General features: G+C 42.6%; 5 protein-coding genes and 1 long non-coding RNA gene across 17 annotated transcripts; 2 read left to right on the top strand and 4 right to left on the bottom strand.

Moving 5' to 3' along the window:
- Positions 1-6312: 6312 nt before the first annotated feature.
- On the bottom strand, positions 6313-9210 carry LOC139546962 (uncharacterized). The gene is made up of 2 exons (XR_011669291.1): positions 8721-9210; positions 6313-6837 (listed from the first exon to the last, which is right to left on the bottom strand). It is a non-coding gene; the product is annotated as an uncharacterized lncRNA (long non-coding RNA).
- A 14211-nt stretch (positions 9211-23421) lies between these two features.
- Positions 23422-35952, top strand: LOC139546961 (solute carrier family 40 member 1-like). The gene is made up of 8 exons (XM_071355959.1): positions 23422-23716; positions 23865-23932; positions 30103-30262; positions 30568-30683; positions 32065-32191; positions 32967-33212; positions 33422-34066; positions 34362-35952. The coding sequence occupies exons 1-8, from the start codon at positions 23683-23685 to the stop codon at positions 34682-34684; spliced, it is 1719 nt and encodes a 572-aa protein (XP_071212060.1). The 5' UTR covers positions 23422-23682; the 3' UTR covers positions 34685-35952.
- Positions 35953-45023: 9071 nt separating this feature from the next.
- On the bottom strand, positions 45024-68741 carry LOC139546960 (WD repeat-containing protein 75-like). 2 transcript variants are annotated; one of them, XM_071355956.1, is made up of 20 exons: positions 68591-68741; positions 67818-67947; positions 67580-67645; positions 67385-67484; positions 66789-66913; positions 66360-66430; positions 65880-65996; positions 65662-65750; positions 58575-58733; positions 58054-58229; positions 57584-57759; positions 57229-57380; positions 56830-57007; positions 49291-49385; positions 49052-49147; positions 48655-48824; positions 48337-48396; positions 48072-48218; positions 47452-47543; positions 45024-45395 (listed from the first exon to the last, which is right to left on the bottom strand). In XM_071355956.1, the coding sequence occupies exons 1-20, from the start codon at positions 68674-68676 to the stop codon at positions 45185-45187; spliced, it is 2496 nt and encodes an 831-aa protein (XP_071212057.1). In that variant the 5' UTR covers positions 68677-68741; the 3' UTR covers positions 45024-45184. The 2 variants fall into 2 exon arrangements, with proteins under 2 accessions (XP_071212057.1, XP_071212059.1); XM_071355958.1 differs by having other exon boundaries at positions 56830-57004.
- A 17615-nt stretch (positions 68742-86356) lies between these two features.
- On the top strand, positions 86357-146717 carry LOC139546975 (glutaminase kidney isoform, mitochondrial-like). Of its 7 annotated transcripts, none has more exons than XM_071355975.1 (18): positions 86359-86813; positions 104262-104358; positions 106394-106515; positions 110469-110625; positions 111050-111129; positions 112333-112496; positions 115986-116044; positions 125897-125926; positions 126062-126120; positions 127895-127961; positions 130073-130123; positions 130789-130965; positions 131851-131982; positions 134297-134389; positions 143053-143114; positions 143346-143422; positions 143635-143698; positions 143968-146717. In XM_071355975.1, exons 1-18 carry the CDS (start codon positions 86494-86496, stop codon positions 144116-144118), a joined length of 1962 nt encoding a protein of 653 aa, XP_071212076.1. In that variant the 5' UTR covers positions 86359-86493; the 3' UTR covers positions 144119-146717. The 7 variants fall into 7 exon arrangements, with proteins under 7 accessions (XP_071212080.1, XP_071212079.1, XP_071212076.1 ...); XM_071355974.1 differs by having other exon boundaries at positions 125894-125926; XM_071355977.1 differs by having other exon boundaries at positions 86360-86813; positions 110469-110598.
- Positions 145806-176926, bottom strand: LOC139546973 (signal transducer and activator of transcription 1-like). Of its 3 annotated transcripts, XM_071355968.1 has the most exons (24): positions 176783-176926; positions 169996-170123; positions 168929-169073; positions 163574-163669; positions 163156-163245; positions 162894-162972; positions 160833-160936; positions 160587-160738; positions 160327-160485; positions 156004-156096; positions 155057-155116; positions 154861-154890; positions 154680-154770; positions 153422-153463; positions 153207-153290; positions 152953-153051; positions 152662-152797; positions 149551-149606; positions 149370-149461; positions 149064-149203; positions 148616-148801; positions 148287-148362; positions 147952-148045; positions 145806-147466 (listed from the first exon to the last, which is right to left on the bottom strand). In XM_071355968.1, exons 2-24 carry the CDS (start codon positions 170121-170123, stop codon positions 147443-147445), a joined length of 2256 nt encoding a protein of 751 aa, XP_071212069.1. In that variant the 5' UTR covers positions 176783-176926; the 3' UTR covers positions 145806-147442. The 3 variants fall into 3 exon arrangements, 2 of the variants coding, with proteins under 2 accessions (XP_071212069.1, XP_071212070.1); XR_011669298.1 differs by lacking the exons at positions 145806-147466; positions 147952-148045; positions 148287-148362; positions 148616-148801; positions 149064-149203 and adding exons at positions 149766-150181; positions 150340-150461 and having other exon boundaries at positions 149377-149461; XM_071355969.1 differs by lacking the exons at positions 145806-147466; positions 147952-148045; positions 148287-148362; ... (1 more) ...; positions 149064-149203; positions 149370-149461 and adding exons at positions 149766-150181; positions 150340-150461 and having other exon boundaries at positions 149551-149622.
- Positions 176927-181297: 4371 nt separating this feature from the next.
- Positions 181298-215050, bottom strand: LOC139546974 (signal transducer and activator of transcription 4-like). 3 transcript variants are annotated; one of them, XM_071355970.1, is made up of 22 exons: positions 214495-215048; positions 213722-213850; positions 210901-211036; positions 199848-199946; positions 199281-199452; positions 198753-198838; positions 198013-198164; positions 197460-197618; positions 195361-195453; positions 195183-195242; positions 194891-194911; positions 194558-194651; positions 194265-194309; positions 192725-192808; positions 190437-190535; positions 189920-190055; positions 189579-189631; positions 189164-189258; positions 187965-188101; positions 187425-187616; positions 187120-187165; positions 181298-181881 (listed from the first exon to the last, which is right to left on the bottom strand). In XM_071355970.1, the coding sequence occupies exons 1-22, from the start codon at positions 214653-214655 to the stop codon at positions 181878-181880; spliced, it is 2253 nt and encodes a 750-aa protein (XP_071212071.1). In that variant the 5' UTR covers positions 214656-215048; the 3' UTR covers positions 181298-181877. The 3 variants fall into 3 exon arrangements, with proteins under 3 accessions (XP_071212071.1, XP_071212072.1, XP_071212073.1); XM_071355971.1 differs by having other exon boundaries at positions 194265-194306; XM_071355972.1 differs by lacking the exons at positions 181298-181881; positions 187120-187165 and having other exon boundaries at positions 187474-187616; positions 187940-188101; positions 214495-215050.
- Between the last annotated feature and the right edge of the window lie 36397 nt (positions 215051-251447).

The raw sequence follows: 251447 nt of genomic DNA, 5'->3' as shown, positions 1-251447 counted from the left end.
GGGCATCCGGAAAAAAGCTTGTCCGGAGAAGACAAGGTGAGCACTACCATCAGTCCTGTGTCATGCCAACAGTAAAGCATCCTGAGACTATTCATGTGTGGGGTTGCTTCTCAGCCAAGGGAGTGGGCTCACTCACAATTTTGCTTAAGAACACAGTCACGAATAAAGAATGGTACCAACACATCCTCCGAGAGCAACTTCTCCCAACCATCCAGGAACAGTTTGGTGACGAACAATGCCTTTTTCAGCATGATGGAGCACCTTGCCATAAGGCAAAAGTGATATCTAAGTGGCTCGGGGAACAAAACATCGATATTTTGGGTCCATGGCCAGGAAACTCCCCAGACCTTAATCCCACTGAGAACTTGTGGTCAATCCTCAAGAGGCGGGTGTACAAACAAAAACCCACAAATTCTGACAAACTCCAAGCATTGATTATGCAAGAATGGGCTGCCATCAGTCAGGATGTGGCCCAGAAGTTAATTGACAGCATGCCAGGGCCGATCGCAGAGGTCTTGAAAAAGAATGGTCAACACTGCAAATATTTACTCTTTGCATCAACTTCATGTAATTGTCAATAAAAGCCTTTTACACTTATGAAATGCTTGTAATTATACTTCAGTATTCCATAGTAACATCTGACAAAAATATCTAAAGACACTAAAGCAGCAAACTTTGTAGAAATTAATATTTGTGTCATTCTCAAAACCTTTGGCCACGACTGTACAGTGGGCCCTGGGTGTGCAGCTTGTAATAGTCCCATGGTGTTTATACTTGTGTACTATTGTTTGTACAGATGAACGTGGTACCTTCAGGGGTTTGAACATTTCTCCCAATGATGAACCAGACTTGTGGAGGTCTTCCTTTTTTTCTGAGGTCTTGGCTGAGTTCTTTTGATTTTCCAATAATGTCAAGCAAAGAGGCACTGAGTGCCTTCAAGGTAGGCCTTGAAATACATCCACAGGTAGACCTTCAATTGACTGAAATTGTCAATTGACTGAAATGATGTCAATTAGCCTATCAGAAGCTTCTAAAGCCATGACATCATTTTATGGAATTTCCCAAGCTGTTTAAAAGGCACAGTCAACTTAGTGCATGTAAACTTCTGACCCACTGGAATTGTGACACAGTGAATTATAAGTGAAATAATCTGTCTGTTATCAATTGTTGGAAAAATTACTTGTGTCATGCACAAAGTACATGTCCTAAACGACTTGCCAAAACTATAGTTTGTTAACAAGAAATGTGTGGAGTGGTTGAAAAACGAGTTTTAATAACTCCAACCTAAGTGTCTGTAAACTGTATGTAAGAATGCTTTTCAATGACTACAGCTCAGCATTCAACACCATAGTACCCTCCAAGCTCATCATCAAGCTGGAGGCCCTGGGTCTCAACCACGCCCTGTGCAATTGGGTCCTGAACTTTCTGACGGGCTGCCCCCAGGTGGTGAAGGTAGGAAACAACATCTCCACTTCGCTGACCCTCAACACTGGGGCCCCACAAGGGTGCGTGCTCAGCCCCCTCCTGTACTCCCTGTTCACCCACGACTGTGTGGCCATGCACGCCTCCAACTCAATCATCAAGTTTGCAGATGACACAACAGTAGTGGGCTTGATTACCAACAACAACGAGACAGCCTATAGGGAGGAGGTGAGGGCACTCGGAGTGTGGTGTCAGGAAAACAACCTCTCACTCAACGTCAACAAAACAAAGGAGATGATTGTGGACTTCAGGAAACAGCAGAGGCCCCCCCCCCATCCCCCCCCTCCCATATCCACATCGAAGGGACAGCAGTGGAGAAGGTGGAAAGTTTTAAGTTCCTCGGCGTACACATCACAGACAAACTGAAATGGTCCACCCACACAGACAGTGTGGTGAAGAATGCGCAACAGCCCATTCAACCTCGGAGGCTGAAGAAATGTGGCTTGTCACCCAAAACCCTAACAAACCTTTACAGATGCACAATCGAGAGCATCCTGTCGGGTATGACAACTGCAACTGCCCTCAACCGCAAGGCTCTCCAGAGGGTTGTTCAGTCTGCACAACGCATCACCGGGGGCAAACTACCTGCCCTCCATGACACCTACAGCATCTGATGTCACAGGAAGGCCATAAAGATCATCAAGGATAACAACCCCCCGAGCCACTGCCTGTTCACACCGCTAGCATCCAGAAGGCGAGGTCAGTACAGGTGCATCAAAGCTGGGACCGAGAGACTGGAAAACAGCTTCTATCTCAAGGCCATCAGACTGCTAAACAGCAATCACTAACTCAGAGAGGCTGCTGCCTACATTGAGACCCAATCACTGGCCACTTTAATAAATGGATCACTAGTCACTTTAAAACAATGCCACTTTAAATAATCAATCAATCAAATGTATTTATAAAGCCCTTCTTACATCAGCTGATGTTACAAAGTGCTGTACAGAAAACAGCAAGCAATGCAGGTGTAGAAGCACGGTGGCTAGGAAAATCTCCCTAGAAAGGCCAGAACCTAGGAAGAAACCTAGAGAGGAATCAGGCTATGATGGGTGGCCAGTCCTCTTCTGGCTGTGCCGGGTGGAGATTATAACAGAACATGGCCAAGATGTTCAAATGTTCATAGATGACCAGCAGGGTCAAATAATAATAATCAGTGGTTGTACCTATTTTTCATTTCGTTGTTTCAACTACTTCAATGTACTTGCATACACATGGACACAGTATAAAAAACAGTATAAAAAATTACAACACTAAATCAAATCAAACTTTGTCACATGCGCCGAATACAACAGGTGAAACAACAGTGAAATGCATACTTACAAGCCCTTAACAAACAATGCAGTTTAAGTAAGAGTTCAGAATTTTTACCAAATAAACGAAAGTAAAAAAATTATAAAAAGTAAACCCAATAAAATAACAATAACGAGGCTATATACAGGGGGTACCAGTACCGAGTCAATGTGCGTGGGTACAGGTTAGTTGAGGTAATTTGTACATGTCGGGTTGACCGCGAACCCCAAGAAATGCAAACTAGGTTTCGAGGAGGTGGAGTACCTGGGGTATTTGATCGGACAGGGGAACGTCAAGCCCCAGGAGAGGAAGGTTCACGGGGTGCGTGACTGGCCCGTTCCACGCACCAAGACACAGGTCAAGTCCTTCCTGGGACTGGCAGGATACTATAGCCGGTTTATCCCCAACTTTGCGGCGATAGCTTCCCCCCTCACCGATCTAACCAGGGCCCGCCTCCCGAAAACAGTGAAATGGACGGACGAGACAGAAGCAGCGTTCAGCCGCCTGAAGGAAGCCCTATGCTCCCATTCGATTCTCGTATCGCCCAATTTCCAGGTGCCGATGGTGGTCCAGACGGATGCATGTGACACGGGACTAGGGGCCGTTCTGTCCCAGATACACGATGGGGAGGAGCACCCCATCATGTACATCAGCCGAAAGCTGATACCTAGAGAAAAAAGTACTCTATTGTTGAGAAAGAGTGTCTAGCGGTGAAGTGTTAGGTACCTACTTCACCCTGGTCACGGACCATGCTCCCCTGTTCTGGATGGCCAGGGAAAGGACACAAACGATCGGGTCACCAGGTGGTTCTTGTCCCTTCAACACTTCTCTTTTTCTGTTGTGCACAGGTCAGAGGCGAAGCATGGAAACGCGGATGCCCTATCGAGAAGGGAGACATACGTCGCACTGATGACAGTCCCCGCCCCGACAGAGCTAAGGGGGGTGTGTGGCATACAGCAGGTCAGCCACCAGGGGGAGACTCATCGAGGCCTGGTGACAGACGGTGTATACATCACGAGGCGATGGCTCTATCTGCTGGACGTGCCAGGTCTCGACGGGTTCTCCGGCCAGGACTAATTGGGGCTGATTGGGAGTTGGTGAATAATCAAGGGCTGATTGCTCACCAGCTGTGCAAGGCCCATAAAGCTGCCAGAAGGGCAGCACACAGGGAGGGTGAGGGGGAAGAAAGGACTCCCATATAGGTGGGGACGGTTACAGCGGTAACAGGAGTGCAGTTTTGACCCCGACGCGGAGCCCAGAAGATGGTATCCCGGAGAGGGTCTCATGGGGGAGACCTATCCTTTTTGATTTATTATTTAAATAAACACCCTTGAAACCGAGCTAATCCTTCTCTGTCCGTGTCTGATCTGTGTAAACGTCTTCGCCAAACCCCCTGGTCTACCACAGTATCAAAAATGGTCCATCACCCAAAGGACATCCAGCTAATTTGACACAACTGTGGGAAGAATTGGAGTCAACATGTGCCATCAGCCCTGTGGAAAGCGTTTGACACCTTGTAGAGTCCATGCTCTGATGAATTGAGGCTGTTCTGAGGGCAAAAGGGGTTGCAACTCAATATTAGGAAGGTGTTCTTAATGTTTTGTACGCTCAGTGTAAGTTTATCACTTTTCAAACAATCCAGTGTATTTTTGTTAATGTTTTTTAAATCAACACGTTAAAAGATTTAACTACTGAAACAAAGACAAACAGACAATTCCCATTTTTCAAGCCCGCTGAAGGTGTGGCAGCTCTACCAGGGGCATGCTTGAGCTGGTTTTATTAAACCATTTTAATTGAACCTTTATTTAACTAGGCAAGTCAGTTAAGTACAAATTCTTATTTATTGCATACCAAGAGGTAAAAGGCCTCTTGTAGTACAAAATGCACATGACAACAAGAGACACCACAACACTACATAAAGAGAGACCTAAGACAACAACATAGCATGGCAGCAACACATGACAACAACATGGCAGAGACACAACATGGCAGCAGCACAACATGGTACAAACATTATTGGGCACAGACAACAGCACAGAGGGCAAGAAGGTAGAGACAACAACACATCACGCAAAGCAGCCACAAGTGTCAGTAAGAGTGACCATGATTGAGTCTTTGAATGTTGAGATGGAGATAAAACAGTCCAGTTTGAGTGTTTTTCGTTCTAGTCGCTAGCTGCAGCGAACTGAAAAGAGGAGCAACCCAGGGATGTGTGTGCTTTGGGGACCTTTAACAGAATGTCTTTCGTGGTTGTATGTGGTTAGAATGGATACTTCAGAGTACCTTTCGGAATTGTTCTCATAGAATAGGTGCTTCAGCGGTTGTCAGTATTCTCGTTCTAGATTTACGTAATTTCTAGCTGCAGACTAGTAATTATACGTCTAAGATTTACTCTTATTCTGTAGTTGTCACATCCTGATCTGTTTCACATGTCCTCATTATTGTCTCCACCCCCTCCAGGTGTCGCTTATTTCCCCCGGTGTATTTATCCCTGTGTTTCCTGTCTCTCTGTGCCAGTTCGTCTTGTATGTTCAAGTCAACCCGCGTGTTTTTCCCGTGCTCCTGCTTTTTAAATTCTCTTTTTGCTAGTCCTCTCGGTTTTGACCCTTGCCTGTTTCTGGACTCTGTACCCGCCTGCCTGACAATTCTGCCTACTTTGACCTCGAGCCTGCCTGCCACACTGTTTACTCAAGAAAATGTGAAATGCTAATTAGCAATAGATGAGACCTCAGCAATACAAATTCCTGCAGGAAGCTCCTGCATGTCATCTCTTGTCTATACTGTCAGCCTGTTCACCAGCGCGATCAGAGACCTTTGTGCCCAGAGAACTTCTGTACTCAATCCATGAATTTGCATCCCCTTGTCTTAGCTAGCCATTGACTACACTTTAGCTAGCTAGTTAGCAGAGTAGTAGATCAAAACATAATTTTGTTTTACTTAGCCTAGATAATTGTTTGTACAGTATGTCGACTTTGGTGTCTATTTCAGACCTTATGGCATTTTTCAAGAATGAGCATAAGAGCATTAAAAGGGGAGAAGACCACTATAAGTTTTGCAATGTGGAGAAGTGCAGCTATAGTGAGGGGAAATTTACCGATTGGTCAGGGCCAGCGTGAGGGATAAAGTTAATCCTGTGTCGAGTGTAGCTATTACGTTAAGTTTGAGCATCTCAGCAATACAATGTTTTCTATACTGCTGTCAACATTCTACAAGGAAAGAGACTTAATCACTTATATAATCATTAACAAGATCACCCTGGATTCCAGACTTAGATGAGTGATATCTCAGTTCTAGAATGTTGTCATTGATGAGAATTAATCAAAAAATCCATTGACATTCAAAATGAACTTAGTTTAGACATCCAGCCTGTATTGTAGTTTCATAACCAGAGACAAATCTTCAAAGGCACAATATGTATTTATTCAGAGTGGTACATGCATTCACACAGACTTAAAGGATCCTTCCCACTATAAGATTGATATGTCAAGTGATAAAATCCCAAGTGATCAATTAAACGTTCATGGAAAAACTGAACTTGTCCTCATGTAAAAATGACAGTTTATTAAATATTGTACAGATGTAATGTCAACAATCAAATCAAACTTCATTTATATAGCACATATCTTACAATTAATGCATTTCAAGGTGTTCAGTGTCGTTGGTTGTGTCTAAGTAGGGCACAGATAACGAAGAGCAGGACATTAAGGCATTCAAAATGGCTACAGGGATGAATGTGCAGGAGTCAGGGCTTTGGGTCACAGAGTCTTGGATCCTGGGAGCCTCACCGGATGGTCTGGTAGGCACCACAGCAGTGGTGGAGGTCAAGTGTCATTATGGCGCAAGGGACCTGACCATTCAAGAGGCAGTGAAGTCGAAGATTTCTATATCAAGGAGGGAGGGTCTTACAGCCTCTGTAAAGACCATCCTTACTGGCACCAGGTCCAAGGTCAACTCCACATCACTGGAAGGGACACCTGCTTCTTCGTTGTGTGGACCACCAAAGCCATCTTCACCATCTCCATCCAATGTGACAACCTCTGGCAGAGAATACAACCAAGGGAGGGTCTGAAAGGACATTACTGATACTGTCATCGGGTCTTAGAATGTGCCAATGTTTGAGAAGGATTCCCTTAATTAGAATTTTTTCTCCCCAATTTCGTGGTATCCAATTGGTAGTTACAGTCTTGTCTCATCGCTGCAACTCCCGTACAGACTCGGGAGAGGCGAAGGTCAAGAGCTGTGCGTCATCCGAAACACAAACCAACCAAGCCGCACTGCTTCTTGACACAATGCCCGCTTAACCCTGAAGCCAGCCACACCAGTGTTTCGGAGAAAACACCGTACACCTTGCGTCCGTATCAGCGTGCATGCACCCGGCCTGCCACAGGAGTAGCATGAGCGTGATGGCCAAACCCTCCCCTAACCCAGACGACGCTGGGCCAATTGTGCGCCGCCCCAAGGATCTCCCGGTCGAGGCCGAATGCGACAGAGCCTGGACTCGAGCCAGGATCTCTAGTGGCACAGCTAGCACTGCAAGTTCTGGGCACCTTGAATAGCGCGTAGTAAGAACGCATGACTGCTTCTTTTTGCGAGACTGTCCTTGAAAGAGATCATGTCTCAATTTTCTCAATGGCAATGTCAATCTGACTATTTTTGTAACCCCTCTCATTGAATTTCCTTTGCATCTCAGCCATGTTTCTGTCAAAATCTGATTGTTTTTTGCAAATTCTTTTGATTCGACAGAATTGGCTGTAGGGCAAACTGTTTTTCAAGGGAAGGGGGGGGGGCTGGAGGACAGGCTGGCAGACGACCCAATGAGGGTGCAGAACGCCTTCCAGAACTGGGACAAGAACTGAGGACCACAATCGGAGACCATGTCCACCGGAAGTCTATGGATCCGGAAGACGTGCTGCACCATGAACTGGACCGTCTCCTTGGCTGAGAGTAACTTGGGAAGGGGAATGAAATGGGCGGCTTTGGAAAACCTATCTACCACCATAAGGGTAGTGGTATTGCCATCTGATGGAGGGAGACCAGTGACAAATTCTAGAAATATATGAGACGGTGAGGAACAGGGAGTGGTTGAAGGAGGCCAGCCTGTATGGATTTTCGTAGCAGGGCGTCTATCAAAGGGGTTAATTCTGGGGTTACGCAATAAATTAAGGCAGAGGATATTACTGAAGACATAGATGGAGTGTAGGGATGTATTTTTGGGTGGACTATGATTGAAGTGAGATGGGTTTTCTAATTTTACGTGTTTAATTTTGTATTTTGTATGTCGTCGTTTTCCCCCTTTCCCGCAATGTTTTTGTTTGTTTATTATTCAATACCCCGTCCAGCTGGTGGCGTTAATGCACCATTAACATTGGATGCCAACCGCCGTTAAACCCCATTGAAGAAGATTCCTTCAATTATTCCACTTTTCACCTAAGTGTGAACCGGAACAATTCACGCTACTAAAACAAACAACGGGAACATGAGACTGTCTTACATTGCGCCAACTAAACTGTCTCTTAGTGGTAGAGCGTACTCTCCTCCTGGACGTTGTGTGCTGAAGTTTGTATGGTTCTCATACATTTCCTAATCGCAAATAATGAGATATTCCTCAAATTGCTTGGCCTGGTTATAACAATAAGTAAGATGGCTAATGCGACCAAAACATCGAAGGGTAACAAGCCGTTCATGGTTAGAAGGGATACAGCTTTTGTCAAATTAACGTCAGATTTGACGTTTTGTAGCAGGTTAGGAGAATTTCCACAGCATGTTAGTTTATTAACGTAGCAGGTTAGGCAAATTAGGTTAAGGTTAGGAAAAGGGTTAGGGTTAGCTAAAATGCAAAACATTTAAACTTTTTACATTAATTTGACAAAAGATGGATACCTTCTAGCATGACCTAACAAGCTGGGTTCGGGTTCGCGACCATGCCCAATTAATGAAAAGATACTCACGGTGCATGCTCAGGCTGCCCTGCTCGAATTAGTTTGTGTGAGAGACTAGGGGATGGCTAGCACTATTCCCCTACTAGTCCGCGGCGCAGGTTCTCTTGACATTTGTGTAACATTCTTTAGGGGGCTTGGTGTTTCTGGCCAGGTTAGCCAACTCGTCGAGACAAGCTATTCCTGCCTCCCCACGGTGGAGTTGCTTGGGTAGCTCTCTTGTTTAGTATACGTAGCGTTAAGTCGTTTGGTTATTCTAAACAGACCGTGCTGTGGTCAGAGGCTAGCTAGCCTAGCTTAGACTAATGAGCCTCCTGGCTAACGACGGCTGACACGCATAACTTCCGATGAATGAAGCTTACTAACGTGCCCCCAGGGCTATGACAACCCTAATTCCTATTTTAAATTGATGGAGTTGGAGGGAGTAGAGAGAGCGGGGTTTGCATGCTTCTGCGATGAGGAAGTAGCCCCCCGTGTAGCTGCGCACCTTCACAAAAAATATTGCTGGGACGCCAGTACCCCCACTTTTTGTTACATACGGGGTACTTAGTCCGCCATTGCCAGAGCCCTCTGTGCCCATAAGGGGGCCAGGCTTCATGCAGGCTATACAGTATCATGGAAGCACAACGTGTGTTGGAAGCCTATCCATGTTTAATGCCCCTCTAGTACCCTGCAACAATTGGCTCTTTGCGTTGTGGAACGCTGCCTCGCACTCCTGTTTCCATTTCCAGGGAACCTGCTTTTTTTAGCAGGACATGTAAGGGTTGTAACAGGGTAGACAGATTTTCCAAGAACCAAAGTTCGGTGACGTTTGTGGGACTTGGGGCAACGGCTGTCACTTTCTCATCAGTGGGCTGCAGCCCTTCTCTGTCAATCAGATGTCCTAAGTACTCCACTTTGTCTCTCATGAACTTGCAGTTGGCCCGTTTCACCCTAATACCATCTTTTTCAAGATGACTCAGGACTTCATCCAGTCTGTTTAGGTCTTCCACTCTCGAACATGCCATTACAATGATCTCGTCTAGAAAGCATGTCACATGGTCAAAGCATGTCGCGGGGACTCTCATCAAACACAGCTTTGTTGCTGTAACATGGCATCCACATCAGCATCAATAGCATCTCCTAAAGTTCGGACTGCAAAAATGTTTGATTTTATTCAACCAGTTATGGCTGGTCGATCGCCCTTCACTATTACGAGGGGTAGCTTGGCTCTCTGCTCTTCGATTTGGCATCAACAGTCACTTGCCCTAGTAAGGGTATATTCTCACCATAGAAGGTAGAGAGCTGCATATTGCTTTTCTCAAGGGTTAGATGAGAGTGATTCACTGTACACCTTCTCAGACACCAGTATCACTGCAGGTCTGGTATCTAACTTCATTTCTACTCTCTTGCCCTCTAAATGTACATTTACCTCAATGCCATTATTTCCATTGAAATAATATTCCTGGATGCCAGCTCCATTGAAAAGCAGTGTAACACGCGCCCTTAAACTCAAAAAACGTTTCATTCAAATTTTGGCCTTGGTCACAGTGAGTAGAAAGTTGTTTCAGAGCTACAATGTAGTCACTGACTCGCCGTCTTGCTGGTTCCTCTTTTGGAAACAGAATCTTTCTGAAACTATGAGTGGTTAAGGCTTGTAATGGTCAGATAGCATTTTACTAAGCTGCCGTAGCTGAGCTCGCTAGGCTTATCTGGCATGGAGAGATTCTTCAGGAGTCTATAGGTGTCAGGTCCTATGACTGATAGGAATAAACTGACCTCATCTTTAACATTGTTTGCCAACATCCACTGTTCCAGGCAAGACTCTTCTTGTCTATCTTTACATTCAGATATGTTGCCTATTAATGCCATGTTTGCTAGCTTAGCCAGTCTCTCATTATTGTTCATTAGCTAAATTCTGAGAGCCTCAAAATACACTTTTCTATTAACCTGGCTAGCTACGGGTTGGTATCTCGTCTACGGGAAACCTAATTGTTTTTGGCATCCCATCCTCGTTGCTACTGTAATATATTTGGTAATATTAAATAGAAGAGAGTGAGATTGAAAGTAAGCTGGATGCTGCCATGCTGGTCAGTTTAATGTCAACATCCTTCTTCAATTAGTTTTAACGGCAGTTGGCATCCAATAAATGTTGCATTACCGCCACCTATTATAACTTATATATCCTAACCTCACTTTGTCGGGCAAAGACTCCACATCGAAACTCAAAAGAACAAACAACTACTCTTCTGTTTTACCACTCACGCCACCAAACGCATCACAAACACCGGGAATCTTCCCCTTCAGTTGGTCAACTTTCACATTTACTGCTACCCCAGTAATCACTCCTTTCAATTGTGCCCTTTTCTTGAGTCCAAAAAATTCACATATCTTGTCCCCATTCATTTAACGTGGAGCACCTGCTCCCTCTGACCAGCAGAAACACAAACAGTTATCACCAGATCACTTCTGGTTACCTTCACCGATTCCACAGCACCCAACTCTGTTTTTACCCACCCTGAAACCACAAATGAATCAGCAAACAGGCAAGGGTCCACTTTTTCCAAAAATGTCACTCCTACCGTCAGAGACTCATCTTTATCCTGACCCTCAGTGCAAGCCTCGGGCTCTGAGAACTTCACCACACCTACCCCCTCCAATACTTCCCCCTGACTCACTTCCATTTCTGCTCCTGTCTTCAATCTGGAGTACAGCTCCCTCTAATTACACTTTTTACAATTCTTCTTTAACAAACCATCTCCCTTTTTTCCACCGTTTTTAACCGATTCAAGCTCACCCTCTTCCTCCCCCTCTTTCTTCAACATCCTCTGCCTCTCTGTTTACCTCCATTCCTCCTCCGTATTCCAAGTATATGTCTCCTTATTATAATACTGCACTTCTCCTAACATACATCTTATTCTTGCCCTCTGAAAGGATGCCATTTTCCTTATCTCTAGCAGGTCTAGTCCAGACACACCAATGCCTCCCACAGAGATCAAATGTCAAGAGCAAATTCCAAGGAATATCTGGTCACAAATGACACTACACAGTGGTACCACAAGGTGGTGTCAATTAACCAGATAATCTGCCAATCTACTACACTTTCCTTCAGCATCTTGAGAGAGAAAACCTCCCTGGTCTTTATGGTTGAATCTGTGTTTGAAATTCACTGCTCAACTGAGGGACCATACAGATAATTGTATGTATGGGGTAAAGAGATTAGGTAGTCATTAAAAAATAATTTTAAACACTATTATTGGACGCAGAGTGAGTCCATGCAACTTATTATGTGACTTGTTAAGCTAATTTTTACTCCTGAACTTATTAGGCTTGCCATAACGAAGGGGTTGAATACTTATTGACTGAAGACAGTTGAGCGTTTCATTTTTTTATACATTTTTAAAAGGAATTGAAAAACGTAATTCCACTTTGACATTATGGGGTATTGTGTGTAGGCCAGTGACCAAAACATGTAATACATTTTAAATTCAGACTATAACAAAATGTGGAAAAAGTAAAGGGATGTAAATACTTTCTGAAGGCACTGTATTTCAACCACATAAAATATTCATCCAACCCGGACTGAAACCTGAAAGCATGTTGGGTCACTTTCACAGCATTCTATTTCCTTACAATTTTTACATTTGCACAGAAAATAGTTCCCGTTTTTTTTTGTTATTGCATTTTCTCCCTGGTCCCTAAACGTCTTTCCTCCGCGAAAAAAACCCAGAGATGACAGAAAAAACTTTACCTACATCAACTAGATTGAAGCCTTCATTCTATCGATTTATAGCATTATCCTGGTTAGCAGGGGTTTATTTAGTATTCTAGGGCAACATATGATGACAGAAGAGATGCTGCATGTATCTAATTAGACAAGTTGACTAACAAATAGAATACCAAAATGTAGAAAATTATAAGCAGAGACATCTAAATCGGGGGGAAAATCCTGCACCCCTTGACAAAAAAAATTTGTTCCGTCATCACTGACTGTAGCCTTAAGCCATTTTCTATATTAGTTGGTTAGGTACGGGCCTCAGATTTTCATTTAATCACATATAGTCAGGCTGTTGTGGATAGGTCATTAGTGGTTATTAGCAATTGCGGGCAGGTGCGGGTGAACAAACTGTTGACCCATGCACCACTAATGCACACACACCCTTTAAATCCCCTAGGCTCCTTGAGACCCCTCTTTCAAAATCACTGAGATCTCCTCTTTTAGTCATGGTAGCCAAAATAATGGGCAACTGGGCATTTTTAATAAATGACCCTAAGCATGATGGGATATTAATTAACTCAGGAACTACACCTGTGTTGAAGCACCTGCTTTTGATATACTTTGTATCCCTCATTTACTCAAGTGTTTCCTTTATTTTCACAGTTGTAGATCTCACTAGACATATATTACTAATGTAAATGGCCCCTTAGTTCAAAGTCAACTCATGCGCAAACAGCAATAGGTGGTCTGCTTTTTCTGTGCTGCTTACTCAAAAATGGCTGATTGTGAATGTTTGCTCTGTCATTACTTACAGACAAATGATAATTTTGATCCACATGTAAAAGCATGAGAGGCCAGGCAAGCAACCAGGGGTGGACTGGGACCAAAAATCGGCCCTTGCATTTCTAATACACCAGCCCATTATTTTATTTGAGGCCCCCATACCGGCCCATTTTGTTCCTCGATGCCCCCACACTGGCAATTTTTTTCCCTCGAGGCCCCCATTATTAGCCAGATAATTTGGTGCAAAAAAACAAATACAATTTAGATAGGCCCACTGGGCTAAAAATGTAACAGCACATCTGGCATTTGCCATTCCGCCCCTGCACACAACCCACACTCAGCTGCCAGTAATGTGACAGACAAACAGTTTGGCTTCACGTGTCTGCTGAACTCTGATATTTTTGTATGTTTTTGTATTTCCTTGGATATATCCTTTATTAGAGGTTAGGATGACTTGTCTGTTTAACTCCAAGTGCTGTCTGATCACTCAACCAACATAAATGGTGGAATAGGTGTGTAAAGATGTAACTTCAACAACTCAAAAAGGAGGGAAGGATTAGAATTATAGAATTATACAGCGAGGGCTGCAATGAGTAAGACATGCAGTACCCAGGTCACCAACTACAAACATTCAGACATGAAGAGAGGAAGGGAAAATTGAATAAATTGTGCAAACATGTTTCAAATATAAGGGACGACACTTACTTGTCACTATAACCTGCTCTGAGTCGATTGTGAAGTGTGAAGCAGAACGATTGAAGACACTCACAAGTCCTAGTTTCTTTGTGTTCCTACCAGGGGTGTGAATTTAGATGTAAACAGAGATGTTGTTCCACTGTTAGCCTGGGAGAAGATCTCAGTGAGGCGTACCTCCAAGTCATACGACCACAAAATGACACAGCAAAAGCCTGACCACTGATCACATACACCTCAGCCAGCTGACAATAACAGCCCACTAATAAGGATAGGTCAGATGTTTTTACCGCTTCAATAGGGCCAGGTAAAATCTCTCCCCCCTCTGACTTAACCATGAATAGATCAATCTATGTGAGGGATTCCTTCTGTGACCGCACAGCACAAAAGTAATTGCTTGTAAACACAGTGTGAGGTTGGAGTCCTATATACCCCACACAATGAGACTGAGTAGCGTACTTGTTACTGGTGGTTGAAGATGTAACCAAGTGTTTGACCATAAATACCTTACATTGAAAACTTGAAGCTTTCTGAAAAAACAATGTTATGTTACTCATGCTACTAATTTTGATAAAACCAAGTATGTTATTGTACACAGTATGGCAAGAGAGATAGGGAGGCCATCATTTTAAGGAAAGTTGAAAGGAAGATATCACTGATAAACTGACTCTCTAATGTTTTGATTCGTTGTATACTGTAACTACTGAAGACAATAAGAGGACTGAACTGCCTTAATAGTTTAATCAGATCAGCATTTGCATAGAATCTAGGTCTAGGCCCTCAACCAAAATGTCTCCCATTGGAGCAATGACAGGCTGAGTTTCGACATCATGATTTTATTCATTACAAAGAATACTATTAGAGTTACACAATAAAACATCATGGAGAATTGGGCTGTTTTCAGAAAGTAGGTCGCTGATTAGAAACATTTGCACAGAGAAATATGCTGATTTATGGCAGGAATACTAAGAGGATAAACAATGTCAAGCGCAAACAAGAGCATAGTCCTTGATTCCTTTGACCACTTCAACTCCTCCTATAAAAACTCCACAGCAAATTTTCCACTCAGGTCTTTTTCATTGACAATATATCGGGATCTTATTAGGGACAATAAAACAGCAGCCATTTTTCCAAATATCTTTGTGGTAATACATTGTCACACAAAAACAGCAATACAAATCAAATCAAATCAAATGGTATTGGTCACATACATATGAGGGTGTAGCGAAATGCTTGTGTTTCTAGCTCCATCAATGCAGTAATATATAACAATTCACAACAATACACACAAACCTAAAAGTAAAAGAATGTAATTAAGGAATATATAACTGTTACGATGAGCAATGTCGGAGTGGCATAGACTAAATACAGTAGACTAGAATACAGTATATACATATTAGATGAGTACAGCAAAAATATGTAAACATTATTAAAGTGACTAGTGTTCCATTATTAAAGTAGCGAGTGATTTAAAGTCTATGTACATAGGGCAGCAGCCTCTAAGGTGCATGGTTACGTAATCGGGTGGAAGCCGCCTAGTGATGGCTATTGAACAGTCTGATGGCCTTGAGATAGAAATTGTTTTCCAGTTTCTTTGTCCCAGCTTTGATGCACCTGTACTGACCTTGCCTTCTGGATGATAATGGGGTGAACAGGTGATGGCTCGGGTGGTTGTTGTCCTTGATTATCTTTTTGGCCTTCCTGTGACATCGGGTGCTTTAGGTGTCCTGGAGGGCAGGTGGTTTGTCCCCGGTGATGCGTTGGGCAGACAGCACCACCCTCTGGAGAGCCTTGTGATGGCAGGCGGTACAGTTGCCGTACCAGGTGGTGATACAGCCCAACAGGATGCTCTCAATTGTGCATCTGTAAAAGTTTGTGAGGGTTTTAGGTGCCAAGCCAAATGTATTCAGCCTCCTGAGGTTGAAGAGGTGCTGTTGCACCTTCTTCACCACACTGTCTGTGTGGGTGGGCCATTTCAGATCGTCAGTGATGTGTATGCTGAGGAACTTAGCTTTCCACCTGCTCCACTGCGGTCTTGTCGATATGGATAGGGGCGTGCTCACTCTGATTTCCTGAAGTCCACGATCAGCTCCTTTGTTTTGTCGACATTGAGTGAGAGGTTATTTTCCTGGCACCACACTCCCAGGGCCCTCACCTCCTTCCTGTAGGCTGTCTCGTCATTGTTGGTAATCAGGCCTACTACTGTTGTGTCGTCTGCAAACTTGATGATTGAGTTGGAGGCGTGCGTGGCCACACAGTCATGGGTGAACAGGGAGTACAGGAGGGTGCTGAGCACGCACCCTTGTGGGGCCCCAGTGTTGAGGATCAGCAAAGTGGAGGTGTTGTTTCCTACCTTCACCACCTGGGGGTGGCCTGTCAGGAGGTCCAGGACCCAGTTGCACAGGGCGGGGTTCAGACCCAGGGCCCCAAGATGAATGATGTGCTTGGAGGGTACTATGGTGTTGAATGTTGAACTATAGTCAATGAACAGCATTCTTACATAGGTATTCCTCTTGTCCAGATGGGATAGGGCAGTGCGATGGCGATTGCATCGTCTGTGGATCTATTGGTGTCAGTTAAGGTAGAGGTGATATAATCCTTAAATAGCCTCTTAAAGCACTTCATGATGACAGAAGTGAGTGCTATGGGGCGATAGTCATTTAGTTCAGTTATCTTTGCTTTCTTGGGTACAGGAACAATGGTGGATATCTTGAAGCAAATAGGGGCAGCAGACTGGGATAGGGAAAGATTGAATATGTCTGTAAACACTCCAGCCAGCTGGACTGCACAAGCTTTGAGGACGTGGCTAGGGATGCTGTCTGGGCCGGCAGCCTTGCGAGGGTTAACACGCTTAAACGTCTTTCTCACGTCGGCCACGGAGAAGGAGAGCTCACAGTCTTTGGTAGTGGGCCACGTCGGTGGCACTGATTTATCCCCAAAGTGGGTGAAGAAGGTGTTTAGCTTGTCTAGACACCGACGTCTTGACCAAACTATAGGATTATTCAGAACTTTTGGAGATTGTATGTCGGTGATATTACAATATGGCTTTTGTCAACTCCGTTGTTGCTGTCTTGCCAAAGAGATTGGCAAATTAAGAGTGAAGTGTTGTTGAATGCCGAAACAGTCCACCCAATCATGCAGAAATGTGCCACAAATTACTTTGTATTTCTATGCAGGCACGACAACATAAAAACCCATACATTCAAATGATGTAGGGTGATCCAAAAAGATTTTGTGGAAAATTTATGAACAAAGCATATGGACTTTTGGACCGTATACAATGAAGTTCACATCATACTTATAGCCAGTGTTGCAAAAGGTACAGAGTATTGGATGACAGCCACACTTTGTTTCTTATGGTTTGGCACAGTCTGGCTGTCACAAATGCACAGTACTTGACTTGGTGCCGGTACTCATTTTGGATGCCGGTACTGTTTGTATTTGAGTGCAGGAGCTCCAAAATACATTTGAGCTAATATTCTATAAGAGTGCCGGTACTCAACTCCGGTGAGCTACTGCCCAGGTCGAGGTAAAATAGATTTTTTTAAAGGTTACAAAAAGAGATACAGTACAAGGACCTATTGTCACAGAAAAAGCCTGAGTAAGTATATGTTTATGCATACTGAGTATGTATATACTGACCAGCCTCAACCTTTTCTACAACTCAAAACTCAACTTCTTGAAGTATTTTCACATACAATAGTACATCAATAATTTACAGTACGTATAATACATGTTTATTTTTTTCAATTCATCTAGACTATAATGGGACCCTGTCATCTTTGGGAAGAGTTTAGAAATACTCTGAGTGGCAGATCTGGCGTCCCACAGTCTTCTGTTTTATGATTGATTTCCTACTTGGAAAGAAGTGGAGGGCTCTCAACCAACATGTCGAGGTACAACCCAAAACATTTTTATTTAAATGATTTCCTATTTGGAAAAGGATTCAGCTCTGGGTGGCTTATCTCCACCTTAAGACTGAATCCCAGGAACCCGGAATCCCTGTTCCTTCCTGGGTTATCGGAGGAGGTTAAGGACCAACTCGCAGCCCGGGAGCTGCCTACGGATCTCGACTTGCTCATCACCTTGACCATCCGGATCGATGGGCGGCTATGGGAATGTAGGAGGGAGAGGAGGTCTGATTCCGGTCCTAATCTCTCACCAAAGGATCCCACCTTGCCTCAGAGGAACCCCTGAAGTCCCTGGCGTCTACGTCCCAAGAGAATCCGAGCTCACCCGAGTTCCCCCAATAGTCTCCGAGGTCTGCCCACTCACATTTTCCGGAGCTGATACAACTCGGCAGAGCTAGGCTGTCTCCAGCTGAACGCTTACGCAGACTTAACACTCAGAGTTGTCTGTATTGCAGAACTGCCGGTCATTATGTGTCTACCTGTCCATTAAAATACCAGGCTCATCACTAGGTACACGTACTCAGGTGGGCCAAATCTCTCCGGCTTCTCATTGACTCTGGGGCTGACGCGAGTTTCATGGTTGCCACCCTGGTGTCTGAGCTGGGCATCCCCACTCAGCATCTTTCCATTCCCATGGACGTTAGAGAACTGGATGGGCACTCCATAGACAGGATCACCCACAATACTACTCCTATCCACCTGTGTGTGTCCTGGAACCACAGTGAGTCTATACAGCTTATGCTCATCAAGTCTCCTCAGGTTCCCGTGGTATTGGGGTTCCCGTGGTATTTTCTTGGCTCCAGCGCCACAATCCCCTTATCAACTGGACTATCATGGGCTGGAGCCCGTTCTGCCACGCCCATTGCCTGAAGTTGGCGCGGCCTGCCCTGGGACGTCTTCCTGTGGGCTCGGAAGAAGCCTCGAACCTCTCTGCCATTCCCGCTGAGTATCCGGATCTCCGGGAGGTTTTCAGCAAGGCCCGGACCACTTCGCTTCCTCTGCATCGACCCTATGACTGCGGGATCGACCTTCTGTATTCACTCTCGGGTCCGGAGACCAAGGCTATGGAGACGCATATCGAGGACTCCCTGGCTGCAGGGGGTATCCGTCCTTCTGCCTCCCCCGCCGGCGCAGGGTCCTTCTTTGTGGAGAAAAAGGACAAAACCCTGCATCGATTACCGGAGGCCTCAATGGCATCACGGTTAAGAACCGCAACCCTCTACCACTCATCGCCTCGGCTTTCGAGCCGCTCCATGGGGCCACTATCTTCTCTAAATTGGACCTGAGGAAGGCCTACCACCTGGTTCGGATACGGGAAGGTGGTGAGTGGAAGACAGCCTTCAACACTGCTAGCGGACACTATGAATACCTGGTGATGCCATTCAGTCTGACCAATGCTCCTGCTGTGTTCCAGGCCTTGGTTGACATTCTCTGCAACATGTTGAACCGGTTCATGTTCGTCTACCACGACGACATCCTCGTCTTTTCCCGCTCGGCACAAGAACACGGTCTCCACTTCCGACAGGTCCTCCAGCATCTCCTGGAGAACCATCTTTTTGTCAAAGGCAAAAAATGCGAATTCCATCGCTCCACCATCTCCTCCCCAGCATCGCTGCTGGGAATGTGCAGATGGATCCCGGAAAAGTGAGAGCGGTGGTGAATTGGCCACAAACCACGTCCAGAGTGCAGCTGCAACGCTTCTTAGGATTTGCCCATTTTTATCGCCGTTTTATCCGGGGTTACAGCACCTTGGCTTCCCCCCCAGTCAACACTCACCTCTCCCAAGTTCCCGTTCACGTGGTCCCCAGCTGCTGACTGAGCGTTCCTGGACCTTAAGCACCGCTTCACCACAGCTCCCATATTGATCCATCCGGATCCATCCCGTCAGTCCGTTGTGGAGGTAGATGCGTCGGATGTCAGAATGGGGGCCATCCTGTTCCAGCGTTCTGTCCTGGACCTTAATTAAGCTGCATCCTCGCGCCTTCTTCTCCCATTGTCTTAATGCCACGGAGAGGAATTATGATGTGGGGAATCGGGAACTACTCTCAGTGAAGATGTCATTGGAGGAGTGGAGACACTGGCTAGAGGGGTTGGAACTTCCATTCATAGTGTGGACGGACCACAAGAACCTGGAATATCTTCACACCGCCAAGCGTCTCAACTCCAGGCAAGTTCAATGGGCCCTGTTGTTCAACTTCACCATCTCCTACCGCCCGGGGTCTAAGAATGTTAAGCCGGAAGCGCTTTCATGCCATTTTAGCCCCGCCTCTACACCCTCATACCCTGAGACCATCCATCCTACCTCGTGCCTGGCTGCCCGCTCCCCGGTCCTGGAATGTGATCTCCAGGCTTACCTGCCACCCTGGCTCCCATCGGACCCTGGCCTTTGTGCAACAACACTTTTGGTGCCCCACCGTGGTCCCTGATGCATTCATCGCCGCCTGGACTGTCAGTAGTCAGAACAAGAATCCTCTGCAAGCTCTGGCTGGCCTCATTCAACCTCTTCCTGTCCCTCACCATCCCTGGTCACATATATCCTTGGACTTCGTCACTGGTCTCCCTTCGTCTGATGGCAACACCACTATCCTCAAGGTGGTGGACAGGTTTTCCAAACCGCCCATTTCAATCCCCTCCCCAAACTACCTTCTGCCAAGGAGACGTCACAACTGATGGTGCAGCACGTCTTCTGGATCCATGGACTTCTGGTGGACATGGTCTCCGATCGTGGTCCTCAGTTCTCGTCCCGGTTCTGGAAGGCGTTCTGCACACTTATTGGGTCATCGGCCAGCCTGTCCTCTGAGTTTCATCCTCAACCCAACGGCCAGTCGGAGCGTGCCAATCAGGACCTGGAGACGACTCTTTGGTGCTTCGCGTCAGCCAACCCCACCACCTGGAGCCAGCAACTCATGTGGGTGGAGTACGCCAGGATCACCCTTCCCTGCTTGGCCACTGGGCTCTCGCCCTTCGAGTGCTCCGTGAGTTATCAGCCTCCGCTCTTCCCAGAGGAAGAGGTCAACATACCCTCGGCCCAGATGTTCGTCCGCCGCTGTCAGCGTACCTGGAAGAGAGCTCGGTCCGCTCTTCTCAAGAGCACCTCCAGGTATCCTCGACAAGCTGTCCGCCACCGGACCCCGGCTCCCCACTTTCGTCTTGGGCAGAGGGTGTGGCTGTCCACTCGGGATCTGCTCCTCTGGGTAGAGTCCCGCAAACTTTCCCCCTGTTTTATTGGCACTTTCCCCATCTCCATTATCCTTAGCCCCTCTACTGTTCGTCTTCTGTTGCCCTGCACCCTCCGCATAAGTCCCACGTTTCATGTATCAATAATTAAACCTCTGTCTCACAGCCCTCTGTCTCCTCTTTCCTGCCCTGATCCTGAGCCTGGCTGCCGTTTTGTACCTTAAAGACTCTGCCCTGGATTACTGACCTCTGCCTGCCCTTGACCTGTCATTTGCCTGCCCCCTGTTTTTGTAATAAACTTTAGTTATTTCGAACTGTCTGATAGGGGTAGTCCACATCAGTAACACTTGCCCTTGCAATAAATTAAAAAAACATTACATACAGTACCAGTCAAAGGTTTGGACACTCATTCAAGGGTTTTCCTTAATTTTTTACTATTTTCTACATTGTAGAATAAAAGTGAAAAAATCACAACTTTGAAATAACACACATGGAATCATGTAGTAACCAAAAATGTTTTAAACAAAGAAACGAATAATAATCATATTTGAGATTCTTCAAAGTAGCCACCCTTTGCCTTGATGACAGCTTTGCACACTCTTGGCATTCTCTCAACCAGCTTCATGAGGTAATGTAATGCATTTAAATTAACAGGTGTGCCTTGTTAAAAGTTAATTTGTGGAATTTATTTCCTTCTTAATGCGTTTGAGCCAATCAATTGTATTGGGACAAGGTAGGGGTGGTATAAAGAAGATTTGGTAAAAGACCAGGTCCATATTATGGCAAGAACTGCTCAAATAAGAGAAACGACAGTCCATCATTACTTTAAGATATGAAGGTCAGTCAATTTTGAAAATTTTAAGTGCAGTTGCAACAATCATAAAGCGCTATGATGAAACTGGCTCTCATGAGTACTGCCACAAGAAAGCAAGACCCAGAGTTACCTCTGCTGCTGAGGACAAGGTCATTAGAGTTAACTGCACCTCAGATTGCAGCCTAAATAAATGCTTCACAGAGTTCAAGTAACAGACACAACCAAACATCAACTGTTCAGAGGAGACTGCATGAATCAGGCCTTCATGGTCGAATTGCTACAAAGAAACCACTACTAAATGACACCAATAAGAAGAAGAGACTTGCTTGGGCCAAGAAACACGAGCAATTAGACATTAGACCAGTGGAAATCTGTCCTTTCGTGTGATGAGTCCAAATTTGAGATTTTTAGTTCCAACTGCCGTGTCTTTGTGAGATGCAGAGTAGGTGAACAGATGATCTCCGCATGTGTGGTTCCCACCGTAAAGCATGGCGGAGGAGGTGTGATGGTGTGGGTGTGCTTTGCTGGTGACACTGTCAGTGATTTATTTAGAATTCAAGGCACACTTAACCAGTATGGCTTCCTGCAGCGATACACCATCCCATCTGGTTTGCGTTTAGTGGGATTATTATTTGTTTTTCAACAGGACAATGACCCAAAACACACCTCCAGGCTGTGTAAGGGCTATTTGACCAAGAAGGAGAGTGATGGTGCTGCATCAGATGACCTGGCCTCCACAATCACCTGACCTCCACCCAATTGAGATGGTTTAGGATGATTTGGACCGCAGAGTGAAGGAAAAGCAGCCAACAAGTGCTCAGCATATGTGGGAACTCCTTCAAGACTGTTGGAAAAGCATTTCTCGTGAAGCTGGTTGAGAGATTACCAAGAGTGTGCAAAGCTATCATCAAGACAATGTGGGGCTACTTTGAAATATATTTTGATTTGTTCATCACTTTTTTGGTTACTACATGATTCCATATGTGTTATTTCATAGTTGTAATGTCTTCACTATTATTCCACAATGTAGAAAATAGTACAAATAAAGAAAAACCCTTAATTAAATGAGTAGCTGTGTCCAAACTTTTGACTGGTACTGTGTATGTATATATATATATTTATCAGTGGAGGCTGCTGGGTGGAGGACGTCTCATAATTATGGCTGGAATTGAGTAAATGGAATGGCATCAAACTCATGGAAACCATGTAAACCATGTGTTTGATGTATTTGCTAAACTTCCACGTATCCACTCCAGCCATTACCACGAGTCAGTCCTCCCCAATAAAGGTGCCACCAACCTCCTGTGGTATATATATATATATATATATATATATGAGTAGGTGTGTCCATACTTTTTACTGGTACTGAACATAGTTACTAACTACCCCCCCCCCCCCCCCATCCCCCCTCCCTCCCGATATAAGCAGTTATTATAGAATGAATAACATTCTAACAACCACCAAAACCATGGATAATGTCAGATCTATTGCAACAATGCATCGTAAATAATAGTTCGCCACAAGGGCTTTGTTTTGTTTGTTTTGAATGCATCTGTATAGGCTGTGAGGCTCGAGTCATGTGACTGTGACGTTTCCTCGGGCTACTGTATATTGACCAGTGACATAAACGCTGTTGGCAGTGCAGAAAAGACGAGAGAAGGTTGCTGGAGCTGTTCGGGAGATTTTATTGTTTTGCATTTGAACTAAAAGGGCTTTGCGGCTAAGATATCTGTTTCCAACTTCAGCTACAGTGATAGCTAAGTTTGGAAAGGAGAAAGGGGAGCTTTGGCGTGCGTTTGCCGAAAATTTAATGCACAGAGTGTCTCCCATCGATAGCCTTGCTTTACGAAGATAAATTAATATTGGGCAAACGTTAATTATTTCCGGCAAAGTATTACAATGGATAACGCTGGATCTAAGAAACCTTGCTGTGGTAGGTCAATTTTATGTTTTCAGTTATTTTACAAGGACTCATTTAAATGGCATATTTGATCAATAAATTATGGCTGCCGATCTATTGACCACACAGGTGGCCATATGATATCAATAACAACGAATCGTAAACATCATTTTCCTTGCAGAATCTGTCCAAGAGTTCTTCACATCACCAAAGTTCCTTATTTACCTGGGACATGGACTCTCGACATGGGTAAGTGAAACGAAGCCAAGATAAACCATTTAAAGTAAAATAAGGAGTAGGTAGGCCATCACCTTATTGCTCATGGTGGATGGCCATTTGACAAAATGTTTTAGCCTATTTATGTTTAAGAATAGGTACACAATTGAAGGAGCTATAGGCAATTTCCCATCCAGTGGGGCGCATCTTGCGCGCGCTTAGTCTGGCTTGACAAAAATTGTTGCTAAAAAAATGGTTGATCGGTGGACCCATGTATGGTTCGATATAGCGTGTAATAGTCTATGTATACAATAGTTGTTCTGTTACGGTATTTGTAAATTAGGTGCATGCGTTTGTTTAGGTAATGTTTATTTTGTGTAACAGTCCTTGGCAGTAGACCGTTATTAATTTATATAGGGTATGATCACTTTAGGCTCAGTAGCAAGGTCGGCATTATGGGCGAGTTTAGGGGGCCCTACCGTACCTCCTTGCCCATCATGATAAAATATTTAAATATTCATAATTTATTTGAGGAGATGCGCGCCGACACAAAGACGCATCTGAGCGAGCGAAACAGGGCTCATCTGTCTCAGTATGTGCAGCCCCAGCCTGGTCTGATAGACTAGACACAACATAGTACATGTAAATACATCCCATACGAAACGTAACATATCATACTAAATGGATTGTCTTGGATTTACGTACAAAATAATACGAAATGCTCTGAGAACAGCTTGGTATCTGATGCTGTCTGGACAAAAAGAGTATGGCATGTCATACTTATTTTTGTCCAGACAGCATCAGATACATTGGCTACACATAGTTACACAGAGGGGAGCTGTTTCACTCGCTCGGATGCTTTCTCCGGTGACAGTTTCAGCCACTTGCGAATTGAACAGGGATGTAATGCTGCCTTAGCGCGGGGAGCAGGGCAGCCGGTGTTCCCTCACTTTTTATCAATTTGAGAATACACGGAAAAATATTTCTGGAGAATTAATTCAGATACATTCTAAATAAATTACATTTACACTGAACAAAAATATAAACACAACAATTAAAATGATGTTACTGAGTTACAGTTCATATAATGAAATCAGTCAATTGAAATAAATTCATTAGGCCCTATTCTATGGATTTCATATGACTCGGGAGCCAGGCCCAGCCATTCAGAATGAGTTTTTCCCCCACAAAAGGGCTTTATTACAGACAGAAATACTCCTCTGTTTCATCGGGTGTCCAGGTGGTTGATCTCAAACGATCCCGCAGGTAAAGAAGCCAGATGTGGAGGTCCTAAGCTGGCGTGGTTACACGTGGTTTGTGGTTGAGGCCGGTTGGACGTACTACTAAATTCTCTAAAATGGCGTTGGAGGCGGCATATGGTAGAGAAATTAACATTAATTTCTCTGGCAGTAGCTCTGGTGGACATTCCTGCAGTCAGCATACCAAATGTACGCTCCCTCAACTTGAGACATCTGTGGCATTGTGTTGTGTAACAAAACTGCACATGGATGGATGGATTATCTTGGCAAATGAGAAATGTTCACTAACAGGGATGTAAAGAAATTTGTGCACAACATTTGAGAGAAAATAAATAAATAATTGCATATGGAAAATGATGGGATCTTTTATTTCAGCTCATGAAACATGGGACCAACACTTTACATGTTTTGTTCAGTATAATTACCACAATAATTCCATGAAAACTTGACCACTTCGAGTTGTGACAAAAACAGCCACAGACAAAAAAACTACCAGGAGTTGCTAAACCGGCTGTCCTCAAAACAGTTTGGGCTCATGTATGACGCACTTGAACTCGCCCTGCTGTCTGTGTGCTTAGTTTACAGAAACGTACCACCTCTAATGCATATGCAGACAAACTGATCCACCGACGAAATCTAGGATACAAATTCACCGCGTCTGCCTTGATGTTCATAAAACTCCACGGACCCATTCTTGCACAGTGGGACCCAAAACGATATGGGACCAATTGGTTATGGTGCTGTCCTTTTAACACCATGATTTGATGCATGCTTAAATTGCTTAAAATAAGTAGTAGTCCAACTCATCACTTATAATTATTACAAATTGAAGGTTTTTACTTCTCACATTGGTGTGTGTTTAGTAAAGCTAGATCAAAGCTGAGTCAATGTCTCGCAAGATCACATGATGAATTAGTATTTTACATAACAGAACTAAATATAATAGCATATACTGTAACATAGTAGGCCTATATGTTACACCAAAAACACATCCTTCGTCATTTCTTATCCGAAGCTGAATAGTAAATTTTTTCCCCCCTCATTCGTCCAAAACTCAACAGCGAGCTTCACTAGGCATTAAATATATGCTTTGATAGAAACAAAATAATCCTACATTTGACATTTTAGTCATTTAGCAGACCCTCTTATACAGAACGACTTAGAGTTAGTGCATTGATCTTAAGATAGCTAGGTGGGACAACCAAATATCTCAGTCAAAGTAAGTACATTTTTCCTCAATAAAGTAGCTATCAACAAATTCAGCGCTAGTATGGGGGAAAGAGTCAAGTGCACGTGATAGTTCACGAAAGGGGGTGGGGGGTGTGAGGTGGGGGTGCTGTGGGATTATTTAATGTACTCTTTGAAGAGGTAGGGTTTCAGATGGGTTCGGAAGCTACTGTCCTCGCTTTAGGGGGAAGCTGGTTCCACCATTGGGGTGCCAGGACAGAGAATAGCTTTGACTGGGCTGAGCAGGAGCTTCCCTCCTGTAGGGGTGGGAGGGCCAAGAGACCTGAAGTGGCAGAACTGAGTACTCAGGTTGGGGTGTAGGGCTTGAGCATAGCAGTTGCTCTTGCTGCTCGGTCGACAAGTACCATGGTCTTGTAGTGGATGCGAGCTTCGACTGGAAGCCATTGAAGTGTGCGGAGGAGCGGGGTGACATGGGAGAACTTGGGAAGGTTGAACACCAGGCGGGCTGCAGCGTTCTGATAAATTGCAGGTGTTTGATGGCACAAGCGGGGGGAGCCCAGCCAACAGCGAGTTGCACTAGTCCAGACGTGTCTGGATTAGGATCTGTGCCTCTTTCTGTGTGAGGTAGGGTCGTACTCTACTGATGTTGTAGAGCATGGACCTGCAGGAGTGAGTCACTGCTTTGATGTTTGCAGAGAATGACAGGGTGTTGTCCAGGGTTACGCCAAGGTTCTTTGCGCTCTGGGAGGGGACACTGTCGAGTTGATGGATTGTTCTTGGAGCAGGCAGGCCTTTCCCTTGTCGAGGTTGAGGTGGTGGGCCGACATCCAAGCTGAGATATCTGCCAGGCACGCAGAGATGCGTGTCGCTACCTGGGTGTCGGAAGGGGGCGAAAGAGAAAAGTAATTGAATGCCATCCGCATAGCAATGATAGGAGAGACAATGTGAGGATATGATGGAGCCGAGTGACTTGGTGTATAGGAGAAGAGGAGAGGGCCTAGAACAGAGCCCAGGGGGACACCAGTAGTGAGACCACGTGATGCAGACTAGGGTTGGGCAGTATCTAGATTTTCATATTGTCATACCGTCCTTCTCTCATACCGGGATATAGGGTATTACCGGCTTAGTACACAATGGGGCGCCAAAAAAAGCCCATTGGGCGTCTATTGCCAGAATGCTAACAAAATTAGCACAAGTAAGAGCACATTTCCATTGAGGCTTCTAGCGAAATATTCTAACAAGCGCAAACAAAAATAAACAAAATTGCAGAGACAGGCAATCCAGCTCATAAAGTTATACATTTATACAGCCAAATGTCATTTTTGGTGAGTTTGGACATTTCCAAGCAAATGTGAATGATAGACATTGTGCAAATGAACAAAGTTTTGACACATGCTTGTCTGAAGGAAGAACAGTACTGGCTCGGGAGCAGCATGTGTAGGCTACACGCTGTGTCTGTGTGGAGCTGGAGTCACTAGGGCAATGGCCTGCCTGCTCTGCTTGGAGAACAGGGAGGAGGAGAAGACAGGCTGAGAACGGAGAGGAGAAAAAACCCAAGGAAATCAAGATAGTGGCAGCTGTACAAATAACTAATCCAAAGGGGTTTGACTTTTTAAACACGGCAGAAAGATAACACAACATGATGCCCTGTGAACTTATTAATTCAGACACTTACTTAGATTAACTAGGAAGTTAAATTTACGAATCGGGTTAACGAAGAATTCTACATTTTTCAAGGAGGTAAAAAGACAAAACACATAAGAAATATCTTGCTGTGTTTTGTAAATGCAGATGTTAAATGCTTTCTATTGTAATTTTGGCATCTGACTAATTTTGTGCTTCAGTTGCACTTCTCCACTTGGATGAGAATTAACGAACAAGCATTCTTTTCTCAGTGTAGCCAGCCAACTTTTCTCCAATAAAATGCAAGATTAACTTTAAGCAATTAGGAAATGTAGCTGGCTACATTCTTTCTATGATGAACATTAGAAATATGATGGCCATGCATAATTTTTTGAAAAAAAGACCTTGCTTATTCTTTGTAAACTAATTTACTTGTGGCTGCCATCCAAATAGCGTTGCACTTCTGAAAATGAAGCTATTTTCTGCCGAATGCGTTGCACCAATGTATTTTCTGTGAAGGAAATCTATAGTTGCACGTCCTTGCACGTCACTCTATTGAAGGACAAATAACACTGTTGACTTTCCTTATAAAACGCAACCCTGGTCAAATCCCAGCTGGACTCACCTGCAGCCTTCTTTCTCCCGCTGTACAAACAAACACGTGATTGGCTCAACTGTTCAGGGGAACTACATTAAGCTTCATAATGTAAAATAATGTGACAGGTGAAAGGAAGAATGCGATCTGCAGGTATTGAAAAACCATCCCGTGGCTATTTACAAATACTCCACTATAGAGCATACTACCCAAGCCCAGTACAGAAACAGATCGTCTCCACGTCACCTGGTAGGACTGGCCTGCCAAGTAGGATGCAATCCAAGAGTGTGCAGAGCCTGGGACGCCCAGCTCTGAGAGAGTGGAGAGGAGGAACTAATGGTTCACAGTGTCGAAGACAGCGGGTAAATCTAGGAGGATGAGAACAGCGGAGTGAGAGTCAGCTTTGGCAGTGCGGAGAGCCTCCGTGACACAGAGGAGAGCGGTCTCGGCTGAGTGACCCGTCTTGAAGCCTGACTGGTTAGGGTCAAGAAGATTGTTCTGAGAGAGAGATAGCGAGAGAGTTGATCAGCGACAGCACACTCAAGTGTTTTGGAAAGAAAAGAAAGAAGGGATACCAGTCTGTAGTTTTTTAAGCGGTCAAGGCGTGGGATAGTTCTGTGTCAGTAGGACCAGTGGACACAATAGGCTGAGTGAGTGAGGACTGGATGTCGTCAACCTACTGTTCAAAATGGTTGACAAAGTTGTCCGCAGAGAGGAAGGAAGGAGGGTGAGGGGGTGGGGGATTAAGATGGGAGGAGAAGGTGGAAAAGAGTGTCCTAGGGTTAGCGGTAGAAGCTTGAAATTTAGAGTGATAGAAAGTGACTTGAGCAGCGGATACAGAGGAAGGCCTACAAAAAAGGCTAACATTTTGTTAACACCATCTGCTTTAATTCGCTCACAAAACAGTAATTCAAGAAGATCTAAATGCATATTCCCATGAAACTGATTGAGATCAAATGATTGGCATGCAGTTTGGACATTTCACCGGTAAAACGTGAAGAATTATCCTTCGCAATTGACAGTGATGACTGATGATGGCCTATTTTAAAATTAGGAAGGCTATGCCTAACTTGGTGTTTGAGGGTATTAAAAATATAAACATTTTCTTGAGATAATATGTGTGGGCATAGGCAGACGTTGCAATTGGACGACGCATTTTATGCATAGGCCTATTGTACAATGATATTCAATAGGCTACATCTGTCGATACAAACTCTGATTGTGAAATTATGAAGTCATAAAAAATAAAAAAAAGTGTTCTTGACACATTTAAAAAGTAATATATTTTTCCAGTTAAATTACATGTATTTACTATAAATACCCTTTTAAATTTTTTTTAATTATTATTATATATTTTTTTAAATGTGCCCCCTACGGAAATCAAATGCCTATCCAACTGATTCGTTCTGGCGCCAGCCCTGCTTAGTAGTAGACAAGGATCATGTTTCTGCAAGCATCATTCATCGGCTATAGCCTAGTGTGCAGTGCATTTTAACAGCTGGCTGAAACAACAAAAGTTAACATGCATGTCTTTGTAGGGCGATCGTATGTGGAACTTCGCTGTTGCCGTATTTCTGGTGGAGCTGTATGGCAACAGCCTCCTGCTCACGGCTGTGTACGGACTGGTGGTGGCGGGGTCAGTGCTGCTCCTTGGAGCCATTATCGGTGACTGGGTTGACAAAAACCCAAGACTCAAAGGTATGCAGCCATAATTAGGCCTACTCTAAAGTCAGTGTTTCTGAACAGAACTGAATACACTGACCAGGAATGAACAATATACATAGTCAAAACATTACTTGATCATTCATTTTAATTGTTTGGGATTAGAATTTTGGGGGAATGGGTTCATTTAGATGGAAATTGGCATAATTCTCTATTCGAGACCATTCAAAGAACCCATTGTGTCTTGAGGGAAGTCTCCAATTAAGTGATTTACTCAGACATAAATAAACCGTTTGTGACCACCAATCCTATGTCTCTAATGCTTATCCTCTCATTTATAGTGGCCCAGACTTCACTGGTTGTCCAGAACTTTGCTGTCATACTATGTGGGATCCTCTTGATGGTGGTTTTCCAGTTCAAAGAACAGATTGCAGAGTTATACAATGGATGGATTCTGGTAAGATTGCATTTCCTAGACTTTTCATCATTGTACTATTTCATCTCAGAGCCTACACCAAGGCAGAACAAAGAAACCCACTAATCTATTGACAAATAGAAAATGTAACAACAATTTGTCTTTTGCATAGAAGTGTGGGCCGTAGCATTCATTCGCACACCGTTTTACGACCCGTCTGATTTATAACGGGAAACATCCGAATGTATGTCACGAGGCAAATTTGTAAATCTCAATTTTAAAAAAGTGACGTACGCAGACTTTTCAGAAGTGGCGCGCGCAGAAATGTAGTGTGAAATTTACGCAACTGTTATAAATGAGGCCCCAGGAGATATGCTTGTTCAAAGTTTGGTGGGGGACAAAAAGTCTCCATTTGCGGGAAATGTAATGGGCTCAGCGTATAGGTCCTAATGGGAAATGTGTTGCTCATGAGGAGATGCATATATGCACAGAATGTCATGACTGTAGCTCAAACGGGACAGGAGATATGCTTGTTCAAAGTTAGGAATATCTGTTGATTACTATAGCGCCTCCACCCCCCCCATGGGCCAATCGGTGTCACTTGTAAATGCCGGATCTCTATGGCAAGATGCATCATTCATCTAAGTTCAGTAAAAATCAGGCCTGTGGTGTCTGAACGTACAAACGGACGGAGACAGATCCATAGTCCCCCCCCCCCCCCCCCAGGCAGGCTAGAGTCCTGCCCGAGTTGCTAAATCAAATCAAGGGAAAATCTTTTGATTACTAAGATTACGGAAGGATTTGCCGGGAAACGTGTTTGGCTTCTCGAAGAGGCTCTTTCTTTTGGTGAAATATGTAGACCCAAATGAGCAGATTTCGTTTACGTTCTACAGCAAGACTTTGTCCCACGGAAGAAAAACTGTGCCTTGTTTTTATGGTTGATAGAAGAAGACTGTTGCAATAGCGAACGTTACAATCTGCTGGCTGCTACACTATCAGGATCAGTGTCTCTCACGTGGTGTAGTCAGTGTATTGTGGGACAAATCGTGCATTTGTGAAGGGGCCTTTGGATTTTAAGGGAAGGGGGGGGGGGCTGTGAGTTTTCTGAAGGTGGTGGTGAAACAGGAGATTGAGTGTCTTGTTCACGACTGTGTAGTCAGCAGGTTCTTCTAGGGCCGTCATGTGAGGGAGAGAAATGCTGCCTGGCCAGTTGAGCCAGTCCATCTCTATTCCCCTGGTCAGAACAGCTGCAATTATAATGTACACAAAAAAAACAGCAGACCTGTTTATTTCAGTCTCACGCTGGATTATGGTTGTAAGCGGTTTCTAGATTAAATGATATGCTTTGCTCATTGTTGTTGTTATGTGTCGAGTTTTGTTTTTACCAAAGCAAACAAAAATGTATCGTTTTCTTGGTTTTCAGACATGCTGCTATATCCTGGTCATCTCCATAGCCAACATTGCTAATTTGGCCAGTACTGCCATGTCCATTACCATCCAGAGAGACTGGGTGGTGGTTGTGGCCGGACAGGACAGCAGCAAGCTGGCAGGTCAGTCGCCATGGGAACCAGCCCAAATCAATAGGGCTCATGTGAATGGACCTTTATCGCCTTGCAGTGGTGTGACCTTTGAACCCAATCACAGCTAAATCCCAAATGTTTCTTTTAGAACTGTCCGTTTCACCTGTAAAAAATTACAGTAAAAATGCAACACTTCCGCACAGATAATCTCAAAGGAATGTGGCCATACACGCCATAAAGACTAACAGTTCACGAATGACCAGAGCAGTGTGCTACATGTTGCTTGTCTGCACCAGTGAAGTCAATTAACCTGAAGTGTATTGCACTGTATAACCTTCAGGAAACCTATAAAAATCCCTGACATGAATTAGTGGAAAAACCATAAAATAAGACTTTGGCTGTGTCCTATCATGTCACAGTCACTTAAAGCAGCTTCTCTACTTAAATCTGTCAATCAAGTCCTTTCAGATAAGGCCATTAGGAAAGCAGATACAAATTAGAAGCCATGTTTGACTCCTTGAACTTCTTCTGTCAGCAAATCTTGTAATTCAGGGGAACGTGTAACTTAAGACAGGGTTAGGGTTGGGCGGTATCCAGATACTGTTCCTGCACTATACCTTTAGGATGCCCCAAACCCCCAAGATGTAATGATTATTTTTCACACTATTGAAAATCATACCGTTGGTATTTCAAAATGCCCTGGTATACGGTATACCACCCAAGCTTAGACAGGGTAAAGTAAAATATGAATGTACGTTTCCTGTGCCACAATGGACAGTAATGTAATTATGCTCTTCTTTAATAGACATGAACGCCACAGTGCGGATCATCGACCAGCTGACCAACATCCTAGCGCCCATGTTGGTGGGCCAGATCATGTCTTTCGGCTCAAACTTCATTGGCTGCGGCTTTATTGCGGGCTGGAACCTGTGCTCTATGTGCCTTGAGTACGGTCTGCTATGGAAGGTCTACCAGAAAACCCCGGCACTGGCCTTGAAGGCTGGCAAAAAAGAAGATGACCAGGAACTGAAACAACTTAACTTCCCGAAAGGTATGTTCTGACCCTCAATGAACTTCACTGACAGACATGTCTTAATGTCAATGAACATAAGTGTTGTCAAATATACATCTGTTGCTGAGGTGGTTAGTTGGGCTGGCCCTCCCTTAGAGAAATACAAAATTATGAGATCTATCTGTGTACGGTCTTGTGGTCCCAAACAGTCACTCATGTATGTCTGTTCTTCCTCCTGTGGTCTGTAGAGCTAGAAAACGGCAAGGGCACAGTAGAGGGCTCCCAGCTCATGAACGAGATGGCTGTCGTCAAGGCCGACTCTCCCAAGAAGACAAGCTGCTGCTACCAGATAACAGAGCCCCTGCGCACCATCCGCGACGGCTGGGTGGCCTACTACAACCAGTCCATCTTTTTCGCAGGCATGTCGCTGTCCTTCCTCTACATGACGGTGCTGGGATTTGACTGCATCACCACGGGCTACGCTTACACCCAGGGCCTCAACGGCTCTGTGCTCAGCCTGCTGATGGGTGCCTCAGCCGTGTCAGGCATCTGTGGCACGGTGGCCTTCACCTGGGTTCGCAAGAAGTGTGGCCTAATCCGTACAGGCTTCATCTCGGGTGTGGTGCAACTCTCCTGCCTAATTCTGTGCGTGGCGTCCGTCTTCGCACCGGGCAGCCCCTTCGACCTCAGCGTTTCGCCCTTCCAGGACATCTACAGCCACCTGACCGGAGACAGCGGCAACTTACCAGAGGCTGACCATCCGGCTAGCATGCTAAACATCGATGGTCTGCTGGTCAACGGTTCGACCGCACTGCCTGCTGAAGAACTGCCGCCTCTGCAGTCCTACCTGTCAGTCAGCCTGCTGTTTGCAGGGGTTATTGCTGCTAGAATTGGTGAGTAACTCAAAAGTCCACACTGGGAAAAGTGCTTGATGAGTGCTGCTATGTCATGTGTTAACAGTTAGCGTATGAACTTTGTTGTAAAAGGCAGGCACCAGCCACCACTTGGAGGGAAGTCGGCTCCAGATCCGGTGTCAATGTCTCCACAGAGCAATATTGTCAACCTTTGATTCCAATATCAGCTGATAATTACAGTCATAGCGGTGATTGCCTGTTCCTATATCATTTTTATGTGGTCGTAAAAATGCCATTCTAAATGACTGCTGTGCTGCTGTTTTCCCCTCTGCAGGTCTATGGTCCTTTGACTTAACCGTGACCCAGCTCATCCAAGAGAATGTGATCGAGTCGGAGAGGGGGGTGATTAATGGTGTCCAGAATTCCATGAACTACCTCCTGGACCTGTTGCACTTTATCATGGTGATTATGGCGCCCAACCCTGAGGCCTTCGGCCTTCTCGTCATCCTCTCCGTCTCCTTCGTGGCCATGGGCCACATCATGTACTTCAGGTTTGCCTTCAAGAGCCTCGGGCGGCGCCTCTTCCTCTGCTGCTCGCCAGAGCAGAAGGCCCAGGCCCTCCCGGACTCTCCTTCCTCGCTTCCCACCACCGTGTAGCCCATTAAAGAGACGCTGTCCCTGCTAATAGCTCTACCTGCAGCCTGCAGTGCACACTATTGTCCACTCCTCCTCCTGCCCGCTAGCTATCAACCTAAACATGCTTGCGTCTAGCCGCCACAGCCCTAATGTATCTACTTTTGCGCCTAACCCTAGCATGTGCTGTCCTTTGCCATTGTGATATAGCATAAGCTGTTTTGTGGAAGGGGGAAGAGTAGTGCAGCCACAGACACAGAGAAGCATCCCATCACAGATAAAAAGCTCAGCTTGAATGAGGCCTTATAGAGAGGTGTCAATATTTCAATCTAGCTGTCTTGTTATTCAAGGAGCTGCAGCTAGAGCTACAGTAAATGAGGGAGGAAAAATGCAGGTATTGCTTGCAGTTACTACGGTTACAGCTGCATACTACTTAAGTATGTTCTGTGGTTCTAGTGGTGTTTGCATCTCATTACAGCTCTGCATCAGCTGCGGGATTTTCATTTCCACATTTGTTTCTCAGTAGTTCATTGTTACTATAGCCATTCATGTTAGCATTTCAAACGTCTCAGTTACTTAAGCTTTAGTAATTGACAATGATTTAGATTACCGGTTTTACCAATGAGAAACAGGTTCTTACTTATTTTGCTTAACGAGCCTGGGATAAAGTCTCTTTAATACATGGTTATAAGGGTTATGCAAATTATTTATTCAAGGAGTGCAGATACTGATAGATAGATAGACTGAACAAAAATATAAACGCAACATGTAAAGTGTTGGTCCCATGTTTCATGAGCTGAAAAAAAATATCCCAGACATTTTCCATATGCACAAAAATGCACAAATTTGTTTTCATCCCTGTTAGTGAGCATTTCTCTTTTGCCAAGACAATCCATCCACCTGACAGTTGTGGCATATCAAGTAGCTGATTTAACAGTATGATCATTACACAGGTGCACCTTGTGCTTGGGACAATACAATTCCACTCTAAAATGTGCAGTTTTGTCACAACACAATGCCATAGATGTCTCAAGTTTGGAGGGAGTGTGCAATTGCCATGCTGACTGCAGGAATGTCCACCAGAGCTGTTGTCAGATAATTTAATGTTAATTTCTCTACCATAAGCCGCCTTCAACGTTGTTTTAGAGATTATGGCAGTACGCCACAACCGCAGACCACGTGTAACCACGCCAGCCCAGGGCCTCCACATCCGGCTTCTTCACTTGCGGGGGGGAGGTGGGGTGCGGATGAGTATGTCTGTCTGTAATAAAGCCCTTTTGTGGAAAAACTAATTCTGATTGGCTGGCTCCCCAGTAGGTTGGCCTGGCTCCCAAGTGGGTGGGCCTATGCGGGCCTATGCCCACTCATGGCTGTGTCCCTGCTCAGTTATGTGAAATAAATAGATCAGGGCCTAATCATTTTTTAAATTGACTGATTTCCTTATATGAACCGTAACTCAGCAAAGTCTTTGAAATTGTTGCATGTTGCATTTATAAGTTTGTTGCATCAAAAGTTGACACAAACCCTTAAATGAGTAGCTTTCTTGATTTTTACTATTTTCTACATTGTAGAATAATAGTGATGACATCAAAGCTATGAAATAACACATATGGAATCATGTAGTAACCAAAAAAGTGTTAAACAAATCAAAATATATTTTAGATTTTAAATTCTTCAAAGTAGCCACCCTTCACCTTGATGACAGCTTCGCACACTCTTGGCATTCTCTCAACCAGCTTCACCTGGAATGCATTTCCAACAGTCTTGAAGGAGTTCCCACATATGCTGAGCACTTCCTTCACTCATCCCAAACCATCTCAATTGGGTTGAGGTCAGGTGATTGTGGGGGCCAAGTCATCTGATGCGGCACTCCATCACTCTCCTTCTTGGTCAAATAGCCCTTACACAGCCTGGAGGTGTGTTCTGGGTCAATGATAGTTCCAGTAAGCGCAAACCAGATGACATGGCGTATCGCTACAGAATGCTGTGGTAGCCATGCAGGTTAATTAAGTGTGCCTTGAATTCTAAATAAATCACAGACACTGTCACCAGCTAAGCACCATCACACCTCCTCCTCGATGCTTCACGGTGGGAACCACACATACAGAGATCATCCATTCACCTACTCTGCGTCTCACAAAGACATGGCGGTTGGAACCAAAAATCTAAAATTTGGACTCATCAGACCAAAGGACAGATTTCCACTGGTCTAATGTCCATTGCTCGTGTTTCTTGGCCCAAGCAAGTCTTATTGGTGTCCTTTAGTAGTGGTTTCTTTGCAGAAATTCAACCATGAAGGCCTGATTCATGTAGTCTCCTCTGAACAGTTGATGTTGAGATGTGTCTGTTACTTGAACTCTGTGAAGTCTCCAATCTGAGGTGCAGTTAACTCTAATGAACTTATCCTCTGCAGCAGAGGTAACTCTGGGTCTTCCTTTCCTGTGGCGGTCCTCATGAGAGACAGTTTCATCAAAGCGCTTGATGGTGTTTGCGACTGCTCTTGAAGAAACTTGAAAAGTTCTTGAAATTTTCCAGATTGACTGACCTTCATGGCTCAAAGTAATGATGGACAGTTATTTATTTTTGCTTATTTGAGCTGTTCTTGCCATAATATAGACTTGGTTCTTTACCAAAAAGGGCTATCTTCTGTATACCACCCCTACCTTGTCACAACACAGCTGATTGGCTATAATACATTAAGAAGGAAAGAAATTCCACAAATTAACTTTTAACAAGGCGCACCTGTTAATTGATGACCTGGCATCCACAATCACCCGACCTCAACCCAATTTAGATGGTTTGGGATGAGTTGGACCGCAGAGTGTAACCAAAAGCAGACAACAATTGCTCAGCAGTTGTGGGAACTCCTTCAAGACAGTTGGAAAAGCATTCCTCATGAAGCTGGTTGAGAGAATGCCAAGTGTGCAAAGCTGTCATCAAGGCAAAGGGTGGCTACTTTGAAGAATCTCAAATATATTTTGATTTGTTTGACTTTCTTGGTTACTACATAATTCCATATGTATTATTTCATAGTTTTGATGTCTTCACTATTATTCTACAATGTAGAACATGGTAAAAATAAAGAAACCCTTGAATGTGTAGGTGTGTCAACTTTTGACTGGTACTGTATATATATATATATATATACACACTATTCTCAATGTATCATCAGTATTGTCTCTCAGCCATGGTGGTGCTGATATGCTAGTTATAGCAAACAACTAGAAAACTATGCATTCACATTAACAATGCTCTCAATGACCAAAGTGGACATTCTTATACAGCTTAAAAGGAAGTGAGGGAAAACCTGTTTTCTCTATGAGCATTCCAATATTTTTTTTGATGTGAAGTGAAAATGAAACTCGTATAGGCTCATTAACGCTTTTGTAGACACCTCGTGTACAGATCTCTAACCCCCTTGCAATTGTTATACTGTAGTTGTTTGTCATCATTGATTTATGTCTTCAAAGGTGATTTTTAATCGTGATTGTTACACAGGCACTTTAACTGATTCTACTATGTCCATAATAACGAGAACACCTTCAGGCATTGCTACTGCATTTTGCACAAGGCTGAGCTGAAGGACTTTGCATTTACTGGCAGGCCCATGATAAAGAGCCATCATTATGCTAATCTTTGCCACAAATGCGCACACAGCACAATCCTAAACCCAGACACCAGGTGTGAGCATGGAAAACCATACCACCCTTTTTCCTGTGGGCGGCTTTCAAAATCCTGCCAAGTTTACCTCATATTTCCTTCTTCCCCCCTAAGTCCAGCAGACCTCCCCACCAGTGTTCCTTTGCCACAGTAGAAAGTCATCATGTTCAGGCTGTCTTGGCTGGCCACTAACTGCAATTACACCAACCGTGCTGTAGCCAGGCAAAACTGTAGGTTTTGTAGCTCTTGGAGCTCTCCAACACCACTGTGAAGGTTTGCAGAAGTTTTATTTTTAAAACATGCTTCGACTCGATGTAATACGCACAGACTTCATGGTTATTACCTCTGCCCATGAAAACCATTGCTGACCTACGCCACGGAGGTGATTTGGTAATGAAAATATTATGGTTGGAGAGAATAGACACGGCACTTGAAGAGAACAGTGAGGCTTTTCTTTAGTCCTGGGCGGTTGTACTAAAGGCTCCTGTAGGCTGATGTGGAGTCAGACAGGTCTGCAGGTTTGTGGAACTGCAGATGGTGTTCTATAGAGAAATGCCAGGAACTGAGCTCAATGTTAATGTTTGGCATGGATTACCCCCAAAATGTAAAGTAAGCACATTCTTCAGAACAGAGCATTTGTTCAGAACATTTATTCAGGAATATTTCATACTAGGCCATATATTTTTCATACAAGTAACAATGGTCGTCAATCAATACATACACTGTACTGGATGTAAAAGAATTTGTTTATGACATTATCAGATTATGTTGTCGTCTTTAAATGTTGGAAGTCTTTTTTTACAACTTTAATTTTTTTAATTTTTTTATATACTAGTGTTAACAATTGTTGCTAATTGAGAAGTTTTCTGAACAATTTGCTTGTGAAATTGTTCTCTGCCTCGTGTGTAGAAATCAATGCTCTCATGCATAAACCAAGAAAATCACTAGTACAACATGCCAATGGACCATACTGTCCATAATCTCCCATCATTGTAAAAATACATTAAAACCATTGTTTGATATAATCTTTGTTTAAATGTAATATGCAAGAATCACTTCACACTCCATTATAGTGGAGGACGTTTATACAGCTTGTTTTGCATGAGCTCGGAATTAAAAAGAAAATGTTTATACATTCTGTCTCGTTAGTGTTTTTTTTATGTAGTCACAGGAACCCAAGTCATTGTACTGTACAAGAAGACGGCAGCCATTTTAAGAGCCCCCCTCAGTTGCTAGTCACCTGTTCTCTAGCCAGGCAACCACTGTTAAGGGTCACATTCCATAGAGGGGTTAGTCACAATTGTTTTGCCCCAGAAGACTGACTGAGCTGTATGATCTGGACCTGTGTGCTCAGGGGCAAAAGACAAAAAGTGACCTGGTTTCACACAACATGAGTGATAGACTGTGGCCAGTAGGTGTTGGCTGGCTTTCGTGGATTTGTGTCAGTGCTGAATTTCCCCAAATGCTCACAAGCTCTCCAAGAAGCCTGGTTCATTGTAGTGACACTCTCTCCCCAACAGATACAAAAGCTCCTCTTATTTTCTTTATATTTCCTGCTAACTGAACACTTGTCATTTTTGTGACCTGTTATACACTGAGTATACCAAACATTAAGAACACTTGCCTAATATTGACACGCTTTGCCTTATTGAACTGGAGGAACAGAAAAAATGTTACCTCTTTCGGTGCCTAGTCAAGGCTTTTAGCTCATTCTTCCTCTTGAAGAACTGACCTAGGAACTGCAGTGCTTTCGAGAAAGTATTCACACCCTCTTGACTTTTGTTTGTCACTGGCAACACAGATTGTTTGTCACTGGCATACACACACAACACCCCATAATGTCAAACTGGAATTATGTTTTTAGAATTATTTACTAATGAAAAATGAACATCTGAAATGTCTTGAGTCGATAAGTATTCAACCCCTTCGTTGTGTCAAGCCGAAATAAGTTCAGGAGTACAAATGTGCTTAACAAGTCACATAAGTTGTATGGACTCACTATGTGTGTAATAATATTGTTTAACATGATTTTTGAATGACAACCTCATCTCTGTACCCCGCACATATAATTATCTATAAGGTCCCATCTGTCGAGCAGTGAACTTCAAACACAGATTCAACCACAAAGACCAGAGGTTTTTCAAAACCTTGCAAAGAAGTGAACCTATTGGTAGATGGGTAATAAATAAATAATACATGAAATATCCCTTTCAGCATGGTGAAGTTATTAATTACACTTTGGATGGCGTATCAATACACCCAGTCACTACAAAAATACAGGCGTCCTTCCTAACTCAGTTGCCGGAGAGGAAGCAAACAATCAGGGATTTCACTTTTTCAAGATAAAAAATAAACTAAAAACGGAGCTAAGCACAGTCAAAATTATTGAGAAAAACCTGGTTTAGTCTGTTTTCCACCAGACAAATGTACCTTTCAGCAGAACAATAACCTAAAACACAAGGCCAAATATACACTGTAGTTGCTTACCAAGATGACAGTGAATGTTCCTGAGTGGCCGAGTTACTGCAGGTTTGAAGCAAGACTTGAAAATGGTTGTCTAACGACGATCAACAACCAATTTGACAGAGCCTGAAGAATTTTGAAAATAATAAATGGTCAAATATTGTACAATCCAGGTGTGCAAAGCTCTCAGAGACTTACCCAGGAAGTCTCACATCTGTAATCGCTGCCAAAGGTTATTCTAACATGTATTGACTCAGGGTGTGAATACTTACAGTGCATTTGAAAAGTATTCAGACCTCTTGACTTTTTCCACATTTTATTACGTTACAGCCTTATTCTAAAACGTATTACAATTGTTGTTTTCCTAAATCAATCTACACAAAATACCACATAATGACAAAGCAAAAACGGTTTCTTAGAATTTTTTTGCAAATGCATAAAAAAACGGAAATATCACATTTACATACATATTTGGACCCTTTAATCAGTACTTTGTTGAAGCACCTTTAGCAGCGATTACAGCCTGGAGTCTTCTTGGGTAGGATGCTAAAAGCTTGGCACACCTGTATTTGGGGAATTTCTGCCATTCTTCTCTGCAGATCCTCTCAAGCTGTCAGGATGGATGGGGAGCCTCGCTGCACAGCTATTTTCAGGTCTCTCCAGAGATGTATGATCGGGTTCTGGCTGGGCCACTCAAAGACATTCAGAGACTTGTCCCGAAGCAACTCCTGCGTTGTCTTGGCTGTGTGCTTAGGGTCTTTGTCCTGTTAGGTGAACCTTCACCCCAGTAGTCAAGTGTGGAGTAGGTTTATCATCAAGGATCTCTCTGTACTTTGCTCCGTTCATCTTTCCCTCGAACCTGACTAGTCTCCCAGTCCCTGCCGCTGAAAAACATCCCCACAAAATGATGCTGCCAACACCACGCTTCACCGTAGAGATGGTGCGAGGTTTCCTCCAGACGTGATGCCTGGCATTCAGGCCAAAGAGTTCAATCTTGGTTTCATCAGACCAGAGAATCTTGTTTCTCATGGTCTGAGTCCTTTAGGAGCCTTAAGGCAAACTCCAAGCGGGCTGCCATGTGCCTTTTACTGAGGAGTGGCTTCCGTCTGGCCACTCTACCATAAAGGCCCGATTGGTAGAGTTCTGCGAGATGGTTGTCCTTCTGGAAGGTTCTCCCATCTCCAGAGGAACTCTGGAGCTCATTCAGAGTGACCATCGGGTTCTTGGTCACCTCCCTGACCAAGGCCCTTCTCCCCCGATTGCTCAGTGTGGCCGGGCAGCCAGCTCTAGGAAGAGTCTTGGTGGTTCCAAACTTCTTTCATTTAAGAATGGATGGAGGCCACTGTGTTCTTGATGACCTTTTTTTTTTTATTGGTACCTTTCCATAGACGTGTGCTTCGACACAATCCTGTCTCGGAGCTCTACAGACAATTCCTTAGACCTTATGGATTGGTTTTTGCTCTGACTTGCACTGTCAACTGTGGGACCTAATATAGACAGGTGTGTGCCTTTCCAAATCATGTCCAATCCATTGAATTTAGGTGGACTCTAATCCAGTTGTATAAACATCAAGAATGATCAATGGAAACAAGATGCACCTGAGCTCAATTGAGTCTCATAGCAAAGGGTCTGAATAATTATGTAAAAATAAACATACCTTATTTTTTTCAGATTCTCAGATAGTTCTTTGCCATGAGGTGCCATGTTGAACTTCCAGTGACCAGTCAGTATGAGGGAGTGTGAGAGCGATGACACCAAATTTAACACACCTGCTCCCCATTCACACCTGAGACCTTGCAACACTAACGATTCACATGACACCGGGGAGGGAAAATGGCTAATTGGGCCCAATTTGGACATTTTCACTTAGGGGTGTACTCACTTTTGTTGCCAGCGGTTTAGACATTAATGGCTGTGTGTTGAGTTATTTTGAGGGGACAGCAAATTTACACTGTTATACAAGCTGTACACTCACTACTTTACATTATAGCAAAGTGTCATTTCTTCAGTGTTGTCACATGAAAAGATATACTCAAATATTTACAAAAATGTGAGGGGTGTACTCACTTTTGTGATATACTGTATATACACTGCTCAAAAAATAAAGGGAACACTAAAATAACACATCCTAGATCTGAATGAAATATTCTTATTAAATACTTTTTTCTTTACATAGTTGAATGTGCTGACAACAAAATCACAAAAATTATCAATGGAAATCAAATTTATCAACCCATAGAGGTCTGGATTTGGAGTCACACTCAAAATTAAAGTGGAAAACCACACTACAGGCTGATCCAACTTTGATGTAATGTCCTTAAAACAAGTCAAAATGAGGCTCAGTAGTGTGTGTGGCCTCCACGTGCCTGTATGACCTCCCTACAACGCCTGGGCATGCTCCTGATGAGGTGGCGGATGGTCTCCTGAGGGATCTCCTCCCAGACCTGGACTAAAGCATCCGCCAACTCCTGGACAGTCTGTGGTGCAACGTGGCGTTGGTGGATGGAGCGAGACATGATGTCCCAGATGTGCTCAATTGGATTCAGGTCTGGGGAACGGGCGGGCCAGTCCATAGCATCAATGCCTTCCTCTTGCAAGAACTGCTGACACACTCCAGCCACATGAGGTCTAGCATTGTCTTGCATTAGGAGGAACCCAGGGCCAACCGCACCAGCATATGGTCTCACAAGGGGTCTGAGGATCTCATCTCAGTACCTAATGGCAGTCAGGCTACCTCTGGCGAGCACATGGAGGGCTGTGCGGCCCCCCAAAGAAATGCCACCCCACACCATGACTGACCCACCGCCAAACCGGTTATGCTGGAGGATGTTGCAGGCAGCAGAACGTTCTCCACGGCGCCTCCAGACTCTGTCACGTCTGTCACATGTGCTCAGTGTGAACCTGCTTTCATCTGTGAAGAGCACAGGGCGCCAGTGGCGAATTTGCCAATCTTGGTGTTCTCTGGCAAATGCCAAACGTCCTGCACGGTGTTGGGCTGTAAGCACAACCCCCACCTGTGGACGTCGGGCCCTCATACCACCCTCATGGAGTCTGTTTCTGACCGTTTGAGCAGACACATGCACATTTGTGGCCTGCTGGAGGTCATTTTGCAGGGCTCTGGCAGTGCTCCTCCTTGCACAAAGGCAGAGGTAGCAGTCCTGCTGCTGGGTTGTTTCCCTCTTAAGGCCTCCTCCACGTCTCCTGATGTACTGGCCTGTCTCCTGGTAGCGCCTCCATGCTCTGGACACTACGCTGACAGACACAGCAAACCTTCTTGCCACAGCTCGCATTGATGTGCCATCCTGGATGCGCTGCACTACCTGAGCCACTTGTGTGGGTTGTAGACTCCGTCTCATGCTACCACTAGAGTGAAAGCACCGCCAGCATTCAAAAGTGACCAAAACATCAGCCAGGAAGCATAGGAACTGAGAAGTGGTCTGTGGTCACCACCTGCAGAACCACTCCTTTATTGGGGGTGTCTTGTTAATTGCCTATAATTTCCACCTGTTGTCTATTCCATTTGCACAACAGCATGTGAAATTTATTGTCAATCAGTGTTGCTTCCTAAGTGGACAGTTTGATTTCACAGAAGTGTGATTGACTTGGAGTTACATTGTGTTGTTTAAGTGTTCCCTTTATTTTTTTGAGCAGTGTATATAGATATACACACATTTTAGAATAAGGCTGTAACGTAACAAAATGTGGAAAAAGTCACAGGGTCTGAATACTTTCCGAATGCACTAATTAGTTATTTCTGGATTTATTTTAATACATTTGCAAAAAAAATAAATGTTTTCACTGTCATTATGGGGTATTGTGTGTAGATGGGTGAGAAAATCAATTTAATCCATTTTGAATTCAGGCTGTAAATGTAGAATAAGTCAAGGGGTATGAATACTTTCTGAAGTCACCGTACATTTACAGTCATTTAGCAGGCACTTATCGGAGCAATTTGGGTTAAGTGCCTTGCTCTAGGGCACAGACTTTTCACAGTCGGCTCGGGGATTGGAACTAGCGACCGTTCTGCTCTTAACTGCTAGGCTACCAGACCCCATGACATGTACATCCACCCATGAAGGGTACATCCATGAATGCACTGTATAGGCAAACTGGAAAATGTATATGGCAGCAACCTTGACACAAAGTATGAATACAATTGATTGCACTAGATGGACTTTGATAAGTGAATCACTCTGCAAAACAAACTAATGTACGGAGCTAGACATAATACAAAGTGATATTTTTTTACTTTAAAATTGTTGTTTTAATCCAGCAAAATTGAAACATTCTTGGGGCAATGCCAGAAACAAGCATGATACGGCACATTTGAAAACAGAAATATATTTTATTACATGAAAATACACCCTTTGGAAAAGTGTGTGTGTTTGGGCTTGGTCACGCTTAACAGTCCAGGAGGCTGCTGAGCCAGCTGTGGTCAAATGTTTTAACTTTCCTCAGTTCCCTCTCCTGGGCTTTGGTGAGAGCTGGTGCCCCAAACTCCTCGGGTGGGCCGCATGCTGCCGATTCCCCCAGACGGGGGTCTGCTTCCCCTTCGGAGTCCTCTTCCTCTTTCTCTCTCTCCATTTCCTCTTCTTCATGTTCTTTTTCCTCTCTTCAGCAATTTACAACAAAAAAAACACGTGTAAGTGGGGTGAGAGCCCTCAGCGCAGGGCTTGTGACCAAACATGACCAAGCAAGTATTCCAAAATATTAAAACAGTCAACATAAAATGTGATTTTCCATAGTACCGTCTAGCATATGGGGGGAATTTTCTGACCCAAAGCGCATATCAGCCGCTTTCTCACGGAAGTGAGATGTAGCATTTGTTACTGTACCTACAGTGCCTTCGGAAAGTATTAAGACCCCTCGACTTTTCCACATTGAGACTAACGTAACATTCTAAAAATATATATTAAATCCTCAGCAATCTACACACAATACCCCATGATGACAAAGCGAAAAACAGGTTTTTAGAAATGTTTGCAAATTTATAAAAAATAAAAGATACCTTATTTACATAAGTATTCAAACCCTTTGCTATGACTCAATTTAGATCAAGGTGCATCCTGTTTCCAGTGATCATCCTTGAGATGTTTCTAGTCCACCTGTGGTAAATTCAATTGGAGATAATTCGAAAAGGCACAAACCTGTCTATATAAAGGTTCCACAGTTGACAGTGCATGTCAGAGCAAAAAACAAGACATGAGGTTGAAGGAATTGTCCATAGAGCTCAGAGACAGGATTGTGTCGAGGCACAGATCTGGGGAAGGGTACCAAAACATTTCTAAGGACACAGTCGCCTCCATCATTCTTAAATGGAAGTTTGGACCCACCAAAACACTTCCTAGAGCTGGCTGCCCGGCCAAACTGAGCAATAAATAGGGGGAGAAAGGCCTTGGTCGGGGAAGTGACAAAGAACCCGATGGTCACTGACAGAGCTCAAGAGTTACTCTGTGGAGATGGGAGAACCTACCAGAAGGACAACCATCTCTGCAGCACTCCACCAATCAGGCCTTTATGGTAGAGTGGCCAGACGGAAGCCACTCCTCAGTAAAAGGCACATGACAGATCTCAGATCATGAGAAACAAGATTATCTGGTCTGATGAAACCAAGATTGAACTATTTTGCCTGAATGCCAAGCATAATGTCTGGAAGAAACCTGGCACCATCCCTACGGTGAAGCATGGTGATGGCAGCATCATGCTGTGGGGATGTTTTAAAGCAGCATGGACTGGGAGACTAGTCAGGATCGAAGGAAAGATGAACGGAGCAAAGTACAGAGATCCTTGATGAAAACCTGCTCCAGAGCGCTCAGGACCCCAGACTGGGGCGAAGATTCACCTTGCAACAGGACAACAACCCTAAGCACACAGCCAAGAAAACGCAGGATTGGCTTCGGGACAATTCTCTGAATGTCCTTGAGTGGTGCAGCCAGAGCCCGGACTTGAACCTGATCGAACATCTCTGGAGAGACTTGAAAATAGCTGTGCAGCAACGCTCCCCCTCTAACCTGACAGAGCTTGAGAGGATCTGCAGAAACTCCCCAAATACAGGTGTGCCAAGCTTGTAGCGTCATACCCAAGAAGAATCAAGGCTGTATTTGCTGCCAAAGGTGCTACAACAAAGTACTGAGTAAAGGATCTGAAATCTCACAAGTTTTTTCAATTTTTAATAAAAAATGTTTTGCTTTGTCATTATGGAGTATTGTGTGTAGATTGTAGATCAATTTTAGAACAAGGCTGTAACGTAACAAAATGTAGAAAAAGTCAAGGGGTCTGAATACTTTCCAAACGCACTGTATATAACCTTTTAGGTTTAAGATTATATTGACAGAACAAATTCTTACTTAAAAACAATGACCCGGGGGAGTCCACGAACAGAACTCTACCCACACACTCATACTTACATCCTGACACACACACACACTGATAAAGTGTGTACTGTTGGGGCTACTCGAAGACTAGGGATGGAAAACACTGTGCTAGGGTGTAAGGTCATCGTCACCATACTACTTTGACCTCTCCATTGTTTTCAGGGGAATGTAGATTAACCTACTCATTGTGATTCTATGTCAACATATTCTGTTTTAATTTTTTAAAAATTACTGTATGCCACAAAACATGATCTTGTCTGGAACAATAAACAAACTACTAGTTACTGGACTCACCCGGCAGAGGAGCTGGAGATGAGCAGGGAGCGGACAAACATGGCGCAGAGGAACGAGGCTGAAGGCAGGACGTGGGCTGGGGTGTGCAGCAGCTGAGGGAGAGAGAGCGAGAGAGGAGTGAGTTATGCAGAGGTCCTGATGCGTATTGCTCACTGACTATGCCCTTCAGGGCAATGCTCAATAACCTGGTCTAAAAAGTTAAGCTGGGTTCTTGAGAGAATCAAGTAAGTGTTCCCTGTTTACCTTTACAATTATCAGCCAATAAAACATTTATTGACTAACTTTCTGATACACTCTAGGAATGTTTGCAGACCAATTCGTCTCACCTAGCATCTAAAGTGAGCTCAGTATATTCAGTAGTTCACTGCTTGGAAGTATACAAATACTTGGCACATGCATTTTTTAAGCATTCTAGCAAAGCTAAACATGAACTTTGAGGACCAACACTGCAGAATGTAGAAACACAAGGCTTATTTACAGGTCAGCAAATTAACAGCCAGTGAACATTGCATGCACACACACACACACACACACACACACACACACACACACACACACACACACACACACACACACACACACACACACACACACACACACACACACACACACACACACACCTCCTTGATGGCAATGGAACCCTGTGGGAGCTGAGTCCTTTCTGCCATGGGATTGGTCAGCGCTTCCTGTTTCTCCAGTTGCTGCCGTCTGTGTTTCCCTAACAACAGGTAGAACGGCGTCACGGCAACACTGTCGTCTACCATGAGCTGAAAAACACACCGAAAACAAAGAGTCAGAACTGACACAGAGAATGCTATACATTGTCACAGAAAAAAAAAGAAGACTAAAATGAATGACCACTTTTGGAACAAAGTGGGATTGTACCTGTTTACTGGATGCCAACAGTCTGTCCTCTTCAGTCTTGGTGCTAAAAGTCAACAAATCCTACAAACGGATGTCAGACAGAAATTCTGTGGTTAGTTACCTGCCAGTGGAATAAGAAGTCAAACTCAAGCATGCTCCTACACCCCAGATGAACAGTTTCCTTACTTTCAATGTAATTCAGTAGTTTGGAGGAACTTCAAACATGTGGTGTGTCCAGTCGTTTCATTTACTAGCGGTGACAAAGGAAAGGAGACGAGGAGAGGACACCATGAGTCTGGAGACCGTGTGTATTATATGTATATATATATATATATTCACCATGTGTTGGGTGAAGAAGTAGAGCTGGGATCTGTTGAGCCACTGGGTACGCTCCTCGCAGCTCTCCAGCATCTGGTCGCGCGGCGCGAAGACTCCATGCTGCACCTTGCCCGTGCACAAAGCCTTCTGGGAGTAGAGGGGCCGTGGCTCGCTGGGCTTGAACACAAACACTGGTGGGAGCAGAGGGCATATTGAGGAGTGAAGTCCATTTAACCTATTTAGACTTGGTTGGGTCTACCGTACGACAAGGCTACAGCACATATTATACAATACCTAAGGGGACCCTGCCATGTGCAATTAGCTACGCTTTGGGCCCGGCAAACGTAATCTAAACCAAACGAGGCAAAATAGTTATGTTGGTACTGGCAGCTAGAACCAGAAACTAGGTAGCACTCACAGTCAGAGCTGCCAGATTGACTGCAGAAGGCAGCGATGTTCTCAGACAGCGGGTCAGTCTGGAGCAGGCTTACGTCCATGGGAGTACTCCACTCCACTGAGAGAAGGAAAGAGAGAAACAGATGTAGAAAGAGAAACGTTTACGGATTGAACAGATTTGTTTTATTTTTTTAGTCATGATGTGTTGCTTATAGGACAGATGCACACGAGCACACACACGTCAGAGGGCCACTGTCTTACGTGAGCAGGTGAGGAGGTTCCAGCAGCAGAGTTGGTTCTTGGTGCTGGTCCCCAACAGGTACTTGGAACAGCTTAACCGTCCAAAACAAAGGTCCCTGTTGGATCAAAAGAGTCTGTTAACCTTCAAACCATGTCACCCGTCTCTTACCGTACTGTCAAAGTCCACCTGACCATACCACCACCCACCCTAAAAACATATTTCACAGGATTAGTGGCAAGAAGCTTTTCCACACCAGAGCCCCAACTACAAATGCAGTCACCTGAAATCATTTCAGTTCAGACCACATGTAAACACCAAACAGAAAAATCCATAGGTGGTTACACAACGGACTATGAGCAGCTGGAATAACAGTGCAGAGTCCCAGTGCTTGACTTCCACAGCCATCTGTACCAGCAATTGCCTACATCCCTCTGAGCACATACGAGGCAGAGATATCCCTATTCAGTGCTGTGAGAAAGTACTTGCCCCCTTTTCTAATTCTCTACTTTTGCATACTGAATGTTATCAGATAGATTTTGGCCCACTCTTCCATGCAGAACTTCTTTAACTCAGCGACATTTGTGGGTTTTCAAGCATAAACTGCTTGTTTCAAGTCCTGCCACATCATCTCAATTGGGATTAGGTCTTGACTGACTAGGCCATTCCAAAACTTCAAAATGGTGTTTTAGCCATTTTCAAATCATGTAGACTTGTGTGTTTTCCATCATGATGGAAGTCTACATGATTTGAAAATCAGCTTCAGCTCACAGACGGAAGGCCTGACATTCTCCTGTAGAATTCTCTGATACAGAGCAGAATTCAGGGTTCCTTCTATTAAGGCAAGTCGTCCAAGTCCCGAGGAAGCAAAGCATCCCCAAAACATCACACTACCACCACAATGCAGAGCTGCCACAAGCATTTTGCTACACCTACAATAACATCTGCTAAACATGTGTATTTGACCAACAACTTTATTTGGTGCTTGACTGTTGGTATAAGGTTCTTACTGTGGAATGCGGTGTTTGGTTTTCGCCAGGCATAATCGTACCCATGTCAACCAAAAAGTTATACTTTTGACTCATCTGTCATCATAGAACATTCTTCCAAGAGTCTTGATGATCAGCCATCAGCCAGTTGCTTTTTGGCAAACTTGAGTCAACTTTTTTGGAAGAGATGGGTCCCATTATGTCTGGCGAAAACCAAACACCGCATTCTACAGTACGAACCTCATAGCAACGGTCAAGCATGGTGGTGGAAGTGTGATGTTTTGGGGATGCTTTGCTACCTCCGGACTTGGACGACTTGCCTTAATAGAAGAAACCATGAATTCCGCTCTGTATCAGAGAACTCCACAGGAGAATGTCAGGCCATCCAACAGTGAGCTGAAGCACAGCTGGGTAATGCAGCAAGACAATGATCCAAAACACACAATCACGTCTACATGAAAATGGTTAAAAAGCAACAAATTTAAAGTTTTGGAATGGCCTAGTCAAAGTCCAGACCTAATCCCAATTGAGATCTAGTGGCAGGACTTGAAATTAACAGTTCAGGCTTGAAAACCCACAAATGTCACAGAGTTAAAGAAGTTCTGTAAGCAAGAGTGGGCCAAAATTCCTCCACAGCAATGTGAGAGACTGATCAACAACTACAGGAAGCATTTTGTTGCAGTCATTGCAGCAAAAGGTTGCACAACCACTTATTGAGTGTAAGGGGGAAATTACTTTCACACAGTGGAATTGGGTGTTGCATAACTTATTTTAATAAATAAACACACTGAACAAAAATATAAACGAGGCCTCCCGGGTGGCGCAGTGGGCTAGGGCACTGCATCGCAGCGCTAGCTGCGCCACCAGAGTCTCTGGGTTCGCGCCCAGGCTCTGTCGCAGCCGGCCGCGACCGGGAGGTCCGTGGGGTGACGCACAATTGGCCTAGCGTCGTCCGGGATAGGGAGGGTTTGTCCGGTAGGGATATCCTTGTCTCATCGCGCTCCAGCGACTCCTGTGGCGGGCCGGGCGCAGTGCGCGCTAACCGAGGGGGCCAGGTGCACGGTGTTTCCTCCGACGCATTGGTGCGGCTGGCTTCCGGGTTGGAGGCGCGCTGTGTTAAGAAGTAGTGCGGCTTGGTTGGGTTGTGCTTCGGAGGACGCATGGCTTTCGACCTTCGTCTCTCCCGAGCCCGTACGGGAGTTGTAGCGATGCGATTGGATACCACGAAAATTGGGGAGAAAAGGGGGTAAAAAAAACAAAAAAAACACACAAAAAAAAAAATATATATATATATATATAAACGCAACATGTAAAGTGTTGGTCCCATGTTTCATGAGCTGAAAAAGATCCCAGAATTTTTCCATATGCACAAAAAGCTTCTCAATGTTGGTTGCACAACTGTGCTTATATCCCTGTTAGTGAACATTTCTCCTTTGCCAAGATAATACATCCACCTGACAGGTGTGGCATAACAAGAAGCTGATTAAACAGCACGATCATTACACAGATGCACCCTGTGCTGGGGACAATAAAAGGCCACTAAAATGTGCAGTTGTCACAACACAATGCCACAGACGTCTCAAGTTGAGGGAGCGAGCAATTGGCATACTGACTGCAGGAATGTCCATCAGAGCTGTTGCCAGAGAATGTTATATTCATTTCTCTACCCTAAGCCGCCTCCAATGTCATTTTAGAGAATTTGGCAATATGTCCAACCGGCCTCACAACCAGGTGTGCCCATGCCAGCCCAGGACCTCCACATATGGCTTCTTCACCTGCGGGATTGTCAAACTTATTCTGATTGGCTGGGCCTGGCTCCCAAGTTTGTGGGCCCATGCCCTCTCAGGCCCACCGGTGGCTACGTTCCTGCCCAGTCATGTGAAATCCATAGATTAGGGCCTAATGAATTTAATTAACTGATTTCCTTATATGAACCGTAACTCAGTAAAATCATTGCAATTGTTGCATGTTGCATTTATATTTTTGTTCAGTATAAAATAAGTATCAATTTTGATTTGTTATTTGTAAACTCAGGTTCCCTTTATCTAATATTAGGTTTTGGTTGAAGAGCTGATAATTCAGTATCAAAATTATGCAAAAATAGAGAAAATCAGAAAGGGAGCAAATTACATCCTCATTTTAGGTAAAAGTTGTAAAATAATTGAGAGTGATGTATAGTTGACTATCACTGTATGCTGAATACCAGCACCAAGACCAGTTTGTAGTCATTTGCAGGCTGCAGCTAAGAAGCTTTGGCATGCAATTGAATAAGACAACACCAAATACAAATTGTCTGCACTCACTGACCTAAGGAGGGGGAGGGGGCTGACTTGGCAAGATATTGTAGTAGAGGCCGACACTTAACGTTGCGCAGCAGGCTCTGTCTTCCAAGTTGACATGGCTGGCCAATATGACTTGTTTTTTTGTAAGTTCCCGATCTGTTGCCATGAAGTGCACTCGTTTTGTACAAATATTACAGACTTACAGTTCCTCCAGAAAGTATTCATACCCCTCGACTTATTCCACATTGTTGTTACAGCCTGAATTCTAAATGGATTCAATCTTTTTTTCACCCATCTACACTCAATGGCCCATATTGACAAAGTGAAAATATGTTTAGAAATCTTTGCACATTTATTGAAAATGAAATACAGAAATCTCATTTACATAAGTATTCACACCCGAGTCAATACATGTTACAAACACCCTTGGCAGCGATTACAGCTGTGTGTGTCTTTCTGGCTAGGTCTAAGAGCTTTGCACACCTGGATTGTACAATATTTGCACATTCTTTTCAAAATTCTTCAAGCTCTGTCAAGTTGGTTGTTAAACATTGCTAGACAGCCATTTTCAGCTAAGTCTTGCCATAGATTTTCTAGCCAATTTAAGTCAAAACTGTAACTAGGCCACTCACGGACATTCAATGTCATCTTGGTAAGCAATTCCAGTGTATATTTACTCTTGTGTTCTAGGTTATTGTCCTGCTAAAAAGGGGAATGTCTCCTAGCGTTTGTTGGAAAGCAGACCATTTTTTTACTAGAAAACTCAAGAGTCCTTGCTGATGAAAAGCATACCCATTACACGATGCAGCCACCATGCTTGAAAATATGAAGAGTGAAACTCAGTGATGTGTTTTGTTAGATTTGCCCCAAAAATAACACTTTTTATTCAGCACATAAAGTTCATTGCTTTGTCAATTTTTTTGCAGTTTTACTTTAGTGCCTTGTTGCAAACAGGATGCATGTTCTGGAATATTAATATTCTAGACTTGCTTCCTTCTTTTCACTCTGTCAATTAGGTTAGTATTGTAGAGTAACTACAGCCGTGGCCAAAAGTTGAGAATGACACAAATATAAATTTTCACAAAGTCTGCTGCCTCAGTTTGTATGATGGCAATTTGCATATACTCCAGAATGTTATGAAGTGATCAGATGAATTGCAATTAATTGCAAAGTCCCTCTTTGCCATGCAAATTAACTGAATCCCTCAAAAACCTTTCCACTGCATTTCAGCCCTGCCACAAATGATATCATGTCAGTGATTCTCTCGTTAACACAGGTGTGAGTGTTGACGAGGACAAGTCTGGAGATCACTCTGTCATGCTGATTGAGTTCGAATAACAGACTGGAAGCTTCAAAAGGAGGGTGGTGCTAGGAATCATTGTTTTTCCTCTGTCAACCATGGTTACCTGCAAGGAAACATGTGCCGTCATCATTGCTTTGCACAAAAAGGGCTTCACAGGCAAGGATATTGCACCTAAATCAACCATTTATCAGATCATCAAGAACTTCAAGGAGAGCGGTTCAATTGTTGTGAAGGCTTCAGGGCGCCCAAGAAAGTCCAGCAAGCGCCAGAACCGTCTCCTAAAGTTGATTCAGCTGCGGGATCGGGGCACCAGAAGTACAGAGTTTGCTCAGGAATGGCAGCAGGCGGGTGTGAGTGCATCTGCACGCACAGTGAGGCAAAGACTTTTGGAGGATGGCCTGGTGTCAAGAAGGGCAGCAAAGAAGCCACTTCTCTCCAGGAAAAACATCAGGGACAGATGGATATTCTGCATAGGGTACAGGGATTGGACTGGTGAGGACTGGGGTAAAGTCATTTTCTCTGATGAATTCCCTTTCCGATTGTTTGGGGCATCCGGAAAAAAGCTTGTACGGAGAAGACAAGGTGAGCGCTACCATCAGTCCTGTGTCATGCCAACAGTAAAGCATCCTGAGACCATTCATGTGTGGGGTTGCTTCTCAGCCAAGGGAGTGGGTTCACTCACAATTTTGCCTAAGAACACAGCCATGAATAAAGAATGGTACTAACACATCCTCCGAGAGCAACTTCTCCCAACCATCCAGGAACAGTTTGGTGACGAACAATGCCTTTTCCAGCATGATAGAGCACCTTGCCATAAGGCAAAAGTGATAATTAAGTGGCTCGGGGAACAAAACATCGATATTTTGGGTCCATGGCCAGGAAACTCCCCAGACCGTAATCCCATTGAGAACTTGTGGCCAATCCTCAAGAGGCGGGTGGACAAACAAAAACCCACAAATTACAAACTCCAAGCATTGATTATGCAAGAATGGACTGCCATCAGTCAGGATGTGGCCCAGAAGTTAATTGACAGCATGCCAGGGCGGATTGCAGAGGTCTTGAAAAAGAAGGGTCAACACTGCAAATATTTACTCTTTGCATCAACTATATATAATTGTCAATAAAAGCCTTTGACACTTATGAAATGCTTGTAATTATACTTCAGTATTCCATAGTAACATCTGACAAAAATATCTTAAGACACTGAAGCAGCAGACTTTGTGAAAATGAGTATCTGTGTCACCCTTCTCAAAACTTTTGGCCACGACTGTACAATGTTGTTGATCCATCCTCAGTTTTTTCCCATCGCCGCTATTAAACTCTAACTAAAGTCATCATTGGCCTCATGGTGAAATCCCTGAGCGGTTTCCTTTCTCTCCGGCAACTGAGTTAGGAAGGACGCCTGTATCTTTGTAGTGACTGGGTGTATTGATATACCATCCAAAGTGTAATTAATAACTTCATCATGTTCAAAAGGATATTCAATATGTTTTTTCCCCCTCTTTCTTTTAACAATAGGTGCCCTTCTTTGCGAGGCATTGGAAAACATCCCTGGTCTTTGTGGTTGAATCTGTGTTTGAAATTCACTGCTCGACAGAGGGACCTTAATTGTATGTGTGGTGTAGAGATGAGGTAGTCATTCAAAAATCTTGTTGCATACTATTATTGCACACAGTGAGTCCATGCAACTTATTTGAGTTAAGCAAATGTGTACTCCTGAACTTTAGGCTGCCATAAAGGAATTAAATGCTTTGCCTCAAGACATTGAACTTTGTCATTTGATTCATTTGTAAAAACACAATTACACATTATGGGCTATTGTGTGTAGGCCAGTGACACAAAATCGCAATTTAATCAATTTTTAATTCAGCCTGTAGCACAAAATGTGGAAATGGTAAAGGGGTATGAATACTTTCTGAAGGAACTGTAAGTACCACAGAGGGTGTTACACAAGTAAACAACGGGAATGTGAACCTAAGTTCATATCACGAGTCATAACTGTTGGTTTAACACTAGGAGAGTCAAGAGTTTAATTGACTCAAAATGGACTAACTTTTTTAATAACGCAGCCATTTTTTAAAGTCATGTCCTCCTGTCCTTGACTTCTCCTAAGTCTATATAACACACAGTCGTTGTTAGAATTGTAATATCACGAACAGAATGTGTTATAAGCAGTTTTAAGAAGACATGTGATTTACAGCCAGTTATTTCACTGGTAGTCAGCCTGTCCAGCTGATGGCCCGTTGACACTAAACCTAAACTATATCGAAACTAAATTTCACACAGAGTTAGCCTACAGACAAGATTAAATTGACAATAGTCTAATGGGAAAGAATATATTCAACTGTATATGAAGAATCTGATGAACAGCACAGCTTGGAATAGACATGAATTGCAGCAGCAAAAAGGGACATGATTTATAAGAGAGTCAAAAGCAGGTAAGACTATACTGTATCAGAAAGAGCAGGTTCTGCCATTTCTGAAATCACCTCTCCTTGCCAAACAACTCGTACAAATGACCCCTTGAGCTCTATTTCAAAACCTAACTTTTTGGCAGAATTACCACGATTTCATGCGCTCCCGGTGTGCACTGGAACACTCCAAAGCATAGTAATATATTTGGACTCATTATGAATACATTATGCCACTCTGTCCTTTTGAAATGCATACTGTTCCTTAAGACTTGCCCTTAACGAATGAACTTTGCTATGGTGTTTATTTAATAGTTTTTAACACTTGAATTGTGGCGTGTGTGTTTTTTTGTTTGTACATAAACTAATAAAAATGCTAGTGGTCCAACGAGGCCTAGGCTTTTCTAGGGTTAGGCCATCTTGTTTGTTGACAGACTGCTATATCTGCTAACATTCGTTTTTTGTTAGCAAAGTTGTTGAAACGTCTGCTCGTTTCAATGGTCGTGTGTGTTTGTGTATACTTGTATCAGTGTGTGAATGTTTGTAAGTGTGTGTGTGTGTGTGTGTGTGTTCTGACCTGATGGCCCCTGGGGGCTGGGACAGAGTGGTGAGTAGCTCCCAGGAAGCGGGGCTCCACACGGTCACCACCTCCTGGAAGCCCACGGCCAAAAGGGAGCCGTCAGCCGAGAAGGAGCAGCAACCGGGCTTCAGGAGATGATACCCACCCACAAAGTCACATGCCCAGAAACCCTCTGCTGGTCGTCATACGCATACAGAGAAAGGAAAAGCCAGGGAGAACGTTAGAGCACCAGTTTGATTTGGCTCATCGGTACCTTGATTGGGCAAATCATGTGTCGGTGAATAATAACTAGCAGGTCTCAAGGACCTATTATATAGGAAGACTTGCCAAATCCTGGCCATCAGGCTCAAACCAAAAATCAAAACCCATAGAAAGAACCACCTCGGGACTACTTACCCTTGGTGTCTGAGTGGTCTGCCAGCAGCCAGGCTTTGAAGTGGCCATCGAGGCTAGTGGTCACCAGCATGGTGGTCTCTGGGGAGGGTCTGAAGTACATGGCTGTAATCCGGTCCTCGTGGGGAGCTGTCACTGTGGTGTTCAGCACAAAACTACAGAGGGGGACGAGGTAGGGTGGAGAGTGGGTGAAAGATGGAAACCACATACTTAAATATATCACAAATGGAGCAGCGTTACAGCCAAATGTGTGAACAGCAATAACTAAGGGGCCTGTTATTGACGAGTAAAACAATGCCACAACATGTTGATATGAAGACATGTACAACATGCAACCAGGCTTATAAATAAATAGTACCTCTGAGTTAGCTTGTCGTACGCCCACAGCTTCAAATTGATCTCCAGCTCAGCGCCTTTTTTTCTCCTCTCCTCCACGGTAGCAAGCCAGTCGCCGCGGGCGTCGAATGCCGCATTGACCACCTCAAACTGGTCCAGACCCTCCTCGTGGATGTACTCCTGCTGTACTATGTCCAACTGAAGGTAGAAGAGAAATAGTCAAATCATTTTCATTAACTTGATTGGTCAATAAGAGTTCATTCATTATCAAATAGTTACATTTTTTGTTCATGACAAATGAGCGAAGCCAGACCGTCAAGACTCAGGCCATAGAAATAAAATGACTTGAATATCCATTCTAGTCATTCCATTTCTACAAGTCATGTGACAAAGTTCAAGAACATTCTGAGGTAGCTGCCTTGCCCAAGTTTACAAGGACAGTGTATGGTGGTTTTAAATTGACAGCTCCTGTAGATAAAAAGGCGTGCATACGTTGTAGAGTTGCTTGTCGCGGTGGAGAGAGTAGAACTGCAGGTGCCCTGGTTTCCCGTTAAGCACCAAAGCTTTACTGCGCGGGTCGATGATTAGGTTTGTCCACACACCATCGCCTTTAACCAGCCCCTGGATGATGGCCGACACTTTGACACAACTCTGAATGATTGTGATCTCTTGAGGGGGGCCGAGAAAAAGGGAGGAGAAAAAAACAGAAAGAAAGAGAATGGTTAGGTCTACAGATTGAATACTCCTAAAATCTTTCTAGCAGTTGACAAAAGGAACGTACATAGAATGAATACATATGGCCACTGTCCCTTGTAAGTGTGAGACTTAAGGACCCTGACCAGATTTAAGCATCCTTCCTTGAAGAATCCCTGATCTAACATGATTGGATAGGTGCAAGCATGGATTCGGCACACAGCAATGACCAATCCAGTCATGTCAGATCAGTGATTACTTCAAGGGAGGGAGGAGAGATGAACCGTGAAATTCTTGTAACAGGCTGTAATAGTCCTTACTGTTGTCAGAGTGCGAGGTGCAGAACAAGGAACCGTCAGGTGACACGGCGATGTGTGTGATGGCGCCGCCCAGGCGCGGCAATAAGTCTTTCTGGTTCTCCTGTGTGTAATGCCATTGGACCAGCACGGACTCTATGCCCCCACTCAGAAGATTAGTGCCTACAGAAAAGGAAGCAAAGAGAGTCACGCCACTGGTAAAAATCCTTCCACCATGAAAACAGTTGGCATAGAGCAGTGGTCCCCAACTACATTCAGTCGCGGGAAGATTTTTTCTTTAGTGGATGGTCGAGGGCCCGGAACGTCATGAATAATTTGTACACTCCAAATTTGATCGCAATTATGACAAAAACAAATCATTTCAAACCTTGATTACATTGGGATACGAACACATATAATAATTTGCAAAGCGCTTTTCATTAGTTCTCAAAATATAAACATACATTTAGAATCAAGGCAGGTAAAATAGCCCTAGTGGGCTAGGCACTAAATACATTTTAAGTTGGGACTAGGACTATGAAAGAGTATATAGAAGTGGGTTAAGGCCATTAAAAACATTCAGAGTGATCAAGCGGCTCTCGGATGGTCAGGGAGAGCATTTCATAGGAGGCACAAGGGAGCAGAAGCCTCGGTCCCCCACAGTTCAGAGACGTGTCTTGGGGCCTTGAAGCAGTAGGGAGTGGCTAGAATGCCTCCATTATGTGTCAGAATACTCGGGAACAGATTTCCTAAATTAAAATCACTTTCAGCTCATTTCCTGCTGATTTTACAGTCTTATGTCCATCAACGAAATATGTATGTATTCAAAACCCTTCCCCTTTTCATAATGTTGTTAGCCTTATTCTAAAATGTATGAAATTACATTTTTTCATCCATCTACACACACTAACCCATTAATGACAAAGCAAAAACAGGCTAAGAAATCTGCAAATTCAGACCCTTTGCTATGAGACACGAAATTGAGCTCAGGTGCATCCTGTTTCCATTGACCATCCTTGAGATGTTTCTACAACTTGATTGGAGTCCACCTGTTGTAAATTGAAATGATAGGACATGATTTGTAAAAAGGCACACACCGGTCTATATAAAAGGTCCCACAGTTGACAGTGCAAGTCAGAGCAAGAACCAAGCCACGAGGTCGAAGGAATTGTCCGTAGAGCTCCGAGACAGGAATGTGTCGAGGCACACGTCTAGGGAAGGGTACCAAAACATTACTGCAGCATTGAAGGTGCCCAACAACACAGTGGTCTCCATCATTCTTAAAAATGAAAGAAGTTTGGAACCACCAAGACTTCCTAAAGCGGGCCGCCCGGGCCAAACTGAGCAATCAGGGGAGAAAGGCCTTGGTCAGGGAGTTTGCAAAAAAGGCACCTTAAAGGACTCACAGACCATGAGAAACAAGATTCTCTGGTCTGATGAAACCAAGATTGAACTCTTTGGCCTGAATGCCAAGCGCCACATCTGGAGGAAACCAGGCAACGCCCAGCTGGCCAAAACCACCCCTACGATGAAGCATGGTGGCAGCATCATGCTGTGGGGATGTTTTTCAGCGAAATGAGACAAGTCAGGATCGAGGGAAAGATGAATGGAGCAAAGACTAGAGCGAAGGTTCACCTGCAACAGGACAACAACCATAAGCAAACAGCCAAGAAAATGCAGGATGTCCAGAGCCTGGACTTGAACCTGATCGAAACATCTCTGGAGAGACCTGAAAATAGCTGTGCAGCAACGCTCCCCATCCAACCTGACAGAGTTTAAGAGAATCTGCAGAGAGGAATGGGAGAAACTCCCCAAATACAGTTGTGCCAAGCTTGTAAGTGCAGAGTAAAGGGTCTGAATACTAATGTAATTGTAATTGAATACACCACAGGTGGACTCCAAGTTGTAGAAACAGCTCAAGGATGATCAATGGAAACAGGAAGCACCAGAGCTCAATTTTGATTCTCATAGCAAAGGGTCTGAATACTTATTTACATAAGGTATGTTTTTATTATTAAAACATTTGCAAACATTTCTAAAAACCTGTTTTTGCTTTGTCATTATGGGGTATTGTGTGTAGCTTGAGGGGGAAAAAAATAATGTAATCCATTTTAGAATACGGCTATAATGTAACAAAATGTGGAAAAGGGGAATGGTCTGAATACTTTCCAAATGCACTGTGTGCGCACGCACACACACACACACACACACACACAGTACCAATCAAAAGTTTGGACACCTACTCATTCAAGGATTTCTTTATTTTTTACTATTTTCTACATTGTAGAATAGTGAAGACATCAAAACTATGAAATAACACATATGAAATCATGTAGTAAACAAAAGTGTTAAATCAAAATATTTTATATTTGAGATTCTTCAAAGTAGCCACCATTTGCCTTGATGACAGCTTTGCACACTTGGCATTCTCTCAACCAGTTTCATGAGGTAGTCACCTGGAATGCATTTCAATTAACAGGTGTGCCTTCTTAAAATTACATTTGTGGAATTTCTTTACTTCTTAATGCGTTTGAGTCAATCAGTAGTGTTGTGACAAGGTAGGGGTGGCATACAGAAGATAGCCCTATTTGGTAAAGAACCAAGTCCATATAATGGCAAGAACAGCTCAAATAAGCAAAGAGAAACGACAGTCCATCATTACTTAAAGACATGAAGGTCAGTCAATCCCAAAAAATTTCAAGAATGTTCAAGAGTGCAGTCGCAAAAACCATCAGTGCTATGATGAAACTGTCTCTCATGAGGACCACCACAGGAAAGGCGGAGACCCGGAGTTACCTCTGCTGCAGAGGATAAGTTCATTAGAGTTAACTGCGCCTCAGATTGGAGCCCAAATAAATGCTTCAGAGTTCAAGTAACAGTCACATCTCAACATCAACTGTTCAGAGGAGAACGTGAAATCAGGCCTTCATGGTCGAATTATAGTGATGCACCGATATGACATTTTTGGCCGATACCGATATCCAATATTTTCCGTGCCCCCCAAAAAACGATATCGACAACCGATATTTACCATTTTAGTACTGTTAAACAGTTAACACACGGACGCAGCGGTCTAAGGCACTGCATCTTAGTGCAAGAGACTATAGTACCTGATTCGAATCCAGGCTGTATCACATGAGGTCGTGATTGGGAGTCCCATAGGGCGGCGCAGAATTGGCCCAGCATCGTCTGGGTTAGGCTGTCATTGTAAATAAGAATTTGTTCTTAACAGACTTGCCTAGTTAACAACTTCTTGTCAATAGGAGGGCGCTGTTTTCACTTTGGGGAAAAATCGTGCCCAAATTGAACGGCCTCGTACTCTGTTCTAGATCATACAATATGCATATTATTATTACTATTGGATAGAAAACACTCTGAAGTTTCTAAAACTGTTTGAATTATATCTGTGAGTAAAACAGAACTCATTTGGCAGCAAACTTCCATACAGGAAGTGAAAAATCTGAAAACGAGGCTGTTTCAGGGCCTGCCTATTCAACTGGCTTTTATTTATCGATATGTATGCACTTCATACGCCTTCCACTAGATGTCAACAGGCAGTGGAAGGTTGAATGGGGTGTCTAGCTTGATCTGAGGCCGAATAAAAGCTTTTGGAGTGAAAGGTCCGGTATTTTCTTTGTCTTCGACGGCGCGCGGGGGACCTCGACATTGTCTTCTGAAAAGCGTTCGGTATACACGGCGAATATCTCCGGCTCTGATTTTATTTGATACATATGAGAAAAACATCATAAAGTAGGATTTTTCAACCGAGTTTTATCAGTTTATTTCTACGTTTATTGGGACTTTTGGAATTTTCCGTTCTTTGCGCCAAGAGAGGATGGGAATGTTCGCGCCACAATGCTAGCCAAGGTTGCTAATTCGACAGAAGAAATGGACATTCTAAAACCAAACAACGATTTATTCTGGAAATAGGACTCCTTGTACAACATTCTGATGGAAGCTCAGCAAAAAAAAAAACTACATTTATGATGTTATTTCGTATTTCTGTGTAATATGTTGATGCCTATTCTCCGCTGTGTTGGTGAGCGCTGTCTCACAATAACCCAAGCTGTATGTTGTGGTAAAGTTATTTTTAAAAATCTAACACAGCAGTTGCATTAAGAACCAGTGTATCTTTCATTTGCCATACAACAAGTATTTTTATGTAAAGTTTATGATGAGTTCTTTGGTCAGATTAGGTGAGTGTCCAAAATATCTCCGGACATTCTGGGGAATTGTTGCTACGTATTCACAATGTATAACCACGATTTGCAGCTCTAAATATGCACATTATCGAACAAAACATAAATGTATTGTTTAACATGATGTTATAAGACTGTCATCTGATGAAGTTGTCCAAAGGTTAGTGATTAATTTTATATCTATTGCTGGTTTTTGCGAAAGCTACCTTTGCGGTGAATAAATGCCTTTGTGTGTTTGGCTATTGTGGTAAGCTAATATAATTCTATATTGTGTTTTCGCTGTAAAACACTTTAAAAAAATCGGAAATATTGGCTGGATTCACAAGATGTTTATCTTTCATTTGCTGTACACCATGTATTTTTCATAAATGTTTTATGATGAGTATTTATGTATTTCACGTTGCTCTCTGTAATTATTCTGGCTGCTTTGGTGCTATTTTTGATGGTGGCTGCAATGTAAAACTATGATTTATACCTCAAATATGCACATTTTCGAACAAAACATAAATGTATTGTATAACATGTTATAAGACTGTCATCTGATGAAGTTGTTCAAGGTTAGTGATTAATTTTGTCGGTCTTGTGAAAGCTACCTATGCGGTGGAAACATGGTGAAAATATGCGGTTGTGTGTTTGGCTATTGTGGTTAGCTAATAGAAATAGTGTTTTCGCTGTAAAACATTTAAAAAATCGGAAATGATGGCTGGATTCACAAGATGTTTATTTTTCATTTGCTGTATTGGACTTGTGATTTCATGAAAATTATATTATATGATATCCCTGTCCCGTTAGGCTAGGCTATGCTCGTCAGCTTTTTTGATGAGGAGGATCAAAAAAATCGTTGTTTTTTAGAATGTCCATTTCTTCTGTCGAATTAGCAATTTTGGCTAGCATTGTGGAGCACACATGTCCAAGAACTCTAGGCGCATGGAACGAAAAATTCCAAAATTCACAATAAACGTCGTTGAAAATCCATCTTTATGTTTTTATCATATGTATCCAATAAAGTCCGAGCCGGAGCATTTCGTTGTGTATACCTAACGCATTTCAGAAGACAATGTGGGGTTCCCTGGTGCGCAGTTGAATACTGCCAATAGGGCAGACCTGTCACTCCAAAAGCTCTCATTCGGTCTCACATCAAGCTAGACACCCCATTCAACATTCTACTGCCTGTTGACATCTAGTGGAAGGCGTATGAAGTGCATACAGATCCATAAATATAAGGCAATTGAATAGGCAGGCCCTGACACAGAGCCCCATTTTCAGAATTTTCACTTCCTGTTTGGAAGTTTGCTGCCAAATGAGTTCTGTTTTACTCACAGATATAATTCAAACCGTTTTAGAAACTTCAGAGTGTTTTCTATCCAATAGTAATAATAATATGCATATTGTATGATCTAGAACAGAGTACGAGGCTGTTCAATTTGGGCACGATTTTTCCCCAAAGTGAAAACAGCGCCCCCTATTTCCAAGAGGTTTAACTTGGGTCAAATGTTTTGGGTAGCCTTCCACAAGCTTCCCACAATAAGTTGGGTGAATTTTGGCCCATTCCTCCTGACAGAGCTGTTGTAACGGAGTCAGGTTTGTAGGCCTCCTTGCTCGCACACGCTTTTACCGTTCTGCCCACAAATTTTCTATAGGATTGAGGTCAGGGATTTGTGATGGCCACTCCCAATTCCTTGACTTTGTTGTCCTTAAGCCATTTTGCCACACCTTTGGAAGTATGCTTGGGGTCGTTGTCCATTTGGAAGACTCATTTGCGACCAAGCTTTAACTTCCTGACGGATGTCTTGAGATGTTGCTTCAATATATTCACATAATTTTCCTCCCTCATGATGCCATCTATTTTGTGAAGTGCACCAGTCCCTCCTGCAGAAAAGCACCCCCACAACATGATGCTGCCACCCCCATGCTTCACGGTTGGGATGCTGTTCTTCGGCTTGCAAGCTTCCCCCTTTTTCCCGCCAAACATAATGGTCATTATGGCCAAAGAGTTCTATTTCTGTTTCATCAGACCAGAGGACATTTCTCCAAAAAGTACGATCTTTGTCCCCATGTGCAGTTGCAAACCGTAGTCTGGCTTTTTATGGCGGTTTTGGAGCAGTGGCTTCTTTCTTGCTGAGCAGCCTTTCAGGTTATGTCGATATAGGACTCGTTTTACTGTGGATATAGATACTTTTGTACCCGTTTCCTCCAGCATCTTCACAAGGTACTTTGCTGTTGTTCTGGGATTGATATGCACTTTTTGCACCAAAGAACGTTCATCTCTAAGAGACAGAACGCGTCTCCTTCCTGAGCGGTATGACGGCTGCGTGGTCCCATGGTGTTTATACTTGCGTAACATTGTTTGTACAGATGAACGTGGTACCTTCAGGCGTTTGGAAATTGGTAGGCCTTAAAGGTAGGCCTTGAAATACATCCACAGGGACACCTCCAATTGACTAAAATGATGTCAATTAGCCTATCAGAAGCTTCTAAAGCCATGACATAATTTTCTGGAATTTTCCAAACTGTTTAAAGGCAGTCAACTTAGTGTATGTAAATTTCTGACCCACTGGAATTGTGATACAGCGAATTATAAGTGAAATAATCTTTCTAAACAATTGTTGGAAAAATGACTTGTGTCATGCACAAAGTAGATGTCCTAACCGACTTGCCAAAACTATAGTTTGTTAACAAGAAATTTGTGGAGTGGTTGAAAAATGAGTTATAATGACCCCAACCTAAGTGTTGTAAACTTCCGACTTCAACTGTATGTAATATTATATATATATCTATAATTGTTTTTGCTGATTAGACTTGAGGGGGCAAATAAAATCACCCGCCACCTATTGGGGAACCCTGGCATAGAGTGATCAGAGATGATATGTCTAGGTATAATTCAACAGTTATGGGGTCAGTGGTTATATTACCTTCTGGGGTGAAGCACAGTGTGTTGACAGCACTGTGGTGCCAGTGCAAGGTGGAGTATGTGTACTCCTTCTTCTGGTTGAAGTTTCTCCTATGAAAACAGGGAAAGAACATTGAGTGAGTGACTGTGAGTGATGCCAATCAAGTGTTTCCCCTTAGATTTGGTCTTTGGTGAGGCCATGTTTGGGCATGGTCTCTAAGTTCTTCGAGCATCACTCACCACATGCGAATCTTGCCATCTGCGTGACCTGTGGCAATACAGTCCTCTTTAGGGTGGCACGAAACACAGGTGAAGGCATTCTTGGCCCCTTTCTTCATCCCTGACTTCAGGGAAAACCTGTGGGGCACAGAAACAAACAATACAATTGAATGAGTACTATGACAAAGTCATGAGCACTGTTATTTGGGCAATGTCAAAAATGGACAATCTCAAAAATACTGTAATGTAATGAATCCTTATGATACTTATTAGTTCCCTTTTACAGATAAGGGGTAGCTCAAAACAATGGAGGGCTGGCTGAACTCCCACTCCTGACTACAGACAAGCAGAAAGGCCACTCATCCAACAGATAAGCTGCCGTTCAGCGTGGTTGGACTTGTGTTGCTCAAACACTAGCCAGAGAGACAAAACCACACATTACCATTCATGCCTACTGTCATTGAAGGGGACAGCCTCCTGATGTGCGAGAATGGTGTTTACCTGTACGACTTCTGCTTTTTGAAGAAAAATACCTCGAGCTGTAAACCTTTGACAGCAGCTACGTATTCACCCTGTGAGAAAGAGTGGAGGAAGAAACAAGAGGTGCATTATATTCATTAGTGCACATTGTTGTAAACGGTGTTCGGGGGGTCCCTCCCCGTTTCAGCCTGTCTGTTTCCAAGGAGTACACCCAAGGTTTCAAGTAAAAACCTGGCGTCAATATCGAAGGCGATAATAAAACATGTAAGCCTTTTGCTAAAATCAACAATGTGCAAACTATGACAAGAGTGTGCATAAAGATTGTTGTAATGTCTCCTGCAAAAGCAATCATTATGGTTTAAGTGTTACCCTTGGCTAAGTCGTTTGCTGCCAGAGACTTGTTTTCTACTGGAGTACCTGGTACATGAAGTATAGGCCTACTACACGTACCTCTCTGCCAAAGGAGGCAGCCCCAGGGTGGGGGCTGACATCACAGAGCACGGCCGACAGCTCTCGCGCTTCCACTTCCTGGTCCCCACTGCGGGGCAGATTAACAGCCACCAGCTGGAACAGCTCTGAAGACACACCACATATGGGTCAGAGGTCACCCTCTTCAACATTTTGCACCATTTTGTTGAGCAATTACATAGAAATCACCTTTGACTTAAAAAAAACACTGCCATCTTGTCTACTTCAGATTTTCTCATTGAGCGAGGTGAGTGTCAACATGACATTTGGCACTTTGGGGTGGACACCCAGCTGTCTCAATCAATGAGAGACGATATGAAACAGACAAGATAGCAGCGTACACATTGTTGGATTACTTAATGGATTTAAAATGTAATAACGGCTCATTTTCTAAATTCTAACAAACCCCTTGCAACTAGACATGGAAGTTTAGAAGACGTGGTGTCTTCCAAGTCGGGATTTGAGGAAGTATCGCCAAGGTTGGTCGAAAATTCTCTGTGCTGTGCTTTACATTACCTACTGTGTAACGGCTGTACGGAAGCGTTCACATAGCCTTTTCAAAGTGTAACTATACTTACCAGAGCTTTTGTAATTTGCCATGGGAACGACGACAAAAACAACTCCTCCATGTTTTTCAGAGACGTAAATGGAGTAGATTGGGTACCCGATAATGAAGGTCTGAAAAGTATCATAGTAAGTCATTTAAGCACATGAAGCAAACAGGAAGCAGTGATTAAAACTGACTTTGGTAAAGAATGCTGCTGTGGCAGTACCTTGATGAGGATGCCATCCGTGAAGTCCCACAATCGGACAGTGCCATCTGCTGAACACGAGTATACCTGCAAGAGGGTGCGACAATGTCACGTCTACACTCAAAACATCGCAATGTGCTAACACTCCTCAGACACCCAACCATAGGAGCGACAACAAACCATGTTTCTTTAGACATAAACATGTTGCTGATCAGACAAAGTTCGCAGACACGTATATGTAGCAACTGTATTGACAAACCTGCAGGTGGTTTAAAGGGTTGAGGACAACGCCTGTCACCAGGTCAGTGTGTCCCTGCAAATCATGGACGTATTCCTCTGTGCTGGTACTGTACACGTTCACGGACTCCCCCGCCGCACACAAAAGGAACCTGCCGAAAACGACCGGATTGAAATCAGTTTACAGACTACGGTTATTCCAGATTCAATGTAACGTTAGCTAGATTGGGGCGGCAGGTAGCCTAGTGGTTAGAGCGTTGGGCCAGTAACAGAAAGGTTGCTAGATCGAATCCCCTGAGGTAAAATCTGTCGTTATGCCCCTGAACAAGGCAGTTAACCCACTGTTCCTAGGCCGTCATTGTAAATAATAACTTGTTCTTAACTGACTTCCCTTGTTAAATAAAGGTGGGGGAAAAAGATGCCTGATAGTTTATCGTAATAAACAAACTAGCAAGCTAGTTAAATAGCAAATACAGGTTTAGCTATTTAACGTTAGCTAACGTAAACATACCGGTAAAGTAAGCTAACGTTACATGTTAATTCATAGTACAGTAGCCAGATAGCTAACGTTACCTTAGTTGAATCCGTGGCTTTCTAGAATTCTGTTTCTCTGACGTTTAGAATACTGCTATGTATACTGTTAGAATATTAGCTATGTTAGCTAGCTCACGTTAGTTGTACAGTAACAAGTTAGCTAGCCACAGTAGCTAACCATGACTACACTTTGCGTCCATACTTGTGACATATATTTAGTTCAGGTTTAGCTAATGTCTGCTGCAATCAATACATACGTACCTGGAATCATTTGTAATAACTGGCTCCCTAAAGTTTATTTTGCTGCCACCACGGTGAACCATGCGGATTTCTGCGTGCTCCACCATCTTCCCGAATTTCAACTATGAACCTTCACATCTGAACCACACGTGGCTATCTTCTGTTCTTGTTTATTCAGAACTGGTGCCTAGTCGCCCTCAAGCGTTCTACTTAAATTACTGCATATGTATATGTATATACAGTAGCAGTCAAAAGTTTGGACACCCTTCGTTCAAGGGGTTTTCTTAATTTGTTTACTATTTTCTACATTGTAGAATAATAGTGAAGACATAAAAACTATGAAATAACACATATGTAATCATGTAGTAACCAAAAAAGTGTTAAACAAATAAAAATATATTTGAGATTTGAGATTCTTCAAGGTAGCCACACTTTGCCTTGATGACAGCTTTGCACACTCTTGGCATTCTCTCAACAAGCTTCACCTCGAATGCTCTTCCAACAGTAAAGGAGTTCCCACATATGCTGAGCACTTGTTGGCTGCTTTTCCTTCACTCTGCGGTCCCACTCATCCCAAACCATCTCAATTGGGTTGATGTCGGGTGATTGTGGAGGCCAAGTCATCTGATGCAGCACTCCATCACTCTCCTTCTTGGTCAAATAGCCCTTACACAGCCTGGAGGTGTGTTGGGCCATTGTCCTGTTGAAAAACAAACTATAGCCCCACTAAGCGCAAACCAGATGGCATATCCCTGCAGAATGCTGTGGTAGCCATGCTGGTTAAGTGTGCATTGAACTCTAAATAAATCACTAAATGTCACCAGCAAAGCACCCCCACACCATCACACCTCCTCCTCCATGCTTCATGGTGGGAACCACACATGCGGATATCATCCATTCACTTACTCTGCATCTGACAAAGACACGGCAGTTGGAACTAAAAATCTCAAATTTGGACTCATCAGACCAAAGGACAGATCTTCACCTGTCTAATGTCCATTACTCGTGTTTCTTGGCCCAAGCAAGTCTCTTCTTCTTATTGATGTCCTTTAGCAAGTGGTTTCTTTGCAGCAATTCGACCACGAAGGCCTGATTCACACAGTCACCTCTGAACAGTTGATGTTGAGATGTGTCTGTTATTTGAACTCTGCGAAGCATTTATTTGGGCTGCAATTTCTGAGGCTGGTAACTCTAATGAACTTATCCTCTGCAGCAGAGGTAACTCTGGGTCTTCTTTTCCTGTGGCGGTCCTCATGAAAGTCACTGGTGTCGAGAGGAGTAGTCGCAGGTTTAGATTGACAAAATGTATTTAAGCACCATAGATCGGGATGAAACAAAATATATCTTCATAAACAAAAAGTCAGAGAGCGAACCCAAAGTGCAAAATATAAAGTACTCGGGAAATAGGAGAGATTCCTCTCAGGAAAACAAGTAACATTTACAATGTCCGACAAAGACAAATGGCAGAGGGAGTATTAATACAGTGATAGAGTGGGGATTGGAACAGGGTGTGTGTAATGATGACGAGACAGGTCTTGGGTTGAGGAGTGAAGGGCGTTTGCCAGCAGTAGATTTGGCAGCAGCTAGAAGGCTGGCAACGCTGAACGCCTGAGCTGGACAGGAGGGGGAGCCAAAGCGAAGGCTGGTGTGACAGTACCCCACCCACCCCCTCGAGGCAGGGCTCCCCGGAGACGCGGTGCTGGTCGGTCGGGACGACGCCTATGGAACCCAGCACCGCTCTTCGGGACCATATCCCTCCCAGTCGACCAGGTACTGGAGAAGCCACCCATGATGCTGTGAGTTCAACAGGCTGCGGACGGAGAACGCCGGGGGCCCCTTGATGTCCAAGGGAGGGGGAGGTGCATCGTGGGGTCTAGCACCAGCCAAGGGACCAGCTGCCACCGGCCTGAGGTGAGATACATGAAATGATAGTGAGATACGGTAATTGACGGGGAGCTGTAATCTGTATGTCACCTCACTGACTCTCCTCAGGACTTTGAACGGCCCCACAAACCGCGGGCTCAGCTTCCGGCAGGGCAGGCCCTTCGTAGAAAGCCAGACCCTGTCACCGGGGTGAAAGACCGAGGCCACACTGCAGTGACGATCGGCCTGCGCCTTCTGCCGGAGGGCAACGTGCTGGAGACGGGTGTGCGCAGTGTTCCATACCTCCTCGACGCACCGGAATCAATCGTCCACCACAGGAGTCTCGATCTGGCTCCGGTGCCAGGGCCGGCTGATAGCATAGAACACACTGAAAGGGTGTGAGGTTAGTGGAGGAGTGACAGAGGGAGCTTTGTGCGTATTTTGCCGAAGTCAGAAACACAGCCCACTTCCCCTGCTGGTCCTGACAGTAACTACAAAGGTACCTACCCAGTTCCTGATTTACCCGTTCCATCTTCCCATTTGATTGGGAACGGTACCCGGAGGTGAGGCTGACCGTGACCCTCAGTCGTTCCATGAAGGCCTTCCAGACACGGGAGGTGAACTGAGGACCACGGTCAGACACGATGTCCTCTGGGATCCCGTAGTGCCGGATGACGTGAGAGAAGAGAGCCTCCGCGGTCTGCAAGGCCATAGGGAGACCAGGCAGAGGAATCAAAGGATAGGCTTTGGAAAACCGGTCCACAACGACCAGGATGGTGGTGTGCCCCTCCAATGGGGGAAGGTCTGTGACAAAGTCCACGGAGAGATGGGACCAGGGTCGCTGTGGAACCAGCAGCGGGCGGAGTTCGCCATAGGGGAGGTGTCTAGGTGTCTTGCTCTGTGCGCAGGAAGAGACATAAACCCGGATGTCCCAGGCCAAGGTGGGCCACCAGTACTTGGCGGAGAGACAGTCGATAATACGGGTCATATCCGGGTGCCCCCCGACACAGGTGATGTGTGTGCCCAGGCGAGGAGATAGTCCCACACAGAGGGCACGTAGATACGCCCCTCGGGACAGTGGGCAGGTGAGGGCTGTGCATGGGACATAAGACTGTAACGTAACAAAATGTGGAAAAGTCAAGGGGTCTGAATACTTCCCGAATGCACTATATCTTGAAAACTTGATTGCTGTGATGCAAAACATTTTGGAACTATGTCAAAGATTTTGGGATTCAGTTTTTCTTTAATTCTGCTTTGCCCACAGGTCCCTTCACATATGTGGAATTCACTGGGATAGAAGCTCACTAGTGACAATGTTATTAAAAGATCCAGAGTGAGTATCTCAAAGGCCTGTCAGACCAGGGCTCTTGACATGCTTTCAACCCGATTACCATCCAGTGTCTGAAAGAAAATTACTGAGGAGTATGTCCAAACTTCTGTTGTAGTATTAGTATGCAATGTCACGCCCTGGCCTTAGTATTCTTTGTTTTCTGTATAATTTTAGTTAGGTCAGGGTGTGACATGGGGGATGTTTGTGTGTGTTTGTCTCGTCTTGGGTGGTTGTATTGTCTAGGTTTTTTTTGTAGAGTTCATGGGATTGTGTTCAGTGTAGGTGTTTAGGAAAGTCTATGGTTGCCTAGATTGGTTCTCAATTAGAGACAGCTGTCTATCGTTGTCTCTGATTGGGAGCCATATTTAAGGCAGCCATAGGCATTAGGTAGGTTGTGGGTAATTGTCAATGTTTGACGTTAGTAGCTTGTGGCTGCACTTTCGTTTGGAGAGTCTTTGTTGTTTTTGTTTAGTTTGTATTAGTGTTCGTTTCATCTTCTCAAATAAATAGATGTATCTATATCACGCTGCGCCTTGGTCCACTCTTTCACCTAAAGACGATCGTGACATGCAATGTCATGTGAAGGATTTTTTAAAATGTTATGTGTGTTGGTGTGCTTTCTTGTGGTAAAAGAAATTATGCAATGGAGACAGTTAAGAGTTGGCAGAATGGACCCTGTAAGTCCCTTAATCTCTAAAATTAAGCCTTTATTTGATAAAATATTGAATTTGGCCTTTACTACTATAGCCCATAGAAAAGCATTGAATAATACATTAATCAATGGCAAAAAAGACAGTCCAAATATAAATCATAAGGTATAAGGTTTTGAAGTGTCTGTCCTATATCTAGGAGATACTGTATATATATTTAACCCCTTTTTGTTGGCACAAAACTACCTCCATACGTCCATTCATACAGTATGTATGGTTTCCTTCAGATGAATCCCGTGACACTTGTGGGGGTCGTTAGTTTGTAGGCCAAACCGTTTCGGACACTACAGATGTCTTCATGAGATCCCCGATTTTCAGGACGTCTCCTGGTCTGACAAAGAGCGCTGTAGCTCTGCCTGTAACGGTCCTGACCTGTTTTATGTTGTTTTTGTATGTGTTTAGGTCAGGGCATGTGTTTTGGGTGGGCAGTCTATGTTATCTGTTTCTATGTTGGTTGTGGTTGCCTGGTATGGCTCTTAATTAGAGGCAGGTGTTTTGCGTTCTCCTCTAATTAAGAGTCATATTTAGGTAGGGTGTTCTCACTGTTTGTTTGTGGGTGATTGTCTCCTGTGTCGTTGAATGTATGTACCATACGGGACTGTTTGGCTGTTCGTTTATTTTGATGTCGTCTGTTTCCTGTCCGTGAGTTTACGTTTAGTTATGTAAGTTTATGTTCAGGTTTCGTCAACGTCGTTTTCTTGTTTTGTATATTTGAAAGTGTTTTGTTTCGTGTTGCCATCGTCGTTAATAATAAAAAGATGGCTTACTTCCCGAATGCTGCATTTTGGTCTGATGATCCTTCTCTCCTCTCCTCGTCCGAGGATGAGGAGAGAGACAGCCCTTACAGAATCACCCACCACGCTAAGACCAAGCGGCAAGGGAATGCTCAACAGAGCAACAAGGACTCCTGGACTTGGGAGGAGATCCTGGATGGTAGAGGACCTTGGGCTCAGCCAGGGGAATATCGCCGTCCCAAGGAGGAGTTGGAAGCAGCGAAGGCTGAGAGGCGCTGGTATGAGGAGGCAGCGCGTCGACGCGGTTGGGAGCCCGTGAGTCAGACCCAAAAATTTCTTGGGGGGGGGCACACGAGGAGTGTGGCAAAGCCGGGTAGGATACCCGAGCCAACTCCCCGTGCTTACCGTGGAGGTAGAAGGCGTCGTACTGGTAAGACACAGTGTTATGCGGTAAAGCGCACGGTGTCCCCAGTACGCGTGCTTAGCCCAGTGCGGGCTATTCCACCTTGCCGCACTGGGAGGGCTAAGTTGGGCATCGAGCTGGATGTCATGAAGCCGGCCCAACGTATCTGGCCTCCAGTACGTCTCCTCGGGCCGGCATACATGGCACCAGCCTTACGAGTGGTGTCCCCGGTTTGCCAGTATAGCCCAGTGCGGGCTATTCCACCTCGCCGCACTGGTAGGGCTACGGGCACCATTCAACCTGGTAAGGTTGGGCAGGCTCGGTGCTCAAGAGCACGTGTCCTCCTTCACGGTCCGGTAGACCCGGTGCCACCTCCATGTACCAGTCCTCCGGTGGCAGCCCCCCGTACCAGGCTGTCTCTCCGGGTTCTCTCTCCAGCTGTTTCCTCCTCTCCAGCGCAGCCAGTGCCTAGACCACGCACCAGGCTGTCTCTCCTTCTCCTCCCTACAGAGCCGTCCTGCCATGACCAGCCAGAGCTGTCCTGCCATGATCAGCCAGAGCTGTCCTGCCATGATCAGCCAGAGCCGTCCTGCCATGACCAGCCAGAGCCGTCCTGCCATGACCAGCCAGAGCCGTCCTGCCATGACCAGCCAGAGCCGTCCTGCCATGACCAGCCAGAGCCGTCCTGCCATGACCAGCCAGAGCCGTCCTGCCATGACCAGCCAGAGCCGTCCTGCTATGACCTGCCAGAGCCGTCCTGCTATGACCTGCCAGAGCCGTCCTGCTATGACCTGCCAGAGCCGTCCAGCCGGGACCTGCCAGAGCCGTCCAGCCGGGACCTGCCAGAGCCGTCCAGCCGGGACCTGCCAGAGCCGTCCAGCCGGGACCTGCCAGAGTCCCTCAGCCGGGACCTGCCAGAGTCCCTCAGCCGGGACCTGCCAGAGTCCCTCAGCCGGGACCTGCCAGAGTCCCTCAGCCGGGACCTGCCAGAGTCCCTCAGCCGGGACCTGCCAGAGTCCCTCAGCCGGGATCTGCCAGAGTCCCTCAGCCGGGACCTGCCCCTTGTCCCAGTACTGCCCTTGTCCCGGTGCTACTCCTTGCCCGGTGCTGCCCTTATCCCGGTGCTGCCCCTTGTCCCGGTGCTGCCCCTTATCCCGGTGCTGGTCCTTATCCCGGTGCTGCCCCTTGTCCCGGTGCTGCCCCTTGTCCCGGTGCTGCCCCTTGTCCCGGTGCTGCCCCTTGTCCCGGTGCTGCCCCTTCTCCCGGTGCTGGCCGTTCATTTAGGGGATGTTAGTTTTAGGGTGGTCATTGGGAGGGGAAGACAGAAGCGGGGAGTGACTATGGTGGTGTGGGGACAGCGTCCAGAGCCGGAGCCACCACCGTGGTCAACTGCCCACCCAGACCCTCCCCTGGACTTTGTGCTGGTGCGCCCGGCGTTCGCACCTTGAGGGGGGGGTTCTGTAACGGTCCTGACCTGTTTTATGTTGTTTTTGTATGTGTTTAGGTCAGGGCATGTGTTTTGGGTGGGCAGTCTATGTTATCTGTTTCTATGTTGGTTGTGGTTGCCTGGTATGGCTCTTAATTAGAGGCAGGTGTTTTGCGTTCTCCTCTAATTAAGAGTCATATTTAGGTAGGGTGTTCTCACTGTTTGTTTGTGGGTGATTGTCTCCTGTGTCGTTGAATGTATGTACCATACGGGACTGTTTGGCTGTTCGTTTATTTTGATGTCGTCTGTTTCCTGTCCGTGAGTTTACGTTTAGTTATGTAAGTTTATGTTCAGGTTTCGTCAACGTCGTTTTCTTGTTTTGTATATTTGAAAGTGTTTTGTTTCGTGTTGCCATCGTCGTTAATAATAAAAAGATGGCTTACTTCCCGAATGCTGCATTTTGGTCTGATGATCCTTCTCTCCTCTCCTCGTCCGAGGATGAGGAGAGAGACAGCCCTTACACTGCCACTTTCCACCACAGATGCGGAAGGCCGACATAGGCGAATGAGGTGGATTGAGACGCAGCCCATGGAAAAACAGTTATCTAGCTTTAACTGATGGAATAATATATATATACACTGTATTTTTTTACTTTTACCCCTTTTTCTCCCCAATTTCGTGGTGTCCAATTGGTAGTTACAGTCTTGTCAATATACTCTTAAAACTGCAATATGTAACTTTTTGTGCAACCTGACCAAATCCACATAGAAATGTGTGTAATAGATCTGTCACTCATTGAAAGCAAGTCTAAGAAGTGGTAGATATGTTCTATGTGCGCTATTTCTATGCTTCCCGTTGATAAGTTTTGATTTTCTGTGTTTTCATTTTGGTTTTGTACACCAGCTCAAACAGCTCAATATATAATATTTTTGGTTAAGGAAAATATATTTCACAGCGGTTTAGATGGTACAATGACTCCCTCCACTCTACTTGCTTGTTTTGTCACAGAAACTGAAATTAGGCAAACTATTACAATCTTAGCAACCTGGAAATTACAGAGTGATTTTCTGCATAGTGCCTCTTCAAGGATGAGTATCTCTTTGAGGAGCTTGGTTGCAGAGTAATCTACCTACATTGATTCTGTCCCACATGTGATAAAGGCACTGCTTGCAGAAATGTGCATGGAGATTGTACGGTTTATATCCGAGGCCATCCTGGAGGTCATAATCCCTGCAATTTTATATTTTGTATGGATATCTCCAGTATCCGTTAAGTCTCTGAAAGGAGATCATATAGCACAAGCATGAAGGTCTGCAAAAGGGGCAGCTGTCACGTCTACTCCCCCTCTCCCTCTCCGGCGCTCGTCGTCGCGAGTTTATTCATTATTACGCACACCTGCCACCATCGGTACACGTACCTGCGCTTCATGAGACTCACCTGGACTCTATCACCTTCCTGATTACCTCCACTATATCTGTCACTACCTTTGGTTCTTTCCCCAGGCGTTATTGACTCTGTGTTTCATGTCTGTACGCTACTCTTGTTTTGGGCTATGTGCCGATATTTATTAAATTCACTCCCTGTTACTTGCTTCCTATTTCTTAGTGTACACGTTACAGCAGCGGCAAGTCCATCTCAAGGTCTCTTATGCCCACATTAAGCTCCTCTCCTAATGGGTATGTTCAATAGTTATGTAACCTAATGGGAACTATGTTTCACCTAACTATTCAGATGCCAATTTTGTGAAAATGTTTTATCTGTATTGCATTTTTCTCATAATGACCAATATTATTGAATGATGTATTAATGTGACTAGTGTCTATTGAAGATGTCATGCTGTATTTGTATTCTCAAAGGTTTCAGAAAGTGTTGCCAAGGACTCTGGGAGATGAGTGTTCAGTAAATCATCTGAGTCACTCAGTGACTTTTTGGGGGATCACTGAGGACAGTTTCCTCAGTAGTGTTGAGGATTCATTCAAAGTCACTGAATAATGTCCTTGGCATCCAAAGAGAAGGCCAGGTAGACACTCAACTCTATCCCGGGTTATTGTTGACGTGTCAAAGGTGAACGCCATAATCTCTGTGGCCATCATTTTTGCCAGTGGTGGTTTCTCCAGCACCAAGGTGGTTGAGGAGATGGTGTCTTGTCTTCTTGACCTTTCAGATGCTCACTAATGAACAGTGCATGGAGCAGAGTGTTGTTTTCAGAGAGGATGATGTTAAAGTGGATATTACATATTTAACATGTCATGACAGCCCTCAGTGACACTTTGATCTGCAGCGATAAGGAGGAAAATGATCCCGAGAAGAGGGAACTGCTTTGTGGTGGTGCTGACAATATGAAGATCTTAGCATCTCGTAAAAGTTTTGAGATGATAAAACAGAGTGCAACCTCAATATCAAAGGTGCCAAATCTAGCATTCGTCTGTCAACAAAGTATGGACACTACTCACTGAGGAATTTCAGACCAAGGCCAATGAAACAATCAAGGAGACTGTCAAAAGATTCAGGGGTTGTACATGTTCTGGCTCTGTCATCTAGTCCAACTCCTAGTATAGGAGAGATTGGCAACCTTATGGAAAGTGGGTCTGCTGTAATTGACCTTGAGGCCTCTGAGTTGGTAAGTGTCCATTTTGGTGTCACGTTCTGAACATAGTTCTTTTGTATTTTCTTTGTTTTAGTGTGGTCAGGGCGTGAGTGGTTATTATCTATGTTTTCTGTTTCTATGTGGGGTTTCTCGTTTGGCCTGATATGGTTCTCAATCAGAGGCAGGTGTTAGTCATTGTCTCTGATTGGGAACCATATTTAGGTAGCCTGTGTTCTATTGTGTTTTGTGGGTGGTTGTCTTCAGTCTTTGTGTGTCTGCACCAGATAGAACTGTTTCGGTTTTCACTTTTGTTGTTTTGTAATTGTAGTGTTCAGTTTTTTGATTATTATTAAATTAAGATGAAGACTAACCACAGTTGGAAACAAAAGGTTATCTTACCCAGTCCATCAGAACATCCTGCTCTCCAGCACAGAGTGAGCAGATATTTATTGAAAACCATCAAAGATCTGGTCAAGCACTAATGGTTGTAACGAACGCATGAAGAAACCACTTGATCATTTCATAACCCCCAGCGTGTCCTCATCCATGAATGAACAAAAAGGACAACGTGAGCTCAACCTCCCTCGGCTCTCAAAGTATTTACAAGACCAAGTTCTCCTTGACACCACAAAAGAGCTAAAGCCAGGTTCTGCTTTTGTATAATAGAGGTGACGGAGGAATACTCATCTTCTGTTGAAGGGAGTGATTCTGAAGTGTCTCTGGAGGCCATTATTTTTCTGGATGACACATCTGACTTGAATGATTTCACCAGTTCTTGTTCCCCCTTACCATTACCATCTTAGTAGTTTGACAGTGAGCAATGTCCCTCTGAACTCCTTCGCTTGGTCTGCAGGACAGCACAGCCAACAGCTCAGTCTGTGAATCTACTCAGTCTTCCAATTATAAATATTAAGAAACTGCCCGGCCTGTGGTTCCAGACAAAGGCTATAATGGCAGTAAGTGAAGACCTGAGATCTGTCAACCACTCTACAAAAAGCTTACTGGGAGACTCTGAAGCTTCTAAATTACTGGACATATTTGTGACAGATGTGGTGACTACTGTCAGTCATGTGCCTGCAGGACCTGAACAATCTCAGAATTTCAAAAGTGAGCACCCTTTCTGCTGCTCATATTATATATCATAGATTTTGAGAAATGCTGAGGCGGTTTCTCACTCCCTGCCAACAGTCTGTAAAGATGATGAGACTCCCAAATAGGCTCCCAGTGAGTTTAGATTCTCAGGTGTCTTGTAGCAGTGACTCTCTGGAAACCAGACCTTCAAACCTGCCCCAAGGAGCTCATTAGTCAGATCCTCACTCTGTATCCGCTGAGGAATCCATGGAGGAATGTCTAAAAGGCGATACTACGCTTTTGGATGACGTTGTTTCTCGGATTCACGTCCTTGCTGCATCCAGATCATATTCACCTTTTGATGGTTGCGCTGTCAATACACAGGCCTCTTTTTATGGTGAGATCAACAATAATGAAGGGAAAGTATCCACAGCCTTTGACAAACTCTTCACTGAGGCGTTTCGAACTAAAGCTTCATGTGGTGGGTGGGATCCTTCAATCAGGGTTGATTGACATTCTAAATATGAGCCTTCATGGTAGAAGTGCAGGGATTTGTGCAGAGTCCAATAATAATGGTGATGCTATAGATGTCAATCTTTCAAAAGACCTGTAACGCCATCTTCATCCACCTCTTCACACCAGTTCTGCAGCCTCCAACATTGTCATAACCCTTGCTAAAGACCTTGCGCTTCACCCAGATGACGAAATTGTCTGTTGTAGTGTCTGGCCAGTTAGAGACCCCTGTCAGCTTCAAGCCTTCCTGTCAATGTTCACAACAGGGCCAATGTGAGAGGAAAGAAAATTTGGCCAGGCACTGTTAACCTTTTCAACTGTGTTCACCAAGGTCAATTAATTTATTTTCCCATTAACAACTGTTCCTCCTAGACAATGTGTCTGAGGCCCCCAAACATGCTGAATCTGTATGCAGAACTCCTACACAACTAAGTGGCAGTGAATATGAAGGCAGCCAGACCAGCATGGCAACTCATTCCAAACCCTTAATAGGTCAGACTCTAATGGCAATCCAGAGGAGAGTGTCCAAGTCAGAGGTAGGTCTATTGACTTGTTCCATCGTGGGCTCCATGTTGGAGGATGTTGACATGGTGAGTACAGACAGTAAGCATGACCTGGGGACACATCACACGTCATCCACAAAGACCTCCCTGTCCATCCCCTCTGCCAAAGCCAGAGGTTCCCAGAAGGATTTTATGAATTCTCGGCCAGGCACTACAGTCACCAGCCTGTTGAAAGTTATTGTCCTATCATTAGCAGTTCTGCCAGCTCCATTATATCCTCATAGGTTTACTGTGACACAGAGAGCTTGTTCACCGATATAATGGTCAATCAGGTCATGGATACCTGGTCTGTAGCGTCTGATTCATCAGAGGAATTAGCAGAGTTGATGAACAGAATCAATGGGTCTTCCCCAACTGATGCTGGAACACCTGACTCGAAGTCAGGCTCACATGACCACTAGGCGTTGGTCTAGTGACAAATCATTGCCTAGGCCCTCTCTGTCTGGCAGTAGCAGACCCAATTGTGGAACTTTGGATATTGATGTTTTAGGAGAAGTGGAATCCAAGATTGATGACAAAGCTGTGGAGATGTCTAGTCTCTGTGCAGCCATGGAGTCTGCCACAAATATGACTTCAAGCAACCGAGACAATGCCTATGATACATCTTCCCCAAATCTGCCATTTGACGCCACAAGCAATGACTACACCTCTTTGATCCTTTTACTGATTGTTAGATTGTTGTCAAAGATTAGTCCGGTCACATTACTGGAATCCTTTGACATTGGTGAAACATCAAGAGTTCTAACAAATAGGATTCTGTCAGTTCTGTGGCACCCCAGGCCTTGAACCAACTCAAGCCTACCCCCAGAATCTCTGGAAAATCAAAGTTTTTCAAGACTGTCTCCAAAGGGCTTCTTCAAGAATTTGGGTCAGAAGATGCTCCAGATTGCAATGCAATGAAGTCAACGGATTCTGCATTATGACGCCCAGGTCAAGTCATTAACTAGGGAACTACTAACCAAATGCAATGAGGCTAGCTCTTCACCTCCCTCCATGACTCTGTTGTCCTGAGACAATGCACTTGGCATTTAGGTAGGTCATTCTAGGCCTCCAACGACTGGTGAAAAGGGAGCAAGATCCAACTTTCTCTGTGGACTCTACCCAAAGGTACATGAGTCATAAAAATATATAGATAGTATGATGGTAAACACTAGTGGTATGCTTTTTGTGTGCGATTTCTCCCACTGTACAAATTACTGAAAGCTGGGTAACAAACAAAGGTTTGGCCCAGCAACCTTTTGGTTACTGGCCCAATGCTCTAACCACTAGGCTACCTGCCGCCCCATGTGCCAAATACAACCGGTGTAGACCTTACCGTGAAATGCTTACTTACAAGCCCTTAATCAACAATGCAGTAAACACATTTTTCTTAAAAAGGGCAACAATAATGAGGCTATATACATTAGTTGAGGTAATATGTACATGTAGGTAGGGGTAAAGTGACTATGCATATAATAAAGAGTGAGTAGCAGCAGGGTTGAAGGGAGGGGGGGTCAATGTAAATATTCCGAGTAGCCATTTGATTAGCTGTTCAGCAGTCTTATGGCTTGGGAGTGGAAGCTGTTAAGAAGCCTTTTGTTTGGACCTAGACTTGGCGCTCTGGTACCGCTTGCCGTGCGGTAGCAGAGACTAGAGGTCGACCGATTATGATTTTTCAATGCCGATACCGATACCGATTATTGGAAGACAAAAAAAGCCGATGCCGATTTTAATTTACTTTTTTTTTTTTTTTTTGTAAATATATATATATATATATATATCATACACACACACACACACACACATTTTTGTAATAATGACAATTGCAACAATACTGAATGAACAATGAACACTTTTATTTTAACTTAATATAATACATAAATACACACACACGCACACAGCTCTGAAGTGACAATGATACTGAAGAGTCTGCTTCGGAGACAAATACTCTCAACTGTTTGAATAAAAATAGAGTTTAAGTTACCTGTGATGAATGTTGAAAACAAAAACCTTAATTTCTATATGCAGGAAATCCTATTTTAATAATGGGCATGGTAAGAATTGACAACCAAAGTGCGAGTCATAATTCCCATGACACCTAGCAAAATCTGAAAAGCGGTTCCTTCATTTATTGCATAGGATTCACTTAAAATAAGGTCTGTGTTTCGTGTAGGCTTACATCACCGTGCCAATTTTATAACTGTGTAGATATCCATAGGACAAGGTAATTCTGATCAATATTGGCTAAATATAAGCAAAGATTTAAAAAAAATGTAGAGTGGATTTATGAAAATATGTTGACAAACGTTACCTTATCCTAGTGAGATTTACACGGGTATCAAAACGTTGAGGCGGTTTAAGCCTGCACGAAACACAGACCTTATTTGAAGTAGATCAAGACATTCTCTATGGAAGACATGAACGGTGAAATAACGAAGGAACCCCTTTCAAATTCAGCCGCAAATTATTACAGGAATTATAACGCGTCAACTATTTCTCTCTAAACCATATACCTTGGACTAATCCGGAAACTATCACCTCGAAAACAAAACGTTTTTTCCGTTCCGTATTTTATCTAACGGGTGGCATCCATGAGTCTAAATATTCCTGTTACATTGCACAACCTTCAATGTTGTCATAATTACGTAAAATTCTGGCAAATTAGTTCGCAAAAGCCAGGCGGCCCAAACTGTTGCATATACCCTGACTCTGCATGCAATGAACGCAAGAGAAATGACACAATTTCACCTGGTTAATATTGCCTGCTAACCTGGATTTCTATTAGCTAAATATGCAGGTTTAAAAATATATACTTGTGTATTGATTTTAAGAAAGGCATTGATGTTTATGGTTAAGTACACATTGGAGCAATGACAGTCATTGATTGATTGTTTTTTTATAAGATAAGTTTAATGCTAGCTAGCAACTTACCTTAGCTTACTGCATTCGCCAACAGGCAGGCTCCTCGTGGAGTGCAATGTAATCAGGTGTTAGAGCATTGGACTAGTTAACTGTAAGGTTGCAAGATTGGATCCCCCGAGCTGACAAGGTTAAAAATCTATCGTTCTGCCTCGTTGAAAATAAGAATGTGTTCTTAACTGACTTGCCTAGTTAAATAAAGATTAAATAAAGGTGTAAAAAAAAAATACAAAAAATAAATCGGCAAATCGGTGCCCAAAAATACCGATATCCGATTGTTATGAAAACTTGAAATCGTCCCCGATTAATCGGCCATTACGATTAATCGGTCGACCTCTAGCAGAGAGAACAGTCTATGACTAGGGTGGCTGGAGTCTTTGGCAATTTTTAGGGCCTTGCTCAGACACTGCCTGATATAGAGGTCCTGGATGACAGGAAGCTTGGCCCCAGTGATGTACTGGGCCGTACGCACTACCCTCTGTAGTGCCTTGTGGTCGGAGGCCGAGCAGTTGCCATACCAGCCGGTGATGCAACCAGTCAGGATGCTCTCAATGGTGCAGTTGTAGAACCTTTTGAGGATCTGAGGACCCATGCCAAATCTTTTCAGTCTCCTGAGGGGGAATAGGTGTGATCGTACCCTCTTCACTACTGTCTTGGTGTGTTTGGACCATGATAGTTTGTTGGTGATGTGATGACCAAGGAACTTGAAGCTCTAACCCTGGTCCACTACAGCTCCATTGAGAATGGGGGTGTGCTCAGCCCTCCTTTTCCTGTAGTCCACGATCATCTCCTTTGTCTTGATCACGTTGAGGGAGCGGTTGTCCCGTCACCACACTGCCAGGTCTCTGACCTCCTCCCTATAGGTTGTCTCATCGTTGTCTGTGATCAGGCCTACCACCGTTGTCGTCTGCAAACTTAATGATGGTGGTGGAGTCGTGCTTGGCCACACAGTCATGGGTGAACAGGGAGTACAGGAGGCCTCTTTATTTCTCACACAGCACTTTAACAGTGAGCCAACAAGACTGTATTGTACATTCTTAAGATGTTTTGGTGCTGACAGAGTATTGTCCAATTTAAAATGTCAGGATGGGAACTGACACTATTTGACTAACTGAGGGGGAGAGTGTAGTAGTTACATTTTGTAGTGGTAGTATAGTGGTAGTATAGTGGTAGTATAGTATAGTTGCTACAAAAACCATTGTGGCATTATATTTATTTAAATACTTAAGTCCATTAAGAACAAATTCTTATTTACAATGACGGCCTACCAAAAGGCCTCCTGGGATTAAAAATAAATATAGGACAAAACACATCACGACAAGACAAGACAACACTACATGAAGAGAGACCTAAGAACATAGCAAGGCAGCAACACATGACCACACAGCATGGTAGCAACACAACATGGTAGCAGCACAAAACATGGTACAAATATTATTTGGCACAGACAACAGCACAAAGGGCAAGACGGTAGATACAACAATACAGCACATAAAGCAGCCACAACTGTCAGTAAGAGTGTCCATGATTGAGTCTTTGAATGAAGAGATTTAAAAACATTTGCAGCTCATTCCAATCGCTAGCTGCAGCGAACTGAAAAGAGGAGCGACCCAGGGATGTGTGTGCTTTGGCGACCTTTAACAGAATGTGACTGGCAGAATGGGTATTGTATGTGGAGGGTGAGGACTGCAGTAGATATCTCAGATATGGGGGAGTGAGGCCTAAGAGCGTCTTATGAATAAGCATCAACCAGTGGGTCTTGCGATGGGTATACAGAGATGACCAGTTTATAGAGTGCAGTGATGTGTCCTATAAGGAGCATTGGTGTCAAATCTGATGGCCGAATGGTAAAGAACACCTAGCCCCTCGAGAGCACCCTTACCTGCCGATTTATAAATTACATTGCCGTAATCTAGCATGGGTAGGATGGTCATCTGAATCAGGGTTATAACAGTGTGCTTATAGATATATGCACATTTCCCTGTGAGATGGCAGTGCAAGACCATTACAATATCTACATTTAAAGTAATTGCAGTACCTATTCTAAAAGAGAGGGGGCACCCTTTTGTCTCTAATCACATACATACCAGTTAGGGGCACCCTCGGAAAGAATTTAATGGCGAAGGAGTGAGATATTTCGAGAAAAGGAACGGATGTGACGCATGCCTCAGATCTCTGTAACCGCAGAAGCAAAAGAGCTCATGGTGTCAGTGTGAGAGTACTCTTTCAAAAGGAAACCCCATTACATTGTCTCCCTTACTCTCTCCATTGACAGAAATGGGTTAGTTGATCTTAGGTTTTACAAATATACACCCTTATGGTGGTGAATAATGGTTCATGCAGTGTTCCAGCCCACATAGTATGAGACTCTAACCCAGTGATGAGTTGGCACTGTGAGAACTTAACTCCAACACTCACTTTCACTATATCACCTGATCAACTGATAGTAGCTAGACAGGAAGTGCACTTTATTGCACACTGAAGAGAGAGACAGAATGAGTGAGAAAGGTGTGTGGTGGTGGGAGAGAATACAGTAACACCTTTTTTGAAAGTAAAGTGCTTCTCCTTCTTGCCATCCTTCCCCTTTTCTCTTCTACAGCCATCGGTGATAAGAGGCGTTGCCCTAAAACGGTCTGCAATCCAATTTCCTAATTTGGGCACCTCATCTGCATGTAGTGTTTTCCAGTGGCGCTGCCTGGCCATCACAGCAAGAGGCAAAGCTATATAATACATCAGCAGGAATGTGATCCAGTGGGAATGATCCAGCCAATGTCACGTAATTGAGAGAATGTGTGATGTATAGGATGGTCATCAAGGTCATACTGTTCATTATTCAGTCAAGTTTTGTCACGTGCACAAGTACAGTGAAATGCCAGTCAACCTTTCCTTCTATGAGAGGGCTGACTGAACAATATAGAAGCCTCTTCTCTGTTTCTCACACAGCACTTTAACAGTGAGCCAACAAGACTGTACAATAAATTCCTAAGATATTTTGGTGCTGACAGAGTATTGTCCAATTTAAAATGTCAATCTAAGTATACCACATTCCAAGTTTGAGTATGGGAACTGACACTGTATTTGTCCAGCTGGGGGAGAGAGAGCCTGCATCAATCTCTCTCCCAGCAGACAAAGGTTTGTTGTCACAACTCATTAATTTAATTAGAATGATTTGCTACTGCGCCATGTCTGAATGATAATAGCTGAGCTTTTATGTTTTACTCCTGAGCGTAGGCTTACATTATTAAGCTATCATAATAGATAATGTACATTTGTTTCCATTCATCATCTATGTTTTATTGAAAGTCTTTCAAGATATTCATAGATTAAGTTCAAATTAAAAGAGCAACTAAAGCTACGCTAGACCTAGCTACTGTAACAGTTTCTATACAAACTGAATGACCGCCACATGGGACGTAATTCTTGTTTTGAACAGTGTTTTATGAATTGTGTGATTAAAGTTTCACATACATTCTGGAAAATAAATCGGTATTCGGCACGCACAATAACTTTCATCAATGCCCTTCAATAATTGAAATATTCCCCGCCACTAGAGAACCGCAAGTCGTCAGAGGAAATGATGCAGGACAAAATTATGATAGAAACCAAGACCAGCCAATCAGCCATAAAGACACTTCCACCAATAGGATATTTTGGGGGCGTAAGATAAGGGATTTTATTCATTTTACAACGCCAGTACGTTACAGTGCTAGTCATTGCCCACGCTGAATGTTAACGAACGTGGTACAGTGACTTTGCCCATCTTTCAATTTCGGGTTTTAGGATTTTTCAGGCAGAAATTCTCCACAACTTGCTCGAAAGGATTGAAATGTTACAGTTTAGGTTTTCGGCAGTGCTGAAGGAGTTGTTTCAATCCAACCTAAAGCGCCCTTTGACATGTATTACAAGAAATAAAACGTCGTTACCAATCCACTACTGCTCCAGCAACGCCTCTCTTGATGTCCAAGTCAGCTTCAAATTGAAGCTTCTCCATGCTGGTGTCCACCGCCCTTTGCTTTGCGCCGCACCTGGGACCCGGACCTACTGCACGAAGACCGAAGGTGCTGCTATACCTGTGACCGAAAGTGCTATACCGGTGACCGACCAGGAGAAGAAAGATGAGACTGCCACAGAAGCAGCGACGGAGAAGTAAGTTGAAGGCATTTGGGTGGGCTCCACATTATCCACAAATTGTAGAATTTGTCATAGTCTAAACTAGCCTATGAATATTTGCCTGTAGCCTGCTATTTTTTAGAACAAGGCGCGCCTATTAGTGGTTTTCTATTCCATTTGATTACAAAGCGTAGGCTAATTATACCATTAGCTAGCCAGTCACGTTCCTGGGCTAAGCCACTCTAATCAAATAACGTTACATTATTGGTCGCATACAAATATTTTGCCGATGTTTTTGCGGGTGTAACTAAATGCTTGTAAAAAAAAAAGTATTTTATTAAAGGGTCCGCCATAGTAGTACGGTGTCCCTGGAGCAAATAAGGGTTAAGTGCATTGCTCAAGGGTATATCGACAGATTTATTTTCACCTTGTATGTTCAACTATTCGAATCAGCGACCTTTTGGTTACTGGTCCAATGTTATAACCGCTAGGCTACCTGCCGCCATACTGTCCTTATAAACATGTAATACACTTTGGTGGTAAAATAACCAAACGTTCTCGAACGTGTATCCACTTGTTCTGTTCTTACAGTGTAGCGTGCTTACCTTGATAAGGCCTCTGTAAGCGCGCGCACGTTTGTTTCCCTCGTGGAAGTGTACATTTGTTTTTGTATTTTTTTAAATATATATATATTTTTACCTTTTATTTAATTAGGCAAGTCAGTTAAGAACAAATTCTTATTTACAATGACGGCCTACCAAACGGCAAAAGGCCTCCTGCGGGGATGGGGGCTGGGATTAAAAATAAAAACACATGAAATAAAAATATAGGACAAAACACACATCACAAAAAGAGAGACAACACTACATAAAGAGAGACCCAAGACTACAAGCTACATAGCTGTTATCAAATGGCTCCAGTCCAAGATTGGCGTTGACTTTGTGAACATGGCACTTTAGGAATGTCAATTGTCATTCCCTTTCCATAAACACAGCCCATAGAAAGAAAAAGTTGTTTATCTTACTGCCAAAACAGCTAAATTGTGTTTTTCCGTGACACCTGATTGCAAACAAGTGACATGATAAGCAAGGCCTACTCCTGATAAAGGTACATTTGAAATCTGAAGCTTTCAAAAAGAGTGGAAATACAGATACTTCGACATGTAGAATGGGAGTCATAGCGGAAAGTGGCTTTCGAGTATTAGCCGACAGACTTAGCTCATCTTAGGAGATGCCTCCCCCATGGATCCCTATGCAACGCCTTTTCCAGCATGACTCACTACTAAAGAATGCGTTGTAGGCTACCGCAACACTGGCGTCAATCTGCTGTTCTTCTCTACACTATACTTTTCACCTAATACTTAACCTTTTTAAATGACTCACCAACAACTTGTGAAACAACAGTTGCTTATATGAAAGATTACTTGGCACCATAGTTTATCTATAGCCAAAGAGGAAGTGTAACGTACTTATCTCGAAGTAGACACTCCATTTGAAGTTTCGATTGGGGGGAGAGGGCACACGGTGTTCTTGACTGACCGTTTGTATAGTGGTTATAAATAAGTTAATGCCTAATCTTAAGAAAAAATGTTTTTTCTTAATGCCTGTAAGCCAGTGTGTGTGATGCGTTTAATCAGTGGCCTCATTTCTTCTTGTGTGTTGAGAGGGCAGACACACAAGATGTGTGTTTGATAAGCATGTTGGTGGTGGGCTGGGATGGGCTGCTGGTGGCGTAAGAACAGTATAAACGCCTGATCTATTGAGTGCCAGTGTCAGGTGACACACACACACTTGCATAGCAGTGTTGTAAATATGGGCATTGCCTGGCCTAAATACAGACACACACACACACACACACACACACACACACACACACACACACACGCCTACTGTTGCTGCTGCTGTAACACAGTGAGAGGATGTTCCCATTGAGGGGTCTGGTCCACCTCAGGCCGGGAACCCTACCCGTGGCCTAGGTCATGTTACCAAGCTCATCCCCAGGAAATCAATGCACACAGTCCTCGTTTAGTTAGACTATGGACTGCATAGAGGCCCAGGGGAGAGAGAGAGTGAGTGGTGTGTGTTGTTAAAAGTGGGATGTATGTTTTCATGGTATTACTACTAGCGGCGGGGGGGGGGGTCATGAGGGATATGATGTGAGAAAGGTATGACGTTAGTGCTATGTGGATGTTTTATAGTGAACTTATATGAGCATGCTCCTCACTGCTCCAACTGTTCACAGCTGCAGTACATAGAGCAAGCTTCACGTGTACAGTTGGGTCCTACGGAGGTGACCTCATGAGACAAGGATGTTGTTGAAATCTGGAAAGAAAAGGAGGAACTAAAGCAAATGCCGTGCTACGACTTATACAATAAAGAGGGTGCAGTCAAGAAGTTAGTGACTGTTTGTTGCACACAGTCAAGTAGCACGTTACAGTGCTTGAATTGTTTTACACATGTCAATTAAGGTAACTGTTTGGCATTAGTCATATAGGCTAGTCTAGTTACTTTGTTGTTACTCTATTGGAATCTCATTGGTATTGAATTAAACTGTGGTATATGGCAAACGTAAGTTTTCTCTCTGGGGTTGAACATGTCCCAAGAACCCACCTATGAGTAGCTCGCCAAGCAATTTTGAAAGTAAATGCATTTTTTTTCATGTGTTCCATCGCAAACTGTCAAACATTAAGCTCCTGGCTACTAGGCAGGTAGCCTAGTGGTTAGAGTGTTGGGCCAGTAACCGAAAGGTTGCTAGATCAAATCCCGGAGCTGATAAGGTAAAAATCTGTCATTTTGCCCCTGAACAAGACAGTTAACCCACTGTTCCTAGGCCGTTAATATAAATAAGAATTTGTTCTTAACTGACTTGTCTAGTTAAATAAAATAAATATTAAATCAAAGCCACATTGACATTATTCCACTTCTGGTTAGCCACTATTGGCTTAAAAAGCCAAACTTGACACAATATCTGGCAATTCATTTCTTGAAGTATTGCCTGTCTATCTGTTTGGTGCACACATCTGTCTATTACTCCGGATGTAGCCAGTTAACGACTGTAATGATAACCGTCTTGTAGACAGACAAACACTTTACCCCAAAATCTTCTCAATTAAATGTTAACTGCAAAGTAGGCTTACCTGACAGGAATATATAGATTATTTGTATCAATTGGGTGGCCATTGTTTTGCTAACTCTGCCATGACAAGTGCTGCAAAGCAGCAGGCCTAAATGCAAAAACTTCGCTAGACCAACACATTCCTCTCTTGCTTAAAGGATCGGACCCTTTTTTTCCAAACAATAGCATGATATTCTTTCTCTGTAATAGCTACTGTACATTGGACAGTGCAGTTAGATTAACAAGAATGTAAGCTTTCTGCCCATATCAGATATGTCTATGTCCTGGGAAATGTTCTTGTTACTTACAACCTCATGCTAATCACATTAGCCTACGTTAGCTCAACCGTCCCGGAAGGGGACACCGATCCTGTAGAGGTTATGAATGCACAATTAAAGGGGACTTAAACTACCACAGATTTTTTTTGTTTTTTTTTAGACCTCAAAGTTGGTCTTCTGATGTGATTTAAGCATTGACATGATGCAGAACATCAGTTTTTGTTGTTTATATTGAGAGTATATTGAGAGTAAATAATAAAATGGCAGGAAAAATAAAACAAAGAACTGCTGATTTTATGGGGCCCCCTTAGAGTTGTTTATTAACCATTATGTTACCAGGTATATTGACAGAAAATGCATATCTTGTACCCTAAGGACCAGAGTGTCACGATCGTCTTGCGGTGAGAGATTGGACCAAGGCGCAGCGTGTGAAAAATACATATTCTTTTATTAGAAGAGAGAAAAACACAAAACGAACACTATACACAAACTAACAAAATAACAAACAGACGACCGTGAAGCTATATAGAAAAATAGTGCTGACACAAACACTACACATAGACAATTACCCACAAATGCATGATGTCTATGGCTGCCTTAAATATGGCTCCCAATCAGAGACAAATGAAAGACATCTGTCTCTGATTGAGAACCACTCAGGCAACCATAGACATACCTAGAAACATTCACTCAACACAAACTCATACACTAAACCCAACACCCCCTTTACCATATAACCACCCAAAACGACAAAACACAAACATTCCCCATGTCACACCCTGACCTAACTAAAATAATAAAGAAAACAAAGAATACTAAGGCCAGGGCGTGACACAGAGGAAGAGTTTCAGGGTAGAGGAGAAGAATGTGCTTATTTTTTAGCTTGTGACATATCACTTTATTTTTTTTTAAGTAGCTCTCATGCTAGAAAAGGTTGGAGACCCCTGAACTAGGGCCATAAAAATACTGTAACTGTTACAAATATAACATCGGTTCAGACCTCAGACTAACAATTTTTCGAGCTCTACCCCCAAAAGGATCTGCAATATGAGCTCTGTTGATGGGGTTGAGTAGCTGGTTTGCGGTGCATGATACTGAAGTTGCAGAGTTTTGTCTCTGTCACTCTGAAAGAGAAAATGGGAAAGTGGGATACCTAGTCAGTTGTACAAAGGAATGCCTTCAACTGAAGTGTGTCTTCCGCATTTAACCCAACCCCTCTGAATCAGGAGTGCAATGAGTCAGTGATGCAATGAGTCAGTGATGCTCACTAGTCCTTTTAAAGGGGGATTGCTTGCTCCACAGACAGACATCTCTCTCACAGCCTCAACATGTGCGTCACATGTGGCTTACAAGGACAGTACTTCATTTTCTATTGAAGACAGAAAACCAAAGGCCTCAATGGTGGCATTTTACCCCAATGCCAACGCTTTATTAATTTTGATCATAGCCGCAGCAACTTCCTATAAATGTAGTTCATGGATTTGACTAAAATCCACTGCGTCACAGGCAATGCATGTAAATGCAGATTCACAAACTCCCTAGACTCGGAACATTGCATTTATGTAACAAAAATGGGTTACTAAGATGCGAAAGAAAGAGCAGATGAGAAGAGTTTGTGTGGTGCATGTTGCAGGCGGATGGGGTGATTAGCTGCAGCAACAGCAGCATTTGGGTAAAGATGGCGCGCAGATCTCATGTTAGGATTTAGCTCATAGAAGGCAAGACTAGACACTTGGCAGGTTAAACTATTTTGTACAGTACAGTGGCTTGGCAAAGTATTCACCCCCTTGGCATTTTTCCTATTTTGTTGCCTTACAACCTGGAATTAAAATAGATTTTTGGGGGGTTTGTATCATTTGATTTACACAACATGCCTACCACTTTAAAGATGCAAAATATTTCTCATTTTGAAAAAGACAAGAAATAAGACAAAAAAAATGAAAACGTGAGCGTGCATGGTTATTCACCCCCCCAAAGTCCGTAAAGCCCAGCTCTGTGGAGTGTACGGCTTAAAGTGGTCCTATGGACAGATACTCCAATCTCCGCTGTGGAGCTTTGCAGCACCTTCAGGGTTTTATTTGGTCTCTTTGTTGCCTCTGATTTAATGTCCTCCTTGCCAGGTCCGTGAGTTTTGGTGGACGGCCCTCTCTTGGCAGGTTTGTTGTGGTGCCATATTCTTTCCATTTTTTAAATAATGGATTTAATGGTGCTTCGTGGGATGTTCAAAGTTTCGGATATTTTTTATAACCCAACCCGACTTCTCTACAACTTTGTTCCTGACCTGTTTGGAGAGCTCCTTGGTCTTCGTGGTGCCCCTTGTTTAGTGACTCTGGTGCCTTTCAGAACAGGTGTGTGTGTATATATACTGAGATCATGTGACAGATCATGTGACACTTAGATTGCACACAAGTGGACTTCATTTAACTAATCATGTGACTTCTGAAGGTGATTGGTTGCACCAGATCTTATTTAGGGGCTTCATAGCAAAGGGGGTGAATACATATGCACGTACCACTTTTCCGTTTTGAAATTTTTTGAAACAAGTTATTTTTTTCACTTCACCAATTTGGACTATTTTGTGTATGTCCATTACATGAATCCAAATAAAAATCGATTTAAATTACAGGTTGTACTGCAACAAAATAGGAAAAACGCCAAGGAGGGTAAATACTTTTGCAAGGCACTGTACATTCGGGAAGTATTCAGACCCCTTCCCTTTTTAGACATTTTGTTACGTTACAGCCTTATTTTAAAATGGATTAAATAAAAGCAACACTTGTTGGTTACAATTTGCTATGCTTATCTAATGGTTTCATTCTCCTATCAGTGTAATGGCGATTTTTTATGAGCAGACAAACAGCCAACATTTGTATTTCTCCCAGTACTGTTTGTAGCACCAGAAAGGTCAGTGTAATTTCTCCTTATCAGCCTGGCTAAGTATTTGTCCACTACTGAGCATTGATACAGGATAAGAGCCTTGGAGCAGAATGGCAGTCTTACTGGGGCTATCTGCACTATGTACACTTATGTGGAATACACATTTGTGTAGGTTCATAATTTGCCGTATACACTCTTGTGCTATACAAACTTGTGCCGTACCCACACACTTATGTCATATCTGTGCAGTATACACACTTGTGCAGTATACATACTTGTAGAGGATACACTTATGCCGGCATATACACGCTAGCTGGGTGAGTAGTTTAGGTCACTAACTTCCCGGGGGCTCAAATAAGTCAACCTGAACATTGGTGGAACATGCCTAAGTAAGTTTTAAATAGAGGAACCTGGATGAGGTTTGTTCTATGTGCTCTCTCAAAGAGATCCACAAAAACTACTCGGAATGACTGGGCCTACAGGAGATTCTTCAGACTATTGAATCAAGTCGAGTAATCCTCTTCAGCAGTGAACATTTTTTTGTTCCAAAAATGTACTCTGGTGTAGATTGCTTGACTGAGCTGTACGGTTCTGTGTGGTGCCGTGTGAAGGGCATTAGCGTAGTATCAGTTCTCCCAGGATGCTGTAGACTAGCCGGGTCGGGGGGGTGGTTTGACTGGTGGCCTGCTGATCTTTCGCCTAATGAGAGGAGTGTGTATGACAGTGGGCCTACACACACACTGCTCATTGTGTGAGAGGCAACTGAGTGTGAAGACTAGACTGGCCTTTGTTGGCATCCCCAGAGGCTCCCTCCTTTCTTTTTTTCTCTCCCCCTCTTTTTTTCCACCAACAGACTCAGTGGATAGCTACGCAGTTAGAGGCCAGCTAGCCTGGTTGCCATCTAGCCTACAACTCATGCAGTGCTTAATATGTGTGTGTGTTTGTGTTTACGTTTGCTTCCCTTGGTTCTTTCCGCCATGATGTGACCCGTATTCCATTTATAGTAGGGGATTAGGCTAGGTAGGAAGCTAGATTTATGCTACAGGACCGGAAGCTATTACAGTACTAAAGATGAGGGGATAAAGCCGTTAGCCCTGCATGCCCTCTACTGGAAGTAATAAACCAGTTAAGTTGGCATAGTGTAAAATCACATACAACCCATAAAAACACAGACAAAACATTTGCACAGACCCATTCTGTACATCCATTAAAACATGCAAGCATCCGAACACGTGTCTACTACACAGAATGCACACTTATTTCTTTCCCAACATAGAAACTATCTATTCTCAGCTACAGCCCAAATTGGGAAACATCTCAGAGAGCAATTTGTCATTATAAACTCACAACACAATAGTGGGGAAGTCAGAGGCTTAGACTGGAAATGAAACCAGTCATTATAGCATTAAGTGAGGTGTGGCAGGCTGGGTCAAGTGAGCAGAGTTATTTACAGTGGAGTGTGGCGGTGGTGAGCGCTGTCTTACCCAGACGCTTCTGAGTCCTAGCTTTTGGAACCCGATCTCCGCAGGGGCCCGGGGACCAGCGTCAGTGAATGAGGGAAGGAAGAGGTGAAAGCCCCAGAGAACAGGAGTGAGAATAGAGGATTGTGGCATTAATGGGGAAGCCATAATGGAGGGAAATGATGCGAGGAAGGAGTGTTGGCAGAGTGGCCATTGGTGCACGTTTTGTTCTGTATTGCTCATAGTGGATTTGCGCAAATGCAATGTAATAATGCCCAAAGTCTTCCATTGGAGGAATGACGTGTTCCATAATAACAACGTGTGTTTTAGGACACATGGTGGCTATTTAGGGTTTGTTGAAATTGTTTGCCCCAATTAGCCTTTGCCTGGGCCAGCTCAAAGGAAAAGTAATATTGGCCACAGAAGTATGGAAAGTATGATATGCAGTAATATAGGGCCAGGACGATACCAGTATCGCAATCTTTTTTTCCATGGGAAAAATTAAAACACAAAGCAGACCGAACACTTTGGTCCTTTAAAAAAACCTGCTGTATGTAAAATATTGTGTGCTATGGCTTGGAAAATAAATAATTGTGACTCTGGATGACAACAATGATGTTTGTTTGCAACATTAGGGCTGTTTTCCTAAAGAAGTTCAATCTGATTTGTTTTGTTTTCTTGACACGATACCAACGAGTATCGTGATACTGGTATCATCCCGGCCCTACAGTAAAGTTTACATGCACTTCCCTCATTTGTCTATGACCACGTCAGAAAGCTTGTCCACATCTCCCGTTTTAGATGTGGAGTGCGTTTTAATCCACTGCATTTCTACTGCAGGTGTTTACAGTGTCTCTCTCTCATTCACTCTCATTCACTCTAAAAGAATAAACACTCGAGCCTGCGCCCAGGCAACCTCGTCCTCAGATGGGCAAGCACACTGGAATAGTTTCTCAGGCCCGGTCGATTAGCAGGCCGTCCGTCCACTGTAGCATAATCTAGACGCCGACATTATTGACCTAACATCTGTTGCTAAACCATCACCCATCTGTTGGGTAAGAGATTGATCTCTGGTACAATTACCGAGAGTATGAGTTTTACGTAACATTGTCAACTTCTGAGTCAGACAAATAACAGCTAAAAAAGCTTTTAGGATATTAAAGCCAGATAGTTTGTCATTGTTTCCTTATACATATCTAATTTCATAAAGCATCCCAAACACAATGGGCAATCTCCGATACTTGTTGTAATACGTGAGCTTGATGAGTCAGAGTGAGATGTAGACGTGTGGACGGTGGACGCGATGGCCTGTGGGCCATGATACTGTAGGAAGAACCAGGCAGGAACCAAACAGGACCCAGGGAGGAAGTGAAGCATGCCAGTCCGGTGTGAACACATCCTGCCCTCAGCCATGCTCCAGGGGGGAGAGAGGCACTTAGTGCAGTGCCTGTGTAAAATAACCTGGGCCCCTGTTCCAAGAAAGGACATGTTTTCCGCCCTAGCACTTTCTACACTCCCCTGCTTTTTCCCCCTCCCATATTTTGGAGCAAAGGTCCCCTCACGTATGCAGCAGTCACAGAGGCAGATGGTTGAATGTGTTTACTTCCAAGTGACCGCTTGCTGGTCAAATTAAAAGCAAAACACCTTCCGTTTCCTGGTAACCGGGCCTCTGCGTTTGCACTTAGTCGTCGAGTCGTGGTTTTCGTCGTTTCGATCTTTTGTTTGTTTTACTTCCTACTGTGTAAATTAATTGTCTGTTGCTGTGGGGGAAAAAACGTACATATTGCAAACAACATTGTAGTGTGTTTTAAGAAATTGCCATTGCTAAAATCTCTGCCCTGTCTGTTTTTCTTCTGACATTCTTTCCTCATGTCTCACTGGCCTGTTCATCTCTTTTGGTGGTCATCCATTTTCTCTTTCGTTGCTTTGGTCTGTGGCTACAGTGACCAGCTCTCTGTGGGTTGCAAGTCACTGCTTCCACTCTCAGAGACAGGGGAAGCAGGGACTTGCGATTAGGTCGGTGGCTGGGTAAGCACTATCAAATTAGGGGGGGGGCAGGTAATGTAGGCTGTTTTCTGTCCCCCCCCACTTTGATTCTGAAATTACCATTAACCACTAATGAACTTGTAATTTTTGCACATTAAGTGTTTGAGCTAGTAATGTATCAATATTGTTTACAAATTAGCTATGACATAGCCAATGAATATATAATATCACAATGTGGGATTTCACCCCCATCTGAAAATCAAATGGTTTTGACCGTTTGGTATTTTTTTTGCGAGCTTCTTTTCTCCTCCAGCTTCGGCCATGCAATGTGCCTCGCAAAAGTGATTAGTCATTATGAAATGATCAACGTTACCCTCCATATCAAAGAATGACCACATACACTGATTGTTACCATGACTAATGCTGATGGTGAACCTGAAGAATTAAAATACATTATATTGTAAGCCCATTCAGTAGGTATAGCCAGATGAGAGCTGTGTCTCTCCGGTAGCTTACTTTTATTCCCTGTAAAACAGAGTTTTCAACAGCGCATTGATGACGATGGCCTAGCAAATTACACAAGTTGTCACTCAACTAATCCAGCCTAAAATCACGCAAGCCATTTTAGCATTTTAATGCTGAAGGTGCAGCGCAGATGTGCAAGATCAGGAACAGGCCGCCTACCTTGCGTTTGGTCAGCGCGTGATGCTGGGCACCGTGCACTAGGGTTGTTCGGCAGGCAAAATGACTTGTAGATCAATGGCTGTCAACACAGTTACATGCTTAGTTCGACACTGAAGGAGAAGACGCATCAGTTGTCACAAAATATTTGGTATTTTCGTAAGGTAGGAAGAAAGTAATTGAATCCATTTTCTGACCTTTTGCATGCTACATTTTGATCGGTTTGGAGCCCACCGACCGATGCAGTCATATCTTAAACATTTTGAATCAGGGACCTATGAATCGTTACATCCTTGGTAAATACCAATGTAGCCAAGATACACAAGCGATAGCCTTCAATGTCGGCATATTTCATATCATCCGACAAAATGAAATATTGCTCTACTCAGCTCAGCCATAGACCGATGTAGCATCCACAGAAACAACTGATGCCACTAAAATAGCAATATATGGACTCATTTAATTGGTATAATTTGCATATTGTGCGTTCGGAAGCTATTCAGACCCCTTGTCTTTTTCCACATTTTGTTACGTTAGTCTTATTCTAAAATGTATTAAATTAATGTTTTTCGTCATCAATCTACACACACTACCCCATAATGACAAAGCAAAAACAGGTTTTTAGAAATTTTTGCATATTTATTTAAAAATAAAAACAGATCCCTTATTTACATAAGTATTCAGACCCTTTGCTATGGAGACTCAAAATTGAGCTCAGGTGCATCGTGTTCCCATTGATCATCCTTGAGATGTTTCTACAACTTGATTGAAGTCCACCTGTGGTAAATTGAACATGTCTATATACGGTTCCACAGTTGACAGTGCATGTCAGAGCAAAATCCAAGCCATGAGGTCGAAGGAATTGTCCGTAGAGCTCCGAGACAGGATTGTGTCGAGGCACAGATCTGGAGAAGGATACTAAAACATTTCTGCATTATTGAAGGTCCCCAAGAACACAGTGGCCTCCATCATTCTTAAATGCAAGAGGTTTGGTACCACCAAGACTCTTCCTAGAGCTGGCTGCCCGGCCAAACTGAGCAATCGGGGGAGAAGGGCCTTGATCAGAGAGGTGACAAAGAATCCGATGGTCACTCTGACAGAGCTCCAGAGTTCCACTGTGGAGATGGGAGAACCTTCTAGAAGGACAACCATCTCTGCAGCACTCCACCAATCAGGCCTTTATGGTAGAGTGGCCAGACGGAAGCCACTCCTCAGTAAAAGGCACATGACAGTTCGCTTGGAATTGTCAGACTGGGGCGTGTGCAAAGAATATGCAAAGCTGTCATCAAGGCAAAGGGTGGCTTCTTTGAAGTATCTAAAATATTTGTATTTGTTTAATACTTTTTTGGGGGTTAGTACATGATTCCAAATGTGTTATTTCATAGTTTTGGTGTCTTCACTATTATTCTACAATGTAGAAAATAGTTTTTAAAAACTTCGAATGAGTGGGTGTGTCCAAACTTTTGACTGGTATTATATAACACCAGTCTTTTATTTTTTAATTTTTTAAAGGGAATTTCTAAGTGACCCCAAAATTTTCAACGGTTGTGTGTGTGATACTTTTGTGTCAAATATCGATATATCGTCCAAGAAAAAGATCACTATATGTAGCTGTATCGGTTTTTTTGTCCTCCATCACTACTTCAAACCCTCCAAAGCGATGAGTTACATTATTCCAACTAAGAACATTTTTCAGGTGCAATAATGACCATTTGTCAGGATGCGAATGCCAAATGTTGTAGACACACCCTAATATGCACAGTTTATCCCACGCAATACCAACACAACATGTTTGCGCAAAACGCATGCGCAAAATATGAAATCGGCTCAAGAAAGCTAGGCAAAACAGCGAGGCCTATGCTGACCCTGTCCATTAACAGTAACTGGACTCAGGAACGGCTGCAGCATTATCAATTCGAATGCATTTGAATGGCTGGAAATGAAAGTGTGAATACCCTGGAGAATTTCCTCAGGTTTTTGATGCAGTTTTAGATGTTTTTTTTTAATTTAGCATAAAAAACGCTATAATCATTGAGGAAAAAACATTAGATAATTTTTTTACTTATTTGGCTGTTCATAACAGCATTTTTTTGTAGTTTTTTTTGATGCTACATAGATTATCACACTTTCACTCCCTACACTGACTGCACGTCACTGAGGGGAAGTGGTCCCAACTAGAGGATGTAATAACACTACTCTATTGAAAGTGTTTTAAAGCAGCAATCCTTAATTGAAACATTAACTAAGTGTTCTCCCCACCAGTTTCAGTAAAAAGCTGAGGGATGAGGCTGGAGAAATGCAACGACTCTCAAATTTTGCTACTGCAATATGTTAACGCCACCTTTTCACATGTGAGAATAACATTATTTCAACCACAGTTTTCTTACATGCGAAACTGCAATTTAGATTTTCAAGTGATTGTTTTACACATGTGAACTTGCAATTCCACGTGATAAGTATGGTTTCGCCTGTGAAATTTAAGCTCAACATTTGACATGTATATTTTTTAATGGTAAACTTGATTAAACTTGTCATTTCTTTCTCATTCTTAGTCCTCTGGTTACCTTACGTTTCTAGGCTATTCAAATAACCTTTTGAGATGGAAATCCGTTACATTCATTGTTTGCTCAGGAGAAAGCCATGCATAAAACAATGAAGCGTAGCCTTCAGGCACATTCATAGCTTATCGAATGGAGAGCAATGGGAATATAGGCAAAGTTTCTTTTTAAACAGCTAGACACAAGATGGTTCAGGAGTGTCCGTATATAAATTATTTAAAAAAAAGTTTAGCCCATATCCCAATACCCATGCATTCGAGAGAGAGCGAGAGAAACAATATTTTCATTAGCATTTATTACTGGGCGTATCCTTGGCATTGGGCAAAGTCAATACTGTGTCTGTCTGGCGCAGCCCTGTTGGTCTTGCTCCAAGCAGAACATCCCCCTACGTGCTGATCTAGGATCAACCTACGACTGGATGGCATTACCCCAACAGGATTCAGTGCTTTGGACCTGGAGTCAGTGACCTGCCACTTAAGATGACTTTTACTCTTTTAGATTTATTTGACAGGGATAATGCACATCGATCATGACTTCTGTAAATGTGCCAGATTTAGTTACTCAATTTGTACCTGTAGTCGATGGCGGTGAACCTCCTAGTGAACCTGTGAAATGATTGTCTGAATCCTATCCTGAATGATCATAAATGAATTCTCCACGTACTGTATTTTAATCCTCTAATGGAATTCTTCAACTAAAACATGACCATAGTCACCTTGACGTCAGCCAGCTCTTGGATATTTCTGGCATCTGTGTCTTTGTGACTCAGCAATCTGATGGTTTGGATGTCTGTGGCTGATCTATTGGCAATGCTGTGTTAGGGTTCTTAACTGCTGAGGTGCAGGAAACCGTTGGATTGTCGTCTTCTTAGGAAGACGCAACCATCTGGGGCAAAGACTTCAGATAAACGTTAAGTCTTGATTGATACGCGATTCGGTTGTCAACAAACACCAATTGAATTAGAAATCAAACAAAACCTTGGAACACTATTATAGATTTGGTGTAAACCTGGGGCAAATTGAGACAACTGTATGTTCAGTCAACGTGAATTACTATCTTGATATTGTGACTCGGCAAGTGTTTTTTGTTGTTGTTGCTGGTGGACAGTTACCATATCTTCTGAGCAAGGGCAATCAGTGCCTTCCTTCTAGCAGTTGTGTGCCAGCTCCTCCATTGTAAGGGTTCTGGATTCTGCAGTAGATTATATAATAATGTCTGCCTGGTAGTTTGTAGCCGGTGGGTCTGGACTGAGTTGGCTCTGTGGTGTGGTTAGTGGCGTGTGAACGAGACCAGGATGTTGTCTTTATTAATCCCATCAGGGGGGGCGGGACTGGCGGGGGCATTCCAGGAATGTGGCTGCCGCACTCTGACGCTGCTGGAGTGTGTAGCATAGGGAGCAATAGTTTATGGTGTCTTTTTGTTGGCACTAGCTCCACCATGGTTGGTTGGACAAAGCCAATTGGATACCACGAAATGAATGGAGTTTTTGTAGGGTTTTGAGATAATCGCCAAAAATAAGGTAAACAGAGGCTTAGGAGATCTCATACGCTTTGTTCTATGAGATAATCTTTCTTCATCAGCTAACGTCACCTTTTTGGGGAATTTGTAAGTATTTATGTAATTTTAAAAAAGCACAAAGAATTCATAAAGGTCATGTTAACTGACTGATATTATCAACAAAACATTTTTTTACCCCTTTTTTCTCTTATTTTTCCTGTGTTAACCTCAGACCTTATCTTTGGCGTTTATCCCAAAACCCTATTCTTTCCCAATTTAATTTCCCCCATAGGAATGGCTGAACAAACCAGAGGTTACTAATTTCTGCAATTTTTTTCTACAAGCTGGCGAGCTCAATTGGCAACTGGCAATCCCAGATCACAGTGGGGATGGTAGGCTGTGTGTGCTGAACAGCATGCTGTGTGTAAACTCTGAGTGAGGGAGAGAACTGGACAGTGTGTGTGTAGCCTATACGCTCAGTGGGGATGTGTGTGACTCGATCTGCTTTGTGTTTTGTACTCAGTGGGAGCCAATGCTGAGAAAGTAGTCTGGATACTGCGTGTGTCAGTCTGACCTACAGAGGCGTGTGTGTCCTTAGTCACCCCACTGCAGACAGCAGGAAATGTAATTAAAACCAGCAGGCCCAGTGCAGTTGTCCTCCCTCTTTCTTCGCTATTCTCTAACACTGTTCTCTTTTTGTCTCGCTTTTCTCTCGCTCTGTTCTTTTTTTGTCTCCTGCTCTTTTCTCTTTTTTGTCTCGCTCTCCCTCTTCTCACTCTTTACTCAATACTCATTTGTTGGTCTAATGAGGATGATGCATGGATACATGGAACTTTATGACTCCACTCAATACTTGCTCAATGTGTTATTTCCACTAATAGCATGCATAGAGAGAATATTTGTTTAACTGTATTTACCTACTGTATGTTTTGGTAGCCACAATTGACCCATAACATAGGCTTTCCTGAGGATTCTCAGAAGGTTTCTGCTTTTTTGTAACTCTTCCAGGGCATGGATGTTTCTCTCCAGTGGTGGGGTATCCATAACTAGTGGTACCTCTAGGGAGAATATGATGATGACACCAATGGTTATTCCCAGGAGCATGACAAAGAGTTGGGTTCCTGTTTTGTGTGTTAATGTCTCATTTGTTTTTGCCTCTTTTCTTTCCCCCTCTTTCTCTCCATCGTCCTGCTTGCTTTACATTTGTGTCTGTAAGTATATTACTATTTTTGTCTCTCACAGGTAGATATTGTTTTTCTCGCTTCCTCGTTCTCCTCTACCTTTACATCCTGCCCCCCCCCCCCTGTTTACCTCTTGTCTGATATTTGTGTGATGTATTTCCCAGTTCCTCACTGCACTGCATACCTATGGATCAGACATCCAGAAGGGATGTCAGAGATTTGATCCAAAGAGTCCCCCCCCCCCCCATCATCTCCTTGCAACACTAGCCATGCCCTGAAAACCAGATGTGACTTATTCTCTAGACACCCAGAAACAACGGGAAGTACTCATAACTGCCATGTAAAAAAACATTACCTCAACTGTGACCAGCAGTAATGACTTTGAAGTACAGACGCCCTTGGCGAGACTGTATTTAAACGGTGGTAGCTCGGCTGGCAAGTGACTGTGTTGTGACGGGCGCCGTGAAAGTGGCAGTCTCGTCTGTCGCTCCTGGTAACTGTGCCACTGCCATACACAGTCAGTCACTGAGCTACAAGTGGCAATCCCACTCTGCTTTGCCAGTGCAGGCAACCGTAAGCCCTCTCTAATGTGATAACAGGGATAGAACATCAACAGGGTTAGGTAACCACTTTTTTTAACCATGCGACCACAGAAACGCACAGGGACTCATATATATATATGGACGCTCCCACACATTCAGGCTTTCCAACACGAGCTTCAGAAATCCCTCCCCAAATGTGATAATACCACATCAACAGCCGCTAGATAAACCCTGGCGAGAATGGCTCTGGACACACACAAACTGGTTGACCACCTTCTGCTATTTTGAACCTTTGGTTCATGTAACTCAAATTCAAGTGGAACTGTTATGTCTGGTTTAGCCAAAACTTCCAACAAGTCGTCTGAGAGGGTCGTCCTTTTCCATGACTGGAGTCTTTTAGCAGAATCTTCTTTTAATAGCGCACAAATGATTTGAAATGACACTGTCAAATTGAGAATCTGAGATCAATAAAAACGAACCTGTCTTCAATCCATCAGTAGCCTAGACCTAGGTGTTAAATAGGAGGAGGAAATGAGGAAATGATAGTCCTAAAAACAAACTTTCCAGTTTCACTGACTCACCCAATGATGCTCAGCTCACTCACCGGCGATGGTCAATGTGCGCTCGTGCCAAAAGCCTATCTCGCTTTTGTTTTACTCTGTAAAACGATGCTTTTTGCTCAATAGGCCTATTTGGATTTTGATAAAATGGGGCAGGGGAGTTAGAGGCAACTCAAATGAACTTTTATTAGACTTTTTTCATTGCGACAGTAAAAAAATAAAAATTGTTTCACGAGAGGTACTGGATCCTGGCAAATAGGTTCCGGAACGAAACAGTTGAAAACAGAGGTGCCGGACCCTAGTGTTTGTGTTGACACTGCATGCTCTTCAATGCAGGATGGGTGTCGTGTTTGGCTGATAAATTTACTCAAATGGGAATAAAATAGACATTTCTACATTCAAATGGATCAGAGCATGTTGACTTGAATGGGGAATATCAGTTTTAAATTATACTGTTAATCTTCCATAGGAAACCTATTGGAATCATAGAAATATAGATAATAGAAAAGACATTTCCATGTAAGTTGACATTCGGTGGTTGGTCCGGCGGCCATCTTTGTGATAGTAATTCGGTACATCAATTAACATTTCAATGATGTACCAGCTCAATTGCAGTGGTCTGAAGGGGATATGTCCTTTCTATGAATTATAGTTCTATTATGGAAGTGACAACCACCCTGTATTTCTAAAGGTGTTATTAAAGGTACTGCTCTCTGACATCTTGTGTTCCGGTGTGTTCCTTCCCTACAGGAGAAGGAAGGCAGGCATCCTGCCCAGTCTGGAGGACCTGCTCTTCTACACCATCGCAGAGGGCCAGGAGAAGATCCCCGTCCACAAATTTCTCACAGTGAGCCATACACACACCATCCTAACCCATTTTCATTATTAGACACCATTGTTCTCAGATTATTTGATGCTGTAACCATCATCTTCATCAATACTATCATTGTTATCAGCATTATTATATTTACAACATCATATTCAGAGTGACAATCACTATCGTAATTACATTTGAATAACATTAACTACATAAGGTTACACTGATCATGCTACATACTTCAGCACCACCACACAGTTTTCCATTGTCGCCATCCACATGATCATATAATTGCCATATTCGTTATCACGACGAGTTTATTTCATAAGAGTTGGATCACTGCTGCTGCCCTGTCTGCTGTCCAGAGATAATTGAAGTGAGTCCTCAGACAGAGTGATGGGGAGGTGGTTGAAGGGTGTGAAATCTATTTCCCCCCGGCCCTATCACGACATTTAGCCATTTGTCCTCTGTGTCACACATCACAGATTGAGGTGCTGCCAAAAGGTTGTTGAGACACACACACACACACACACACACACACACACACACACACACACACACACACACACACACACACACACACACACACCGTCCTTTATTACTCCAGCTTATCTGATCTTATTGGTCTATTTATCACCAGAGTGTCCTCTTCACTGCTTCCTTTACACCCTTCCCTGGGTAGGAGGAGTGTGTAACAGAACCTTGCACACATTGTTGTTTTTTGTGGTAGGGCATTCTCTAACGTTCTCCTGTGTCTCCTACACAATCCCTTTTTTAGGGAACTAGGAACTGTGCCCATCTTCTTAACCAGGGATATTGGGTTAAGAACTGTGCCCAGCTTGGATTGAGTCATAGCCCCATAGTATATCAATGAGTTGTTTGACCCAATTTAGGCATACTGTAGATGATTGGGATAACAGCTACAGCAGGCTCTCCCCGCTGGTGGGTGTGATGACCTGCTGTAACGTCCTCAAACAAGTGTATGAACATCTAGTTCTAAAACTCAAAATGTTTCTGTTGTGTGCCAAGGGAAAAACGGTCAGGAAAATAGGGCTATTGTGAATATAGGTGATTCTGTTGGAACTTGCAGTCTGACTATCTTTGTTATGATGCCAAGAATCATATTAGCCTATATTTACAGCCATTGATTTTTTTTCACAGTTTCATGAAACAAATCTTATGGAGAGAACTTTTTCCCTGACAGTTTTTCCCAACGCGGCGGCATATGTAATGGCATAGGAAAAGATCTGAGGGCCAGCATATGATTAAACACACTCATGCACCCAAACCCACACACCGATTCTGACACAATATTAGGAACACTAGGTGAATACAAACATGTACACACAGTCAAATAATTCCCCCTGGGTTTTACGGGAGAAACACAGCTTCGTGACTCTGCTACTTCACAGCTTCTCTTCCCTGAAGCACATGTGGATTTTGAACCAGGCTAGGTCTGTGAGAGGTTTTGCTGAGAAAGTGACTTCCCATAATCATGTGGTAACCTCGTGTTTGAGCATTCTAACTGTAACAATGAAGTTGGGAAAAAAAGAACATATTTGCCTATATTCTATTTATCGAATATCGGTGGAATTATCGTCCGATATCAGTAAAAGGCCAATATCGGCTGATTTAATATTGGTCTTTAGGTCCCAGATCTGGTTGTGCTCTTGCCAACTTCATTGCTATTTGGCATGACAATCAGTGACGAGTTGCCATGATGGCACAAACCGTCTCGGGCTATATACAGTATATACGGTTTTATTTTATTTTTAGGAACTTTGCCCGTCTTCTGTAACTGTTCTCCCAGGCCGCTTGAATAGCTTCCTTTCCTTGATTCCTTCACGATCACAGAGAGCTAATCAGGTCTGATCAGTGCTAATAAAGGAAGAGAGACCAGGAATGGACGCTTTTCATACGCCTTTCAACACCAAGGACGTTTTTTTTTTTTTTACTTTGGGCCCACCAAGGTTAACCCAGAGTTTCTGTGACTGCTCAGTGCGGGCCCACCATGGCTAAACCAGAGTTGTGTGACACCCCCCCCCCCCCCCCACTTCTTCTGCAGGCATTAAAGGCCACAGGACTACGCACAGGAGATCCCCGGCTGAAGGAATGCATGGACACCCTTAAAGTAACCCTGAAGAACACCTCGGACGGAGTCATGCTGGACAGACACCTCTTCAAGAAGTAAGTGTTGTTGCCCGATACGAATCAGAGACGCTCAGTAGTGTTAACGATATATGGATCGATAGAGTGGGGCGTGAATATGCTGTTGGCTATGCATTACTCATTTCACAATATTGTACCCACGCGAACAAGGCTGGCTTGGATATTTTCTTTTCACATGGTCTCGTTCAGCACTGTTCATGCAACTATGGTGGATGCTTAACCCGACCAGCTCAGTTTGGCTCGTCTCAGTAGTGTGAAAAGCCCTAATGAGGGATGATTGACTCATGACAGCGAGTCGTTGTGTCTGTGCAGACAGAGCTCCAGTTCCTGCGTGTTTTCCTCATCATAACAGCTCTAGCTCATGAATCATTCAGCCCGTCTGTTCTCTGGGTTAAGATGGAATCCATTATTCACGTCTCCCCCTTCTGTGCCAAGCTAGAGGAAACCCAGTGATCTACTTCCTGCCACAGTGTCACACGGCCCAGATCGAACCTAATTGTTGACATCCTGTCCTGAACCTTGTCACCTCAATGGAAACTAACTAATCCCGGTGATGTCACTTTGTTTCTATGAGCCACGTGTTTTAAAATGCATTTCTTACAATGAGCCATGAGCTATTATGAATGCTTATAGCATGTCTTTAATGTGTATTACCACTTCTGAGTAATGCTATATGAATGCAGTTGTTGTCTTTTGGCCACAAAAGGCTGTGAAGATGAGCCCTGAGCTGTTATGAAGCCCTGAGCTGTCTTATCATCCACTATGCCGAAGTCAAGGTGACGTGATAATAGGCCATCTCAAGTGCATTCATAATGCATTATAACGGGGTGGCTTACAGAGAGCGTTACCCCAAATCCTTCCAGAACAGGTTCTATCAGACAGAGACCCCACCAGAGCCAATAGGATGTCGTGTCGTTCAGGCAGAAAGCGTCACGCTCACATATAGAGCCATGACACAGGACATCATGTGCTCTCTGCAGCATGTGTTATGTTATAGATTTGATGTCTTCACTATTATTCTACAATGTAAATCCCTTGAATGAGTAGGTGTCTCCAAACTTTTGACAGGTACGGTGCAGTGAGCAATATGTTTGGACCATCAAATCGCAATAAACTCACGGTATCGAATGGCAATCCATGTAGACTCGTGAGAATCGCATTATCGACACATAAGTATCGTGATAATAACGGATCGTGAGGTCCCTGGCAATTCCCAGCCCTAGCGTGTACCCCCACCCACACACACCTGCCCCCCATCTTACTCAAAGACAAACAAGCTTGGTTAACCCCACAAGCTTGTTTACAGCCACGCACACACTGGGCCTGACAGTTGTCATTAGCGGCCAACGCGGTGTGTCTTATTTCTAAGTTTCTGTGGCGAAGGGAAATGACTTAGCGGTGCATGAGTACACTCATTCGTTCTCCCTTCCTCATCTTACCTAACAACATCACGCTCTGGACACCGTTAAGCTACACCGCCCTAACTGGCCAATTAGCAGAGGGGTTCCCAAACCTTTTCACTCAGTCCACCCTTCCTACATTGGGGAACATCCCGCGCACCATGTCTTACTATTGGCACAAGCACTGTTCATGACACAAACTATGACACAAACTGGTCACACCCCTCTTGTTGGTGGAGATAATTTAGCAGGGAAATGTATTTCCTGCAATTCTACACGTTTTGTTATGGGGGGGCAGAGAAAATGTTGCTGTTTTTAAACAACATTTCTCTTGCATTTCTATACGTTTTGCCATGTCTAACGTGTATTCATGTGATATGTTTTAGCGACTCAAACGTTACAACAAAATCTATGGTCTGCATAACCTAGCTAAAAAAAACATGTAGCTGACATGGGCTAGTTGATCTGGACATTTCTACAAGTTATAAATATCTCTAAGGTTTGCAATGACTGATATGACAGGAGGAAAACTGATGATGCACTACCCAATTTCGAAATTGCACCTTGTGCATTCTACTATTACAACTTTCAAGAGTAAGTTGAAAGCTGGACTGAGTTTTTTTTTTTTAAAGAGGGGGGTTTGGGAACCTCTGACCTAGCACTTTCATTCTCTCTGTTGTCACCCGCTGAACACATTGTGGGTGTGGGTGGTAGTAGGCTGGCCAGGTTAACATTGACAGGACACTGTGTAAAACGATAGGCTCTGTCCACTCGTCCTTTCTGCTGTTGATGGACGGTAGACTAGACGGGGGGTCCGGACCTCCTGGAGCAGCAGAGCCAAACCACAGAAAGTCTATGTACTGCAGTGTTCGGTCGTAGGCTCAAATGACTCAGTTGATTGGCGTGCGGTGCTTGCAACATCAGGGTTGTATTCATTAGGGCACACTGTAGCAAAACGTTTTGTAACAGAAAACATTTCATTATTGGAGAAGTTCAGGTAGTCCCTTCCAGTTTCTAACGTTTGTTGCCTAATGAATACGACCCAGGGTTGCATTCGGAACATTTCAGATGGTAATGTCTTGCTCACATGATTGCTCGGCTGGGTGCCGTGTCAGGTGTTCGCTGCCTGCTTTTCTGCCCAGTGTCACCCATCACCACAAATTAAACGTCAAATATCTATGTGTGTGGCGATGGTCAGCTATTTTTAAGACACCGGGGCAAGGTGGAAACGAGTGATGGCACTATTATACAGTCGCACTGAAACTGGTCCGTTTGTCCGGAGCCAAACTGGTCTCCATATCTACACGCCGTGCCCAGTTATGCCCATGCCAGTCTTCCTGTTTTCATCTGCATCTAGAGGAAGTGCTGCCTTGTACAATAGTTTTCCTTGTGGTTTCAAGAAAAGTTTGTGTGTGCGCATACAGTTCTTTCTGGGTGGTTCCCTAAAGACAACCCTTCCGTTATTCACCACCCCCTCTGGAATAGTTTGCCCCTAGAACATTTCTGTAACTGCAGCCTGCTCGGTGAGTCTCCAAGGCCTAGCCTATAGCTCCCTGAGGGATGTGTATGTAAATGATTGCAGCAGAGGGATGATGATGGAACTATATGGGATGTCTGTCTCCTGGACACACCTGGGTGTTATATCCTTCAATGTGTTAAATGCTAATATTGGCTAGCAACTCTCTCCTGAGGCCTGGCGGCACGTTAAAAACAGTATCCTACAAGAAACCATGCATTCAAACCTTTTTAGATACAGTATGGTTATCGATTTGTTCTACAAGGATGGAAGGGGATCTTTAGGAATAAGGCACTGCATCTCAGTGATAGACGCTTTACTACAGACACCCTGGTTCGAATCCAGACTGTATCACAACCGGCCGTGATTGGGAGTCCCATAGGGCGGCGCACGTCGTCCGGGTTTGGACCGTGTAGGCCGTCATTGTAAACAAGAATTTGTACTTAACTGAGTTAGATAAGGGTTAAATGAAATAAAAATTAAATGATAAACTGCCCTAGTTGCCACCTCACTTTTCTTTTTAGTAGGCCATATACTGTGGTCATTGAGATAAGCATCTTTTATGAATGTTCATGTAGCACTCACAAAGCTACAGTAAGTGAGTTTTGTTTATCTTAAGTTAACCAGGCACTGGTATTTAAACGTTCCTCCTATACTGAGTCTCCTCCTTACACATCTGAACAGCCAGTACATCTCCTTGTTGCTATACAGGGCTTTAGTGATGCATGTTCTTTCTCACTTCATCTGACCTGACCTCGGCCCAAATTCCTGACTGTGGCCCTTTTCCTTCCCATATATCCCTGATGTCTAACAATAACATGTTCTGACAGAATGTAAACATTCTACATTCCTCTCTCTCCCTCAGTGACATGAATAAGGATATTTTATATTTTCAAGTTTAGAAGTCAGAACTCATCACTATAAAAAAAGTTTGTCAGTTTAGTGTCTATTTTGTTGCTCACCATGGCTATGTTAGCTCCATGCGAACTACCTGAGCAAAGAGGGACTCATGTCATCTAATGTCCAAATAACCTCTACCACCCTCCTGCCTCCAGATGTGTCCAGAGCAACATAGTCTTGCTCACCCAGGCCTTCCGCAAGAAGTTTGTCATCCCCGACTTCCAGTCCTTCTCTTCTCACATCGACGAGCTCTACGAGAGTGCCAAAAATCTGACCGAAGGCCAGGTTGGTAATCAGCCCATCCCGGGGGAGGTGGGTGGACGCCATCCTTCTCGTTGTTCCTGTGGTCTGCCTCTTTCACCTTTTATCTTTGTCTTCCACCTCCTCTGTGGTATCGTCAATGGCAGACCTTGTGTGTAGCTGGAGTTTTCTTATGTATCCTTTTCTTCTGTGTGCGCTTACCTGTACACGCTTAGAAAAAAGGGTTCTTCGGCTGTCCCCATAGGAGAACCCTTTTTGGCTCCATGCCGAACCCTTTTGTGGAAAGGGTTTTACATGAACTCAAAAGTGTTCTACCTGGAACCAAAAAGGGTTCTCCTATGGGAACAGCCGAAGAACCGTTTTTAGGTTCTAGATGGCACCTTTTTTTTCTCCTAAGACTGTATGTATTTTTGTCAAGGGAGCTGGCAGTCTTACACGAACAGGTGTTGGAACTATTTTTCTCTCTCTGCCGCAGGTTGCAGACTACATTCCCCAGCTTGCCAAATTTAGCCCAGACCTGTGGGCCGTGTCTCTGTGTACAGTGGATGGACAAAGGTTAGACTCGCGCCTCACCACACCATTATGTACTCATTAAGCTTTTATCATGTGATTGAGGCAGGGTTATTATTATTATCTTTAAGACCAACAGTTGGTAAGTTGGTCAACAGTTGGCAACACTGAAAATGCACACGCTTCCGCTATTTAACATCTGCAAATTGACCCAGTGATGGGATATCTCAAGGCCATCTGAACTGGGATAAGGGCCAGCTAATCTTCCAGTAGAAGCCAAACATTACGATTTGGGGTGCGAAGTTTAGTTCTGGCGCACTCATTGATAATAGATATGGTAAAATAACAACCAATCTTAGGGGGTGTTAGTGTCGTTTACAGACATATAAACACACAATCTCTCCTCTTTATGATGTTTGCTGTAGGATAGAAAGTCATAAAGATAACATTGGAATGAGGTGTTTTGTTGAAACATGTTGAAACACCATGATGCACTAAATAGGGAGGGGCAGTTATCTGGATGCCCCTTAGCATCTCTCCTTTTCTTTCTCTGTCGTTCTTACTGTCTTTCTCAGTCTATCTATTCCCTCTCTCTCTCTTTCAACCTACCTCTTCCTCTCTGTTTCTCTATTTCTGTTCTTCATCTTTCTTTCCTTCTATCCTGTCTCTTTTCCCCCCCTCTGTATTCCATCCGCCACAGTCTTTCTCCCTCTACCTCTTTTTCACTTTCTTCCACCCCCTTCTGAGCTTCTCACTTTTCTGTGTCTCCTCTCCCCATCTCCTTTAATGACGGCCCATGAGTGACGATGTCTGGTCATAGTGACCTTCTTTAACAATACGTTAACTCGCTCACTCCTCCCCCACTTGATTATATGGTTTGAAATACAGTGTTGAGAGCCATCATGCGCTCCAGATATTGCACACTGCTTTAGTGTTCAGCCTCAGTAAGAAAACCTCCCCAGTTGAATAGTTCCTGCTTGCACACAGCGGTTCTTGGCAGAGTTGAGGCCAATATCTGCATTGAAATTATATTTTTATGAACAATTTCTAACTGTCCTCAAGCCGTTCTTGTGATATCAGTGTTATTATTACCTTAAACGGATGTGAGAGAAGCTCTGTTATCATGTGACGTGATGACACGTAAAGTCAATTAAGGTGCATCTGGTTTGTGATGTGTAGGAAGCCTTAAAGAACAGGGAAGCGGGACTGGATTAACCTGTTCTTAAGCCTGCTTTTGTTTCTCCTCAGACACACGGTAGGCGACACCAAGGTCCCCTTCTGCCTGCAGTCGTGTGTGAAGCCGCTGAAGTACGCCATCGCGGTGCACGACCACGGCACCGAGTACGTGCACCGCTTCATCGGGAAGGAGCCCAGCGGCCTGCGCTTCAACAAGCTCTTCCTGGACGAGGACGGTGAGCTGGGAGGGACACACACAGCTTTGTTTCTCAGCGCTGATCCTGCTCGGGCACAGAATTAGACTAGAATGACCAGAATGGGGAAAGCCCCTCAGGTCACGCCAGGGACCAGTTTGAATCCAAATCACAATAATGTTGAATCCAGATCACACCGTTAAATTATGTATCCCTGTCATCAAATGTTATTTCAAATCACTACAGGTCAGGTAAATAGGCAGGTACAGCAGACTGTTTTTTTCCCACTTGTTCCAGACATCTAAAATAAATAAATACACATATTTTTCTGAGCAGTATGACGTAGCTAGGTCATAGATCAAAGTACGCCATAGGCACTTTGCCTTTGAGTGCCCCCGTCCCCCGTCCTCTCGCCATCCCCTTTGTTTGATTATTTTACCTCTTAAGTGCTTTTGATGAAGAGCCCACAAGTGATGTCTCTTTCCCCAGTCCCCTCTGTCTACACATCGATGCCTCGAGCGTCATCATCCATCCAACACGGTTACAAATGCCACTGCTTTCTAACTGCTCTCCAGCTAATGACGCATCCACCGCGGAATACAAGGCGGGCTGATTGGTTGTAAATGTTGACATCACCAATAAAAAGAGTGGGGAGAGGCCCTTACTTGCACCACACCAACCCCAACCGCCTTAGTCTATTTTCAATCCAACTTGGCCTTTCGACAACTGTTGCTATGGCGACGTGATGAAACTTGAATGATTCAGAGGCCATTCCCCCCCTCTGCTCACTAGGGGTGGGCTGACATATGATGAGGAGTCGGGGGTCTCACACAGTGTCCTCCTGCTTGCTTTTCCACCTACGATTCTACATCTAGCTCCCTCAGAATACCAATAGAAAGATCAATGGTGACCCAGGAATAGAAGAAAGAGAACCTGTCAAGAGTCCCAAAGGTGCGTGTGTGTGTCCTAGCTGGCCATATGGAAACCTCAATGTTTTCCTACACACACATTATGTAGTCGAAGTTAAGGTGACCTTCATTCCCTCAACACATTTGACTACCAAATGGAGGATACATTTCACTGTCCTCCTTACCCCAAGAAATGGGATATGCCTGTGCTGGTAAATCAGAGCAAACATTAAAAAACTATACATTTGTATTGGATATGTTCAGGTGTTACCTCCTCCATTTCAATACGTTTTCTCCCATTTAGTTCCTACTGACATTTTGACAATGTGTTAAATTTGCGCTCGTCATAAGAACGATACAGTATGTAATGACGTACTCTACAGTGCCTTCAGAAAGTATTAACACCCCTTGACTTTTTCCACATTTTGTGTTATAGCCTGATTTTTTTTTTTTTTACAAATGATTTCAAAATGAAAAGCTGAAATGAGTCAGTAAGTATTCAACCCCTTTGTTATGGATAAAAAATAAAACAAATGTGTAAATACCAGAATAGAAATGTGCTTAACAAGTCACATACTAAGTTGCATGGACTCACTCTGTGTCCAATAATAGTGTTTAAAATGATTTTTTTACTACTTCATCTCTGTACCCCACACATACATCTGTAAGGTCCCTCAGTGAAGCAGTGAATTTCAAACACGGATTCAACCACAAAGACTAGTGAGGTTTTCAAATGCTTCACAAAGAAGGGCACCTATTACATACATTGAATATCCCTTTGAGAATGGTGAGGTTATTAATTACACTTTGGATGCTGTATCAATACACCCAATCACTACAAAGATACAGACGTCCTTCCTAACTCAGTTGCCGGAGAGGAAGGAAACCGCTTAGGGATTTCACCATGAGGCCAATGGTGAGTTTAAAACGGTTACAGAGTTTAATGGCTGTGATAGGATAAAAGTGAAGATGGATCAACAACATTGTAGTTACTCCACAATACTAACCTAATTGACAGATATTCCTAAAAAATGCATCCTGTTTGCAACAAGGCGCTATAGTAAAACTGTTTTTTAAAAAGTAGCAAAGCAATTAACCTTTTGTCCTGAATACAAAATGCTATGTTTGGGGCAATTCCAATACAACATTTTACTGAGTACCTCTCCATATTTTCAAGCATAGTGGTGGCTGCATCATGTTATGGGTGTGCTTGTAATCGTTAAGGACTGGGGAGTTTTTCAGTAGCAAAATCTTAAAGGAAAACCTGGTTCAGTCTGCTTTCCACCAGAGATTAATTCACCTTTCAGCAGGACAATAACCTGAAACACAAGGTCAAATATACACTGGAGTTGCTTTCCAAGTAGACATTGAATGTTCCTGAGTGTCTGAGTTAGTTTTGACTTAAATCTAATTGAACATCTATTGCAAGACCTACAAATGGTTGTCTAGCAATGATCAACAATCAATTTGACAGAGCTTGAAGAATTTTGAAAAGAATAATGTGCAAATATTGCACAATCCAGGTGTGGAAAGCTCTTAGAGACTTACCCAGAAAGATTCACTTCTGTAATCGCTGCCAAAGGTGCTTCTACAAAGTATTGACTCAGGAGATTTCTTAATTTCATTCTCAATACATTTGCAACATTTTCAACAACACAAAATTTAATTTGTCATTTTGGGGGTATTGTGTGTAGATGGGTGGTAAAAATATAAATTGTATCCATTTTTAAATCAAGCAGTAACAACAAAATGTGGATTAAGTCAAGGGGTATGATTACTTTCTGAAGGCACTGTAACTGTCTCAGGGTTGTGTTCAGTCACTGAAACCCCATAATCCTTAGCGCTGGTGCACATCTGAGTAGCAATCTGGGCCCATATCCTCAAAGCTTCTCAGAGTAAGAGTGCTGATCTATGATCAGTTTAGCCTTTTAGATCATAATAAATGTGCTTTATATGGACAGATCCTAGATCAGGACTCCTACTTACAGACACTTTGTGGATACGGGCCCTGGTCTTTATCATCCCCTGTCTGCGTGGGCCATGTGCCACTGTTCTCAGAATCCTCTGGTGGAGGTGCCAGGATAGCTATGTCAATTTGGTGACCGTTATGTAAGGAGGTTAAGACTCACTGCAGCGAGAGAAGTAGCCTTGACATTTGGACATTGAGCAGGACCCAGATCATGTTGTTTGTTTAGTGTTCATTTCACTTTGCCCCTAACCCTGACAAATCTCATTAGTATCGAAGTAGTCAGAGAGAAAGTGTTGGTCTGTCATGTTTGAATAACAAACCTGATTGATTCAAGTGCAGGCTTGCATCTGTTCCCAGTGCTCTATGCCAAATGACATTTGCATATCCATTTCATTACAATACATTTAAAAAAGGTTTGCAAAATTATGAATGGATTGTCTAGTGTCGACAGTGGTCTGTGTTTGATATGGTTCTATGAATTTGTATGTCATTTTACAATGAAAGGCACGTCACTCCAACATTCTTCGTAGCAAGCATTTATAACCGATACCTTAGTACATTTTTGAAAAGGCTCTGCAAGGAATCCTTCCCACTCTAGGTCTTTGAGATTTGTAATCAATATTTTAAGTTAGTGTATATCTTTTTTTCCCCCAGATAAGCCCCACAACCCCATGGTGAACGCCGGCGCTATTGTTTGCACCTCACTGATAAAGGTAAGAATCCACTTGTGTTTCTGTGTATTTTGACTGTCTGTCTCATTCATAGTTCATACCAATGACCTCCGGCCCAGATAAGGTACATTTGCCTTGTTCACTCTGTCCCAGCGTCGATATTTGATTAGTGACGAGCGCCGCGATCTAACACAGGGGTCTTCAACCTTTTCTTGCCCAGGGGCCCCGGTCATGGCACACCGGCGACCCAGGGACCCCATCATATGTTAGCAATTAGGTGAATGATAATGGCAGGGAGAAGTAATAAACATTATAAATTAATAGATTTGGTAGATTGTTTTTCTCTTTTTTTTACTGTAGGTATGTACAAAATTAGCTTAGTCTGTTATTGCTTGCGATATTGATAAAAACAGAGTCCGGGTCAGTGTGGTAGACAGATAACGTTTGGAATGCCTCAAGGGGGTTAACCTAGTTTGTTATCATCATCATCGTGTGTTTGTCTGAGAGAACACCTCTTGACTTAACAGAGAGGCATGAAGTCGACTGCTAGGTGATTGCCATGGCGATTAAGACCTGTCGTAATCCTCCCTGAGAGGGATTTAGGGCAGCCACACTTTGGACATGATTTTGCCGCCCCAGGTGATAATAACCTGGATGGACAAACAGAAAGACACACACACACACACACACACACACACACACACACACAAACAGACAAAGCTATGTCAGAGAGATCATGGAGCACTTTAGCTGAGCCCGCCAAGCAGGGTTTCCGTTAGTAAAATGTGGCACTGGACATTTGCCTGGCAGCATTTCAATTTATCAGACCCATATGAATTGGGTGCGTAACTTGGTTAGGCCGTCCACCCACGGTGCTCGGAAGTACAGAAATCCCATTTAGATTAGGGTAATTCATTTTAACAGAACATGTAACTTGAGGATGCAACGACGGGCTTCCTTCTTACCGAATTCCGATGCGCACTTTGAAGATGTTAGAGTAACTGTCCACATGTACTTTCCCTCAGCCAACAAGACGAGTAACGAACAGTCAAATCACTAGTCTATGTCAATAGTAGAAAAGATGACCTATTCTATTGGTCAGCTTGGCGAGAAAGAAATAGCCTATTCCAAACAGACTCTGGGACAGTTGTGGGACTATAGATTCCAAAGTAATACAAGCAGTAGGCTACATAAAACAACGTTAAAAAGCAATGAGGCTGATACAACAGATCAGAACATTTAGCTTAAAATGTTGATAAACTATTATATCTTCACATTATAAGTGCAGCAATGCAGACAAGGCAGTAGGCTAGGCGCGGATGTTCATTCCATAATGCAATCAGTGGGAAACCACAGAGATTAAAATATCCATTAGAAATTGTGAAAGAGGGGAGATCTAAAGATGCAAAGACTAGCATGGGTTGCTAATTTGACTAGGATTGTGCCTTTGGCTACTGGACAGTGAAATAAAGTTGATTTGAAAACCAATAGAACATGAGAGAAATAGGCTACTGCTTTCAATGGCATATGGGAGACTTCCAAATGCCACGGATATGGTCGGATTCATAATATGTAGTAAAACGTTCAGGTTTCAAACAATTAAGTACATGTTTGCAAAATGCATACTACCTCCAGCTCATTGCAAAGTCGTGTGACGCGTGAATGAAACCTGCCTTCTGTTACCTATGCACAGGCGAATAAGAAGCGTGCTTCAATTACTAGTTGAGAAATAATAATAGTCTAAAGGTGATTGCCTTGACTAATAATAGTCAACTCTAAAGTTATGCAATGATTGGGTTTATAAAAGCACCTTTCAATCCAGCAGCAAGGAAAGAGCTGTTTGAGGACCTAGAGCAGCAACTATCGTGCTGTCTGACAGATTTTTCACTCAAAGGCGCTGCATCTGGATGATATGCGCGTGTGATAAATAAGATGCATAACAAATTTACTCACGCACTAATTTAATTCCACTGAATAAGCATGACTTGTCAAATATATTTCAAAAGCCGCTAAGCTTATTCCATCTACTTGTTTGTTTCCATGATGAAAAGAGAGTGAACCAATCTTTCCTCTTTAAACAGGCATTGATCCTGAGCTGATCAATCGGAGAAGCTAGTGCTAGCTTTTGGTGTCCCTCTAAGAGGTTTGCTACACTATTACAAAAAAGATACTAGGAACCTTAAATGATACTTCAGCTGTCCCCATAGGATAACCCTTTTTGGTTCTAGGTAGAGTCCTTTTGGGTTCCATGTAAAACCCTTTCCACAGAGGGTTCTACATGAAACACAAAATATAGGGTTCTCCTATGGGGACAGCCGAAGAACTCTTTTGTAACCCTTTTTTTCCTAGGAGTGTAGTCATTAGCTTAACCCCAGGCTTCTGTGCCTCTCCACACCTGTCTAGACCTAATAAACTGTCTCTCTCATCTTCTCACTGTTGTCGTCTCTCGGCTCCTGAGGACAGGAGGGTGTCACCCCATCTGTCTGCTCTTTGGAGAGGATGGACCAATAGGAACAGAGTAAACAAACATCACAGAAGTGATTGTCTGTTCTCGTTGCTTGTTGAGACTCGTTGAACATTCATTTGAGGCTTGTTTTGTTGTGGAATTGACCTTTGTTCTAGGTGCTCCTCTGAGGACTAGGCTACTTTTTCTGGGACTATAGGACACGTATGTTTGGTCTGATCTGTTTGTGTGCTCTCCCCATCTCCTATGGTCATTGGCGTGACATTGACTATAGGAGTTGGCAAGAAAGAACAAACAGATCTGGGAACAGGCGTGTTGTTGACCCGCCACTCACTGTCAGAAAGAGTCCGGGTAGCCATTTGATTAGCTGTTCATGAGTCTTATTGCTTGGGAGTAGAAGCTGTTAAGAAGCCTTTTGGACCTAGACTTGGCACTCCGGTGTCGTTTGCTGTGCGGTAGCAGAGAGAACAGTCTATGACTAGGGTGGCTTGAGTCTTTGGCAATTTTTAGGGCCTTCCTCTGACACCGCCTGGTATAGAGGCCCCGGATGGCAGGAAGCTTGGCCCCAGTGATGTACTGGGCCGTACGCACTACCCTCTGTAGTGCCTTGCAGTCGGAGGCTGAGCAGTTGCCGTACCAGGCGGTGATGCAACCAGTCACTATGCTCTCGATGGTGCAGCTGTATAACTTTTTGAGGATCTGAGGACCCATGGCAAATCTTTTCAGTCTCCTGAGTGGGAATAGGCGTTGTCGTGCCCTCTTCACGACTGTCTTGGTGTGTTTGGACCATGATCGCTTGCTGGTGATGTGGACACCAAGGAACTTGAAGCTCTCAACCTGCTCCATCACAGCCCCGTCGATGAGAATGGGGGGCGTGGTCGGTCCTCCTTTTACAATAGTCCACAATCAGCTCCTTTGTCTTGATCATGTTGAGCGAGAGGTTGTTATCCTGGCACCACACTGTCAGGTCTCTGACCTCCTCCCTATAGGCTGTCTCATTGTTGTCGGTGATCAGGCCTACCACTGTTGTCATCTGCAAACTTAATGATGGTGTTGGAGTTGTGCTTGGCCTTGCAGTCATGAGTGAACAGGGAATACAGGAGGGGACTGAGCACGCACCCCTGAGGGGCCCCCGTGTTTTGGATCAACGTGGCGGATGTGTTACCCCTACCACCTGGGGGTGGCCCGTCAGGAAGTCCAGGATCCAGTTGCAGAGGGAGGTGTTTAGTCCCATGGTCCTTAGCTTAGTGATGAGCTTTGAGGGCACTATGGTGTTGAACGCTGAGGTGTAGTTAATGAATACCATTCTCACGTAGGTGTTCCTTTTGTCCATGTGGGAAAGGGCAGTGTGGAGTGCAATAGAGATTGCATCATCTGTGGATCTGTTGGGGCGGTATGCAAATTGGAGGTGGTCTAGGGTTTCTGGGATAATGGTGTTGATGTGAGCCATGACCAGCCTTTCAAAGCACTTCATGGCTACACACGTGAGTGCTACGGGTTGGTAGTCATTTAGGCAGATTACCTTAGCATTCTTGGGCACAGGGACTGTGGTGGACTGCTTGAAACAACATGTTGGTATTAAAGACTCAGTCAGTGACAGGTTGAAAATGTCAGTGATGACACTTGTCAGCGCATGCTTGGAGTACACGTCCTGGTAATCCGTCTGGCCCTGCGGCCTTGTGAATGATGACCTGTTTTTAAAGGTCTTATTTACATTGGCTGCTGAGAGCGTGATCACACAGTCGTCCGGAACAGCTGATGCTCTCATGCATGCTTCAGTGTTGCTTGCCTCGAAGCGAGCTTCAAAGTCATTTAGCTCGTCTGGTACGCTTGTGTCACTGGGAAGCTCGCAGCTGTGCTTCCCTTTTGTAGTTCGTAATATTTTGCAAGCGCTGCCACATCCGACGAGCGTCGGAGCTGGTGTAGTATGATTCGATCTTAGTCCTGTATTGATGCTTTGCCTGTTTGATGGTTCGTCGGAGGGCATAGCGGGATTTCTTATAAGCTTCCGGGTTAGAGTCCCGTTCCTTGAAAGCGGCAGCTCTACCCTTTACCTCAGTGCAAATGTTGCCTGTAATTCATGGCTTCTGGTTGGGGTATGTATGTACGGCCACTGTGGGGACGACGTCATCAATGCACTTATTTATGAAGCCAGTGACTGATGTGGTGTACTCCTCAATGCCATCGGATGAATCCCGGGAACATATTTCAGTCTGGGCTAGCAAAACAGTCCTGTAGCTTAGCATCTGCGTCATCTGACCACTTCCATATTGAGCGAGTCACTGTTACTTCCTGCTTTCGGAATCAGGAGGATAGAGATATGGTCAGATTTGCCAAATGGAGGGCGAGGGAAAGCTTTGTACGTGTCTCTGTGTGTGGAGTAAAGGTGGTCTAGAGTTATTTTTGTGTGTGTTTTTTCCCCCCTCTGGTTGCACATGTAACATGCTGGTAGAAAATAGGTAAACCAGATTTAAGTTTCCCTGCATTAAAGTCCCCTGCCATTAGGAGCGCCGCCTCTGGATGAGCATTTTCTTGTTTGCTTATGGCCTTATACAGCTTGTTGAGTGCGGTCTTAGTGCCAGCATCGGTTTGTGGTGACAAATATAGATAAACTCTCTTGGTAAATAGTGTGGTCTACAGCTTCTCATGAGATACTCTACCTCAGGCAAGAAAAACCTTGAGACTTCCTTAATATTAGATTTCTAGCTGTTATTTACAAATAGACACAGACAGCCACCCCTTGTCTTACCGGAGGCAGCTGTTCTATCTTGGCGATGCACCGAATACCCAGCCAGCTGTATGTTATCCATGTCATCGTTCAGCCATGACTCGGTGAAACAAAAGATATGACAGTTTTTAACCTTTCTAGGACACACGTTCCGCTAGCGGAACCCCTCAACAACATTCCGCTGAAAAGGCAGCGTGGGAAATTCACAAATATTTTTGGGAAATATGTAACTTTCACACATTAACAAGTCCAATACAGCAAATGAAAGATAAACATCTTGTTAATCTACCCATCGTGTCCGATTTAAAAAATGATTTACAGCGAAAACACAACATATGATTATGTTAGATCACCGCCAAGTCCAAAAAACACACAGACATTTTCCCAGCCAAAGATAGGAGTCACAAAAAGCAGAAATAGAGATAAAATTAATCACTAACCTTTGATGATCTTCATCAGATGACACTCATAGGACATAATGTTACACAATGTTTTGTTCGATAATGTGCATATTTATATCCAAAAATCTCAGTTTACATTGGCGCCATGTTCAGAAATGCCTCCAAAATATCCGGAGAAATTGCAGAGAACCACATCAAATAACAGAAATGATAAAGATACATGTTTTACATAGAATTAAAGATACACTTGTTCTTAATGCAACCGCTGTGTCAGATTTTTAAAAAACTTTACGGAAAAAGCAAACCATGCAATAATCTGAGACGGCGCTCAGACAGAAACAACATTTCTCCGCCATGTTGGAGTCAACAGAAATACGAAATTACATTATAAATATTCCCTTACCTTTGATGATCTTCATCAGAATGCACTCCCAGGAATCCTAGTTCCACAATAAATTGTTGTTTTGTTCGATAATGTCCATTATTTATGTCCAAGTAGCTACTTTTGTTAGCACGTTTAGTACACATATCCAAACGCTCGTGCAGGTCCAGGCGAATTTTGGACGAAAACTTCAAAAAGTTATATTACAGGTCGAATAAACTTGTCAAACTAAGTATAGAATCAATCTTTAGGATGTTTTTATCATAAATATTTAATAACGTTCCAACCGGAGAATTCCTTTGTGTCTATAGAAGTAATGGAACGCAAGTTGATATCATGTGGAATGCGCGTGACCAGGACCTGGCTCTCTGCCAGACCACTGACTCAAACAGCTCCCATCCGGCTCAACATCACAGTAGAAGCTTCATTCAACGTTCTACAGACTGTTGACATCTAGTGGGAGCCGTAGGAAGTGCAAACAGATCCATATCCCACTGGGATTTCAATCGGCGATGAGTTGAAAATCGACCAGCCTCAGAATTCCCACTTCCTGTTTGGATTTCTTCTCAGGTTTTTGCCTGCCATATGAGTTCTGTTATACTCACAGACATCATTCAAACCGTTTTAGAAACTTCAGAGTGTTTTCTATCCAATAGTAATAATAATATGCATATATTAGCATCTGGGCAGTTCACTCTGGGCACGCTATTCATCCAAAGGGAAAATGCTGCCCCCTATCCCTAAAAAGTGAATGTCCTGTTGGTAGGATGGTCTTGATCGGAGCTCATCCATTTTATTATCCAATGATTGCACGTTGGCTAATAGGACTGATAGTAGAGGCAGATTACCCACTCGCCTTCAGAACCTTACAAGGCAGCCTGACCTACGTCCCAGATATCTCCGTCTCTTCTTCATGCGAATGACGGGGATTTGGGCCTTGTCGGGTGCCTGAAGTAAATCCTTTGCGTCTGATTCGTTAAAGAAAAAATGTTCGTCCAGTACGAGCAGAGTAATTGCTGTCTTGATACCCAGAAGCTCTTTTCAGTCATAAGAGACGGTGGCAGAAACATTATGTACACAATAGCCCAATTGGTCAAGCCTCCGGTGCCATTTCGTGAAACAACTAATCCATTATACTGACCCCCCTTTCGTTTAAATATTATGCACCAAATGATAAACAGATGGAGATGTCCATTACTTTTCCAAGTGCTAGTGTATGTCCTACCAGACTTCGTGGTGTGTGACTGATGGACTCGAATCGGCTGGAAATCGAGACCCGCATGTTGGCCTACCAAGCAGCTAAGTGTATACAGAGTATGCGCACACACCCACGGAGAGGCTACGCCTTCACATACCTCTACATGGAAACAGGAGCACACACACCACATACTGTACACACACACACACTGAAAGGTATATGTTTTTATCGGGTGAAGTCACGCATGGAGTTGATTTGAAAGGTGTTGTGTTACCCTGTCTTGGGTGTCCATTTTATTCTCATGTGAGTTTTTCCACAGCATTACACAGGCACTGCGAGTAGAACAGCTACTCCTGAGCAAGCTGCAATCTCCTCCATTCATTGACAGGGTCATATAATGTGGGTGGGTTCTTTCTGTTCATACATTTTGCCTGTGAAACGTCGAAAAATCCAGTGGTTTTTTTCTTTACTTGTCGTCTATGTGTCAGTTAGTAGAGAAATATGTCTGTGTCCCTCTCAATGCCCTGTCTCTCTCAGTATGTACCCGCATGTGCATCATATAGCATAGTGTAGAGCTGATTACACCACTCACAGGAAATATGTTGGGCTTACACACCCCACTGTGTGTCCATGACAACGGCACCGGGGCCACACCCCGACTATGTAACCATGGTTTTGATGGCTTCTTGTGTCTTTCTTTTGTGTATGTTGTTGCATATTTTGCAGACTTAGGAACGGTGGGATATTATGACCACCGCTGCCATGTCGTTGGTAAATGACGTTGGTAATTTTTCTTCCTTTTCTCCCTCCCCCACCATCCCCTCTCATTGAACAAGCCCGGTTAGAAAAGATGCATCGATAGCCCCATTTAGCATCTCTTTCAACATACCACTGTAATTTTTTTGTTTTACTTGGTTATGTTTACCGATACATATGTTAGAATGCTGTCTGGAAGTGAAGTATTTTTCTCTGAATATATGAAGCAGGCTGAGGACAATAGACATGCATGCCTTTTTGTTTTGGTCATGTCTAGCAAAGCCAGTAATAGTAAAGAAATAAGAGCATACTAGATCAAGTGACAAGGAAGATCGTTTTTTTTTTTCTCCCTTGCGCCTTCCTTTGTTCCCTCTCTACCTCCTGCTCTTCTGTTTAGTCTCCCAGGCTATCAACACTCCATGCTAATAAGCCCTCCTGATCCCCAGAGCTGTTCACAGGACACGTGTTAGCCTATAATACACACATACACACACACACACACACACACACACACACACACACACACACACACACACACACACACACACACACTGCACGGCACTAAAATAAGTGTTAAATAGGGCTGTGACGGACATGGAATTTTGGATGAAAGTAATTGGACAGCCAAATGACTGCAGTCTCTGTAATAACCGTTCAAATAGGAAGTGTGATTTGTTGATTCAACTGACATTACAAAAAATCCATTGCATGAGCCACATTTAAAGCTGCAATATGTAACCTTTTGGGCGACCCTACCAAATTCATAAAGAAGTGGTAGATCTGTGCTACTGTGAGTTATTTCTATGCTTCCCGTTTTTAAGTTTTGTTTTTGCCTCTTTTACTATACACTATATTTGCTTGTTTTGTCACATAAACTGAAATTAGGAGAACTATTAGAATTTTAGCAATCAGGAAATGGCAGAGCGGCTTTTGCATAGTGCATCTTTAACATAAATTCAATGAACATTCTACATTACCATGGAAATTATTGCGTCACAATACGAGGCAGCTATTACGAGTGTACCCATGAGTTTACCAGGCAAATAGGTTATCAATAAAACATCACAATATGGTGCCGAGTGTACAACTTGGCTGCTAGGGTGAAAGGAGACCGCAGGCTCCGCTAAAACCATTGACGGGTAGCTACGTGCCACTTTCAAAGGATTGTTAAATAAATGTTATAACTATTTTGGTTTCAATATCATCACCCGTTAGAGAGCATTGTCAGAACTACCCATTTCCGATTATTCCATGCAGAACAATTGCGCACATTTATCTCTATCATCAGAGTTATGCAAGTATGACCTATTGCCAGGGTTAGATGTTCCAAGCACATTTATTCATCGTTTGCTACAACACCTTTCTTGCTTCAGCAAGGGGCAAAAAAGTTTCATGTTGTTAAGAGTCCATGTTATGGCAGAAACGGAGTCAACCGCACGAATGGCGCCCCAAAAAATATTTCAAGAATGTGTATGTATATATTCTGATAACTATAACTGATATAGTCTATTTTTTTAATGGGAATGATGGTTATTCTTCATCCATAACCATTGGTTATATGGTAACCCTGACCGTCGGTTACACGGTTATATGTAATTGTGCCAGCCCTAGTGTTACATTTATATACAAAATGTGATTATGACAGATCTTCTTTAATTTGATTCCAACCAAAGCCCACTCATTAACTGTCTATTGACTCTATAAATTCATTATACTTCTCTCTTTAACTATTTAACACCCGTCAGATTCTCTTCACCCATGTTGAATTGTGTATGTTTGTCTAGGTTTCACCGAAGCTCAGTTAACTTTGCATTTATAATGCATCAAACTGATCATTAGTTTTTGTGTATGACAGTATTGTTATTATTTAAGCCAAGGCTTATGTATTTACTTTCATTCTGCCGTAAATATTTTCTCTTTGTCCAACAAACTTGACTTAATACCTTTTCTATTACTTTTCAGCAGGGCGCGAGCAATGCTGAGAAGTTTGACTATGTAAGTAAACTCAAGTTTAATACAACATTTTGTGCATTGTGGCAGCTGTTTGGAGTTGTATGGGGTATTTTGTGGTTGTTTTAGGTAATGTATGTTAGAAAAAAAGTTTAGCTGATTTCGTTGTTTCGTTTCCAGGTCATGAACTTCCTGAATAAGATGGCAGGAAATGAGTATGTAGGCTTCAGCAACGCCACGTAAGTAGAGAGTGGCACCCTATTCCCTACAGTGCATTCAGACCCCTTGACTTTTTCCACATTTTGTTACGTTACAGCCTTATTCTAAAATGTATTAAAACGTTTTTTTCCCTCATCAATCTACACACAATACCCCATAATGACAAAGCAAAAACGGATTGTTTGAAATGTTTGCACATTTATTACAAATAAAATGTATTACTGAAATATCACATTTACATAAGTATTCAGACCCTTTACTCAGTACTTTGTTGAAGCACTTTTGGCAGCGATTACAGCCTTGAGTCTTCTTGGGTATGAAGCTGCAAGCTTGGCACACCTGTATTTGGGGAGTTTCTCCCATTCTTCTCTACAGATCCTCTCAAGGTCTGTCAGGTTGGATGGGGAGTGTCGCTGCACAGCTAGTTTCAGGTCTCAAGAGAAGTTTGATCGTGTTCAAGTCCGGGCTCTGGCTAGGCCACTCAAGGGCATTCAGAGACGTGTCACGAAGCCACTCCTGTGTTTTGTTGGCTATGTGCTTAGGGTCGTTGTCCTGTTGGTAGGTGAACCTTCGCCCCAGTATGAGGTCCTAAGCACTCTGGAGCAGGTTCTCATCAAGGATCTCTCTGGACTTTGCTCCTTTCATCTTTCCCTCAATCCCTCAATCCTAACTAGTCTCCCAGTCCCTGCCTCTGAAAAACATTCCCACAGCATGATGCTGCCACCACCATGCTTTACCGTAGAGATGGTGCCAGGTTTCCTTCAGACGTGACGCTTTGCATTCAGGTCAAAAATGTCAATCTTGGTTTCGTCATACCAGAGAATCTTGTTTCTCATGGCCTGCGAATCCTTTAAGTGCCTTTGGGCAAACTCCAAGCGACCTGTCACACACCTTTTACTGAGAAGTGGTTTCCGTCTGGCCACTCTACCATTAAAGGCCTAATTGGTGGAGTGCTGCAGAGATGGTTGTCCTTCTGGAAGGTTCTCCCGTCTCCACAGATGAACTCTGGAGCGCTGTCAGACTGACCCTTGGGTTCTTGGTCACCTCTCTGACCAAGGCCCTTCTCCGCTGATTGCTCAGTTTGGCCGGGCGGCCAGCTCTAGGAAGAGTTGTGGTGGTTCCAAACTTCTTCCATTTAAGAATGATGGAGGCCACTGTGTTTTTGGGGACCTTCAATGCTGCAAAACATTTCTCGTACCCTTCCCCAGATCTGTGCCTCGACACAATCCTGTCTCAGAGCTCTACGGACAATTCCTTCGACCTTATGGCTTGGTTTTTGCTCTGACGTGCACTGTCAACTGTGGTACCTTATATAGACAGGTGTGTGTGCCTTTCCAAATCATGTCCAATTAATTGAGTTTACCACAGGTGGACTCCTATCAAGTTGTAGAAACATTTCAAGGATGATCAATGGAAAAAGGATGCAGCTGAACAAGATTGAGTCTCATAGCAAAGGGTCTGAATACTTATGTAAATAAGGTGTTTCTGATTTTAATTTATAATACATTTCTTTCTTTTTTTTAACCTGTTTTCACTATGTCATTATGGGGTATTGTGTGTAGATTGACGGGTAAAAACATTTATTTAATCCACTTTAAAATAAGGCTGTAAGGTAACAAAATGTGGAAAAGGCATGCAGTCTAAAGTCTGGATGTTTACAGAAGTTAATCACAGTAGGCTCATGATCTCATTTGGGTTTTTAATTATGATGCAATGAAGGAATGTGGTGAAAGAAAACACACCAACTCACATGGGTGTAGACTGTTAACTCTTGTTGTGTTCTTTGTTACCCAGATTCCAGTCGGAGCGTGAGTCAGGAGACAGGAATTTCGCTATCGGCTACTACCTGAAAGAAAAGAAGGTCAGAACCGTGATGCTATTTCTCCCTCTCATCTTTACACTTCCTCTTATCCTCCCTGTTCTCTTACTTGGCACTGTTTGCTGTTCCCATTGTGCAACTCACTAAGTCGGAGAGCTGCCTTTACGTTTAAATTTGAGTCATTTAGCAGACACTTATCCAGAGCGACTTACAGTTAGTGCATTCATCTTAAGAGGGGGGAAAGCCACATATCTCAATCATAGAAAGTACATTTTAGCTAGCAGCAAAGTCAGGCTAGTAGGAGAAAAGTATTTACAGTTGAAGTCGGAAGTTTACATACACTTAGGCTGGAGTCATTAACTCGTTTTTCAACCACTCCACAAATTTCTTGTTAACAAACTATAGTTTTGGCAAGTCGTTTAGGACATCTACTTTGTGCATGACACAAGTAGTTTTTCCAACAATTGTCTACAGACAGATTATTTCACTTATAATTCACTGTATCACAATTCCAGTGGGTTAGAAGTTTACATTCACTAAATTGACTGTGCCTTTAAACAGCTTGGAAAATTCCATAAAATGATGTCAGGGCTTTAGAAGCTTCTGATAGGCTAATTGACATAATTTGAGTCAATTGTAGGTGTCCCTGTGGATGTATTTCAAGGCCTACCTTCCAACTCAGTGCCTCTTTGCTTGACATCATGGGAAAATCTAAAGAAATCAGTCAAGACCTCAGAAAGAAATTGTAGGCCTCCACAAGTCTGGTTCGTCCTTGGGAGCAATTTCCAAACGCCTGAAGGTACCACGTTCATCTGTACAAACAATAGTATGCAAGTATAAACACCATGGGACCACGCAGCCGTCATACCGCTCAGGAAGGAGACGCGTTCTGTCTCCGAGAGATGAACGTACTTTGCAAAAAGTGCAAATCAATCCCAGAACAACAGCAAAGGTCCATGTGAAGATGCTGGAGGAAACAGGTACAAAAGTATCTATATCCACAGTAAAACGAGTCCTATATCGACATAACCTGAAAGGCTGCTCAGCAAGGAAGAAGCCACTGCTTCAAAACCGCCATAAAAAAGTCAGACTACGGTTTGCAACTGCACATGGGGACAAAGATCGTACTTTTTGGAAAAATGTCCTCTGGTCTGATGAAACAAAAATAGAACTGTTTGGCCATAATGACCATCTTTATGTTTGAAAGAACATAAAGCAAGCCGAAGATTACCATCCCAACCGTGAAGCACGGAGGTGGCAGCATCATGTTGTGGGGGTGCTTTGCTGCAGGAGGGACTGGTGCACTTCACAAAATAGATGGCATCACAAGGAAGGAAAATGATGTGGATATATTGTAACAACATCTCAAGACATCAGTCAGGAAGTTAAAGCTTGGTCGCAAATGGGTCTTCCAAATGGACAATGACCCCAAGCATACTTCCAAAATTGTGGCAAAATGGCTTAAGGACAACAAAGTCAAGGAATTGGGAGTGGCAATCACAAAGCCCTGACTTCAATCCTATGGATTGTGGGCAGAACTGAAAAAGCGTGTGCGAGCAAGGAGGCCTACAAACCTGACTCAGTTACACCAGCTCTGTCAGGAGGAAAAGGCCAAAATTCACCCAACTTATTGTGGGAAGCTTGTGGAAGGCTACACGACACGTTTGACCCAAGTTAAACAATGTAAAGGCAATGCTACCAAATACTAATTGAGTGTATGTAAACTTCTGACCCACTGGGAATGTGATGAAATAAATAAAAGCCAAAATAAATCATTCTCTCTACTATTATTCTGACATTTCACATTCTTAAAATAAAGTGGCAATCCTTCTGACCTAAGACAGGGAATTTTTACTAGAATTAAATGTCAGGAATTGTGAAAAACTGAGTTTTAAATGTATTTGGCTAAAGGTGTATGTAAACTTCTGACTTCAACTGTATTTATTTTGATTTAGGAGCTACTCTATCTTTCCTTAAGGAGTAACTGAACTTTAGCCATCTCGCTCTCTCTCTCTGTTTCTGTCCAATGTATAATCTAAGATTGCTGAAATACAGAACAGCACGTCAGTCATGTCAAAATATATTGCATGGATGTAATCTGTCTGTTCATTCCTCATTTTCTATTCCCCCCTCTCCTCTCTCTCTCTCTGCAGTGCTTTCCTGAGGGGACAGACATGACGTCCATTCTGGATTTCTACTTCCAGGTACGTACAGACAGACGGCCCACAACAACTACACACTGCCAGTGGAGGGAGAAATGGGGAGGACAGGCTTATTGTAATGGCTGGATCCCCCTCTATCCCTCTCTCTCTTTCTGGGTCTGGTGACTGACTTTGTTCATGTGCTTCTCTGGCTGAGAAGGGAAACGTGTGCATGCGCACGCATGTGTGTAATGGGATAGCTGTGTTGACGTCACATCCCTTTGGGTGTTGACAGCCTTCCTCTCTGGTGTCACGCTGGCAGCCCACTGACGTATAGGCTCCGGTCATGCTGGTCCTTTGGTAATGTTTGCCTTGGCCCACTGAGAACTCACATAACCTGGAGCCTTTCCTAAAACCATAGAAGGACAAGAGAGAGGAGTAGTTGTACTGGGTACATTATACTCTATGCATTTACATGTACTTTGATCATAGTGTATTGTTTTCATTCTCTATGCATACACTCTATTTTGATTATACTGTAGTACGTTTTCATCCAGAGTGGGGGCAATATTGTGACAGGAGAAGAATTGAGTACGCAATGCCCTAGACTCACGTTTGACTGTCATATATATTTATTCTGTGTGCATGTTCTATATTAATGTATTTCTTTCACTATAACGGTTTGGCTTGATCTTACATTTGTGTTGTAACTGTCTGTGTCCCTCCAGCTATGCTCCATCGAGGTGACCTGCGAGAGCGCCAGCGTCATGGCGGCCACCCTGGCCAACGGCGGCTTCTGTCCAATCACGGGCGAGCGCGTGCTGAGCCCGGAGGCAGTGCGTGACACGCTGAGCCTCATGCACTCCTGCGGCATGTACGACTTCTCTGGCCAGTTCGCCTTCCACGTGAGTATACTGTCCCTCGCCGCCATAGCTCATATAGCACCACAACACAACACTGCTGTATATAAATGTTCCACAGTCTCCCGTTCTTTATCTGCTCTGACAAAAAAAAATTGCTTTCGCCTGGCCTGAAAGAGAGGAGACAAGAAAAGGAAGCCATTTTACACTATTGAGATGCACCTTGAGTGTCAGGCCACAACATTGACATTTGTGGTCCAGTTAAAGCACAGCTTATTCTGCCCAATACTGCCACTCTCTGACAAAATCTGCCTTTTCCTCCTGCCCAATACGACCCTTTTAGTCCCATCCATCCTGTGTCTGCCCCACAATGTCCCCGATTGCCCTCCACTGGGCTCCAGTCGCTGTCCTTGCCAGAACAAACCAGGTCAATGGTCTACCTATAGCCCCCATGGAGGATTATCCAATCAGATGTTGCGCGATTATCCAATCAATTATTCCCACACATAATAGGGAGACACGTGATCGTAAAAAAATGTAAACAAGGTTTGAAATGGTTATGTATTAGTCAAATATTATATCTGTTTGGGCTTCTTGTGGTCAATTTGCAGTCTACAAATTATTCCCCAGACCATCCTCTCAAGAAAAGATTGGCCCAGCAGCTGACTCTAGTTGATCCCTGCTGTAGGTCCTATGCTTTCCTTCATTGCTTTCACTCTGTGTGTCTGTCTGTCACTCACTCTTAGTGTGTATAATGCTCTGGGCCTGTATTCACCTTGAGTCTGAGTATGACTGTTAATATTGGATCACTTTTGTCTTAGATCATAATGAATAAGGGGAGCTTATCCTAGATAATGCACTTTGTACATTTTGGGCCCTGATGTCCACAAGAGTTGTGGGTAACCTCTCCCTGTATCTTTGTGTCTCTAGGTGGGCTTGCCAGCCAAGTCGGGCGTGGCAGGGGGCATCCTTCTGGTGGTGCCCAATGTCATGGGCATCATGTGCTGGTCTCCTCCGCTGGACAAGCTGGGCAACAGTGTCAGAGGCATTCAGTTCTGCACGGTACGGGGACACACTGACAAACACATTGACACCTCCAAATAGACATACTCAGCCCCCCCACACACACACACACACACACACACATTACTACTACCACCCTCACACATGATATTACTACTACCACCCTCACACACATATTTCTGCATCTTATTATATATCGCCCTTTCTCCTCTCCCGCTCTCTGAGCCGCCACTGCATATTAATCCTTCTACCATCAGAAATGAGCTAGCCTAGCCAACTAGTCCTCCTGGAGCATCTGACAAGGCCTCACAGAAACATCTTATTTAGTGCATTTCCGGGCCCAAATAGCTTCTTGTCATCGCTCTCCTCTCCCCCCTAGTCATTTTTCTCTTCCCCGCCATGCATTATTAATTCATAAGTCACTGTCTGACTCCTCTATTTGGCTGCATCACGGGGGAAGTGAATGCATACAGTTTGATTCGGGACCTAAGCTATTCTTCATGCTACAATTCAATTCTAACTTTATTGTTCCTGCAAGGAAACTCATTGTGCAGACGAGTACATAGACACAGACGCATAAAACTATTTCCCAAGTTGGGATCAATAAAGTATTACTCTACTCTCTACTGTCTACTCTACTCAAACAGGTATAAAAAAATTGGATGGATGCTAGTTTCTGTTTGCCCCAACTAAGCTGGTTATGGCATTTCACACAATGGTATGCTGTATGACTTGTTGCATAACAAGATTTATGAATGGTACATACTGTATGAAGATGTATGTTTACGTGTGATATCCCATAGTGAACTAGTAGGTGCTTTCTCATTGAGGCCCAGTCATTGGCGGTGGGGTTACGTACAGATACAGCTCTGAGCCGTAGAGAGAGGCCCCACGCTAGTCTGCTCCTTAATAACAAAGTGATGATTGATTAGATCGCATGGCTGGAAAACAATGCCGGGGATCACTGTCAACATGTAGTTGAAGAACGCCAATGTTCTTTAACACTAGAACTGCCATAGGCCAACGGCCACTGATGTTTTGATCTTGTAAAAAAAAAAAACTACCTCCTGCTCCTTACCTGATTATTATTATTTTTTTTTTTTTTATGTTTGTATTTTGCATTGATCATTTAAAAAAAATCACAAACAGAAAATGATTTAGAGCCTTTGCTCAGCCAGGCGCTAATGAGTCTCTCTCTCTCCTCACTGAATGAATGACAAATGGATGAATGGGCAATAATTGTGCACTTTACTTCACAATTGAATTCAAAATTAGGCCTAGCTGAATGACAAGGAGGGAGAAGAGGTTGATTTAATTTAGAAAAACAATAGTCCAGTGATGAGTTTATGCCTATTTATCAGCGTTGGGGCTCATGTTAAAACCAAATCATTTGAATGCGCGCCTTGCGGGTTGATATCATTCTCTTTCATGTTTTACTTTGTAAAAAGAAGCTGTTACTCTTTTATTTACTATTACTCTATTGCTAATCAAATTTATTGTAAGGGAAATGAAAACATGCTGTTGCAGTAGGCCTTTAGAATAATGCAAAACATGTCCTTGACTCTATCTAAGTTGATGAGTGAGGGGAAGCAAACGATGCCAGTCAGCCTGCACAGCCGGCTCAACAACTATACCGAAACTAATTTCACACGTAATAAGAGTCAGCCTAAAGATAAGATTAAATTGACAATAGTCTGATGAGTGACAATATTATCAGTTGTCAAATTGTTCATGAAGAGATGGGCGCAGCTTGGAAATGACAGATACAGGGAAAGGAGCATCACTTTATCAAATCCTCATTCAGAGTCACATGCAGGTCAAACGTTTTGATTTCTATATAGTATCAAAAAGGCATGTTCTGCCGTTTATGACAATTACCGTTGTCAAATAAATAAATATTTGCAAATATCACTTTTTTACAAGAATGTCTGGGTTGTCCATACTTTCAGCACATGGTCAGTTGTGAGGCAGCATTGCTCTGGCTACTAAGCAAAGACTAGTAACATAATACTTAAAATATGCTATTGTTTTATACATTTTCTTATTATCACAATGTTTCTTTAAACCTGCAAAAACTCAATTATAATAATTTCGTTGCCATTGCCACTAGACCAATGGTTAGCGTCACCGCCTTCAGCACATGACATGTACGGACATGTCCGCATGGGATCGAATCCCAGCCCTACCGCTATTCTGATACACTCTAGAGTTTAGATTTTTAGTCCGAGCTCTCTCTTTCTGTTTCTTTCACCCTCTGTCTCACTCGCTCTCTCTGTCTGTCTTTTTCTCTCTGTGTCTCCCTCCCTCCCTCCCTCCATCTGAACATGACCCTCTCTCATTCTATGCGTTTCAGGACCTGGTGTCTCTCTTTAACTTCCACAACTACGACAACCTGAGGCACTTTGCCAAGAAGCACGATCCTCGCAGGGAGGGAGGCGACCAGAGGGTGAGTACACATAGAAACAACCATCCCCTCCACACACACGCCTTTACACACGCACCCAGACGCACCCCTCTTCCATTGTTACCACACCTTCCCAGAATGACAGAATGTGCCTGATTTTAATCGTGCTAAATTGGCTGTAGCCGAGTATCTTAAGGGTTGCTAATGAGAGTTCCTAAAGAGAAATTGTTGCCCTAGTTATTTCGATAGCTACAGTACACTCTAATTTATTGACATTTGGATTATGTTTGTGGATGTTTGATCATTTTCGATATATTTTGGGGAATTTACTTGTTTATCTGTTTTGCCCTTTTGGAGGGGATTGTCATTTAATTTGGTTTAATCTCAAGGTCAGTCAACTTTGGCATGCTTGGTTAAAAAATATTAATGATAGGTTAGGATTGATTTTGAATGATCCTTTCCTTTTGGTCTAATAGTGTTTTAATCAGTATGTTGAGAAGCAGGTGGCATCTCTGTCAGAGAAAACCAGACACACACACACGCCAAACAGTCATAGACACAATAAAGAAAGGCCGACACATTCCCCATTACATAGTTACAAAACTTAACACATTACCAACCATGCATAGATAGTCACACACACACATCCCTAGAGCAGCCGCACTCGTGGCATGTGCAGGCAGACCCGACTAATCTGTTATCCCATGTTGCTTGAAACAGCAGTTTACCTTCGGACCAATGGATTACGAGAGCCTTCAGCAAGAGCTAGCTCTCAAAGACTCTCTGTGGAAAAAGGTGGTGCCCACTGATTGCCATGAGGACAGCTCCACCACTGTAGTCTATAGGATGGAGAGTGTCGGGGAGCGCAACTAGGACCCACTCTCTTCTCCCTTCCTCCCACCTTCTCCTGTCCCCTTTCTACACCCATATATGACTTCATATATTTATATAAATTATCAAGAGGATTATTTATTTCTATAAGTTTTTTTTTTGGTTTGTTTTTTACATAATGTAATGTCACATTATGTACTGGTGATGAATGATAATTGATCCTACCTGGGTTACTGTACCTTTTCTTTTTTTTCTGTGTCTCCGTGGCTGCAATCCAAACGCTTAACAGACACCCTCAGCCCTCAAATGAAGTGGACACTTCTGATGATATATCATGATGTCTGACGAGTTGACACTTGCAGGGCGAGTTAGGAAGAATGTTTTTTAAATGGACCGCCCTTGCCCGGAAATTCGTCACTCGTTCATCCCGCAACGATTGTGTTTTCATTCACCGGTAGCTTGTGCGTGCTTTATATGCGCTCCAGTCAATTATGAGTGCATGTCTACTTATATTAACTACATAATTATTAATATATGCCTACTGTATCATAGCTAGAAAATGAATTAGCTAACTAACCTGTCTAGCTGGAACTTCTGAAGAAGGGGAATGTTTTATTTCTACAATTTCCAAAAGCTAACCAAACAAAAACATAATTACTTTTATTAGACGTGTTTGTGTAGCACAATTTGTAACTTCTTTACCTTCGTTTTTACTTACACTTGTATGTTGACTCCATATTGACGTTGAGGTTTTAAGTTTTGGCGGACTTTTCTTAGCGGATGTACAATCATTGCGAATTGAATTATTGGGTGTTTCAGGCCCCGACGCGAACATAATTGTACACTCACAAACTCTATGAAAAACGAGGTCTGAGGGGCTTACGTTGCAAACTTCCCTTGCTTGGCTAATCATTTGGACCGACGACAAATATGGCTGTGGGGATTCCCCCAAGGGAATAAGGCGAGGGTAAGTGGACGAGGGTGTGTCTTTTATGAGTTTGAAATGCATCCCTTGTGTTTTTGGGGTCCCTGGAGAGCTGAGGGAAGCCCTTCCAGCTGCCTGTCTAGAATGTCAGACTTTAGGGGCCTGAAGGGATTGCCTGGCTCAGATCGAGGCTTTGCAAGTAGACTTGATCCATCATTTCATGTGTGCTTCAATATCTACTGACAGGTTTGCAGTCCTGTATCTGTCGAACAGGCCAGTGTGGGTATTAGGCCCATTGTAATGTGTTTGTTAACCAAAGCGAGGGAGGTTTTCTCAAACCAAAAGCCAAGGGAAGATGTGGAGTGTTGTGCTTTGACACATATAAATATAATGTATCTCATTGTATTTATATGCGTTGACAGGCTCTTGAGGTTACTACAAGCTTAACTCTGTTGATCTATGTGTGTGGGTGAAGTGGGATTTTTGAAGTAGAGGACACCTTTTGGTAACAGGATATCCTTCATTTTTTGAAGACAAGGAACAGTAGCCTTCCTTTGCTTATAGTAGCTAGCTGGCTTTAACCTGGCTAAAAACATAGCAAGCTAGCTAGTCTTTTAGCTCCCCACATCTCCATGTGAAATAATCCGATTTATCATTTAGAAATATGCCCTGGCAAATGTTCTTCTACTTGCTGGTGTAACCTGAAACATTATCCCAGTTTGATATACTGCTTGTGTATTCATTCCCATATCAGTTAAAAATAGAACAGCATGTTTTGGTCATGGAGTAAAAAAGCACATGGCTAGCAAGTTGGCTACAGCAGGTTCTACCGTTTCACAGTAGCCTGGAATCACTAGTTACTATTTCTAAACAAAATAATGTTTTGAGTGGATTCAGTTGCTGAGATCATATTTGGTTATCAATGCAAAATAGTCTACTTTGATGAATTGCCTATATATATATATATATCAGATCAAGGAACCAAGCAATAATACTGCCCCCACGGCTGCAGAAGTAATGATACTGCATGTCTCAATTTTCAGGTAGTAGAACAGTCCGCCCCTTTTGTGATGAAAAACGACATTGCAACTCTCCGATATTTTCGTCTGCATAGAGCTTGTAGTATGCTTTTAGAAGAGCAAACTGAGATTATAACGATAAGGCACTTATCAGGCGTGACACGGAGACGATATCAGTCGGACCATTCTAACTTGCATACCAGTGCTTTACCTTTCACATACCAGCAACGCATCTCACATGAGCCGATTTCTCAACTGCTGTTGAGTGGACCGAAGCTTTTCATCAAGGACGTGAAAGGTGATTCATTCCACCCCCTTTTGTGTGCACCTTTTTGTATTTGAGTGGTGTGTGTACCGTGTCGATCTAAGCTGTGACGCATGCTGAGGGGACATTGACCCTGGCTCAGACAGACAAGACACCGCACAAACCTTTAGTTTTCATGACATAGCCTAGTAGAATCCTGCTGGATCTATTCCATAGGCAGTTGCAGTATGTATATGTCAGATGGCATATCATGGTTATATAGGTCATACGTATATGTATTGTACAAGTCAGTATACCATTTGAAAGTGTGATCACACATTGTTACCAATTATATTTAATCTGTATTATTACTGTGAATTACGCTTAGCTACCCTTAAAGAGGAAGAGGAAACCAGTCCTCTTATCTATACTGTAGTTTAAGAATGCATCATGTTTATTGCCATATGCACTGTACAGTATCTACAGTTTTCCCAAAGACTATTTGCCTGACGTGTGTTTTGGGATGATTGTTATCTTGCAGTAAGCTTGATGAAGCTCAACAGCAGCGCAGAACGGCAAGGGAATCAACTTATTTCACAAACGTTGGCCACATTTGCACATGTACGTCAACCAAGGCCGTGGGTGTCCTGCTGCTGGGGATGTTTTTCTTTCAATGTTTTTATCCAATCATGCTTGAAACTGAACTGTTGAATTGGTATACACTGTATGTTACGCATGGCTTCGTCATGAATGTGCTCTTCTCGTGGGTCCATATAAGTCTATGGGTCCCATACCGGTCAAGGTTGGGGTCAATTTGAATTGAAGTCAATTCAGGAAGTGCTTTAAATGTAAAAATCATAAATGGAAAGAATTTTGAAAGATACATGGCTTCTCCCTTTCAGTTTGTTGACAAGTTATTGAACGTAGATGCCCTGTTTTTCAATTATTGAATTAGAATTTATTAATTTAATTGGAATTACTGACTTGACCCCACCCTATCCCATATACGTTTAGTTAGTTATTAGCTTCTTTTAGTATCAGACTTACTTCAAATATATTTTTGTTGTTTTGTCATGTCTGTATGCTTGGACTTCATTTAAAATTGTGATTTGGAACTAGGACTACTATTTCACTAAGGATGTTTTTTTTTTAAGTGTAGGCCTTTGAGATGTCAGTCAGTGTGTGGTGCAAAGCATTACAAGTCTCTGTCACTGTGGAGTGAAGCTAGCTGTAGCTAGCCTAGCAGCTAACGTTAACTTGCTTGCTAATGCTAATTTACCAAATAATTAGTTCTGTTAAATCAATCCTATTTATTTGTACTGAAATTGTATCTTTTTTTCTGCTACTCGTGTTTTCTGAAACACGTTTGAGTGGGTTTTCTAGTGTCTTGCCCATGTTGACATAATATGGAGAATGCAGGGGCTGAAAGCTTGCAAGACTTAGGAGTTAGGTTGACGTTAGAGGCTACAGGAGGAAGTTATGGGGCTTACTGAACCTTTCTACTCTACTGCAAAATGTGTCTAATAACCCCAATCAAATTTTACACAAGGGTTTTTTTGAATGCCATACCAGTATTTTCATTACAATTTATGATTTTTATGATTTCACAGCAACATGTTTAATGTTTCCCACAATGTCATTATTTTACTATTTCTTTCAAATGGCATATTTTTGTATGATTTAATAAATGTGTTTGAATCCCACATTGATATTTTAAAGTTCATTTTAGTCCTCCTTGCATGTTTATTTTTCTGTTTCATTCCATATCTGTGCCTTGGAGAAAACAGCTGTAGCCCTCCAAGTCTAATACACTATACACACCAGCAGCCTGCACTGTTAACTTATTGAGAATGTGTATCAGTGCATTTAACATGAACTTCTCGTGAGCTCCTCAGATCTTAACCGGATCTACCTGGAATGTTGATTTATTACTCTAACTCAAACTGGTTTTGGTGTCTTGGGCATAAAAGGGTGTTGCTTTCTCCTCATAGTAAAGACACTGACTCTTGGTTTGGATGAAAACACTAGGTATTTGTCTTGTAGAACTTTGTAGTTCTACAAGAGGCCAGTATTGCAAATACAAGCAAAGAGCTTCAGTAGTTGTAATGCTAGAAGTGTGTTGCAATGACAGGTGAAGTACTTGTTGAAATCATGTTGCCTTGCTGCCATGTTATAAACCAATAAAGTACTATAACCAACAAATACCTGTTTGTCAAATTACCACAACTGAAACTAAGTGGTTTAGCCCTTTTGTTTTATTAGTTAACAGATTTTGTGATAGCACTTTGTTATATTGTTTCCACTGGTATTCAACTGGTATTCGCTTACTAGGAAATTGTGGTATCAATGGGTAGTTTTTGATACTTACTTTCAACACAATTGGTAATTTTGTATCTGGTTTGTACTAAACGGTGCCTAGAGGTTTTAATGATTCTTAAACAATCTGTAACAATCAGTAATTTAATGTTAACTAGTTGGTTATTCTTATGTAATTACATATACTTCCCAAGTAAATACTGTACCTGATCATGTCTTTGTGTGATAAATACTTTGAAAGTGCAGTTTCTGTGGCTAGCTTTGACTCTTCTGGTGACAGTTCAACCTGAGCAGGTAAACGAAAGGTGAGGGGGTGGTTGATTTGTGGAGGGGTCTTGTGTGGTATGCAGTGCAGTGCACCCTTTCAGAGTTGATGGAACCAATCAGAAGAGACCCCAGAATGCATTGTGCTTGATCTGTGTGAGCTTGGTCTGTATGCTCGCGCTCCGGTCATTGTTCTGAACCAGTTTTTACTTGGTGAGTTAAGTCAAGTGTGCTCTCTTTGCTGGCAACTGTGTTCCTTGCTGTACTATGTCTGTCTATAGTATGGTTATTGTATTGTATTTCTGTTGTAGCCATTCTTTTTCAGCCTGTCAAGGAACATCCATCACACTTATAACAAACGTGACTGAAAAGTCACTGTTTCGGCTTCAGGGTGATAAGGGGGGTAATAACTACCAAAGTAGTTAAGTTATTTAGTAATAAGTCCAAATTTGCTTATTTTGAGCCAGTTCTGTTTTAATAGGTTGAATTGTATACACTTTTGTATACAGTCTAGACATTTTTTATGGGAATGTGCTGGACTACCCTTGACATGCTGTGCTCGCTGGTTGTGTGTTGCAGTGTGTTCTCACCTACAGTGACCTGTGTCTGTGCAGGGCTGGGCTGATATAGGCTAGATTGGATTCAAACACACATTATAATACCTGTGTGGGGGAGATGTAGTCACTGCCATAGAAATATAAGTAAATTGTGTAATTCTATGGCAGTGGCAATTTTGGTCAAATGCCAATGGTGTTACATATCCCCCATTGGCACAATGCTCAGACTGGGCGTGTCTAAGTGACTTGTCCGTGTCTAGCCTCTTAATAGTCAAAAGAATCTCGGTCCAAAACGCCTCCCTGGCCCCATATGAACAGCGTGGTTCAGAGATTCTCTGCCACACATTGGGTGTGTATACATTTGGGTTTATATCAAAACTAGCCTACATAGCCCATGTTTGTTGATGACTGTGGGTTGGAAAAGGATGCCATCTTTTTGTGGTAAATAATGCAAGTGACTTCAATGGCAAATTTCTTTGAACGGGGGGGGGGTATTAGATTCACAGGAATACATCACATAAGATGAAGAAGCAATACTTCAAGCCGCAGCTCCATACTACTTGAAGAACTGATACTGTATACTGGTTGTTGGGGTGGGATTGGTGTGGGGGGTCCTTGGGTGGCTTTTAACCATTGTATTGGTTTCCTCATGTCTTTCTCAATAGTAGGAAGAAGTTGAGTCCAAATTGGATGTTGGTTAATATATTTATTGAATATTATATAAATCCTATACATTTAAAAGGGCCAAATTGGTTGCAATCAATTAGCTTAGTTTCTCAGAGATCAAATTCCATTTTAAGAAAATAATGTTGCAGAAATGCACATTTTATCTGCTTCTAACTACAAAAAATGATTTCAGAACCATCTGAGATGATATGGAATGACTCTGCTTTGCGCTCTGCTGTCTAGCTAGTTATTTTCTGCTACTGAGTTGTGACACTGATCTGCTAAATACCTTTGCTCTACTCAATTCTACTTTGTTCAGTTCTGCCAGCTATGCTACTTACAGCTATGCTGAGTTTTGCACTGCTTTATTCTGTTCTGATTGGTGTTCTACTGTGATGTGGAGCTCCTATATGTTCTGTTTTGGGCAGTTGTCTCTGAATTCTGCAGCATCATCAAAATGATTCTGAGATGTTACAGAAATACTGCACAACTGTTCCTCCCCAAGCCAAAAAAAAAATCTAAATTGGTAATAACTCCATATTGTCATTAACTGAGTAATGCATTAATTGATTGGTTTACTGGTTTGTTGTGAATCAAGGGTTTTATGCTTTTGATACCCCAGCACTGTGTTTTTTATTTTATTCAGTCTTTTAATTCACTCCAGTACAGTTGAGTATCTAAAGCATCTAATTCCGATCCAAACAGTAGTTCACATGATTAGACTTTGACGCTTTGAAGCTCTACCCACAATACCACCGCCACCCAAATGGGAAAAACATGAGACCATTTACTGAAGGCAATGTCACTATGCCTTCAGTAATGTTTCAGCACCCTCTAGTGGTTGATTATCGGATTAGATTAGAGAAAGCTACCACAGACCCATAACCTGCAATGCAGCAGAAAAGCCACACATAGTCTGCTAAAGCTTCAAATTAGTAAATGGACCACAAGAGAATAAGCTCGAATTGTATTCCATAATTCTATTTCTATGCTAGTGCCATAGTGTTACTCCCAAAATGTGAATCTCTACCTTTTTATTTCTCCACTCAACTCTTTAGAAAACACTGCCAGAATCCAACCATAGTATCTGGTCTGTAGTCAATACTGGTAAATCCTCAAACATGACTCAAGGCTCCTTAAGAAGTATCTAATTGACTGGGTGGCAGAATAGAGAACCTTGGCTAATAAATCTGTCAATATCCCCTGTTGCCTACAGCTCGAGCCAGGACTCACGGTTTGCCTGGGGCTAGAGAACTCGCTCTTAACTCCTAAATCCCTCCTAATACACTCACTACTCACAAACATACCTATTGGTCTTACTAACTGCTCACAGTGGTCTCACTGCACACAAATAGTTAGTAGAATTAAAAAAAATATATATATATATATTTTGGGACAATATTAAATATTGACAGCTTTATTAGACACGGTTCTCTATTCTGCCACCCAGTTAATAAGATACTTCTTAAGGAGCCGTGAGTCATGTTTTGACAACACTAAAGTTAACAGGTCATATATGATCCGTTTTCAATGTCTTAAGGCTTATGATATAGGATGTAGCCTATTTTCATGCTGCCGTTTCTCAAAAGAATGAATAGATGCTATTCAGTCAGTCACTATGAGAGATGCTTAGACATAAGGGGGTAAAAAGTACTTCTGGCAAGTCTTACATTGCATTACATTCTACATAATTAATAATACTGCCATTGCCATGTTTTTTTTTGTAAGGAGTTGATTGGGATCCAGAAGTCCTGATTGATGTTTGGCAGATTCCGCTTCTCTTTTAGCTGGTGAAGGACTGTGGTAGGGCACATATCCCCCACCCCATGCGTGTGTGTGTGTGTTTGCCTGTTTCCACAAACTGCCTTGCTCCTTCTCTCCAGGTCAAGTCTGTCATCAATCTCCTGTTTGCCGCCTACACCGGAGACGTCTCGGCACTAAGGAGGTACAGTACGCAGCTCTCTTACACACAGATGACACACACACTGACAAACACGGATTGAAAAGGACTGTTTAAAAAAAAAAATCGTGTTAAATTCAGAATACTTGAGTAATTATACCTTTGTTCATAATGATCTGTCTTCTTTTGTATCTCTGAATTACTTCTGTCTTCTTTCTCTGCCCGTTATCTTCGATCTCTGTGACACTGCTGACCTTTCTGTCGGTGTGTCTGCAGGTTTGCCCTCTCCTCCATGGACATGGAGCAGAGGGACTATGACTCCAGGACGGCTCTACATGTTGCAGCAGCAGAAGGTGCGTCTCACAGCCTCCCTTTCCTGTCACACACGGGGACAAATTGTGTATGTCAGGGTCCTCTGGGAGGGATTGGCAGACTCAGCCCCCTCTGTTTCGTAGGGGTTCATTTGCTGTCCCTTGGCAGCTGCACTGCGTAGTGTGTGACGTCTTTGCTGCAGTGAGTGTGTTTTTTGTTTCTTACGTAACTCCGCCATCTGCTCTACTTTCAGGACATGCAGAGGTGGTGCGCTTCCTCTTAGAGGCGTGCAAGGTGAACCCTGTTCCCAAGGATAGGTAAGCCCACAGAAACGTGTCTGTCTGCCTTTCTTGTGTGTGTGTTTAGGTGTGTTTTTTTTTTGTGGGTGGACGAGAGACAGTATCATATACTTGAGTGATAGTAAGCGTTTACAATATACAGTCTACAATACAAGTGTACTCCCACTCCAAAATAACACTTTTGTTTGTACCCTGTCATTTTCACAACAACTAGTGTTAGCTCCCAGAACTATGCCTTTGTAGGCCAGTCTAACCCCAGTCAGTCACGCTCGTTATCTTCCCTATAGGTGGGACAACACTCCAATGGAGGAGGCCTTGCACTTTGGCCATCACGACGTGGTCACCATCCTCCAGGACTATCAAAACAAGTACAACCCACAAGAGGTCCCCAAGAAGGTCAAGGAGACGACGGAGAACAACCTAGACGGCCTGCTGTAGTGTAGCCTCGCCAGCCAGCAGGTGGCACCACGCTGCTTTTATATCATCTCTACTAAACTAGACTGCTGTTTTTGTGGTGGGATGCGCTTTTTGGAGTGACTTTTGTCGACTTTGTATGACGTCGTATTTCTGAACCGTGTGTTTGATTGAACGTGTGTTTTTTTAATATATTTTTTTATACTCCCTTGTTTTACCGTAAGCTTTTTTGCTTTACCTTCGTCGTGCGCTTTGCTCCTTTTGCGACCGTGTTGCTTACTTTTGCTGTATCTTTCGTCTCTCTTCCATCACCAAGTATGTGTGGTGTGTTAGGGTCCCAAATCGAAGTGCACAATCTGATTGAATCTTTGTGACAATGGTGTACAATATAAAGTGATATTATTATACATATTCTCCTACATGTAAATTGTATATTTATCTACTGTTGAAAGTTAATTAATTTCATGATATCAAGGACCAATACTTACTGTAATTTAATGTAATAGATCATCATGCAGTTTGGTCTTCTTCCTGGAGGGCCACAATGTCCAGTAATCTTTGGCCAAATCAGGCACTCTCTATGGAGTGATATGATGTTGAATCTGAAATGACATTTATGTTGGCACTAATGTCACTCTGTACCATTCCAGCTACAGTGCTTCTTTTAATGCCTGATTGGACAGTTAAAATAAACGGTAGGACACGATGGGCCACCACTAGGGTAGAGGCACTATATGGTCCTGTAGCCTTCTTAGTCACATGTAAAGGATGCCAGATGTTACCAGACATCCTATGCTTCCACTAGTCCGGGTCAAACTTGTCTTGACTTTTATCAACCCTACTGCATAGGAACTATATGCCCTTCAGCTTTCATTTCAATATCATTTTTCTGTACTTGACTTTGTTTGGGATGAACTCAAGACCCTCTTATTTGTATATATTTTTTGTTGTCTGTTCTTTTTCTGTATTATTTTCTCATGTGTAACAGTGGAATTGTACTTCCCTATAGCTAAATACTGTATGTAATGCGCACAACACAGGCGGTTGTCTGTTTGTAGAGAGGAGGTAGGTAAATCAGGAACTGCCGACAGAACAGGGGAGTACCTGTGTCCCCATGATAAAACACTAGTCTGCCATCACTTGTCTGATGTCATACAGAATACTTTCTATCAAACCAATACAACAGGACTAAAGCCTACAAGTAAACCATCTACCCACTCTTCATCGGAAGCACTTTTTTGAAAGGAGGAAACCAATTGGACATGTTTGTGTAAAAGAGTGGGCTAATGTGTTAAATACATAAACATATGGCAGTCGACATGAATTGTGTGTGCAATCGGCCAGGAATCATTTTTCGTCAGTAGTAGTTCAAATCAGCTGGTGTGTAAAGGACCCTATCACACAATATAAACAAGGCTTAATTCAGGATTAGAATTATAGCATAGTCAAATTCCATTTAATTTCCAAAGAGTCTAAGAGATGAATGGAAAGTCCTGAATTACTTATTGTATTTGTATGTTATGCTTTGCTACTTGAATATGCACAGTAGCATTGTATCCTGTATTATTGACAGGTGCAAAAACAGTTGGTTGATTTTAGTGTGTCAGTTTTGTGCATAGCCACTCATGAGGTCCAATATGAATGTCAAATCCATCCAGTTGAATGACGCACAGTATGACATGAGCGATACCAAAAACATAACCACTTGCAGTCAATTTACAACCCGTGTTTATCTTTTAAATTGTTAACGTGAATGTTAAGACCGCATGAAGCAATACTGTACAATAGATCAAATTATAAATGAACAACAGTGGTAGTATTTTTCCCCATAAGACCTATGTAGCATAAAGAACAGCTTCATTGACACAATGGAGAATAACCTTACGCAATGTTCTATTCCAGATAGATAATGAATACACAGATGGAATATCAAGTGGATTGGAAAACCCTGTCCTCTATGTACATAACATCTCTACCACTACTTGTTGGTCTCTGTAAGGCAACGTGACCGGTTTTCAGCAACTCCCCAGATCTGTCTGAGACGGTGACATTGTGTATAGGGAAATGTTCAAATGAAAGCCAAAGAATGAGAACGATAACAGAACATGTTGCCACAGAAATTCAACCTCATTCACCACTCCCAGTAGTCTGGGAAACACAAGACTTGAACCCTCCAACCAATCACCATAACACTGTCGTATCTGTGACATACAGGAGAAGGTCTCAAAATCAGACATTGGTTTTGCTATTGTTATACTATGCCTGTTGTAATGGATTGGTGATTCAGTGAAAGGTAACCTTGCCTGTGACCTGATAACTTGTCAGCTGCCTAGGCTTTAGCTCAGAGGGCAAACACAATATTGAGGCTTGCAGGAGACCGGAGTTTGAACCCCTGTAGATCATATGGACAGATGGTTCAAGTCAGGTGTCACCAGTAGTTGCAGACCAGTCTAAAGTTCCAACTAAAGACAGTTCTGAATGTATTGCTAAACACGGATGTCCTTTTCTGTTCATATTTTAGGGTATACTTGATGTGCAAATGTGCGATTGCTCCTGGCAGTGGAATATATACACACATATGATATATTTATTTTAATAAACAAGGTTAAATAAATCAAAGCTATTCAGGCATGTGTGAGCCCTCTTCTTTGTCCTTAAATTAAACAGTGAAGTCCAAACATTTACCATTCATTTCTATTGGGCACAAAATAATCAAACAACCAAAACAAACAGCAAACCCATACAAGTGTGGAGAGTCACAAGCTTGGAATCATTGCGTGCTAGGATTATGGGACCATATTCTAAACTTGACTACTTAAATTCACGTAAGGGAATTTGTCACATTAACTTTTGGTCCCCTAAAATGAAGGGACTGTGCAAAAAGAGCTGTAATTTCTAAACGGTTCCCTCGATATGTATGAAAATACCCTCAAATTAAAGCTGACAGACTGAACTTTAATCTCATTGTATCATTTCAAACCCATGGTGCTGGAGTACAGAGCCAAAACAACAAAAATGTGTCAAATGTCCCAATACTTTTGAAGCTCACTGTATAACAGCTTAACCATTCCACCTTAAGTTATTACACACTACATATGCATTCACAAAATATTATCCTGTCACACAAGAATGACATTCCTTAATACAAACAGCTGGAGTTGAAGCCCCAAAATCTCATGCATGTACATTAAAATGACAGACTATATATGTATACAGTTTTAGTTGTATTTACAAAGGAAACCCAACAAATCTCAACTTAATCAACATCCTTTTTCTGGGATGTCTTCAGATCAGTTCGGTGCAGGGGGGTAACACGTTTTCCAAGGGGCGCTGCCTGAAGAGGGCAGGTTAGTTTGGGAAAGCTTTGCACATCTGTAGGGAGAGGGACATGAGAAATACCAGAATCAAGGACAGTAATGGGCTGCATCTCAATAGTGGAATGCTGCACTTTTGTGATTGCATTGAGTGTGTACTGTCACATTGTAAAAATGCATGGATTATCCCTACCCTTGCATGAAAGGTTTGGAAATACATGCTATAGCTATGATGCTAGTCCAGCTGTTTTAGGATGATTAGACATGTGTTCTGTCTGGCTCTAGCCTACCACACTCAGTGTGCGGCTCTGCTGTCTGGTTGAAACCTACCATAGTCGGCTGATGTTGCCCTTATTGAAACCTACCACAACAATTGCATACTCTTTCTCATTGTCTCCTTCTCAAAACCCATTGGAGGAGAAGGTCAGGGAGTTGGGACCTCTGGCTTTCTCATCCAATGGGTTTTGAGGAGAGAGTATGCAATTGAGATCTTCCCAGCATCTCTAATATGTGTGCGGCTGGTGCTGTCTGGCTGAAACCTACCACAGTATCAATCTCAGCAGGGTTAATAAGCCTGGTCAGCTCTCCGTACACTTCAGGACTCATGGGCATCATGGTGTCCTGTAGTCTGGAGTGGCTGAGGAGAAACCCAACCAGCAGAAAATATCAACTTTAGACGTGAATAACTCAAATCAATAAAACTCAAATCTAGAGGTAATTTGGCATTTACTGTACCTTGGTGTTATCATTATTTATTTACACCTTCATTTGACCTTTCATTGTACTTTGGGCTAGGTGGGTGTGTGTGTGTGATCTAAAACCAATGAAAGCCTATATGAAAACACTAGAAGGTGTTTCATAACAAGAATCACACTTACAATTCAGACACAGAGATAAGCTCCCTCTTAACGTAGCCAGCATCAGACTCACTCTCCAACTCCATTGGCTCAGCGGCTGGGAAGGTCGAAGGTTATACACATTTAGGGATCATAAATCAGAACCAAGACATTACCAGTGGCCAGTATTTCAAATGGGAAAAATTGTGGCACAACAAAATATGAAAAAGTATGCCTCAGTATGCAGTGAATATTGTGTATAAATAGCTTTGACTGGAATTGGAAGTCCACAACCCCATTTTGACCTTTTTAACTACTCAATCTTTCCTCAAAATATATACACGTTTGGGCTGCGGTCGAGTGTTAGTTACCTTCTGTGGGGCGGCTGTAGTAGCGTGCTAAGGCGCTGTCTTTGGGGATCCTGGGGTAGAGGTAGACCAGAGGGTTCTCAGGGATGTTCTCGGCAGCCATCACCTTGTAGTTGTGGAGGATGTCAGGGAAGGAGACGGCGGCCAGCTCCTTCTTAGTGTAGGGCTCCACCGTGTGGAAATGGACATCTGCATGCTCATAGTTATACATAAATTAACACACAGAATGTGTTCGCAGTCAGATTACCTGGTCAAATAATACAAAACGGAAACCCATCTACAAGGAGAGATAGACGGACACACATTCATAACGTGTAAAAGAAACAGCAATCACATGTTTTGTCTGTCTGTGCATGGGTATGTATGTATAGGCCATCATTGTAAATAAGATTTTGTTCTTAACTGACTTGCCTACTTAAATAAATGTTACAGAATAGCTACAAACACACACCGTCATTGGAGTGCTCCACCCAGGTAAAGGTGACGGCTCCCTCCCGGCTGCTCTCGCTGAAACGCAGCAGGAAAGTCCCAGGCTCCTTGTCCTTCAGCAGGGCCTTCTCTCTCTCCTTACTGACAAAGCCCATGATGCACCTACATCCCAGAGATTCAATGGATTATTGCACAATAAAGTCACTTTTCACAAAACGCAATGTAGACCTAGGCTTCAGAAAGGCATACTGAAGAAATGCGAGTTTGAGCGGTGTGTTGCTGAGGTACTCTAGACGTATTCAGACAATGTGAAAATCAAAGCTCTTACCCGTCATTCCACAAACACAGGAGGTGTCTCTTGATCAGGTCCAGGATTCCATCGATCCACAGCCAGAAGGGAAAGCTCCTCTCATTCACATTCTGCTCAGGCAAAGACACACTTACTACACAGCTCATAGTAAAACACACAGGGGTTGGCAAAAACGGCAAACTTAAGGTGTGATGCTCACCTTGCAGAATTTGGTCCAGGGGATGAGCCCATTAGGATTTCCTACAGCCTCTCGACCTGTCACAGGAGCGTCCTAGTATTATTGGTTCACTTTAATGGAATGACCTTAGCTTACACTTATGAGCATTACATGGACACATGTCATAAGCTGTTACATTTACATAACACCTGACATTTTTTGTCATTTAGCAGATGCTCTTATCCAGAGCGACTTACAGTTAGCGCATTCATCTTAAGTTAGCTCGGTGGGTCACAGGGGCCGGAGCTTGGACTGGGCTGAGCGGGAGGGCCAAGAGACCAGAGGTGGCAGAACGGAGTGCTCGTGTTGGGGTGAAGGGTTTGAGAATAGCCTGAAAGTGAGGAGGGCAGTTCCTTTTGCTGCGCCATAGGCAAGCACCATGGTCTTGTAGTGGATACGAGTTTCGACTGGAAGGCATTGAAGTGTGCGAAGGAGCGGGGTGACATTGGAGAACTGGGGAAGGTTGAAAACCAGGCGGGCTGCAGCGTTCTGGATCAGTTGCAGGGGTTTGATGGCAGGAGATGACAATTGCCTGGATTAGGTTGCGATTGAGGTGGTGGGCCAACATCCAAGCTGAGATATCTGTCAGGCACGCAGAGATGCGTGTCGCCACCTGGGTGTCAGAAGGGGGGGAGAAAAGTAGTGGAGTGTCATCCGCATAGCAATGATGTGACTTGGTGTATAGGAGAAGAGGAGAGGGCCAAGAACCGAGCCCTGGGGGACAAGAGTAGTGAGAGTACGTGGTGCAGACACAGATCCTCTCCATGTCACCTGGTAGGAGCTGCCTGACAGGTAGGATGCAATCCAATAGTGTGCAGAGCCTGAGACGCCCAGCCCTGAAAGGGTGGAGAGGAGGATCGGATGGTTCACGGTGTCGAAGACAGCGGATAGATCTAGGAGGATGAGAACGAGTCAGCTTTGCCAGTGCGGAGAGCCTCCGTGACAAAGAGAAGAGCAGTCTCAGTTGAGTGACCCGTCTTGAAGCCTGACTGGTTAGGGTAAAGAAGATTGTTCTGAGAGAGTTGATCAGAGACAGCACACTAAAGTGTTTGGGAAAGAAAAGAAAGAAGGGATACAGGTCTATAGTTTTTTTTTAACGTCAGGGTGGGGGGGGTCGAGTGTTGGTTTGAGGGGAACGACTCGGGTCAGAGGGGACGCAGCCAGTGGTCAGAGATGAGTTGAGGGAAGTGAGGAATGTTGATGTTCCTTTTTTATATGGTGAATAGATCTTAAGCAACAATTGCATTGTTAGCCATTATCTAAGATTACATAGCTAAATCAATTGGCCAGCTAAACTCACTTGCCAGACATAAGTGTCAAGAAAAACTATTGGCCATCTCACCTACAGTTGAAGTCAGAAGTTTACATACACCTCAGCCAAATACATTTAAAACTCAGTTTTTCACAATTCCTGACAGTCAATCCTAGTAAAAATTCCCTGTCTTAGGTCAGTTAGGATCACCACTTTATTTTAAGAATGTGAAAGGTCAGAATAATAGCAGAGATAACGATTTATTTCAGCTTTTATTTATTTAGTCACATTCCCAGTGGGGCAGAAGTTTACATACACTCAATTAGTATTTGGTAGTATTGCCTTTAAATTGTTTAACTTGGGTCAAACATTTCGGGTAGCCTTCCACAAGCTTCCCACAATAAGTTGGGTGAATTTTGGCCCATTCCTCCTGACAGAGCTGGTGTAACTGAGTCAGGTTTGTAGGTCTCCTTGCTCACACACGCTTTTTCAGTTCTGCCCACACATTTTCTATGGGATTGAGGTCAGGGCTTTGTGATGGCCACGCCAATACCTTGACTTTATTGTCCTTAAGCCATTTTGCCACAACTTTGGAAGTATGCTTGGGGTCATTCTACATTTGGAAGACCCATTTGCGACCAAGCTTTAACTTCCTGACTGATGTCTTGAGATGTTGCTTCAATATATCCACATAATTTTCCTCCCTCATGATACCATCTACTTTGTGAAGTGCACCAGTCCCTCCTGAAGCAAAGCACCCCCACAACATGATGCTGCCACCCCCGTGCTTCACGGTTGGGATGGTGTTCTTCGGTTTGCAAGCCTCCCCCTTTTTCCTCCTGACATAACGATGGTCATTATGGCCAAACAGTTCTATTTTTGTTTCATCAGACCAGAGGACATTGCTCCAAAAAGTACCATCTTTGTCCCCATGTGCAGTTGCAAACCTTAGTCTGGCTTTTTAATAGCGGTTTTGAAGCAGTGGCTTCTTCCTTGCAGAGCGGCCTTTCAGGTTATGTCGATATAGGATTCGTTTTACTGTGGATATAGATACTTTTGTACCGGTTTCCTCCAGCATCTTCACAAGGTCCTTGGCTGTTGTTCTGGGATTGATATGCACTTTTCGCACCAAAGTACGTTCATCTTTAGGAGACAGAACGCGTCTTCTTCCTGAGTGGTATGATGACTGCGTGGTCTCATGGTGTTTATACTTGCGTTCTATTGTTTGTACAGATGAACATGGTACCTTCAGGCGTTTGGAAATTGCTCCCAACGACAAACCAGACTTGTGGAGGCCTACAATTCTTTTCTGGGGTCTTGGCTGATTTCTTTTGATTTTCCCATGATGTCATGCAAAGAGGCACTGAGTTGGAAGGTAGGCCTTGAAATACATCCACAGGTACACCTACAATTGACTCAAATGATGTCAATTAGCCTATCAGAAGCTTCTAAAGCCCTGACATCATTTTATGGAATTTTCCAAGCTGTTTAAAGGCACAATCAACTTAGTGTATGTAAACTTCTGACCCACTGGAATTGTGATACAGTGAATTATAAGTGAAATAATCTGTCTGTAAACAATTGTTGCAAAAATTACTTGTGTCATGCACTAAGTAGATGTCCTACCCGACTTGCCAAAACTATAGTTTGTTAACAAGACATTTGTGGAGTGGTTGAAAAACGAGTTTTAATGACTCCAACCTAAGTGTATGTAAACTTCCAACTTCAACTGTATGTCTAACCAACTAGCGCTCCTTTATATCACAGACGGCTTTGCGGTGGCTGTGTCGTGGCACAAAACCACTCCTAGTCACAATACGAACTCCCTCTCCCAGACTCACCCAGGAGCTTGTCTCCCAGCATGCCCAGCTGCTCGTCGTTGAGGCCTCGTTTGGTTATGGAGGAGAACTGCCAACTCAGCACCTTCGACAACTGGCTCCAGGTGGCCTGGGGAGGGCTCAGGAAGAACGACAGATTCTGAAGGAGGAAAGAGAGGGACAGAGATGATCAGCTGAGCTGGGTTGGAACAAACCCCTGCACATCCAGTAGCTCTTCAGAAATTGGCAGCCCATGGATCACATGACGGAAGAAAGCAGGAAAGGAAATATTTTGTGAGGTGAGGGGTTGGGTACCTTGGACTCACTGGTCAGCATGTTGTACCACATGACAGAGGCCCAGGCGCTGGGCAGCTGGCTAATGTTGGAGATGACCACAATGGGCAGGGATGTCGTCTGGACACACACACACACACACACAGTCAGAAGGGAAAAGGGACATCAGTAGACAGTAAGGTACCTTAGTACCTTAGTATGTACTACTTAGAAACATTGCTACCATGACTGTATACCATGTTAGTAAAAGCTCCACAAACTAGACTTGTTCTCACCTCCAGGTTGACCTGGAGTCCTGGCTGAGTGAGTTGTGTCTCAAAGCTGATGGAGTGGAGCTCCTCTGTCACTATGAGAGGACCCTGAGTGGACACACACACGCAGGTTCTCTTTTGACAACGATGATAAGCTATTAAAGACTGTAGCTTAGCTTAGATACAGCATTACCACACGTATAATGATTCAAATGAAAATAATTGGTACATTTCCTTACGTCGTTTGTTCTGTTGCCTGTAACCTTTTGCTCCTTTAGTTGCTGGGGAAGAAAATAATTGGAGTTGAGATGCCACCTGCAGCACACAAATATCGGTATGACATTTACAGTATATTGTACACTGAGTGTACAAAACATTATGAACACCTGTTCTTTCCATCACATCGACTGACCTGGTGAATACAGGTGAAAGCGATGATCCCTTATTGATGTCACTTGTTAAATCCACTTCAAATCAGTGTAGATGAATTTGGAGGAGACAAGGTTAAAGAAGTATTTTTAAGCCTTGAGACAATTGAGCCATGGATTGTGTGTATGTGCCATTCAGAGGGTAAATGGAAGGTGAATGGGCAAGACAAAAGTGTTAAGTGCCTTTGAACGGGATATGGTAGTAGGTGCCAGGCGCACCGGTTTGTGTCAAGAACTGCAACGCTGCTGAATTTTTCACGCTCAACATTTTCTCGTGTGTATCTAGAATGGTCCAACGCCCAATGGACATCCAGCCAACTTGACACAACTGTGGGAAGCATTGGAGTCAACATGGGCCAGCATCCCTGTGGAATGCTTTCGACACCCTGTAGAGTCCATACCCAGACGAATTGAGTCTGTTCTGAGGGCAAAAGGGCGGGGGGAGGCATCTCAATATTAAAAAGGTGTTCTTAATGTTTTGTACACTCAGTGTATATCGCTGTGACCAGTGGTAGGTACAGTATTAGGGGACTCCAAACCGAGTCGCCTGACACCAAGGCAAGAAACGCCACAACCCACTCTCTTAGGAGAGTTCGTAACAGACTAACGACCACTACAATTTGGCCAGACAATTTCTTTCAGTCAGACCGTCTGGATTATGGCGCACCCTGCCAACCAGTGTGACCGAGTGCAGTACCTTTGAAAGCTTCAAGGCAAACCTGTAAATGTGGCTAAAGGCAAACCAATCATGTGAACATTAAGACATTCTGACTCTTAAGATGCCAGCTACTGTAGGACCAAGGGACATTTAAACTGCTATGTAATATTACAATTATGTTGTTTATCGTTGCATATTTAGATTGTTATATATACACACTGTATATATTAGTGTGTTATATTGAAGCATTGTAATTACATATTGATGTTGATTGTTTTCTGCCCAGGGACTACAGATGAAAACGAGCCATCTAGCTAAATCTGGTGCAATGGCATGTTGTACATGGTCCCTGACAAATAATACAATTATTAAATACAGGGTATGACACAACAACGTTGTATCAATTCATACCAGGTGTCTGAATTCTGCTGCCAAGCTTCCATTGGACTCCTCCATGTTCATAACCTTAGAATTAGTTCCAAAGATGTTGAATTTCCGGAACCTGGACAATGACATCAATTTAGAGGAAATGTAATCACTTCGAGGCTTTTTCAGGTATAGGTTGTAAAATGAAGAGCAAATGAATTCCTACCCTCTCACTGTATTCCTCTCAGTCACGTCCCTAAAGAAAGACAACTCAAGCTTTGACTCTTGTCATTGATCAAATAGAATTCATTACTTCTGAACGTGCGGTGTCATCTTAATACAGGGCCTTCGAGGTAAAAGGTTACAGAATCAAGTATACTCTCAGGGCAGGTCACTTCTATAACACACACACATTCACTTACTTGTCAAACAGAGCTTTGACTTTGAACTGGTAGTTGAACTCCTGAAGCTTCACCAGCAGTCTGGGGATAACATTGTTAAAATAAGGTTGTTCAGGTTTGCAGGCTTTTGCTCCAGCCCTGCTATTGAATTGGATTGAATTTATTTTGACATATACAACTAAATGCACAATGTGGACCCAGAGGATATCACTTGAAAGTATTAATTAAAAATGGACGTTCCCAAAGTGGCCCTCGATGGTAAAAACAATAACACATATAATGATTTAAAGACAAGACAAAATAACCATAAATACATTAATTTATATTGACATCCTAAAAATTGCCACTATTCACTGCACTTCTCCCGAAAATTAAACAAATAATAATAAATCAACCATATTCATTTCACATTAAAACAATCTATTAATTGCACATCATATTGATCCTTCAAATAAATACGCTTGACCAGCAGTAGGGGGCCCAAGGGGCAGTGGAGTGGTTTCCCTTACGTAGACAACCTTGTCCAAAAGAACAAAACTTTGCCTGCTTTTTAAAAGCTATTTTTACTTTTTCTTTGCTTGATCTCCAGGGGAAGGCTGTTCCATAGACAAATGCCTGTATAGAAAAACGTGCTCCTCGCAGTTCTGTTTACTCTGGGGATTTTACAAGACATAACACGATAGCTCTGGTATTGTGTTATGTGTTGGTTATATACCATATCAATGTGTTTTTTCCATGTAACCTGGGGCATGATCATTTAAGATGTCAAACACATGATTAAGTTTAAGTTGGTCCACTCTGGAGTCCAAAGGCAACATGCCCACCTTGTGGGAACTCCTGTACTACTATGTGGGTCCTAAAGGGGACATTCAGCATACCTGAAAACACATAACCCAGCTGATTCTACAAACTAATCAATAAATTATTGCACATTGAGTTTGGAGTGTGTGTGTCACTGGTGCCCCCACCTGATTTTGACAGTGAACTGCACCCCAGTCTTCAGCACCAGAGGTCTTTGGGGGTGAGTGGGCATACAGGGCTGTCTCTCCACCACGATAGAACTGAAAGACAGACACCACAGAAACATACTCTCAATCATCTGATAGTCACACTCCTATGGCACTCCACTAAAGCCTAGTCTAGACATTAACTCTGGGAGCTAACTCATGTCTTCTGGGATGTATTAGGAACCAAACGGAAGCAAAGGGAACCAAACAGGGAGGAACCTACCTGAATTTGTCCAGCAGAAACTCTAGTTTTTACAGCAAAACGTTTTCCGTTTGTAACGGTTTGGACTAATGATCACACCCCAAATCTCAGGCATGGTTACCTTTCATGCGAGCGTAGTTCACTGAACCAACTCTGCTACATAATAATGATAGATAATAATGCCACTTAGCAGACGCTTTTGTCCAAAGAAACTTACTAAACATGTGTATTAGGGTTTAATATTTTCCCGAAAATCTACACATTTATATTTCTGAGAAAATTGCAACCATCCCGGTAATATTCCCGTTCAAACCGGAAAAGCTATTTAAAATCATATAATACCAGTGATTTTTTTCATATAATACCAGGAATTTCATGGTTTCTTGTTTTGTATTAGTCACAATTGAATCAACTCAAAGTTCTGTCAAAAAGTCACCACACAACACAATTTGTTAATTTAACCTAGTTTAAATCTAGGCCTAAAATGTAGGTGTATTGTAGTTGTGCCGCAGAGCATTATGGGGATTGTATGTGTTGAGACTGAGCATGTTCTAGATAAATGGTTGAATTGACTCCGGTCTCCCGTCTTAAAATTACTGAATTGTTATAAAGACGTGGTTATGAAACCCACAAGACATAAAAGATTGGCGACGTGTAAATCTGAACCTATGGGAACTATTCTGTCTGGAAGAAGTCGTTTTTTTACTTATTTAAAAATGTTATTTCCCATGCTGCACAGTGTATTGCTAACAGGGGCAAGTGCATAGTCGAGATAGCATTGTCATGGGATGTCAGAAAAGGATTTGAGACTGACGTTGGAGTGGGAAAACAACATGATAAAAGGGAGGAATATACCGTGAGTAAAGGAAAGGACATTTATTAAACTGTGAAGACAAACTTTAGAATAAATTAGCATGATAGCAGATAACCATAGACTTCCAGTCATTTCGTTAACGCTAACTAGCACTAGCTCGCAAAACTACCTCCAACTTCCTTCATACTGGACATAGAGACATAAAAATGGTATCCGCAAGTTAATCTGACTCTGGGAAAGTAGATAAAGGGCCTTATTGCCACAACCCCGAGGTATCCCTTTAAAAAGAATGGTGGAATCAGGATATATGGGAGACTTCAAAGTCACAGTTAACCCTGTGTTGTCTGCTGAGCAGTATCCGCTACCACACATTGACAACCTTTTTGCGGGTTTAGCTGGAAGTCAAAAGTTCAGCACAAGTAGACTTCGCAGAAGTCGATTTTAAGATGCACGTGGGTGAGTCAAAAGGAACTGCTGATCGTCGTGACACATAAGGGGGTCTTCAGGTACTGTCATCTACCGTTTGGAATCTCAAGTGTGCCAGCACTGTTCCAGAGGGAGATGGACCAGATCTTGAGTGGATTGCCAGGAGTACAATACTACCAGGAAGACATCCTTGTTACTGGGAAAGATGAAGAGGACTACCTCCAGAACTTGGATGCGACCTTGCAGAGATTGAAGGACTACAGCCTGTGAGTTCGTACGGTCAAATGTGCATTCAAGTCATCAGTTGAATACGTTGGACAGGTCAGACGCCACAGGCCTTCACAAGGATCCATCCAAGGTCAAGGATATTTTGGACACCCCAGTTCCTAAGAACGTGAGCCAATGTTTTTTCCTGGGGTTACTGAATTTCTACGGACGCTTTATCCCAATCTAAGCAATGAAGCTGAAACTGCTGCATCAGTTGTTTTGTCAGGACAAAACATGGAAATGGACAGAACAATGCGAGGAAGCATTCATGAAAACCAAGGAAACACTATTGAAATCTGAAGCACTGACACACTTTGACCCGTCATTGCCCATCCAACCAGCTTGTGATGCTAAACCCATATGGTGAGGGAGTAGTTGTGTCCCATATCATGCCTTCAGGTGAAGAGAAGCCGGTCGCTTTCGTATTGAGAACATTGAACAATTGCAAAAGTAACTACGCACAGATAGAACGAGAAACCCTCATGAGTGCGTCAGTTTCACCAGTATCTGTACAGGAGGAAGTTCACCCTTCTTACAGATCACTGTTCACTGACGAGCATCATTGAAGGAGGATAACAGTGTTGGAGGATACCAATGTTGCAACAGCTACACTCGGGTCATTGTGGAATGGCTCGCATGAAGGAAATTGCACAAAGCTACTTCTGGTGGCCTGGATTGGATGGAATTTCTCCATTGAGGAGAAAGCAAAAACATGCTCCTCATGTCAGAAGGTTCGCAACGTACCTCAACTTCATCCGTGGGATTGGCCGAAGGAAGCATGGCAACGCGTACACGTCAACTTTGCAGGTCCATTCGAAGACAAAATGTTTCCCGTGGTCTTTGATGCTCACAGCAAGTGGCCAGAGGTTGCCATCATGAGGCCTACTACTGCTGAGAAGACCATCGAGAAGCTTGGAGAAGTGTTTAGTCAGTTTGGATCGCCACTCCAACTCATTAGCGACAACGGACCGCAGCTAGTGTCCTAAGAAATGACTACATGTGAATGGCGTACAGCAGGTCCGCCCCACGTACCATCCATCTACCAATGGGCTGGCAGAGAGGTTCGTACAGACCATGAAACATGCCTTAAAGTGTTTCAGGGTCAAGGGACACTGCAACAATGCTTGAACAGCTTAATGCTATCCTACAGGAACACGCCTGACGCAACCACCAAGGCTTCGCCTGCATCGCTACTCAAGAAGAGAGAGTTACGCACAAGCTTCGACCTACTCAAACCTCCGAACTCAAAGGAGGCAGTGCGACGTCAACAGTACAGTCATCTCAAACGTTATGAACTGAGAGCAAAGGGCAGAGCTTTTAATCCTGGAGACTGTCTTAGCTAAGAACTACCTCAACGGACAAAAGTGGGTTCCTGCTACAGTCATTGCTCCGACTGGTCCTGTGTCCTACACTGTCTAGACTGCAGAGGACGTCATCTGGAGAAGGCACACATATCAGTTACTGTTGAGTAAAGCCACACCGACAGAACCACCAGTCGTGAGTGGTCCAGAACTGTTACTGGGTGACACCCTGACCCAGCAGTCGTCACCTAGGGGCTCACAGTCACCTTCTCAGGACTATTGTTCATAATGGGGACAATTTAAGTAGGAAAGGTGGAGATGTGGTGTATTGGGGTTGTGTCACGGAGCATCATGGGGGTTGCATGTGTTGAGACCGAACACGTTCTAGATACATTTTTGAACACATTCATGTCACCAGTCTCATCATTATTGAATTGTTATAAAGACATGGTTATGAAGCCCAGGAGACATAGCAAAAAAATTATGAGGTTATTAGCCGACAGCCTAGTGAAAATGTCATTGGTTTTACATGTCAGCCAGCTGGTTGGCCCTTTCCCATCCCCTTGCACCTGGCTATCAAGGAGATTTCGTAAGGTCATGGTATTGTGGTGACTTTAATCACAGGGAACAACATATCCGATTCTCCGCTAAACAGACATGCAAATAGGCCTAGTAGTGGCGATTCGGCAACAAGGATAGCACACGTGCACTCTTTTTGTTATTGTAACATCATGGATCAATGTTGCAAATGTCTATTTCCTCAAGCACATTCGTGGACACAATGTACCAGACATTTTGATAACAGTGAGTAGCTGCAGTTTATATTTTGAGACTCTGCCAGTGCCACAAAGATAGCTTGGAGATTTGTGAATGTGAGATGGAGATAGCCTTCAGTAACTGCGTCGAGAGGTTGCGTGTATAGCCTACTATTGATAGTCAGCAATGCAATTTATAGAAGGGATGTTTTCTATTGGGGACTTTACATTGAGTAGGCAAAATATGGTCGGCTGCTAGCGATGTGAAGACTGGTCTAATGTAGACTACGAATGAAGCCAGATATTGATTTGTCCGGTTCATTCATGCAGCTATTCGCAAAGCATATTTTGCATTAGTGCTGCATAAAATGTGTTTAGCATTGGTTCACGGGACCCGTCAATATTTTTATTGGGAATCGGGAAGGAGCTTGGTCGGTAAGTCCCGGTCTACTGGTTAAACCCTAATGTGTATGTGATCGCTACAAGAACATAGATATAGGTGACAGAGCGGGGTCTCACTTGACAATAAGGGTCTTGAACAGGACGAGAGCGCGTTCCTCCAGAGTGCTTTTGCACTGAGTGATGGGGTCGTTCTCGTACGTGTACTTCTGTTCCAGCTCCTGAAGCTTCTTCAGCTGCTGTCGTACCTGCTGTAAGCCCTCTGCCACCGCAGTGAACCTGCACACACACAGGGTTATGGTTGAAAGTATCTGAACAGTGTCTAAGGTTATGTGTAGTGGCAGGGGCAGGAGCTAAGATGGACAAGAGGCAGGGCTGACCAGGTTTGTAGCTGGTCTAGACAGGCATTAGGTGGACCACCGATACACGCAATCTGCTGTCTGTGCTTCCACTCAGGTATCTCCTCCGTCACCAGGGTGTACTGGATCTGCCCGGCCAAGTTCAGGATGTCAGCTATCTGATGCACCACCACCTGCAGGTCAGGAGAAAACAAACACCACAAGCTAATCATACACCACAAGCTAACCATACAGCGTACACACACACACGGATGCATACACACGCACCTCTCTGGTTTTGTTGAGGTTGATGAACATCGCTCCGATGACCATCTCCTCTTCACGGATCTCTTTCTGTACCACCGGTGTCATCCCATTCACCTCTTGTTCCACTGACAAATACATAGAGTCACAACTGATATAGCGTTAAGCATTCCCAATATGATATTAAAAAGAAAGATCTGGAATTTTACAGCACAGCTATTTCAGTCTGGAAAGTAGTTTTTAGTACAGTAGGAGTAAGTTGTTATTTCAGTACCTTCACATTGGCTAAAGCATAGACCAGGGATCATCAACTAGATGATGACCGCAAGAAGCCCAAACAGATATAATATTAGACTAAAACAATCATTTCAAACCTTGCTTACATTTGTATACGATCACGTGTTTCTCTATTATGCATAGGAAAACTTGGGAAAAGATTTCCAAAATCACTTGGAGCGGATATCCTGGTGTTTTTACAATCTTTCATGTCCAATATTTTTTTAATTCATTAAATAATATATATATATATATATTAAGTGCCTTCGAAAGTATTCAGACCCCTTGACATTTTCCATTTTTTTTTTTTTTTTTTACAACCTTATTCTAAAATGGATTAAATAAATAAATAATTCCTCAGATTTCCACACACAATAGCCCATAATGACAAAGCAAAACGTTTTGAGATTTTAGCCAAAGTATTAAAAATAATAAACAGAAATATCTTATTTACATAACTACTCAGACCCTTTGCTATGAGACTCGAAAATTGAGCTCAGGTGCATCCTGTTTCCATTTATCATCCTTGAGATGTTCCTATAACTTGAAGTCCACCTGTGGTAAATTGTACATGTCTATATAAGGTCCCACAGTTGACAGTGCATGTCAGAGCAAAATCCAAGCCATGAGGTCGTAGGAATTTTCCATAGAGCTCCGAGACAGGATTGTGTCGAGGCACCGATTTGGGGAAGGGTACCAGAAAATGTCTGCATTTGAAGGTCCCCAAGAACACTATTGGCCTCCATTATTCTTAAATGGAAGAAGTTTAGAACCACAAAGACTCTTCCTAGAGTTGGCTACCCGGCCAAACTGAGCAATCGGGGGAGAAGGACCTTGTTTAGGGAGGTGACCAAGAACCCGATGGTCACTCTGACAGAGCGCCAGAGTTCCTCTGTGGAGATGGGAGAAACTTCCAGAAGGACAACTATCTCTAAAGCACTCCACCAATCAGGTCTTTATGGTAGAGTGGCCAGACGGAAGCCACCCCACAGTAAAAGGCACATGCTAGCCCGCTTGGAGTGCCAAAAGGCACTTAAAGACTCTCAGACCATGAGAAACAAGTTTCTCTGGTCTGATGAAACCTAGATTGAACTCTTTGGCCTGAATGCCAAGCGTCACATCTGGAGGAAACCTGGCACCATCCCTACGGTGAAGCATGGTGGTGGCAGCATCATGCTGTGGGGATGATGCTGACAATGATCCTAAGCACACAGCCAAGACAACGCAGGAGTGGCTTCAGGGAAAGTCTCTGAATGTCCTTGACATTCTGGCCCAGCCAGAACCCAATCGAACATCTCTGGAGAGTTCTGAAAATAGTTGTGCAGCGACGCTCCCCATTAAACCTGACAGAGCTTGAGAGGATCTGCAGAAAATAATGTACCCAAGAAAACTTGAGGCTGTAATCGCTGCTAAAGGTGCTTCAACAAAGTACTGAGTAAAGGGTCTGAATACTTACGTAAATTTAATATTTCCATTTTTTTTAATTTGTCATACATTTTCAAAAATGTCTAAAAACCTATTTTTGCTTTGTCATTATGGGGTATTGTGTATAGATTGCTGAGGGGGGAAAAACGATTTAATCAATTTGAGAATAAGACTGTGACGTAACAAAAAATTCCAAAAGCCCTCTATATATTTTTGGGAGGCTCAATATAACTTGGGGGACCAAATAAAACCACCCGTGGGTCACCAGTTGGGGAACCTTGACATATAGCATTATCAGATCTAGGACCAGTCTAGTCTCGTGTCCCAGAGCCAGGCTGTTGAAATAGACTAGGACCAGGCTCAGAGGCTATAACTCTACAGTACCTCGGCTCAGCAGGGTCTTCTTCTTAAAGTCATGTTCATCCTGTATGTCCTCCAGTGACTTCATTCCCTGCTCTACATCCTGAAGAGGGCAGAAGTCACACTATTGGTTTTTCATGGACATCGATGATGTTTGTGAAAAACATGTTCTGTCCTACTCTTCCAGACTGTTCAACTGGCTATTTTCATATAGACAATGCCGTAGTAGACTGCATGACAAAAAGAACACAACCAATATCACCTGGTAATGGCCAAATGAGCGCACCTGTACTTGGTTCCTCAGGTTTTTGACTTTGTTGTCCAACTCTTTCTGTTTCTCCAACATCACGTTGTTTTGTGCGGACCCAACGGTTTCCTGTCAAAAACAGTTACAGACAATATGTTCTTCTTTCACACTCTGAAATGCTACTTCTGTTGCAGCAATGATTGAACATAAAATACATCATATCAGAGGCTGTTTAACACTTTTTTAATATACAGTATATACTGTATATATATATATATATATGCTGCTAAGAAATTTGCTGAAAAATCAGTTCATGGCTAAATTGTCCATGCAATAACAACTTTTCTCGGAAACACAAAAGAATGCGTCATAATCACAATTCAGTACACACACTGCGACAGACTATGCTCCCACATTTCCATAAGGCAGTATGAAAAAGGCAAGATCAGTGTCTCACCTCTTTTTTTAAGACGGAGGCCAGGATTTTCTTCTCCTCTTTCAGACATTTACATATAGTCATGGCCATGTGCAAAGGGTCCTCCTGAAAGTGGTCCTAGGAAGACAGTTAATGAACTTTAAAAGTCGAATGGGTGTTCCTTAAGGTTCTGTTCCGGGACCACTGTTCTTTTTCACATACTTGCTAGTTGCTACCTCTTGGAAATGTAATTTATTAAGAGGAAATGTCCTGCAAACCAGATAAAACATTATAGGTGCAATATGCAGAAATTGTGCCACTGTTTCCTGGTTGCTAAAATTCTAATTTCAGTTTGTGGCAAAACAAGTAAGTATAGATAATCATTGTGAAATATCATTTCAATAACCAAAAATATTGTATTTTCAGCTGTTTGAAGCTGGGATACAAATCCGAAAAAGAAGCTAAAACTAAACATATAAATGAGAAGCATAGAAAGAGCGCACATAGAACAGCTCTACCACTTCTTAAGACTTGCTTTCAATGAGAATGACAGATCTACACCTCACATTTATATGTGAATTTGGTTGGGTCGCCCAAAAACGTACATATAGCGGCTTTAAGCTTGCTAAAACAAAGGCTTATGTAACAAAGGACTGGATAGCCAGTATCCTGTTTGAAAACTCAAACAACTCAATGGTTAATGATTAGCTTAAAGAACCTCAAGATACTTTTGTGTATGTGGACACCCCTTCAAATGAGTGGATTCGGCTATTTCAGCCACACCCGTTGCTGACAGGTGTATAAAATCGAGTACACAGCCATGCAATCTCCATAGGTAACATTGGCAGTAGAATGGATTTACTGAAGAGCTCAGTGACTTTCAACGTGGCACCGTCATAGGATGCCACCTTTCCAACAAGTCAGTTTGTTAAATGTCTGCCCTGGTCAACTGTAAGTGCTGCTATTGTGAAGTGGAAACGTATCGGAGCAACAACGGCTCAGCCGCAAAGTGGTAGGCCACACAAGCTCACAGAACGGGACTGCCGAGTGTTGAAGTGAGTAGCGCATAGAATCATATGTCCTCGGTTGCAACACTCACTACCAAATTCCAAACTGCCTCTGGAAGCACAAGAACTGTTCGTCGGGCACTTCATGAAATGGCCGAGCAGCCGCACACTAGCCTAAGATCACCATGCGCAATGCCAATCGTCGGCTGGAGTGGTGTAAAGCTCGCCGCCATTGGACTCTGGAGCAGTGGAAACACGTTCTCTGGAGTGATGAATCACGCTTCACCATCTGGCAGTCCGACGGACAAATCTGGGTTTGGTAGATGCAAGGAGAACGCTATCTGCCCTAATGCATAGTGACCACTGTAAAGTTTGGTGGAGGAATTATGGTTTGGGGCTGTTTATTATAGTTCGGGCTAGGCCCTTTAGTTCCAGTGAAGGGAAATCTTAACACTACAGCATACAATGACATTCTAGATAATTTTGTGCTTCCAACATTGTGGCAACAGTTTGGGGAAGGCCCTTTCCTATTTCAGCATGATAATGCCCCCGTGCACAAAGCGAGGTCCATACAGAAATGGTTTGTCGAGATCGGTGTGGAAGAACTTGACAGGCCTGCAGAGCCCTGACCTCAACTACATTGAACACCGTTGAGATGAATTGGAACGCCGACTGCAAGCCAGGCCTAATTGCCCAACATCAATGCCCGACCTCACTAATGCTCGTGGCTGAATGGAAGCAAGTCCCCGAAGCAATGTTCCAACATCTAGTGGAAAGCCTTCCCGGAAGAGTGGAGGAGGTTATTGCAGCAAAGGGGTGGACCAATTCCATATTAATGTCCATGATTTTTTAATGAGATGTTCGACGAGCAGGTGTCCACAAGCTTTTGGTCATGTACACACTTTTAAGTGTGCCTTTAGAGGCCATGCAATTCAGTACTCATCTATAAACAAAAGCAATTTTGATCAAAAGAGTTCATATTAACAAAGAAATTTGAAGGACTAACAGTACAGTTAGATAGCAATAGAAACGGTACCATAGAGGCACAGAATAAGTTAGAGGAAAAACAAAAAGAAATGGAGGAACTTATTCAAGAAAGATCCAGTATAATATATTATAAAAATAAAGCGAACTGGATGAAATATGGGGAAAAATGCACCAAATTCTTTTTCAATCTTCAATATAGAAATGCTACCAAAAAAAATGTATTAAAACTTGTTACAAATGATGGAGTCACGCATGATTCACCAAATGATATTTTGAAAGAGGAAGTAAAGTACTTTAAGAATATGTTTTTGTTTCAGGCTCCTCCATCTCCACTAACTGAAACTAATTGTATGGATTTTCTTCCTAATAATAATGTAAAATTAACATCTGTACAGAAAGACTCATGTGAAGGCCAAATTAAAGAGGAGGAACTGCTTGATGCAATTGGGACCTTTAATGATGGGAAAATTCCAGGGCTGGATGGCATACCAGTGGAAGTATACAAAACTTTTTTTGATATACTCAAAGGACCATTATCAGCTTGTTTTAACCACTCCTATATAAATGGTAAATTATCAGACACGCAACAAGAAGGTCTGATATCATTATTACTGAAACAGGACCCAAGTGGTATATATAAAGATCCAGTCCATTTAAAAAATTGGAGACCTCTTACACTTCAGTGTTGTGATGCAAAAATCCTAGCAAAATGCTTGGCGCATAGAATTAAAAAAGTATTGTCAGATATTATTCATCCTAATCAGACAGGTTTTTTACATGGACAATACATTGGAGATAATATAAGACAAGTACTGGAAACAATAGAATACTATCAAATATCGGGGACACCAGGTCTGATTTTCATAGCTTATATTGAAAAGGCTTTTGATAAACTACGACTGGAGTTTATATATAAATGTCTAGAATATTTCAATTTTGGGGAATCTCTTATAAAATGGGTTAAAGTTATGTATAGTAACCCTAGGTGTAAAATAGTAAATAATGGCTACATCTCAGAAAGTTTTAAACTATCTAGAGGAGTAAAACAAGGTTGTCCACTATCGGCATATCTATTTATTATTGCCATCGAAATGTTAGCTGTTAAGATTAGATCAAACAATAATATTAAGGGATTAGAAATCCGTGGCTTAAAAACTAAGGTGTCATTGTACGCTGATGATTCATGTTTTCTTTTAAAACCACAATTAGAGTCTCTCCACGGCCTCTTAGAGGATCTAGATACTTCTGCTATCCTCTCTGGATTAAAACGAAATTATGATAAATGTACCATATTACGTATTGAATCACTAAAAAAAATGCACATTTTACATTATCATGTAGTTTACCAATTAAATGGTCTGACGGAGATGTGGACATACTCGGTATACAAATCCCAAAAGAAAGAAATGATCTCACTCCAATACATTTTTATAGAAAGTTAGCAAAAATAGATAAGATCTTGCTACCATGGAAAGGAAAATACCTGTCTATTTGTGGAAAAATCACCCTGATTAACTCTTTAGTCATATCACAGTTTACCTATTTGCTTATGGTTTTGCCTACACCTAGTGACCTGCTTTTTAAATTATATGAACAAAAAATATTCAATTTTATTTGGAACGGCGAGCCAGATAAAATTAAAAGGGCCTATTTATATAACGAATATGAATTCGGAGGGCAGAAATTATTAAATATTAAAGCATTAGACCTCTCACTAAAGACATCAGTCATACAAAAGTTATACTTAAATCCAAACTGGTTCTCTAGTAAATTGGTACGAATGTCTCATCCTATGTTCAAGAAGGGCCTTTTTCCCTTTATTCAGATTACACCTGCTCACTTTCGGTTGTTTGAAAAGGAAATAATCTCCAAAATATCTTTATTTTTTAAACAAGCCTTAGAAAGTTGGTTGCAATTTCAGTTTATTCCACCTGAAAGGACGGAACAAATAGTACAACAAATATTGTGGTTAAATTCAAATATACTAATTGATTAAAAAAACTGTATTTATCGAAGAAATGTTTAAAAAATGTAGAATTTTTGTGAATAGTATCATAAATAGGACTGGTGGAGTTGTCACACATGCAGCTAACACAGACATATGGAAATGTCTGCTCTACCCAAAATTACAACCAATTAATTACCACAAAAATGGAAGAGGCAAGTAGAAGGGGAAAAAGTAAGGAACTTGTATGTCGGCCCTGTATTAAAGAACATAAATGTTTCAAGAAAAGTGTGATACATAAAAACATATACCAATTTCATTTAAGGACCAAAAAACTGACAGCTGTGCCATATAAATTGCAAAATAGTTGGGAAGAGATTTTCGATGTACACATTCCAGGGCACATGGTTTATGAATTGATACGCAAAACAACGCCGGATTCAAAACTTCGAATTTTTCAATTTAAATTACTATACAAAATTCTTGCAACTAATAGAATGTTATATATATATGGAGGATACAATCTTCCCAGCTCTGCAGATTCTGCTGTGAGGAGACAGAGTCATTAGATCATTTATTTTGGTATTGTCCATATGTAGCTCGTTTTTGGTCACAGGTCCAGGAATAGCTGAAGAATTGCAACATTTGCCTAGAACTAACGCTACAGATAGCAATACTGGGTGATTTCAAAAGCCATAGTCAATCAATCAATAATATAATAATTATTTTAGCAAAAATGTTTATTTTTAATCTACAATCTGTAGAAGCTATGAGAATAGGAAGGTTCAATTATTTTGTGAAGCATCACAGCACAGTTGAAAAATATATGGAAAATAGAAATCCGAAATGGATGATGTTGAGAGATAGATGGGAGGGGTTGAATGAAGCTGAAGGGTGGGACTAATAACAAGATAAACAATGTAAAACATACGGGATCTGTAAAATGTATATAGGTTCGGAACCTTTATGAAATAGCACAGTTACAAATAGAAATCAAACTGGATGGACATCAGAAATAGAGGAAGGACTAAGAACAAACAAGAGAGAACTATTGTAAAGTAGACTGTGTCTGTAAAATGTGTATAAGATGTATAAATTGAAGGTAAAAGCAGAAGTGTTTATTAGTTTACTCCAATTGGGGGATCGGTGGTAGTGATTGCGGGGAATAATAATAAAGGTATATTCTTAAAAAAATAATAATAATAATTTTAAAAAATTTTTTTTTTTTTTTGGTCATGTAGTGTAATTTGTGTCATTACATCAGCTTGAAACATTGTTGATACCCTCGATCCTGATTGGCCCTGATCTGACAATAAAACAGCATCTCCAGAGCAGCAGTCTTAGAATCGAAGCACCAGTTTAATGGATTCATACTCAATAGCCAATGCCTGAGTGTTTATACCTTGTAAATTCAGGTCAATCCTTACAAATTAATAGCACATTCCACCCTGGCCTTACCTGCAGTTTGCGTTTAATCTTGCGTACATTGTGTTGCAACAGGAAGTTGTTCTCCAGGGCGAAGCGGCTGTACTGGTCGTCCACCTGGCCCAATAGGTCATGGAAACGGACCGTCGCCAGGGAAACGCTGGTTGCCACCGTGTCCCTGCAGGGCGTCAACCAAAAGGGCCGGGATTTTGAAATCTATTGTTATCATTTAAAATGATAGCAACCAGACCACAGAGACACAGTATCTTAGAAAGTGAAGAGTTTGACAAACTGTACATCAACAACAACGAAAGTGTCAACCTTGATACATCTCTTACTTTTACTTTCAGTTTTCTTATTACAGTAGTTGGCGCAGGCTTTCATCTACCCATGCATTTCCTGCAATTCTATGTCACGTATACTCCCTCTCTGACCTCTAGGTCATCAGGCTGTTGATTATTCCGCACACCTGTTACCATCGTCTTGCGCACCAGCGCCTCATGACACTCACCTGGACTCCATCACCTCCTTGATTATCTTCCCTATAGCTGTCACTCCCCTAGGTTCTTTCCTCAGGTGTTATTGACTCTGTTTCATGTCGGTGTGTTGTTTGTGGGTTTTTTTTGGTTTACTTATTAAAACACTCACTCCCTGTACTTGCTTCCCGTCTCTCAGCGCACTCGTTACATTCTACATATATTGCCATAGGCTGGAGAGAAGTTATTGCAGTTTTTAATATGATATTTGAGTGAGAGTGACAAGTTTAGATAGTCTAGCGGCCAGCTAATTTACCAATCTAAAAAAATTGTTGCTGACATGGCTAATTGAATGACTGTCAGTGACAGAAATAACAAGAGAATCTGCTTTTACACAAACAAATTTTGAAATTGCACCTTGTGCATTTTATACTTTTCTAACTCTCAACAGTAAGTTTACATCTTTTTTTTGGGGGGGGGGTTGATCCACGGGCCCGCCAGTTGCCCTTCCCTTACCTAGATCAACAAACAGCAGCACATTAAATTATGAGAACAGTACACAGCCTTTGAACACATACTGACTGTGTAAATGACAGACCTAGTCAGCCACTGCTGCTCACTCACCAGTCATGGCTCTCTATCCAGGCACTGAGGTACTGGCGGATCTCCATAGGGAAAGTATCATCATACAGCTGATCCACCTGCTCCAGGTACTTGGAGTCTAATTTCTGCAGCTGGAACCACTGGGCCATCTAGGAACCAGGTACAGAGACATGGCAATCATTGTTTCCCCCTGTACCATTCCATAGGCACATACAGTCAACTATAAGCTTCTTTAGTTTTTGAAGGGTTGAGGAAGAGAGTCAGCTGCTCTATAGTACTGCTGGGTAACACCAATGTTGCCTTATGTGATAATGGCTGAACTGTTTTCCATGATCTTTTTACGGCGTTCTGTGTAACTCCGTGAAGGGATATAGTTTAAACAAGCTTTACAAGTAGCTAGACTGGAATTCAATTGAAGTGCATTTCACTTTCCTACAGTGTCACAACTTAATAAGCCGTGGTGTAAGGTACTTAAGTAAAAAATACTTTAAAGTACAACTTAAGTAGTTTTTGGGGGTATCTGTACTTTACCTTACTATTTATATTTTTGACAACTTTTTCTTTTTACTCCAAATAAATAAATAAAAATGTGGGCCGTCTGGTTTGCTTAACATAAGGCAGGTATTCCCACAATGCCGTTGGGCGTACGCCAAATAAACATGTGACTCACATTTAAAAAATAATAATATACACTGCTCAAAAAAATAAAGGGAACACTAAAATAACACATCCTAGAGCGAGAATAAAGATGACATTCGAGTAGTAAGACATACAGTGGGGAGAACAAGTATTTGATACACTGCCGATTTTGCAGGTTTTCCTACTTACAAAGCATGTAGAGGTCTGTAATTTTTATCATAGGTACACTTCAACTGTGAGAGACGGAATCTAAAACAAAAATCCAGAAAATCACATTGTATGATTTTTAAGTAATTAATTTGCATTTTATTGCATGACATAAGTATTTGATACATCAGAAAAGCAGAACTTAATATTTGGTACAGAAACCTTTGTTTGCAATTACAGAGATCATACGTTTCCTGTAGTTCTTGACCAGGTTTGTACACACTGCAGCAGGGATTTTGGCCCACTCCTCCATACAGACCTTCTCCAGATCCTTCAGGTTTCGGGGCTGTCGCTGGGCAATACGGACTTTCAGCTCCCTCCAAAGATTTTCTATTGGGTTCAGGTCTGGAGACTGGCTAGGCCACTCCGGGACCTTGAGATGCTTCTTACGGAGCCACTCCTTAGTTGCCCTGGCTGTGTGTTTCGGGTCGTTGTCATGCTGGAAGACCCAGCCATGACCCATCTTCAATGCTCTTACTTAGGGAAGGAGGTTGTTGGCCAAGATCTCGCGATACATGGCCCCATCCATCCTCCCCTCAATACGGTGCAGTCGTCCTGTCCCCTTTGCAGAAAAGCATCCCCAAAGAATGATGTTTCCACCTCCATGCTTCACGGTTGGGATGGTGTTCTTGGGGTTGTACTCATCCTTCTTCTTCCTCCAAACACGGCGAGTGGAGTTTAGACCAAAAAACTCAATTTTTGTCTCATCAGACCACATGACCTTCTCCCATTCCTCCTCTGGATAATCCAGATGGTCATTGGCAAACTTCAGACGGTCCTGGACATGCGCTGGCTTGAGCAGAGGGACCTTGCGTGCACTGCAGGATTTTAATCCATGACGGTGTAGTGTGTTACTATTGGTTTTCTTTGAGACTGTGGTCCCAGCTCTCTTCAGGTCATTGACCAGGTCCTGCCGTGTAGTTCTGGGCTGATCCCTCACATTCCTCATGATCATTGATGCCCCACGAGGTGAGATCTTGCATGGAGCCCCAGACCGAGGGTGATTGACCGTCATCTTGAACTTCTTCCATTTTCTAATAATTGCGCCAACAGTTGTTGCCTTCTCACCAAGCTGCTTGCCTATTGTCCTGTAGCCCATCCCAGCCTTGTGCAGGTCTACAATTTGATCCCTGATGTCCTTACACAGCTCTCTGGTCTTGGCCATTGTGGAGAGGTTGGAGTCTGTTTGATTGAGTGTGTGGACAGGTGTCTTTTATACAGGTAACGAGTTCAAACAGGTGCAGTTAATACAGGTAATGAGTGGAGAACAGGAGGGCTTCTTAAAGAAAAACGAACAGGTCTGTGAGAGCCGGAATTCTTACTGGTTGGTAGGTGATCAAATACTTATGTCATGCAATAAAATGCAAATTATTTACTTAAAAATCATACAATGTGATTTTCTGGATTTTTGTTTTAGATTCCGTCTCTCACAGTTGAAGTGTACCTATGATAAAAATTACAGACCTCTATATGCTTTGTAAGTAGGAAAACCTGCAAAATCGGCAGTGTATCAAATACTTGTTCTCCCCACTGTATATAAAAGCAACAGATACCATTAATAAGAAGGGGCGTCTTATATGTTGAGCTACCGAGTGGATAGGACAAGCATGCCCCATACTATTGTGGAGGACTTAATTCTTCCTGCTGCCGCGGATATGGCTGGGACAATGCTGGGGGAAAAGGCCCAAAAAACTATACAGACAATGCCTTAATCAAACAACACTGTTTCACGACGCATTAGTGACATGGCAGGAAATGTTTTGAAACAATTACTGCTTCACATACAAGCCAGTGAACTATATATGTTATAGCTGGATGAGTCAACAGACGTGGCGGGCCTGGCACAGCTCCTGGTATATGTCTGTTACGTTTATGGGGGGGTCAATTAAGGAAGACATCCTCTTCTGCAAACCACTGGAAACCAGGACAACATGAGAGGATATTTTTAAAGTACTGGACAGCTTTGTGACATCAAATGGACGTTGGTGGTCAAGATGTGTTGGTATCTGTACTGATGGCGCAAAAGCCATGACAGGGAGACATGGTGGAGTGGTAACGCGCGTGCAAGCAGTTGCTCCTGACGCCACTTGGCGCAGCATCCACCGAGGGGCTCTTGCTGCCAAGGAAATGCCTGACAGCTTGAAAGACATTTTGGACACTATAGTGAAAATGGTTAACTTTGTTAAAGCAAGGCCCCTGAACTCGAGTGTATTTTCTACATTATTTAATGATATGGGCAGCAACCATGTAACGCTTTTACAACATACAGAAGTGCGCTGGTTATCAAGGGGCAAAGTATTGACACGTTTTTTTGAATTGAGAGACGAGATTTAAGTTTTCTTTACTGACCATAATTTTCACTTGTCTGACCGCTTGCATGATGACGAGTTTCTCATACGACTGGCCGATCTGGGTGATGTTTTTTCTCGCCTGAATGATCTGAATCTAGGATTACAGGGACTCTCCGCAACTATATTCAATGTGCGGGACAAAATTGAGGCTATGATTAAGAAGTTGGAGCTCTTTTCTGTCTGCATTAACAGGGACAACACACAGGTCTTTCCAACATTGTATGATTTCTTGTGTGCAAATGAACTCAAGCTTACGGGCAATGTCAAATGTGATATAGTGAAGCACCTGAGTGAACTGTGTGCGCAATTACGAAGGTACTTTCCCAAAACGGACGACACACAACAACTGGATTCGTTATCCATTTCATGCCCTGCCGCCAGTCCACTCAACAATATCTGAACAAGAGAGACTCATCAAAATTGCAACAAGCGGTTCTGTGAAATTGTAATTTAAATCAGAGCCACTGCCAGATTACTGGATAGGGCTGTGCTCAGAGTTTCTTGCCTTGGCAAATTACTCGGTTAAGACACTGACGCCCTTTGCAACCACGTACCTACAGTTGAAGTCGGAGGTTTACAAACACCTCAGCCAAATACATTTAAACTCAGTTTTCACAATTCCTGACATTTAATCCTAGTAAAAATTCCCTGTCTTAGGTCAGTTAGGATCACCACTTTATTTTAAGAATGTGAAATGTCAGAATAATAGTAGAGAGAATTATTTATTTCAGCTTTTATTTATTTAATCACATTCCCAGTGGGGCAGAAGTTTACATACACTCAATTAGTATTTGGTAGCATTGCCTTTAAATTGTTTAACTCGGGTCAAACATTTCCGGTAGGCTTCCACAAGCTTCCCACAATAAGTTGGGTGACTTTTGGCCCATTCCTCCTGACAGAGCTTGTGTAACTGAGTCAGGTTTGTAGGCCTACTTGCTCGCTCACGCTTTTTCAGTTCTGCCCACAAATTTTCAATGGGATTGAAGTCAGGGCTTTGTGATGGCCACTCCAATACCTTGACTTCGTTGTCATTAAGCCATTTTGCCACAACTTTGGAAGTATGCATGGAGTCATTGTCCATTTGGAAGACCCATTTGCGACCAAGCTTTAACTTCCTGACTCATGTCTTGAGATGTTGCTTCAATATATCCACATAATTTCCCTCCCTCATGAAACCATCTATTTTGTGAAGTCCACCAGGCCCTCCTGCAGCAAAGCACCCTCACAACATGATGCTGCCACCCCCGTGCTTCACAGTTGGGATGGTGTTCTTCGGTTTGCAAGCCTCCCTCTTTTTAATCCAAACATAATGATGGTCATTATGGTCAAACAGTTCTATTTTTGTTTCATCAGACCAGAGGACATTTCTCCAAAAAGTACCATCTTTGTTCCCATGTGCAGTTGCAAACCGTAGTCTGGCTTTTTAATGGCGGTTTTGGAGCTGTGGCTTCTTCCTTGCTGAGCGGCCTTTCAGGTTATGTCGATATAGGACTCGTTTTACTGTGGATATAGATACTTTTGTACCGGTTTCCTCCAGTATCTTCACAAGGTCCTTTGCTGTTGTTCTGGGATTGATTTGCACTTTTCGCACCAAAGTACGTTCATCTCTAGGAGACAGAACGTGTCTCCTTCCTGAGCGGTATGATGACTGCGTGGTCTCATGGTGTTTATACTTGCGTACTATTGTTTGTACAGATGAACGTGGTACATTCAGGCGTTTGGAAATTGCTCCCAAGGATGAACTAGACTTGTGGAGGTCTACAATTTTTTTCTGAGGTCTTGGCTGATTTCTTTTGATTTTCCCATGATGTCACACAAAGAGGCACTGAGTTTGAAGGTAGGCCTTCAAATACATCCACAGGTACACCTACAATTGACTCAAATTATGTAATTTAGCCTATCCGATGCTTTTAAAGCCATGACAATATTTTCTGGAATTTTCCAAGCTGTTTAAAGGCACAGTCAACTTAGTGTATGTAAACTGCTGACCCACTGGAATTGTGATACAGTAAATTCTAAGTGAAGAAATCTGTCTGTAAACAATTGACGGAAAAATGACTTGTGTCATGCACAAAGTAGATGTCCTAACTGACTTGCCAAAACTATAGTTTGTTAACAAGAAATTTGTGGAGTGGTTGAAAAACGAGTTTTAATGACTCCAACCTAAGTGTATGTAGACTTCCGACTTCAACTGTATGTGAGAGTGGATTCTCGGCCTCACTAGCATGAAAACTAAATACAGGCACAGACTGTGTGTGGAAAATGATTTAAGACTGACTCTCCAATACAACCCAACATTGCAGAGTTATGTGCATCCTTTCAAGCACACACTTCTCATTAACCTGTGGTAAGTTATTCACAATTTTCGATGAACAAATAAGGTTTTATATGTAAGATGGTTATATAAAGAGCAAAATTATTCATTATTATTATTTGTGCCCTGGTCCCATAAGAGCTCTTTGTCACTTCCTACGAGCTAGGTTGTGACAAAAACTCACACTCATTCTTATGTTTAATAAATGTACCGTGTAGTGTGTGCGTGGCAAAAAAACAAATTTGAGAGTGCGCTGACCCTGGTGCTAGAGGGGGTACGCAGCTGGAGGTTGGATGTTTGAAGGGGTACGGGACTATAAAAAGTTAGGTAACAACTGATATAAGGAATGTGAAATGATTTATACTATTACTTTTGATACTTAAGTATATCTAAAAACCAAATACTTTTAGACTTTTACTCAAGTAGTATTTTACTGTGTGACTTTCACTTTTACTTGAGTCATTTTCTATTAAGGTATCTTTACTTTTACTCAAGTATGACAATTGGATACTTTTTCCATCACTGGTTACAAGTGATGTCCAGGGACAATACTGCTGCCTTTCCTGCACTGATGAACAGTTGTTTTCTTTCATCAATAGATTAGATTACGCATTGAACCATTGAGTATCCTGTGTCTCTTATCAAGATATATTTCTAATTCGAGTTTCCTGTTCCAAATGAAGAATATACAACCATTATCACATGCTGATTGATTGAAGCAAATTATATTCAGTCAACAGCTATGGTTGTGGTGATGTGATTTTTCTAAACCTGCATCTTTGAAGCGTTGCAAGATCAACTGAAGTGTCTTTCTACGATTATGATAACGGTTCAAGCAAATACGTTCTGAAAACAGCATTGTAAGACAAAAATAAAATAAAAACATGATACAAATATGGTAATCTACTGTACCACACTTGTAGTTATTGCACATGCATTGACTCAGTATGCAATTATTAGGTGGCCTAATCACTTTTGTCAAATTAATCCGCACAAGTGACGCTATGCAAAAATATATGTGCCAGTAGCTGCCAGTGAAACCTAATACAATTTTCAAATTAAAATTATTCAAAAAAATCATTAGAAGAAAATGGCAGAAATTATATTTTTCCTTACAAAACCAAATTCTATGAACAGACAATCTATTTTGTGACAATCATTTGAAATATGTACAATATTTTACCGTTTCAATAATATATGACACAAAATTCGCTGCATGCACAATTGCTTTTTTGGGCGTATTTTCCCTGCTATGTATTGATTACAGTAACTACCAGGTACAGTAAGCTGTACCTACCTTGATTAACGTTGAAAACGGTACAAAAAGGTGAAGTCAAGATAGATGGGAAAAGGTTCCTCGACTAACATCCCCAGCCCTGTGCTTCAGAAAGCATGTGAACATTTAGGTAGGCTTTTTAATTCTGTATAGCCTATCGCAGCCAAGCTTTTGCATAGGTTCAGTAGAGAACCAATCAAAGTCCAGTGCGCGTTTTGGCGCTGTTCTTTCTATCGGGCAACCTCCCTCATCAGCATGAAGTCAGAAACTAAAACGCAACTCATTCACACCGTAAATAGAAACCTAACATATTCTTGAGAAAAAGCATTGAAAGTAATGGCACATCTTTTTGGAGTAGTTCATCCTGTACTGCAATGGAATGTTCAACATTTTAAAAAGCTAATTCATAACTCAAAAAGCTGTCTTGTTGACTATACTGCATTTATTACAATTGCTTGGCAAAGTTCAACAGTCGTGGTCGTATCTTCATTTATCTTTGCAAGTGCTCTGCAGGTTCTGTCGGCGGGAGTGGCAGAAAATGATGGAACGGCAGTGTAGAAACCATGTGGTTTCCGAGAAAGCGAAAGTAGATGGTGCAGTTCCACTGATAGGAAACAGCCTGAACTTAACCTGCTCAAATTCCAAGTCAGTATTTTTTTTCAGGAACGTACAGTGCATTCGGAAAGTATTCAGACCACTTGACATTTTCCTCATTTTGTAACAGCCTTATTCTAAAATCGATTAAATTGTTTTTTCCCCACTCATCAATCTATACACAATACCCCGTAATGACAAAGCAAAAACAGGTTTGTAGAAATGTTAGCAAATTTATTAAAAACAAAAAACTGAAATATAACATTTACATAAGTATTCAGACCCTTTACTCAGTACTTTGTTGAAGCACCTTTGGCAGCGATTACAGCCTCAAGTATTCTTGGGTATGATGCAACAAGCTTGGCACACCTGTATTTGGGGAGTTTCTCCCATTCTTCTCTGCAGATCCTCTCAAGCTCTGTCAGGTTGGATGGGGAGTGTCGCTGCACAGCTATTTTCAGGTCTCTCCAGAGATGTTTGATCGGGTTCAAGTCCGGGCTCTGGGTGGGCCACTCAAGGACATTCAGAGACTTGTCCCGAAGCTATTCCTGCATTGTCTTGGCAGTGTGTGTAACGTCCTGACCAAAGTTCTTATGTGTTTTGCTTGTTTAGTGTTGGTCAGGACGTGAGCTGGGTGGGAATTCTATGTTGTGTGTCTAGTTCGTCTGTTTCTGTGTCCAGCCTAATATGGTTCTCAATCAGAGGCAGCTGTCAATCGTTGTCCCTGATTGAGAATCATATATAGGTGGCTTGTTTTGTGTTGGGGATTGTGGGTGGTTGTTTCCTGTCTCTGTGTTTGTGTTCTGCACCAGATAGGACTGTCTCGGTTTTCACGTTTGTTGTTTTGTATTGTTGTAAGTGTTCACAGTTCGTTAAATTAAACATGTTGAACACTAACTGCGCTGCATTTTGGTCCTCTCCTTCATCCCAGGAAGAAAGCCGTTACAGTGCGCTTAGTGTCGTTGTCCTGTGGTAAGTTGTATAATCATCCTAGTCTGAGGTCCTCCAGGCGGGCTGTCATGTGCCTTTCACTTAGGAGTGGCTTCCGTCTGGCCACTCTACCATAAAGGCCTGATTGGTGGAGTGCTGCAGAGGTTGTCCTGGTAGGTTCTCCCATCTCCAAAGGAACTCTGGCGCTCTGTCAGAGTGACCATCGAGTTCTTGGTCACCTCCCTGACCAAGGTCTTTCTCTGATTCAGAGGGTTTGGTTTAAATGCGGAAGACACATTTCAGTTGAAGGCATTCAGTTGACTGACTAGGTATCCCCCTTTCTCTTTCCCTTCTCCCCCGATTGCTCAGTTTTGCTGAGTGGCCAGCTCTAAGGAGAGTCTTGGTGGTTCCAAACTTCTTCCATTTAAGAATGATGGAGGCCACTGTGTTATTGGGGACCTTCAATGCTGCAGACATTTTTTGGTAACCTTCCCCAGATCTGTGCCTCACACAACCCTGCCTCTGAGCTCTACAGACAATTCCTTCGACCTAATGGCTTGGTTTATGCTCTAACATGCACTATCAACTGTAGGACCTTATATAGACATATCCAGTCAATTGAATTTACCACATGTGAATTCCAATCAAGTTGTAGAAACACCTCAAGGATGATCAATAGAAACAGGATGCACTTGAGTTCATGTTCAAGTCTCATAGCAAAGGGTCTGAATACTTATGTAAATAAGGTATTTCTGTTTTCTATTTTTAATACATTTCCAAAAATTGTCATTATGGGGTACTGTGTGTAGATGAGGATTTTTTTTAAATTTATTTAATACATTTTAGAATAAGACTAACATAAAATGTGAAAAATTCAAGGGGTCTGAATACTTTTTTCGAATGCACTTTGTCTCTTAATAGGCCAACCACATAAATCATGATTTAGTCTGCCTATTTTTATATTGAGTTGTTTCTTATATTGATCACTTTCTGAAATATATACAATAAAACTTTATCCCTCAAGTCAAGGGGAAAAAAGCTTGGCCCCTTGCCCCTACACACATACACAGAAGCTCGAGCACGTATGCAAAACCATCAAAATCAAGTCAAATTGTATTGGTCACATAAACATATTTAGCAGATGTTACTGGGGTGTAGCGAAATGCTTGTGTTCCTAGCTCCAACAGTGCAGTAATATCAAACAATTCACAACAATACACACACATCGAAAAGTAAAAGAATGGAGTTAAGAAATATTTAAATATTAGGACGAAGCCTACAAGATCGAACATAGGCCTACAATAGAGATAATTAAAAAACATGAATGCCAAGATTATGGTACAATGCAGACAGTCAATCAATTACAATATCAGAATGTCCTTTGTCCCATTAAGCTACAGTCATTATAAAACTGTACATTTGGATCTTGGATGCTGATTGGTTGATAGCCTCGAGTTATTCACAATAAATAAAAATTCCTTGTCCCCAGGCAATTCCATTTGAATGAACAATGCACTATGGCATCTGTGACAGCACGTACAGTGTCATTGAGGCCATCTCCATTTTGAAGTATTACATTTTATTATTTTGTGTTTGAAAAAAAGCAAAGCTAATATTGGTGATTTACTGCCACTTGCAGTGCTGGAGTCCTGAACCAAATTGTGTCATTGACTTATTGTGACCACTAGAATGTGGTGATACACAGTATTTTAAAGTAATTTAAAAACCATAGTTAACCCAATTTGAAGACAATGCTCTGATCATTGGCTGATCGCTCCCAACCCATAAGAATCTCCACTCAATTGACTACTTTAAAATGGTGGAAGCCCTCAATGGCAATGTCCATGCTAAATTGGGTCATATCCACGATGAGTCCTCTAACTCTGAACCTTGCTGCCTGCCCCCTTGACCTATGCAGAATTGAGTTCTGTTATTTCACAACAGTAGTGGGTTGTGAAATAGATAATTGTTGGAATGTGGTTTTAACCAAACAGCATCCAGGAATAGACTCACCCGTTGTATTAATGTGTCCAGACAAGACTGACAGCTTCTCTGAGCCAGGCGAATTCATCATTATTATGGAGATATATCCAAAGAAATAGAAAAAAAGGTAAAACAACTTAAAATGCAGTTGGCTTTTGCCCAAACTATTCACTTTAGCTGCTCCTGTAGACTTTGTCAATGGGCAAACGCTAGTTAGCATTAGCAATGGCTCCATTAACGACCTTCAACGTATTTGAAATTGCACGCAGACATACAAAAAGGTACCCATGAATTCATCTGACTCTGGCTAAGTAGAAAAAAAGGGTTTGATTGTCAATGTCAAACAATTTATTTTATGTACTGTATGTTGGCAACCGTTTAATAGGCACTCGAACCTAGGCACTCCAAGTGCCGCATCCAGGCGTTTGAGAACAGGCTTCGTCGTGTGTAATTCATGATAATCCCCCGGGTTTTCATACTTTACTGTTTAAATGACATATCAAGGGTAGTTAGATTTTTTTTACGGTGAATAACCACCTGTGCCACAAAACATTGGAAGAAGCCGTAAACCCAAAGTAGGCCTACAACACATCATGCTACACTGTCTTGCGAAGTAAAGCCTGTAAATTAGTGTTTACACTTGACAGAAACCACTGTAGATCCGCTGATCAGTGAAATAAGGAAGCAACCTCTTCCTTCAAGGCAAAACAGTAACTTAATGGACAGGCCAAGGTACTTTCCCATTTTGCTACAATAGAAGGGAGGTACAGTAGCCACATGATGCCAACAATGTAGCAGATCAAATGCCAAGAGAAAATGAGAATCAGGAATTGCCATATGAATCGTTCAGGAAATATTGCAACATATGCGGAAACGTTGCGCTTTTGAATAGCATGACAAAAAACAAAATACTTACTTGGGAATTATGGTTGCCTGTTAAATTTTAGACAGCAAAATTAGTAATCTAACCTTGGATTACAATCTGATAAGGAGTCATTAGTCAATTAATAAAAACAAATTACTATTCCACATAGGTCAGAAATCTTTATTCAAGGAGAGAAAATCTGATGAAAAATATTGCTTTGTCCAGTACAATATTTTATCCATCCTCTGATTGTTGATCATGGCTATCTATAGGTATACTATTACTCAGTAATAAAGACAATAAATCATATGTAGTTAAACCCTTTTTCTACTCGAGAGGCCTTGGGCTCTTAGTGCAAAAATATCAAATTGGTAGCTAAACTAATGAAAAAGAATAGGATAATAAACATTCTTTGTACAAACCTTGGTTCTTGATAGAGAAGTTTTAGACTAACAGAGCCAAACAGAAATCAACAGCATAATACAAGACATTTCATAATACACACAATTAAATACATCTATTTATGAGAAGTGATATACCACTGCATGTAATATCTACTTTACAACATTATACGTTTGTATTCATGACAATGGGCTCAAAGACAATACTAGCAGTTGGATAGAAGAGCAATATATTGTGATCAGATGCCAGATCCAGTGGCCCTCAGTGGAACACAAGTCGTAGAGGAGTGAGTTACTTGGCATACTCTGCAGGTCATCTGGTGTTACTCGGAGTACGGAGAACTCATCTGTATAGCAATAGGGAAGTAAAAGCCAGACAAATGCTTAACTGATGACAATGCAACTAAAAGATAAAGATTATTTTGACTTTCAGCAGGTTCAGTCCAATGTTATTTGGAGACTGGCTTAGAGGCGCAACTGCGTCTCTGCAATGACGGATGAGTTGGCTACAGTAGATAGGCCTACAGTATGGGACTAGGCTAGCTAGCTGCAGTGTCTTTGGGGGGAGGGGGGCAATGGGGGCGGCAGCAGTGGAGAGAAAGCGATAGGGACATAAGCCAAGGGAGTGATTTAGACTAGAGAAAAAAGGATATTTAAAATAATATATCTAATAGTGGCGGTCAGCCCCATTTCAGATGAGGGAGGACGATCATTTGTTTTATGAGCATGGCCTTATTTCTATTACAGCATATTAGATTTACTTAACTACGCAAGTCAGTTAAGAACAAATTCTTATTTACAATGACGGCCTACACCGGCCAAACCAATCACAGCCGGTTGTGATACAGCCTGGATTCGAACCAGAGTGTCTGTAGTGACGCCTCTAGCAATGAGAGGCAGTGCCTTAGACCACTGCGCCACTCGGGATGACGGTTAATCATCCAGGTCAATGTAACATCGATAGGTTTAAGCTACGCCACTCCTGGGTGGCGCAGTGGTCTAGGGCACTGCGCCACCAGAGTCTCTGGGTTCGCGCCCAGGCTCTGTCGCAGCCGGCCGCAACCGGGAGATCCGTGGGGCGACGCACAATTGGCATAGCGTCGTCTGGGTTTGGCCGGTAGGGGTAGGGGTAGGGATCCTTGTCTCAGTATGTAAAAAAAAATTAAAATGTATGCACTCTACTGTAAGTCGCTCTGGATAAGAGCGTCTGCTCTTGGCCGGTAGGGATATCCTTGTCTCAGTATGTAAAAATGTAATAAAATGTATGCACTCTACTGTAAGTCGCTCTGGATAAGAGCGTCTGCTAAATGACTAAAATGTAAATGTAAAAATGTACTACATGATAATCAATTTCCCTATATCCATCATGGAGGTTGCTACAACCGAGCCTATGAATAAAAAATGTTTACAACATACAGTGGGGAGAACAAGTATTTGATACACTGACAATTTTGCAGGTTTTCCTACTTACAAAGCATGTAGAGGTCTGTAATTTTTATCATAGGTACACTTCAACTGTGAGAGAAGGAATCTAAAACAAAAATCCAGAAAATCACATTGTATGATTTTTAAGTAATTAATTTGCATTTTATTGCATGACATAAGTATTTGATACATCAGAAAAGCAGAACTGAATATTTGGTACAGAAACCTTAGTTTGCAATTACAGAGATCATACGTTTCCTGTAGTTCTTGACCAGGTTTGCACACACTGCAGCAGGGATTTTGGCCCACTCCTCCATACAGACCTTCTCCAGATCCTTCAGGTTTCGGGGCTGTCGCTGGGCAATACGGACTTTCGGCTCCCTCCAAAGATTTTCTATTGGGTTCAGGTCTGGAGACTGGCTAGGCCACTCCAGGACCTTGAGATGCTTCTTACGGAGCCACTCCTTAGTTGCCCTGGCTGTGTGTTTCGGGTCGTTGTCATGCTGGAAGACCCAGCCACGACCCATCTTCAATGCTCTTACTGAGGGAAGGAGGTTGTTGGTCAAGATCTCGCGATACATGGCCCCGTCCATCCTCCCCTCAATACGGTGCAGTCGTCCTGTCCCCTTTGCAGAAAAGCATCCCCAAAGAATGATGTTTCCACCTCCATGCTTCACGGTTGGGATGGTGTTCTTGGGGTTGTACTCGTCCTTCTATTCCTCCAAACACGGCGAGTGGAGTTTAGAGCAAAAAGCTCTATTTTTGTCTCATCAGACCACATGACCTTCTCCCATTCCTCCTCTGGATCATCCAGATGGTCATTGGCAAACTTCAGACGGGCCTGGACATGCGCTGGCTTGAGCAGGGGGACCTTGCGTGCGCTGCAGGATTTTAATCCATGACGGCGTAGTGTGTTACTAATGGTTTTCTTTGAGACTGTGGTCCCAGCTCTCTTCAGGTCATTGACCAGGTCCTGCCGTGTAGTTCTGGGCTGATCCCTCACATTCCTCATGATCATTGATGCCCCACGAGGTGAGATCTTGCATGGAGCCCCAGACCGAGGGTGATTGACCGTCATCTTGAACTTCTTCCATTTTCTAATAATTGTGCCAACAGTTGTTGCCTTCTCACCAAGCTGCTTGGCTATTGTCCTGTAGCCCATCCCAGCCTTGTACAGGTCTACAATTTATCCCTGATGTCCTTACACAGCTCTCTGGTCTTGGCCATTGTGGAGAGGTTGGAGTCTGTTTGATTGAGTGTGTGGACAGGTGTCTTTTATACAGATAACGAGTTCAAACAGGTGCAGTTAATACAGGTAATGAGTGGAGAACAGGAGGGCTTCTTAAAGAAAAACTAACAGGTCTGTGAGAGCCGGAATTCTTACTGGTTGGTAGGTGATCAAATACTTATGTCATGCAATAAAATGCAAATTAATTACTTAAAAATCATACAATGTGATTTTCTGGATTTTTGTTTTAGATTCCGTCTCTCACAGTTGAAGTGTACCTATGATAAAAATGACAGACCTCTACATGCTTTGTAAGTAGGAAAACCTGCAAAATCGGCAGTGTATCAAATACTTGTTCTCCCCACTGTAGGTGCACAGGTTGAGAGAAATTGTTGAGTAATCTAGGTGACACCGACACATTCTATACTGCCTTGCACACTTACCGGCATCTAGCTGATCTAGGGTATAATCATTAATCCAACAGTTGCAACCAATCATTTCTATTGGACAAATTCAGGTATGTTTATCGCAGTTTCATTACATTTGCTTCTGTTTAACAGAATCGGCAGAATGAATACACCCCTGATCACATGCGAACAGTTCACTTTCATAGCAGCCACATACAGCCAGCAGGATCACTTTGCCCATTGTATAATTCCTTCTTGCATCTATGTTCTTTCCTCTTCTCATCTTTCCCTTTGCTTGTGGACTTCAGTGCACAACACATAAGCTGTCTGACCAGGCGTAAAAAATAAAAATTTGGAAAAAAAACTCCTTATCATAACTGCTAACCTCGACACACTTCCTACTGTACATGGCTGTCACCATATTAGCAAACGTCATAGGAAACATATCTACTAGAACTAACACGTTAGTAAATCCACTAAACTCATGCAGTACAGTGTAGTCAGTAAGCAGTTACACTGGCGGGCACCAATGGCAATAAATTAATAAAACCAAAAGCCTAGACTTGGAAGAGTTTCAGTGTTGGATAGCCATATCTAGCTAACATAGCATCCCTCGGTTTCAACCGGGTGTTTGAGTAGGCTAAACTAGCTAGCTGCATCCGCTAGCTAACTGAAAAAAATACTAAAGAAATAAAGCTAGCTCTCTAGCCCTCACTTTATTTAAGAAATTAATTTCAAAACTGTTCAACTATAGTCTTTGAGTCAACTACTCACCACATTTTATGCACTGTAGTGCTAACTAGCTGTAGCTCATGCTTTCAGTACTAGATTTATTCGCTGATCCTTTGATTGGGTGGACATCATGTCAGTTCATGCTACAAGAGCTCTGATCGGTTGGAGGACATCCTCCGGAAGTTGACAATTGCTGTGTAAGTCTATGGAAGCGGATGAGAACCATGAGCCTCCTAGGTTTTGTATTGAAGTCAATGTACCTAGAGAAGGACGGAAACTAGCTGTCCTCCGGCTACACCATGGTGCTACCCTACAGCGTGCTGTTGAGGCTACTGTAGATCTTTATTGCAAAACGTTGTTTCAATAAATTTGGTGACGTGAATATATTTAGTATAGTTTTATCTAAAAAGGATAACTAATGTTTCACTATTCAAATTTTTTCAGAAATTCAGAGAATAGTCCTCCCCTGACTAACATATACTACATTACCAAAAGTATGTAGACACCTGCTCGTCAAACATTTCATTCCAAAATATTGGGCATTAATATGGAGTTGGTCCCGCCTTTGCTGCTATAACAGCATCAACTCTTCTTGCAAGGCTTCACACTAGATGTTGGAACATTGCTGCTTCCATTTAGCCACAAGAGCATTGGTGAAGTAGGGCACTGATGTTGGACAATTAGGCCTGGCTCGCAGTCGGCATTCCAATTAATCCGAAAGCTGTTCGATGTGGTTGAGGTCAGGGCTCTGTGCAGGCCAGTCAAGTTCTTCCACACTGATCTTGACAAACCATTTCTGTATGGACCTCGCTTTGTGCATGGGGGCATTGTCATACTGAAATAGGAAAGGGCCTTCCCCAAATTGTTGCTACAAAAGGTGAAACACAGAATCGTCTAGAATGTCATTGTATGCTGTAGCGTTAAGATTTCCCTTCACTGGAACTAAGAGGCCTAGCCCGAACCATGAAACAGCCCCGGACTATTATTCCTCCACAAAACTTTAGTTTGCACTATGCATTGGGGCAGGCAGCATTCTCCTGGCATCCACCAAACTCGGATTCGTCCGTCAGACTGCCAGCTGGTGAAGCGTAATTCATCAATTCAGAGAACGCATTTCCATTGCTCCAGAGTCCAATGGCGGCAAGCTTTACACCACTCCAGCCGACGATTGGCATTGCGCATGGTGATCTTAGGCTTGTGTGCGGCTGCTCGGCCATGGAAACCTATTTCATGAAGCTCCCTGTGAACAGTTCCTGTGCTGACGTTGCTTCCAGAGGCAGTTTGGAACTCGGTGAGTGTTGCAACCGAGTCAGTCAATTTTTACAAACTATGCGTTTCAGCACTCGGCGGACCTGTTCTGTGAGCTTGTGTGGCCTACCACTTTGCGGTTGTTGCTTCTAGACGTTTCCACTTCACAATAACAGCACTTAGTGGCAGCTCTAGCAAGGAATACATTTGACGAACTGACTTGTTGGAAAGGTGGCATCCTATGACGGTGCCACGTTAAGTCACTGAGCTCGTCGGTAAGGCCATTCTACTACCAATGTTTGTCTATGGAGATTGCATGGCTGTGTGCTCAATTTTAAACACCTGTCAGCAACAGGTGTGGCTAAAATAGCCAAATTCACTAATTTGAAGGGGTGTTCCACACACTATATATACACAAAAGTATCTTTATATATCTAATATAGCCTACAATGGGTGCATTTCAAATACACATCTTTGGCGCAGGTGTGCATGCAGTGTCTGGTCTGCACAAATTAGAAGATCATAACAAACTGTTGTGTACGCACTGCAAAGTGGAGATGGGGATCCATGTAGATGATATATATGGAAAGACTGCAAGAAGACAAAAAGAGAATATAGGCATTTTAGTAAACAACCATTGATAATTGCATGTTGTGTACCAACCAGCCCCCTGTCCCCTCCCCAGTCACCACACGTAAACATCCCCACAAAACAATGAGAATGTTGCACCCCCATAACATACTTACTCTCATTCACAGACAAGTTGCTGGAACCTAGGTGGTCACAATTCCTATATCTAAAGTACAAGTCAAACCCCTCTATCATAAACGTGTCTTGGTAACCTTCTTGCCTGTGCTCTGCTGACTGTTGTAATGTCGTCTGAAGGACTCGTCTTTGGGGATGTCGGGGTAGAGGAACTTGAGCGGGTTCTCAGGGACCTCTCCGTCTGCGATGACCTTGTAGTCCCGGATGATGTTGGCGAACGGGAGAGCGCTGAGGCGTGATTTGGTGTATGGCTCCACCGAGATTAATTTAGCCTCTCCTGTTGACACAGACACAACCAAAGAGCCAATCAGAGTTGGATGTTTACAGAATACATTTTAAGACACTGGAAGTTTAGGTGCTAATTGTTTACGTCAAATTTGGGATTTCAATGTTGACCGCATGGTTCAGATAAGATAAATGGATTCATATTTTATGAAACCACACAAATCATTTGTTTTAGGAAATGGTGTGGGGTGGTGTGACCCTTTGTGTCTAATGAGGTCCTTTATGGACAATATTTATCTCCATGAAGGGGACCCCTTTTTGGCTCAAGAGCAGATGCAAAAGTTCCATATAGCCTCTTCAAGGTCAATTTCTCACGTCGCCACAACCGAGCAGGCCTCACCACTGTCGGACTGCTTCACCCAGGTGAAAGTGATCCCACCCAGGTGGCTCTCACTGAAGCGCAGCAGGAATGTCCCAGGCTCCTTGTCCTTCAAACAGGCCCTCTCTGTCTCCTTACTGACAAAGCCCATGATGCAGCTGAAGGAAGCACAAGCAAACCACACCATCAGTTACCTTATGCAGTAAAACCCACGAATGTAATGAAGTACACTGTTCTAAAGCCCTGAGTAAATAGATTAAATCCATTCAAATGGAACTGAACCTAATGATTCATTTCCTGATTCCCGCAAAACTAGAACAGTGTAGGCCTACAGTGTCGGCCTGCCATACAGTTCTATGACCACTACCGTTTGAAAAACAGGTAGTTGCATTGGCTTGATTGATTCCTGACAAAAGCTTAAGACATTTTGCCTATTAAAAGATCTAAATATCAGCTACCCAAGTTATATCAGGAGTTATCTGGAGTCAATTTGCAATGATAATTGATGCATTTACACACTGGGAAATGCAGTGTTGGCTATGAATCAGCTCATCAGAAAAATACTTAATACCAAACGTGAAATCATTGATTATCATGACAATTTAGCAGTCGTGAGTAGTCTAGTTTAATATTGTCCATTTTATTTGGACCCCGTCCTGTTTTTAGGATATGGTGTTTGTTAAAATGTTAAGTCATATTTTCATCAAAGCACATTTAAAAAAATAAATAATAATAATTGATATGGGGCATTTAGGCTATTTAATGATGTAAAAAAAGTGTCTGTCCACATGACATCGTCATGAATTTGTTCTCTAGTCTAGGCTACAGAAAAACCACAAAAGCGACTACAGAGCGTTCGTTGGTGGAGCGCTGCATCTCTCCAACAGCGCCCTGGTTAGGCGAGCTGGGCATTGACAAGCTAAATATTTGAGAGTCCCTGCCTTTGGCAAAGTAAGCGCTGCTTATCATTGGGTGGAATCAGCACTCACCTAAATAGCCCATATGACAATGGGTGAGAAAAGTTCATTGTTTTGGGGCAGAATTATGTGAGGTGTTATGCGTTGTTGGAAGTGTGTCTTCTTGGCGAGTTTAGCTCGCAAAATGCCACCCTCGTCAATCTGCTGCTCTAGGCGGCCACCTAATCTTACTTAATGAGCGCGCCAGCCCTGGCCTAAGGGGAAGGGGATAGGGGTTGTTTCTGGACAGGCCACAAGTCTCACTTGTCGTTCCAGATGGGGAGCAGGTGCTTCTTGATGAGCTCCAGGATGAAATCCAGCCACATCCAAAAACTGAAAGGCTTCCCAGGAATATTCTCCTGGAAAAAGCAGACGGAACGGGGAAAGAGATGAGAATTACCCTCAACTTTTTACTGAAAGATGCCATAAACTTCTATAAATTTAATTTGACCACTTGAAGTAGGCTAAGAGGAAGTGAGACGATTATTCTGGAGAAGGACTCCACTAGGAGTCCACTGAAATGAAAAAGTCTGTCAAGATGGAGAATGACAGTACAGCATGTATATGAAAGCTTCTACATAAAGGAAGTATTTGTTCGTAAGACATGACATCATCCACCTTGTGTGTTTAAGACTTGCAGTAGTAGGACTATAGGAATTAGTAGGACTGCTTGACCTACCTTGCAGAATTTGGACCAGGATACCTGACATTCATTGTGGGAGGCTTGCTGACCTACAGTGAAGATTAGTCATATAATTCTGATTATCAACTAACCAGTACACATTCATACACTATGAATATTCAGCTATTATTGTACAAAAATAACAATCCTTAGATAATATAGAACGATTCCATACTTGGAAGTCAGATTCTAAACAAATCTCTGATAATTCACATTGCTGTTCTGTCAAACTTGAAAATACTTGTGATGGTGTGCCGTTCCTCATGAACTGGGCAAATGGTGTATGTATGCCAAGAGTTTCATGCTCTAATGAAATGTGTACAACTAGGCTGCTGTACCCATGAGTTTCTCTCCCAGCATGCACAGCTGCTCCCTGTTGAGGCCCCGCCCAGTGAAAGTCGAGAACTGCCAACTCAGCACTTCAGAGAGCTGGCCCCAACTGGCCCGCGGAGGACTGGCAAAGAAGTCCAGGTTCTAGAGAGAGAATTCAAAAACAACCCCCATATCCACTTGGTGAAATACCACAGTGTGCCATCATAGCAGCAAGATTTGTGACCTGTTGCCACAAGAATAGGGCAACCAGTGAAGAACAAACACCGTTGTAAATACAACCCATATTTATTTTCCCTTTTCTACTTTACCCATAGTTACAACACTGTGTGTATATATATATATATATACACACACACAGTGGGAAATGCAGTGTTCACTATGAATCAGCTCATCAAAAAAGGACTCAATACCAAACTTGAAATCATTGATTATCATGACAATAGCAGTCGTGAGTAGTCTAGTTTAGAGAGCGGCATAAAAAAATAACACCTAAAACAAAGGTAGTGTGTGTCCTCAGCTCACCCTGGGTTCGTCAGTCAGCATGTTGTACCACATGATGGAGGCCCAGCCTCCAGGCAGCTGGCTAACATTGGAGATGATCACCAGAGGAAAAGAGCAGGTCTGCAGAGAGACACACACACACACACACGATCCCTCCCAATGTGTTCTCCAATCTCATAAAACAGTTTTTTTTTTTTAAATGCTGCGTTGTCCTTGCAAGGGTAAAGTGCTAGAGTACTGAAAACAGGGGTGCCAATAATTAGTAAACTCAGCAACAACAAAAAAAAGAAACGTCCCTTTTTCAGGACCCTGTCTTTCAAAGATAATTCGTAAAAATCCAAATAACTTTAAGACACTAACAGCTTACAGACGGTAGGCAATTAAGGTCACAGTCTGCGTGAACTTGCCTTAGGCATGCTGCAAGGAGGCATGAGGACTGCAGATGTGGCCAGGGCAATACATTGCAATGTCTGTACTGTGAAACGCCTAAGACAGCGCTACAGGGAGACAGGACAGACAGCAGCTGATCGTCCTCGCAGTGGCAGACCACGTGTAACATCTGCACAGAATCGGTACATCCTAACATCACACCTGCGGGACAGGTACAGGATGGCAACAACAACTGCCTGAGTTACACCAGGAACGCACAATCCCTCCATCAGTGTTCAGACTGTCCGCAATAGGCTGAGAGAGGCTGGACTGAGGGCTTGTAGGCCTGTTGTCTGGTGAGGACCTGCCTTACATCACCGGCAACAACGGGCACAAACCCACCGTCGCTGGACCAGACAGGAGTGGCAAAAAGTGCTCTTCACTGACGAGTCACGTTTTTGTCTCACCAGGGGTGATGGTCGGATTCGCGTTTATCGAAGGAATGAGCATTACATCGAGGCCTGTACTCTGGAGCGGGATCGATTTGGAGGTGGGTCTGTCATGGTCTGGGGCGGTGTGTCACGGCATCATCGGACTGAGCTTGTTGTCATTGCAGGCAATCTCAACGCTGTGCGTTACAGGGAAGACATCCTCCTCCCTCATGTGGTACCCTTCCTGCAGGCTCATCCCTCCAGCATGACAATGGCACCAGCCATACTGCTCGTGATTTCCTGCAAGACAGGAATGTCAGTGTTCTGCCATGGCCAGCGAAGAGCCCGAATCTCAATCCCATTGAGCAAGTCTGGGACTTGTTGGATGAGAGGGTGAGGGCTAGGGCCATTCCCCCCAGAAATGTTCAGGAACTTGGTGCCTTGGTGGAAGAGTGGGGTAACATCTCACAGCAAGAACGGGCAAATCTGGTGCAGTCCATGAGGAGGAGATGCACTGCAGTACTTCATGCAGCTGGTGGCCACACCAGATACTGACTGTTACTTTTGACCCCCCCTTTGTTCAGGGACACATTATTCCATTTCTGTTAGTCACATGTCTGTGGAACTTGCTCAGTTTGTGTCTCAGTTGTTGATTCTTATGTTCATACAAATATTTACACGTTAAGTATGCTAAAAATAAGCGCAGTTGACAGTAAGAGAACGTTTCTTTTTTTGCAGAGTTTATTAATTGTTAAACAAAGTCTTTCTCTGAGCAATTGTATTAGTATAAAATATAAATGTTTCCATTTTCTTGAGCCTGCAAGGAGGCCAATAATTATGGACCTGACTGCACACAGAAAGTATATGCTTGCTGTTACAGAACTGAACAGACATCCTACCCTTACACTCGCTGGGTCTAGGGGCCCTAGGCTTGCCTAATTGTTCTGTAACCGGACTGTGTGTGCATTAATATGAGAAGTAAGCATATGCGACCAGGTATTGAATGCAAGTACCCAGGAGACAGCAAAACTACAGAGTTCAGGGCCAGCTCCGTCTTGACCTCTTAGTCGGGCCAGCCCAAGCAGTTTATCATTTGTTCAGATGGTGATGAAAATGAACATACAAAAGGGAAAACTAGAGACAGGCACACCCAAACAGACTCAAAACCAAACGAAAGGCCTCATGTCCGCCAAAGAAACAAGCAGCCTCACGGCTTTGACTGACAAACACCTTGATTGCCTGCACTTGTGGGCTTATAAAGGCTTGGCTCAGAATTTAGACCCGTTTGGTGCTGCCCCCTGGGGATGGAGTGTGGAAGTATCTAGTCATGCTCCTAAGACCTAAACTACATATTCCTTAACATTAAACATGGACTAATAATAACTGACAATGTATGCCAGGAAGACTATGTGGGGGTTCTAAGTGGTGTGTGAGGGACTATATGTGGATTATTGTAAGAATGTGTGTGTCGTATACAGGATGTGTGAAGGAGTGTGTAGACTGACTGACCTCCAGGTCGATGTTAATGCCCTGTATGTTGAACTGGGCCTCGAAGCTGAGGGAGTGGAGCTCCTCCGTCACAGAGAGAGGACCCTGGAACCAGCAGAATACACACACTTTACTAAACCTTTTCCTCAGAACACATTAAATACAATAGCCAAGGGCTACAAAACCTTTTTTGTTCAGTGAGTGACCCACTAAAAAGTTTCATACATTTCAATGAATGAAGGATAAGGAATTTGTCCTATTTAGCAAAGAACAGCATTCCATAACAGGGCTGGGAAAACGATCTCCAATGAAGTAATATTATTTTCTCTTCAGTATATGAGTAATAGGGCTCAGTTTGATAGTGGTATTCATTAAGTCAATTTCTGGATAAAATAAGGATCCTGTATCCTAAGATTTAGAGCATGTGAGGGAAGGCTTGACCTGAGTTTTGTGAATGAAAAGTCTCCCGGGTGGCGCAGTGGTCTAGGGCACTGCATCGCAGTGCTAGCTGCGCCACCAGAGTCTCTGGGTTCACGCCCAGGCTGGGCTGGGTTCGCGCCCAGGCTCTGTCGCAGCCGGCCGCAACCGGGAGATCCGTGGGGCGACGCACAATTGGCATAGCGTCGTCCGGGTTAGGGAGGGTTTGGCCGGTAGGGAGGGTTTGGCCGGTAGGGATATCCTTGTCTCAGTATGTAAAAAATGTAATAAAATGTATGCACTCTACTGTAAGTCGCTCTGGATAAGAGCGTCTGCTAAATGACTAAAATGTAAATGTAATGTCAAATATACAAAAATGAGTTTATTTTTATCTGTTTTTTTTTTACTCAGAAAGAGTTAAGGTTATTCATCTGCGATAAAATGATGGTGCCATCTCGAAACGTACACAAACGCACCATTGTCCTGAAAAGGAGGGGGGGGGAAATGTAACTTCAAATTGAGGGAAAACTTTAAATCCATGGTAATGTTGCCCTCTACTGTTTTAAGAAAGCAACTACCTTTTCTTTTCTTAATGGAAGTGTTTGAGTTGTGTTTTTTTTTTTAAGATATCACCTCAGGCAAAGTAATTGACCTCTAAATAAATCAGGAATTATTCAACTCTTAATTCTCCTCAGTGTCCAATAACTTTAAATGGTCAACCTCTGGTAGACCAGAATTTATATTTTTTGTAGTCATTTAAAGACTTAGTTTCTCCCCAAAGCATTTCTAAAACGGCTAACATGGAAAACAAAAAGGTTTGCACTAGTAACCACAGTCAAAAAGTCAAATTTGGCTATATCGCAAAAATTCATAAAAACAAATATTTGCTAAATTTAAGGCATAAGGTTAGCAGTGTGGATAATGTTAGGTGTAGGTTTCAAATCAGATTTTAAGAAGAAATAAGCAGCGTTTATGGCAACTAGTGTCAACCGCAAAAAAATCTGAAGGTCAAGTTTCAAAGGTCAAGCTTTCCTAAAGTTCACTGCGCTAGAGTGTAACCTTTTGATAGGCTTGAGTCACTGACCCTTAACCATCATTTAGGGAGAAACAAAAAGTATTGTTCAACTGTCATATTTCCCCTCACCTCGTTCACCTTGGTACCGTTAACATATTTCTTCTCTTTCAGCTGCTGAAGATAAATAGACAGAAATGAATAATAAAATGAACTATTCATACAATTTCATGTACAGCTAGGCCAGGGCGATCATAATTAATCATTTTTGCAATATAACAGGGTCATTGCAAACGTACAGTATGGCTGCTCCAGCCAGCCCCATTGGACCAAATTCGTTAGCGTCCACTAAACCTGTGGATTAACAGATTGAGTTTTAAATTATTATGAATATGTTAGTGGGGACAGTGAAGGTGAGAGGTTACCAAGTGTCTGAACTCTACAGATAGACAGCCATTAGATGATTCCTCCACGTCCATTACTTTGGTGGTGGAAGTCAGGATGAAGAACTGACGATGTCTGAATGGAGAGGGATGCGGTAAAGCCATAGTTAATAGTCTGAACTAAGCACACACAAACAAAATGAGCTCAATTTCAAGGTGAATTCCAGGCAATTGATCATTCTGATCACTTAAACCAGGTCATCTGATTTGTAATCAAAAATGGCTTCTCGTAATCTCTCTTTTTGGTCACTTGATATTGCCCTAAATAACAATAGAAGAAAATTCCCACTGAACAGCCCACACAAGTATACTCACACTCTGCCAGGGGGGAGGTCCCTACACACAGGGGGAAATAATATAGAACATATCAAAATTACTCAGTAATGTAGTGCCAGCTTGCTAATAAATGTCTATGAAACATTGTTTATAGAACACAGTATATCCGTGTATGCACACAGTATGTTTAACAGAACTTGCAAAGAGCAACCACTGGTTCTCTCACCCTTCAAAGTGAATGTGCCACATATTTCTGTGTTACATTGCCACCAGTGTACAAACATTGACTAAAAGATGGAGATTAAAATGCTTCTGCGGATGTCTTACTCACTTGTCAAATATAGTCTTCACTTTGAGTTGATAATCCACCTCTGGGAGTTTGACCAGCAATCTGGATATAAAACGTGATCAAAACAGAAATACTGACTAAAAACACATTTAATATGCACCCACACACACACAATGAATTGATAATCACAATTGAGTTGTGTTGCATACACATACTGTACCTGACTTTGGTGGTGAACTGCACCCCGGTCTTGATGATGAGAGGTTTTTGGGGGTGGGTTGGCATCCATGGCTGCTTCTCCACCACAAATGAGCTGTGGACATTGCACAAAGGATGACACAAAGATGGCACACAAGAGAACTACAATAGCATGGGAGCAGTTGTGTACACCACCTAGATTTGGGTGGAGGCAATATACACTGCTCAAAAAAATAAAGGGAACACTTAAACAACACAATGTAACTCCAAGTCAATCACACTTCTGTGAAATCAAACTGTCCACTTAGGAAGCAACACTGATTGACAATACATTTCACATGCTGTTGTGCAAATGGAATAGACAAAAGGTGGAAATTATAGGCAATTAGCAAGACACCCCCAATAAAGGAGTGGTTCTGCAGGTGGTGACCACAGACCACTTCTCAGTTCCTATGCTTCCTGGCTGATGTTTTGGTCACTTGAATGCTGGCGGTGCTTTCACTCTAGTGGTAGCATGAGACGGAGTCTACAACCCACACAAGTGGCTCAGGTAGTGCAGCTCATCCAGGATGGCACATCAATGCGAGCTGTGGCAAGAAGGTTTGCTGTGTCTGTCAGCGTAGTGTCCAGAGCATGGAGGCGCTACCAGGAGACAGGCCAGTACATCAGGAGACGTGGAGGAGGCCTTAAGAGGGCAACAACCCAGCAGCAGGACCGCTACCTCCACCTTTGTGCAAGGAGGAGCACTGCCAGAGCCCTGCAAAATGACCTCCAGCAGGCCACAAATGTGCATGTGTCTGCTCAAACGGTCAGAAACAGACTCCATGAGGGTGGTATGAGGGCCCGACGTCCACAGGTGGGGGTTGTGCTTACAGCCCAACACCGTGCAGGACGTTTGGCATTTGCCAGAGAACACCAAGATTGGCAAATTCGCCACTGGCGCCCTGTGCTCTTCACAGATGAAAGCAGGTTCACACTGAGCACATGTGACAGACGTGACAGAGTCTGGAGACGCCGTGGAGAACGTTCTGCTGCCTGCAACATCCTCCAGCATGACAAGTTTGGCGGTGGGTCAGTCATGGTGTGGGGTGGCATTTCTTTGGGGGGCCGCACAGCCCTCCATGTGCTCGCCAGAGGTAGCCTGACTGCCATTAGGTACCGAGATGAGATCCTCAGACCCCTTGTGAGACCATATGCTGGTGCGGTTGGCCCTGTGTTCTTTCTAATGCAAGACAATGCTAGACCTCATGTGGCTGGAGTGTGTCAGCAGTTCCTGCAAGAGGAAGGCATTGATGCTATGGACTGGCCCACCCGTTCCCCAGACCTGAATCCAATTGAGCACATCTGGGACAACATGTCTCGCTCCATCCACCAACGCCACGTTGCACCACAGACTGTCCAGGAGTTGGCGGATGCTTTAGTCCAGGTCTGGGAGGAGATCCCTCAGGAGACCATCCGCCACCTCATCAGGAGCATGCCCAGGCATTGTAGGGAGGTCATACAGGCACGTGGATGCCACACACACACACTACTGAGCCTCATTTTGACTTGTTTTAAGGACATTACATCAAAGTTGGATCAGCCTGTAGTGTGGTTTTCCACTTTAATTTTGAGTGTGACTCCAAATCCAGACCTCCATGGGTTGATAAATTTGATTTCCATAGATTTTTGTGTGATTTTGTAGTCAGCACATTCAACTATGTAAAGAAAAAAGTATTTAATAAGAATGTTTCATTCATTCAGATCTAGGATGTGTTATTTTAGTGTTCCCTTTATTTTTTTTGAGCAGTGTAAGTCAAGTCCATTTCCCTGTCAACAAGACCATTAATGCTTCCCTATGCGTCCAGTTTTTTGGATAATTATTTTGTGATGGATATTTTATAAATTTTTTGTATTTACAAGTGTAGTTGCATCTTAAAGTTTGCAGGCCTTACATTTACGTTCAGCCTTTCTAAATTCACTTTAAGGCACAAGTGTGGTCATTTAACCAAAGCGAGACTGGCAGACAGTTTATGCTTTGTTTTAACTGGTGCCGCTGACTCTAAAGTAGTCTGACATATGCATTTAGTTAGATTAGGTAGGTATTTGACCAGAGGTGTGTGGTTTTGTTGTGGTTAGTACCTTTTGATGAGGTGGTCGATGAGGTATTTGACCTGCTCCTCCAGCTGCGGTCTCTGCAAGGAGATGGGGTCGCTCGCATAGGTCACCTTCAGGATAAGATCTCCCAGTTTGTCCAGCTGACGTTTCGTCTGGAACAGACTCTGGGCTGTCAGAGTAAACCTGTGAGAGAGAGGGGTCCCAAGTTACTGTATTTTACGATAGAGTTATGAGTTAAGAACAGTGTCTCGGGGGCCTGATTGGTGTCACGCCTTTTCTCCATCCCTAGCAAACACAGCTGATTAATCAAATTGCATTCTAAACTGAAGATCATGATTAGGTGAATTTTGGAGTCAGGTGTGTTAGCTGGGGCAAAACTGTGACACCCAATCAGGCCCCTGAGGACTGGAATTGTCCAACCCTTAAGTGATAGCAAAGCTGATCTGAAAATGACTGATTCTGGGGATTTAAACTAGGGCGTGTGTGTGTGTTCAGTGTCTTTTTTATTAGGGCTTTTACTAGTGTGTGTGTACACTATATATGTGCATGCATGCATTCCTGCACATGTGTGTTTTACCAGTTCTGGAGCTGGTCCAGTCCAGTGAGCAGTGGGCCACCTATACAGTTGATCTGCTGCCTGCGTTTCCACTCCATCAGCTCTGGGTTCAGCTGGGAGTCTATCAGAGCGTCAATCTCTTTTATCACGTCACTCATTTTAGACAGGTTCTCCTGTGGCGGAACAATAAAATCTCAATGCTGGTCTGGTCTGCGTTGTGGCTCAGTTGGCAAGCGCATGGTGCGAGCAACGCCAGGGTTGTGGGTTCGATTCCCACTGGGGCCAATCCATATGATTGTGTATGCACTAATTGATGTAAGTAGTATAAGCCCGAAGCAAATTCAATTAACATTCTTTGATATCGTAACTCACTGAACCGTTTCGCAGTGTTAAATCAAACTTGCAGTATTGTGCTTGATGCCTCGGTGCTCTCCACATGTCGCAGGCCCCAAAAAAGGAAAGTCTTTAACAATCATATCTATATACTGTAGATAAATATTCATAGAGTTGTATAGACTTAAACTGCATCAGGCAGCAATTGCATAAGTACCTAACACAGTTATAAATGACAAATGGTGGCACCAATTCAAATAAAACGCACATTCACTCCCAGATAAGGGATCGCAGATAAGGGCTTTGACTGTTTACACGCTTCACAGGAAGCTTATAGTAACAACCATATAGAGTAAAAAAGGTGCAGCTGACAAACATAGCTGATTGCTGGTTTATCTAAATGTATGTATGTTACAGTGTCCCCACACCTTCCTCTTAAAGTCCAGGTTGTTGAGAATCTCCTGCAGTCGGTTCACTTCCTGTTTCATCCCCTCTGTGTTCCTGTTCGCCGGATCTGAGGGATACAAACACATCTAATATGACAGCGTGGGGGGGAAACTGTGGTAACACTTTAAAGGGGCAATCTGGGATTTGTATGTACATTTTTAGACTTTCAAATGAATGCAGTATAGCCATTGATTATTGAAGAATATAACAAAAAGGTGGGGTGATCGCTATGTTGTAATTCAAATCCAAATTTGCCCATTTTAAGCCTATATGCTCACGATAAGTCTTACAACGCATTATAACCACATAATGCATTATACCTGCAGGGCTTAAGTAAAGTGTTACCCTTAGTTATTCAATAATTCCACCACATCAGGCCACCAGAGGGCAAGGCACAGCTATTGCCATATTACTTACAGCTATCCGATATTATATGCTCGCTATCAAATCATCTCAGATTTTAGGGGATAGGAGCTGGAAGTTGATTTCAGATTGGCCATATAGCTGACCTCGAGACTGGATAGTTTTGAAGCGGCAGTCAAAGTCATCTTGCATGTCCTCTAGACATTTCACTGCCTGGTCCAGCATCTGCACATTACTCCTGATCACTGCCACCCTGTTGTCCATGTTCTTCTGTCTCTCGAAGGCCACGGAATTCTGCAAAGACTTCTCCAACGGGCCCTGTCAAGAAGATATTGGAGGTTAACCACACACACATGTAGGATCTTAGATTTGAGCCAGTTTCCTACAGCAGGAAAATAATCCTGCAGCAACAGGATGTGAATTATTATGTGGATTATAATTAATGGGGTCAATACATTTTTCGTAAAGGATAATGACAAACTTTTGAAGCCTTTTAAACCTCAAATACACTACAAGTTTAACATTTCCTGCATTGCGGGAAAGTTCTCCAGCAACAGGGTGATCAAATTAAGATGCTACATCTGTATGCACACACACAGGCCTTTCTGTTGCACTTTAGTCTAAACTCTTCCTGCCACTTTTCCCAGGTATTTTGAGGAAAGATAGATAAGAGGGGAAAATCACGGTTTCCTGGTGACATAAGAGTGACAGACCTGTTCCTGTATGTTGGCTGACGCGATGATACGACGCTCCTCTCTGAGGCTAGTGGAGATGACCCTGGCCATGAGCAGAGGGTAGACTTTATATTTTATCTGAAACACACACACACACAATATTTGAATCTCTTAGCGAAACTGCTAATGTGTTGGGTTGACAGTCGCTGGACCTTGGTTTGAGTTCTGGTGCGGGCTAACACCCTGAATTCGCTGCAATATTATGCTACTGCTCTCTACACCGCTTGACATATGCAGGCCCCTGCCTGCATGCGAGCTAAACCCAGTCCCTCTGAAACCGTGTTGATTCAACAAGTTTGTGCCCAGTAGAAGTGCAATGTAATTTGTCAACGTATTTAACTTACTGTTGTTTTGAGGGTAACATTTAAACCACAGGATTATATCATGGTAACCCATTTTCAACATAGACAAACCTTATATAAAATATGTTGAATTTGTACCTTTAAAACAACGTCAGATCTTTAACGTTATATCCACTATCAGAAGAAAAATATATATACACTGCTCAAAAAAATAAAGGGAACACTTAAACAACACAATGTAACTCCAAGTCAATCACACTTCTGTGAAAACAAACTGTCCACTTAGGAAGCAACACTGATTGACAATACATTTCACATGCTGTTGTGCAAATGGAATAGACAAAAGGTGGAAATTATAGGCAATTAGCAAGACACCCCCAATAAAGGAGTGGTTCTGCAGGTGGTGACCACAGACCACTTCTCAGTTCCTATGCTTCCTGGCTGATGTTTTGGTCACTTTTGAATGCTGGCGGTGCTTTCACTCTAGTGGTAGCATGAGACGGAGTCTACAACCCACACAAGTGGCTCAGGTAGTGCAGCTCATCCAGGATGGCACATCAATGCGAGCTGTGGCAAGAAGGTTTGCTGTGTCTGTCAGCGTAGTGTCCAGAGCATGGAGGCGCTACCAGGAGACAGGCCAGTACATCAGGAGACGTGGAGGAGGCCGTAGGAGGGCAACAACCCAGCAGCAGGACCGCTACCTCCACCTTTGTGCAAGGAGGAGCACTGCCAGAGCCCTGCAAAATGACCTCCAGCAGGCCACAAATGTGCATGTGTCTGCTCAAACGGTCAGAAACAGACTCCATGACGCCGTGGAGAACGTTCTGCTGCCTGCAACATCCTCCAGCATGACCGGTTTGGCGGTGGGTCAGTCATGGTGTGGGGTGGCATTTCTTTGTGGGGCCGCACAGCCCTCCATGTGCTCGCCAGAGGTAGCCTGACTGCCATTAGGTACCGAGATGAGATCCTCAGACCCCTTGTGAGACCATATGCTGACACATGCACATTTGTGGCCTGCTGGAGGTCATTTTGCAGGGCTTTGGCAGTGCTCCTCCTTGCACAAAGGCGGAGGTAGCGGTCCTGCTGCTGGGTCGTTGCCCTCCTACGGCCTCCTCCACGTCTCCTGATGTACTGGCCTGTCTCCTGGTAGCGCCTCCATGCTCTGGACACTACGCTGACAGACACAGCAAACCTTCTTGCCACAGCTCGCATTGATGTGCCATCCTGGATGAGCTGCACTACCTGAGCCACTTGTGTGGGTTGTAGACTCCGTCTCATGCTACCACTAGAGTGAAAGCACCGCCAGCATTCAAAAGTGACCAAAACATCAGCCAGGAAGCATAGGAACTGAGAAGTGGTCTGTGGTCACCACCTGCAGAACCACTCCTTTATTGGGAGCGTCTTGCTAATTGCCTATCATTTCCACCTTTTGTCTATTCCATTTGCACAACCGCATGTGAAATGTATTGTCAATCAGTGTTGCTTCCTAAGTGGACAGTTTGAGAATTGATCCATCTACAGCTACCCTTTGGTCTCCCATCCAGGATTTTAATCAAACCCAGCCTTGCTTAGCTATTTTTGTCACTGACTAATACCAATGCACTATAGAGAGAATGATTGTGGAGCAATCTCCAGATAAAAACAAAATAGATTTACTGTTGCTATCGAAGTCATGCCAAAGGGTAGGTTTAACAGAGCAAATGAAATGTGACCATACTTTATCACTCATATCAATGATTCTATTTAGGACTAAATGTCATCAACAGCTATTGTTTAAAAAAAAAAAGCTTTTACAACACATAGGCCTAGTGTTGCAAGCTCTGATTGATTTAAAATTGTAGGATATTGAATTGTATAACATTACTTTTATAGTTTCAGTAACCTCAATATGGCCATGGATGTGTTACTCATTTTAAGGTTGAACGTTAGATGACTTAATATTATTGAATTGTGTTTGGTTGACATTTGAATGAGATATCTTCTGCTTGGATAGTGCCATCTGTACCATTGACTAGCTTTAAATTTCAGTTTGTTTTCAAATTAATTTGAAAATTAGTTTGATTCACGTCACCATCTCAACCAAAAATCTAACTTAAAGAATAGGGCTAAACCAGTTGCTCAGATGGACAGCAGTAGATACATCTCCTTAAAAATGTTGATATTTGGTTGCGTTGTCAACCAAACACAATTCAATAATATTAAGTCATCTAACATTCAACCTTAAAATGAGTAGCACATCCATCGCCATATTGAGGTTACTGAAACTATAAAAGTAATGTTATGTAGTCATATAAAAGCGTGCATGTTCACGATAGCATGCATAGAGTGTCGCAGGTCTGTGGAGATCTTCACAATCGCTGTAATATGCGTAGAATCTGGAACGGGCATTGATCACTTGCACCATGTACTTTTAACGTAATCTCAACTGCAATCCAGGTCATTTGGTTCTGCTATTAGATTAAGCACAGTGGACAACACAATCTGTTGTATAAATAAACAACATATCTGACATCGTATTCCCATTTGAACTTAGATTTTTTTTTTAAATGGGCAAAAGCCCAGTTTTAGACATTTGGGTGACAACTAAGCCAAAAAATCTGACATTGTTTTTCCATTGGAATTTGCTTGTCCTTTTTAAAGATGGTTGAAAGCATGGTGATAGCACATTGGAAATTCAACTAACTTTTGGCTGTCTTTTTGAGTGGGTGAATATAGGTTGTAATCTCATTGATCAACGACTCAACCAAATATTATTCATGTTGAAATGACGTGGTGTGCCCAGTGGGTCTCTGTCTCGGCTTGATCTGGAAATACGGTCCGGAGGCTCTGTACGGAGGGTGTGACGCAATTGTGGAGCATGAAGAGCCTTTTAGATTTGCCCTACTTTCTCCTTAGAATGTATAGTGTATTGACCAATAAGGAAGTATTTAACTTCAAAGGGGTTTTTCCCAGACACTGTACATCCTTGAGTAACCTGAACCCACTGTACTGTCATTGCTCTCCACCGTGTCGTAGAATTACAACATGTTAATCACATTCCTCTTATATAAGAATGTAATCCTAGAATAGTACTCACTTTTTTTTAAACAATTTGTAGAGGCAACAGAACAGAGTTCTTAGAACTCTCATGTGTCGGTGTGAAGAGAGAGAAGCCTCAGATTTAATGTTGACAGTAGATTTAAGATGGCTTGGTGATAAGACAACATTCCATGATTAGTGTGTGTGCCTGTCTGTCGGTGCCAGGGAGACCCAACCTCCAGTTTTTTTAAAGGAAAGGACCTAGTAGTGTCTGTTGCATTAGTATTCCTGTATAAGCAAGCAGTAAATTAACTAGAGACAGATATTTGGTGCCATGTAAATCTTGATGTGTGTTGCATGAGAGCACAGTGTACCTTTGTATACATTCTCTTATCTGTGAAATGTCATGAACATTCAAGAGGATGGACTTTGCTATAAAATGCTGTGGCTTAGACCTGCTGGTTGGGCTCTCAACGAATCACCTACGGGTGGGTCGTTGACAAGCCCCTTTACTGCAGTAATTAAATAATAATGTTTGATTGTTTAGAGGAAGTCTAAAATGGTCTTTGATTAGAATAATTCCAAGTATCAGGTCTGCCATCAGCAAAAACCAAAGTCTACTATGACAGTGCGAACAAGGAGACATTTACTGTAAAAAGACCAGGCCTACATGGGCCGTGTTCATTAGGCACAAAATGTAAGAAAGAGGGAAACAGGGAGGTATTAGCAGAACTTATTCAATAAGAAATGCATGTTTTGCTACAGTGTATCCTAACGAACAAAACCATGAATGGACTTGCCCTCTGTACCCCTTAATTTGTTTCTTTCGTTAGCTTTAGCGGTCTCTGTGATCTGAACCCAGTTCTGTGCAAAACGTCTCAAACACCACATGCATCTTGCCATATTTTATCTGGTTTTGCAAAATGCCGCAGATTCTCTCAAGGCATCTGTGACAAAACGGAAAGTTTTGATGTGAACATGTGAAACCTGATTTCTCTTTCAGTCTTTGTCTGTGACCAATGACAGGAGGGTGATTCAGTCTTGAAAACCCACACGATACCCTTTAAATCATCACAATGACAACTACAGCACAAACAAACAACGTCAGCTCAACAGTGTAATTCAGCCTACTGTATTCAGAGAAAGACAGTAAAACCCCCATCTATCATCCCTCTGACTTTGTTAGCTGATCAAGAGAAATCCCCTTAGAAAAATAGGTGCTGAGTGTTTGGCTCTACGAGTGTATGAAAGGCTATCTACAACCTAAAAAGGGTTATTTGGCTGTCCCCCGTAGGAGAACCCTTTGAAGAATCCTTTTGGTTTTCAGAGAGGGTTCTAACTAGAAGCAAAAAGGGTTTTACCTGGAACTTGGCTGGGGAGGCAGGTAGCCTATTGGTTTAGAGCATTGGGCCAGTAGCCAAGATTTTGCTGGTTTGAATCCCCGAGCGGTCTAGGTGAAATATCTGGCCCTAAACCCTAAATTGCTCCCGTAAGTCGCTCTGGATAAGAGCATCTGCTAAATGACTCAAATCAACAACAAAAAATTATTGTCAATGGTTCTCTTATGGGGACTGCTGAACCATTTTGTAACCTTTTTTCTTTAAGAGTGTAGCTTTAGATGAGACATAAGCACTGCAATCTTGATTTCCAGTTCTAATAGATTTGCATAGTGGGTTGAATGTATTCTTCATTCAGTGGGTCAATGCCATCACAACAAAATGCAATTCAGGTATGAAACATTGGGGAAGGGTTTTTTCGATTCATAAAATGCATTTCCATAGAATTCCCTAAATTGACTGAGTTCAAAAGAACAGACCCCAAACAGTGCTTGTATACCGTCAAGGAACACTCAGCACAAATTGTCTGGAAAGAGATATTTTCCGCCTGTCCTCTGTGCGTCATAGACATTACACCTAAACAACAACAAAATGCACATCGCCAAGCACCACCCCCAAGTCAAACCTCTCGATGTTCATGCTTCTACTACCTCTGAGAAGCATAACACGATCTGCACACACATGAAATGGAAGTGTGGAAACCACAAGGTTCTGCTGAGGTATGTCTTTCCTACATCAGTTAGTGTAAACACAGAAATATGGCCCCATGCCCATCAACCTCAAACAGCCATTTTCTATTCCTGTTAGTGTTTTAAGGTACAATTCTCAGAGAATCTAAGAAATATACTACTTCGATTACTACTTATATATACTAAATATAGTCAATGTCCTGAGAGCTCAGCAAGACTCCGAACATGTTTCTTTGATTCGCCTCAATAGGGTAAGAGGTCAAATTATGACTGGGACAACACTTATCAGTGAAAGAATACTCAGTATGAGGAAGACCAATACACGTGTTAGCCAATCCCTAAAGCTACAAAAAAAAGACATCTATTGTCTTTCACTTCCCTATCCATACTGAACACACACACACTAACAGACTACTCCAGTCATATTCAACTAGTGGACCACTGTCTGGATCCGGAACCAGAATTTTGTTTTTTTGGAACTCAGTCAGGCTTTTAATACTTATACATACACAAAAGTATGTAGACACCCCTTCAAATTAGTGGATTCAGCTATTTCAGCCACACCCGTGGCTGACAGGTGTATAAACTCAAGCACACCGCCATGTAAATCTCCATAGACAAACATTGGCAGTAGAATGGTCTTACTGAAGAGCTCAAATTACTTTCAACGTGGAACCGTCATAGCATGCCACCTTTCCAACAGGTCAGTTTGTCAAATTTCTGCCCTGCTAGAGCTGCCCCGGTCAACTGTAAGTGCTGTTATTGTGAAGTGGAAACGTCTAGGAGCAACAAGGGCTCAGCCGCAAAATTTTAGGCCACAAGCTCACAGAATGGGACCACAGAGTGCTGAAGCGTGTAAAAATCTTTCCAGTAAAGGGAAATGTGACGTTCTAGACGATTCTGAGCCTTCCACTTTGTGGCAACAGATTGGAGAAGGTCCTTTCTTGTTTCAGCATGACAATGCCCCCGCACACAAGGCGAGGTCCGTACCGAACTGGTTGTCGAGATCGGTGTGCAATAACTTGACTGGCTTGCACAGAGCACTGACCTTAACCCCTTTGGGATGAATTGGAACGCAGTCAGCGAGCCAGGCCTAATCGCCCAACATCAGTGCCCGACCTCATTAATGCTCTTGGCTGAATGGAAGCAAGTCCCCACAGGAAATGTTCCAACATCTACTGGAAAGCCTTCCCAGAAGAGTGGAGGCTGTTATAGCAGCAAAGGGGGGGACCAACTCCATATTAATGCCCATGATTTTGCAATGAGGTGTTCGACGAACAGGTGTCCACATACTTTCGGTAATGTGGTGTACTTCCCCAGAGTCAGATGGACTAATGGATACCATTTGTATGTCTCTACATCCAGTATGAAGTAAGTTAGAGGTAGTTTTGAGAGCCAGTGCTTACTAGCGTTGGCACAGCTGTTCCCATAGACTTCCAGCCATTACGCTAGACAGCAACTTCCTTCAAACTGCATGCAGAAACATAAAAATGGTATCCATGAGTTCATCGGACTCTGGGGAAGTAGATAAAGGGCTTCATTGCCAAAATCCTTAAGTATCCCTTTAACTTACTGCTGCTGAGAGTTGTAATAGTACATTTACATTACATTTAAGTCATTTAGCAGACGCTCTTATCCAGAGCGACTTACAAATTGGTGCATTCACCTTATGATATCCAGTGGAACAACCACTTTACAATAGTGCATCTAACTCTTTTAAGGGGGGGGGGTTAGAAGGATTACTTTATCCTATCCTAGGTATTCCTTAAAGAGGTGGGGTTTCAGGTGTCTCCGGAAGGTGGTGATTGACTCCGCTGACCTGGCGTCGTGAGGGAGTTTGTTCCACCATTGGGGTGCCAGAGCAGCGAACAGTTTTGACTGGGCTGAGCGGGAACTGTACTTCCTCAGAGGTAGGGAGGCGAGCAGGCCAGAGGTGGATGAACGCAGTGCCCTTGTTTGGGTGTAGGGCCTGATCAGAGCCTGAAGGTACGGAGGTGCCGTTCCCCTCACAGCTCCGTAGGCAAGCACCATGGTCTTGTAGCGGATGCGAGCTTCAACTGGAAGCCAGTGGAGAGAGCGGAGGAGCGGGGTGACGAGAGAGAACTTGGGAAAGTTGAACACCAGACGGGCTGCGGCGTTCTGGATGAGTTGTAGGGGTTTAATGGCACAGGCAGGGAGCCCAGCCAACAGCGAGTTGCAGTAATCCAGACGGGAGATGACAAGTGCCTGGATTAGGACCTGCACCGCTTCCTGCGTGAGGCAGGGTCGTACTCTGCGAATGTTGTAGAGCATGAACCTACAGGAACGGGTCACCGCCTTGATGTTAGTTGAGAACGACAGGGTGTTGTCCAGGATCACGCCAAGGTTCTTAGCACTCTGGGAGGAGGACACAATGGAGTTGTCAACCGTGATGGCGAGATCATGGAACGGGCAGTCCTTCCCCGGGAGGAAGAGCAGCTCCGTCTTGCCGAGGTTCAGCTTGAGGTGGTGATCCGTCATCCACACTGATATGTCTGCCAGACATGCAGAGATGCGATTCACCACCTGGTTATCAGAGGGGGGAAAGTCTACATCTACATTTGAAAAAGTCTAATAAATCCATTAATTTTAGACCGGTCTAAAGAAGCATGATAAGAAAATGTAGTCTATTTCAGAAGAACAGAATAGCATACTCTGAGTTGTCCTTATGTTAGGTCCTGATCTGACTATGCCAAATGGCTGTGGGCTACACTAGTTCATTTAGCAGACACGATTTGCTTAGAATTCCGTGGCATTATTTTATAGTAGGAAGAATACAATTGAACAAAGCTGAATAAAATAGGATGTTTTCGCCAAACGATTTGAGGGAGTGTGCACATGTGACTATTCTGTGTTGAGCGGTTAAGAAATAGGTATTCTTATATGCTTAATTTAGAGTTATTAATGTAACTTTAATTGTCCTACAAATGTTGGGCTATATGTTTAGATTTTTAATACATTGTAAGTCTGCATGATGATTTGAAAAAAGGTGCTAGAAAGACATGAGCTCTGCTTTGTTTTTTTGCACAGGTTGTACACACTACATCAGTCTCTCATTCACAATTTGACAAGCACTTGATAATGCCTAGAATTTCACAGCGGCATCTCCTTTGTGTGGCCGTAATGCACCCTAAAAAAACACTAAAAAAACATGCCTTTTGTGGCCAGTGGCTGTTGTGCCCTTCTCCTCGAGTGCTGCGCACTCCATCACGTGATCAGGTCTTTCTCGCAGGCTACAAGTGAAGACAGACACATCGGGGAGGCAACTGCTCACGTCCTTATCCAATTCCAAGATGCATATTGAAGATATTGGAAAAAGTGTCCACATTTACTTTGTCAGCCAACAAGATGAGTAGGCCTAACAAACAGCAAAAGTACTATCCTATGTCAATCTACTATCCCCCATAGTACAAAAGTTGACCTATTCTATTCCCTGCAAGAAATAAAGGGCATTATCGCTTTTATACAATGGGTTACCAACATGTTAAAATAATGATCAACATATTTTGATATTTTTTTATTTATTTTGATTAATTTATTCATACCATTTCATCCTTCCATTCTGTATACTTCTGGTCCCTCTTTGGACACTGTGTTAACTAACCTCCAGACGAGCTTCAATGCCATACAACTCTCCTTCCGTGGCCTCCAACTGCTCTTAAACGCAAGTAAAACTAAATGCATGCTATTCAACCGATCATTGCCCGCACCTGCTCGCCCGTCCAGCATCACTACTCTGGACGGCTCTGACTTAGAATACGTGGACAACTACAAATACCTAGGTGTCTGGTTAGACTGTAAACTCTCCTTCCAGACTCACATTAAGCATCTCCAATCCAAAATTAAATCTAGAATCGGCTTCCTATATCGCAACAAAGCATCCTTCACTCATGCTGCCAAACATACCCTCGTAAAACTGACCATCCTACCGATACCTCGACTTCATGGATGTCATCTATAAAATAGCCTCCAACACTCTACTCAACAAACTGGATGCAGTCTATCACAGTGCCATCCGTTTTGTCACCAAAGCCCCATACACTACCCACCATTGCGACCTGTACGCTCTCGTTGGTTGGGCCTCGCTTCATACTCGTCGCCAAACCCACTGGCTACCGGTTATCTACAAGTCTCTGCTAGGTAAAGCCCCGCCTTATCTCAGCTCACTGGTCACCATAGCAGCACCCACTCGTAGCACGCGCTCCAGCAGGTATATCTCACTGGTCACCCCCAAAGCCAATTCCTCCTTTGGTCGTCTTTCCTTCCAGTTCTCTGCTGCCAATGACTGGAACGAACTGCAAAAACCATCAGCAGCGTCAGAGGTTGGAGAAGCCTAATTACCGTGACTGAAGGGTCACATGGAATTTGACTGCCTCGTAAACGCCGGGGTGTGGCGGTAATACGGTCACCGCAACAGCCCTAGGTTGTACTAAATCACCTCAATGCTTGAATGCATCAATTTCAAGGAGAGACTTATCAATGTTGGATATGCATGGTGTATGGTAGGCTGGCAAACTGATTTAGCGCAGCATTCAGTCGGGTTTTAACTAGGTTAGGTGTATGCAGGGCTCTAAAGTACGACCATTTTGGTCACATATGCTCCTAAGTCATTTGCTGTGCGACCTGGAATTTTATTTTGAGAGTACTAGTGGGACTACAAAAATATATCACCCAGGATAATTCTTGCTACAATTAGGCTTTGCTGTACCGCTGCCACTGAGTGCCATACACCACAGTCCCGTACACAGCAATCAATTGCACTTACAGGCCTACGGCTGGCCAATCAGTTAGCTCAAATTACAGTGTCTGCAGCTTCCTCGAGCACACAGCAAACTTTATACTGTGAGATTTCTAAACTTTTACAACTATGACTAGAGAGACCGTCAACGAATAGAGCAAATAGCTGCTGTTTTTATGAGTGAGTTCATCTTTTGTTTTTATTCAGCACCGTCAACACTTTTTGAAGCCATAAAATGTGCTTCCTGTACTCGCACTTCAACCAGAACTGCAAAGAATGAGTAGTTGAGTGTAGGCTTGCATTGTTATTATTAGCGGAGGGATGGTGAGAGGCGGACCCTCTGCTGCTCTCTCCCCCCATCCGCTGAACCTGACCATCAGATGCAGGCACTATCAGTCCAGTAAAACATTTTTTTATAATAATTATTTACATGTATGCTCACTCAAGTAATACAATGGAGCCACTACCGGTGTGATCATATACCTCAAGTTTTGAAAGAATTAAAAAACTACCTTGCCAACAACATTGGCAGGGCATTTCAAGCATAGCCAATATGCAGTGATAATGTATTGGGCTTATAGCCTACTGCACAAACCTCATCGCTACCGAACTGTTTTTAAGTGTAAACTAATCGGAACAGTGGATTTCAGCATGCAGGTATTTGTATCAACATTTTAGCTTTTTATAATAAACAATGTATTTGAAGGGTTATTCGTTTCTAGGGCACAGCATGTGCTTCAAACGTAGCTAGAATTCATATTGGCCCAATAAAGGCTTTATCTAAATCAATGTACAAATCCGCTTTTCTGATGCTCCTGAATGTTATGTTGTGCGCCTAATTTTAAAGTTGGAAGCACCAGTGCTACCAATTATTTTTTGGGTTGTTTTTGCCCTGGGTGTATGGTATTGTAAGGGAGGTTGTTGTGGCACCTGTAACTGCTTGTTGATGTTCTTCAGGTTGTGTCTTTGTAGGAAGTTCTGTTCCTGAGAATACTGCCTGTCCAACTGAGACAGGAGATTGCTGAGGAGAACTGTCGCCATGGACTCGTGGTTTGCGGCCATATCCCTGAAAAAGGCACATACACTTTCTCTTAGCTTTGTATCCAATTTCACCGTGTTTAATCCAAATGTGATTAATAAGAACATGTAGAAGATACATTGAGTATTCAAAACATCACGAAACACCTGCTCTTTCCATGACATAGACTGACCAGGTGAATCCAGATGAAAGCTATAATCCCATATTGATGTCACTTGTTAAATCAACTTCAAATCAGTGTAGACGAAGGGGAGGAGACAGGTTATTGAGGGATTTTTAAGCAATTGAGACATGGATTGTGTATGTGTGCCATTCAGAGGGTGAATGGGCAAGACAAAAGATTTAAGTGCCTTTGAACAGGTTATGGTAGTAGGTGCCAGGCGCACCGGTTTGTGTCAAGAACTGCAACGCTGATGAGTTTCACACGCAACAGTTTCCCGTGTGTATCAAGAATGGTCCACCACCCAAAGGATATCCAGCCAATTTGACACAACTGTGGGAAGCATTGGAGGCAATATGGGCCAGCATCCCTGTGGAACACTTTCGACACCTTGGGGGGGGGGGGGTATAAAAAGGTGATGTTTTGCACCAGATTTAGCTGACAGATAACTTACAGCTGCAGTCTCGCCGGGTGAACATATAAAACATGAAAACATTATGTACAAACAGACATTTTAAAAACAGAGATCAGGGACATACAGTGGGGCAAAAAGGTATTTAGTCAGCCACCAATTGTGCAAGTTCTACCACAAAAAGATGAGAGGCCTGTAATTTTCATCATAGGTACACTTCAACTATGACAGACAAAATGAGAAAAAGAAAATCCAGAAAATCACATTGTAGGATTTTTAATGAATTTATTTGCAAATTATGGTGGAAAATAAGTATTTGGTCACCTACAAACAAGCAAGATTTCTGGCTCTCACAGACCTGTAACTTCTTCTTTAAGAGGCTCCTCTGTCCTCCACTCGTTACCTGTATTAATGGCACCTGTTTGAACTTGTTATCAGTATAAAAGACACCTGTCCACAACCTCAAACAGACACACTCCAAACTCCACTATGGCCAAGACCAAAGAGCTGTCAAAGGACACCAGAAACAAAATTGTAGACCTGCACCAGGCTGTGAAGACTGAATCTGCAATAGGTAAGCAGCTTGGTTTGAAGAAATCAACTGTGGGAGCAATTATTAGGAAATGGAAGACATACAAGACCACTGATAATCTCCCTCGATCTGGGGCTCCACGCAAGATCTCACCCCGTGGGGTCAAAATGATCACAAGAACGGTGAGCAAAAATCCCAGAACCACACGGGGGGACCTAGTGAATGACCTGCAGAGAGCTGGGACCAAGTAACAAAGCCTACCATCAGTTACACACTACGCCGCCAGGGACTCAAATCCTGCAGTGCCAGACGTGTCCCCCTGCTTAAGCCAGTACATGTCCAGGCCCGTCTGAAGTTTGCTAGAGAGCATTTGGATGATCCAGAAGAAGATTGGGAGAATGTCATATGGTCAGATGAAACCAAAATATAACTTTTTGGTAAAAACTCAACTCGTCGTGTTTGGAGGACAAAGAATGCTGAGTTGCATCCAAAGAACACCATACATACTGTGAAGCATGGGGGTGGAAACATCATGCTTTGGGGCTGTTTTTCTGCAAAGGGACCAGGACGACTGATCCGTGTAAAGGAAAGAATGAATGGGGCCATGTATCGTGAGATTTTGAGTGAAAACCTCCTTCCATCAGCAAGGGCATTGAAGATGAAACGTGGCTGGGTCTTTCAGCATGACAATGATCCCAAACACACCGCCCGGGCAACGAAGGAGTGGCTTCATAAGAAGCATTTCAAGGTCCTGGAGTGGCCTAGCCAGTCTCCAGATCTCAACCCCATAGAAAATCTTTGGAGGGAGTTGAAAGTCTGTGTTGCCCAGCAACAGCCCCAAAACCTCACTGCTCTAGAGGAGATCTGTATGGAGGAATGGGCCAAAATACCAGCAACAGTGTGTGAAAACCTTGTGAAGACTTACAGAAAACATTTGACCTCTGTCATTGCCAACAAAGGGTATATAACAAAGTATTGAGAAACTTTTGTTATTGACCAAATACTTATTTATTTTCCACCATAATTTGCAAATAAATTCACAAAAAATCCTACAATGTGATTTTCTGGAATTTCTTTTCTCATTTTGTCTGTCATAGTTGAAGTGTACCTATGATGAAAATTACAGGCCTCTCTCATCTTTTTAAGTGGGAGAACTTGCACAATTGGTGGCTGACTAAATACTTTTTTGCCCCACTGTAGCTGTGGGACCTGATAATATTTGTAAAGTAAACTTTAAAATAAAGGAGAGCCGCACACTCTAGGAGCTCAGATGCAAAAATTGAATTACCATACCCTGATGAAGACAGCTTGGCTGTCGAAACGTTGGTAATTAAATTTTTGCTTCTGAGCTCCTAGAGTGTGCGGCTCTCCTTTATTTTTAAGTTCTCTACTCCGCTAGCCAGCACCTCGCCTAAATAGGTGTGCGTTTCTTTTTATTCTAAAATATTTGTAAAGTACCCATCAAAAAATAAATATTGCACAGTTAATGCACCTATTGAGATTAAGACACAGTATTCCAGTGTTGTAGTGTAGTATTTTGACACTCCAAACCAAATGCATACATGTGTGCAAACACACATACACAGACACCCGTACAGATACACTCACCAGTCCTGGCTTTCAATCCAGTCAGAAAGCACCTGCCGAATTCCCATAGGGAAGTTGTCATCATAAAGGTAGTCCACCTGCTCCAGGTATTTGAACTCGAGCTGTTGAATTTGTTTCCATTGACTCATTCTGTGGTACAATGCCAACACAAAAGCATATTAAAAACGCTAAAATAAATTACACTTCTGAGAGGGTCATTGAAGGAGCAGTGCTTTTAGAATTAAGCTTATTTTTGTCCAGATAAGTAATAGTTTATGATTGTGCTCTTTTTGAACAGTCTACACATTATAAAACTGTGCTGCATATTGTGTTTCATTTACGGTATCAAATCAAAACTTGATTTGCCACATGGGCCGAATTCAACAAGTGTAGACTTTACCGTGAAATGCTTACTTACAAGCCAGTTCAAGGAGAATAAAATATTTACCAAGTAGGCCAAAATAAAAAGTAACACAATAAGAATAACGAGGCTATATACAGGGGGCACCAGCACCGGTACCGAGTCAGTGTGCAGGGGTACAGGCTAGTTGAGGTAATCTGTACATGTAGATGGACGCGAAGTTACTATGCATAGGTAACAAACAAACAAACAAACAGCGAGTATCAGCAGTGTTACCATCACTTCCGACTTATTGTAATTCACATTTTACAGCAGCATTAGCTTTTCTTACCTTTATTTCTGTAGCGGACCAGGATTAAAAAAAATGTATACTGTAGTCATTGACTATCAAAACATAGTTGTTTGTGAGACGTCACTGTTTGTGAAAGCTTACCTGTGACTTTCGACTCGGTGCTCCATCACATAAATATCCACCGTACACAAGTCATGAGATTGTTTTTCAGTTGTTTCCTCTTGAAGCCTTCGTGAATTCCGACCAGAGACTTCTTTTACGATGATCGTCACGTAATAGGCCTGCCCTATAGGTTTTGTCATCTTCCTCCCACACAACCTGGTCTCAGAGCATTTCGTATTATTCTGTACATAAACCCGTTTCTTATGATGTGTTAGATTTCATATGATTGCGAAAAGACAGGTGGACGGGTGGTTGTATAACAAAAATGTCTAGCAACCCAAAGGTTGAGAGTTCAAATCTTATCACGGTCAACTTTAGCATTTTAGCTAATTAGCGACTTTTCAACTACTTACTACTTTTTAGTTACTTTGCAACTACTTAGCATGTTAGCTAACCCTAACCTTAACTCGTTTAGAAAACCCTTTACCTAACTCTAACCTTAACCCTTTAACCTAACTCCTAAACTTAACATTAATCTTAACCCGTAGCCTAGCTAACGTTAGCGAGCTAACTAACTGAATGGAGTGTTTCTGGAAGTGGGCGTGTGTGGATCATCAGCAATGCTTGTAACTATTAGCTTTACACAAATCATTATTCTTCGAGTTAAAAATAAAGGTGTCATTGTATGCTGATGATTAATGTTTTCTTTTAAATCCACAATTTGGATCCCTCTACAGCCTCATAGAGGATCTAGATAATTTTTCTAACCTCTGGATTACAACCAAATTATGATAAGTGTACTATATTAGTATTGGATCACTAAAAAACACAACTTTTACATTACCGTGTAGTTTACCAATAAAATGGTCTGATGGCGATGTGGACATACTCAGTAAACATCCCCAAATAAATAAATTCTCACTCCAATACATTTTAATAGAAAGTTAGCAAAAATAATGTTTTCTTTTAAATCCACAATTTGGATCCCTCTACAGCCTCATAGAGGATCTAGATAATTTTTCTAACCTCTGGATTACAACCAAATTATGATAAGTGTACTATATTAGTATTGGATCACTAAAAAACACAACTTTTACATTACCGTGTAGTTTACCAATAAAATGGTCTGATGGCGATGTGGACATACTCAGTAAACATCCCCAAATAAATAAATTCTCACCCCAATACATTTTAATAGAAAGTTAGCAAAAATAGATAAGATCTTGCTACCATGGATAGGAAAATACCTGTCTATTTGTGGAAAAATCACCCTGATTAACTCTTTAATCATATCCCAGTTTATCTGTTTTCTTATGATCTTGCCTACACCTAGCGAAGTTACTTAAATTATATGAGGATAAAATATTCAATTTTATTTGGAACGGCAAGCCAGACAAAATTAAACGTGCCTATTTATATAATGAATATGAATTCGGAGGGCAGAAATTCTTACATATTAAAGCATTAGACCTATCACTAAAGTCTTCAGTCATAAAAGCAGTTGTATTTGATTCCGAACTGGCTCTCTAGCAAATTAGTAAGAATGTCTCACCCTATGTTCAAGAAAGGCCTTTTTCCCTTTATTCAGATTACAACCTCTCACTTTAAGTTATTTGAAAAGGAAATCATCTACCAAATATCGATATTTTAAAACAAGCCATAGAAAGTTGGTTGCAATTTCAATTTAATCCACACAAAAAAAACATAACAAACAATACAACAAATATTGTGGTTAAACTCAAATATACTAATAGATTTTTTTTTTTTTTTTGAAAAAGGAAGAATGTTTGTAAATGATATCATAAATTGGACTGGTGGAGTTGTCACACATGTAGCTTAAAAAATATATGGAAATGTCTGCTCTATGGAAACGTCTGCTCTACCCAAAATTACAACCAACTAATTGCAGCATTACCGCAGAAATGGAAGAGGGAAGTGGAAGGGGGAAAAAGTAGGGAACATGTCTGTCGGCCCTGTCTTAACGACCATAATTGGTTAAAGAAAATTGTGATAAATAAAAAAGTATACCAGTTTCATTTAAGGACCAAAAATTGACTGCTGTTCCCTAATATAGAGGATGCATGTCAATGATGAGAGTCAACACAATAAGCAAAATATTCCCAAATATGCAACTTGTCACGCCTGCTCTCCCTCCCTAGTGCTCGAGGGCGCCAGGCTGCCCTTCATTACTGTGGAAGGACCACCAGAGGGCAGGCTGGGCTCACGGATAGTAGCCCAACAAGGCATGGGAGACAAGGTAACCAGAGGCAATTAAGCACAGCTGACGGTACTAATGAGATATTCTCCTTCCCCTATAAGAGAGAGTATGGAACCCGCAGAGGAGGGGGAAAAACTATCTCTGGAAGATGGCCACCGAGACAGAGGAGCTATCCATGAAGAACCACTAAGCCGATGACAATCCTATGACTTTTGTTGTAGTTTAAAGATAATCGTATTATGTTCCTGTTTGATCTGGAGAAGAAGATGTATGTTTTTTCCTTGGGAGATTTTCATTGATTATGTTGCAGTGTTTGTGTTGACCAAATGCCCTCAATGGAGAACTGTGTTCAATCAAGAAAACCTACTCCTGACTCGTTTATTCCACCTTTCCGCTTTAGAGTGACTCCCAATTACTTGGTCCGCTCACATTACGCACACCTGTCACCATCATTACGCGCAGCAGCGCTCATTGGACTCACCTGGACTCCTTCCCTTTGTTGATTGCCCCATCTATAACTGTCTGCTCCCATTTGTTCCTTGTGTCTGCATTAATGTTGTTATGTGTTCATGTCCAGACGCTGTCCTGTCCTGTTCCATGTCCGTTGCCATTAAATGTTCCCTCCCTGTACCTGCTTCTCGTCTACCAGCGTTGATCCTTACACAACTATCATAACAAGCCTACTGTACCAAAAACAGTCAAATGTAACTATAATCATTTTTAAAGGTGGAGATGTTTAAATTGTCCCTTGACAATGATTTTATGTTTTATAGTTAATTTCCTGCAATTCTATACATTTTACCATGGGGCGGAGAGATTAATTTGCACAGGGTGGAGATCATTTGTTGCAGTTTTAAAGCAAACTTCCAGAAATTCTAGGTCTCAAGGGACCCTACTTTGAGCCAATGACACGTCTTTTGGACATCAACATTCTAACAGTCCAATAAATCAATTCCATATATGCTATTGGACAAATAATCCCTTGATTGTGTTTATGAAGGTCTTAGGTAACAGAATACGATTATTATTATTCTTAAAACAAGAGTTTTTATTATGTACTGTAGGCTATATGTAAACCCCCCCCACACAAAAATACAGAATTTCAAGTGTTGAATACATTTTATTCGTGGAGTGCCATTGTACAACTATGAAACAAAAAGTATGTGCGTTGAAACACAGTAACAGCTTCTTACAATGACAAAACAAATATAAATACCATAATTCAGCAAGACATGGTCCCGTGAATCGAACCCTCCATGGCGTTGCACACAACATGCTCCACCGACATACTTAACACAGTTTACTGATATTTACAAATTGTAAAGCAAAGTAAATTATTAGTGTATCCTTCATTGTGACAGATACCTCTGAAGAGACACATCCAAGAACATCACTGAAAACTAAAGTAATCTAATGAACTACACTACTGCTACTACTAGTACATCATGAAAAACACTAAAAATGATCAATTACTGCAATGACATTTATTTCAATTTTGAAATATACAGTGCCTAGTGAAAGTCTATGGCATCAACACTTGGGGCGGCAGGTAGCCTAGTGTTTTAGAGCGTTGGGCCAGTAACCAAAAGTGTTGCTAGATTGAATCCCGAGTTGACATGGTAAAAATCTGTTGTTCTACCCCTGAACAAGGCTGTTCCACTGTTCCTAGACCGTCATTGTAAATAAAAATGTGTTCTTAACTGAATTGCCTAGTTAAATAAAAACTAATTCACAGTGGAACAATGATTAATTTTCAAGCAACAACAACGAAGAAAGCAAAGTCATGTTAATCTTACGCAAAACAGCATCTGCTGTCTCAACACTTTGCAGTATTTGCAATTAATTTTGAGCAAAGTCCTGCCCAAGGATCTCCCCCAAATTTGGTTGGGTACAGCGAGTCCATGATGAGTTCTTGCCGTCTGGTTGTCCAACTGTACCACACCACAATGGGATCTCTTTGAAATTGTGACGGCAGCTCATGGTGACGTTCTCTCCCTCCAGTGTGAATGGAGGTCTGTTGGTGGGCACACCAGCAAGCACATGTATAATTATTCATGATCTATTTCATGTTATTACACATTTTCTTGTTCCACAATGAAACAAATATGTTTTGTAATTACACGTCCTGAAAGTCATCTGTGAATTACCATGTTAATAATGCCAAACATGTAACTACACAGGGCCACGTAGTCCCAGGGTTGATATGATGTTGATATGTGGATCTTAATAAACTGCAACCTGGTAACAACACTTGCAACAAGGCACACATTGCCATTAACCACTAGTCTATTGACGCACCAGTGTGTCAATCTACTGTAAGTAACATCAATTAAAAAATCCCCATCAAAATCTTAAATTTAAGATAGAAATACCTATTTTTTGCTGAGCTACGTCTTAATCCTCCCTATACGCCTATGGCGGCCTTCCGCATCTGCGGTGGAAGGTGGCTGAGCTACTGCGGTGCTTGTCAGACCATGAGACATCCCAAAAATCGGTATTCTCACAAAAACATCTGTAGCGTCCGAACCGTACAAACTAATGTGACTGTGGAAAGGGGAGATTCGCAAGAACACAATGGTGTTCTCTGTTTTGCTCTATGACCCCACAAGTGTCAGGACTTGTCTGGTAACCGGTATCCGTTTAAAACATTTATGGGTGTACGGAGGTAGTTGTGCCTACCCAAAATAAAAGGGTTAAATACAGTGCATTCGAAAAGTATTCCGACCTGGACTTTTTCCACATTTTGTTACGTTACTGCCTTATTTCAAAATGGATAAAATCATTTCCCCCCTCATCAATCTACATACAATACCCCATAATGACAAAGTGAAAACGGGTCTGAATACTTATGTAAATGTAATATTGTAAAATATAGGGGATTGGAAATTATGCAGACAATTTCATTGACGGAAGCCACAATTTACCTGCAATATTAAAGCTTATCTACCCCCTAAAAATCATATAAATAATAAATACTGGTAAATCAATTACAATTTGAATTGTAATCTGCTGTATTTATTGAGTTTCTGATCTGCTATTCAATCCAACATTAAGGTAGTTTATTCAACTGATATCTAATTTTCTGCTCACAAACCTTTTCACCACTAACTAGCTATTGTCCCTCTGTAACTTAATAGTATCACATTGTGATGTGTCTGTTTCGAGAGTCACAACAACACTTTGTTTTCTCTGGGGATTTTATCGGATTGGTTCCCAATTGTTCATAGAAAACACAAGACTGGACACATTTCAGACTCATTCTGAGAAAATGACATTAACATTTAGGAAAAGAACTAAGCAAACGTTGTAGGGTGCACCCATTGTGTAATGACAGCTGTCTTTCCACTAGATGGCCCTTATACCAAGTAAAAACATTTATTGTGAAGTTGATTATTTGAGCTCGGACACTTGATGCAATCATCCCTTTCCTCCCATAAATACATTCATATCAATTTTCAACTACATAGTGAAAGATTAAATTACATTTTTTGAATGTGCGCAGACTAGCTTATTCTGAATCTACCCTCGCCCAACAGGAGATAGAAACAGATGTGATTTGATAGTAGCCTTTGTATTGTACACAGTTTGTGAGAAAAGAGAGGAAAAGTTATTCAGTAAAATAATCTAGAATTTGATCAATTATCAGATCCACCTGTGTATTAGATGTCAATTCCTGAAGTAGAAAGTAGTTGTTTAACATTGCATAGACAAAGCATTATGTGAGACCAAACAATTGTTCTGTTGTGGGAAAAGTAACAACATGGCAAAGCACAATATGTTCTACCCAATTCAGGAAGTGGTTTGCCCAGCAGACTGTTTTACATGATATCATCCGTAAAGGTTTCACAGTGAAATCCTTCAACAGTGTCTTCTCTAGTATTCTCACTTAGAATATTAGATGAGTAGACTTCAGTAGAACTCTGCTGTCCCTTACATAGTGGACCTCAGTAAATGCCTGGATATGATGTGCATTGTATTTGTCATTGAACAAGAGAGAAAGAGAGAAAATTAAATTCATTACTTAGTGTCAAGACATATATTGCTCATCAATTTGATGTATTTGCCTCCCAAGTCCTCTCATAAACATATTTGGATGAAAGTCCCTTTTTTCTTACAAATTAGCCTTTGGGCACTTGGTCACAACATTACAAGCCATCTTTTGTTTCTTTTGGCAGCAGCTACCCTAGGATCCATGCACAGATACACATGGGAATACTCTGTCACTGGAGTGCAGAGCGCCTGTCATGGCTGCAGGGCATAATATCTTGGAGGTGGTACAATTCCTCTCTTGATTTATGGCGAAAAGAGGCCAGTAAAACAAGGGGAGAGGTCCAAGTATTCATCACAAGGAAACAGGAGAAAGCATGGAGTCCGTGGCCAAACAGAGTGGCAGGAGGGATGAGCGTAGGAGAGAGCATGAAGGAGCTGTGTGATGTGGCAGCTTTCATTCATCCATGGGCGAGTTTACTCTTTAGTGTAATGCTATTTCGACCCTCTCCCCCCTATTCTCCCTATCCCCTCTATCAGGGTTTGAGCTCCTCTCATTTCATTCTGGAGTTTACAAAGTAGTATACAAATCTCTAGTAACATGACCCAAGAAGGTTTCTGATATATACTTTCAGTTGAAGACATTCAAAGAAATAGAAAATGGTGATAAAGACATTACAAAATCGTATCCGATGTAAAACATTCAACTATGACAGCGCCTGGACTCTTGAGAGTGGGACTCTAACATGAAACACAATCATTCATCAAAAAGGCATGCATAATATCAGCTACACTAGCACTCAAACATTTAATCAGAGAGATTACGTTTTCTAATATTACATATCTTAAATGGAATAGGTTAGAAAAAGTATGGAAATACTAAATCAGTATCTAAATAAATAACCAAATGGTATGGATGCGCTGAGCACCATCTGGTGGCTTTTCTCTTTATGGCCTAACACGTCATTCACATCTGATACAATGGAGAATACAGGCAACTTGTGCTGTAGCAGTCAGTCCCTCCAAGTAATCTACATGAGACAACTGATGTGAATAGGAGAGCACTCAATGCACAGACAGGATGGTCTTTACAACAGAGGAGTAGGCGTCATAGAATACCAGTTTACCCTGCCAGCTTTTCATTTAGTTGTCTCTGTGTAGTCGATGCTTCTGTTCAGAAAGCGAGAAGTATCTGGATGCATACACAAACAAACAAAAAAACAGGACAGGGCACACACGATGATGCAATAGACCGTTTGTTTAACAACTGGTATTGCACATGTTCCTCGTGTGTTTGTGTGACTAGGAGCAGGTAGAGGTAAACTCGAACAGGCAGAGTCATTTTATCACTGAAGTCAAAAACAACCAGGCCTGACCCTGATCTGTCTTTGTTAACCAATCACAGGCATTAGAGAGTGACAAGGGGTCGCTGGGGCAGAGATTTATGGTCACTGTGTCATATGTCCAACCCTAGAGTGACCCGAGAGGGAGGCTCACAGCCTTATTTACTAGGTAATACATTTAACTGAAATTAGAATGTATAGTGACAGCAGATTGCTTCAGCTAAAACCAGATAATTGTCCTTAAAGAATAAAACTCAAAAACAGCATTGAACCTTTTAAAACACTGTGTTTCTCTGAAATCCCAGTTTAAAAGAAATGCCAAGTCAACTACACTTGAAATGAAGCGCCTGATTAAATACCTTTTAAATAAAAATGTTGTTGGTTCCACTTCTAAGTGAAAGATCTAGTTGTGTATTTGACTTTTTTTTTTCACATGTATGGAGAACATTTTCGCAACGCTTATTAATACAAAATTCAAAAGAGATCATCAAAAAAGCAGTTGTTTCACAACTCCAAGCACATTTTCAAATAACTAAGTACCACACACAAAACATTGCTTTCCTAAAATTGCATTGGCCATAACAGTACTGTAATAGCGTAGTATATGCCATTTACGTAGCAGGCGTTTTTATCCTAAATGACAACAGTGAGTCCACACATATCTGTATGTGACCCCATTGGGAATCAAACCCACCACCCTGGTGCTGCTAGTGCCATGCTCTTAGTAACTGAGCCACACATGACCCCTACAATATATAATTACAACGCAATACTGTAAAATACAATACATGATTACAATACGGGTGACAGTGTATGATCGTCATCCCCATGAGCGTGCCACACTCCACCAGGCTTGGATTCACCATCCCCAAAAAGTTTTTCACCAGCTGCATGACATATGAGGACATTTACTGCGACGTCATTGAGAACCTATGGCCAAATGCTCAAGGCTTGACGCAAACTAGTGCCTGCTAAACATTATGTTTCATTTGCTTACAGTTTTACCTATGTTGTAAATATACCTGAACAATACATATATTTTTTTGCATCAATGATTGTGAAAGATCACACCTTTGATCACACGGGATAGAAATGATGGAAATTTGATTTAAACAAATGTATGGGTCAGTTTTGATGGGTAGTGCAAGTGTATTGCCTAATGTGAAAACAGTGTAATGTACTGTAATTTACAGTACCGTAGTCTATTACATTCAAAGGGCCATTTTTAAACATGTATCTTGAAGTTTTTTAAATTATTAAATTAACTGTTTGTTAAACAACTCAATTGAGAAGATATCATTATGTTATGGCGATTAAATCAATGTTCTCATGATATTTCACAGTAAACTTATTTTGGATCAATGGTTGTGTGGTGAAAGATGAAAGCACAATAAAAGCTTTTGAATATAAGGCTTGCTGTGTTACAAGCGTTACCAGTTTGGAGTTTTGTACTAACCGTTTTGAACATTCACCACATACTAATAACAATTGGAGAAAAAAAAAACCTGTAAAACCACTCCAGTTCTTGTTCTACCAACAATTGTATTTTAATGATGGTAGTTATGTCAACCGCAATGGTCCTACTGTTAAGAACGAGTAGGCATACACAACTTTACTGTGATTAATCTGAGCTAAACCACCACTTGAATTATTATCCATTTTCCTGTGGTGTTATATATCACTAATTCCAAACCAGAGGTCTGACAGTATTTCTTTTTTTTTACAAATTAAAGGGCGATATAATCTGTAAATGATTGATGTGCTTAAAAAGTTTACTGTTTTTACTAGCCCAAGCTTTAAATCTTATCAGGGTATGGATGGATGAACTAGGGTAACAGTGTTGAAGAGCATCTACTCGGTAGATACTTAACACTTACAACTCTTTTATGTACTTTATTTGCGGATCACTTCAAGTACTTATGAGGGCTAGGGTTAGGCACCTGTGAGAGCGTGTTAGATGCTCTAATGACTTGACGCACAATGAGTAAACAAAGAATCTCTGAAAGGGTCAGCCAGGGTCAACTTTCCCTTACCATCACAGAGCCATTTGTCACCAGACAGGTCCAAAACAAATGCTTGAACGGTGTGTATTTTCTGAGTGTCTAATTTCTGTAGTCCCTCGAATGTGTGTCTACTGAGTATTCCTAATACTAAAAGAATTTCAGTCCAACAAAGACACGTAACACTCCCCAATCGTCTGGTAGCAACATAACCCTTGGAGATGCCCAATGAACCAATGAACAGCTAATGGTGTAAAGCCTCTCAGTAGGAGGGTTGCCACACGGACCTAAGTATGGCCCTGCTCCAGATGTGCCGTCCTGCATTGTCCAGAGCCATAAAGCACCCTGACGTCGCCATTATGCCTCTGGCCTTTGTGTCTTTGGCCTGTTGAGCTAAGCACTGGCCATTGACTACTGACCAGGCACACTTCCCCCCCCCCCCCCAGAAGAGGCCATCTGCCTCTGAGAGGGTTCTGCATATGCACACTGACCAAATCAGGGGAATGCACTAATGAGGGGGACTTCAGAGCCGTTAAATATTTATCCAGTGTCTCTGTCTATAAGGCTTAACGCTGTCAATACTTAGATTGTTGGGTTTACTGGTAGTTCGTTTATGGGAAGTGAAACTCACCACTGCCTTTCCACTGTACACCACAATCTTATAGTGTTCCCTTGGTAAGTTATGACCTTTTTACAAACTACTGATGTTAGCCTGATAAGACAGATCCTTCATTTCCAAATGGGCTCTACCTTTTTGAGAACTTTGGAGTGTAAGTTTCTATCTGACATTTTTGAGTTAGTTACTTATAGTTTATCTTTAGATGGTTCATGTCTGTAAAGCTAGATTTTTCGAATAGTAAGTTTTAAGTGAAAAAAAAATGAAAAACTAGAACGTTTTATCAGCATAAACCCATCTGCGAACTTGGCACTATAAGGTTCTATCTGAAATCCAATCACAAGTATCTGTAATCCAATCACAAGCCTGAAGAAAAGCCAGATAGACCAATCAGAAGACGTCATTGCCATCTCCCTCTAAGTATGGTCTAGGCTCTAAATACGGTCTAGGCTAGTTTAGCTAGCAATAATGGCATGCAAGCAAAAAACAATACTTAAAGTAAATTATGTTACCACATTATTGTTTAGTGACGACAGTCATTTGTCTGATGGGGGGGGGGGGGGGTTCTGAGCTGACATGGAATTGTTTTAAGAGGATCATATTATGGATCCTTTAGCTTTTAGATTTCGAATTTTAGGTATAAGAAAATATATGTGAAAACATTATTTGATTAAATATTGAATTTGGCCTTTACTGCTATAGCCCAGAGAACCGCATTGAATAACAGCACATTCATAAATGGCAAAAAAAGACAGTAAAATAATGTATTTTCTTGTACACATACACTACATGACCAGAAGTATGTGAACACCTGCTCGTCTACATCTCATTCCAAAATTATGGCCATTAGTTGGTGCCCTCTTGGCTGCTATAACAACCTCCACTCTTCTGGGAAGGCTTTCCACTAGATGTTGGAACATTGCTGCAGAGATTTACTTCCATTCAGCCACAAGAGCATTAGTGAGGTCGGGCACTGATGTTGGGCGATTAGGCCTGGCTCGCAGTCAGCCTTCCAATTCATCCCAAAGGCGTTTGATGGGGTTGAGGTCAGGGCTCTGTGCAGGTCACTCAAATTCTTCCACACCGAAACAGAGACCACCATCGTGTTCGTGAGTGTCTCCCCTTTCCATAGAGTGGTCAAACCGTTCGGACGCTACAGACGTTTTCATGAGAAGACTCCTTTTCAGGATGTCTCATGGTCTGACAAATACCGCTCTAGCTCTGCCACCTTTCACTGCAGGTGAGGAAGTGTGACATCGGCAGATGCTGTGGATTGAGACGCATCCAATGCAAATAAACAGACATCTTTAGCTTAATGTATTTGATGATGTGTTCTGACTCTATCTTGATAAACTAATGTTTTTAAGTAGTGTTTAAACTGGTTTACAAATGTATTAGGATTTTGATATCTGCACTTTAGATACCTTTAAGGTCAACAGGAACAGTGTTATGACCGTTTGACACAATCCGGCGTCAGCTCGGCAGTGTGCATGCAGCAGACACAGAAACAAGAGCACTCACTTCGTCTTTCTTGTTCTTCTAGTTCTCACGCAAACTGAGATCAGGGAAGTGCGACTGGTGTGGGCAGATGAGTCTGTGAGATAGTGACTTAATCTATGAGGTCTATGGATTTCACAGCAGCCCCCTCGGCTCTCAGCGTCTGGCTCATCTATCTATCAGAGGACACACCTCATTCGGCAGACAGACAGACAGACAGGGGAAGTAAAGACAGAGTTGTTGTGTGATGATGAAGCAGACAGACAACAACAGCAAGCTGGACAGGTTCAGTTAGAGTTCACACTTTCTGCCAATGGCACACCACTGTCGTCAACGTAACAGGTGTTGACTGTTTGGTAGGAGTTATGTAAAGAGAATACCGTAAAAGTGAAAAGCTGCATGTCTGCACCCATCTTGAGGCAAAACTCACTGTGGGTTCGTCTGCTTATTTGAGAACAAAAGGGTTGTAATGTGTTTATGCTCCCACACAACTGCATGTTGAAATAAAACACCTGTTTGCTCCTCTGGCCTTTGTATCTTTGGCCTGTTGAATATCAAACTTTGTGTTTGGATAGAATTATTTATTACCACACTCATCCAATGTTAAACAACTAGAATAGTATTTTGCAGCAGTAGAAATGCGTAGAGGGAAATAGTTGTCGAAGACACAACATTAGGCTATTAAACTGTATACAAAATGTATTCATTTTATGATGTGAATTATTGTAGTCAACTTTCTCAGTTACAAAGGGAATATGCCATCACAATGCCTTTGGAGAAAATAGCCTGAGAAAAAACATGATTGACGAAACAACCTTTTTTTTGCCTACTATGAAAATTTGCCTGTCGGCACTAAAAGTACTAAATCTAATGAATCATGTCTAAGAGAATAGCTTGGAAATGAGAGATGGTTGTCTTGAGGGAGAGGCAAAAGTGGTGAGTCTGTAGTTGAGTAACTATTTTTGTAGTTCTGTCAGGGAACATAGACGCTGTTAGATGAGTAAGACTAATGTACAGACTGAGCTAAAGGTCACAGAAGAGGACAATAGCAACAGTGTTGTTTGAAATACACTATATATACACACAAAAGTATGTGAACACCACTTGAAATTAGTGGATTTGGCTATTTCAGTCACACCCGTTGCTGACAGGTAAATAAAATCGAGCACACGGCCATGCAATCTCCATAGACAAACATTGGCAGTAAAATGGCCTTACTGAAGAACTCAGTGACTTTCAACGTGGCACCGTCATAGGATGGCACCTTTCCAACAAGTCAGTTCATCAAATGTCTTCCCTGATAGACCTATCCCAGTCAACTATAAACGCTGTTATTGTGAAGTGGAAATGTCTAGGAGCAACAACGTCTCAGCCACGAAGTGGTAGGCCACACAAGCTCAAAGAATGGGACTGTTGAGTGCTGAAGTGTGTAAAAATCCTCTGTCCTCGGTTGCAACACTTTCATGGTTCTCATTTTGCTTACTTCCAGTGAAGGGAAATTTTAACGCAACAGTATACAATGACATTCTAGATGATTCTGTGCTTCCAACTTTGTGGCAACAGTTTGGGGAAGGCCCTTTCCAGTTTCAGCATGACAATGCCCCCATGCACAAAAGCAAGGTCCATACAGAAATGGTTTGTTGAGATCGCTGTGGAAGAACTTGAGTGGCCTGCACAGAGCCCTGAACTCAACCCCATCGAACACCTTTTTTTTAAATAAATTGGAACGCCGACTGCGAGCCAGACCTAAGCCCCCAACATCAGTGCCCAACCTCACTAATGCTCTTGTGGCTGAATGGAAGCAAGTCCCTGCAGCAATGTTACAACATCTAGTGGAAAGCCTTCCCAGGTAGAGTGGAGGCAAGTCCATATTAATGCCCATGATGTTGGAATGCGATGTTCGATGAGCAGGTGTCCACATACTTCTAGTCATGTAGTGTACATTAAAGATCCCCCAGGGATCATAATGTCACTCATTTCGTAATGTCCAAGGACTATGACTCCTGATATGCACTGAGAAGCTCCACTAAGACAGAGCAACAACTGCATGTTCTGATGTATCTATAACCTAATCTCGTCAGATACATATGACACCAGATGGAAACATCCCAAACGGAGCAAACTACCCCTGATAATTCAATTAGTCTACAGACCCACGTGCCTCAGTCCCAAATATAAGCAGCTAGCTGGTGGACAGACACCACCCTGCAGATTGATCCCTACTAGCCCCTGGGCCTCCATGATGGATCAGACATTGATTTGATTTGAAGGAAGAGTGAAAGCCGACGTCTGTGACCTCTGTTGGAGAGGTGAACGCTGATTGAATGATGAGTGTCCAGAGGTTTCACTGAGGAACTGTAAGTTGGCGGGCAGCCTGTTCTGAACAATCACCTTTTGTACAAATAAGTGTGAAATATAAATGAACCACTTTTTCATGAAGAAACAAAAAAAAAATGGCTGTAACTACATATGTACAATTTCTGTGCAATTCATTGCCAAACAGGACCCCTTTGGGGCATTGTGCTTATTAAAACAGGCTCACAAATGTTTTGACAGTATGTTTTGATACAGATATTTCTACTGTGGGAATGACACAGATGTATACTGTATGAAGTAGCTACAGTGGCAAGAAAAAGTATGTGAACCCTTTGGAAATACCTGGATTTCTGCATAAATTGGTCATAACATTTTATCTGCTCTTCATCTAGGTCACAACAATAGACAAACAGAGTCTGCTTAAACTAATAACATAAACAATTATACGTTTTCATGTCTTTATTTAACACACCGTGTAAACACAGTGTAGGGTGGGAAAAGTATCTGAACCATTGGATTTAATAACTGGTTGACCCTCCTTTGGCAGCAATAACATCAACCAAACGTTTTCTGTAGTTGCAGATCAGACCGGCACAACAGTCAGGAGGAATTTTGGACCATTCCTCTTTACAAAACTGTTTCAGTTCAGCAATATTCTTGGGATGTCTGGTATGAACTGCTCTCTTGAGGTCATGCCACAGCATCTCAATCGAGTTGAGGTCAGGACTATGACTGGGCCACTCCAGAAGGAGTATTTTCTTCTGTTCTGTTGAAGCAATTTTGTTGTTGATTTACTTCTGTGTTTTGAGTCGTTGTCCTGCTGCATCACCCAACTTCTGTTGAGCTTCAATTGGCAGACAGATAGCCTAACATTCTCCTGCAAAATGTCTTGATAAACTGGGAAATTCATTTTTCCGTCGATGATAACAAGCTGTCCAGGCCCTGAGGCAGCAAAGCAGCCCCAAACCATGATGCTCCCTCCACCATACTTTACAGTTGGGATGAGGTTTTAATGTTGGTGTGCTGTGCCTTTTTTTCTCCACACATAGTGTTGTGTGTTCCTTCCTTCCAAACAACTCAACTGTAATTTCATCTGTCCACAGAATATTTTGCCAGTAGCGCTGTGGAACATCCAGGTGCACTTTGGCAAACTTCAGACTTGCAGCAATGTTTTTTTTGGACAGCAGTGGCTTCTTCCGTGGTGTCCTCCCATGAACACCATTCTTGTTTAGTGTTTTACGTATCGTAGACTCGTCAACAGAGATATTAGTATGTTCCAGAGATTTCTGTAAGTCTTTAGCTGACACTCTAGGATTCTTCTTAACCTCATTGAGCATTCTGCACTGTGCTCTTGCGGTCGTCTTTGCAGGACGGCCACTCCTAGGGAGAGTAGCAACAGTGCAGAACTTTCTCAATTTACAGACTATTTGTCTTACCGTAGACTGATGAACATCAAGGCTATTAGAGATACTTTTGTAACCCTTTCCATCTTTATGCAAGTCAACAATTCTTCATCTTAGGTCTTCTGAGAACTCTTTTGTTCGAGGCATGGTTCACATGCTAATTGGTTCACAATGCTTCTTGTGAATAGCAAACTCAAATTTTGTGAGTGTTTTATAGGGCAAGGCAGCTCTAACCAACATCAACTACAGGTTAGCTGACTCCAATTAGCTTAGGGATTCACATACGTTTTCCAACCAACACTGAATCTTTAAATTATGTATTCAATATAGACAAGAAAAATACAATTTTAATTGTATTAATTGTAATTTAATTGTAATTTTAATAATTTGTGTGTTATTAGTTTAAGCATACTATGTTTGTCTATTGTTGTGACTTAGATGAAAATCAGATCAAATTTGATGACCAATTTATGCAGAACTCCAGGTAATTCCAAAGGGTTCACATACTTTTTCTTGCAACTGTATGTAAAAAAAAAAAAGAGCAAATACTCAAGGCTTTTCTTGATATAGGACCAAAGTAAACACATGACCACTGACAAATATAACTGAAGTACGCACCTCTTACAGCAAGGTAGATGAACTCAGAGCATCTGCAGCTGAGAATTTTGAAAAGCTTGTGGTCGGAAAATTTCTCTGGCACTGCCTTAGCTCAAAGCAAACATTCAAGTGTCCGGGTCCTTGAAAGTTGACAATCAGTCTATACAGTATCCATGTACACATGGTTGTTGTCAACTTGTTTATCTTCAAGTTGAAAGATAGTTTTAGATAAAAGATAATTTCATCTCCACAATAAACTCACGTCTAATTAAGCAGAGTTCAACAAAGCATCTATGGCGAACTTCCAGACAGTCCTATTTTCCTTCTCAAAATACTTGCACCTCACATCTGAGTAAAAACAGATTTCCTTCAGAAAATACATTTCACACAAATATTGCCAATATTACTGAGTGAGCTTTGTCTTCTGTAAATTGTACCTCCAAACAATTACCCCACCAAAGAAAAAGCTCTGACTCATTAAAGGGCTATGTTTGCTTTCCATAAAAAGAGACAAGGTAGACACTGATCAATGAGTGGTAAACCCAAATATATTATTTACACGAGGGCCCAGATTCACAAAACACTTCTTACACAAAAATTAAGAAGCTGCTGAAGAAGAAAAAAATATGTTCATGAGATAATTCTTAAGTGCAATTCCTCAACAAAATCTTAAGATTTCACGATTTATTTTGAACTTCTCAAATATCTTCTTACAAACTTCTTAAATATCTTCATATTTTATTGCTAGGCAACCGATTTAGCTAGCTACGGCAGTCATGTTAGCATATTTCGTACTGAGATTGCTGTTCTAAAACATGTTCTTGGGTTTAAAATAATCAAAACAGAAACTTTCAGATGAAGTTTGTGAGTGAATTAAACGTGTTCAATTGCTTTCATGAGCTTTTTCTCTCACTGCCCTGATTTCACGACAAGAGTTTAGCTATGTTGGAATTAAGAAAAAATCCAATAACTTTATTTCCAAGAATCAAATTTCTTCTGAACTTTTTCTTAAGGAGAAACATAAGAAATAGTGAAAGAACATTTCCAATAACCTTTTTGAGGAATATAAACTTTGCTTAACTTTCTTCATAGGTCTATAGTTAAGGGGGAAAAATGGCAGTTAAGAAGACATTTCTTCTTAAGAAGGTTTTGTGAATCTGGGCCCTGATCTTTATTTACTCAAAAACAATCCTCAAAGGATTCAGGGAAGCAAGCAAGGAAAATAAACACTCCATATCAGCAAAGGGATCTTAAGTCTTTAACTGTCTTTGGAAAGAAAATAATTCAATTGTGCCTCAAACTATAGGAAAATAAACTTAAAGCCAGCAGAATACATAGCCCTCGGGCCCAGAGTGAGATCTTTTAGGATATGTCCACAGAGACTATACGGTGAGAAAACTATACCACTGGGGGAGTGAGTGTTGGTTACTTTGTTTTAAAACCCACCAACTTTAATATTCTGATTGGGAAACTCCCTTAATCGGACCCTCCTCCCCCCCCGGAATACAGCAATCAAGTGTTATATCATTCCCCTGTGCGTTTCTGATCGTTTGATTTCTACAGAGGACACCTAAATCAATGGTCACATCCGTCGTCAACCTTCCCATCACGAAATCTTCTAAAATAACGAACATTACCAATAATAAATCTGAGTAACTGCTTTTGTTCCTACTCAAACACAAACTCCAACTGGCAACCTATTTAAACTGGCACCCTGGAAGCACAAGACAGCTGAACACATTGTAATTAGGAGTATGGCTTCACTTGGAGGCCCATAATTATAACTTACTTCCCGGAAAAGAGAGCAAAAACGAATTAACTTAACAGGTGCCTGTTTTACTTCCTATGACCCTTTCCTGGAGACACCAGAAAAATAAATTTAAAACAACTTTACTGAACAAAAATATAAACTCAACATGCAACAATTTCAAAGATTGTACTGTTTACAGTTACATTTAAGTCATTTAGCAGACGCTCTTATCCAGAGCGACTTACAAATTGGAAAGTTCATACATATTCATCCTGGTCCCCCCCCCACAACCCTGGCGTTGCAAGCGCCATGCTCTACCAATTGAGCCACACGGGATCAACCCATTCATATAAGGAAATCAGTCAATTGAAATTAATTCATTAGGCGCTAATGTATGGATTTCACATGACTGGGAATACAGATACCTTAAAAAAAGGCCTCACAATGGGCCTCAGGATCTCGTCAGACTATTTCTGTGCATTCAAATTGCCATTGATAAAATGTGTTCATTGTCAGTAGCTTATGCCTGCCCATACCATAACCCCACTGCCACCATGGGGCACTCTGTTCACAACGTTGACATCAGAAAACCTCCCGCCCACACAATGCCATACACGTGGTCTGCGGTTGTGAGGCCGGTTAGACGTACTGCCGAATTCCCTAAAGCAACATTGGAGACGGTTTATGGTAGAGAAATTAATATTCCATTTTCTGGCAACAGCTCTGGTGGACGTTCCTGCAGTCAGCATGCCAATTGCACACTCCCTCAAAACTTAAGACATCTGTAGCATAGTGTTGTGTGACAAAACTGCACCTTTTAGTGGCCTTTTATTGTTCCACAGCACAAGGTGCACCTGTGTAATGATCATGCTGTTTAATCAGATTTTTGATATGCCACACCTGTCAGGTGGATGGATTATCTTGGCAAAAGAGAAATGCTCTCTACCAGGGATGTAAACAAATTTGTGCACACAATTCGAGAGAAATAAGGTGTTTGTGCATATAGAAAATTTCAGGGATCTTTTATTTCAGCTCATGAAACACTTAACATGTTGTGTTGATATATTTGTTCAGTGTATTTGTAAGAAGGCCCCTCGGTGTCGTCTTTCAGACTTCAAGGCACCAGAGAGTAGTAAAAAGTGTCCCTCTGGCTGGACTGATATCCATCCATTGGTACTTTGTTCTTAGCTAGTGTTTGGGACTTGTCCCTCTGTACAGATCCATGATTTAGTACAGTATATTCCAATTATCTACTCATTGAAAGGATCATATACAGAGTTAAATAGTTAATGTCATCAGTCCTAATGTGTTGAGTGGTGCTATAAATCAGGCCTGAAAGCAAATGCCAGAGGCGACAGATTTTATGCAACTTTAAGTGTCTTGGCCTGAAAGGATGTTAAAAATGCTCCACCTACGTAACATTTACAAAGCAAATGAGGATCTGATGTAATTCCTTAGTGTCAAAGATGTTGGGGGAGGTTGGGTACTAAGATGACAAATGAAATTGTTTTAAGATGGTCATACTATGGATCATTTAGTTATTTGATTTAGCATTTTAGGACCCATTTAGGTATATAAAAAAAATATGAAAAAAATGATTTGATAAGATATTGATTTTGGCCTTTACTACTAAAGCCCATAGAAACACATTGAATAACATATTCATAAATGGCAAAAAGGGCATTCCAAAAATATATCATAAGAAACAAGGTATTGAAGTGTATTTTCTAAATCTAGGAGATATTTTTTTTAAATCTGGAAATATATACAGTGGGGAGAACAAGTATTTGATACACTGACAATTTTGCAGGTTTTCCTACTTACAAAGCATGTAGAGGTCTGTAATTTTTATCATAGGTACACTTCAACTGTGAGAGAAGGAATCTAAAACAAAAATCCAGAAAATCACATTGTATGATTTTTAAGTAATTAATTTGCATTTTATTGCATGACATAAGTATTTGATACATCAGAAAAGCAGAACTGAATATTTGGTACAGAAACCTTAGTTTGCAATTACAGAGATCATATGTTTCCTGTAGTTCTTGACCAGGTTTGCACACACTGCAGCAGGGATTTTGGCCCACTCCTCCATACAGACCTTCTCCAGATCCTTCAGGTTTCGGGGCTGTCGCTGGGCAATACGGACTTTCGGCTCCCTCCAAAGATTTTCTATTGGGTTCAGGTCTGGAGACTGGCTAGGCCACTCCAGGACCTTGAGATGCTTCTTACGGAGCCACTCCTTAGTTGCCCTGGCTGTGTGTTTCGGGTCGTTGTCATGCTGGAAGACACAGCCACGACCCATCTTCAATGCTCTTACTGAGGGAAGGAGGTTGTTGGTCAAGATCTCGCGATACATGGCCCCATCCATCCTCCCCTCAATACGGTGCAGTCGTCCTGTCCCCTTTGCAGAAAAGCATCCCCAAAGAATGATGTTTCCACCTCCATGCTTCACGGTTGGGATGGTGTTCTTGGGGTTGTACTCATCCTTCTATTCCTCCAAACACGGCGAGTGGAGTTTAGAGCAAAAAGCTCTATTTTTGTCTCATCAGACCACATGACCTTCTCCCATTCCTCCTCTGGATCATCCAGATGGTCATTGGCAAACTTCAGACGGGCCTGGACATGCGCTGGCTTGAGCAGGGGGACCTTGCGTGCGCTGCAGGATTTTAATCCATGACGGCGTAGTGTGTTACTAATGGTTTTCTTTGAGACTGTGGTCCCAGCCCTCTTCAGGTCATTGACCAGGTCCTGCCGTGTAGTTCTGGGCTGATCCCTCACATTCCTCATGATCATTGATGCCCCACGAGGTGAGATCTTGCATGGAGCCCCAGACCGAGGGTGATTGACCGTCATCTTGAACTTCTTCCATTTTCTAATAATTGTGCCAACAGTTGTTGCCTTCTCACCAAGCTGCTTGGCTATTGTCCTGTAGCCCATCCCAGCCTTGTACAGGTCTACAATTTATCCCTGATGTCCTTACACAGCTCTCTGGTCTTGGCCATTGTGGAGAGGTTGGAGTCTGTTTGATTGAGTGTGTGGACAGGTGTCTTTTATACAGGTAACGAGTTCAAACAGGTGCAGTTAATACAGGTAATGAGTGGAGAACAGGAGGGCTTCTTAAAGAAAAACTAACAGGTCTGTGAGAGCCGGAATTCTTACTGGTTGGTAGGTGATCAAATACTTATGTCATGCAATAAAATGCAAATTAATTACTTAAAAATCATACAATGTGATTTTCTGGATTTTTGTTTTAGATTCCGTCTCTCACAGTTGAAGTGTACCTATGATAAAAATGACAGACCTCTACATGCTTTGTAAGTAGGAAAACCTGCAAAATCGGCAGTGTATCAAATACTTGTTCTCCCCACTGTATATATATATATATATATATACACACTACCGGTGTAACGATGTGCGCTTTAAGAAATAAACTAACCATAATCCAAAACAGGAAACTCGAACAGCACACAGACATGAAATAAAAACAATGACACCTGGGGAAGGAACCAACGGGAGTGACATATTTTTATTTTATTTTTTAAATGTTTTTTTATTTTTTTATTCATAATACAAAAATCAACTTACATTGCTACATCAAACATGTCTAGCAAACCAAACACAGGTATTAACAATACTCAAACATACAAAAAATATCAATAGAAATAAAATAATACAAAAAATAAACAATTTAAGTGCAATTATATTCACTCTGAAAAGATCTTATTATAATGATTCATAAAGATGTTATTCTTGTTGTTATTCACTAGGGTTAATGTTTTAATAAGATAATTAAATTGGTAATCAGAAAAATTTGTAATTTTGGTATAGAATTTTGGAATCTTTCTTTGTGTATAAAGTATTTGGCAACAAGAATACATTTTTTTACAATAATTTCAGTGGTTTTGTTATCATTGCAATAGTAACATATATATTTTATGTTAAAAATATAGGCAGTGTTCATAATGGTAAATAAGTACTTTGCAAGGTTTTCCCAAAATTCTGACACAAATTTACATTCAAAGAACAAGTGAGACAGATTCTCACCTTCTTTTTCACAGAAAACGCAGATATCATCAATAGCCACAAATTTGGAAATCATAGAATTACATGGATATATCTTATGTAAAATTTTGAAGTGCACTTCCTTAACTTTGTTTGGTATACAGTATTTGTAAGGCCTTACCCATGCATTTTTCCAGACAATGTCAGGAATAAGCATGTTCCAGAAAAACTTTCCTCTCGGTGTAAGTTGGTTTTGTGAATGAAGAATTTGTCTTATATATTTATTACAACAAGATCTCTCAAATAAGCCCACGCCTTCCAATCTGAGTTCTGGATAAACTTTGTGATCATTCCCAAAATTAAGATGACTTTTCATAAGTGTAGTTAGACCACTGGGAACGGCTTTGATCACAGAAATAAACTCTCTGAAAGGTATTGGAAACTCTTTCAATGTTATAAATTGTTCATATGTGAGAATATTACCCTTGTTGTCGAAAATATCAAGAACAAAGTCAATATTCCTCTCATGCCAGCTGGGGTAGAACAATGACTTATTCCTTACAGTTATGTCTGAATTATTCCACAAAAGAGCTTTATGAGGGGAAAAATTGTGCAGGAAACATATTTTCCAGGCCATTAAAGCTTGTTGGTGAAACCTAGCCAATTTAGCAGGTAATCTTTCAGGAATATATTTACATTTCAGTAAAAATTGAAGACCTCCCAATTTATTAAACACATTATTTGGAATGAAATACCATATTGAATCAGTATCGATCAAACATTTTTTCAACCAGTTTATCTTGAAAGTGTTATTTATGCTCTTTTGATAGAAAGGACAGTTTTTTTTAGTTTGTGAGACTAATTTTTCCAGATGAAGTCAAGAAAGGTCTTATTGATCTCTTTACAAGTAGCTGGATTTACACATAACGATAATGAGGGGTACACAAAACGAGACAGTCCCTCTGCCTTGGACAGAAGTACTCTCCCAAGTATAGAAAGATCTCTTTGTAGCCAATTATTAAATATATTTTTAGTTCTCTTAATTTTAGGAGAGAAATTCAAATGTTGTCTGACTAAGTGGTTTTTTGACAGATGTATTCCTAAACACAGTCCTTTACAGGAATATTTTCAATTTCTTTATCATCAGAGTCATATAAACATAAGATTTCACATTTAGAAACATTCAGTATTAAATCCTGATGCAATAAAAAATGCAGTTATAGCATTAAGGGCATGTGCGACCTGGTCTTTGTCTCTTAATATTTAATCCCATCGGTCACAATAGTGACCATAAAAAAACATATTCAGTTATAAGGCTCTAAAAATGTTACTGAATGACGTATCAATGCATTTCCAGGAAATATTGAAATAATAAAGGGTCTCAATGAAAGATGTGCAGTGTCACATGTTTAGTGTAATTTGTCACATGACCAGAGCTGTTTACTTCCTGGTTGCACCATGAGAGGAGGATGGCTGCATCAAAGCTCCCAAACAAAAGGTTTGTAAAGTATGTTAACATAAAGTTAGGACAAAGATTTTTGGTACACATCATCTTTAAGGTGTCTAGTATTGATATATGCATTTGCAATTACTCAACTTTGTTCAGTGTGGTCATAGAATGTGTAAACATGTTGACGGCAACAATAGTGACCGGCGGGATAACACAGTGCATCTAGGTATACACATAGTTATACACATACATAGTTCTTGTTTTACCTAACTTTCTACTCTGTTCTTTCTTTTAGTTTCACTTTGAGTCGAGCTCTGGATATGTTGGATCTAGGTGACTGCCCAGACAAGGCATGCAACATTGCAGTTATCCCTCAAAATGAGAAAGATGCTGTCCTGAGTGATTGAGATAGCGATGGGTCAGATATGGACTATGGACAGGCCATTTGCCAGCCAGGCTGTTGAATGCATATGCTGAACATATGCAAACAGATCATGACAGGAACAACGTTATCAGTGATGATGACCTACCCCTCACCCCCCTCATCCACAACCTCCACCACACCCCTCCATTGTTGATAATGAAGAGCCAAGGGCCTCTACCCGCCAGAGGGTCCAGTCAGAAGAGCCAAGGGCCTCTACAAGCCATAGGGGTCAGCCAGAAGAGCCAAGGGAAAAGCTGCATGTGGTCAAAAATAAAGATTGAGTGATCAAACGATCGAAAAGGCCTGCCACTGATGTGATTCCAAAACACATAGTATACAGCCCAAATATGCTAAAGTTTGGCACAAAAACACTGAGCCACGGAAGGAGATCTTTACTGGCTGCTACTGTTGAAGATCAGGCAAGATATGACAAAACTTCTCACTGGCCAATCAACACGATGCACCGGTTCCAGAGAAGTCGTCATTGTGACAAACGTACTACCTATGCATGTGAGAAATGCAAAGCGCCACTGCACATTGAGTGCTTCCAGATATACCATGGACAGTAGAAAAGGAGATAAGACCGAATGAAAAAGGGCTGAAAAAGACAAAAGAAAAATTGAAAAGTCGATAAAGGGTGATGAGAAGCAATACAACGGACTCTAGGAAGAAAAGAAAAGTAGACGAAAAAGACAATCAAAATGACTGAAATGTTTTTGGAAAAGAAGGTCAATTGATTCAAGACTGTATGACAGTAGGTCTGACTGATCACAGTTCAAAATAGTGATGCACAAACTAATCTTGCACTTGGTTCTGAAGCATACCTCTATGATATACACTGCTCAAAAAAATAAAGGGAACACTAAAATAACACATCCTAGATCTGAATGAATGAACTATTCTTATTAAATACTTTTTTCTTTACATACTTGATTGTGCTGACAACAAAATCACACAAAAATTATCAATGGAAATCAAATTTATCAACCCATGAGGGTCTGGATTTGGAGTCACAGTCAAAATTAAAGTGGAAAACCACACTACAGGCTGATCCAACTTTGATGTAATGTCCTTAAAACAAGTCAAAATGAGGCTCAGTAGTGTGTGTGTGGCATCCACGTGCCTGTATGACCTCCCTACAACGCCTGGGCATGCTCCTGATGAGGTGGCGGATGGTCTCCTGAGGGATCTCCTCCCAGACCTGGACTAAAGCATCCGCCAACTCCTGGACAGTCTGTGGTGCAACGTGGCGTTGGTGGATGGAGCGAGACATGATGTCCCAGATGTGCTCAATTGGATTCAGGTCTGGGGAACGGGCGGTCCAGTCCATAGCATCAATGCCTTCCTCTTGCAGGAAATGCTGACACACTCCAGCCACATGAGGTCTAGCATTGTCTTGCATTAGGAGGAACCCAGGGCCAACCGCACCAGCATATGGTCTCACAAGGGGTCTGAGGATCTCATCTCGGTACCTAATGGCAGTCAGGCTACCTCTGGCGAGCCCATGGAGGGCTGTGCGGCCCCCCAAAGAAATGCCACCCCACACCATGACTGACCCACCGCCAAACCGGTCATGCTGGAGGATGTTGCAGGCAGCAGAACGTTCTCCACGGCGTCTCCAGACTGTCACGTCTGTCACATGTGCTCAGTGTGAACCTGCTTTCATCTGTGAAGAGCACAGGGCGCCAGTGGTGAATTTGCCAATCTTGGTGTTCTCTGGCAAATGCCAAACGTCCTGCACGGTGTTGGGCTGTAAGCACAACCCCCACCTGTGGACGTCGGGCCCTCATACCACCCTCATGGAGTCTGTTTCTGACCGTTTGAGCAGACACATGCACATTTGTGGCCTGCTGGAGGTCATTTTGCAGGGCTCTGGCAGTGCTCCTCCTGCTCCTTCTTGCACAAAGGCGGAGGTAGCGGTCCTGCTGCTGGGTTGTTGCCCTCCTACGGCCTCCTCCACGTCTCCTGATGTACTGGCCTGTCTCCTGGTAGCGCCTCCATGCTCTGGACACTACGCTGACAGACACAGCAAACCTTCTTGCCACAGCTCGCATTGATGTGCCATCCTGGATGAGCTGCACTACCTGAGCCACTTGTGTGGGTTGTAGACTCCGTCTCATGCTACCACTAGAGTGAAAGCACCGCCAGCATTCAAAAGTGACCAAAACATCAGCCAGGAAGCATAGGAACTGAGAAGTGGTCTGTGGTCACCACCTGCAAAACCACTCCTTTATTGGGGGTGTCTTGCTAATTGCCTATAATTTCCACCTGTTGTCTATTCCATTTGCACAACAGCATGTGAAATTTATTGTCAATCAGTGTTGCTTCCTAAGTGGACAGTTTGATTTCACAGAAGTATGATTGACTTGGAGTTACATTGTGTTGTTTAAGTGTTCCCTTTATTTTTTTGAGCAGTGTATATATATATGCACTCATTGTGCAGTGGTGCTTTTTAAATATATATATATATAATTGTATTTTGTTCAGTGTAGGCCTCTACTTGAATGCATATTCTACAGGCTACCTCTCTCCTAAATGTTACCTTTATGTTCAGTGGGAATGAATCACACGACTGCTATACAGTTGTTAGTGAATGTTGCACTAAAATGTCACAATGACAATGTTACAATGAATATTGCACTAAAGTACAAGTTCAAATGTTACAATAAAGTTACAATATTAATGTTTCAATACATGTTGTACTAAAGTAACAATGTTACAATGTATGTTACAATAAAGTAACAATGTTGAAATACGTTGATGGTTGTTTTTTTTAAACTTTGCTCTCAGTTTTCATATCGGTGTCGTATAATGGTTTTTGATGTGTAAAATAGTCACACTAGAATGTGACGGGACATTCTAGTGGCAATGCTGAAGACTGCTAGTTTTAAATGTGTTAATAACTGGGTTGGGATATATAAGAACTTTGATAACTGCATAGGAGAAATATGTTAATTCAGTATACGTAACATTATCCCACCAGTCACAATTGTGACCGACCATAAAACACACTTTTTCACCTACTTTTCCATTAAAATTTCAAAAAATAATGATTGATTACTTCAAATGGTTACTAATGACACTTGATTTGGATATTTTCATGTCTGGGAAAAATTCGGGATTAAATGGGTTAAGAAAAGAGTAGTATCATCAGCCAGTTGGGAAATTTTGATTTCTTTGTTAAAAATGGTTAAGCCATACAAATTTGCATCATTCAGAATATCTAGAGATAGAAGTTCCACAACCAAAATTAATAAAAATGGCGAAATTGGGCATCCCTGTCGTACACTTCTGTTGATACTAAATCTTTTGGAAGTATTAAGGTTTAGTAGCACAGAACTATTTATATCTTTGTAAAACATGCGAATTACTTTAATAAAATTATCACCAAATCCAAAAAGTTTAAGAGACCTAAAGAGAAATTCATGTTCAATTGTGTCAAAGGCTTTACAGAAGTCCAGAAATAGGACAACCGCATCTGAGTCAATTGCATCTGAATAATCTATCAGGTCCAAGACTAAACGAATGTTAGAGCTTATGTGACGGCCCTTCATAAATCCTGTTTGAGTCTCATTTATAATGGTATCTATTCCTTTCTTAAATTTTTTGGCATAAACCAGAGCAATCAATTTGTAATCAACATTTAATAAAGTAATTGGTCTCCAATTGTCAATTAGAGAAGGGTCTTTATCAGGCTTCGGAATCAATGAAATAAGGCCCTGTTTCATAGTGGAGACCATTTCCCCATTTTTAATGCAATCTTGAAACATATTGAAAATCGTGTCCTCTAGCAACTCCCAAAACTGTCTATAGAATTCAACTGACAGGCCATCAGGGCCAGGTGATTTCCCTTTTTTCACTGAATTCAGAGCCTCTCTAATTTCTCCAATTGACACAGGTGAATCGCAAACTGAGTGGAAATCATCCTCAATTACAGGGACATAATTCTGAATGTGGCAAATGTAGCTTTCATAACCATCTTCCTGAAATTGAGAGCTGTAAAGGTTTTCATAAAAGGAATTGACAAATGATGATATTGTAATGGGATCTTTGCATAAAACATCGTTAATTTTGAGTGCAGTTATAGATTTTCTTTTGTAGTTTCTCTTTTCAAGTGCAAAAAAAGTAACTAGTGTTTCTTTCCCCCTCTTCAATCCATTTTGCTCTTGACCTTACAAAGGCGCCCTTTGCCAGATCCGTGTAAGTCTGTTCTAATTCTAGTTGTAAAGACCTGAACACAGACTCCTCTTCTTCAGATAGATTATCTTTCTTTAGAAAACTGTCAAGCTTGCTCATCATCTCCTTTTCTCTATGGTTCTTTAATTGCATCAGCTCTTTGGCGCGTTTAATGGCTACCACTCTGACTTTATATTTGAAAAATTCCCATCTACTCCCATGACCCAAGTCTTTTCTTGCAAAAATATCTTTAGCTAATGATTTGATGTTTTCAATGAGAGCAGTATCTTTAAGAAGAGTATTGTTTCATTTCCAATATCCTCGAGTACCTTTAGATTTTTTAGTAGCTTGTAAATCCAGGGAAATCAAGTGATGATCAGAAAAGGGAGCCAACTGATGATCTACATCTATAACAAATTGTAACAAAAAAGGGGAAATTAGGAATAAATCTATTCTAGATTTACGTGACATAGTTTTGTTGGTCCATGTATAACCCTTAGCATCCGGATTGAAATAACGGCAGGCATCCTCAACACAGAGATCCTTGCATAATGTAATGATAATGTTACTATTTTGAGGGTTTTGACTCGTTCTAGGAGGAAAACGATCAGCAGATGCATCAGGTGTTTCATTAAAATCCCCTGAAATAATTAGAAAAGCCTCTGAGTATTTGTTGCTTAAATCCTGTACCTTCCTGGTAAATTGGGTTAAAAGGGTCTTATAAGGAGCATGTGAGTTATGTCCGTATACATTACAGATGATGAAAATAGCATTGTCAAGTTTAACAGTTACTATGACCCATCTGCCGTTTTGTGAAGATGTGGATTCTAGAATGTCACCTTTAAACTTGTGAATAAGTGTCAAAACACCAGCAGAATGATTTGATCCATGACTGAAATAGGCCATATCTCCCCATTGTGCTTTCCAAAATTTCAAATCACTTTCACCTGAATGAGTTTCCTGAAGAAGGACAAAATCTGCGTTACTGCGTTTACAGTATAAAAATAAAGCTTTCCTTTTTGTAGGATTTCTCAAACCCCTGGCATTCAGACTAACGATATTGAGTGAATTGAAAACGAACTCCTGCATTAAAAAAGAAAGAACACAAATTAGATAACAAGTATTAATGTGAACAATAAAACAAACAGTGAACCTTGAGAGGATTACTCCGACGGAAAACTACGCTCAGCTGAGGTAGCGGTGGTTAACAGAATTACAAATCTATTTACTTCCTTTTCTTTGGCAAGTGTTCATCAGTTGTAGTTCGAACGGTACATTTATTATTGGCAGTACATTAACTGTACTCATGGTAGTACTCACAGTTCCAATTTGGTTAATGTCAACAGAGTTACCCAGAGTGACATATATAGGGCAGGTAATCAAGGAGGTGATGTAGTCCATAATGTGTCACGCCCTTTTTATGTCTCTAATTTGGTTTGGTCAGGGTGTGATTTGGGTGGGCATTCTATGTTCATTTTGCTATGTTTTGTATTTCTTTGTTTTGGCCGGGTATGGTTCTCAATCAGGGACAGCTGTCTATCGTTGTCTCTGATTGGGAACCATACTTAGGTAGCCTTTTCCCACCTGTGTTTTGTGGGTAGTTATTTTCTGTTTAGTGTTTTCTGCACCTGACAGGACTGTTTCGGTTTCGTTTTGCACTTTGGTATTTTGTTCTAGTGTTCAGTTGAAATAAAAGTCATGAACACTTACCACGCTGCGCTTTGGTCCGATTCTTCCTCTTCATGCAACGATGACCGTTACATAATGCGCGTAACGATGGTGACAGGTGTGCACCATAACGAGCAGCCTGGTGACCTAGAGGCCTGAGAGGGAGCACACGTGACAACCTGTCAAAAGTTTTAGAACACCTACTCACTTCATGAGGTAGTCACCTGGAATGCATTTCAATTAACAGGTGTTCCTTCTTAAAAGTTAATTTGTGGAATTTCTTTCCTTCAGTTGTGTTTTGAAAATGTAGGTGGGTATACAGAAGATAGCCCTATTTGGTAAAAGACCAAGTCCATATTATGGCAAGAACAGCTCAAATAAGGAAAGCGAAACAACAGTCCATCATTACTTTAAAACATGAAGGTCAGTCAATACGGAACATTTCAAAAACTTTAAAAGTTTCTTCAAGTGCAGTCGTAAAAACTGGGTCTCATGAGGACCGCCACGGGAAAGGAAGAGGCAGAGTTACCTCTGCTGCAAAGGACAAGTTCATTAGAGTTACCAGCCTCAGAAATTGCAGCCCAAATAAATGCTTCACAGAGTTCAAGTAATAGACAGATCTCAACATCAACTGTTGAATCAGGCCTTCATGGTTGAATTGCTGCAAAGAAACCACTACTAAAGGACACCAATAAGAAGAAGAGACTTGCTTGGGCCAAGAAACACAAGCAATGGACATTAGACCGGTGGAAATTTGTCCTTTGGTCCGGAGTCCAAATTTGAGATTTTTGTTTCCAACCGCTGTGTCTTTGTGAGATGCGGTGTGGGTGAATGGATGATATCCGCATGTCTATTTCCCACCGTAAAGCATGGAAGAGGAGGTGTTATGGTGTGGAGGTGCTTTGCTGGTGACACTGTCAGTGATTTATTTAGAATTCAAGGCACACTTAACCAGCATGGCTACCACAGAATTCTGCAGCGATACGCCATCCAATCTGGTTTGCGCAGAGTGGGACTATTGTCCCAAATGACCCAGATGCAGACAGTTTCGAAATAACAAAAGTTTATTACAAAAACAGGGGGGCAGGCAAACGACATGTCAAGGGCAGGCAGAGGTCAGTAATCCAGAGCAGAGCCCGAAAGGTACAGAACGGCAGGCTCAGGGTTAGGGCAGGCAGAGGTCAGTAATCCAGGGTGGTGTGACAAGGTACAGAATGGCAGGCAGGCTCAGGGCAGGCAAAATGGTCAAAACTGGAACTAGAGAAAGACAGTAGCACGGGGAAACAAAACGAACTGGCAACAGACAAACAGAGAACACAGGTACAAATACACTGGGGATAATGAGGAAGATGGGTAACACCTGGAGGTTTGTGGAGACAAGCACAAAGACAGGTGAAACAGATCAGGGTGTGACAACTATCATTTGTTTTTCAACAGGACAATGACGCAACACACCTCCAGGCTGTGTAAGGGCTATTTTACCAAGAAGGAGAGTGATGAAGTGCTGCATCAGATGACCTGGCCTCCACAATCCCCCGACCTCAACGAAACTGTTATGGTTTGGGATGAGTCGCACCGCAGAGTGAAGGAAAAGCAGCCAAGAAGTGCTCAGCATATGTGGAAACTCCTTCAAGACTGTTGGAAAAGCATTCCAGGTGAAGCTGGTTGAGAGAATGTCAAAAGCTGTCATCGAGGCAAAGGGTGGCTACTTAGTATAAAATATAAAATAGATTTTGATTTGTTTAACACTTTTTTGTTTACTACATGATTCCATATGTGTTATTTCATAGTTTTGATGTCTTCACTATTATTCTACAATGTAGAAATGAGTAAAAATAAAGAGTAGGTTATCTAAAACTTTTGACCGGTAGTGTATATATATTTTACACATTTAAACCCTTTTTTTGGGTAGGCACAAAACTACCTTCATACTTCCATTCATATTTTTAAACCAGTACCGTTTACCTTCCCCTCTCTCCACTGAGATTCTCTGCCTCTAACCCTATTACAGGGGCTGAGTCACTGGCTTACTGGTGCTCTTCCATGCCGTCCCTACGAGGGGTGCGTCACTTGAGTGGGTTGAGTCAATGACGTGATCTTCCTGTCTGGGTTGGCGCACCCCCTTGGGTTGTGCCGTGGCGGAGATCTTTGTGGGCTATACTCGGCCTTGTCTCAGGATGGTAAGTTGGTGGTTGAAGATATCCCTCTAGTGGTGTGGGAGCTGTGCTTTGGCAAAGTGGGTGGGGTTATATCCTGCCTGTTTGGCCCTGTCCGGGGGTATCATCGGATGGGGCCACAGTGTCTCCTGACTCCTCCTGTCTCAGCCTCCAGTGTTTATGCTGCAGTAGTTTATGTGTCGGGGGGCTAGGTTCAGTCTGTTATATCTGGAGTACTTCTCCTGTCTTATCCGGTGTCCTGTGTGAATTTAAGTATGCTCTCTCTAATTCTCTCTTTCTCTCTTTCTTTCTTTCTTTCTTTCTCTCTCTCGGAGGACCGGAGCCCTAGGACCATGCCTCAGGACTACCTGGCATGATGACTCCTTGCTGTCCCCAGTCCACCTGGCCGTGCTGCTGCTCCAGTTTCAACTGTTCTGCCTGCAGCTATGGAACCCTGACCTGTTCACCGGACGTGCTACCTGTCCCAGACCTGCTGTTTTCAACTCTCTAGAGACAGCAGGAGCGGTAGAGATACTCTCCACTCACAAACTTCTACAGATGCACAATCGAGAGCATCCTGTCGGGCTGTATCACCGCCTGGTACGGCAACTGCTCCGCCCACAACCGTAAGGATCTCCAGAGGGTAGTGAGGTCTGCACAACGCATCACCGGGGGCAAACTACCTGCCCTCCAGGACACCTACACCACCGATGTCACAGGAAGGCCATAAAGATCATCAAGGACTACAACCACCCGAGCCACTGCCTGTTCACCCCGCTATCATCCAGAAGGCGAGGTCAGTACAGGTGCATCTAAGCAGGGACCGAGAGACTGAAAAACAGCTTCTATCTCAAGGCCATCAGACTGTTAAACAGCCACCACTAACATTTAGTGGCCGCTGCCAACATACTGACTCAACTCCAGCCACTTTAATAATGGGAATTGATGGAAATTTATGTAAAAATGTATCACTAGCCACTTTAAACAATGCCACTTAATATAATGTTTACATACCCTACATTACTCATCTCATATGTATATGTATATACTGTACTCTATATCATCTACTGCATCTTGCCATCTTTATGTAATACATGTATCACTAACCACTTTAAACTATGCCACTTTATGTTTATATACCCTACATTACTCATCTCATATGTATATACTGTACTCTATACCATCTACTGCATCTTGCCTATGCCGTTCTGTACCATCACTCATTCATATATCTTTATGTACATATTCTTTATCCCTTTACACTTGTGTGTATAAGGTAGTAGTTGTGGAATTGTTAGGTTAGATTACTCGTTGGTTATTACTGCATTGTCGGAACTAGAAGCACAAGCATTTCGCTACACTCGCATTAACATTTGCTAACCATGTGTATGTGACAAATAACATTTGATTTGATTTGATTTAATGATCGGCTATGAAAAGCCAACTGACATTTACTCCTGAGGTGCTGACTTGTTGCACCCTCGACAACTACTGTGATTATTATTATTTGACCATGCTGGTCATTTATGAACATTTGAACATCTTGGCCATGTTCTGTTATAATCTCCACCCAGCACAGCCAGAAGAGGACTGGCCACCCCTCATAGCCTGGTTCCTCTCTCGGTCTCTTCCTAGGTTTTGGCCTTTCTAGGAAGTTTTTCCTAACCACCGTGCTTCTACACCTGCATTGCTTGCTGTTTGGGGTTTTAGGCTGGGTTTCTGTACAGCACTTTGAGATATCAGCTGATGTAAGAAGGGCTATATAAATACATTTGATTTGATTTGGATGAGTCCTGTGATGCTTGTGGGGTCGCAGAGCCCATTCATTTGTAGCCCAAATAGTTCGGACACTACCAAACAGAAGTTGGCCCACCGATGGTACCGACTTCAGACGAGTCTCCTGACACTTGAGTCTCCTGACACGTTAGAGTCTCCCCTTTCCATAGAGTGGTCATAATAGTTTTGTAGGTCAAACCGTTCGGAAGCTACAGACAGATGCTAGCTCTGCCACCTTTCACCATAGATGCGGAAGTGCGACACTGCGGTGAATTGAGACGTATCCAGTGCAAAAAAAACCTGATGGATTTTGATGTTTTTTTTTGGTTATATCATTTAAATTGACGCATAAACTCTAGGGGGATTATGTAAAACTATGTGGTAATAGTCTGATGTTTTTCATCCATGTTCACTGCATGTTTATAAGCTATTTTTGTCCTCTATATATTACTGAAACATATGTCTTCCCTTTTCAATAAGTAAAGTATCATTTGGCGTTTTCTGTAATAGTTATAATTAATAATAAAGATATACGTTTATTCAATAGTGATGATTATTCACATGTTGATATCTCACTGATTGCAAATGCAGTGGATTTGAATTCAATCTGGATTAACAGCAGGTTTATGACTTGTTCTACTCAGGCTGTCTATAAACCTTATTTACTGTCATCTGGACCATAGTTCCTCTTATCCAGGTAGATCAAGGTAGTGCTGACCTGCCCATACGTTGGATGGGGTCATCCTTCTCCTTTAAAAGCCACCAAAGCCAAATGGATGGTCTCAGACCAGTGAAAGCTTGAAAGGCAGCCTGCGGTGATCCCTTTCAGTGCCTTCTGTCATGAATAGATGCCGCAAAGAGCTCTCCTCCTGCCCATGGAAAGAGGAGCATTGAAGGAGGAGCACTCAGACTGAAGGGGAGCTATTGAATGATATGCTAAATCACCTGTCTTTCATTGAACATTGACACACAAAACAGTTCTCATATAGAGCACAAAAAATAACTACATTTAGAATGATTGCATCAACCACTGCAACTTCAGATTACATTGAAAAGTGTAGGCCTACATGCAAAACGGTTAGAGCATCAGGTCTGTTTAAATAGTATAAACTGTACATACAGTATCAGAGATCTCAAAAAAGAAGACTTGGCGCCTTCTCTGGATTATTGTTAAGGCTATTGCACACAGCAAACCACAATTTAGCCGTTAGGAGCAAAGGAAAGGGAACCCGTGTTGCATTTATCATGGACACACAGAAAAAAACACCCTTCCCTTATACAACATAACATTGTGTTTCTCAACCACTCTTGTGGCTTGTGCTTGGGCTCGGAGCCAAATGGATATGCATTTCCCCAACAGCCCCAAGGGAAGTTTCACCCATTTACATTTTTATTGGCTTGTGCCTTTTTTCAAATTTCTACTACTGAGTGAACCCGTGTCAGGGCACACGTCAGCAGGGTAGAGATGTTCTAAAACCACCCACTTCCTGTTTCACCCGCCTTTAGAGAGAACGTTGTGTTTGCTGACTTTATACAGGTCTCTTTATGTTTCTGTATGAGAAGAGCTAATGACCGCTTATAAGCATGTAGTAAAGGATGGACACAGTCATCACTTCACTTGTACTTTCACTGCCTGTTCTGATGTAGGCAACTGCTAGCACAGAAAAATACAATGATAAAATACTTTTCAACAATGAGTTACTCCGAGTGTGTTAGGTTTATTACCAATGAGCTGTAAACATCGCCTAAGAGTCTGTCTGGCTGTTCCAAAGCCAGCAGCAACAAGGAACTGGCTTGTAAGCATTATATAGACAGGCCTCACCCTAAACAGGTGGTGAAACCAAAACCTATTTTTGTTTACACACGTTTGGGTGGCATTACTCTATGTAGAGATCTTACACAAAAAGGGTGTTGTTCATAAAACAGCAGAATACAGTGAATACAGTGTTCTTAAAACATGCGCAGACTATCTGGCAAGCGTCTTCACAGACATTTTCAATCTCTCCTTGTACCAGTCTGTAATCCCAACATGTTTCAAGCTGACCACTGTTGTTCCTGTACATAAGAACTCCAAGGAAACCTGCCTAAATGACTATCGCCCTGTAGCCCTTACATTTGTAATTATGAAGTGCTTTGAAAGGCTGGTCATGACACACATCAACACCATCATCCCAGACACCCTGGATCCACTCCAATTCGCATACTGCCCCAACAGATCCACAGATGACGCAATCTCAATTGGATGCTAAGCTACAGGACTGTTTCGCTAGCACAGACTGGAATATGTTCTGGGATTCATTCGATGGCATTGAGGAGTTTACCACATCAGTCACAGGCTTCATTAATAAGTGCATTGACGAGGTCATCCTCACAGTAACCGTACGCACATATTCCAACCAGAAGCCATGGATTACAGGCAACATCTGTACTGAGCTAAAGGTTAGAGCTGCCGCTTTGAACGAGCGGGACTCTATTCCAGACACTTATAAGAAATCCCGCTAAGCCCTGCGATAAACCATCAAACAGGCAAAGAGTCAATACAGGGCTCCACGGCCCAGTGTATCCTGTGCCTCGGCCAAGGAAGAGGCCTCCTGTATGTCTCCCCAGCCTGGTGAGTCCTGTGCCTGTGCTAAGCCCTAACCCTCCTGCATTTCTCCCCAACCTGGTGAGTCCTGTGCCTTCTCCCAGAGCCAGGCCTCCTGTGTGTCTCTTCACTCAAGTGGTGATCCATGGCAAGAAGCCTCCAGTGGTGATCCATGGCACGAAGCCTCCAGTGATGATCCATGGCACGAAGCCTCCAGTGATGATCCATGGTAAGAAGCCTCCAGTGATGATCCATGGCACGAAGCCTCCAGTGATGATCCATGGCACGAAGCCTCCAGTGAAGATCCATGGCAAGAAGCCTCCAGTGATGATCCATGGCAAGAAGCCTCCAGTGATGATCCATGGCAAGAAGCCTCCAGTGATGATCCATGGCACGAAGCCTCCAGTGATGATCCATGGCACGAAGCCTCCAGTGATGATCCATGGCACGAAGCCTCCAGTGATGATCCATGGCACGAAGCCTCCAGTGATGATCCATGGCACGAAGCCTCCAGTGATGATCCATGGCACGAAGCCTCCAGTGATGATCCATGGCACGAAGCCTCCAGTGATGATCCTTGGCACGAAGCCTCCAGTGATGATGCATGGCAAGAAGCCTCCAGTGATGATCCATGGCACAAAGCCTCCTGTGTGTCTCTCCACTCCAGCGACGCCCTTCAGTCCGGAGCCTCCAGCGACGATCCCCAGTCCGGAGCCTCCAGCGACGATCCCCAGGCCGGAGCCTCCAGCGACGATCCCCAGTCCGGAGCCTCCAGCGACAATCCCCAGTACGGAGCCTCCAGCATCGATCCCCAGTCCGGAGCCTCCAGCGACGATCCCCAGTCCGGAGCTGCCAGAGTCTCCCTCCTGTCCGGAGCTGCCAGAGTCTCCCTCCTGTCCGGAGCTGCCAGAGTCTCCCTCCTGTCCGGAGCTGCCAGAGTCTCCCTCCTGTCCGGAGCTGCCAGAGTCTCCCTCCTGTCCGGACTTGCCAGAGTCTCCCTCCTGTCCGGAGCTGCCAGAGTCTCCC

The sequence above is a fragment of the Salvelinus alpinus genome, chromosome 20 (assembly GCF_045679555.1).
Source record: "Salvelinus alpinus chromosome 20, SLU_Salpinus.1, whole genome shotgun sequence".
NCBI classification, from domain to species: domain Eukaryota; kingdom Metazoa; phylum Chordata; class Actinopteri; order Salmoniformes; family Salmonidae; genus Salvelinus; species Salvelinus alpinus.
This window is presented reverse-complemented; position numbering and strand designations above follow the sequence as displayed.

Bases quoted from the DNA above. Each gene is read 5' to 3' on its own strand.
- LOC139546961 (XM_071355959.1), top strand. From the start codon at position 23,683: ATGGATAACGCTGGATCTAAGAAACCTTGCTGTG. The intron at 23,717-23,864 runs GTAGGTCAATTT...TTTTCCTTGCAG, and splicing joins ATCTAAGAAACCTTGCTGTG to AATCTGTCCAAGAGTTCTTC. The intron at 33,213-33,421 runs GTATGTTCTGAC...TGTGGTCTGTAG, and splicing joins ACAACTTAACTTCCCGAAAG to AGCTAGAAAACGGCAAGGGC.
- LOC139546960 (XM_071355956.1), bottom strand. From the start codon at position 68,676: ATGGTGGAGCACGCAGAAATCCGCATGGTTCACCGTGGTGGCAGCAAA. The intron at 49,386-56,829 runs GTCAGAACACAC...TTGATCCAACAG, and splicing joins CAGCCCCCAGGGGCCATCAG to GGACCTTTGTTTTGGACGGT. The intron at 45,396-47,451 runs GTGAGTCCAGTA...AAATTGCTGAAG, and splicing joins ATCTCCAGCTCCTCTGCCGG to AGAGGAAAAAGAACATGAAG.
- LOC139546975 (XM_071355974.1), top strand. From the start codon at position 86,494: ATGTTACAGTTTAGGTTTTCGGCAGTGCTGAAGGAGTTGTTTCAATCC. The intron at 126,121-127,894 runs GTAAGTAGAGAG...TTTGTTACCCAG, and splicing joins GTAGGCTTCAGCAACGCCAC to ATTCCAGTCGGAGCGTGAGT. The intron at 127,962-130,072 runs GTCAGAACCGTG...CTCTCTCTGCAG, and splicing joins ACTACCTGAAAGAAAAGAAG to TGCTTTCCTGAGGGGACAGA.
- LOC139546973 (XM_071355968.1), bottom strand. From the start codon at position 170,123: ATGGCCCAGTGGTTCCAGCTGCAGAAATTAGACTCCAAGTACCTGGAG. The intron at 152,798-152,952 runs GTACCCAACCCC...TTCCTCCTTCAG, and splicing joins TGCTGACCAGTGAGTCCAAG to AATCTGTCGTTCTTCCTGAG. The intron at 147,467-147,951 runs GTAGGTTTCAGC...CTCTCCCTACAG, and splicing joins CTGCTGAGATTGATACTGTG to ATGTGCAAAGCTTTCCCAAA.
- LOC139546974 (XM_071355970.1), bottom strand. From the start codon at position 214,655: ATGACAAAACCTATAGGGCAGGCCTATTACGTGACGATCATCGTAAAA. The intron at 199,947-210,900 runs GTGCCACAACAA...TGTGTGTTTCAG, and splicing joins ACATCAACAAGCAGTTACAG to ATAAAATATAAAGTCTACCC. The intron at 195,243-195,360 runs GTACAGTATGTG...TTTTATATCCAG, and splicing joins CAGTTCACCACCAAAGTCAG to ATTGCTGGTCAAACTCCCAG.